At 34.9% G+C, this 243,883-nt stretch overlaps 32 protein-coding genes, 2 long non-coding RNA genes, 1 other non-coding gene and 3 pseudogenes across 47 annotated transcripts; 17 read left to right on the top strand and 21 right to left on the bottom strand.

Moving 5' to 3' along the window:
- Positions 1–1,022: 1,022 nt before the first annotated feature.
- On the bottom strand, positions 1,023–5,799 carry LOC18613954 (protein KINESIN LIGHT CHAIN-RELATED 1-like). The gene is made up of 3 exons (XM_007051450.3): positions 4,843–5,799; positions 2,057–2,965; positions 1,023–1,476 (listed from the first exon to the last, which is right to left on the bottom strand). Exons 1-3 carry the CDS (start codon positions 5,427–5,429, stop codon positions 1,242–1,244), a joined length of 1,731 nt encoding a protein of 576 aa, XP_007051512.3. The 5' UTR covers positions 5,430–5,799; the 3' UTR covers positions 1,023–1,241.
- Positions 5,800–8,718: 2,919 nt separating this feature from the next.
- LOC18613953 (cytosolic invertase 1-like) lies at positions 8,719–20,286 on the top strand (annotated as a pseudogene).
- Positions 18,219–18,746, top strand: LOC148764804 (U-box domain-containing protein 31 pseudogene; annotated as a pseudogene).
- Positions 19,650–20,286, top strand: LOC148764803 (uncharacterized). The gene has a single exon (XM_088804380.1). It carries the CDS (start codon positions 19,845–19,847, stop codon positions 20,109–20,111), a length of 267 nt encoding a protein of 88 aa, XP_088660506.1. The 5' UTR covers positions 19,650–19,844; the 3' UTR covers positions 20,112–20,286.
- Positions 20,287–25,898: 5,612 nt separating this feature from the next.
- On the top strand, positions 25,899–28,405 carry LAC6 (laccase 6). Its single transcript, XM_018114002.2, has 6 exons — positions 25,899–26,076; positions 26,171–26,322; positions 26,430–26,674; positions 26,777–26,905; positions 27,068–28,009; positions 28,108–28,405. The coding sequence occupies exons 1-6, from the start codon at positions 25,948–25,950 to the stop codon at positions 28,236–28,238; spliced, it is 1,728 nt and encodes a 575-aa protein (XP_017969491.1). The 5' UTR covers positions 25,899–25,947; the 3' UTR covers positions 28,239–28,405.
- Positions 28,406–29,056: 651 nt separating this feature from the next.
- Positions 29,057–32,662, bottom strand: LOC18613949 (Pyridoxamine 5'-phosphate oxidase family protein). 3 transcript variants are annotated; one of them, XR_016028521.1, is made up of 8 exons: positions 32,518–32,662; positions 32,363–32,412; positions 32,221–32,278; positions 32,015–32,047; positions 31,744–31,839; positions 30,979–31,146; positions 29,332–30,830; positions 29,057–29,206 (listed from the first exon to the last, which is right to left on the bottom strand). XR_016028521.1 is itself a non-coding variant. In XM_007051443.3 (7 exons), exons 1-7 carry the CDS (start codon positions 32,605–32,607, stop codon positions 30,729–30,731), a joined length of 597 nt encoding a protein of 198 aa, XP_007051505.3. In that variant the 5' UTR covers positions 32,608–32,662; the 3' UTR covers positions 29,057–30,728. The 3 variants fall into 3 exon arrangements, 2 of the variants coding, with proteins under 2 accessions (XP_007051505.3, XP_007051506.2); XM_007051443.3 differs by having other exon boundaries at positions 29,057–30,830; XM_007051444.3 differs by lacking the exon at positions 31,744–31,839 and having other exon boundaries at positions 29,057–30,830.
- Positions 32,663–43,091: 10,429 nt separating this feature from the next.
- On the bottom strand, positions 43,092–44,551 carry LOC18613948 (myb-related protein 308). The gene is made up of 2 exons (XM_007051442.3): positions 44,195–44,551; positions 43,092–44,075 (listed from the first exon to the last, which is right to left on the bottom strand). Exons 1-2 carry the CDS (start codon positions 44,325–44,327, stop codon positions 43,345–43,347), a joined length of 864 nt encoding a protein of 287 aa, XP_007051504.1. The 5' UTR covers positions 44,328–44,551; the 3' UTR covers positions 43,092–43,344.
- A 6,377-nt stretch (positions 44,552–50,928) lies between these two features.
- LOC18613947 (uncharacterized) lies at positions 50,929–56,789 on the bottom strand. Its single transcript, XM_007051439.3, has 8 exons — positions 56,481–56,789; positions 54,803–56,065; positions 54,643–54,733; positions 54,338–54,495; positions 54,195–54,246; positions 53,422–53,501; positions 53,219–53,312; positions 50,929–52,673 (listed from the first exon to the last, which is right to left on the bottom strand). The coding sequence occupies exons 2-8, from the start codon at positions 55,979–55,981 to the stop codon at positions 52,066–52,068; spliced, it is 2,262 nt and encodes a 753-aa protein (XP_007051501.3). The 5' UTR covers positions 55,982–56,065; positions 56,481–56,789; the 3' UTR covers positions 50,929–52,065.
- Positions 56,790–68,272: 11,483 nt separating this feature from the next.
- DAG2 (Dof-type zinc finger DNA-binding family protein) lies at positions 68,273–70,464 on the top strand. 3 transcript variants are annotated; one of them, XM_007051437.3, is made up of 2 exons: positions 68,273–68,426; positions 69,058–70,464. In XM_007051437.3, exon 2 carries the CDS (start codon positions 69,094–69,096, stop codon positions 69,883–69,885), a length of 792 nt encoding a protein of 263 aa, XP_007051499.2. In that variant the 5' UTR covers positions 68,273–68,426; positions 69,058–69,093; the 3' UTR covers positions 69,886–70,464. The 3 variants fall into 3 exon arrangements, with proteins under 3 accessions (XP_007051499.2, XP_007051497.3, XP_007051498.3); XM_007051435.3 differs by having other exon boundaries at positions 68,309–68,541; XM_007051436.3 differs by lacking the exon at positions 68,273–68,426 and adding an exon at positions 68,626–68,777.
- Positions 70,465–71,847: 1,383 nt separating this feature from the next.
- LOC18613944 (ORMDL family protein) lies at positions 71,848–75,146 on the bottom strand. The gene is made up of 3 exons (XM_018114264.2): positions 74,719–75,146; positions 73,445–73,593; positions 71,848–72,253 (listed from the first exon to the last, which is right to left on the bottom strand). Exons 1-3 carry the CDS (start codon positions 74,902–74,904, stop codon positions 72,115–72,117), a joined length of 474 nt encoding a protein of 157 aa, XP_017969753.1. The 5' UTR covers positions 74,905–75,146; the 3' UTR covers positions 71,848–72,114.
- Positions 75,147–81,860: 6,714 nt separating this feature from the next.
- On the top strand, positions 81,861–83,980 carry LOC18613943 (aluminum-activated malate transporter 10-like). The gene is made up of 6 exons (XM_007051432.3): positions 81,861–82,194; positions 82,295–82,435; positions 82,543–82,815; positions 82,911–83,029; positions 83,127–83,270; positions 83,392–83,980. The coding sequence occupies exons 1-6, from the start codon at positions 81,861–81,863 to the stop codon at positions 83,860–83,862; spliced, it is 1,482 nt and encodes a 493-aa protein (XP_007051494.2). The 3' UTR covers positions 83,863–83,980.
- Positions 83,981–84,716: 736 nt separating this feature from the next.
- On the bottom strand, positions 84,717–87,766 carry LOC18613942 (NC domain-containing protein-like protein). Its single transcript, XM_007051431.3, has 2 exons — positions 87,378–87,766; positions 84,717–85,731 (listed from the first exon to the last, which is right to left on the bottom strand). The coding sequence occupies exons 1-2, from the start codon at positions 87,469–87,471 to the stop codon at positions 85,049–85,051; spliced, it is 777 nt and encodes a 258-aa protein (XP_007051493.1). The 5' UTR covers positions 87,472–87,766; the 3' UTR covers positions 84,717–85,048.
- Positions 87,767–88,158: 392 nt separating this feature from the next.
- Positions 88,159–92,915, bottom strand: FKGP (L-fucokinase/GDP-L-fucose pyrophosphorylase). Its single transcript, XM_018123510.2, has 6 exons — positions 92,194–92,915; positions 91,312–91,676; positions 90,992–91,118; positions 89,871–90,884; positions 88,894–89,627; positions 88,159–88,734 (listed from the first exon to the last, which is right to left on the bottom strand). The coding sequence occupies exons 1-6, from the start codon at positions 92,756–92,758 to the stop codon at positions 88,348–88,350; spliced, it is 3,192 nt and encodes a 1,063-aa protein (XP_017978999.2). The 5' UTR covers positions 92,759–92,915; the 3' UTR covers positions 88,159–88,347.
- Positions 92,916–93,041: 126 nt separating this feature from the next.
- On the bottom strand, positions 93,042–93,115 carry TRNAV-AAC (transfer RNA valine (anticodon AAC)). The gene has a single exon. It is a non-coding gene; the product is annotated as a tRNA-Val (tRNA).
- A 2,729-nt stretch (positions 93,116–95,844) lies between these two features.
- On the top strand, positions 95,845–99,515 carry LOC18613940 (putative serine/threonine-protein kinase WNK10). 2 transcript variants are annotated; one of them, XM_018123519.2, is made up of 7 exons: positions 95,845–96,689; positions 96,899–96,936; positions 97,011–97,238; positions 97,322–97,542; positions 97,627–97,784; positions 97,891–98,305; positions 98,392–99,515. In XM_018123519.2, the coding sequence occupies exons 1-7, from the start codon at positions 96,582–96,584 to the stop codon at positions 99,240–99,242; spliced, it is 2,019 nt and encodes a 672-aa protein (XP_017979008.2). In that variant the 5' UTR covers positions 95,845–96,581; the 3' UTR covers positions 99,243–99,515. The 2 variants fall into 2 exon arrangements, with proteins under 2 accessions (XP_017979008.2, XP_088662246.1); XM_088806120.1 differs by lacking the exon at positions 96,899–96,936 and having other exon boundaries at positions 95,846–96,689.
- Positions 99,516–99,907: 392 nt separating this feature from the next.
- Positions 99,908–101,777, bottom strand: LOC18613939 (DNA-directed RNA polymerase III subunit RPC10). Its single transcript, XM_007051428.3, has 3 exons — positions 101,483–101,777; positions 101,296–101,389; positions 99,908–100,178 (listed from the first exon to the last, which is right to left on the bottom strand). The coding sequence occupies exons 1-3, from the start codon at positions 101,594–101,596 to the stop codon at positions 100,048–100,050; spliced, it is 339 nt and encodes a 112-aa protein (XP_007051490.2). The 5' UTR covers positions 101,597–101,777; the 3' UTR covers positions 99,908–100,047.
- Positions 101,778–103,473: 1,696 nt separating this feature from the next.
- Positions 103,474–104,419, top strand: LOC18613938 (protein yippee-like At4g27745). Its single transcript, XM_007051427.3, has 2 exons — positions 103,474–103,756; positions 103,914–104,419. The coding sequence occupies exons 1-2, from the start codon at positions 103,661–103,663 to the stop codon at positions 104,139–104,141; spliced, it is 324 nt and encodes a 107-aa protein (XP_007051489.3). The 5' UTR covers positions 103,474–103,660; the 3' UTR covers positions 104,142–104,419.
- A 1,239-nt stretch (positions 104,420–105,658) lies between these two features.
- Positions 105,659–107,037, bottom strand: LOC108663810 (uncharacterized). The gene is made up of 2 exons (XR_001929897.2): positions 106,342–107,037; positions 105,659–106,142 (listed from the first exon to the last, which is right to left on the bottom strand). It is a non-coding gene; the product is annotated as an uncharacterized LOC108663810 (long non-coding RNA).
- Positions 107,038–108,426: 1,389 nt separating this feature from the next.
- On the top strand, positions 108,427–109,045 carry LOC18613936 (Calcium-binding EF-hand family protein). Its single transcript, XM_007051425.3, has one exon. The coding sequence runs from the start codon at positions 108,556–108,558 to the stop codon at positions 108,934–108,936; it is 381 nt and encodes a 126-aa protein (XP_007051487.3). The 5' UTR covers positions 108,427–108,555; the 3' UTR covers positions 108,937–109,045.
- Positions 109,046–109,392: 347 nt separating this feature from the next.
- Positions 109,393–112,348, bottom strand: RS31 (RNA-binding (RRM/RBD/RNP motifs) family protein). Of its 2 annotated transcripts, none has more exons than XM_007051421.3 (6): positions 112,196–112,348; positions 111,922–112,070; positions 110,549–110,661; positions 110,208–110,437; positions 109,844–110,128; positions 109,393–109,700 (listed from the first exon to the last, which is right to left on the bottom strand). In XM_007051421.3, the coding sequence occupies exons 2-6, from the start codon at positions 112,025–112,027 to the stop codon at positions 109,667–109,669; spliced, it is 768 nt and encodes a 255-aa protein (XP_007051483.2). In that variant the 5' UTR covers positions 112,028–112,070; positions 112,196–112,348; the 3' UTR covers positions 109,393–109,666. The 2 variants fall into 2 exon arrangements, with proteins under 2 accessions (XP_007051483.2, XP_007051482.2); XM_007051420.3 differs by having other exon boundaries at positions 109,393–109,697.
- Positions 112,349–115,449: 3,101 nt separating this feature from the next.
- Positions 115,450–121,780, top strand: ECA2 (ER-type Ca2+-ATPase 2). 3 transcript variants are annotated; one of them, XM_018122976.2, is made up of 8 exons: positions 115,450–115,679; positions 116,315–117,861; positions 117,951–118,072; positions 118,876–119,154; positions 119,250–119,633; positions 119,913–120,022; positions 120,098–120,326; positions 120,822–121,780. In XM_018122976.2, the coding sequence occupies exons 2-8, from the start codon at positions 116,394–116,396 to the stop codon at positions 121,383–121,385; spliced, it is 3,156 nt and encodes a 1,051-aa protein (XP_017978465.1). In that variant the 5' UTR covers positions 115,450–115,679; positions 116,315–116,393; the 3' UTR covers positions 121,386–121,780. The 3 variants fall into 3 exon arrangements, with proteins under 3 accessions (XP_017978465.1, XP_088659072.1, XP_017978467.1); XM_088802946.1 differs by having other exon boundaries at positions 115,450–115,798; XM_018122978.2 differs by lacking the exon at positions 115,450–115,679 and adding an exon at positions 115,834–116,073.
- Positions 121,781–121,876: 96 nt separating this feature from the next.
- LOC18613932 (Pentatricopeptide repeat (PPR) superfamily protein) lies at positions 121,877–124,037 on the bottom strand. Its single transcript, XM_007051417.3, has 2 exons — positions 122,775–124,037; positions 121,877–122,666 (listed from the first exon to the last, which is right to left on the bottom strand). Exons 1-2 carry the CDS (start codon positions 123,705–123,707, stop codon positions 122,052–122,054), a joined length of 1,548 nt encoding a protein of 515 aa, XP_007051479.3. The 5' UTR covers positions 123,708–124,037; the 3' UTR covers positions 121,877–122,051.
- Positions 124,038–124,169: 132 nt separating this feature from the next.
- LOC18613931 (U-box domain-containing protein 24-like) lies at positions 124,170–130,952 on the bottom strand. The gene is made up of 5 exons (XM_007051415.3): positions 130,590–130,952; positions 128,372–129,752; positions 127,533–127,836; positions 126,400–126,887; positions 124,170–125,686 (listed from the first exon to the last, which is right to left on the bottom strand). The coding sequence occupies exons 2-5, from the start codon at positions 129,599–129,601 to the stop codon at positions 124,691–124,693; spliced, it is 3,018 nt and encodes a 1,005-aa protein (XP_007051477.1). The 5' UTR covers positions 129,602–129,752; positions 130,590–130,952; the 3' UTR covers positions 124,170–124,690.
- A 948-nt stretch (positions 130,953–131,900) lies between these two features.
- Positions 131,901–134,445, bottom strand: LOC18613930 (Pentatricopeptide repeat (PPR-like) superfamily protein). Of its 2 annotated transcripts, XM_088803076.1 has the most exons (2): positions 133,777–133,912; positions 131,901–133,676 (listed from the first exon to the last, which is right to left on the bottom strand). In XM_088803076.1, exon 2 carries the CDS (start codon positions 133,635–133,637, stop codon positions 132,669–132,671), a length of 969 nt encoding a protein of 322 aa, XP_088659202.1. In that variant the 5' UTR covers positions 133,638–133,676; positions 133,777–133,912; the 3' UTR covers positions 131,901–132,668. The 2 variants fall into 2 exon arrangements, with proteins under 2 accessions (XP_088659202.1, XP_007051476.3); XM_007051414.3 differs by having other exon boundaries at positions 131,901–134,445.
- A 134-nt stretch (positions 134,446–134,579) lies between these two features.
- On the bottom strand, positions 134,580–135,482 carry LOC108662484 (ATP synthase delta chain, chloroplastic-like). Its single transcript, XM_018122991.2, has one exon. The coding sequence runs from the start codon at positions 135,386–135,388 to the stop codon at positions 134,669–134,671; it is 720 nt and encodes a 239-aa protein (XP_017978480.2). The 5' UTR covers positions 135,389–135,482; the 3' UTR covers positions 134,580–134,668.
- A 2,187-nt stretch (positions 135,483–137,669) lies between these two features.
- Positions 137,670–140,052, top strand: RABA3 (RAB GTPase homolog A3). Its single transcript, XM_018114448.2, has 2 exons — positions 137,670–138,232; positions 139,459–140,052. The coding sequence occupies exons 1-2, from the start codon at positions 137,979–137,981 to the stop codon at positions 139,913–139,915; spliced, it is 711 nt and encodes a 236-aa protein (XP_017969937.2). The 5' UTR covers positions 137,670–137,978; the 3' UTR covers positions 139,916–140,052.
- Positions 140,053–142,931: 2,879 nt separating this feature from the next.
- LOC18613928 (P-loop containing nucleoside triphosphate hydrolases superfamily protein) lies at positions 142,932–145,086 on the bottom strand. Its single transcript, XM_007051412.3, has one exon. The coding sequence runs from the start codon at positions 144,621–144,623 to the stop codon at positions 143,184–143,186; it is 1,440 nt and encodes a 479-aa protein (XP_007051474.3). The 5' UTR covers positions 144,624–145,086; the 3' UTR covers positions 142,932–143,183.
- A 4,478-nt stretch (positions 145,087–149,564) lies between these two features.
- Positions 149,565–151,890, top strand: LOC18613927 (plant/protein). Its single transcript, XM_007051411.3, has 4 exons — positions 149,565–149,889; positions 149,986–150,246; positions 151,238–151,397; positions 151,538–151,890. Exons 1-4 carry the CDS (start codon positions 149,674–149,676, stop codon positions 151,714–151,716), a joined length of 816 nt encoding a protein of 271 aa, XP_007051473.3. The 5' UTR covers positions 149,565–149,673; the 3' UTR covers positions 151,717–151,890.
- Positions 151,891–153,706: 1,816 nt separating this feature from the next.
- LOC18613926 (serine/arginine repetitive matrix protein) lies at positions 153,707–155,505 on the top strand. The gene has a single exon (XM_018114406.2). The coding sequence runs from the start codon at positions 153,899–153,901 to the stop codon at positions 155,237–155,239; it is 1,341 nt and encodes a 446-aa protein (XP_017969895.2). The 5' UTR covers positions 153,707–153,898; the 3' UTR covers positions 155,240–155,505.
- An 8,620-nt stretch (positions 155,506–164,125) lies between these two features.
- LOC18613925 (protein TILLER ANGLE CONTROL 1) lies at positions 164,126–167,300 on the top strand. The gene is made up of 5 exons (XM_007051409.3): positions 164,126–164,226; positions 164,332–164,377; positions 164,698–165,362; positions 165,662–165,812; positions 166,995–167,300. The coding sequence occupies exons 1-5, from the start codon at positions 164,221–164,223 to the stop codon at positions 167,009–167,011; spliced, it is 885 nt and encodes a 294-aa protein (XP_007051471.3). The 5' UTR covers positions 164,126–164,220; the 3' UTR covers positions 167,012–167,300.
- Positions 167,301–181,976: 14,676 nt separating this feature from the next.
- CYP78A9 (cytochrome p450 78a9) lies at positions 181,977–184,188 on the top strand. Its single transcript, XM_007051407.3, has 2 exons — positions 181,977–183,096; positions 183,307–184,188. Exons 1-2 carry the CDS (start codon positions 182,122–182,124, stop codon positions 183,937–183,939), a joined length of 1,608 nt encoding a protein of 535 aa, XP_007051469.3. The 5' UTR covers positions 181,977–182,121; the 3' UTR covers positions 183,940–184,188.
- Positions 184,189–190,916: 6,728 nt separating this feature from the next.
- On the bottom strand, positions 190,917–192,574 carry LOC18613922 (cytochrome b5). Its single transcript, XM_007051406.3, has 4 exons — positions 192,419–192,574; positions 192,204–192,298; positions 191,440–191,506; positions 190,917–191,327 (listed from the first exon to the last, which is right to left on the bottom strand). The coding sequence occupies exons 2-4, from the start codon at positions 192,288–192,290 to the stop codon at positions 191,065–191,067; spliced, it is 417 nt and encodes a 138-aa protein (XP_007051468.3). The 5' UTR covers positions 192,291–192,298; positions 192,419–192,574; the 3' UTR covers positions 190,917–191,064.
- Positions 192,575–194,310: 1,736 nt separating this feature from the next.
- Positions 194,311–197,822, bottom strand: LOC18613921 (protein SHOU4-like). 3 transcript variants are annotated; one of them, XM_088810638.1, is made up of 4 exons: positions 197,724–197,822; positions 196,673–196,828; positions 194,888–195,099; positions 194,311–194,788 (listed from the first exon to the last, which is right to left on the bottom strand). In XM_088810638.1, the coding sequence occupies exons 1-4, from the start codon at positions 197,745–197,747 to the stop codon at positions 194,578–194,580; spliced, it is 603 nt and encodes a 200-aa protein (XP_088666764.1). In that variant the 5' UTR covers positions 197,748–197,822; the 3' UTR covers positions 194,311–194,577. The 3 variants fall into 3 exon arrangements, with proteins under 3 accessions (XP_088666764.1, XP_007051466.2, XP_007051467.2); XM_007051404.3 differs by having other exon boundaries at positions 197,427–197,818; XM_007051405.3 differs by having other exon boundaries at positions 194,645–194,808; positions 197,427–197,818.
- Positions 197,823–208,203: 10,381 nt separating this feature from the next.
- HB-12 (homeobox 12) lies at positions 208,204–209,228 on the bottom strand. Its single transcript, XM_018114424.2, has 2 exons — positions 208,678–209,228; positions 208,204–208,582 (listed from the first exon to the last, which is right to left on the bottom strand). The coding sequence occupies exons 1-2, from the start codon at positions 209,032–209,034 to the stop codon at positions 208,223–208,225; spliced, it is 717 nt and encodes a 238-aa protein (XP_017969913.2). The 5' UTR covers positions 209,035–209,228; the 3' UTR covers positions 208,204–208,222.
- A 6,419-nt stretch (positions 209,229–215,647) lies between these two features.
- Positions 215,648–216,883, top strand: LOC18613919 (uncharacterized). 2 transcript variants are annotated; one of them, XR_016024282.1, is made up of 2 exons: positions 215,648–216,107; positions 216,439–216,883. It is a non-coding gene; the product is annotated as an uncharacterized LOC18613919 (long non-coding RNA). The 2 variants fall into 2 exon arrangements; XR_001926707.2 differs by having other exon boundaries at positions 216,380–216,883.
- Positions 216,884–225,924: 9,041 nt separating this feature from the next.
- On the top strand, positions 225,925–226,884 carry LOC18613917 (auxin-responsive protein SAUR32). The gene is given in 2 exon segments (XM_018128864.2): positions 225,925–226,546; positions 226,549–226,884. Coding segments are annotated over 2 exon segments (339 nt in total). The 5' UTR covers positions 225,925–226,234; the 3' UTR covers positions 226,576–226,884.
- A 2,112-nt stretch (positions 226,885–228,996) lies between these two features.
- On the bottom strand, positions 228,997–229,883 carry LOC18613916 (putative xyloglucan endotransglucosylase/hydrolase protein 27 pseudogene; annotated as a pseudogene).
- A 2,640-nt stretch (positions 229,884–232,523) lies between these two features.
- On the bottom strand, positions 232,524–240,173 carry LOC18613915 (CDPK-related kinase 3). Its single transcript, XM_088807500.1, has 11 exons — positions 239,385–240,173; positions 236,849–236,979; positions 236,498–236,539; positions 236,275–236,383; positions 236,092–236,170; positions 235,283–235,579; positions 234,457–234,566; positions 233,893–234,000; positions 233,582–233,644; positions 233,056–233,223; positions 232,524–232,962 (listed from the first exon to the last, which is right to left on the bottom strand). Exons 1-11 carry the CDS (start codon positions 239,958–239,960, stop codon positions 232,825–232,827), a joined length of 1,821 nt encoding a protein of 606 aa, XP_088663626.1. The 5' UTR covers positions 239,961–240,173; the 3' UTR covers positions 232,524–232,824.
- Positions 240,174–243,883: the final 3,710 nt, after the last annotated feature.

Below are 243,883 nucleotides of genomic sequence, written 5' to 3'. Positions count from 1 at the left end.
ACCTATTTTCTAAAAAATAAATAAGGTATGACCAATTTTAGGTTTACCTTAAAATCTAACAGAATCCAAAAGAATAAACAAGTTGTGAGTTTTTTGAATATATTTTAGAAAAATAAACAAGGAATGATCTATTTTAAGTTTATCTTGAAATCCAAAAGAGTAAACAAGTTGTGAGTTTTCTGAATATAATCTAGAACAATAAACAAGGTATGATCTATTTTAAATTTATCTTGAAATCTAGAAGAGTAAACAAGTTATGATTTTTTTAAATATATTATAAGTCTATTTAGTGGTTGATTTCACAAATAATTGATTCTACAAATACTTTAATAGTAGATTTTCGAGCCACTAACTATATTTTTATATGGTAGATTCTGACGTCACTAGTTAAGTTTATAATTTTGCAAGGTTTTTAATAAAAGATAAAACTAAACAAAGGACAATTTCGAGTGAAGACGAAATGGTATATTCATTTTAATGGCAACAATGAGAGAGCCATTTTTTTCATTTTTGTTAGGATCGAAATTTAATTTTGAAAAATGCCAATTATATTTTAGATAATTATAAAAATTTAATTTCTATTTTTTATTTAATAAAATCTAAATATTCAATTTATTTTAATAAAACTCTCTCTATTTATCAAACATGTCTTTGGATCGATCATCGTATTTTTTGTAGCCCATGAACTGAGAGGCAAATCTAGTGCAGAACCCATAGAGAGTTACGACTCCTCCCCACATTTGTCTGATGTCGGAATTTTCCTTGTTACGCAGAAACAGCTCCTTTGCAAAAGGTGGAAGTGGGATAAGACTGCAAACTCGGTGATTTAAGACTTTCGTGGACTTCTACTTTTTATCATGTTAGGATAAATAAGCTAATTTAACTCTAAAAAACTAGCTTAAATACTTAAATTTGATGATTCTTTGTCATGAATGACTGTAGAAATTTGATAATTGTCAAGAAATAAAATCTTGACGGTGGCATGATTCGTTGAAGGGTCCAAATGACAACAAACAGCATGATTGAATCGGAAAGCAGTAAGCATTTTCATTGGTCAAAAGCAACAAATTATATATCAAATGCCAATCCAATCCAAATCAACAATCAACTTAAGTTAAGCAGAGAAGAAAAACTTGGATCATATGTGTCGAGCGTGACGGCCCCACTAAGTTGAGAGCCTTGATATTTTAGCTGATTTTCTAATGTTAAATACTTATAAAAGAAGATGTGACATTCTTTTGTCAAGATCTAAAACCAAAAGTGGCCCACCTCTTTGCACTTCCCTTCTTGGTTTTATAGGAGTTGGTACCAAGAAGATTTTCAAGCGATTTTCCTTTTCTGTTCCGTGTCCTTCCTGCTTCTTTCAGGAGCGCAGCTAGCCTTTTCTTTTCATCATCAACTTCAGGATTTGCCGTTCCAAGCTTTTCTTCTCTCATCTTAAGGATGTACTCCAGTATCTCAATTGCATCTTCTACCCTGTGTATAACAGTAGTTCTTGTTCAGTACAGCATGCCACTAGAGAACAATAGGGGTCACAGATTCGAAAAAACAAAAATAGAGGTGGGTGGATGCAGCTCATCTATATTTGAAAAGATAAATATGTAGGTCAAGGACGTCCATTCCTTTTTTGCTGTGGCACGCAAATAAGCAAATTGTAAATTGATATAAATGTTTCAGATAAAACAAGACTACGAACATAGTCCCTAATAAGAACCATAAACCATTGATAGCATAAATAGGTCTTAGTGATCAACCTGATCATCATCCTTTCTAGACTAGATAATTGACCTGCATCTAGAAGAAATTTTGACAAGACAGAGAGTTGCCCTTGTGGGTAAATTAAGATATGCTGTTATCTAATTTGAGAGGGTTATTGTCATTAACTATAAATGCTTTCTTAGACAATCAGCCTATGCAAGAACATCTCTATGAATACGCAGCATGAGAATAGTTACAGATACCTTTCAAGGAACCAGAGTAAGTTAAAACAAATTACAGGGATCACATGGTTAACGACTTAAACAAGAACATGGAATGAATACGGAAGAATGCTCACCTTCCCATGGCATCATAGGTGGCAGCGAGGTTGCTATAAACTCCAAGAGTCTCTAAGTGACATGGGCCGCACTCCTGTTCTAATATCTTTCTTGCCTCTCCAAATAATTCGACGGCCTCGTCTATTCTGTACAGTTGCACACTTGCTAGTCCCATCTGGTTCAATACAATTCCAAAGAAAGCTGATTTACTCTCCCCACTAGCACGGAGCTTTGCCACAGCACTCTCAAAAGAGCTTCGAGCTTCCCCATACCTGCCAACCATGTAGAACATCACACCCATTTGTGCCTCTATTCCGGCAATGGTGCTGCGGTTGCCTGGGGTGTCCTCCAGTAACCTCATTGCCTTCTGAAGGAGTTTCAGAGCCTCTTCAGGCTCATCCAAAGCTTCGTAGATGGCTGATAATTCAGTCAATCCACTGGCAATCTCCTCTGATGTAGTTCCAGGGACAGGTTTTGCATATATCCTCAAGGCATTCTCACAATAGGATTTGGATTCCCTTAGCTTACCTGTCTTGTTGTAAAGATCAGCAAGACGAATAAAGACTGATGCCACAGAAGGGTGACTTTCGCCTTTTGTGGATTTAAATACTGTAAGTGCCTTCTGGTAGGCGAAGATTGCCTCGTCAAATCTACAAAGGGACAAATAAATGTTGCCAATGCTAACATCAATAGCAGCCACCTCTGTTTCTTGACCATTAGCAATCATTGACATGCTAGCGAGGACAAGGTGCTCGAGGGCAGATTCATAATCTCCCTTCGCCTCACACACAAGAGCCATAAGCCTGCGGTCAGCTGCTTCTTCAAGGGATGCTGGTGCACTGTGTTCCCTGTGGATTTCAAGGGTCTTCTTGCAGAGATTATCTGCCTCGTCAAATTGCATCGCTTGAACATGGGCCTCAGCCAAATACCTGCCATTATCAGTCAGTTGAGTGTGCAGCTATGCCACTTAGTTTTAGCACCATATTCATTAGTCTGATGACACAAAGGGCATGCTTGGTTGGAAGGAATGAAATAGTCATTCCTCCCTTATTCTCATTTTTTAGATAAAACTGTATTTGGTTCAATGAAATGACTATTTTTCAGAATAATTTTCAAAAGAAGCCTGAATAGTCATTATCAAGGCCCCTCTTGATAATAGTTATTCTAAATTGTTGAGAATAAAAAAAAATTAATTAGACAAATATACCCTTTTACAATGTAAAAAATTACCTTATAAAAAAATACTAAACTTAATTTTTTTCTCTCTCTTCCTCACTCCTCTCTCTAAAGCACAAAAGACACAAAATTTTTTACTTTATTTTCAAAAAAAGGGAAATGAAAATATTTAAATATTATTTAATATATTAATATTATTTCACTATAATAAATATTATAAAGCATGTTACTTAATATTATTATTTGAATATAATAAATATAATAAAGAATATTATTTAGTATTATTTAAATTTAATGAAGAATATATTTTATCTTTTAATATTAAATATTATTTAATTATAATAAAAGGTTTAATTATCTTCTAATACAAAATATTATTAAATTATAATAAAAATATGTTTGTATTTTGGTGAAAATATTATTTAATTATAGTAAAAGTTATTTTGATTTTATTGCTCAGAATATTTTATCTTTTAACAAAATAAATTATTTAATTTTAATAAAGAGTATTTATTTCTCATCATAATTTATTTATTTTTTAATTAAAAATTTTTTAAATTTTAATAAATGGTATTTTTATCATTTACCCATTATTCCTTAACCATTCTTAAAATTATTCTTGCCAACCAAATAATGAAATAAGTAATAATAGCAATTTCTATCATATTCCATTCTCATGAATCAATCTACATAATAGCTATTCTTCCTCTATTCTATTCTCTTGAAATAGTTATTTTATTCTCATTCTATTCTTTCCAATGAACCAAGCATGCTAAAAGTGTTTACACCTATAGGTACAAAATAACAACTACAAACTTTTAATATTTTTTTGACATAATACCTTAAAATTTTTTTAATAATTTTAAAACTTTTAAATAATTTTTTATTATATTTAATTAAGTATTTTTTTCTTTTAAATTAAATAAAATTTTATAATTAATAATTAACTAATTATCATTAATCAAATCGATAATTGTTGTTACTAATGTGATATATTGACATGTCATAATAGATAGTGACGTGATATATTTACGTGATATGATGACTAATTATGTAATATTTTCTCTTTCACATCAATGTTACATGAATATAAGACAGTAAATAGCATTTTAATTAACGATAATTACTCAATTATTAGTTTACAATCATTAATTATAAAAATCTATTTAATTCAAAATAAAAATATAAAAATTTGATTGAGTGTAAAAAATATATATATTTAAATTTTTTTAAATAATTATAAACTTTTAAAGTAGTATATAATTTTTTATTCCCTTTTTTAGCCGTGGTTATTTAATTTCAAAGTTTGAAATTATATCAACTGATAACAAACTAATCACAACACATTATACCTAAGTTTCAAACGATAATCAAATAAAGACAATTTATTAGAAAAAACAGAAGTAGTCTGGTATCTACTGCTTGCATATTAAAATTGTCACAAGGGTGCACAGCAAATCTTCAACGCGAAAACCGAAGCAACGGTTCACACCTACCCGCTCAATCTTTTAACGACACGTTGGGCCCACAAGCCTCAACGCCGTTGCAAGCAGGTCACTGTAACACTACCACCGGCACACCAAGTAAACGGTAACATGAATGAATCAACAAATAACGGAAGGTTAGTTACCTGCAAGTCTCAGCAACTCTCGGATCCGAATCGCCAAGAGCTTCAATCTGGATCCTCAACCCGGACTCGTAGCACTTAATGGACTGGTCCAATTGACCCATCATTGAATACGTGTCCCCTAACTGCATATACCCAGAAAACTTCGCCAGCGCTTGATCCGGCTCGCTTCCAAGAGCCGGTACCTCAATGGACCGCTCCAAAACCGGAAGCGCTTCCTCAAACCTCCCCAAGCTACTATAAATCGCCGCCAGAACGTGCAAGCTCATAGCCAGCTCCAAACCCGGACCCGAGCATCTCTCGAACGATTTCGAGGCCCGGATGGCGTAATCCAAGGCCTTATTCGGGTTATCACCGGAAGCGATGGTGTCTCGGGCGAGCTTGAGGAGGAACGGACCCAGATCCGGGTTGTCGAGAGAGCACTCATCAATGTGGGTTTTATCTGGGGTTCTTTTTGTTGGCTTGGATCGTGAAACCGAAGGTGATGGGGATGGGGTTCGCTTGGAGCCGCCGCCATTTTCCTTTCCGGCTAGAAGAATACTCAAGGGCGTCGCATTGGGAGGAGTTTTAACGGAAAGTAGACCCGGCATCGGCTAAGATTTTCTTTCCGCAGTTGGGAAATTGTTGGTTTATAAAAAAAACCAGCATATAAGATATTTAAATAGAAAGAAAAAGAGAAGGGAGTGAATGATCAATGGTGGTGATGATAGCGATGGTGGTGGTGGTGGAGGGTTGCTTGGAGGAAACGTCTCATGATCAAAGAATTTGGGTACTTTAATTTAATAAAGAGCTTTAGAAAGAAAAAAGGAACGAAGAGAGATACGAAATCCATTCAGCGAGAGAGGCAGGTGCATTTGGTGCAGTGGCTTTCATGGGTGTGAAGAGTCTTCTTCTTTACTTAATTTGTCGAGGGTGGGTTTCGCTTTCATTTCCTGGCCACCGCTCCTTTGCTTGTTGCTTTTCTAGTTTTTTGCTAGTTTGGCTGAGAGTAGGAAGGTCCCGCCTGGTTGTTGTACGACAAAATTCGCCCATTATTTCCTGTCAGATTGTCAGTTGTGCCATCACTTGCCTTTCTTTTCTTTCACCTAATTTTTTATTTTTCGTTATCAAAGGAATAAATGTATACTGTTCTTTGTTTTTCTGTTTTTTGTCTTCATTTTTTTTCATTACAAAAGTCTGTTGGAATATATTACTAATATGAGTTTGTATGGGAGGAAGAGTTTTTTAATTTTTAAAATACATCAATTTAAAATGATAAAATATATAATTGTATTGTTTGATAAATATTTTTTATAACTTATTGAAATTTATAAGATAAAAAATACTTATAAAAAAGAATAATGATATTAGAGATAAAACATAAAAAAAAATGGAGAAAGCATGTAACATGTGTATTATTAGATTTGTAAAAACGTATATATATATAATTAATAATATGAAAAGGTCAATAAATATATTTAAAGAATAAATTTTTGGAATTAGAGTTAAACAAATAAAAGTTGCATAAAAGGAAACCTGTTCAATATAGTAGAATTTGAAACGAGAATTTGAGTCTTTCCAAATTTTTCATCCAAATTTTAAGAATTTCGAAAATTTCAACTTTTATTTTGCCAACCAAAATAATTTAACTTTAAAATTTTACTCATGGAGAGCTAGTTAATTAAAGTAGTAATGTGTTGGTGTATTGCTTTTACTTTAATCCTTGTATATAGCTTATAAAATTTCAAATTTGATTAAAAAAGTTGAGATGTACTGAATTGCTCCATTAATAAGTGTGTGAGCTTAATTAATTGGAACATTTTGAGAGCATGTTTGGTTAGGTTTTTTTCTAATTTAAAAATTATTATGAAACTCTTATAAAAAATAATAATTTTTAAAATTAATTTAAAGTTGTTTGATAATTTTTTTTATATAAGTTATAATTTTGGTTAAAATTATCATAAAGGGTATTTTTTTAGAGGATAATATTATAATTATTTTTAACAAATTAAGATATTTTTGAAATAAAAATAAAAATTCTCTTGCATTTTTAAAATAAGAGAAGAAAAAGCTCCTATGAGGAGCTTTTCCTGAAGTTCTTTTTTTTCAAAATTTTATTCTTTAAAAAAAAGTTTTTTTTAAAAAAAAACTTTTTAAAATTTTATATTTGACTTGATTTTTGTTTTTAAGAGGTGAATAAGTTGAAAAAAAACCAAGTCAAACAAGCATTGAGTTGTCAAATTGATTACAATTGAATTGTCTTTTCATAGGAATGGTTACATACTTCTAAGACTAATGATTAAAAATTCAAATCAAGATTGGATTGATGGTTTTATCAGTTTTCAGTTTAATTGATCTAACCGATCAATTAAATTTTTTATGTTATTTTTTAAAACAAAAATAAAAAAAAATAAAATTTTAACATTAAATGTATATGACAGATGATAAAAATATCAAAAGAAGTTTTTTTTTTTATTATTAAATGGTGGAATTTTAATTAACATTCAAAAGATTAATGGTTCAAAATCTTGTCCTTTACAAAAAAAAGTTTTAAAAGTGCAAATTTTAACAAAAACTGATTTAATTCATTTAAAAACCTAATAAAATTTGTTCAACTAAAAAATTGATCAATTTAATTTATTATGATATCTTTAATCGAATCGGACAAGTCACCGATTAAATTAATCTAACTCATTTTTTCAAAACCGATTGAAATCAAGAATGATTTGTTCACAAAAGTCGGGAAGAAATGACAAAGAACTTTTAACATGTTCTTTTCCATATAGTTGAAGCTTTTCTTTTTGTTTTGCTGAGGTAATTAAAAATATATCTCAACTTTCTTATATTACAAAGGCCCTGCCTGATTTAAATTAATCATCAATTGATTCACGTCTCAATTTGGTGTTCAATATATCAATATTTAGTTGCTTCTCTAATTCTCCAGCCTTGAGTCCGAGTTATTTTATTTTAGAGTTTGTTCCACTTTTTCGTTCTTCTTAATCATATTATATTATGATCAATGACTACTTTGTTCTATCGACCCATTTCATGTGGATGCAAAAAATAAAATTGAGCACTGAACAACCTCTCGCTTTTTTTTTTTTAATTAAGAGTAATTGAATGAACGCTCGTATATTCATTCTTTTATCATTATCTATAACTTTATATAAAAAAAAAAATCCAAATGAGGCTCCCTAATAATGCCATGTGGGCACATCTATAAGAAAGTGCTGCAGGTAAAAAAAAAGTGACCGAGTTTTCCACTTGAAGCTATCAAGGGAAAGTTGTTACAGGATTTAGCTTTATGCGGGCCGCATCACTAGTTGGCCTGTATGGGTGATGGACTGCCATTGACGAGACTTGCTAGGTCAAATTCTAGTAAGAATTAGTATTACGCCTACTGTTGCTAAAAGGCCAACATATGCTACTGGGTGGCAATGTAATAGTAAAAGTTGCACCTGTTGACTCTCAGTTTTGGTGGATCATACTATTACTGCACGTTTGGTACAGGGAATAGCTTACCTCCGTTTGGTATGACAATATCACAAAGAATAGCTATTACTTAGTAACAGTTATTCTCTCAAAAGGGGTAAAACTTAGGCATAGTTAAACCCGAGGTTCCCCATGGTTTTTGCTATTTCGTGACCATGGGAATAGCTCTGAATTATGATATGACTAAAATACCCCTTATCATTTAAAAATATTACAACCCTATACCTATATATATATATATATATATATATATATATTTCTCATTTTCCCTTTTTCTTTCTCTCTCTTCTCATGTTCTTTCTTCTCTTATTCTCTCTCTAAGTGGCATCAACGCCGGAGATGATGTTAGTGGCGGCGGCGACGGCAGCGAAAGCGACGGCGACTGCGACGACGATTTTATGACCGAATATGGTCAGACAAGATTCAAACGGAGATTCAGCCAGATCTGGCACTCAACGGCCAGATCTGGCAGTGGGAAGCACCGGATCTGGTGCTTCCCGACTAGATCCCACAGTTGGATCTGGCATTCCACTGCCAGATCCAGCCGCGGGGAAGCGTCGATCTGGCACCGTAGTGGCCAGATCCGGCCACATGGAGCCCCAGATCGATGTTTTGTTACACCGGTCGCCTTTCCGGCGACCGGCCAGTGAAAAAGAAAAAAAGAAAAAGGAAAAAAATAAAATAAAAGAATAAATTATTTATAAAATTTAAAATATTAATATTTTATATATAATTTAAACATTATTAATATTAATAAGATTAAAATATTAAATATTAATATTTTAAACTATTAATGTTTTATTTATTAAATTATTAATATATTAATTTTTAATGAAAATAAAAATAAAAATTATTAATATTTTAATAATAATATTAAATTATAAATAAAATATTATTAATTAAAATATTAGTAATTAAATTATATTAAAATATTGATATTTAAATTATTAATTATTAATATTTTAATTAATTATAAATTATTAATATTTAAAAAATAAAATAAAAATAATTAAATATAATAAAGGGTATTTTTGTCTTTTTATTTTCTATTCCTTTCCTATTCTAAAGCTATTGTTACCAACCAAACACTGTAATAAGTCATAATATTTATTCCTACTCTATTCCATTCATCATACCAAATTACATAATACTTATTCTATTCTATTCCCACCTCATTCTATTCTCACGAAATAACTATTCTATTCCATTCTTATCTATTCCGCGAACCAAACGTGTCATTAAGGTCATATACCAAGTGCATGCATGATTATACGTTTTTATGCAGATGGGTGTGTTGTAAATCGAAAATTTTTTCGAAAAATGAAGAAGCAGAGAAGAGGAATAGAAAAAAGATGAAACAAAGACTAAAGAATTTGAAAAATGAATCACACACTTTTTGTTTTCATTTCTGATATTTATATCTTCAAAACAGATTAAATGAACTAAAGCTTAAACTTCGGTATATCGAAATGAAAACCAGCTAAAATCAACTGCAACAACCAAAGCACCAATCTCAATACTTTGCTTTTTGTGCAAAGCAACGGGTAGCTGATGCAACAAACCAAAAAAAAATATAAAAGCCAAAAACGAAACAAGAACCCATCATTTGATGCACACAAAACAATAGAAAAAATAAAAACGACACATATGGCCTGCGTTTAACAAGACATATTTAGTAAAATATAAAACTACTACGTTTTGATGGTCTTCTTCTTCATCAATTTTCTATTAACTCCCGTCAATCTACTCAGTGTCGTGACGTGCGGGTCCGGGAACCCGTCCGCCAGACGCGGACGAAAATTAAAATCTTGTTAGGAGTCTCCACCAATCTTTTTTATCTAAGGTGTGATTGGTCATCTATTAACCCGATTCTTAATTGACGAAGTCCTAAATTAATTTTAGGCCCGTCGAAAGAACGAGAACTGGTCTACATTTTTAGAGATGGGTTCGGGAGTGCGGTTACGCACGGAGAAGGGTTAGCACCTCCGTGGCGCCCGTTCCACGAACGGTACCATTTAATCCTAAGTTATCTTAATATAGCCTTTTCTTAATTTAATCCCTACTTTATTAATTAAATTTTTATTAAGTTGACAAACTGAGTTTTTTATTTGGTTTGATTTTACGTATGCACATGATGCAAGAGTAAAATGATGTCATGACTTATTTATTTTAAATGATGGGGTCGGTAATCTTTTATTGAAAAATTATTCGAAGACCATCCCAACGCTTTGGTGAAGTCTCGAAATTTTCCTCACCTAGAGATATCCCCGGAAGAATTCGTCTCTACGAGCTTCTCAGGGAAATCCCATCATCGGGATTCCCGCGCCATTTGCAAAATAAGAGTGGCATGCAATGACAGTATAAAAATGATGATATCTACATGCACGCGTTTATTGATTTTAGGTTTTTTTAAAAAAAAGATTATTTATTATTTATTTTTATATTTTATTTTTTGGTTTCCTATTTAAATCCGTATTTGTTGTTGACCAATTTTTTACTTGATTACAAAACTTATCTAATTAATTAATTTTTAAACGATTGGATTAACTTTATTTAGTAATATTTATTAATTCGAATGTAACAAAATTTTCTTACATATATTATTTTTAACAATGACTATTTGACTTAATGGGTTTTGAAATCTAGAGTTCAGATTTATCCCGACGCTTCGGTGAAAATCCGTCTTGAACTTCGTACCCGAAAAACATCCACCCGAAAGAGGCAACTCTTTGCCCTTTTTAGGTGGTAATACTCAAATATTTATTCCAATTATATTATTTATTATTATTATTTATTATTATTTATTTATTTTTCATTTATTATTATTTTCTAATTTTTTAATATTAAATATAAATATTCATATTATATAAATATTTCTTTCCTAAAAAATAAATGCATTTTAATTAAAATGGGCTAGACCCAACACTAACTAAAACAAGTCCAAGCAAAAAGAAAAGGGTTATACCTTGTTGGGCTGCAATTGGCCCAATTTGGTGGCCCGCAGGAGCCCAAATCCACTACGCCCGGCCTGCTTCTGGAAGCCCACGAGGTAGGACTCAAAACGCACCGTTTGGTGCCTGCAAAGCCACTCAAAACGATGCCGTTTGGCCTGGACCTTCCAACTTCTGCTTGCCCCTCTCAAACGACGTCGTTTTGCCCTCCTTCCTCTGGGTATAAAAACCCCTTTTTCAGCCTTTCTTATTCATTTTCCATTTCTTTTTCTCTCTCTAGCCGATCTCTCTCCCTTCTCTCTAAAAAATTTTCTCTCTTCTTTTCACCGGCGCCGGTGTCCTCCCTTCTCTTCTCGTCGGCCTCTCTCTCTCTCTTCGGCTTCCTATTCTCTTCTCTCTCCCTCGACCGATCTCTCTCCTTCTGTCGACCGATCCCTCTCTTTCGTCGGCCTCTCTCTCTCTTCTCTCTACTCGCCGGCCGATCCCTCTCTTTCCCTCTCTTCGGCTTTCTCTTCCCTTCTCTCTCAGATCTAACCCCCTCTTCTTTTTTGCTTTTTATTTTTGTTTTTTTTTCTTTTTGTTTTCCTGTGGCTAGGCTCTTCTGCTGGTAGATCTAGGATTTTTGTTTTTGTTCTTCTTTTTGTGTCTATGTTCTCCCCTTTTTTGTAGGTTGCAGGTGGTTTTTAAAGAGCCGGGTTGTCCAAAAATTTGGACAACCCGGTGATGGGGTTCTGGCACCCCCTGGAGTTGGTGGCCAGAACCCCCATCACGCGTAGTGGGTGGGGGAAGGGACGGATGAAGGGATGGCTGGGCGTACTTTTTTTTTATTTTTTTATTTTTTTAGTTTATTTTATTATAATTTAAAATTGTTTATTAATTATTATTATTATTATTATTATTATTATTATTATTATTATTATTATTATTATATATTTTTTTAGGTGTCTACACTCAGTACCAAGTCTTTAACCAGAAATCAATCATCTCTTCAATAGGGTGTAGCATGATTGATAGTAGGTTGGTGAGTCATCTTATTGTTATAAAAGTGTTTTTTGCAATAGTTTCTCTCGCTAAGAAAAGGTGTATCTTTCTTAAAAAGTAATATTGTTTGTTTCCTTTTTCTAAAGTCTTATACTAATCATTTCATTTTTTTTTTAAACGAAGTCAACGTCATCTTTATCTTGCACTTATAAAAATAATCATTAAACATATTCGAGGATTGTAAAATTGTTTGATTTTAAAGCTTATTTTATGTAACAAATATATTATAAAGAATTTGAATATTTTTGATAGACGATAAAAACTCAAAGTATTTATGCCTTTTTCTGAATTTTCATTCAACTTCATAACACTTCTCTTGTTCTTGTTTTTGGTCTTTGTCTTGTTTGTTTTGTGTCTCTCAAAGTGGTGGCTAACAAGTCTTTATATAGACTTTCAAGTGTCCATTCTTAAAGACACAACCCTTTCATTAAAGTATCTCTTTGTTTTTTCACATACTTTTTTCTTATTACAAGATATAACTTATAGATAATGGTGATTTTTCAATAATCACCTTATGAAAAGATAACTTTTCATGCATAATTTTTGAATTGAGGTGTGTTCCCAATAGTTACTTTATCAAGTGACAACTATACATTTAGAAAAACATAACCTTTCAATTGAAAAGTTTTTCTAATAGTCATTTTGTCAAGAGACAACTTTATATATGAAAAAACATAATCTTTCAATCAAAATGTCTTTTCAATAGTCACAACTTTTTATATGGAAAGGTATAACTTTTTATGTTAAAAATATACTAACAATCTCCCATCATTTTCAAAATTTTCAAATAGCAACAACTTTGGATATTTTATGCATAAATGAAGGTATTAACAAGATTTGAACCTTCATTTAGTGAGTATGGTTAAATAAGCATAGTATGAATTATGTGGTTGACTAAGCATTGAACCAATGATTCTTCATTAACTAGTTGGGTCATTAAACACACATAAGCTTCTTACTCACTTTGAATCCAGTTTTGCCAATACATTTGTGGCCACACTTTATATTCAATTTTGTTATGCATCCATTTATAAATGTTGTTATAGTCAAGTCTTTAACTTCTAGAAGTGGCCACACTTCTCACTCACATAAGTAACACCTATTAGCAATATCACATAATTATGGTACTTCAACATATATATTTTATAGGTCTATTAAGAATTTACTTTTAACCTTACTTTTACTCATTATAGGAATCAAACACTTTACACTTTGGGATGGAAAAATAAATTAGTATTTACAATCATCCATGTGGTGAATTATGACTCATTGAATTGAAGACTTGCAGGAAACCACAAGTGTTGAGTTCAGCTTCCATCATTGGTGATTTTATTTGATAGGGTTTAGACCCATCCCTTTTGAGGTTTTTAATACCTAGTCCTTTGTAAGTCCTTTGATAAATGGATCTGTCAAATTTTCATTATATCTCACAAAGCTTATAATGATTATACCATCACTAATACGTTGTCTTATAATATTGTGTCAAAGTCCAATATATCTATTCGTTCCATTATATGTCTAACTATAGACTTTCGACATCGTAACTTCATCGTCACAATGTATCAAGATTAGTGACATTGGTTTAGGCCCAACAGAATTTTATAGGTGCAAAATCTTTTAACAATTCCTTTTCTTGACTAGAAGATGCTAAAGCTATTTGCCACCATGGTAGAATTTGCTTACCATAATTGTTTCTCAGAATCCTAATAAACAACACCCCTACCAATTGTAAAAATCCAACCTGTAGTAAAGGTATAATCTATTCTATTTGAGTTCCAACTAGTATATATAAATCCTTTTAAAATTGACGAAAATTTTGAATAACAAATATCATAATTCATTATAGTTTTTAAGAACCTTAGAACTCTATAAACAACACACCAATGCATTTTACTTGGATTACTTGTGAATCAACTTAGATATAAGTGTACAATCTGACTTACCATACTTCATTACAATCTTTTAAATGTAATGTGATTGAGACAATGTTATGCCATCATTATCTTCTATTATTCTTATACTAAGAACAACATTTGTCACATCCACATCTTTTATGTCAAAATTGTTTAATATGAATATTTTTGTACCCTTCACTTGTTCTAAGTCAGTATTAAATATTAACATGTCATTCACATATAAACAAATTATGACACTTTTACCATTATGGAACTTACTATAGACACATTTGTTAGATTGATTAATCTTCTAGGTATTAGCTAACACAACTTTATTAAAGTTTTAACGTCATTGTTTAGGCGCTTGTTGTAATTTATACAAGGACTTAACAAGTTTAGACACTTTCCTTTCTTGATCAGGAACCACAAACCTTTCAAGTTGTTCTATATACATCTATTCATTTAATTCACTATTTAGGAATGTTGTTTTAATATCAATTTGATGAATTACCATACTATGGAATATTGATGCAAGTGCTATGAGTATTCTAATTGACAAGGACAACTTTACACTTGGAGAAGATCTCATGCTTGCCAAAATTTTTTTATGATTCACCTTGGTAGAAGAAAACCTTGGTTACAGTGCAATAGGAAGAGTTACACTTGTTGATTCTGGGTTTTGATGGATCATACAACTAAAGTCATATACCAAGTGCAGGTGTCACGGGGGTTTTCTCTCTGCACCCGTGCAGCTCTCAACCACGCCCCTTCTTGGGTCGGTTCGGTGGCTAAGCCAACCTTACCCGATCTAGGATGGTTCCTCTTGACAAGATTACTGATGTGAAAGCAAAATCTCAAATGCCAGAATGCTCAGTTAGCCGAGCCCCGCCGGCTAAGCCTCTTATTCGCACACCCAGGACACTCGTGTGTCGAGCCTTTGCCTGAAGAGCACCACCTCTAGTAGCCCTTCGTCTGGCAGCACGCTAATCTCGGGTGCCTAGTCTGGCCCTCACTCTCACTCAATCGAGGCAACCAGTACTCAAATAGAAAGGCACAATGCAACAAGGAAACAAGTAGGAAAATTGGGTTTTGTATTTACACTCAATAATACAAATGTACAAGGGTGGCCTAAGCCAAGTACATAATGTGCCGTAGCACCCCAACCCAGTATCTTTGGCTGACACTCACTCTAGGCCTCACAATGGCCCCCAAGTGCCCAGTCGCTTATCCCCTCGGTTCCCAACTCTGCTCACTCAGCAACCAACCCCACTGCCCACTTGCTAGTAGTCTTCCTCACTGCCCTCTCTCTAGCCAATTAGCACCCAATCGGCCACACTTCTTGGCAAGGTCCCCCAAGGTCCCTTTTATAATGGGAAGCTTCCCCCAACAGTCCTAAGGGGTTCCTAATGGTCCTAGTGCCGTTTGGAGTCTGTTTGGGCTCTCCGATGCGCCCCTAGGCCATTAGCCAACGGCTAGGTAATGACTAGCTCGCCTGTCGGGCTGGCTAGTCCTTCCAGCGCAGTTTGGGCCTTTCTTGGGTGCCTCGCACTGTTTGTCTGCGCCCATCTCTATATCAGTCTACCTGCGTGCCAATTTTGCCTGTCATTCCGGAGCAGTCTGGGCCTTTCTTGAATGCCTCGAGCTGTATGTCTGCGTGCCCCGCTCTGTCAGTCTACTTGCACGCCAATTCTGCCTGTTTGCGCACCAACTCTGCCCATCAGTGAGCCCAAGGTGTTTTTGTGCCTGCGCACCAATGCTGCACGCCCCACTACCTAGGCCTCTTGCGCACCAAAACTACCTATCCCATTCATCTGCTCACCCAAGCATGGCCTAATGGCTGAAGATCAGCCCCATCTACGGGCCATGCTGCCCTCCATCAAGCCAGCATGTTTAGTGAAACAAAATGGGCGTGACACAGACATGATTATACGCTTTCAGAAATGCTTAAGGTGCGGAGAGGAATGAAGCTGATACTTAACTTTTGCCTTTCAGATTAATTTGACAGTTTCGCTACACTTCTGTGTGCAAATGGGTGTATCATGATTGATAGAAGGATGGTCATGAGTCATTTTGTTGTTATGAAAGTATTCAATGACTTCTGTGGTACATACAAGTATTTGTTTGAAACAAGGTATCAACTTAGACTTCACTACTGCTCTAATCAATGATTATATAGTGTGTTTTGCAAATATAAGTTGGCACCTATTCCAGTGCCCTAAGAGCCTGTGTTTTTTCTGTGCATGATTTTGTCTTGGCTTTGTATAATATAAGATAAGGCAAATTGGTTAGTTTCTTTTTTCTAAACCTCGTTTCACCATGCTAGTAATTGTCTGAGTTTGTAGCACAGGGGAATTCTTGCTTGATATTGCTGATAAGCAATGGTACTATATCTCATAATATATCATTTTAATTGTTTTGAGCTGATTTTATGTGCTACAATGCTTTGAGTTGCTCCAAAAGTTGCTTGGTTGCTGCTATTTTGTGAATTTATTATTGCATCGAGATTGAATGTAACTTATAAAATTTAATGTCCTTGCACTGTTGGTTATGGGTATCCGATTGAGATTCAAGCCCTCTTCTGTTTGCATTGAGGTGTTCTAGGCAGATGCTGAAACCAGTGAGAAATGACAAGGAACTGCTTGAGCGAAATTGATAAGCACACCGAAGCTCTCTGATTTCACATCCAAAAATACTAGTGGCTTGATTTCACACATTTAAACAACATTTGTTGTTACAGATGCCTTTGAAGATAGTTTTATCCAGCCTCGGAGGGTCATGAATGGAAAAATGTCACTGGATTTGATCCGAAGAACACACCACGGAGTTACCATAATGTTGGATCATGGCCAGGTAGGTGTCATGTACATAAAGTTCCATAATATGTTATTTGCATTTATGTTCTTCAATATAATTTTCCATTAACAATATTGAAGGTTGTCTTATTACTATCCTTTGATCTTTAAATTAAGAGACTATTGATTGATTTAGGACTTCAATTAGGATATAAACGTCCTTGGCACAGACACATTTTATCAGGTATAGTTTTATCATTTCTCAGTTTGATCAGTTATAGTTTCCATGCATAACATGCAATTTAGGTGGTTTAATTAGTATTTGCTTAGTTCTTGTTGCGGCCTTTCGTAGGCTGTAGCGTCACATTCTGCTATAATCACTTGTGCACCACAAGTAATGGTACATAGTTTGAGTTATCTTGTGAATATTGTACCATTTGAAATCTGTCCAGAGGCTGTTAAAATGCTCCCAGGGCGTGGATGCTATTTGAAAAATTAGGTGATCACTGCTCAGCAGTGTCAACATCTTAAGACTGAACTTGTCCTATGGCCTATGGCCTGATTCTACGGATAAACAACATAAGGTATGTAACATCTTGACTTAGTGTGAATAGATTCCACTGGAACAATTGGAAACAATCAATTAATTTAGAACCATCTAGTATGAAATCAATATGGCTTTCGCCAATTGACTAACTGCACGTTTGGCCCTCTATTCCCAACCAATCCCTAAACCCTTGTTTAGTTTAAAAGTTGAATGAGGAATAAGAATTCATCAGGAATCAGTATTCTTTAAAATGGGGGAGAAGTTTGCTTTAAGTATTCCCGAGTCTCCCCCTGGTTTTATCTATTTCGTGAATCATAGAATTGCTTTGAAATGTTTAATGACTAAAATACCCTTATCTTATTCACAAATTTACAACTTGATCCATATAAAATAATTTTTTTCTCTTTCATCCTCTTTTCCCTCTTCTCTCAGTCAATCTTCCCCTCTTTTTCTCCGTCGTTCATCCCCTCTTTCTCTCCGTCGCTCGTCCCCTCTCTCTCTCTTAGCTACTCTTCCTCACTTTTCCCCTCTTTCTCTCAACCGTTCTTCTTCTCTTTCTCTCAGCCGATCTTCCCCACTTTCTCTTCGCAGCTCGTCCCCTCTCTCTCTCCACTGCTCGTCCCCTCTTTCTTTCAACCGTTCTTCCCCTCTTTCTCTCTACCGCTCTTCCACTATTTTGGTTATGTCAGAGGATGTGCAAGGAATGGTCAAAGAGATCTTGGAGAATTTGAAGAAAGTTAAGGGTCAAGTTAGAGGTCAAGCTCTTAAAGAGCTTAGGCAAGTGGTTCAAGCTCATGGGATAACTAAGAAGACAGTTGTGGCATGTGGAGGTGTTGGTTTGATTTCATCTTTGTTAGGTCCTTTTACAACTCATGCTGTTGGGTCAAAGGTAGTTGGAGTTCTTGTGAACTTGAATCTTGATTTCGATTCCAAGTCTGATTTATTGCAGCCCGCAAAAATATCTTTAATGGTGGATATTTTAAATGAAAGGTCGATTGAGACTAAGATCAACTGTACAAGGTTGATTGGAATGTTGATGGAAGGGAATAATTATACGTCTGAAAATGTTACCAGTTTGAGTCTTTTAGTTGGATTGTTGAGGTTAGTGAAAGATAAGAAGCGCCTAAATGGGGTATTGGCTGGACTGAGTTTGCTCAAGAAAATTTGCTCTCATGAATTCATTTATAAAAATAATTATCTATTTATATAAATATTTTAGAATAATTATCTATTTATAAAAATATATGAGTAAATTATAATTATTTTTAACAATTGGGATAAAATATAATTATGATAGATATGTATTTAAATTATAATAAGGATAATTTTATTTTTTTATAAAAATAAATGTTAATATGATCAAGGTTATTTTTGTCTTTTTATCACCTATTCATTTCTTATTTCAATTTTATTTCTACCAATTAAACACTGCAATAAGTCATAATAACAATTCTTATTCTATTTCATTCATTATACCAAACAAAGTAATAACTATTTTATTTTATTCTTACTTTATTTTATTCTCATAAAATAATTATTCTATTCTATTTCTATTTATTTTGCGAACCAAACGTGCCATAAAGGTTTGATTGTCCTTGAAAATGGTTTTTGTAATATTGTTTGACCTGGTGATTTGAATCTCTTTTGCAGCTCCGTTATGGCTACTCACAGCAGCCTGTATCAAGACTGGAAGACCTCAAAATTGCAAAACGAGCCATAGAGCTGGCTGAACACCGCCTCCCCAAAGATGAGTGGCCTGAGTACCATGATGGTAAGTCTGGGAGTTATGTTGGGAAGCAAGCAAGGAAATATCAGACATGGAGCGTTTCTAGCTACTTGGTCGCAAAGATGATGATTGAGATTCTGGTGAAATTAGCAAAAAAATATTTGCAAAAGGACGATATAAAAGCATGCGCATCCGGGGAATCGAACCCCGGTCAGTACCGTGGGAGGGTACTATGATACTAGATGCGCCCTGCTGCTCAACAGCCACAATTGATATCTTTAAATGTAATAAGGGCCAATTCCTGACTTTTTCGAAGCCCTATTCCTAAAATAAAAAAATGAAAACAAGTCGATAAATTGGATGAAAAGTAACGGCCAATGCCCCGTCCAGCCGGCTGAACATTACGCCAACGGACAGAATCAAAATCCACGATCCGTTATAAAAAAGGAGAAAGCAAAGCACCTAACAGAAGACTGATTCTAATTCTTTCTCCCCCAATCGATCTCTCTTTACAACTAACCTTTCATCAACAAACATCTGTAGTTACAAGCCCTCATCTAAAAATTTCATAAAATAAGCCCCATGGAGAACGGCTGCGGCTTCATATCATGCGACAAGCTAGATCGTATGGCTACCTGGGTGGGCAGCAACATGGCCTCCGCGTTTTTTGCATCATTGGAGCGCTGCTCCTGTATTAACCTCAGCACCACTGATTTCGATGACGAAGAGGAAGCCAAGGATCGCCCTCTCATGCTCACCAAGCCCATCGTCCACGACGAAACTGAAACTGAACCACAACCCGAACCAGCCTCTCAGACCCACCCCACCGCCAATAAGCTCAACGTTTGATTATTTCGTCTTGTTGGGTTTGTGTCCTTTTGTTTCTGTACTTTTCCTTTTCTTTTGCTTTTGTATATCTGTTTCTAGGTTAATTGCGAACACTTTGGATTATAATTTGATGTAAATTGGTTTTTTTTTGTTATTTTAATGGAAATTGCAATGGAATTTGCGACTTTCGTTCTCATTTTTGTCTATTTTTAATTTTTATATTTCGAAGATGATGCAGCCTTACAATTTTAGACTCATTTCGCAGATGTATTGAAATATTGCGATCTGACAAACTTTCTTTTTCATTGTTATGTACTCTGCAAACTTAATTTAAGAATAAGTCCTTGAATATGGACTGCCAATAAGTGAATGAATTGTTACTACTGTATTTATTTTACTAACAAAATGTTTTGTTTTTTGTTTTAACTGAATAATTAAATGCTTAATGCCTATGACTAGAATTGCTGTTTATGTTCAATGTTTGGGGCTAGAAGTTTATCTTGCTTAAATCAGGTAGCAGAGTGAATAAATTTCGTTCTTGATGTCCTCCTTTTTCCCTTTTTTCTTTTGCTTGGGCTCTTGGTGATTTTCCTTGACTGTTGGTCCACAATTCTTTTGAATTTGAAGCAGAGTTGTTGCTGCTTATGGTTAGGTGACACATGAAGAGTAAATACCAAGGGCTGGATTGGCTTGAATTTGCGCTTCAAGCCAAGCTCTCTAACATGTTTTCTAAATCTTATTCACTGTCTGAAACCAAGGATGGATTACATACAATAGTGAAAGTGTTCCTTAGCTTTTCAATGTTGACATTGTATTGTCATTGGTTGCAGTTCATTGTGGTACCAGAGGAGCAATTTTTTCCCTTTGAGAGGGAGCTCTTTATCTTAGTCAATAGTTCCTTTTGGCTCTAAAAAATCTTCTTGTCTACTTCATTAATCTTGTAAACCTGGAACTCCAAATTGTTCAGCTGATATATTAACCTGAACTTCCTAAATCTGTGCAAAGATAAAAGAGTTTCTTGTATTGCTATAGTTAACTTTTTTTTTTTTAATGGCGAGAGCTTTAATCATCTATCAATGATTCTCTGGGTGAATGAGATGTCAACTTGATATATATTTAATTCAGGGGCTGTACCCTTGTGATGAAAGCTTTGTTCAGTTTAGTATCTGGGGGGTTTTGTCACCTGCTGTCTCTTTAGATCATTGATGAATCTTTTTCATATTCAGAACCTCATAAACCAGAATGTTGAGCTTGAGCAAACCATAGAGATTACTTGTTGCTGTGTATTAAGTCGATAACATTTAGGGATATGTTGATGCATTGAAATTCTGATTATTAGCAATATTATGGTAATTGAAGTATTGCTTCTCAATTTAATGTTGCTTAGGAAGTCTTAATCCTATAGATTCTGTGGTCGAATATTAGGTGTTAAAAATTGCATTTATATGTCCAGCTAAATGAAGATTGGCATTATTGAGAGCGCCGCCAAATGAGACCTTAATCACAACATACGACAAAAAGAAATTATTGCATCAGAAGTTAGTAGTAGTGGTTCCTGTAAATGGATAGCACAATCCTCTTATCAAAATCTAGATACTAGAATCATGATACATGATTGCAGTTCTTCAAACAGCTTGTGTATGATTTTTAGCTTGGTATGTCTACTTGTCTGCCAACTCTTTTGGGATTGACCAGCATAAGAACCAAATTTATAAGGCATGAGGATGCAATTCTATGCAGTAGATTGTCCTGATTCAGGACGATTGCTGTGTGAAAGAATAGTAAATGAAATGAAAATTAAAAAAAAAAAACCAAAAGCACAGAAAGGGAAATTGAAAGCATTTATATTACATAGAAAGGATAAGTTCAGTGCTTGGGTTTTGAATTTACACTGCCTTGCTCTTGATTTCTCATCGATCTCTCTTAAGATTGGTCAGGTGAATCATTTCAAAGCTATTATTTATCCTTGGGGTCTCTCCAGCAAATCAGCATCAGCACGCAGCGCTGGATAATGTACAGCCTTGCTCGCTTCTCCTTTAAGATCCCACTGCTGGGAAAATGAACTTTACCTTGTTTCCTTACCGAAAAAGCCAGACATCCTGTTGCCATGAGTTTTCTCTAACTGCTTTTTCTTGAATTGCCAGAGGACTAGATAAAGGTAATGATCTTATTATCTGGTAGTGATAGATAGAGGTGATTTCTTATTAATAAAATACATTTTAGAATGGGCGAGTGCAAGGAAGTTACAGAGGTTGGTTATAAATTTTGTCTCCTGGTGCTGTAAGTTACATGTATATTTATATCCTCGAAAGCTCCGACATGCAGGCAGCCAGATTTTTGCATTGAAATTTAGTGTTTTGCAACATTTGGCATATTTTTTATGGAGGAATTTCTGGGTATCTGTTTCCTGAGCAAACCAAACCAAGTGTTTTTCTACCACTTGGGGTACCTTGATGCCTGTTTGTTTTTATTATAGGAATCTCATGTGCCAACCTTTAGGTCCAGTGCAATATATGGGAAACTGAAAAAACGGTTGAAACTTTAATGGCTGCTCAGTGTATGTCAGACAACTTGGTATTGGGTAGGTCCATTGTCATCATATTCATGGGAAGGGAAACAAAAGAGAGAATGGATCTGAAACTACAGTGAACGTTTGAGGTTTCAGATCAGTAGCTGAACAGACGGTATCGAGAAATGAGGGATTTCTATACTGTTTTAGATTTTAGCTTCAAGAACAGCTCCATGATTTGGTTGGAATACAGGCTCAAGGGTGCGAAAAGGTTGAAGTTAGCCTTCCCCTTGAAAGCTATTGTAACCCAAATCAGGGTACAAAGGATTCAAAAGGAAAATGCCTACAAAAATGAAAAACGATCAAAGGATCCCGTCTCAGAGTTCATTAATAACGAACAATTATGTTTCCTGTTTCTTTTTGATTTTAATGTTTTCCACAATAGAAGAGTTAACCAAAAAAGACTGGCAACTGGATTGGATTATATCAGGAAAGCAGGCAGACTGGGACGGCTTTCGCATTTGTGTCTGCAATCATAAAGACAAGGACCCTTTAGAGCAACCTGTTTTTCTCCATTTGTCATGCAAATTTTTCTGAAATTAATTACACATAAAAGAGACCTGATTCAGTCTTACTGCCTTATATCTTCCAACAATATCCAGCAAATAAGCAGGTTAGAATGATGATCAGGATAATGATAGTGCTGCTGCTTCAATTGCTGCTCTTGCATGTTTGCTGTTGCTACTTATTACACAAAAACACACTTGAAATTATAGTTCACCACTTTGTCTAAACCATATAGCTTTCTGGTAATAAAGACTCACAAATTTTAAGCTTTACTTCGTTTTTCTTCTATTATAGAAAATGAACGGAAAAAATAAATTCTTGTTTCTGCAAAAATATAAGAATCTGGGCAGGATCATCATGGTTTCTGTACACATTATACATTGAAAATTTTTCCCAAGAAACTAATAATAAATTCTATATTCTCAATTAATTTGGACTATAAGACAACCAAATTGGCCAGCGTGCATATCCCATGCATAGATGCTCACTGACTCCAAATTTAATTAAAGAGAAGATTTGAGATATGAAATCATTTAGTGTTATTTCTAAGTTATTTATGCTGTTGCCTGTAGTATCCACTTTTAGAGTTAAAAAAAATAGAGATAGTCAGCTCTATTGAGCTAAATTTTTTGTCTCAACTTGCATTATTCCACTTAAACTTGACGTCCATTGTCATGTAGAAAAACTAAGATTCCATGCATATATGAAGATAGTAAGTGTCCTTAGAAAAATATTTTCATATTAATGCAAGCGATCCATGCATGTCATGTTGTTTTGAGATTCAGATGTTGATAGATAAACTCACAAGAGTTATTCTAAAAAAAGAAAGATGACAGGACGAAGAAGAAGAAGAAATTAGGTCATTGGAACAGTTAGAATCTTCAATTTTTTTATTAGTTAAATCGTGGCCTTAAATCTTTTTCATTTCCTTTTACGTGGACGCTTTAGGCCAACTGCTCCAATTAAATTAAACCCCGGAGTTCTTATTGTCATTTCTGTCTCATGAGAAGAAGAAAAGAAGCAGCAGGAGAAGGGAAACCTGCTTGAGATATGTGAAGAAGGAACCACACGCATTAGAAAGCAGCCGCTGACAGAAAATATCAAACACAGGCCCTGTGGCGTGACATTGAAGTCATTACTAATTACATGATCATGTCCTCTGCGACACAATCATCCAATGGCTCCATTCCGAGATACCCTTTTCTCTTAAATTGGAAGTTGTCTACACTGCTGCAACATATCACGTTTAAGCATTGCTCTTGTCTTCTTCTCTTTTAAGCACTGATAAAGTAGATTTTATCTGAGAATTATGGTTTAACTTGATAAAAAGAAGAAAGGTTTGAAGTTAAGGTCTGATCTATTATCCAGAGGGTTAGATATTGTTAATTAAAGTGATGACCATAAAGTGAACCAACGGAAAGAAAACTTCATTCCATAATTTGAAGGATCAAATCATATTGGGTTCCATTCATCAAAGGTAAAAATGGTGGGTCATGACATAATCACACGTGCCAGAAAATCATATCCAAGGTTCCTACTTCCTAGCCCGATAAATAATAAAAAGAAAGATTCTAAAGTCATAAAGTGGAAAGGCAAAACAGTTGATGGCAAGTAAAATGGATGAAGAGATAATATGAGCAATTAAGCAAAAAAGGCAATGCTAATCAGTTGGGAGAAAGATTTTAGAAGACAGCTTTGGAAGTTCATGCTGCAGAGTGCAGAGCCAGGGTCCCCTTTCCCTTTCCCCCTCACACAAAAGCTGGTTTAGGAAGGCGTGTTCCTGCTTTGCTTATGATTTGAGTAGAAGGCAGGTGTCTAAGAAAAGCACTGCAAACAAACCCATCCTTTACTCGCCTTTTGCTCCATCCGAGTACTACAGAGTTGAAATGGTTGGTCCAATCGGTTGTGCTTTTACTTGTTTTTCTTTTTCTCTCTTCAATCGACATTCATCCATTGCACACAGCGAGCCCTCGAGTGGAAGGGTGGGCTGTCTTTTACTGGCTAGACATACAAGAAATATTGTCCATTAAGAAATATGGTAGCTAGGTAGACAACTTTTTACTATGGTTTTAGGAGATATATCTTATTTTCATGCAAATATGTTGGTAATTAATGAGCTCTTAGGCCTTAGAGGTTTTTGCATTCGAATATTTATCAGATATATGCTCCTGAGGTTGGGAGCAGTTAGGCAAACAATAGAAGGTTAACCAAAAAAAAACACATATTGGTCGGTGTGGCTTCGCTTTCATGGCTGAACCTAGCATGAAAACCTTCTTCCGATAACTGGTTTTCAAGTTTCGTAGGTTATATTTATATATTAAGAGAAGAAATGCTTATACGTGGTAACTAAAATAATATAGGCAAACATATATGAAAAGAGAGTAGACAGTAGCTGTTGAGGTGGGGTTCGAATCTAGAAGCTGGAGTGCTTATATTCTCAGTCAAAGGACATAATTTAACTGGGAAAACGTTGACAGATTATGAACCAAAAGAAAAAATAATATCTGCTTTCCCTGTTAAGACAGAGAGACGGCTAAAATCCTTCCCCACAATGGGTCACACTAAATAATCACGCCCCCAACACCTTATTATCACGAAACCATGTTAGAGGAATCATGAAAGCTGACAAACATGATACATCTAGACAAATTTTTTCTACTTTCCCTCCAATAATAGCTTAAAATATTATATGGCTTCACCCTTTTAAATTGCCCCCCCTTCTCCACCCCTTCCCTAGTCTCCACTTCAACTCTCTCTGCCTCTCTCTGGCTCTTACTCAAAATGGCCAACATAGCCGCTTTCTTTTTTCTATGCTTAAGCATGTCAATGTCATCCTATCTCCAAGTTTTCCTCCAAGCTATGGCACATGAGTGGCCTGGAGGGAGATCAACCAGGTTCTACGATTTCAAGGTCAATCCCTTGATCATTTGTCTCGAAATATGCTCAACAATTATCTTAATATTCTCAATTCTGTCTTTCTAAATAAGGTTTTCTTTGCACATAGGTACAAACCCTGAGAGTTACTAAACTGTGTAACACCAAAGAGATTGTGACCATTAACAAAATGTTCCCAGGACCTGTTGTTTACGCCCAAGAAGATGATAGAATCATCGTCAAGGTCACCAATGAGACCCCCTACAATGCCACGATCCACTGGTATTTTCTCATAATTATATGACGAAGATTACTAATTAATTAGAAAGTTAACTCCAGAACTCTACCAATTGTCTATCATCATTACTCATTGCTGGCTATCTTTTCAGGCATGGAGTCAGGCAGAAGTTATCATGCTGGTTCGATGGTCCATCTTACATTACCCAGTGTCCCATTCAAGCTGGCCAAACTTTCACATACGAGTTCACATTGGTGAAGCAGAAGGGCACCTTTTTCTGGCATGCCCACGTTTCTTGGCTTAGGGCCACTGTTTATGGTGCTATTGTTGTGTATCCTCAGACAGGGGTCCCTTACCCTTTCAAGTACCCTTACCAAGAGCATATCGTAATCCTAGGTATATCTCCTTTAATCCAACACTTAAATATAGTGTTATAAATACTGTTATGGTTTATATATATATATGATTGGATCTGAAGATTACCTGGAAATGTGGCAGGGGAATATTGGCTGAGAGACGTGGTACAACTTGAGCGGCAAGTTCTAGCAAGCGGAGGAGCTGCTCCACCGGCTGATGCATTTACCATTAATGGTCATCCGGGCCCTAATTACAATTGCTCCAGAAATGGTAAAAAGCCAAATTTATACTGTAATTCTTTATAGTACCTAATTAATTACTTAGCAGACACCATGACATTAGATTTTCTGCTTAATTTGCCTATTCAATCATAAGTAGAATGGATAAAATAAAACTAGGCTTCCTTCTAATATTATAATTATTGGTATGCAGATATCTACAAGATTGACGTGGTTCCAGGGAAGACGTATTTGTTAAGACTAATTAACGCAGGCTTAAACATGGAGAACTTCTTTGCCATAGCTAATCACAAATTAACAATTGTGGAGGCTGACGCTGAGTACACCAAGCCATTCACCACGGACCGTGTGATGCTGGGACCAGGGCAGACCATGAACGTTCTCGTCACCGCTAATCAGCCCATAGGAAAGTACTCCATGGCCATAGGACCTTACATGTCTGCCCAGAATGTTGCATTCCAAAACATATCAGCCGTTGCTTACTTCCAATACTTGGGTGCTGTTCCTAACAGTATATCATTACCAGCTAAATTGCCGAGCTTTAATGACAATCTTGCTGTTCAGACTGTCATGGATGGGCTTAGAAGCCTTAATCCTGTTAATGTTCCTAAAGAGATTGATACTAGCCTGTTCGTCACCGTGGGATTAAATGTCAACAAATGTCGGTCCAAGACACCGCAGCAGAACTGCCAAGGCACCAACAATGGGACTATGGCGGCTTCCATGAACAATATAAGCTTTGTCAAGCCTACTATTTCTATTTTGGAAGCTTACTATAAGAAGATTGGTGGTCATTTCACTGAGGACTTCCCCGGCGCACCCCTTCGGTTCTATGACTTCGTCAATGGGGCACCGAACAATGCTCCTAATAACACACAGGCCATCAATGGAACTAGGACCAAGGTCCTTGAATTCGGAAGCAGGGTGCAGCTTATCTTCCAGGACACTGGCACAGTCACCACTGAAAACCACCCAATTCATCTTCATGGCTACAGCTTCTATGTCGTCGGATATGGTACGGGGAATTTCAACCCACAGACTGCCAATTTTAACTTGGTTGATCCACCTTATATAAACACAATTGGAGTCCCTGTAGGAGGATGGGCAGCTATTCGATTTGTTGCTGACAATCCTGGTACGATACTCTCTCTCTTTTTTCAACAAAAAACATTACTACTCAAATTGGTATATCGTTGTTAATTAAATATAATTGGATTCTTGTGTCATATTCAGGGGTTTGGTTTATGCATTGCCACTTAGACATACACCAGTCATGGGGATTAGGTGCGGTGTTGATAGTGGAGAATGGGAAAGGAGAGATGGAGACTCTACCTCATCCTCCTGCAGACCTTCCGCGGTGCTAGAGCCGTTGGATTTGAATAAATGGGACGAAACGGATTGCTGTGATCTTTTTGATCAAGGATTCTTTTTGGCGCAAGTGTGTTATATACCCTGCTCCATTTCTTTTAGATCTTCAAATTGTGTATGTAGAGAAGTAAAGATTGGAGGAATAAAACTGCAAATTTCTTTTCCTTCTTTTTCCTTTTGCTCTGATTCTCTGGCTCGCGGATTATCCTTTCCACAATATTGGGCAACCCCAAGATAGATTCATTCGGCTATCTTAGGAAATAATAGTAAATAAATTGGACAAATTAGTAGGTCAACCACCATACTAAAATGCAAAGTTTAGTTGCTTTAATCGAAAAGCATAGGAGAAAGGCGTTCTTTTATCGCAAGAAAAAACACAAAAAAGGGGAGCCAGCTTCGGTTATTCACCCTGTTTGTGGAGAATGGAAAGACTGTATTCGCAAGCCGGCTGGCCTGGCCATATTAACTAGAGTGGGGGACAGGCCTTCCTTTGAGCCTTGGATAGAAACAGTAAGAGGTTCAACCCTCCCGAGTGTTGGCCTTTGGTACCGAGAAAAGTTTGGGTAATGGATTGATAGAAGGTAAGGGTCCCGAACTCCATGGAATACAATTCGTATTCCCCATAGGTATCCCTTAACTTGGGAGAAAACAGTGTTCTGATATTTGTTTAGGAGCCAGAAAAGTACATTGTTGCAAATTATTAACGGATTCATGAATTGCAATCCCAAGCCCATGAAAATCCCCATAGATCTATTCATTTCCCTACAATATATGAATATACACATAATTTTCTTAGAGGAAAATGTGGAAAACATGTCTACAGATGGCTCTATTGATGAAAATTAATAAATTGATAAGAAGTGCTTGTGTAATAACGAGGGCAAGCAACTAAGAATCAATATTCAAACACAACTTACATAGCTAGAACCGCCCATCTGCAGATTGTAAGGTCAAAAGAACTGAGCTGAAACATGAAGTGTATGAAAAAGATGATGGTAAATGCCTGTCACCAGCGTTCATATGATCCTAAACTGTATTGGAGGAATAATAATAAAAGATCACCATATCTCAAGGGGGATTGGGGTGTACCTTAAAAAGATCCAGCTTGCATTTGTCCATTCATTTAAATCAAACCATTTAGGAGCTCATCTGACTGACCATTATGATGCTCAGCACTCAGCAGCATCATTTCGTGATGGATGGGCTTTCAGGGTAAAAATGCAACAAAAATCGCCTACCTGGGATTTTAAGCTCAATAATGGATTGACTAACGTTTATCTGAGATGCTTTAGATGTAGTAGAGTCAAATAATAAGCAGGAGTTGTATATGTGTCATTCAACAATTTAAATCCGTTTACAATAACGCATGTACTACACTGGCTTTGAGTGTAGTACAATAAACTGGAAGTACAATTGTTTGCACTTAGCATGAGCACATTACAAATTATAGGATCCAAAATTTCGACAGTTTTCTATGCAAGCGGGTTTTATCTATAATAAGTTAAGCAGTGCAAGATACAAACAAGGGTAGGAACATCAATTCATAATAAATAAATATATGTAACTAATGGCTTAGTAACAGCCCAACTAATACAGCCACACGGATTCAATGGAACACACCGAAAGCAAACCTCTGAATGCAACATGTCAATGAGGGAGAATACATCTTAAGATAGTCCTGAGAGGGATTCAAATTTCAACCCAAACAAAGCCTGAAGATACTCCTGACCGTACTATAAAAAAAAAAGCAGCCCACAATACTCTGAAAGAGGAAAGCATTCCACCACTTAAGTCCTTATTTAGCAAGACTGGTGCGATCACCTCTCATAAACAAAAGCATCACTTTCAGAAGATAGGATACATGAAGAAAGAGTATTAAGAAAGTGGTAGTTTCTTGTCCAAAGAGCAGAAGAATATCCTATCCCTTTCATAGAAAGGCCTCTGGCTTAATTAGTATTCCATAATGTTGAAACAATTGCTCATTGACCATTTCAGTGTCTTAAATGTATGTAACAGATACTCATTTCGGGAAGACACAATATCTGGGAGGCTTTCAGACATCCCCCTAATACTGATTTCAAGGGCTCAATTGCATCAAATTGCATGTGTAACAGTTAACAGTTTGTATAAGACTTCATTCCAAGAAACTAATAAACTATAGTGTAATAACTTCTCAACCAAAGACGCTTTACCGGAAGATTCAGATTCAAGGGCTTTAAATAGGAATGCAGATCCAGTAAACAGTATTTAGTAGGTTTTCATTTGAAAATAGTCACAAGTCTTTTTGAATGAGCCATACTTTGTACTTAACAAAAGGAGTGAAAGAAAGAAAATTTATGAAATATCTAAAATCAACTGCAGGAGAGAATAATAAATTATACAACAGATTAATAGGTTTCTTCGAGATCAATCACACCAGATCAGTTAAATGGTTAGAAGATGTCAATGTCTGTTCATACTATGGTTTTAGAAATAGAAAACAGAAATTATGGGTTGATTCTCTCTGAAGTCCAGCTTTTCACTCCATTCAGACCTAGTGTGGATATAAACTTAAGCCTCTGGTTACTCTTCAAATTTAAATAATCAACCTGCAAATTATATGATAAATTCTAAAATCAACATCAAAACAATCAAATGAAGAGAGGAATATAGCTCCCTATTCCCTGCCTATTTCTACCTCAGAATTCTCCCTTTTCTGATTTTTAAAGGAAAGTAACTGTAAACAAGATATTAAACCTGATCAGGATCAAGAACCAGCAGACAAAATGCACCAACTGGGCCTGTTGAAGGATCTAAAGCAATTTCCTGATTAGGGTGCTCACTTATGCAGGGGAAACCTGGAATTGGACCCAAGTATTGTAGCCTTGATTTAACAGAACTGGCGAACCAAGATTTCTCCCTTTGCTGCAATATGAATATAAACTGAATGAGGAAGACATGAAGTATATCCCGATAAGTGACAACACTAACTCTAATTTTCCTTTTCTTCCTTTTTTCCCCCATCTTGAGAGAGTTTGAAGCAATTAAAGCATAGACAGGCTATAGGTTAGTAAAACAACTACCTTTTCTAGAGGAGAATGCGAATGCACATGACAACTCATTTGAAATATTGTTATGCATTATTTAAATGTAAGCTACTGTAAGGATCGGAATACCAATGTTGAGTTTTGGACTTAACATACTCAAAACAACTAAAGCCTAAAGCTTCAGCTATCATGAAATAAGCCACAAATTGTATTTAAAATGTTATTTCTGTTAGTAACAAAAGAATTGTGCTATTGTAGCTTATAGATTAACAAACAAACCAAATGATAATTCTATTCGATGGGAAACATTTGGTAATTATGTTCTATTAATGTTAACCACCATCACAATAAAACTTATTGGATAAATTGTTCATTCTGGCAACTTCAGCAAACCACCATAGTACTAAGTCATTAATATTAACAACAAAAATCAGTTCATATAATGCACTCAAAATTGGGTTGATTCTTATCCAACCTGAAGTTTCAGAGCATCAGGATTGGATCCATCAATAACATCAATTCTTCCACTGATTCGAAACTGCTCCCAAGAATCAGTAAAGTACCAACATATCTTCAACCAAGAAAGAAAACCCAATTTATATATAAGCATTAAGGAAAGAATTACATAAGATTTTTTTTAAAAAAAGCTTCAACAGTAAATCCCTATGCTAAGTACAAGTACGCATTCGAACATAAGAACAAAACAGGGTTTCAAAATAATGGGGTATACCTCAAACAAAATTTACCTCAGCAAAAGCGCAATGTTTCAGCTCTTCTATCTGCAAATTAAGAATCAAGCCCAACAAATAAGTTTTTACACAACTCCCGCAATAAGAAAAAATTATCCCAAAATGAAAAAAAAAACCCCATTTCAACAAAATTTCAATAGAAGAAAAGGTTAGTGTGAGAATTGCAAGAGTCTTGAAAAGGGGGAATAATTAAATATAGGAACCTTGTGACTCCTGCTATCAGTATTAATTTGGAACTTGTCACTGTTCTCTTGAAATCCTCTGTAAATTCAAGCAAAACACTTTCAATTCCAAACAAAAATTAGAATCCACAAGCATTTGCACACAGATTAGTCAATAGGCTACCTAAACACCACAGTGCGATTCGAGGGTCTTCCATTAGATCCAATTGTTGCCTAAAATCGTAAGTAAAAAAAAAAAAAAGCAACAGTAACTAATGATTCTTCAAAAATTTAACCACAAAAAAAATTAAAGGAAAAATGAAGAGGACAAAGTCTAACGAGTTGAAAGAAGGAAGAGTGTTTGATATGGGAATTTGATTCCAAAGCGTTGAGAAGAAGCTGCTTCCATGGCGCTGTTACTGTTCCCATTCGCTTGCTTTTTCCGTTTGTACGGTTACTCCCCGCGAGAACTCTCTCATCTATCCGAGCAAGATAGCAATATGTTCAAGCCAAACAAAAGCCTGATTTTTATTTCCAGTTGGGCCGTACTTTGGGCCCAATAATGTTATTCTACGGAAGTTGGGCCCGAGCCCGTTGATTAATAGCTTAGGCTAAGAATAAATTAGAGTAATTAGAAATATGAGAAAAAAGAACAATAATTAATCAAATTTTACATAATTGTGTCCATAACTTATTTTGGTAATTTTATATTTCCTTTTAATAATTTTCCAATTATAACTTTTTTTTACTTCTTTTTCTGTTTTCGGTTTGAATGTTAGGCCATTTAAAAGCATTTGAAATTTTCTTTACTATTTTAATACATATTGTTAGAATATATTTATAATATTTGTAAATGTATAGGATATAAAGATTTTTGCACATATTTTAAGAATAGAATAATAAACAATTGGTTGATGAATTCATTTTACTCAATGATAGAAAATAAAAAAAAAGGGTAAATTTAACTTTTCTCAGATGTCACTTTTAAATTTCTTTTTTCACAATTAATATTGTTTAGTTATCTTTTTTTTCTAATTAAATGGCTTAACTTCTATTCTCACATGAGGTTAAACTCTTAATTTTACCCAATAAAATTATAAAAATATTTTCAATTCAAAGTTAACTTATTTATTCACATTTAATAGTTTAACGCTTTGTGAGAGTAAAAATTTTCCATATAGTTTTGTTAATGAAAAAAGAAGAAGATATATTCGAGATATTAATTGAAAAAAGATCTGTAAACATGGGGATGGCGACCAATTAGCCTGGAATCACTCGCTGTCACATTGTTTATTTCAAATTACCATCTCAGGCATCTTACATTGTACCAAACCTTATTACTTGTAAAAAAAAATTTTGAAAGCATCTAACAGTCAAAAATCAAGTGGTAGAGACCTAACAAAATCACTTTCATTTATTTAATTATTTATTTATCTTGATTTGACCTAACAAAATCACTCTCATTTATTTAGTTATCTTGATTTGACCTAACAAAATCACTAGACGTAAAAATACCGTGTGTTTCTCATCCTTTCTAGGTGACTCAATGCTAGTAGTATTAGTCAAAAATCATTTTCTATTTCGCACTGGGATTTGGGTCAGCCCCAAAAATATCATTGGTAAGTGGTAACTTTTGTTTTTTTCCATGGAAAAGGTCCCGCTTGTGGACCCAAATTCTCCAAAACTGGTTTACCAACTTAATTATCATGTAAACCTTTAGTATAGTACTAGTGTATACATATATCATTGAAACAAAACTATATAGTTTGAGAAGGAGGTACACCTGAACTTCACAAGAAACCAGCTAACAAAGCACTAGAACTATATAAAAAAGAACCTTTGGAATATATTCACACTCTTTTTTTTTTTTTGCATTGTTTTGAAATATTCACTTTTCAATTCATACATTTTTTTAAAGCTTATTCTTATAAATGATAACAAATCGATTATTATTAGGAGTGACTCAATACCTTTAAAAGCCTAAAGCGTTTAAATATTTAAATGAGATTATTTTTATTGAAATTAAAAAAAATTACCGTTAGTTGGAGATCATTAAAAACATATTTTGTTCATTAAATAAGAAAAATAATTAAGAATTATTAATATTATGAGAATTGAAAAGTGATAAAAAATAGAGATTTATTAAGCAATAATTAAGAAAATGAAAGGATATGTAATTTTATTAATCATTTTGATTTTTGTATAAGTGAGGAAGTGAGATAAATAATTAAAAATTAATAAGAAGTACGTAAGAGAAAATAAATATTTAATAGATACTTAATTTAAAATTTTTTTATTAATTTTATTAATTTTTTTATATTTTTAATATAATTAATTATATTATATATAATTATGAGATCTATAAAATTATGGGACCTAAAGCAAGGATATTGATGACTTTGTGCTAAAGCTGGCCCTGATAGTTTGAGAAGAAGGTACACCTAAAAGTAACAAGACACCAGCTAGAACTATATAAAAAAGAACCTTTGCAATATATTCACTTTCTATTTTCTTTTTTTGCATAAGTTTGGAATATTTACTTTTCAATTCATATATTTTTTTAAAGCTTATTTTTATAAATTATAATAAATCATTGTTATACTCCCTTTGTCCTATTTTGTTTATCCTTTATTGATTTTTTCCATTAAATGAATACAATTTTGATCATTTTTTTTAAATATTATATAAAATTAAAATCTCAAAAAATATATATTGAAAAGTTTGAAATTCAAAATTTGTAAAATTTTATTTTTAAAATTTTTATAATTTTATTAAAAATAATTGTTAAGATTAAGTTTGTTTGACCAAAAAAAATCAATACGCGACAAATAAAATGGGACGGAGGGAGCAATTAGTATGGAGGGTTTTTTTTATTAACTTTTACATCAAAATAAAATTTTTATTTATTGTGTTGAAAATGTAAAAAATGCAAATAGTAAAATCACCATTGCATTACTCCCATTGAGCTTTAATTAAAATTCTATATAATTAATGTCGTTGTCAACAGGAAGGTAATTGCATAATTTTTGCGGCCATGGTCTTTCTAATAAGTTTCCTAATTAATTAGTCTAAGTTTCAAAGTGAGAATTGTAGGTCGACCTTGGAGGTAGCATTCTTGAGTCACCTTCCTCGTCCTCCCGCTGAAGCCGGAGCTAGGAAAATGAAACCTCATTAAAGATAAGCCCAGAGATTTACCAGTTACCATCATTTGTATTACTATAATTAATTAATTACTAAACTAATCAATTATTGAAGGAAAATTTCACTAGCTAGAAATCAGAGCCGTTAAACTTGATCATGTGTTCATTGAAATTAAACAGCATCATCATGGCAGGAGAGTAAGATTTACCCTCCAAACATTTTGTTTGCTTTAATTTCAAACCCAGCTGTTGCACGGTGAAGCATCCACTCCAAGTGCTTGCAAATTAAGTTATAGAGAAAGTTGAAGTATGTCTAGCTATATATGCCACTTTGAAATTAATTGCTCCACTCTTATTGCTTTCTTGAAGCTAAAATTTATTAATTTGTTGATTTTTTAGGTAGTTTTTTTTTACAAGCATGGAAGTGACGTAACTCATGATGAAATCGCGTTAGGTAACTACGACAAAGATAGCGAATGACGTGGACTCAGTAAATCCATATTTTAAAATAAATGAGTATCTTCAAATCAAAAAGAAAATATCTTTAAAATTATTTTTTTATATGATTTTTTTTATTTTACTTGTAGTTTAAAAAAAATCTAGAATTAGAATACTTTTTTATTTGGTATCCCATATATTAAAGAGACATCAACTATTCAACATAGAGGAGTATTATTGTCAATGCTCTGAGATCGAAACACTAGATGATATTCATGGATGAAAAATTATCAAAACTAAAGGAAAGAGTTAAATCCACTCAATGAAGAGTTACGTAACAGCATTGTATATCATGACATTGTTTATAACATCTAGAGAGATTTTGAATAAAGGTTTTCACTTGGGAGAGAACTTCGAATTCAAGAACTAAAAAGAAAAATAATCAACACTAGATAAGATGAATTGGCAATCTCAACTTGCTATACAAAAATGAAAGGACTTTGGGATCAACTTGAAAGTTTTTTCAAGTTTCATGCATAAGAATGTAGGAATTGTATGTGTGAAGTCTTGGCTAGAGAAAAAAAAAAAAGAAAAATTACATTAGTTTCTAACGGGATTGAATGATTCCTATGCTGTTGTAAGATCAAATATTCTCTGTAAGGATCCATTATCAACTTTAGCAATTGCTTATTCTTTATTGAGTTCAAAAAAGTAGATGATGACAAGGCCAATTGTGGAGGCAACAACATTCAAAGTATATATTGGAGAGGGCAATCAAGATCCAAATAAGAAGTTAAAATCTGAACACTGTACGAAAATTGTTTTGAGATTGTAGGATATCCACCAAATTGATAGGAAAAGAAAAAGGGCATACATTCCCAACAATAAGCAAATCCATAACAGATTATTTTAAATCCAACAAGGTTATCTCAAATTCAGTTTGATCAACTGATAACAATACTTGACGAAAACAAATAAGGAACTCTCATTATCAACTTTATTGGGGTTTACTTTCCACCAATTTGAGAGAGGCACAAGATGGATACCCATAATATCTATGGCAAGTTTGGTGGAGTCCAAACCTATCACCTACACTGGCTTGAGAGAGATTGTTACGAAATGTACAGGTATCCTCAAATCAATGAGAAAATATTTTCTTATGTAATCTTTTCTTATTTTCTTTTTACTTTACTTGTTCTCCGAGGAAATTTAAGATTAGAATACTTTTTTATTTACTATTTGCTTTATTTACATACCAAATAAGTTTAGGTCTAGTTGGTTATTATAAATAGCTCCCATATAATCTTTTATTTTCATCAAGCAATCAAACAAATTAGCTATCAAGCAATTGAATTCTTTTCTTAGATCTTTGTTATTTTCTACAGAAACTGTAATCCACCATTAAATCTAAATAATTTCATGTATAAGAAAATCCGATCTCAATGAACTTTTTAATAATTAATAACAGAGTTTAGCTTATATCAAAATTATCTTGATAATATAAATTGTGCATTATAAAATCATCTTAAATGTGAATTTGGATTTTTAGGCATCACTACAACTATATCACCTCATAATTTTTCAAAGCATCTAACTAATATTATATACTAACCAACACCAAATCAACTCTTATTAACTTATTTTTACATTAACTAATTTATCTAATGTAATTAAATTTACAAATTAAAAAAAAAAAACTAAAACTAAATCATAAAGATCACAACAATTGTTAAACTTCTTGCAATCCCTTGGGATAGGTTTGGAAGAGAGTTAGCCATCACTAGAGATTGTGTTAAAATTTAAGATGGATATTCAATTTAAAATCAATTAACAATAAGTGAAAATGTTTTTTATACATTTATATATATTTAAGATATCTCTAATATTTAAATTTTTAAGACATATATTTAACTTAAAATCAATTGATAATAAATGAAAAGATTTTTCTATGTATTTATATATATCTAAGATATTCTTAATATAACAGATGTGAGATTTCTCTTTCTCATTATTTCAATACTCCCCCTCACCTTCACATAGGAACCATCTATTACGCATTGGTTTTAGGTTGAATACTTGTTTTAAAAAATTCAATATAGTATTTAAACAAACATTGCCCTCATTTGTTAGCCCCTTCGTAGACCCAACTCCATGATTTATGTCACGTGATAGGTCCATAATCCCCACACGTGAGGGGCATTATTGAATGGTGAGAAAGAATTTCCACATTTGTTAAATTAAAAGTATCCTAGTTATATAAATATAATAAAGATCTCTTCATATATTGCCAATTGAATTTAGGTTAGATGCTCATTCTAAAAATTTCAACATGATATTAAAACAAGAGTTGTCTCTTTCATTGTTGCCCCCTCCATGATAGGTATGCAAATAAAAATCTCACATTTATTAAATTAGAGGTACCTTAGAATCTAGACATAGAGATATAACAAAAGTATCTTTGGATGCTCATATTAAAAATTTAACATGGTATCAAAACAAGTGTACCCGTTTGTTGGCCCCCTTCTCTAATTCATATCACATTATAAATCCGTACAAACTCCCTTATGTGATTCACATCACATAATAGATCCGTGATTTTATACTTGAGAAGGAGCATTAAAGTGATCTTAAAAATTCAACATGGTAAGTGTTGGCCATAAACTCCCTTTTATAATTCGGAGCACATGATAGGTCTATGGTTTTAATCAAGTGATCTTAAAAATTCAACATGGTAAGTGTTGTTCATCATCATCACCCTTTCCCTTTTACTTGAACCCCTGATCCATGTTAGATCTTTGCCTTTGAACAATGCTGAACACTTGAGCTACAAAACCGAGTGAAAATGGCAATTTTAATTTCAAAGCCAAACTTGGCCGCAAGAGGAATTGATATACCCTCAGCCACATTTAGGAGTTTAGTCTTCTTCTTTTCTTTTTATTATTTGTTTTCCGTTTACATTTAGTTTTTGTTTATTTTTTAAGTCAATAACCAATTTCTAGATAAATAAGTTAAACCCAAATGAAAGCATATCAACAGGATTGATTCAGTGTGGATAAATATATAATTATAATAATTTCATATTTTTAAAAAAATTATGAAATGACTATTTTTAGTGAGTACTTAAAAACTCACTTTTTAATTAGATGATTCTAATATAATTTAAACTCTCCATAATATTATTATATAAAAGTTGAAAGTTTAATGTCATTGCATCAAACATTTTAACGCCGGCGATGATAAAATATTTATATCTTGTCCTAATATCTTTTGGACCACATTGCCAGCTTTATGGCATGGAAACTACTTTTGTTTTTCTTGGGTGGATGGCATAGATTACTAATTTCCCTTATTTTGTTTGAAGAATTAAAAGTCTAGATGGGACCATTTTCATGGGGCAAAGCACAAAAATCAAGCTGGGAACAAATTCCTTAATAGATTAGCTGATGAAATGATTTAATATTGTTTTTTAATGATTAAGAAAAGTCAAATGTCCACATCAGAACAGTGAAATGAATCATCGAATTATAACCATAGTATCCCATTATTATCAAAACAAATGGTGCATCTACCAATCTCGGAATACAAGTTGGTCACGAGGTCATCTAACTTCAAAAGGCGAATCAAATTAATGTGAAAGCAACGTCTAAGTGTTTTCCTTTCCAAGTGATGTTCCCCCCACCTCAGTAATAAGTTGCCAATCAACTTGTTCTCCAAACTCGTAAACATACCTTTCATGTTGATGTCGTCCTCTTTTGTTTGTTCTCTTTCCACACAATTATATCGAGGCGAATTTTCAAAAGATTTTTGTCATTTAACAGTTCTAAACGTAACTACTGTTACCTATAAGAAAAGGGAAGAAATTTTGAAATCCTTTCTTCCTCACAGGATCGAATGCTTCTCTTTTCCTTCTCGTGGAGGTGATATTGGGACTTTTTCAAGTGCAAAAGTCCATAGAGAGAGGGAGAAAAAAAAAAGGGTAGATCAAACTTTGGAATTTCATCCTTACCTAAAAGAGATAATAACCATTAAATTTGTTATCGATGATAAGTGGATACATGTACTGCCATGGCATGAATAAGTATGAAAGTCTTGGAAGTCTTGAGGTTCTGAAAATGGCTTTAGCTATTTTTTGGCTATATATAGATATACTTATACCAACATGATTGCAACATGACTGCCTGCCATCATGAATCCAATCAGAGGCGGAGCTAGTTAATTTTTTTTAAAAGGGTCAAAGGCTGAGAAGAATAAAAGTTAAAAATTTTTAAAACTAATATTTTGAATTTAACCATTAATAATCAAAAGATTTATAATAAATAATAATTTTATATAATTGATAAATCAAAAGAAATAAAAAGAAAAAAATTATAATAGTGCTCTAAGAAAGTTTCGCTCGACGATGGTAATATCTTTCTTAATATAAATAATTAAATTATCTGTAAGAAACTTATCATTCATTTTGTTTTAGAGTCTTGTTTTTCTCAATATAAACGACTAAAAATTAATGTAGTCAATATCTAATATTTTTATTTTATTATATTCAAGCTTATAATACTAAATATTAAACTATAATGTATAAAATATAAATAGTTAAATACGACATACAGAATTAATAATTTCTTCTTATACTCAAGATAATTTTCTTTCAACTAAATATAAAACATAAAACACATTAAATATATATACTCATGATAATTTTTTTTATATAATTAGGATTAACAAAAAATAATATATTGGTAAAATTTTAAACAATAACCAATAATGCAACGCTAGAACTTATATTTAAGAATTACATATACAATAATTCTTTAATTTTTTAAAATTAAAATCATTAAAAATAAAATTCACATAACAAAAAAAAAAAGAAAAACATGACAAGTAGAAAATAGAACCTATATAACAAAAAAAAAATATAGTTGATGATTCATAGAAATTTAGAAAAGAAAATCTATAGAAACTTAGAACATATGAACAAATAGAATAGAATTAAAAAAATAAATAATAATAATATAAATATAAATAGAAAAAAATAAATAAAAACTTTACTTTTTTTATAATTTCACAATACAATGATAGAAAAAAAGAGAGGAAAAGATGGGTGGAGTAACTTAAAAATTTTTTAAAAAAATTAAGAATTTGAATAAAATTGAATGAGATTTGTAAGATTATTTTATTATTATTTAATAAAAAATTATTTTAAAAAATCACAAAAAAATATATAATATTTAAAAATTTTCAAAAATTTTGGGGGGCATGGTCCCCTTATTACAAAGGGACGCTCCGCCCCTGAATCCAATGCAACTTGATTACTTTCAAGTCTTTTTCCGGAGCAGGGATGGCAGCTCAATGTTAATTATTCATCAGTACTCGTCAGTCGTTTGCATTCTTTGCCACGGCATTGCAATTTCTACAAGTTCATTACTTGTTTCTATCCCGGCCTCTTGTTTAGTTTTAGGTGGTTTGCCATGTGTTTACTCCACTTGCGTTACGTTCGTTTTCATATTTATTCTCAAGACAACAAGCTTCCAACCAAGAAATTCATTTTAGGAATTAATTGAAAGTTTCTCTTTATAAATCGTAACACAACTTCATAACCTTTTTGAAATAGAATGATTACTTCCACATGTAAAGTTGCTCTTTAGAGTTGTTGTTGCAAATAAACTTCAACTTTTCGAGTTTATATAAACCAAAAGACAATTATTACCCATTTTAATTCTACTTGCAAAAAATAAGTACTGCTCATTTTTAGTATGTAAAGACATAAGTATATATGCCTTTCAAGATAAAAGACATAAGTATTAATGATAAAGAGCACGTGCATTGGTAGGTGTTTTAATATTAAGCTAATCAATTACAATGATGCTTTTATTTTCCTTAACAAGTTTAAAGAAATATTCTTATTTTTAGTATGCTGGTGCTTCTTTTGACCTATTAGAATTATGTTTTATAAAAAAAATGCAAGATTTTTTATTTGAAAAAAAAAATTTTGATTTAATTCTTTGACTTTAGTACATACACCTATCGTTAAGCGAAATAATTACATAATGTAAAGCAGGAGAGATTTAATTCTTGCTCTTGACTTACAAAGTGTCCAAAGTTTGTGAATGAGTGTTTTTTTTTAAATGACTCAATGTCAAATCTTATAACTATTAGTTTTAATTTATACGTGTATGTTTTTATATGCATGCATCATTAGTACTGGTGTTGATTTATTACTTACGTGACAATTACAATTTTTCTTTAAGAGAAAATATCAAGTTTAGATCATTCCTTGCAACAAATGCAATTTAGAGAAATATGCAAGAAAACTTTTCATGCATTTAGACATTTCAAGGTAGAGAGATTTTATTAAAGCACAAAAACAAATGACTTAAAGATGAAATAGTAAACAAGTCATTACTATATATACAGTGCATGTGCATATACTTTTCGATAGTCTAGTTTAATTAGTATACTTTATTGAGATAGTCTATAGTCTTTACTTCTAGCTACATTAGAATATCAAATTCTAAGAAGATTAAGATAAGACTCTTGTATTTAGCCTCATAAAATGATCATAAGGGATTAAAGAAAATTATTAAGTTAAAAGAGAAGTTAGTGAGTATCTAAATTTAAAAAGAGTGATTTTGGTGTAAATAGAATAAGACTAGTGTGATTTTTTTTTTAATAAATTTTTTTCTGTTGCTGTATGAGTAGACATAGTCATCAAAAAATCGAATCACGTAAATTTATTATGTTTTTGTGGATGTGTTTGATTTTTTTTTCTTTTTTTTTAATTCTATTGATTATATAAGATTTTGAATGACTTTTTTGAGATTATTTTCTTATTTTCACAATATTTCCACGTTACATTCGCCAGTTGAGTTTATTTCTTTCTCTTCCCTGATTGTGACCATTACTTCCACCTCCATCAGCATCTCACTAATTTAGTGAAAAAAAAAAGTCCAAAATCTTTTAATAGTGCAATTTCCGTCTCATGTTTTTCAAAAGAAAATTAACCAACATTTGTTTTTCCTTACAACATAAAAGTAGAACACCTTTCATTTATTCTGTACAAATGATTAATTATTATTATTATTATTTTTTCATTGAAAAAAGAAATTCAAAATTTTTTTTTAAATAAAAAATTATATACTAATTAACGAATCAAACATTGAAGTGCGTACAACAACTGATTTATTGTAACTCAGGAAAGGTGAAAAGTTTGCCCAAGAGAGACCTTTCCGGTGGAGAATTAGACAACAGACCCAGATTTTGGGAAGTGACTTGGGGATGGGAATTTTCGAGCTTTTATGATGTCAATAAAAAAGTTTCAGGTCTGGCGTGGTCTGTCCATTACCATGCAACTTGTCATTTCTATTTTACAAAACTATATAGTAGTATTTATAAACTTCTACCCCACATATTACACAACTGATAATATTTGGATATTTAACGAAATGTTCCAGTTTTCGTAGTACTTTGGCTAGAAGGTAAGCACGTGAAAGCTAAGAGTCTACTTCAACCAACTTTATTGGGAGAAAAGACAATAAACCATTTGACATGCACACACAAAAGACCATCCGACTTTTCTCTTTTGTTCTTTTGCTCAGATCAATAATGATTCAGCGAAAGAATCCAACTGCACTTGATCATCGTTTGTCTTCAGAAGCTGGAGATACTCTTCGTAAAGCTTCTCGAGAGAATTATCGTCATCACTTGCTGGTACATGAGACTGGCACTCGAAATCTGAACCGTTAACAAAACCATGATCATCATAAGCAGCAAGAAATCCGGTCCCATTTTCATCATCGTTGACATTATCTGACCAAGGTCCTTGTACAACCTCTGTACCCAATCCTCCCTCTCCTCCTTGGCTTGAAGACACCGTGCTAAACGTATTACATTGGTCAAAGCTGTCGTTTCTTGGTAAAGAGAAAGAAGTTACTCTAACGGGCTTAGGGAGATGAACTTTGGGCTTTTCTGGCTCAACCTTTGCGCCTTTGCCCTTGCTATTGTTCTGCTTCTTGTTGCTGTTGCCTCTGCTGCTTTTTCTCTTCTTCACTTGTTGAACTGCTGGCTCTGATAGTTTCTTGTGGGTGTTAGGGTCAGTCCCTTGGCTTAGAAGTCTTTTACTCAGATGGGTGTTCCAGTAATTTTTAATCTCGTTATCGGTTCGACCAGGAAGCCTTCCGGCAATGAGTGACCACCGATTGCCGAGGAGGGAATGTAATCTGATGATAAGATCATCCTCATCGGGAGTTATATTCCCTCTCTTTATATCTGGTCTTAAATAGTTCATCCATCTGAGCCTGCAACTCTTTCCACACCTAAGAAGCCCTGCAAAACCATTAACAAACAATGAAGAAAAAAAAAACCTTGACATACCCCAAAATTTGGCAAGAAAAAACAAAATCATGCTTCTAGGGAAGTGTCTTAATTAAGTTGAAATGAATTACCGGCTTTCTTAGGAAGTGATCTCCAGTGACCGTCACCATGAGCTTGAATGTACTTGACAAGCAATGTGTCTTCTCTAGGAGTCCAGGGACCTCTATGCAACCCAACTTTAGAACAACAAGGAGCCCTTCCCATCCCTCTTTCTCTCAAAATTTACTCTTCGTTTGCTCTCACGTATGTGGTATACTAGTACTCAAGTAAACTCAACTGATGATCACAGATTCTCTCTCTCTCTCTCTCTCTCTCAGATTCCAAGCATTGAAATATATGAGCGAGATTAAAGGAAAAAAATGAGAGTAAGAAAGGCAGAGAAAAGGATGTAGAGAGACTGATGCTCTAAGGAGCACAACTACCGAAAGCTCTGGCTTCGCCTTTTAAAACAGTTAAAAAGACATGAATTTATATGACTTAATTTTTTCATTCCTTTATTTTTTTAATTAACAAAAAAATGTCTTTGCTTTTTGTTTTTTCCTTTATAATTGGGATTTGCTTTTGGTTGTAAAGGGTGGGGTTACAGTCCAGGAGGCGTTGGTCTACAACTCTACCATATACAATTAACGTGACCAAAATTATAGTATTTTTGTCAATATTTCCACGTGTAACTCAACGACCCTTCTCCGCTATCTGCCCTTCTTACCCCTCATTCGCATTTTATACCAAACGAGACTGCCTCGCACTAGATTGCTACATGGCTGCTCAATTACGGCCGTCCATCACGTGGAAAGTGTACGGTCAAAACCTTCCCATTCCAAATTATTCATGCCCGTCATTTTTTTTATATAAATAATTAATTTTCAATGTAGTACGTAGTATGATCATGGTGGAGTATTATTCCTTTTCTCAGTTTTAGGGCCAAGACTAAGCGTAAATGGAAACTAAACTTAACACCTCTCTCTTCACCATCTTCTGATCAATGGAAACATGATAATCAAGTTTAAGGTCCATATTAATTTATTGAATGAAGCTATTATATTGCCTAAATTTTTTATTTATGTTTATATAAGCTATTGCTAGTCTTCTTTTCTTTTGGTCTACACTGCTACTACTTAGTTGTGCCTTTCCCTTCTTCCTTTTGTTTCTTTCATATAGAAAATTCCAAAAACTTCTATTTGTTCTCGAAAAAAGAAAGTTTCCCTTTAAAATAGATAGTGAGATCCTAATTCATACAATCTGGCACTTCACTACACCACTGGACATAAATACTATCAGCAACTGTTTGAATGAAAGTTCGTGATTCAGGAAAAACTCAATTCCCTTTATTAATTTAATGGCACGTTCCGTATGGGGAATAGCTAAGCCATTTTTTCTTTATTTTTTTGTGTGATTGGTTTTTGAGGTGGGGAATAGCCATTCTTAGTAATGGCTATTATCCAAAATCTTGATTTAGTCATTTCCCACCTCTCCCATATTAATGGCTATTCCATGACTATGGGAATAGAATAAAAAATTTATTAGACAAAAATCTCTCTATTTATTGTAAATAATTACAATCTATAAATAAAAAATAACAAGAAATTAAAACAAAAAATATATTAATAATTTAAAAATAATTAATTAATGTTTAAATTTTTAATGAAAATACAAGTAGAGAAAAAATAAAAAGAAATTGAAATAAAAATTATATTAATAATTTAATAATAAATTATTAATATTTTAAAATTTTAAAGAAAATAAAATTAAAAGATTAAAAAAGGAAAAATATTATTGAATTATAATAATGAATAATTTTGTCTAGTTACTAAATTATAATAAAGAGTAATTTTATCATTTTATCATTTATTCTTTAACTATTCTAAACCTATTCCTACCAATCAAATTTCAAAATGAGTTATAATAACAATTCCTACCCTTTCTAAAAAAAAAAATAATTTCTACCTTATTTCATTTCATTCCATAAACTAAATAACATAATAATCATTTTATTCTATTTTTATATAATAATTATTTTATTTTATTTTATTCCATTTTATGTATGGAATGTGTCATAAGGGTTTTAGTTTAGGTATAATAAGAAAAGATATTTAGATAAGATACTGGTGCACTAACCATTGGAATTGAAAGGACTTACGACTTTATATAGGATGATCAGTCCACCACCATTGACAAGTCCTTATTGGTTTTCCTTTTTGGAAAAAAGTCCGTACAATAATTTTAAGTTTTTGAATGTTGTTGGTGAAAGATTCATTCAGAGGTATGAAAGTTAGGAGAGGGAACGAATTAGGCATGGCGATTTATGACGACGATCACCTATTCCACTTCGGGATCTATAGCTGGCTTTATAGCCGGCGGTTTGTAGATTGCACGACAGTGCATAATGAAACTCAAAATTTTGTGAAATATATTAAAATACCAATTCAAACAAAAATCTTCAAATCTTGTCCGACATCTCTATCATAATTTTACGTCACAAGTTTTTTAAATTTTTCATATTAAAATCTAAAATTTAAATTTTAGAGTATAGAAGTTAAAATTTTTTATTAAAATATAAAATTAGACAAGTGATATAAAATTATGAAATAACACATCAATCGAAACATGTAGTGAAGCTAAAAAAACTTCTATTCACAAATTTAATTTTTCTCAAATTCTCAAATACTTGACTCATTAATTCATGAATAATCCCCTTACCTAAAAGTAGGGTTCAAATTTCCATATCTCAATTAGAAAAAGAAATTTAACTTTTCTCATGAATAACCTAACTTTTTATAATCAGAAAAGGATCATATATAGTAATTAATTACTATAATATATTTGTATCCAATCATTATTAAGCTACCAGAGAGGAATTATTATAACCCTAGATTTCATAATTTACGTACCACAATTGGTTATAATTTAATGTTTCCGATTTGCTTTTTTTCACCTTGTCAAAACCTTTTACAATGTAAAGTAAAATCATGTTGAATTAAATCTCCAGTCTGCATATTTTTAATTCTCCGCCTACTAGGATTTTTTTTTTTATTTGCAGATAATTTAGGTATATCTTGACTTAGAATGATGTAATTAATTTCTATTTTATTCCCTAATATCAAAAAAAAAAAAAAAAAGCAACTTGAGAAAATACGTCCTACTATTTACTTTTATATACTAAAACACGTTTTTGGATTTTGTTTTTCAACGTAAAGAGCCAGAATTTTCTAGGGCTGTTTTGAATTATAGGGAATGAGATAAAAATTTTATCCCAAAATTATAATCAAACAATCATTTATCTACTTAGCAGACATGAAGCATATACATACAAGGCTTAATCTTATTTATGGTCTAATTCTAATTAACAAACATGATTGTAGTATAACTTTAATTAGATATTATAGTTTAATTAATTAACAATATTGTATTATATCTCTAATTAAATAATTTGTATAATTAATTATCTTAACATTTAAAAAGTTTCAAAAGATTTATTTATATCAAAATATATAGTTCAATCTTCTTAATTGTGTATCTTATTAATATAATCAACAAGTTAATTATGGGATATGCATAAAGTGGACCGACTGGTTTGCATAATAAAAAAATATTAAATATAGATGCATGCAAATATTAATCAATTAAAATGCCTCGAAACCTCAAAACTTTTAAATCCCAAGAACTTAATTGGCTTGTTTTTTTTTTTTTTTTTTTTGCACATGGAAAGCCTCTCCTTCTCCATATCTTAATGAATCACATGGGACCATATCACGTAATTGTTGCAAACGATCAAATCATTCTACGAATTTCCATCTAAAAGTTGACAAAAAACCATTGGTCACAGTTTCATAATTTATATGCTGTAATTAGAATCCCAAGATATATATATATATATATATTTATGTATGGAGAGAGAGAGAGAGAGAGTGTAAAGGAGGGGAGAGATTAGAAGGAAAGATGAAGGAGAAAAGAAAAACGTGAGTGCATGGAAATATATTCTAGATAAGTTAAATATCATATGAAATGGAACTGTTGGAGCGCTAGCTTAATTGTTGCACTAATTAAATGCTACGTGTCTCGTAGCTAGTGTCTAACTCTAATTCATTGTCGTTAATTATATAGGAGGGAATTCTTTATCTCTTTTGTTTATACGTATGGAACGGGAAGATCCCAATTGATACTTTGAATCAGACATTGAGTGCGTGACATTGCTGCAGAGGATTTCTTTTCTTTTGTTTTTTCCCTCAGAGGGTTGAGGCCAAGTTGTCTGCAGCTCAACTCTCTGCAAACAGCAAAAGCAGTGAAGAAGCACCTAAGAAGCATGTGCAATTTTGCTTATTAAAAGAGACTGTTCGCCCAGGATGAGGATTTATGGCCACATATATGTCTTCCTTGTCGTCTTGAGATTGGTGTTTTCTTAATTTCTTTTCAGTAAAAAAAAAAATTATTCTGCACATTGAAAGATTGGGGTTTGTACATGGAAGTAATTGCGGTTTGTAACTGCTAGTCAAGCCAAAGAAATGGGAGACAGGAGGAATCCAACAGCCAAGTGCTCGTTTCCCGTTGACCAAGTTGCTATATACCACGCAAACATGATTCTTGGTGAGTATATCACGTGGTGGAGACTGGAGAGCTAAGGTTTTGAGAGTACTTTGGTAAATGCTTCCTCTTTTTCTCTCTCTCTGTGTCTAGCCAAATAAAGATTAAATACACACCTGCAAAACTAAAGAAAAATAAAAAAAAGTGCTCACTCACCTTGTGATATGCTTAACCAATCACCACACATTAAAAATAACCAAACATGAGTTTATGTTGAAATCTGCCTTTTCGTCAAAGCTACCAGGAAACCCGGCACACATTCAGAATTCGCCAAACTTTTTTTACTTGATTTCGGAATTCGGTGAGGACTGAGGACAAAGCGAGCATTAATTAACAGCTTCACAAAGAGCGAGTGAAGTTCTCAATGCGGACTCTAATTGCCAATTAGAATGATGCATCTAAAGTGATGTTTGATATTTTACAATATAATGTAATTATAGGTAATGTAATTACAAATAATGTAATTATAGTAAAAATAACATTACAGTTTGATATACAAACAAAATAATAATTAAAATATAAAAAAAATAATATTTTAACGTTTGATTTACAAGTATTTTGTTGAAAATGTAATGTTAATTTTCAAAATTATCCTTATTTATTAAAATACAAGTTTAATATACTTGTATTTTTTATTATTAATTTTTATATAATATCATCTCTTAAATATATTTTTAATGTCATATATTTTATTTTTATTTTTTATTATAATATTATATATTTTATTTGCATTTCTTTAATATAATTTTGTATATGATATATTTTATTTTAATTTCTTTTACCTATATTATATAAATTGTAATTTCTTATATTTTTATTTTTTTAATTTTTAATTATTATATTATATATTTTATTTTAATTATAATATTAAAAAATATTTTTAGTAAAGTAATAAAGTTGAAGGGTAAAAATATTTTTAATAACATTGTATGGTGTAATATAATGTGATTGCATTGATTTTGGACTGTAATTACATTACATCCCTTAATTATAATGTAATTGTATTACAGTGGTCTGTTATAAAATAAATACTATAATATAATTTAATTAGATATATTGTAAAAAATGTGCTCTTATTTTCTTTATACCCAACACTACCTAAATTCAATCAAAGCATTTAGTTATATAGAAGAGCGCATCCAAGAAAAGTCAAGGCCTTAATTACTCGGAGGGCGGTTGGTGAAGCAGGGCCATGTCGCAAATTCCTTCCTCTTGAAGTTCCAAATATCTTGGACAGTGTAAAATCTCGTGTTATGGCAAGCATTATAGACAATGGACTAGAGCGATTACTAATATACTTTCACTTCCAAGAAAAGAAGAGTGTCAACTTCCTTTCCTCCCTTGACCCTTTTGCTGTAAAGCAATGGGACTAGCATTATTACTAGTTTACTTTCACTTGCAAGAAACACAGCAAGAAAAATGAATTACCCCACTAGTGTAGCTATAAAGTTGTATGAGGGGTTTTTGCGTTGTGAACAAGTAATAAGTATCACCGGTCCACTTGTTTAGCCCAAAAACGTTGGTAATATATTTGTGGGACATTTTAACTGTAGAGATTTGTGATGCTTGAACTGTTGAACCTAAACGCACAACTGATTGGTAATCAGACACTGAAAGCATGGCCAAATCCAGCAGCCAACGACAACTGCAGCCTTTGATTTAAATCAGCAGCAGGGCTAGCTATCGGCCTAGGCCTCTTGCAGTCCTAGAAGATCGGTTGTTATATCCGAATCAATTCTCTGCGACTCATATCAATCATTTAATGGCCACCGATGTATAGGAAAATCCTTTGTTTTTTTTACCCCTTGAGGGATGAGAGTTGGTGTTCATGCCATACTCATGTACTGTTATCCTGTTACTGTTTAATAAGCCAAAACGCCTTTTGGTATGTGACCACAATCATTTCATTCCCTACTAAGAGGCCCTGCCCCTCCGCATTGTCTACCTATATTGTTTAGAAGAACCAATGCAGTTTTATTGCTCTGCTTATGTTTGGCTCCAAAACCAATTTAAGTAGTCGATAATTTATTGACGAAGTAAATATTTATTATTACAGAAGTTGTTTTCTGCTTCTTTTCTCGTCTTTTGCTAAGGGAAGAAGACTATTGGTTAATTGGGTTAAGGGCGCATGAGCACGAGGTCAACGCGGCCAACTATCACCACAAACAAAAGGGGAAATATATTGATGCCCTTTCAAATCTAGTACTTCTTATTTTGATATCAAGGGTAAACCATCAAAGCCCAAAAGTCCATTTGCTACTCATATTTAATGCATTTTACAGAAATTGTACAAATTCTGCCACCCTAGTAACTCAGTCTCCAATAATGTAATTATTTTTTTCATTTTCACATAAGTATATTACACTTGTAATCATACATCGGATCCTTTTTCAAAAAAAAAAAAAAAAAGATTCTGATCCTCTATATGCAAATTTTTCTTTTCTATAATCAACCCTTGCAATTGGTTCCCAGGGTATCAAAAATTAAATACAAAGCTTGCGAATTAATTATGACAACTAAGATTTTACCTGGCATCACATGGGGTTGAGGCTCACAAGGCAACCTTTTGTAGACCAAATAACTCTTCCAGGTAGAACACAAAAGACTTGGCTTAGTGGCACTAGAACAACAATCCAAATGCAGCTTATCACTGGAAAGTGGAAATTGACAGACCAGTCATTTGACAATGACCCCATCCACTCAGAGGATGCAAACAGCCGCCAGAATGGTCCAAAGCTCTTACCGCACCATGTCTGCCAATCATTCAACTGCCAAAAAATCATGAAAGGAAAAGGGCCCCACCTTTTTTTTCCAGAGTAACTCCTGACCACCTGCTATAATTTTCCTCCTTATGCACTCTAAAAGATGAGTCCCCAGAAGACCCCACAAAACATCTCCAGTTGTACTGCAATATACAAAACCTCAAATGGGACTCCATGGCATGACCGTCTAATTTAGATTTTCAATTTTAACAAATTAAAGAATGGTATCTTTAAACTGGATATTTGATCCAGTTAGATACAACCGGCCACTTCTTGACATCCGGCTGAACTAAAGCACAGGAAAAGAATGTTGACTACAACTATGATTTGATTCCACTATAACACACCTGAGAACCTTGGCCGGCCTGCTAAAGAAAAGGGATGGCTTTGACATCAGATCATAATACATGTATTCCATTCAACACCATGTCCTGATATCGATGTGGATGTACCTTAAACCCAGTTATACACAAACAGGAAATCAACCAAGCATCAATCATTTTAGCCCCATGTCTGAACAGACAAAAGCTTCAAGGTATGTGATGTAACCCTTGTTTTGCCAAAATCAAACAGCAAAATTTGGAAGTCATCTCCTCAATAAGCTAAAGGTGGATTGGTAATCCATAATTTTGGAACGATCTGATCCGTCCATCCCAGCCAGCAGTTACAATTACAAGGCCCCATGCGTTAGCAGAACCAAGTGCACTGTGGCAAGATGTCTTAAGCAACTTGTATTGAGATTTACACATTGCAGAAGATACTACCAATGAGTTTGGCGGAGGAAGCTTTTCCTCTGGCCAGGTTGCAGTACCTTTGGGCAAGGATTCTAAAAAAAATCCATGGCCCAGTGAAAAACGTTCAGAAGATGAGAATGGCAATTTGTGTTGAGAGCTCTCACCCAACTCAGATTGCAATGCCCCAGTATATTCATTGCACCTCCATGAGCTAGAAAAAACCCTTGGTGATGGTGACGTTCCTGATGTCTTGGAGAAAATAGAGTTTCTAGATGTCATCCCACACCAAGGTATTGCAACTGATGCATTGTTCGAGAAAAATCGTTCACAAGACCAGTTGTTCTTTGCTTGGGGTACTGATCTGTCCTGGCTAATGTAGTTCCACACATAGACATTAGAATCCTCACTTGCAGAAACAATGCGCATCCCATCTGAGGTGAATGATGCAGATATCTGGCTCCCTGCATTACGCAGGCCTGTAGATAGAGAAGGCAATTCAAGAGAGAGAACAGAGTCATATAGCTGAGAGTTTAAACCAAATAACAGTGTGTTTAGATTGAGCATAAAGAGTAGAATAAGTGCAGAGTTCGAGAACAGAATATTCTAATTTTATTATCTTTGATCATGATCCATTTTTGTTCTTCAAAATATATTTAGAAATGGTTTCAAATCAGGATACAATGGTAATAATGAATTCTATACCCTCTCCCCTTTCCCAGCCGAACCTTTACTCCTATACTACCTTCAATCCATTTACTCCACTCTCCTTTCCCATCAGACTCCAAAAAGGGGGGGGGGGAAACTTTATATAATAAAAATTTCAAGAAACATTCTCTCAAAACAACTATGAATTTGGTACTTCAAACTTCGATCAATGTTTGCTATATCTCCTTGTTGCATCACTTATTTTCCGTGTCAGTGAATCATTATTCATTAGCACAATTCCAATTAATTACAAATCTACCAAAGTGGCAACGGACTTGGATTTGATATGAATTAAACCAAGCAAACAAGTACCTACCTCGAAATTTGCAAACCACATCAACACCATGGAGGATTCGGACTTGTGAATCAGCAGATGTGACCATCAATTTATCTGGGTCCCCAGGTGAAAACTACAGAAGAAAATCCCTTTCTTTTTAACTTTCAAGTGCTTGGAAGCTCACTTGAGAACATAGATATTTGAAAAGCAGCAAAAAGAAAAACAGATGGAATGGTGAACACCTGAAATCCCGTTATCCTACTGCATGGTGACTTCTTCTTACTCTGTAAACATATTTGAGCATTAAGTTGCAGATGGTTATCTGTTTCATGTAAGCAGACCAGTTAGTGTTTGTCAAAAAAATAACTTTTATAAAGGCATCTATTATAGGTTCAGTAGAGAACATTTGGAGTTTGAACATAAATAATGTAAATCACCAGTCAATACTACCATGCTGCCATCATAAGAGCAAAAAAATACAGGTTAAATAAATTGGAAACAAAAATGAGACAATAAGGTTCCCCTGAAAAGCCAGAGAAGGGATTTGAAAAGGAGAATTCACCAACATTCCCCTTGAAATTGCAACAGTAAATTCTAGTTTATCAATTACCAAATTTAAAGGATACATTTTCAGCCGAGGTTTAATTCATTCAACAAAAATAAAACCAAGTTTCATTAGCAGACAGCAGACAATGTTTTCCTTTGCTCTTGATCTGTGTGGGCCCTCTAAACTTATAAGTTTCTAGACACAGATAGATTGTTTTATAGAAACGAATAAACATCAATCTTTTTAATTTCTTACAGCCAAGCACTATTCTGATGATATCCTCACAACATTCTATTTCAATGTATTGAACATGGTCAAATTTAAGACGAATGTGATAACAGTCAAAGCCACTGCTAAACAAAGAGTAAAGTTTTCCAGATCCTCAAATATATCATATTACATTACCAGAGATATTTTTGAACAATACAAAAGTTTTTCATACAAGGGACTAGGAAAATAAAGATATACCTGAAGCATCATAAAAGCGGCAATTGCCAGTCATTGAACCAATAACTGCACCCTGCAGAGAAAAGGAATTAATGAACTAAAAAATCATTGTATTTAGAGACCTGATTGCTAAATAAATTAGCTAAAGAAAAGCTCCAGCGAACCTTTCCATCAGGACGATAACACACAGCTGTGACAATATCTGTCAAGTCAGTCCAATCAACAACATGGCAACCAGGAATTGCCCAGATGCGCACTTTCCCATCTATGGAACCACTTACGAAGTAATCATCATCCACAGGATTAAACTGAACGCATGTCACTGTATCACAGAGCAATTACCAATAAGTATATCAAACAATTATAATGATACAAATCACAACGTCCAAGGCGATTGCTCACCTTAGTAGACATGCCTATAACAAAAAATAAGATACAATAAACTCGAGCATGGGTTGAACCATATTACCATAATTATTGTGGGAAAATACTTTTTGGCATTGATCATATCCGACTTGCCACAAGCGAACTGTCTTATCAACAGAGGACGATAGAACATGCTGCAATACATAAATTTTAATTACAAACCCAAATAAATTCTAGCAAATTGTTTCATAGCAATTACTGACCTTATTCCTTGACCATGAGAGATCCAGGACCTCACCACAATGCCCATGGAACTCATGGATAGGTTTCTCCGAAATTTGAAAAACTTTACGAGGGAAAATGACACAAGCTGAGTCCGAATTTTTCTTCACACTCTTCAATTTACCTTTTTTCTCTTTGTCCGCATGAAGAGAAACTAATTCGGAAAAGTTATTTTCTGCATAGACATATGAAGGATTGACATCATGAATGTCAGAATTCCCGGATCTTTCAGACTCCACAACCTGCCACACACGCACAATACCATCTTCCCCTGCACTTGCAAGATACTGACCATCCGGGCTAAATTTCATTGTTAAGATTGAACCCTCATGGGCTTGTATATCTTGCCACATATAAAGAGCAGAGAACTCCTTCAACCGTTTCTTGTAAGATCTAACTCGAACCTTTTGAATCCTAGCCTCTAAATTTGGATAACAATCATTGGATATCATTCGAGAAGCGTCAACCTGCCTATCAACAATGCAAGCAACAGCACCTAATCGCCTAAGCCATCCCCTTTTTCCCTGCTTTCTTTCTGGCCCTAAATTGGAAACCTCTTTGAATTCTCGACACATTGCTTGTTGAACTAGAGGGGATAAGCCAAGCCTCCTTTCAAACTCATCAATGGTAAGCAAATGATTAGAACCTACTTCCCGCAGTCTCCTGAACATGCCATCCTGACTAAGTTCATCCACGATGAACTCCGTCCCATCATCCAAATTCTTAATCCTACACGTGAAATTATCATTCAATGCCCCATCTGACAACTCCCTGGCATCACTTGACCAACAAGACATGGAAGACTGACTTGATGAAAAACCATCATCAAAACTTGACGATCCTAAGACCGCTCCACTCGTCTCCATAATTCTATCAGTCTCCACTTCAATTTCATCACAACACATGTTTGAGGGACCTTCCCTGACAGCCTGACCTACACTTAAACCCATCCATTTTAGAAATTTATCACGTCGTTCACGAATGCTGCTGAGGTTCTTAATCCAAATTTCAAATCCAAAGTTAGCCGGCATTGAATTAACAGATGCAGCACACTCAGAATCAGAATTCTCGGGACAATCGGATCCTGAATCAGACACAGAGGTGATGTCTTCACGGGTGTCAAAGAATTGATCTTCCTCTTCACTTAAACTCCCCATCATTAACTCACCAGTTCAACCCATGAAAACTCACCCTCCCACCTAAATTGTCTTCTCACAAAAACCCTAGGCAATGTTCTAACTTCCCTAAAAGGAAAACATGAGAAACACACAAAACATCAAAAACCCACAAAAAGAAGAAAGAAAAAAAAACATAAATTCAGTTCATTTTTAGAACTATAAAACTACTACCCAGAAACCCAGATCCCAGTTAAAACCCACTGAAACTAATAAGATAATATAAAGAGGAACGGCTTTACGCCAAAACTCAAATCTCAAAACAATTGCAAACAACAGATCAGTGCAAAGTGAAAAAGAGCAATTGAGAGGAGACATTAAAATGATAAGACAAATAAGTAAATGATAAACAACTAACTGTGAATGAATAGATAAACAAGAATGGTGTCTTTCTTTTTCTTTTTTTTGATATCAATAAAAAATGCATAAAACAAAGAAAAGAGAAAGAAACAAAAAAGTGATTTAGTGGGTAGGGTTTGGGCACCTGGGGTTTTTGATGAAAAGTCCGTCAAGCCTACGATAACGCTTATTCATATCTCATCATCACCTTGACACCTTCCCGTGGGGAATTCCAGTTCCTTCTCTCTCTCCCTCTTTCTATGGAGAGAACAAAGTGTGCTTTAAAAAACACAAAAATAAATGGAAAGTAGGTTAGTAAAAAAAGGTGGGAAAAAAAAAAGGCGGAAAATCTCGAGAGGAGTGAAAACGGGTGGAACGTGGCCCGAGAAACGAGATTTGGAGAGTCGAGCAGTGTTGCTGAGCTGCCCTGCCCGTACTATTTCCCCTTCTGACTCAGTGACCTTTGCTTTTTCACTGTTTTAATTATAAATTAACCTCTAATTATCACTTCATCACGCCTTTGTTTTAGAGCTTTTTTTTCTTTTCTTCTCAGTTGAATGCCAGAAACCTGCACGTGTGCAATTGCAGCATATAATAATTGTTTGTCATTTTTTGAAAGGGGAGACCTTTTTTTTCTCTTTAAGTAATGAAAATTCAATGTCAAGTCATTATGGATTAATTGGGAAAAAAAGTTAAAATTTATTGCTTGGGCAAAACTGTTAAGTTGAACTGTTTGAATGGTATTTTCTTTGGTTTTACTGTGAATTTAAGTTGTCTTTAATCTTATAAACATTGTACGTGGATTTATGTTTTCCTTTTTTGGCATAGTGCGGCCAGGACAGATAGTGCGGACATGATCTGGTAAGGCAATGGACAATTCCAAGCAGAGGGAGATGAGGAGAGTTGGGGTTCAATTCAATGTAAACACAGCTGTTACAAAAATCTAGGCTGGAAGTTTGGCCTCTGGATTTTCGGCAGAAGATCAGATGAGGCGGCTGTGTGCTTTGTCTGCTGTCGTTGGTACCTCCCCTACTTTTCTTTGTACTTCCTACCAATATAAACTAGCTCTTGGGGCGTTTGTTAACATCTTTATCTTATCTTTATTCAAATTAAAATGGTCAATGACCATAGTTGTAGCTGCTTAAAACGACAATTTCATGACTATACCCTTTTCCCTGTCTTTTCACAAGAAAATCAACTGTAATTCTGTTTTTATCAGTTTTAAATTAAACCCCTTTGCAAAAATAGAAACCAAACTAACCTATGTCGTGTTCCCCCTCTCTGTCAACACAAATTGCATATGATATAATTATTATATACTAATTAAAATCCAGGGGCAAGCAACCTTGTAAGCAACAATAAGTTACCATTTTTTATGTTAAGGTTGCCTCCATCCAGTTAATTAGTTAAAGAAACCTCAAAAGCATGATGCCTTGATGTTCAACAGATTCATTTCCTAATGTGGAAAATTTCATGCAGCTGTCTGCTGTTGAAGCAACAATTAACCCGAATTTCAAGCCCTCAAAAAAAAAAAAAAAGAGAGACTTGAAAAGTACTAAATCTTTGTCTATAAGCCGAAATAAGCATATAAAGAGTACAAGGCATGATTCTTGCACGAGCCTGATATATTGTTGTTTCTCAATAAACAGACCATATTCTTTATTTTCGTTATGGTTTGACTTAATGCCTTTAATTTTCTCGTTGTGACAAATGGTTTTGATGGACCTTATTTTCCTTTTTTAGAATGAAGAACGGAGCCATCCAATTTAGTAAAAAGGGTTACTAGAGATTGATTTTACATAGCATATATAATATGGGGAAAAAAGGAAAGAAAGATACAGTATATTAGTTAATTAATTAATTAACTTTTTTCATAATGCCATGGTTATATTGAAGATATAATTGAGTTAAGTCGAGTCAATGCAGTGCTAGGCCAAACCCAATTTAATAAAAAATTGTCAATAAAACAAGGTCAAGTTTTATGTTTTTTTTTTACTCAAATTTGATTAAAAATTAATTCAATCACTTGAGTTCAACTCAATTAGATTCAATTATCATTAATTTATACAAAAACTTCATACCTTGATTTCAATTTGAATTTGAAAACAAATATAAAAAATTATATTTTTATTTATATATATTAATAAAATTAAACAAAAAATCAATAAAGCTCACAAGTCATATAATATTATAAAATTTGAGTTCAACATGACTCGTTATTCAAATAACTCAAACTCTAACTCGACTTGAAAATAAACAAATTAAATTTAAATATTTATCAAATTCAATTCAAATAATTTACAAATAAACTTGACTCGTTTGTAATTATATTTACAAAATATCTACTATCAAATCTTGATGGAAGGTTTAACAAAGGAGAACTTATATCCATCATTAATCATGTAACCCAAACAGTAATAAATTTTAAGCGTGGGAACAATAATTATATGATTGCTGTTTGAGCGTTTGTTTTTCATTTACAACATTTAGCCTCTAGGCATAGATGCCTAATCAATTCATTACTAGGCACGAGTAATAATTAAGAGGAAAAAGGCAGCAGAATGTTCCTTCGGTTGGTACACTCCATACAATTGACATTGATGTGGCTCGATTTAACATGTAAATCAAAGAAGAAAATTGGTGCAAACACAGCAAACAAACCCAGCCAAGCTTTGAGCAGTACTATATTACCCATTCTTATGTAAGCACAGACCCACACTTCCTATGGTTTTTTTTTTTTTTTGTAAAGTTAAATTTTCTGTTTGCCTTCGTCCATAATATTTGCCCCAAAAATCTTTAGTCATCATCACACCATCCATGTTCAATTTCGAACTCAACCGACCTTCTTGTCCCACCTGAAAATCTAGAGAGTTCGAATAATATATATATATATATATATAATAACTTGCATGTCATGTCCACATTTTATTTATATTTTCAGCTATTGGGTTTCATAAGAATAATATTAATGGTTGGTTGGCATTTGATTTAAAGCCCTCCTTCCACACTACCACCTAATTTATTTCCCCTTTAATTACTTATATTTTCATGTCTCGTGCTGCCCCATGCTTAACCCCACTAGACATAATAACATTCCTACTACTACCCACCTAATTTGACAATGAATCTCTATTCTTTATTAAACGTACTTTACTTCCCATAATTCTGCAATAATATCAGTTATGTGCATGTCACGCATGTTCATTTAGACTTTATTATTATACGGCAACAAAAGCTACACACTGGCCAAAAACATTTGTCTATGCTTAAAAAATTATTCTATTTTTTTCCATGCGTTTATTATTCCTTATGCCCCAACATAACTCTTCGAAACTGAGAATTCCAGATGCTTCCTTTGAGAAAAACAATGGGTTCTTGGTAAGTATAAAGAAAAGAAAAAGTTAGACAGTTGAGTGGACCCTGCAGTCCCACAGTCCTGATTATGCCAAATGGGTGCCGTAGATTTTCTCCTTAGCCAAAAAATCATGCTGCCCAATTGAATGTCAGAGTTTAGGGCCTGTTATCCAATCTTTGTGGCTGTGGATTGTATGAATTATTTAACGTACCCTTTTTTCATTCTTTTCTTTTTTTGCCCCTTTTCAGATGTATCTAGTTGTTTCACGTCTAATCAACCCGAAGGATTCAACTGTTTCGATCCCTTTTTTTGGCTACATGAAACTAAGAAAGAACATTTATTCTACTGTTATTATTACTGGAGGAGCGTTGCCATGGCATTGCATGGCATTGCAGGCGACATGTTACAAAAGGTGATGCGATGGTGTGGAACCCAGCATGGGAGGAAACTTTTACTTTTTTGAGAATTGTTTCAGCTTACAACAAGTGGCTACACAACCCCACATTTCTTTTTCAATGACGTATTTGCTGCGTAATTTGGGTTAGGGTTCGAACTCATGTCATTCACTTAGTTGAGAAAAGCTTGAGATCAATGATTTTTATTTATTTGTTAGTTTCTAGACAGTTTTGTACAAAGATAATGATTGTGCTGAGAGTTGCAACATTGAACTGTAGTACTTTGATGTTATATCTCGAAGTGATGTCCATGACAGACATGGAATCATCCGTATGTGCATAGACTACTCAGAAAATTTTGTAGTATCAGTAATAGATTTGGCAAGCTATTTCCTCGGGCAAAACAACTTGGACCATTTCTCCATGGCAAGATGTGACAAAAATTGGGAGGCCATGAGATGACTAGGAATCTACTGCTGAAAACCTGCTCATGGGGATTTTTCTAAGCAACCCCAGACGTGATACGCAGTAACTCATTGTTTCTTTTAATCCCAACAATTTTAGCTGTCACGAGAAAATTGTTACTATTGTAAATCACGTTAAATAATTTATTTTTAAACAGATGTCCTGATCTCTTGAGAAGATTTTTCTTTCTGATCATGTTAATTGTTTGGGTCTTTCCCTTTCCTCTCGTTTGCTATTCCCTCCTCCATTTTTTGTATTATGAAAAGCCAAAATCTCTTTTGTATCATCTTTTATTTAGGGTGAATAAGATTTACCAATTAGCAAAAAGAAAATAAAAAAGCAATCATAGACGTGAAACTACTTGTTTATTTGAAGCATGTAACTTTTTTTTTTTTTCTGTTTTTTACCATGAGATTCATATGCATAATAATCTTGAAGAAGATCTATCCCTCTAGTTATTTCCTAGAATCTAGTGGCCACCGACATGATCTTCAGACAGCAGTGCGCCAATCACCAAAGGCACGTGCAGAGGAGTTGTTTGAACCCAATATTCATTTTATCCAAAAAGATGATGAGCAGAATATCACTTTGCAACTAGCAATAGAACAACTTTGAATTGTTATCAGCGAGCATTGAATGCGGCATTGAAGCCCAGTAAAGATACAGCCGACCAGAATGAGTGGATCAAAATTCATGTTAGATCCTAAGCTCCACCGTGGAATCGAGGAAGTTATAATCTATTAACCTCGACATGGCTGGCCAAAGATAATAAAAAGACATGACTATACTTCACTGCAATTTGTCATAGCACTTGTCACGGGCACGTAAGTTGAATCAAGCAATGGTATAGAGTTGGTGTGCTGACACCCCGGGTTTCTATAAGATGCCAAAGTACGGAAATTAACAAGATTTCGCTTTGCATAAGACGCCAGGGCATGCCGGGCCAGCGAGCGAGGCCTAGCACTTTTCACAATTTATCTTCTCGGCTGCATTTGCTCTGCCCAGTTAGGCAGAAATGAGTGCTGGTGAGTTCATCTCAGCATAATGGGAGAGAGAGAGACGAGGGGAAAATTAGGCCCAAACAATTACATGTTCAGTATGACTCTTGGCAGAGCCAAAACTGGCTAGGCAAGTGGGGGCAGATGGCTTGCGCCAACAAAGGAATTACTTTTAGAACGCCTGTTGCGTAGCTCAATTAAATCTCACACTTTATCACATTTCTAACCATTGCATTCTAAAATGAAATTTGAATGATTCTACCTACATTTTGCTAAACTGGCATATATGAACAATTCATATTATTCAAGTTAATTTTGTAAGTGCTACTCATTTTGCTAAAAAAATTATCATGACAAATATAAATTGTTAACAAGTAAGTAACACATCCGAACTTCATTTTGGATTCAATTCATCTTTTTTCTTCTTCTTTCTCGAATAAGAAGATTGGTTCAAGAGAAATGGAATAACGAAGAGACAAGGCTAGAAACCAGGACTAGCCTTAATACCATAGTCTAAAATCTGCTTTATGTAAACAAGAAAAAAACCTACAGGAATAAGGAAAGGGCAAATGTTAAGATCAGAACAAAAATATAGCTTACAGACCTAAACATATGCTTGGTTGGGAAAATGTAATAACCATTTTTTTCTTATTCTTATTTTTTAGATAAAGGTGCAATTGGTTTAATGGAATGACTATTTTTCGGAATAACCATTTCAAGAGAAGCCTAAATAGCCATTATCAAAGCCTCCTCAGTAGTGGCTATTCCAAATTATTGGTAATAAAAAAATAAGTTGATTAGACAAATATATCATGTTACAATTAAAAAAATTACTTTATAAAAAAAATACTAAACTTATTTTTCTCTCTCTCTTCCTCACTCCTTTTCTCTCTAAAGCACAAAAGGCACAAAATTTTTTACTTCATTTAAAAAAAAAGAAAATATTTAAATATTATTTAATATAGTAATATTATTTAACTATAATGAATATTATAAAGCATCTTATTCAATATTATTATTTGAATATAATAAATGTGATAAAGAATATTATTTAGTATTATTTAAATTTAATAAATAATATATTTTATCTTTTAAAATTATATATTATTTAATTATAATAAAAAGGTTTAATTATCTTCTAATCCAAAATATTATTAAATTATAATAAAAATATGTTTGTATTTTGGTGAAAATATTGTTTAATTATATTAAAAGTTATTTTGATTTTGTTACTTAGAATATTTTTATCTCTTAACAAAATAAATTTTTAATTTTAATCAAGAGTATTTTTTTCCTATCATAGTATTTTTTTAATTAAAAAGTCTTTAAATTTAATAAAATGTATTTTTATTATTTATTTATTATTTTTAAAATTATTCCTACCAACTAAACAATGGAATAAATAATAATAATAATTTTTATCTTATTCCATTCTCATGAATCAATCTACATAATAATTATTTTTTTCTATTTCATTTTTATAAAATAATTATTTTATTTTTTTTAGTGAATCAAGCATGTTATATGAGTACATCGCTAGTAACTAAAATAGGAAAGATTTTATCGTGCATCATTGGATTCAATTACTCGAGAGAAATATCATTGAAACTGGCCGAGCACAAATCTCATGGCTTGGGCTCACAACAAGATATCTTTCGAAATGGACCACTCTCGAAGGTGCAAACTCAAGTCCGACCGTTGGGAGGCGCCCTCACCGCCATTGTAACTATGTTGGGCTTTAGTTGGATCACCCTAAGTAGAGTAGAGCCTGAAAGGAACCCACACCGACTTACTTGCGTTTCGGGGGCTTTCACAAATGAGGTTTTCTTGCAAAAAATTTAAAATATATATATTTTAATTTTTAATTATAATTTTATTTAAATTTATTAATTTTTGAAATATACAATTTACCTCAAAAAAATATTTTCAATTAAACATATAAATTTAATTATTAATCAATCATTAATATTTATATTAATTTGATGATACGATAATATTAAAAAGATAATTTTATGTTTTATTAATTTTAAAATTTATTCTTACATAAATTATAATTATTAAAATTTTTTTTTCTCTTTTAATGGAGTGATGCTTCCCGAGGAGCACTTGTAATGGAGTGGTCGGCCGGGAAATGTAAGCATTGCCAATTAGCCACATTTTTTGAGAGAACAAAAAAAAAATGAGAGAAAGAAAAAAAGTACTTTAATTTTTTTATATTTTTTATTAACAATATTTACTTTTTTAAGTTTTATTGTCAATTTTAAAATTTAATGAACTCATATAAAATTACAAGTAAAAGTTAAAAATGAGAATATTTTATATATAAAAAATAAAGATACTGATACTTTGTCGGTGGATGTGATGTTGACAATTGAAAAAGAACTCCTATGAAAGACTTATCTCTTACTTCTGTCCAAAATTATAGATCCGATCAGGATCAATTAATTCAGGTCGAAACAAAGCACACATCTGCCTTTCTGGTTACCTAAACATCACATTTTCTTTCTTCCCATTTAACAACATATATACATATCGATATCGATAGTCTGTGGTCCATATTCTTATTTCTATCAGAATCATTGTCTATTTTTATGATGAATGTTTGATATGCAAACGAAAAATTTTCACAAATTCCTTCTGCGTTTACACATGCTTTACAATCGAATACTGTTTCACACAAGTCTTTTTGTTCGTTAGGGAGGGAACCGCCATGCAAAAGCCTGATGAGGGCCTAAAATGGAAGTTACAAGTACAACCAAGGCCTGATTGGTTGCAAGGCTTCAGGCTTAAGTCATTGAAAACCTTTACCTGGCTCATTTGTGTGATAACTTTCGATTAAGACCGAAATGAAAAGGATTGTCGAAGCTGGACCCAAAATTTGAATCCAAACTTCAAATCCTTTTAATGCTAAACCTATGGTTAAAGACTTAAAGCTTACTGGTCTACAAGCCTATCTAGGTTGCTGCATCACCCTATATTATAGGTATAGATTTACAGTTTAAATTCATATAGTCGAAATAAAAGAATCCAACCTAGGACATGCAAATTTATACACCTTTTTCCAAATTAAATCACTTTATTGGTCGTCTAGTGTGTGAGAGAAAAAGAAAGCAACCATTACTGAGATTTTGAATCATTGGAGAAAAAGTTCAATAAAACATACTATCGGTTACTATGTAATACTCATGAGGTAAAAGCAATGGGCCTTCCTTGTTGACTTACTTTTAGTTTTAAGGAAAACAACCAGAACTGGTACTTTAATGGATGGTTCTAATTTCTCTTCTTCTTTTTTCTTTTCTTTCAGTTTATTGTCCGGGACCTGCCCAAATCATTTTGGCGCGGCCTTTCATCGGAATTGGGCCCCCAATTCCTCCCAGGCAAATCATCACCCAAGAGCGTCACCATGCATTTTGGTCAAGAGTGTGTGTAGCCACAGTATCCAAAAAGCTCGAAACACTATGAACATCTAGTTCAAAAGTGTTGCGAGTGGTTATACTTCAACCACTGAGCGGCTTCAAGGCGAAAAAGCTTTAAAGTAGCCTAAATAGGTTCCTTCCATGACAAAAAAAAATATTTGATGAGATAATAAATCCTAATACTTCATTAATCAAGTATTATTTTTAAAAAATAAAAAATTAATAAGATCTCAAAATGATATTAAATTTTAATAGTAACTTCTTATTTTTTTTCAAAATAATTTTATTAATGAGATATCAAAATTTGATAGTCTAGTATTATATAGAAATTATATATTATTGAGATATCAAAATTTAATAATTTGATAATATATAAAAATTATTCATTATTAATACATCAAATTTCGGAATAGATTCAATTAACGATATTGGAAAAGAGGCCGAATGACGTGTAGAGCACCAGATGAATGTGTTAAACGTTGAAATGGTTCAAATGAAGCCATCGACCTTGAACCTGTGGACACGAGAATAATTTTTATTAGCTTAACCCACCAAAGCATCTGTGTGTTGAAGCGGTACGCTTACCATTCCGTTCCCTGTGTCTGTTTTCTTTGAAACTAGAAGGTGCTTTACCTATTTGATAGTTGGTTCGTACACACAAAATTTTATCTTTTCTAGGAGACATAAAAAGGTTTCTTTATAATTGCGTAGAAAGAACACTTTTTCCAACAGCAATTGAATGACTTTGCATCATTTTGTTCCAAGAAAAATGAAATTAAAGTGTTGGCTAAAATTGAAATTCAAAGACAAAGATTCTGCTTTTGGACGTCCAATGAAAATTTGATGATTATTAAAGATAATTTGAATACTTTTGTACATATACAAGTTGACACCCGTAAATGTTAGCTTTTTTTAATTTTGATAAATTCAGTTGTTTTGTAATTTGTTTGGACTTATCCTACTCTTTTATTCAACACTGTGTAATTTGATAAGTTTAACGCGTTAATGAACAATTAAAACTGTTTTACTCACACGTCTCATCTACGGAAAGCCATGATTATTTCTCATTAATTAAGTGGAGTCATGTGTAGGGAAAAGGAAGGATAGTCTTTCTTTATTAGTGTTGTCAAGTCTAAACAATGGGAAAACTACAAGGAACGAAGGAAGGAAGAAAATGCAAAGGGGGTTTCCCTCCCCTCTTCCCTCTTGTCAGGGAAGAGAGCGTGTTACGTGATTGTAAGTCGTAACCAAACTGGAACGAAAAGAGGCACTGAGATTCTGAGGCCATGGCTGTTTCCCAGAATTTGAAACCATATGCGTCACCGTCACAAAAAAGAACACCCATGACCAAAAAAACAAAAAAGAAAAAAGAAAATACGACTAGTGTTGTGTAATAAAATAGTTTTATTTTCCATGCCGTCGCGCATTATTTGGGTCCCACGTTCCCCTTTGTCGGCTCCTGTCGGCTCCCTCCCTCCCTCCCTCAACATTCAATTTTATTCTTTCACATACTTTTCCTTTTTCCTCTTTTTGATCGAGTAAAAGTATTCTTGACTGGGTAACTTTTTGTTATGCCATCAATTTCCATGTCCCTTAAAAGTTGTTGAAGGTGGAACTTGGAAGAAGAAGAAGAAGAAGAAGAAGGGGGAGGAGGTGAAAAAGCAAGCTGTAACAAGGTTGTTGAATAGTTTCATTTTGTTTTAAGTTAATTTAGCCTGGAGGGTGGAGAGGGAATTCATTCTCTCCCTCTTGCCATGGCATACTTTTAGGTCTACAAGCTACTCAGGTCTCAAGGAAATCTTTGAAGAAAGAAGGGTATATATGTTGTCCTCGTAAGTACAGTTTTCTCAAGTTTGTTGGCCAATAAATAAAATCCTCATTATTTTCCACTCTTGAAATTTTGGTTGTGAAACACCATACTTGTACTCAAACCTCCATACCTAGACAGATTAAGAACTAGTAAATTCTTGATACTTAATTGGACTGTGACTCCCTTAACAATATACTAGAATTTGACTCTGACTAGGTCGTGGTTGATTGTTCTCCATTTTTTTTATGTATGATTTTTAACATAAAATGATAGAATATTATAAAAATATCAAAACTAAATTTAAGTATTATAAACATTTTTCGATGCTGGTTTTTCACACTTTGATGTTATAATTTATTTTTTATTTTCAAAATTATAAATTATTTGATCAAATGTATGATTTTTTAATTTTAATTTTTTGTCGATTGTAAATGTTTCTACAATGAGCAAAAGAAAGAAAAGAAGAAGAATACAACGATTACAATTGACACGTGGGCTTCCTTTCAATTAAGAGTTGTCCTAGCATGTTAATATGACAAACTTTTGAGCTATCCTAGCACACAATATATGTTTGATTTCATTATTCAGGACAATAAATTATGTATTTATTTAACTTAATTTTTTTTAATTTATTTACCTCTTAAAAGTAAAAATCATATCAAATATAAATTTTAAAAATATTTTTTAAAAAATAACTTTTTTTTAAAAAATAAAATTAAAAAAAAAACTTCAAGAAAAATTCATATGAGGAGTTTTTTTTTAAATATAAAAAAAAATTATTTTTATTTTAAAAATATTTTTATTTGTTAAAAATAATTACAATATTATCGTTTTAAAAATAAATACCTTTTATGATAATTTTTAAAAAAATTATAATTTGTAAAAAAAATTTATCAAATAATTTTAATTTAATTTTAAAAATTATTATTTTTTATAAAAACTTTTAAATTAAAAAAAAAATTAAATCAAACAGAAAAGCTGCTGGAAACTGAATTTCTACTGGAAATTGGAAATTCCCTTGCTTGATGAACTAATAAGTAGTAGCATCTTCAGATTATATGAAGAAGAAAAGAGAAAAGGTTACAAAAGAAGGTTAAGATGGAAAGATAAGTGAATCATAGATTACTTTAAGTGCAAGCAAACGAAGGGAACTACTTTTAAGAAGATGAAAAAGTTGCAGGCAGTGGAGAGGATCTTTTGACAAGTTACAGGAGAGGTGTTGTGAGATAAAATCTTATCTTTTTTGATAGACCAAACAACACAAAAACAAAAACCCAACCTCTCCTGCTCATTAATGGACCTTGGAAAAACACTGAAAAGGAGTGACAGGAGGGGAACAAGAATAAAGACTTTTCCCATTATCAGGTCAAAAAGCAGAAAACCCACCACAGTACATACACTCATTATTCCACCCACATTCATTAAACAAATATATAGATTGGCCTTAAAATAAACCCCAGCAGAAATTCCTCATATAAAATAAGACCAAAAACGGAATTAATGTAGTAATATTTTATGGCTAGTCAAAACAAACGCACCTCTCTTTCTTTCCTTTCATCATTCATAAAGTGAAGCCAACACATAAAGCCAGTATAGAAACAGTCTAAAACATTCTTTCTTGGCACTAAAGAGAGCAGCTGCAGACAAAGGAGGTTAATTCTCTTTCTCTCTTTATCTCTCTCTGTGAAGTCATCAGTTTGCTTTTTTTTTTTTTTTTTCCATCACTTTTCATCTTCTGAATTAATGGATGCTGCTAAATGGTCGCAGGTAGGTGGATTTGTTCCTGAATTTTGTTTTTGGACAATTAAATTGAGCTTTTGTTCGGGTGTAGGTTTTTCTTTTTTGCTTTATTTTTGCTTTTTTTGAGACTAACAAAAATCAAGCTCCACTATCTTTTTTGGGACAACAAAAGCTATTTTCTTTCTCTTTTATTCGTTCTCCATGATATTCATGATGGAGGGTGCAAGTACCATAATATGTGGATGATCAATCCTTTTTGGAAGGTGAAGTTTAATTTGTTGTTGGAACCCAAAACTCAAAAGGCTGCACTTTTGCTTTTTTCAATCTTTTTTCTTTGTGTTATGGCTGATAAAGGGGTGGAAAAAGGTTTTATTTGTTATTATTATTTTTATTCTTGTTTTTCAGTAGAATTTAGCAGGTAAAAAGCTTACCTTGTTTTGTGTGTTTGCTTGTTTTCTCTCTTCTGTTTCAGGTTAATTTTGTTATGTATGGCTGATCCTTTTGTCCTGCCATTGAAATGATTGCTCTTCTCTCTTTATATAGGTGCAGAGTTTCCAGGATATTGGTTTGGTGAAGCCCATGGAAGAGATGGTTTCTAATACATGCACAAGGCCAATGTTAGAGAGAAAGACAAGGCCACCAGAGCAATTGAATTGCCCAAGATGTAACTCTACCAACACCAAGTTCTGTTACTACAACAACTACAGCCTCACTCAGCCAAGGTACTTCTGCAAGACTTGCAGAAGGTACTGGACTGAAGGTGGGTCTCTCAGGAATGTTCCTGTCGGAGGTGGTTCGAGAAAGAACAAAAGATCGACGATATCAAGCTCGTCAGCTTCTTCGGCTTCAGCCAAAGTTCCAGATCTAAACCCAACAAATCTCTCGCAGTTTTCTTCTCAAAACCCTAAGGCCCATAAAGGCCAAGATCTTAACCTGGCTTTCCCAGCTATGCAAGAGAGTCATGGTATATCTCAATATTTACAATTGCCTAAAATGGAGAACAACAACGAGCAGCAAAACTACCCCTCTTCCTGCAATACTTCATCCCCTCTTTCAGCTTTGGAACTGCTCAGGACTGGAATGGCATCGAGGGGATTGAATTCTTTCATTCCAGCACCGACACCAGACTCAAATACACTGTACTCAACTGGGTTCTCTATGCAAGACTACAAGCCAACCCTTAGCTTTTCAATTGATACACTCGGAAACAGGGCTGGTATCCATGGTGTTCAAGAGAATGGAGGAAGGCTTTTCTTCCCTTTTGGAGAAATGAAACCAATTTCAAGCACTAATGAAGTTGATCAAAATAAGGGACAAGGCAATTCAGCTGGATATTGGAATAATGGAGTCTTAGGTGGAGGATCATGGTAAAGAAAGAAAAAGGACACGGAGATCATCATGCAACTGCTTTTTCCTTTTTGTTTATTTATTCACATGGTTGATTACTTGTTTAAAGTTGTCTAGAACTAACAGATAGGATACATAATGGTTTTCTTCGCTTTTATATCCTTCTCTGAACAATGTAAACAGATTGGAGCCATTTTGGGTTTGGTTTCAAGAGGCTGTCTTATACATTTGCGTGTGGAAAGAAGAAAAAAGTGAATGGAGGGCTCTGATTTTGTCAGAGCAAATGTGGCCTGTATTCATAAATTCTTCTATCAGAACCAGGGACTGCTGCAGCGTTGTACGTCAATCCAAAGAGTTGGTTCAAATAATTGATTTCTAGTTTGTAGGCAAAGAGAGATATTGAGAAATGAAAGTTCGTAATTTGGAGTTACTTAACATACTTATTCAAGACGCTCCATCGTACCATGAATTATAAGGCTAGTTATTATTGTTGTTTTGTCATTTACTATAGGTTCAAACGTGTGGTGATGGCCTTGAATTTTCACCTTTGTTCCGTATGGCTGCAGCCTATGAAATTTAAAGACTTGGGTTTGCTTTGTATCATGCATCAATTTGTGCTCTTTCTAACATCTCATTGGCAGCATCGAAAGACCTTAATTAGAGATCCAAGGTGGAGCTTTTCAATAGGATACTTCAGTACAAAGCCCACCCAAGTCTTATTTTGGAACATTAAACGAAAGCTAGCTAGCTAGCTAGCTAGTCTAGTTATTAACTAGTAGCAATTTGTACTTTTGAAAAAACTGGTTTACCTGCTCCAACTATAATGCTCACCTAATTTTATTTTTCGATGCCCACTCAGTTAAATTAGCTATTTAAGGGCAGTTAGCTAGTTGCTCTAACGTTATATCCCACTTCCATGAATGAGAAGTACCCCCAAGTTTTTTTTAAAAAAGGGAGTTTTTAATGTTCAGAGGGAGAAAAATATGACACAGCTACCCCACTTGGCCACAGAAACATTCCATCAGGACAAAGCATCCTGAGAAGTCAATCCCATCCAGAAAAACTCACTATGTTTTTTATTTTTTTGCCCCTTGTGTTGTGTTGTTGTCTTTATCATGTCATCGAAATCTTTGTTCACATGTTTGGGCTTCTTTTATGGTTTTATTTGTTTGGCTCCTCTCTCTATTTATTTATGCTTCTCGAATCTAAAAAAATTTGGGTTTGGAATCACGTCTCTTCTATAACCAGTTACGATGGAAATTCCTATAATTACAACAATGCTTTTGAGCTGTGAGTATATCTCTGCTTTAGAAGAAAGACGAATCCCATCTTGGGTCCAAAGGAAGAAACTCTCTTCTATATATTTCCCCTATAAATAGTACTAAAGGACCTAATAATTTTGTTGGAGGTTCTGGTCCTTATAAATTTACGAGCTGCCATGTATTAAATTTGAGAATTTTCAACTCGTAAAGCTGACTTATAGGACACCTTCCATTTAAATGAAAATTTGGTAATTATACACCTAGGAATATATAATTGAGAATTAAAATAGGATAATTTGTAGAAATAAGAGCAATTCTCAACTGTTGCAATTTACATTTATAAGCTTCAAAATGATTTTGTTGGTTTTACTTTTCATTACAATCTCGCTAATAAACACAGATTCCAAGCAGTAAATTGCATATGTTGTGAAACTATAGTTACTAGCTAATTTCCTCATGCTGAGAGGGAGAAAAAGAAAGGCCCAGGATAAAGCTCATAGTCAGCCTCAGCTGCTGAAACTTACAAAGGCTATATTTTTACTTTGATCTATATTTGCTTTTGGCGGTATCATTCTCTCAACTTCCGGTGGCCTGCAAGGTTTCGTTTTCAATCCAATAATTGAAAATTGGAGTCCAGGCTGCCATGGCATTATTAACACCTGGTTCTCCTGTTTGTTTGACCAGCTGCCATAAGAGATTCAAACAAACGAAATTTACAACAAAGTAGCAGTATGGAGATCTGTGATAAGTTGATAACAGCATAATGATATTCGACATACATTAGATTTCTCTACTGTACAAAGATAACTTGATACAATTATTCCTTCATTATCTACGAGAGATTGTAAATCCAGTCAGCACACTTGGCAGAAAAAAACATTACACCTTCAAAATGTCCTCCTATACAAAGATACACCCCATTTTAGCGAGAGAGGGGAAGGAGTGGTGGCTTTCAAGCAGGCAAAATCAACTTTTCTTAACAGGAGGCCACTCACTTGTCTGCATTGATTCCAAAGATCCGGACCTTGTGCATGTTGGGGAACTTGGCAATGACAAGCACAAGGACTGCAAGAGTGTTCAAAAAGAGCATAGGATGTTGGTAGTCCGTTGTATGTGAAGCTATCAAGTACCTGTCAGAAAACGAAAAATCATGGTGACTAAATGTCTGACTTCAGCAGATTAAATCCAAGAAGATTTAAAACAACGAACTCTCTCTGGCAAGAAAAGGAAGGCCACAAACTATGCATGAACTCATGTTGAAGTTCCTAACAGCGGAAGAGATTCAGAGGATGAAAATTTGTTGCTATTGTCTATGAAAATATTGTTGATGTTTTCTGGCTTGTAGGGCAATGAATCTGACTTTTCTTATAAAACAAGACTCAGGCAAGTCTGCATCAAGTTGCACACAACCTGCAATCCTTGGCAGAGAGAATTTCCCAAATGATACCAAAACTAAAATCTTAACACAGATGCAGGAGGTTCTTCTGTTTTTGTTTTTTCAAAATACTTAAACAATATATCCACATACACAGGGTAGGACATTTAAACCTAGTACCTCCCAGGCCTTGGACAGTCCATTTACCAATGGACCAAGTTTCCAATTTATCTTGACAATTGATATAAATTCCAAGAAAAGTTCTGATAAATCACTTAAATAAAGGCAGAATTACCTCGATGAATGTATTATACAAAATAAAGCATCATAACAAGTATCGCTCTGAATGACTATGCAAAAATTAGCACTGTTCTAAGTGTCAAGAGCATATGGATGTCAGGGAGGCAGAAATATAAAAAACAACCAATTGACATCAAAGCATAAGATTTATCTTTTATTAACGTAATCATGTAATGATAAGTCTAAAAATGCTAAAAGCACAATCTTTTTTACAGATATGGAAAAAACACATGTTGGCAGAATACAAAAGAGTGCACAGCTAACTGTGTACACATTGACATGCTTCATCTTGGATAATAGCAAGGCAGCATGAGTATGAATTTGATGAATGACCTCATGCAAAAATTATTATAACAAAGCCATTTTGCAGAACTCCAGTTCCAATACCACAGCACAAACAATGCTGTCTATGATTGGTGGACATCCATGTGTACGTGCTCATTGTTGGGTATTGCCATGCCTAGTAGTCCATACAGTTTGCTACCCCAATTATGGGAACAAAAAATATGCTGAATAATCAACATGGAATGTTTGAGAATGAACACATGCATATGCACATAAATTACAGATATAAAGAGCAAAATGACAGGATAAGATCCTCAGAAAGTTGAAGAAAAGTTGTAAAATATTATATATGCAGACTTACAGCACAACGGGTACAACAGTCAGAAACTTTCTGTTGCGTGTAAGCTGCTTTCCATTGTCTATCTGCTCCCACCAAGTCAAGCCATTGTAAATCCCTTGATCTTCAGCAAATGGGGTTCCTTTCTTCCAGTGAAAGAAGTGGTATGTGACCTGAAAAGGTTACCAAACTCATAAAGTTGGTTCAGATAACTGCCAAGCAGATTGATCATGTTCTGAAACCATATAGAAAAAGTGGAAGAACGAGCACATGAGAGTATCCCCAGAAAAAGAAAAAGATCCTTAGCAAAAGCTTAAGGTTTTATAGTCCATCAAGAGCAATAGCAAATCAACTTATCCTTACAAGAGCAGAAGCCTAACATCTGCTAAATTGATCTACCATGAAGATTTTATATACAGCAATCAACTAGTCACCATTCACCCATTATCTTCATTGAAAAACCTTATACGATTACATGGATGCTGACTTTCTAATAAGTTACTGTGGAATAGAAGATGAATCAACAGATAAAGCACTTCACAAACAGATATATACAGATGAATTAAGAAAGTGCCAAAATATTAATATGGGTAAAACTATTTAGACAAGCAGCCAAACTGCTCAACATTGACAAGGTACCATGATTTCTGCTACAGAGACTTGTGGAAATGCCTAGGAACCAAGAATTTGAATATATGGCACCCTATATCTCAACTCAAAACAGATTCTCAGAACTCGATGACTTTGTTCAATAGCCAAAACCCTGATTTCCTTGTTCCCCAGCTATAAATAAGATGTCACAACAACTAACTTAAAAAGATGGATGCATGCATAACCATGGCATCGTCCACATGATTCTCATCAAACATCCCCACATACTACATAAATTGATATGATTTCAGTTACCAATAAGTGCAGGCCAGCAAAACAAGGCAAAGTTCAAACTTAAAACAATTGCTTTATGACAAGCAAGACATAAAAACTGAAGCACTAAATCAATTTACAGTCTAATCACAGACTAAAACAAGAACAAATCAACAAACCACCAAAGAACCGAAAGGAAAATTGCAACAATATATCCTGTGTTACATTAGGAGGAAACATAGACTACCATTAAAGGCGGAAAAAGAAAACACCCTTCAAAACCCTCAAAACCAACCCAAATTCAACAGGAATAAAATCCAAAATATAGAAAAAAGGGGGGGGGGGGGGGTAATTTGCAGGCATAAAAAGAAACCAAATTGAACATTCAATACAATAAGGCCATTAAAGGGGGAAAAAAGGTACAAGAAACATACGAGGAAGTGAGAGAGGTTGACGATGGTCCAGGCCATGCCAGGAGAGCAACCGAAGATGGAGAGAACGAGGAGCCACGAGAAGAAGAGAATTAGAATATAGGTAGTCCATACTCCTGGGTACATAAACCATTCCGTGTTCCGATTCAGATCCGCCGGTGGCACCGCTTTCACATAAAGATTCGCCATTTTTTTCAATATCCACCAAATCCCAGACTTTGCTTTTTCTCAAGCCACCCTGCCTTCTTTGATTTGATCGATTTATTTATCCTTTCAAAGACTTGGTTTTAATTGGGTTGATTTAGGAATCTCAAAAGCACAAACCCAGGGTCCCTTCAAGAGTTTTGTTATCTGTAAAAGGATGATGATGATGAAGAATTGGGCAGCCCTCAATAATTTTGATTTAATTATCTACGGCGATAATAATTACCACAACAAAAACCCACGGGGAGGGGGCAACAACGACTGCCATCTCTAACAAACCCAAAAGACCAAAAAAGGAAAAAAAAAATATCTGACTTATCTCGTGAACCTTTTGCAAACTCCGCACGACATCGTTTTTCTTGTTTAATTTTCGTCCAGGACTTTTCTTGCTTTCTTTATTTTCTTTCATGGAAACTTCCATTAAGCAATTGCCGTAAAGTAATCTAAGCTAATACCCTATCTATGTCAAGAAGGCCGATATCAATCTCCGTATTTTAGTACTTTGATTTTGGTTTTAATTGATGATTAATTACTATATTTATTGCTTTCTCATTATGTAAAAAGCCCTAGGCTTGACTTAAAGACTCATCATTTTAAAGATAGTCTATATTGTTTCTTTATTTTTATTATGGCAGATCTCTCAGAGGGCTCAACATGGAGCCAGTTCAGTTGTTCATGGGTCTCGACCACGAGGCTGACCCATACTCTCTAGAATTTGGTGAACGGCTTGGCCTACAACGAAATGTTTAGTGCGGCCCTGAACTTGATGAACTTGATGCGGTATCGTTTGTTACGGATTTCATGTAAGTGATGAGTGGGTTTTGAAACTATAAATAAGAGTTTTTTTTTTATTATACAATCTTTTGAGTTAAAAATATAAGTTCATGTTAAGTAGTATCAAAATGGATTTAGATTTTTATTGATATGGGACTAGGATTATCAATGGGTAAGATACCCGTCAATTTTGAGATACCAAAATCTTAATCTTATAAGAAATAAAGTACTCGAACTTTATTAACTACTTGAATATTTTTAAAAATTACTATCCTAACCTTAACTTTAATATATTCTCACTACTCTATAATTACCTTAATCCATTTAAAAACTCGATTATGTAAAAAAATTAGTAAAATGCTATTCATGGGTACCTAATTATTCGAAATCGAATCCGTATCCACATATATATATAATAATATTTCTCTTACATATTTCATATAATTTACTAATAATTAAATTTATAAAAATATACAAATAATAAAATTTAAATTTTAAGAATAAAAAACAAATATCTCAAACAAAATTATTAATTTTATAAATTATAATTTTTGTAATGTTAACATAAAATAATAAGTAAATATGTTTATATTTAAAGTGCATATATACTAAAAATATTGTAATATATATATATATATAATAGTAATTATATGTCTTATAAATAACCCATTGTATATAAAGTATATCTACTAAAAGACATTACAAGTCAATTAATAATTATAGTTTCATTAATTAATTTAATTAACTAATGGGTTTGTCCTTAATTACATGAAATTAAAAAAAATTAGGTTTCAAATCTTACAACTTCCCTTTAGATTTATATATTATAAGTTTATATAAAAAAATATATATATACTGTAATTAATAATTTTATAGGTTATAATATTTATAATATTAAAAAAAAAAGTAAATTTGTTTATATTTAAAATATATATATATATATATACTAAAAGTATTTTAATATATATATAATAGTAATTATATTCCTTATAGATGAATCATATATATTTAAAGTGTATTTATTAAAAGAAATTACAAGTTAATTAATAATTATAGTTTCATGAATTAATTAAATTAACTGTATGGATTTGTCCTTAATTAGTTACATGAAATTAAAAAAAAAAAAACTAAGTTTCGAAACTATTCTAATCTCACAACTTATCTTTAAGTCTATATATTATAAGTTTATATAAACAAATGTATATATATTATAATTAATAATTTTATAAGTTATAATTTTTGTAATGTTAACACAAAATAAGAAGTAAATATATTTATATTTTAAGTATATATATACTAAAAATATTTTAGTATATATATAACAATAAGTATATTTCTTATAAATTAACACAATATATAAACTATATATATTAAAAGATATTACAAGTTAATTAATAATCATAGTTTCATGAATTAATTTAATTAACTATATAGATTTGTCTTTAATTTCATGAAATTAAAAAAATATTTAAGTACCAAAACTATTCTCATCTCAAAAGCTCTCTTTAAGTATATATATTATAAGTTTATATAAACGATGGCATATATATTATAATTAATAATTTTATAAGTTATAATTTTTGTAATATTAACACAAAATAAAAAATAAATATATTTATAATAAAAGCATATATATAATAGTAATTATATTCCTCTATAATATGATATGATGTTCATATTATTTAAACATAATTAATAATCTAATAATTTATTAATTTAAATATATTAATGTTATCACATTAATAATTAAAGTAATCATACTTTTTATATATTTGTTAGTTTTTAACAAAAAAAATTATCAGTAAAGTTGGTAAAAATTATATATTTTTAATTTAATTAATAAAATAATAATAAAATATTTATAAATGGTAATTAGGTTTAGATAGCGGCACACAATGGGTGGTACCCGAACTTGGGTATCCTGTAACAGAGATCCATTACTATCAACAAGAGACAAAGTGAGCCTTCAATTTATAAATAAATTCATCTATCAAACATATCTTTTGAATTGGAAACATAAATCTGATATGTGCATGTTGATTGAAATTTGTATAGATAATCATGATACTAAAAATAAATATCACTGTAGAAGATTTGGCAGGTTTGGTCACCGCATTTATTTAAATAATGAGGAGGAAGAATGGAAAAATAGAGGCGGAAGCTACCTTGAACTTACATGGGAATAGAGATGTACAATTCTCTTATTATGAAACTTCTCCCATTGTTTTTGCTCTATTTTTCTCATAGCAAAATAGTGAAAGAATGGACTGCAATTAATTCTTGTCTGATCGATTGCTATCTTCAAAACCATCAACTTTGACAGCGAAAGCATCCCAAAAGTTGACCTTTTGTCGTGCAAGAAATTCTTTAATTAGTTCATTCACTAGCTATAATCAAATCATGTCCTCGTGCAAAAAGCTTGCGGCACAAATGCCTATTTGTATAACGTATAAGCATGGTGCCCAGTGCTCAATTCCATTTGAATGTGCTAATTAATGGAAAAGCCTAAAAGGTTAAACAACCCAATTTGCAGGTATGATTACATTAATCTAGTAATTAATTAAGCTCCCCTAGTTGAGGAATGAGGAGTGGTTTGTCTTCTTTTACAAGCAATAATTAATTATATATTTATGATAGCAAAGCTCGCTTCTCAAACCGCATTTGCTATAAAAAAAAGTTGTTATATGTTAAGTGATCCTCTGCTAGAGTGCGATTTTATTCCACCGATATGGACTAATATCAATTAAAGTTAGTTACGTGCCCGTGAATTGGAAAAGATCCCTAGATTTCAAGATTGGTTTTAAAAAAATCATGACCTAATTTTGATAGCCATAATTCTTAATCAATTAAGTACACGTTTAAAATAAGTTATCATCCTATACAGATCCAGATCCAACGTGGTCATAAGCTAAACATTTTTAGCACACCTAATGAATGCTCAAGGACCTCGCATTGGGTATCTTTGGAGTATATATTTAATATATAGTGGTAGCTAAATAACTTAAAGAATATATCAATTAGGTCGCATTTGGTATTGTACAATATTATGTGATTATAGGTAATGTGATTGTAGGAAAAATAACATTATAGTGTTTGGTATACAAGCAAATCAGTAATTAAAATGCAAGAAATATAACATTACCGCGTTTGGTTTACAAGTACTTTACTAAAAATGTAATATAATTTTCAAAATTACTCCTATTTATTAAAATACAAGTTTAATATACTTGTATTTTTTATTGTTAATTTTCATATAATATCATCTCTTAAATATATTTTTCATGTCATATATTTTATTTTCATTTTTATTATAATTTTATATATATTTATTTTCATTTATTTAATATAATTTTTATATTATATATTTTATTTTAATTTTTTCCGTATATTATATAAATTTTAATTTCTAATATTTTATTTTATTTTAATTTCTAATTCTTATATTATATATATATATATATATATATTATTTTAACATTTTTTATTTTAATTATAACATTACAAAGTGTTTTTAACCAAGTAATAAACTTAAAGGGTAAAAATATCTTTAATAACATTACAAAGTGCAATGTAATGTGATTGCATTGGTTTTAAATTGCAATCACATGACATCCCTTGGCTGCAATGTGATTGCATTACAATATTACATTGCAGTGGTTTGTTGTAAACAAACACTGCAATGTAATTTAATTGGACATATTACAAGAAATGTGCTCCTACTTCCCTTATACCAAACGTTACCTTAAGATGAGCAAACTATCAACAATCACATGGATGGTTGTAAAGTTATGAGTTTAAATCGATTTTAAAATTATTTTATAATCAAAAGTTTAGACCATAAGACTAACTTTTAAATAGATTTTAAATTATGCACATTATATATATATACTATTAATTTGTTAATTTATTTTCCCTTATTATTTCAGATCATGGATAAATAAATTTGTTGGAGGTTGGTTTTTTGCATTAATTTTATTCTATATTATTTTAATTATATATATATATTTTAAAACAATAAAAGCTAGCATCCATCTTAAATCGGATGGTAAGATTGATCTTAAGACTAAGATCAGTCTCAAAGGATTATATATATATATATGGACAAGACCAATCTTACATAAGTGGTCCATAATGTCAATTACTAATAAAAGGGGGGGGGGGGGGGGGGGGGGGGGGGGCGGGGGTTTCCAATTCCACATATTGGTAAGTAGACTTGACAATTTTGGACACGATAAGTTAACACGATACGAGAAGACACGGGTTAAATAGGTTTTGGGTTTACCCTTAACGTGTTTCGTGTCTTAACATGTCAGATACGACAAACACGTTTAAAACACGTTTACTTAATCGTGTTATCGTGTTTAAACGTGTATACATAATACATTTATTAATCTATTAAACATTAATAGTTAAAGACTATTTTAACTTTATATAAATAATTTTAAATAATTATTTGATGTGTTGTTTAATCTTATATATGATAATGAATTTTATGTATGTTATTTATATTAAATTTTATTATATTTGATGTTATTATTATTATTTTGTTATAATTATTTTTATAATTATAGATTTTAAATTTAAATAATAAAATTATATTTAATTATAAATATTTTTATTTAATCATGTTAAACGTATTAATCGTGTTAATTGTGTTAAACGTGTTAATCGTGTTAAGCGTGTTATTAATCGTATCGTGTCGTGTATTGACACGTTTAATAAACGTGTAAAACGTGTTAATCGTGTCGTGTCGTGTTATTAATCGTATCGTGTCGTGTATTGACACGTTTAATAAACGTGTAAAACGTGTTAATCGTGTCGTGTCGTGTTACACGTGCATTAAACGTGTACGTGTTTTAAATTTAAGATACGAATATTAAACGCATCATGTTCATATTTAGTCATAACGTGTTTCGTGTCTAAACGTGTCTGACACGTTTAAGACACGAAAACACGAATTGCCAGGTCTATTGATAAGTACACGGGCCAATGGTTATTAATTTCTCCTTCTTAGGCTCCACATATTAATTAGGTCTCTCTCTGACTCTCTCCCAGTGTTTACCAGATAATGGCTTTTAGATTTTAATTCAGTTTGCACTAAGCTCAAATGGTTTAATATGGTCTCTACTCGTTACATGGTCAAATGCTAGAGGAGCAGCATATTATTCTCCATATGATGTGAAAAATTTAAGTAATGTAAGTGGAAGTATTAGCTTCCCATGTTGTGTTTGTCTTGGTTTGCCAATTAGGATTGGTATGTTGTTTTTTCCACCTGAATTCTTTGTCATGGTTGCAATGGCTATAGTTTATACATAGAGTTAAAAAAGAAAGCACCTGTCACTTGTACACAGGCTTTTGTCAAACTGAAAATGCACTGTCTTTGAATTTGTCTGATAACGTGATATATATATATATATTATGTAGTCATGGCTTTTGCTGTCTTGCGCAATGATCATCGATGACTAAGCTGGCCAATTGTACCTAAGATCCATGAATGTGCTGATCACATCACCTAGCACTGACCTGGGGCCTTCAACGTAAATTAGCCTGAACAAGTTGCCTCAATTAGAAGTAAGTGTTGCTTGGTAATCTTGCTCCCCAAGGATGAATCCCTTAATTTTTATTTGTTTTACTTTCGAATTTAATAGTACTACCGTATATCTATATGCAAACTTTGAAGCGCATTGTCCTGAGTTTGTGCTGCTTCCATATTCTTCTCTTATCAGTGAGTACTGAGAGTTCTTTCTCTCTGCTTAATAAAAGATCCACTTGTCATAAACAAACAACATCAAAAACATATTGGTTTTGCATTTACTAGCTTAAACCATAAAGCAAATGACGCTCAGCTAAAAAGATGATCGAATTTTTTTAGGCCATGTTATCGCCTCTAAAGGACAGTGGATCAAAAAGAATTGCCAAGTGTTGGTCACTATGTCAACTTACCTACCGAAAGGGGATATATAAATTCTTCTGAATTTATTTGAAGCAGTCAAGTTATAAATATATGCTTGGCAATGGGGTTTAGTCCAAACATAACAGTGTAGACAAATAGGAAACAAAGAAAGTGGGAGCTTTTTCGGAAACAGCTCTCCTTTTATTGTAGAATCAAAAGCCATTTTCTACCAACAACCTGAGTCCTCTCATTCTTGTAAAAAATTTCACTCAACATGGCAAAGGAAGCCGCTGGCAAATTGGAATGGAGGACAAATGTACCTGATGAGACATCGAAGAAACTAGAGCCAGACTATGGCCTCGTGGGCAAAACATGGCTAAGATTAAAATGTGTTATGGGAGGACTAGTTATGAAAGTTTGGGGTTTCTTGGAGAAGGTATGGAATTTAGGAGTTGCGGAGCCTAGAAAGGTCATCCATTGTGCCAGAGTAGGGCTGGCACTTTCCATTGTGTCACTTTTCTACTACATAAGGCCTTTGTATGATGATTTTGGAGGGAATGTTATGTGGGCAGTGATGACCGTCGTGGTTGTTTTCGAATACACTGTAGGTTAGTCTTCGACGCCTCTTCACTTTTCAGTGACTTACTTGAGATTTCTTCATGTTTTACGTTATTGAATTCGATCACTCATTTCCCATTTCCATTGCAGGCGCCACATTGTCTAAATGCATTAACAGAGCAACAGGAACTATTCTTGCGGGAGCACTTGGTGTTGGTATCCACTGGGTGGCTGATCGGTCCGGAGATAAGTTGAAACCCATAGTCCTTGGGGTCTCAGTTTTTTTCTTTGGTAAGTGAAAAAGCCTTGCCGAGAAACTAAATTCCCTACCTAGGACATTCATGACATTCTCAATTCAAAGTCTCAATATCATTATTGTTGTTATTTCTTTCATGCAGCTTCAGCTGCAACCTTCTCAAGGTTCATTCCATCGGTTAAAGCCCGTTTTGATTATGGCGCTATGATCTTCATCCTCACCTTCAGCTTGGTATCAGTTTCTGCCTACCGCATGGTAGAGTTGTTCGAGTTGGCTCAAGATAGGTTATCCACAGTTGCCATTGGAGCTTCCTTGTGCATCCTTGTAACCATGCTCTTCTGTCCCATCTGGGCTGGCTGTGAGCTTCACCGCCTGATTCATCAGAACATGGAAAAGCTCGTGGACTCCTTGGATGGTACGTAAACGCACACACAGTAGCTAACGAGATTATCTAGAACATAATTTAAGATACTCGCGGAGTAATTCTTTTTTCCAATCTAATTGTTGTAGGATGTGTGGCTCATTACTTCAAAGACAGTGGAAATTTGACTATTAGTGAGGAGGATCTCAACAAGAAGATACAAGGATATAAATGTGTGCTTAATTCCAAGGCAACGGAGGAATCTATGGTAGAACGTTGATTCATTCAATGAAAACATGTCTTTTAAGGGGATTAATTTCGTTTGATTGAACACTCAATATCTTTCTTTTTTATCACTTTCACAGTGCAATTTTGCGAGATGGGAACCAACACATGGCCGGTTCAACTTTGGACACCCATGGAAACAATACCTCAAGATTGGGGCTTCACTGCGCCGGTGCGCTTACTGCATTGAGACTCTTAATAGTTGCGTCGGCTCAGATATTGAGGTAAAGACGAAAAAGCTTGACTCTGTGTAAAAAGATGGATCAACTTAGATATATAGATAAAGCCATTACAGAAATTTGGTATATTTAAGTTTAAACTATTGATTGTAATATATGGATGCAGGCACCCCCATGCATAAGGAAGCATCTTAGTGACAAGTGCTTGAAAGTCAGCTCCTATTCTACTAATGTCTTGAAGGAATTGGCAATAACAATCATGAAGATGAAAAAGTCGTCCAGGATAGAATTCAGAGTTGCAGAGATGAACTTCGCAGTACAAGAACTTCGGGACGCCTTGAAATCTTTGCCTAGCCACCTTCTTGCACCCCCATCATCAACAGGGGAAGAATCAACCGAAGCCAAATCAGTGCCCATCAAAAAAGCCGACGTACTACCTCCGATCATGAAGGTTCTTCCACTGATCACGGTAGTGTCTTTGTTGGAAGAAATTGCTGCAAGAATAGGAGGGGTTGCTGATGCGGTGGAAGAGCTGGCGAGCCTTGCAGAATTCAAGCCTGCAAAGGATCGAAAACCCAAGCAAAACCTACCTACTAACAAAATTATTTCAGATAACCTTAATCGTCAAACCATATAAAGGACCAACCCAGAAGTTTGAGTTGATTGTAATTACCCTGGCAGAAAGTTGATAATGAGTGTTGTTGTGTTTTACCTTGTAAAGACGCTTTTAATAGGTTTAAAGGTTAGTTTTATTACCTTATAATGTTTATGGTTAAATTGACCATACTCTCTCAATCAAGATTAACTTACGTACTTTTGGGCCATGGCTAACAAGAGACGCCAAAAGGGACAGGACAAACCACTGAAGAACCTGCGGGCTACGTTGTGAAAATCTTGTTCGTTGCTGGCTTTATCTATTGCATTACAGCTTGCAGTGCACCAACTCTGTTCATGCGTACGCGCACTACAAGCCGTAGTACTCTGATTATTTTCTGATTATTAGAATCAATTAAAAGTGAATTGTAGAAAATGCTGGAAAATTGTCAGTTGTCACGCATGATATGGTTGAAAACACGTCGTTCCATGCATGAAAAGAGCTAGCGACACCAAAACATTGGGGGAAAATTGTCAACATGGAGAGACTTTCTCCAGCTATGCTATTACCCACGACTCTGTCGGAAGATCCCCTGCTTTTACCTTACGTTCAACTAGGGATGAAGTTCTGCTAAAAATACATGGGAACATGTTGCTATTGCACGCTCTCGGGTCTAGAACTAAAAGATTTGTTATTATTTGTTATGGGGGTGTACAGAAATCACTTTGAGAAATGCTTCAATAAATAAAAACAGAAATTGGTTTTAGAAATACTTCTTAGGCTCTTGTGTCGTGCTTTGCACTCGTACTGCTAGCTGCTCTGTTTTTCACATCATTATTAGGTTTTCATTCTTCTCATGTCGATCCACTTCACAAATTAATATGCGATACCCATGGTTTTTGGAACTTGAAAACGAATCAATGCTGCTTAAACAGCATATTTTACCAGACCATCATAGGCGCCAAAAGAAATAACAAACAGACCTCAACGATTGCGAATTTGTTATAGTACATGATAACAAACAACCGCTGCCGCTGACTTCATTTAATCCTTTTAAAGTTCTTTCTGAATACACAAGTTAAACAGCTAGCAAGCAGTCTAACAGAAGATAAATAAGTTATAAGCAGAGAGACCACATTACGAGTTTAATGGAGATATCAGCAAATGCTTTATTGTGCTGGCAAATGAAGTATGTACCCAACTTCCCATGCACAAGAAATTCATCACGTCACAATGTCACAAGTTGTCTGTTAGAAGCATCAGTTTCTTCAGTCGCTTCATCATGATGCTCCCCCCAGCCTAGGTTCACAGACAAGTCCTCAACGGCCACCTTGATCACATCACTTCGAACACCTATATCAGTTGCGTACCTGCTCATACAGTACATCCCAGCTGTAACTGTTGCCACACCTACAGGACTTGGCATCAACAGCTTCAGTGGAGAAGAGAGAAGGGCCGCCAAAGGGGCACCAATCACAGAAGAAGCTTGACCGCTTCTTCCAACCCCTAGCTTGTCCATTATCAGAAGACCAGTTTTACAATACAGTGCAAAGTCCTCACAGTTATTCTGGAATATGTCATAATTTCCAAATCCATTTTGAAGAAGATACATTGCCCGGTGGATAACTGTTTCAGGAGGGTCAGACACTGCTGTGGTGCATGTGCCTCCACGCACTTTGGCAAGGAAAACAGATGGGGTCACCCCATATTCAAAGCAGTAGAGAGATCCATTTCGAAGGAAGCAATCCAGGCATGAGAGTACTACCCCACTGTTTGGCTGACGGAAGCCACAATCAGGAAAAGTTGGACAAGTTGATCCAGGATCATATAGATCAGAAGATGTCTCAACCCTGGAATCCAAGTTACGTTCAGGTCTAAAATGAACCACCTTGCTTCCACCAACAAAGATACCTTCATGATTTAACATTCAACAAAACTCATGAATAATATTGAGCTTAACCCGACCATACAAGGAACTGCTTAAGCAAATGTCTCACAACTCATTTATTGTCTAAGTACTGTTTTCATCAACAACATAATATAACCTTGACACATTTGAAGATACCTCTAGACTATGATGAATGAGGCCATAAGGTAATGAGGTAAAATAACAAATTGATCACAAACTCGATACACAAAGGATTTATACAATAATGGGGTAACTGAGGATTTTGACACTCGGATCATAATTATATTTGCTTTCTAATTCATATTAACCTGCCAATCAAAAAAGGTTGTTTCAGTCTTAAAAGTATAGGAATAAGAAGTAAGAACCAGAGAAATGCTTGGGAATCCCAACAATCAGATTAAGGCAGTAATCCCTACAAAGTGAAGGAATCTTGAGAAAGATGATATGACTCCTAAAAGACATAATTCAGTTGATCATGCCATAAGATCAGTCTTAAGCCACCAACAAATTAATATCAGGGGAATCCACAAATGTCAGCCAAATTTCAAGTTCTACGCACTTAACCTATAGAACAAATAGAATGCCCCTAAAACTGTGGCTGAAGAAATCATGATCGGGATTGAACCTTCGACACAATGCCACTTCCCAACAACAAGAGGGGAGAGAGAGAGAGAGAGATCTAATATTTTTGAAGTAGCTGAGCCATGTAGGGTTATGGCTGTAGGCTGGTAGCAGAGACAAACTGTTCCCGTAACTTTTGCAAGCTAAGAATTGTACCCTCTTCCTAACTGCTGGACATCTTTTAGGAAATGAACCTCTTCTTACTGACATGACAATTAGTCGATCATCCTCAACGCCACTATCAAAGCAACTACTTGACCTCCATAACAATTACATTTTACACAAAACTTTACATAGCTACCATGACCATACCCAAAACTTAAATCGAAAGAAAAAGTCAAAAAAGATGAACTGCCAATGATAACATTCCTGCAGCTTTAAAAAGGACCACCTAAGAACGGTAAAAATTTTACATCACCATTATTTGTCTTACAATCTTAAGAACTCCATTCATCATATTTAAAAAGGAATTAACTTTTTTGTTACACTATATCTCAGAATCAAATGTAGAATTCACCTTCAAATATTAACGATCTAGCAGCATTGCCTTGTAAGATTGAAAAGAATCAACTTAAAACACCTCAAACAGACAGAATATGTCAATTCCTAGACAACCGATGCACAAACTCGAGGAAAGGTATCTAAAATCTATAAAACCCTTTTCAGGTTGAAGCAAAATTCACCTATCAAAGAAAAACAGAAAAGGAGTCATCTTTACCTGGCATTACAAAGACCCAGGAATAATATTTGGCACAAAAATAGTCAAAAAGACCCAAAAACAAGACTTGAAAGAGGGAATCACGGCAAATTCTCAAACAAGAGCCAAATTTACAATAAAAGGAAAGTAATTGTTGAGAGCAAAGATAAAAAAAAGCCACCCAACAAAAAACTGAAACCCAGACGCCGAGATAAATGCACAAATCACAATGTAATACGTTTCCCAGTTTATATTTTCTAAAGCCAAAAAAAAAAAAAAACTATAATTCCCAAAGTTCAATTTCAAGTCAAAGACGGAGAGCAAAGATACCATGGTGAGAGTAGGTGAAAACAGCTCTGTAAGTGTAAACATGATCTCCAGGTTTGATCTCATTCCTCTCTACTCTGTTTGTAAGCAGACCCATTTTTCACCCTTTTACTTTTACCCCCTGCCTCCCCTGCTTCTTCTTCTTCTACTCGTCTCCTCTGCTTCTTTACCTCTGATAATGGAGCTCTGCTATGGTAAAACAAAACACAGCTTACGTACTTATGGTAGACCCCACATAATTAAGCCTTGTGTTCCTAGCAGCGTGGCTTAATCTTATTGGCTCACCGAATCGTCTGCTCAACAGCCGTTGCCAAATTGACCCTACATCGGTTCTTTTGGATTTATTTGCGTTTTTAAAAGGTCACGATCATGGCTCTTGGGATAATATTATGAATATTGACGATGAACAATTCTCTTGCTTTTTCTTTTCTCCTTCCTTTTCCTTTCCTCTCTTTCACTTTGAAAGGGTATGTTTGGAATTTAAATTCACCAATCCATCATGGGCAAAGGAATGTCATCAAGGCTAAGCATTTTGAGCATGTTTAAGGACAAAGACAACCATAGATTAAAGGGTCGCCGTTTCCCAGGGGAAAGGGCAAGGAAACGACAACTTAAAGCGCTTTGGATTCCTTGCTACATTAGGAAGTTTCGTTCATTCCTCACCTTCCTCTGCTTTTACATGGAAATTGAAGCAGCATTTGCAAGAGTAATTTTCCACAATGTTTTTATTTTCTTTGTTGGTGCTTAAGACCACAATGTTTTTATTAACCATACAATTCGAATACCAAATAAAATAGTATAATTCATCTTCTAGCATTCCTTTTTCAAATTTTGTACAAGAATAAGATTTATAATACACCAAAGAACTAGATCATCTCGGCTTTAATTAATCAGAAAAATAGCTACGGATTGTGGTAAAGAATCAAAAGTTTCCTTTATATTAGTATTATATCCTCTCTGTAGTCTATAATTATTAGACGCTCCAATTGTATATTACTGAATCAAATTCTGGGTTTTTCTCCAACTTGTTTCTCAATTCTGTGGCACACATGGCATCTTTGGCAAGTAACAGTGCAAAGCCCCCGCCACCAGCTCCCACTAGCTTGTAGCCAGAGCAGTAAGGGTCAGCGAATGCAAAAAGCTTGTCAACATATTCGTTGCTGCAGTAAGGATCAAGTTCTTGATGCAACCTCCAAGCCTCCAACATAATCTCCCCTAGCTTATCTACATCGCAGTTCATCAAAGCTTCCCTCCCTATCTTAGCTAATTCAGTAAGACGCTTGATAGTGGATACAAGAAGGTTGTCTCTCCGAAGATAACGAAGGACTACCTTTGTTAAGACTTGATGTGCAAGTCGAACCTTCAAGATAATAATAGAACAACATTTAAGATAAAATCTTTCAGAAATGAAGTCAATAACTAAGCAATAAGTATATAAAATTCTAAAATTTGATCATCAGGTTAAAGATGCAAGTACTGGAAGGGTAAACTAAACTGCGAGAAAGGCTGAACTACTTACTTGACCTGTAAAGACCACAAGCAACCGCTGGTGCAATTCTGAAATCAATTGAGGAGATGCCACTAGAGGGAAGACTTGGAGCCGCAGTGGTATTCCAGGGTAACTTGCAGTAAATTTAATCCCAGGGTACAAACCTCCTATCTGATCCTGCCAGCCACCACCTGTTCCCATGAGTTGCTCTAGTACCAAGACAAGTCTGGCAACATTTTCATTGCTATCATCACCATCCATAATCTGGAGAAGTCCTTTCACAACAGCAGCTGCTAAGATGCTAGAAGTCCCCAAGCCACTGCCCCGAGGTACATTGGCCCATGTACTTATTCGCAAGCCATTACATACTAGAATGTTTTCATGAATAATTCCAGTCACCAGCAGTGCAGATTTGACAAGCCGAAAAGGATCACTGCCATCAAAGGGAGGAAGGATTGAAGTAAGATGTTCAATATGTAGCTCATTTCCAGAATCATCACTAATCAACACTCCACTTGAATTAGTTGTCTCTACAATAGTGCCAATTGGAAGAGAACCTTCCAAGCTCACTGCCATATTCAGAACACAGCCAGCACGCTCTAAGCTCCATGGAGGAGTATCACTCCAGCCACCAACAAAATCTACTCGAACGGGTAACTCTACTTTTGCCATTCTTGGACAAAAAGATTGATCCATAGAGCCATCATGGTTATTGTTCCCACAAGCTGAAGCAGACTTGATGACAGGGGAGTCCAAGAGATGCTCTAAGGGGGAGAAAACAATTAGTAAACCAAGGTAAAAGACCAACAGGATCAGATATGAAATTCAGATATAGAACAAGCATTTCACCAGGAAAAGAAATTTGAGAAATACAGAAACAACGATACATATAGATGCAAATGTACAAAGATTTGAGTGATTGTTTAGAGTTGTGTATAACAGCTTTAGCCTTTAGTTATATAAAAAAATTCCCAATATAATATCAATGCAGATGCACTTGAATATACCTCCAAAACCATATCTAACTGCTGATGCAGTTTCATCAGCAACTGCAGCCCAAATTTTGTGCTCTAACTCACAAGCTTTCCTTTCCTCTCCACATGCTCGAAGAAGATCAACTTGCACCTGATATACCCGGCTTTTGGGAAGAATCTTAGAATTCTGCTGTATAAGTCTGGGACAAAGGGCTAGGAAGTCCTTACATATTTTGACCCCAGAAATCTCTTTTTGTAGAATTTCTTCACACAACTGAGATAAATTGCGCCCAAGCATGCCATAGTTAATGCAAGCCTTAGCAATTCCAGCTGCAAGATCTGCTTGATGATTACTGGACCCAATGCACATTTTCGAAAAGTCAATTGATCTATGCAACTCCTCCAAACTTACACGCTGAGAGTCTCTCCACAAGGAAAGAAAGTCTTGGTTTTCTCCATCACTCAAGCCCATCAACCACATTCCCACACTAAGCATCTCAAAGTAAGACAGAATGGGGAATAATTTTGCATTCCACAAGCACTTTTCCTGACCACCTGTTGAGCTCCACAGATCATTTTCCTGAATACCTAAATCATGCATGACCTTCTCCCAGGGTTTTCCACAAAATGTCCCATCGCTGGTAAGTGGATTCTTTGGGTTATCATGGATGCCACAAAATACAATTACTCTTTCAGTACACCCCACCAAAGGAACCTCCCAAAGACAATGGCGATCAGGAAGCATGAGCTTAACTGAATTATCTGTCATCCTATCACTGTCTTCTGGAACATTAATACCAACAACAATAGACTGGGAACCAATCTGTATTCCACCTGAAATATTTGAATCGTATATTAGGGAATCCTCACCAATTGAGACACCATCTGCTATTTTGCAAGAAAGAACAACAGCAGATGCTGCAATGTCTGACACAGTTGTTGCTGGTATGGAACATAAGTGTCTTCGACCTACAAGTGCTGAATCAGCTTCACTAAGGTGATCCAAAACTTCAGTTGAAGTTCCAAAATGTAGAAACAGCAAATCATCTGTAGTGAAAAAATGACAGTATAACATGAATAAACCAAATCCTATAAATATTAACAAGGCAAGAACTTTAGCTAGGTTTTGATGCTTTAAACAACGCATAACATACATGCACAATAGCTGAACATCCTTTGTTTTCCCAATTTGCTGACCAATGCTTCACCCAAGGGGCGCTGTCGCAACCAATCATGCTTTGCAGGTACCCAAGCTGCCACAAGATCTTCATACAAACTCATCTGCTTAAGTACAAGGATTTATCGAAAGCTTGAAACTGTTAGAATTACATGAAGTTTAAGAGTACCTAAACCTTGAATGTAGAATTGCACAAATGTTGATTTCTTTACCAAAGGCTAGAAGTTCTAACAATTTGATACGGCCAGTGTAACTATGCTACAAAATTAGAGACTGAAACAAGAATTAGTAGCTTGCCTCCTTTTTGCTGTTCAGAAGCTCCGAAATCAATGGTTGGCAAGAACATGCAAGCTTGACAAGCTCCACCCATGCTTTGCCTCTAACAGCTATTATTCCGGTGTCAAGCAATACTCTACCATCATCTAGTATTGCTTGATTCTTAACAAGCTCTTCTACACTAGGTTTCTGCAGGAGGTTGTCAACTAAACTGACTGTGTAACTTTCCTCGAGAATCTCGGTTTTCGATGCCACAATGACACCATGGTTAGCAGCTATATCAAGAGTTATAGGCACAGTGATAATGCTAGATGCATCCTGTGGAAGAATCAAAGTGGAGGCATCAAAACATGGGAGAACATCTCCAGTCATAGTGAATATTCCACCTGCGCAAGATTAAAAAAAAAAGTATATATACGCATATAGTTTGCAGAGCAAGAATTATTAAAAGGTTCAAAGATACTCAAAAAATGCGTTTGACTTGCTCTTACTAATTTTGACTTATTTACTTAAGCCTCCTAAAAATTTGCTATAAAGCTACAAACAAATTTGCTACAAAACAAAAACAAATTATTGAAAGCAAATCATAATTGATCGTAAATAAACAAATGATTATATGATGTAACTAAATGCATTTTGTAATCTAACAATTAGTACAGTTTTAGTTTTAAGTCCTAAAAATATTACTACTTTTTAATATTTGTTTCCAATGTACTTACAACTTTTTACTACCTGAGACCAAAAGAATACTACAAGAGCAACCAACTCTTTTACTGCGATTTACTTTTACCTTTTAGTAAGTAAATAACTAAAAACAATAAGCAAAACAGAGCCTAAAAGTAAAAACATTTTCAGGGAACTCAAAACCCGTAACACGACATCTGAAGTAATCCAAGTTTTCACCTTCATCTTTGAAAGCTTGTCGGGCACAAGAAGCAATTGCAAGGATATGATCGAAAAGCAAGGGGACCGGACCATCAGGGTCATCGGCAGCCAAGTAAGGAAGCGGCAAGAAGACTTTCCCCATTGGATTCGCCCATGGAACCCTTTTAGAATCCCCGCCAGCATGAAGCAACAAAATATGCTTTTTACCCATCAAACTAACCGCACAATCTCCAGCACTTCCACCGTTTGCAAATGGAACAACTTTCTCGTAATGTTGAGCGAGGGCGTGAATGGCATTGAGCGTGGCAGCCCCGGATCCGATCCGTTGACCATCAGGGTCGGGAACCGCGAGAGTGACAGTGGAAGGAGCGATCCTGCCCATTCGCTTGGCCCGTTTGAGTTGCCAGTCGTAGAGTTGCGCTTGTTCGGGGCTAGCTGCCGTTAGTACGATGGCATCCCATGTTGGAACCCTAGTGGGATGGCGCACCGACAACCTTAAATAGTACCATGATTTTCGGAGGATGGTGGTTAAGTCAGCTTTCGGTTTGGTTCTGGAGAATTTTCTTTCTCGTTTTGGTTCCATTAGATATTGAGGGAAATAGAGTGTTCGAGGAGATGGAGAGAGTGGAAGAAGGTGAAGTGAGAGGGGAATGAATGAGATTGACTGGACTAACTCTATTTTGTATTTTTGAAAGAGAGGATGAAGAGATGGAGGCTGGGGACTTTGGGACTCTCGGGTAAAGATCATGTGGTTTTCTGGTCCACCATGCTCCTTCCGTCCTCTGTGTCGCCATGTCGGATTTAATTTTTGATTGGCTTGTGGCTTTGGCAAACCACAAAAAATAAATATATAAAAAGATAAATGTTGGCGTCGCCCGGACTCGAACCGGAGACCTTCAGTGTGTTAGACTGACGTGATAACCAACTACACCACGACACCAATTGTGAGGGTGCATGTGCAGTTAAAAATTCCCATGCTGAAAATTACTTATATATATAATGTTTTCCTAAACAATTCGACGAGATTAAGGCAATTGAAAAAAATTACTTTTATTTTTTATCAAATAAATTTTTATAATTAACACTTAAATAACTATCATTAGTCAAAATAACATTTGTCTATTTATACTCATGTGAACATGTTAAACATACCACATTAATATAACATAATATAAAAAAATAACATTTTGACTAATGACGATTAATCAATTATTAATTATAAAAATTTATTTAATTTAAAATAAAATATAAAAATTTAATTGAAAGTAATGAGAGAATAAAAAATTATTTGTATTTTATTAAATAGTTAAGGAGTTTTTTTAAACTTTATACCTTTCTTATACTACAACAAAATACGTACTCTCTAAAGTTTAATCGATATTTAAAAAAAAAAGGTTTTTATCTCTATAGATGAAAATATTTCATGTGTTTTGCTAGCATTAATCACCTTTTTATCAAAAAATTATAAATTATATATATAAAAAATGAATTATATGAAGGGTCCGTTTGTTTTGCAGTAATATACTTTTCGTAAAGTATTTTCAAGACTTATACTTGTTTGAAAAAAGAAAAATTAATTCTAACTATAAAAGATTTTATGAGTCAATACGGTTAATTATGAAAAAGGCGTAAGACATTTCTAAATAACAACAAAAACACTTTTATATTAAATTTATGAGTATAAGTTTGATGAATATTTATATTTAACTTAAAATATAAAAAAATAAAAAAAAATATTTAACTTAAAAAAAAATAATTTAAATAGTAAAATTTAAATTATACAAAATTATTAAAATTAAAAAAATATTTTTAATGAAACCATTCAATACAATTAAATTTTTTATTTATAAATGGAACAAATCTTACTAATAACTATAATAAAAAATATTTTAATAATCATCATTTGATGAATATACATTTATAATAAGTTTAAATCTTACTAATAATTATAATAAAAAATATTTTAATGATCGTCATTTAATGAATACATATTTATAAGTATAAGTTTTTTATATCTTACACAATTGATGAATTTTTATATTTTTATAGTTATGATAAAAAGTGATAAGATGGAAAAATTTTTAAAAAATAAAGTTTATTTTTATTATAGATACGTTGTTAAATGCTTTGAAAAAAATCATTATTTGTTATAAAAATAACTAAAAAGAACAAATAAAGATAACTAAAAGAATAAGAAAAGAAAGTATTTAAAGATAAGAAAATATATCTTATTTAAGTGTATTTACAAATAAACTGATGGGGTCTATTTATAGGCAAATAATCTCTTTATCTTGATAGAATTTACAATATGAAGATAACACTTAAAGATTATATGGATTAAATCTTAATCCAATCTAATTTACATCAAATCTAGACATAGATAGAATAAATGGATATTCACAAAAATATTCATAATATTATTGATTTTATTCATTTTCATTTTCATTTTTAATTTGATCCCAAAAAAATGAAAATCAAATGTCAATATTATTTTGTACTCAACTCCTATTTATTATTTTAACACTTAAATAACTCCACTACGATGAAAAATATTTTTCATAAAATGATCTAAACAATAAAAAGTGTTTTCGATAGTTTATTCAAACAACAGAAAACAATAAATTTTCCTATAAAACATTTTACACAGAAAAAATTGTTTTTCAATAAATCATTTTTCGATTACCAAATGGATCTTAAATTTATCGTAAATAATAGAGAAGAAAATGATGAAGTTCTAAATGATCTTCATGCATATTTTCAAAAATAATTTAATATAAGTCCTTGTGTCTAATAATAGATGATTACTAGTATATGATTTAGATCAACCATAAAATATTTATGTAATTTTATAAGAAAAAGACCAACTCAAGTTTAATGATATTTATAATAATAATAATAATAATATTGTTATTACTCTCACAGTCCTTTTCCTTGAATTTAATTGAATTCAGAAGCTAATTAACAAATTGATTTTTTATAAAAAAAAAGATTTTGAATCAAAAATGGATTCTAAAAACAAGATCTTGCAATTATATATACCCATAGCCCATGAGCGACGGTTTACTATCATGCTAGCAACTCAAACTTGAACTTTCAGAAAAAATAAGTAATTCGAACTTGAAGTATTGCTACATCGGCAACTCAAACTCAAAATGTGACGTGGTATTGTCATGTCAACAACTTAAACTCATTTCATATTTCATGTCAATATATGATATCACAGCAGCATTGACGTCAACACCGTAACAATTCATTTAAAAATATATTAAAAATTAAAATAAATTTTAAAATTAAAAATTTAAAATATTATGATTTTAAATAGATGAATTAAATTAAAAAAACGCTTAAATATACGGACTTCTTATGTTACTTTGACCAATTAACAAAGTAAATTTCTTAAAAAAAAAAAAGGATTTTGAATAAAAATGGATTCCAAAAACAGGATCTTGCAAGCCGTATATACCCACGGCCCACGAGCGCTTAAAATAGACAGCTTAAAACGGTACGGTTTTATCGCGAGACAAAACGAAGGCCGTTGGCTACAATTACGCACGAACAAAAAAAAACAACAGAAAAGCAGAACAGGCGGCGCGGCAAAACATTAACTTTCAACCGCTTGATCAAAAGCAAGTCACAAGGCTAAAAGGGAGTTGAAAACAAAAAAAGTGCTATGAGTTGTACCAACAGAAAATAAGTGTTAACGTTAGTTACAAGGTTTCCTTTGAAATTCAACCCGTACAAGTGTTTGTTCAAAGCTTCTCTTTCGCATTCCCATACTATCATCCACTCCAACAGCTGTCTTTCAACCTCTTTTCTTCTCCCTGTTATCACCACAATCCCCTTTTCTTTTCTGTTCTTTTTTTTTTCTTTCACATCCGTTCAAAAAAAAGAAAAAAAACCCCAAATCGCACCCTCCCTATCTATTATTATTTTTATTATTTTTCTTTGGGTCTTGTTTTTTTTTTTAAGAGAATTTGGTTTGAGAGATAAAATGGTATTGGAGAAGCTGGGTTTGGTGTAAAGAAATGAGGGGGTTGCGAGACAAGGCACTTGGGGTTATGAATTGTAAACGCAGTTCATTGCCTCCCAACGACGCTGTTGTCGTCGCCGTACTCGAATGCCGATTCCGTTCGCGGTGGGCATTCGATTCTTTCTCCATTGCCTCCGAAGCCTTCTCTGAGCACCATCATCAACAACAAAAACAACAACAACAACGTCGTCGTTTCTTTCACAGCCTTGTCCTTTAACGGCCATCGCTTTCATCTCTTTGATTGCTTAGTCCACTCTCTTTGTCCCCCTCCCTCTGCACACCCCTAGAAAAAAAAACCATTTTTAAAATTTGAAAAACGAAGAACATATACAAATTTTTCCTTGTCTTTTTGGTAGCTGTTTGGTTCTTAGCAGAAATGAATTCTGGGTCAGGATTGGTATTGCCTTCGAATGATGGAATGGTTGATACTTCTGAAGCAGAGCCCGATTTCGTAGAAAGAGATCCTACGGGTCGTTACGTTCGGGTATGGATCTATTTTTACTTATTCCAATATTACTGTATTCACAAATGCAATAGTTGAGATAACATAAAGTTACATTTTGATGTAAAATCTTTGACATTTAAGACAAAGATTTGGGCTACTAATAATTGAGCTATGCCTTTTTTTCCCTCAAGAATATAATGGAATATTTAAAAAAATGTTAATGTTTTTTTATTTTTTCTATGTAACAGTTTGATGAAGTCTTGGGCAAGGGTGCATTCAAGACAGTGTATGGTTTTTATCTTCTCGGGTCTTAGCAACAACTTGGATACAGTATTTAATGATTTGTTTACAATGTTGCAGTTATAGGGCATTTGATGAAGTTGATGGAATAGAAGTTGCTTGGAACCAAGTAAGGATCGATGATGTCCTGCGGTCGCCAGAAGATTTGGAAAAATTGTATTCTGAAGTTCATCTCTTGAGATCATTGAAAAATGAAAATATCATCAAGTTATACGATTCATGGGTGGATGACAAGAAGAAAACTGTTAACATGATAACTGAGCTGTTCACATCTGGGAGTCTCAGGATGTAGGCACTTGTTGATTGTTTAACTTTGTTCTTTTTTATCAATGCGGTTCTGTATGAAGTAATTTGTATCATTTCGTTATCAGATATCGAAAGAAGCATAAAAACGTTGATATGAAGGCCATAAAGAACTGGGCAAGGCAGATTCTTCGAGGCCTAGTGTATCTTCACAGTCATGTCCCCCCTATTATTCATAGGGATTTAAAGTGTGACAATATCTTTATTAATGGGAATAATGGAGAAATTAGAATTGGTGACCTTGGCTTGGCAATTGTCATGCAGCAGTCAACTGCTCGGAGTGTTATTGGTAAAAGAATTGTTATTGTCAAAATGCTGCATCAGATTTAGCCAAGTTAATAAGTATCTTTAATTTGTTTTTATTTTTCATCAGGTACCCCCGAATTTATGGCTCCGGAGCTCTATGAAGAGGAATATAATGAACTGATAGATGTATACTCCTTTGGAATGTGTATGCTAGAGATGGTTACTTTTGAGTATCCATATAACGAATGCAAAAATCCAGCACAGATCTATAAGAAAGTTATCTCCGTAAGTACTTCTCTCAACTGCTTATTATCACATTATGAACAGGGCTTTTTTCATTTTGGACTTGCTTTTTGTGACCTTTTTTTATATTTTGGTGAATTGGATTCAGGGCATTAAACCTGCTTCCCTGAGTAAGGTGGTTGATCCACAAATAAAGGAATTCATCGAGAAATGTCTGGTTCCAGCATCTGAGAGATTGTCTGCAAAGGAGCTTTTGGATGATCCATTTCTTAAAGTAGAGAACCCAAAGGAACCAATCCGAGATCCCCTGCAACTACCCAACCCAAGTTTGAAAGCAATAAATGTACCTGCAAATTTACCTGCATCAGGACCTTTGTCCATGGACATTGATACTGACTATAAGCAGCTTTCCGTAAGCATGTGCACTGGAAGCAATAGTGAGAGTCTTCAGCTTCCGGTTTTGGAGTTCCAGAGAATGCACAAGAACAATGAATTCAGGTTGAGAGGAAAAAAAGATGATGATAACTCAGTTTCATTGACCTTGCGTATTGCTGATTCTTGTGGTAAGTGCTTGTAGTACCTTGAAACATTGAGTTGCTTCCTGATCACAGTATTATAATAACACAGAAGTTAACCGCTATACTTGCAGGTCGAGTAAGAAACATACATTTTGTCTTTTACCTTGATACCGATACCGCACTCTCAGTTGCAGCTGAGATGGTTGAACAACTAGAGTTAACAGATCATGATGTTGCCTTCATAGCTGAGTTTATTGATCACTTGATAATGAAACTTCTACCTGGTTGGAAGCCCTCCTTTGATTATCCCTCAACTGGAACGGCAAGTCCCTGTGGAGAGTTTTCAGTTTCCGGAAACTGCAAAAACTCAATGGCATGCCCATGGGATTCAGTGCGAACTAGTGATCCTGCAGTGATGTTTGCGAAAGACATTGTCTCTGGTCTAAATACAAGCCTTCAAGGAGGTGTCATTCAAGCCCAAGATGGTTTCCATAACGAGTATCATTCTTCTTTGGAAGATCAAGAGTCACATGCATCGGTCGTTTCAGAGATACCGGTTGAGGAGACTTCCACTAAGAATGCTAGATCGTCTGAGGCTGCTGATTTGAATATAAATGGAATCTCTAAAGATTTAGGAGGATATATCTCTGAGCAAGAACTTCAGGATACTTATTATGATGAATGCAACTCAAGAAGAAATGATAGCAGTGCTGAAGAGTGCATACCATTAAATGGATTTGTCAAGACTTCAGGGTTCTCCTTCCCCAATTTAAGCAGAGAATCAAATGTTATGTGCTTGCCAAGTAGCTGCTCATCCCTGATAACAGTGGACAAAGATCTGGATGTTGAATTAAAGCTGGAGCTTGATGCAATTGAGGCACAGTATCAAAATTGGTTCCAAGAGCTTTCAAGGATGAGGGACGAGGCATTAGAGGCTACCAAAAAGAGATGGATGGCAAAGAAAAAGTTGGCTGATCAGTGATTAAGAACATGAATCATTTTCTTCTTATTGTTATGTTACGTTGTTGTTTGTTTTGTCACTTTTTCCCTCTTAAAAATTGTGATGATATCAATTTAAACCTCTTGCATTGGACGCGGCTTTTTTTTTGGGTAGTCGTGATCCTTCTTGATCTAATTTTGTGCTCAGAACCTGACTTTCTGGTCTTTCTTGGGATTGGGAATTGTAATGTATATAATTTTGCAGAACAGCTGACAGCACTGCCTTATCTGTTCTTAGCTATCATGGTTATTGTTTGCTTGGCTATCAGATGCAGACTTTACTTTCTAAAATCTTCAGGCTGAGTTAGACATGGATATAGTGACTTTTAAGATGTAGGTGGCCCAGCAATTCATGGGAAGTGCCTGAGCCAGGGAAAGAATGAAGAAAGCCAGTAAACTACCAATAATAGCATACGCTTGCAAAATTTCAAGCATCATGTTTTGATACTTTAATTATTGATTTTACTGCTGAGGCATTTTGTTTGAGTTGCAATGATAGTGCAGAGACTACATGGATTGACCTTTTTAAGCCAGATCTCTCAGACTCAATGCAAATTCAAGCAAGGGATCAGCTTTGACAGTCACCGATGCCATATCTTCCTTGTCAATTGCAGGGGCAAAATGCCAACTGACTAATTAAACCAAGAATTAAGAAAACAATCAACTTAGAATTTCTCCAATGTAATTGTCATCAAGGCATCTCAGGTTCTCAAAAACAAACTACGGCTGAAATATAACCCAAAATTTGAAGCCTATCATAGTATCTATGCATCTAATATAACATGAATTTAATCTTCACGCCACCTCTTTTCACAGCGCAAGCACTGATAGAATGTTGTTGCTGGCTCATCAGCTGACCGGATCTGTATCTGCGAGAAATAGGCCCTCCCAAAGCCGCAATTAGGGGCAGGGCATGTTGCTGCCAAAAAACAAACAGAAGGTTTAAAAGAGAAGGACAAGAAAATAAAACAATGACCATATCAGCAAGAAGAGAGATCTGTATGCAAAGTGTCCGATCTTATCTGCCACCGGAATTGACTTCATCATTTAGCAATCAAGAACCAGCAGGGAGAACAACTACAGAACAAATTACTTAATGATGTTTTATCATAGAAATTTAAAACTTAAGACACTAACTTAATTAAAGAAGCACAGAATTCACAGTTAAGTTTCCAAATGCCTAGAAGATGAATGTGGCTTAGTTCAGCCTAACTCAACTGACCAATTTTACAAACCTTCTGCTCCAACAACAAGAGATCATTACATGATAGTTTAGACAATAGAAAAAAGTTAAAAGAACTACGTGAAGTCAATTGTACAAAATCAGTTTCCTCATTCCTGGACTATAAAAAATACACTTTCTTTTAAAACCTTAACGTGCAATCTAATTACAGTTCTAGTGATTTCACTTAATGGTCTTTTTGTTGAACAAGATGATTTTTCAACTTTTAGGTCATTTCTCTTGCCACCTAACTAAACATATTTTATAGAATTTTAGCTTTCTACTTTTTCCATCCATCATATACCATCTTGGCTAGTACTAATTATTTCTTTAGCATCTTTGAAGCATAAACTTGAAAAACAAATGACAGTTCAATGACCACCACCTGCTGCCTTAATTAACTATACATCTAGCTCCAGAATCCTCTGGTTAAGAGCACGGACCTCTTACTGTAATAATCATGACTACAACTGAGTCTTCCATAGATAATTATATTACATCAAGAGTACTATTATATATTCAACAATTGCATATGCATTCCATATAATCACACAAGAATATAGAATTTTGCCCATAACTTTTAGTTGAACATCTCTCTCACAAATGCAATAAACACCAAAAATTCCAATTTATAAACACACAAAGGTCACAGACAACAAGCATAAACCACACCAGAAAAACAAAAGGCAAAGTAATCTGATAAAATCATGATTTTCGATTAACATCAATAAATCAAATAACAGTATCTTCACTAACATTCAGTAAATCATAAGAAAGAAAGAAAAAACCAATTTCAGTGCTAAAATTAACTTACCATCAGTCTCAGCGCCGCCTATTTTCATATCATCACTGTTGAAAACGGGTTCTATTTCTTTCTTAACAAGATGCTGCCTTCTCTTTATTTTAACCTGTTAAAAAACCACATCACAAAATCACTCAACAAACAAACTTTTTTTAAAAAAAAAACAAAAAACAAAATTTGACATTACGCACTAAAATACCTTGTTTTCGAGTTGACAAACGTAAGGACAAGTCGGGCAAACGAACCTCGACGGCCGACCCATGTGTGGCAACTCGAACTGTAACATGTTACCACAAGTTGGGCAAAACTCCATTCTTTTTAGTTACTGATTGGGTTCTTTGAAAACCCTAATTCGTTTTTCTTCTTCTTTTGAAGTTTAAGTTGAGTGAGTTGCTCAATTTCTAGAGAGTGTTCCGAATTTTTCGTATTATTTGTGGTTTAACCCCTCTGTTTTTGGGCTCTGTTTATTATGGGCAAAAGGTTGTTCAAGACTTCAAGAAAATCTCGGATTAATTGGAATAATGTTTGCTAATCCTATATATATATATAAAAAGATAAATACGTAAATAAGTCTTCAAATTATATCCAAAAAGTTAATTTAATTCTTATTTTTTAAAATAAATTCTTAATTTTTTATTTTAAATCAAATAAGCTCTTTATATTAACCGTCGACTATGAAAATTTTATGTAATCTTTCTTATGACACATTGACGTGTCATCTTGATGACGTCAATGTCACATGACAAATAATGTGATATAAAAAATTATGAATTAGAAATTAGATTTTTTTTCTTTTTTACTTATCTAATTGTCCAAAGTTTATTAATTAGAAATTTGAAACAAAAAATTAAAAAAAAACTAATTAAAGCCAGAAAAAAAGGTTTATTTTCTTTAACATTTCTTAAACCCAATGTATTTTATAATCAAAATGTCCTCTCCCTATTTATAAATTCCTTTTCCTTTTTTAAAAATAGTTTTGGGGTAATTTTGAATTTTAAAAAACTATTAAATATGTGGGGAGAGAATTTATTATTGTTAGTAAATAAAATTCAATATCATCAAATTTCCCTATCAGACTTAAGGGACGAAAAGAGCATCAGATTTCTTTACAGATTTTATGGAAGAAAAGAGAAAGATTTGGCTTTCTTTTACAGAATTTAAGAAAAAGAAAAACATCAAATTTCCTTTATAAATTCTAAAGAAGGATTTGACATTTTGAAATAACATTGTGTGTTTCAATATTATAAATGTTATGTGTTCTATGTTTATTCTTCTTCTTCTCAAAATCGTTTATGAGTATTCTCAGATTTTTTTATATCTAACTTTCAGTCATGTAACAATAGCTTCAATCAAATTGAAAAAGTTGAATAGGTTTTTCTTGCTAGTAATGATGGCTTCAAAAGATGATAATCAGTTAAGAAATGATGGTAATCAGTTTGAAACAATTACTTTTTTAATTTTTTGTTTGAAATTTCTAATCGGTAATTTTTTGACATTTGAAAAGGAAAAAACCTAATCCCAAGTCAATAATTTTTTATGTCATGTCTTCTGTCACATAGCATTAACATCATCAAGATAACACGTCAACATGCCATATGACAAATAACATGACATTAAAAATTACTGACTGTACTGTTAACTAATGAAAGTTAGTCAGCAGTTAGTAAGAGGAGTGTATTTGATTCAAAATAAAAATTCAAGAACTTATTTAAACGTAATAAAATGGTGTGAGCTAAATTAACTTTCTTGATATAGTTCAAGACTTATTTGAGTATTTAGTCAAAATAAAATCTCAAAAAATTTTCAACATAAATATTTTTAAAATTATAAGTATCTATTTTTCAAATTCAAAACTTAAAATTTATTTATTAATAAGGTAATAACATTCGATTCGTTAATAATGTATATTAATTTTTATGTATTTATAAATATTTAAATTCATAAATTATATTATGCATTGCGACTTTTAAAGTGTAAAACAGAAAATATTAAAACCCTTAAATTATGTCTTGCTTAAATAAGCATAAGGTAAGTTTAATTTTTTTTTTTGTTTTCCTTTATATCTATATTTTCTTGATACTAATGGAGAACAAGTGACTTAGTCAACAAGCAATAACCATTACCAAGACCTACTTTTTAGATAATTATGGAAAAACAAATCCTTTTTCCTTTACACCAAAAATAAAAATCTAAATGTTAGGTTACCGTTTAGTGCTTCTCTTCTTATAGAAATCTAGAACTAATTAAAAAAAAAAAAAGGCTCACCTGCCAATCTTGTCTTTATCAATACCTTTTGTTTACTCCATTTCTAATGAGTGAACATTAATCTTTTAGCAATTAGTATCATAGAGCAGTAAAGCGAGCTGCATATTCTTCAATGGCGGACTGGATGATAGGGCCAAGGCTATACAATTGTTACAAGTGTGGAAACATGATATGCCGTCACGATGATATTATTTCTAAAATCTTTCAGGTGAATTTAATTTTTGATTATTTCTTCAATATTTGTGGCCTTTCCTACATGTAAAATTGAATTTGATAATCTCTGCAATGATGATCAATGTTCATTTAAAACTTGCTTTGTTCGATTCTGAATTCCAAAAGTTATGAACCTGTTTGATTTGGGGTAGGCAAGCCATGGCAGGGCATTCCTGTTTACCCATGTTCAAAACGTTGTTGATGGTCCAGAGGAGGATCGGCAGCTTATGACCGGTCTCCATACTGTGACAGATGTTTACTGCTCTGATTGTGGAGAGTTGTTGGGTTGGAGGTACATAAAAGCTTATGAGGAATTACAGAAGTACAAGGAAGGCAAAATTGTGTTGGAAAGATTGAAGATTGCCAAGGAGAGTTGGTAGCCCCTGGATTTTTCTAGTATTGTTGTTGATGCAAGTCATTTGATGTTTTTCAGCTGTTCATTTCTGTACAGGAAATTCTTTTCCATTGAATGTTTATGGTGTTAATGTTCAACAAGCATCGAAAAAGGGCGGTCAATGCCTTACCTTCTCTGTGTTCTTATCTTATATGCTGGTCCTTAAGCTTGATTTCAGATTCCTGGTTACCCAAGTAAAAGAAAGGAATTCTGAGTTCTGCCAATCCTCACTGCTGGGAATTCTTTTTGTTTTCAAGCAAGTAACTGGAGACCTTGCTCTCCATTTGGAGATCTTTTATAACAATAAATTCTCAGCCTTTCAAAAAATAAAAAATAAAAGTAAAAGAAAGGAAACTTTCTTCACTTAAAAGTAGTGTACATTTATCACACAAAAAAGATACTGTGCAATTCAGCATCGCCAGGCAGCCCTCAGTTGCAGAGACAGGTGCAAAATAGGATGAAAGAAAATAAGATGAACTTAAGCTGAACACTATTAACAATTAAGCAGCTCCACCGCAGTTGATTTCGTGGAAAGAACCCTTTCTTATTAGTTTTTATTCAACTCTGACGAAGGCAAGTTACTCTGAGATCATTTATTGGTTGCAGCTATGTTGCAGTAATCTATATCCTTTTTACAGCAAAATAAGGGAATAATGAAGCGCAAAGCATCCTTGCTTAACCAGATCTACTTCACATTTGGAATATTATTGCTATTTTTTGTTTATTCTCATGCTCAGTTGTTTAGCATAGAACCTTCTTTAAGCAAGGACCAAAAGACTATCCCCATAGCTTGTAATGTTTAGAAAATACAATCCATCTCGACGCTGGGATTTGCTAGATTTTCTTTAAGTTTGAAAATAGATTCCCATCCCACTAACTATTCCTGCTATTAGATGGGACTCTCATGAATGAGGGGCGGAAAATGTCTCCCCCTTTTCTATTCAAATAGCAGGTTATACCAATTAACCATCTCCAAAATTAAAGAATTAACTAAGAGTTATGATTATATAGGTACTTGTAGATAACCAACTTGATAATGTAGGATTTGAATACATTATATTCGGTTATGAGACGGATTAGGATAATGTTTTTAAAAAACATGTCAGGTAAATTTCTTGAATTTAGATTTTGTATAGGTACTCGTAAGTACTCAACTTGATAAAGTAAAGTTTGGATACGTTATATTCGGTTATGGAACAGATTAGGGTAATATTTTTAAAAAACGTGTAAGGTAAATTTCTTGAACTTAGATTTTAAATTTTGTAAGATTTGACTTACCTTAACTCAAGCTTTATCATTTCAATCAACCTACCTTTTCATAATTTATATTAGTTGAACTATAGTGCAAATTGACCTCATAGAAATATGTGAAACACTCTAAATCTTTGTCAAAATTGCCAACTTAAATAGATCTAGATTCTAATAATGAACGAATTCATTATTAAAATTTAGTTTTGGATAGTGTTTCACAATTTTATATTGATTTTAATAGGATTTGAAATCTTGATAATTAAACGATTTTGGATTGAATACTTAAAAAATAACGAGTACTCTACTCATTTACATCTCTAAGCTTAATAGCTTCTCGCCCGAAAGTGAACTTGAAGCAACTACTTTGTTAAGGTAAATTGCTGTTGTTAGAGCTTAAACATCAACTAAAATCAATGATTTTTAATTTATAGTAAATCTTTCCAAGGCAGTTAGCAGAGCAGGGATTGACCATGCAGTTTTCTTCAATGACGGATTCGGTTTGGCAACATGTATACAGTAAGTGCAATATGTTGGAAACCTTGTGTCCCTTGGTGATCACATCATCGAAAAAAATAAGTAGGTTAAGTCCTGTGTTTTTGAGAGATCTGCTCGCCTCTTTTTTTTTTTTTTTTTTAATGTACTGCAGTGTGGGAATCAACAAGGATTTGGCTTCTCACGTGATGAAGCATTACCCTGGCTACCAGCTTCTGCAGCAATTGATTTGCCTTGTGGACAGCTGCATTGGGTTGGGAAAAGCTATAAGAATTAGGTGGAAAAGATGTTAAAGAAGGAAAATTTCAATCTAGAAAATCCAAAAGCAACAGAAAAAAGCAGCACCAATAATGCATTACTGGTATTAGTTAACTCAATTCATTGCAATAAGTTAAGAATGGGCAAGCAAATTACTATCATTACTGAGAAACGTAACTACTCACCAGTCACCAACAATGCCAACAGACTACTTTTTCCCTACATGTCTGCCCAATAATGCTAGGAACTAATGTCAAAGAATTGGTTTGATGGCAAGATAATTTTCAGACATGAAGCTTGTACCTTGTATCCTTTGTCACCAAGGAGAGGAGGCGAGAGCTTCGGCTTTAAAAACGGCTAAAACTAATATTGATTTAATAACCATTGTAGATGAAGCTTAACTGCCCAAAATCATGGGACAAACTATCTTAAAAAGAAAGGGAAACAACATACCCTAAAGCTTTCATGTCTGTAGGACATGGGGAGGCATGCGCCAGGAGACAGAGTGGTCACTCACCATAATAAACGTATATTGAAAGAGATATGACCCCTCCCCCATTTTATAACTGTCCTGAGAGACCAACTAGACAGGGCTTTGTCAAGAGACCCCGGAAAATAAATGAGAAACTTCCTTTGGCTTTCTGTACTTGCCAACTTTAAATTGTTTTTGTCTTTTCTCTACGGAGAATGATCCCCTCCAATTTCATTGATTTTCTTTTTCCAATCATATAATCGACGTCATGATGACGATATTCTGACGATTTTTATCAAATATCAAATACAACAAAGTCTTGTTGTATTGAAATATGTATTATCTTTCCTTGGACGGCATGAAGAAAGATTAAAAACAAAAATATCCCTAAAAAGACCAATAAAGTGATGAAAAGATAACCGATAAAATATACTACTTTCATAAGTTTTGCTCACAGATCAATTAATATTTAAAATAAAATCTTTCATTAGACACATAAATCTGTTGTTAAATAATTGTTAATGTTTTCATTATTTTAATAATGTGGTAGGGATAATTTTACCCTTCTTTCATAAGAGAAATAAGAGAGTTTAGTGTTTTTTAACCAACAATAAGCTAAAACTCCTTCAAAATCTAAATTTTATTGCTGAAATGTTTCAGATTTGTTGTTGATTTTTGATATCCCAACTTAGAGTCAATTTATGAAGAGAAACTATAAACCTATGTTTGATTATTGGTATTATTGGTAGGTGACTCAAAAGTGTCGCCGAAAGGTGAAAAGAGAAAACGAAGATTGAGTTGTTTAGTTAATTTTTCTTATTTGTTTATGAGCTTTAAAACCATAAACTCATATTTGATTTAAAGATTTGAGTTTGGAAACTTATTATGAAAACTTGACATTCTTGAGTTATAAGATTTAAAAGTGTTTGATCAAATTTTCTAAAGAGTTATTAATATGTTCTTGTATTCATCTTTTTTATGCAAGGGCATTTCAAATATTTTACATTTATTGTTAATGTTGTTTACACATTGGAAACAAACTATCTATTTCGAATGCCATGAAATGAAATTATGGACAAAATTTAGAGAGATAGAGGTATTTTAGCCAAAGGCAAAATCAAATTGAAATTTTATTGAAAGGAAAGAAAAGCAACATAAGGGGTGAGCATAACAGGCAGAGGGACCAGAACACATGGTAGTTGGAGGCTCCATGTGAAAAGTGTGAGGAAAGCTGAGATTAGGGCAGGGTTTAGAAATCATTTGTTTCGTTAGGAATAAGTGAAAAAATTGGACGGCAGATAATATGATTGATGGACTGTTGGGCCTAACAACAAATTGCAAGAATCCAAGTATATATCTAATTGAAGAGAGAGATAGAGAATAGGAACCTTCATAGAAAGCCAACACCGGACAATTTAAGCAATTCTTTCTGTCAAAGAGGATTACGTCTATCCACCGCATCCCCCATTCTCCCTACATATGCACCTTCCTCGAAACTGTTAAGTTGAGAATAAAAATATAAACCCAAAGAGAAAAAAAAAAAAAGAAAATCGTACTAATAATAATACCCACTAGGACTTGATATAAAGCGAATACTCCACCATAAAATGGAAAAAGATCTTCTCATCATTACGAATCAAACCGTCCATTTTAATAGGATGAGAGATGAAATCGATTTTAGACGCTTGATTGTTGCAGTCCTTTTGGGGCCAAAAGGATTTTCGAGTGTCACGTCACACAATCAAATAGAAACAATAGCAAGCGATGAAACTTTTGCATGCTCATAAAGGCTATGCGCTGGTCCTTATATAAATCGCTCCCTCGGTGCGAAGTCCACAGTGCGCACCTTTAAGCTATCCTTGTCCCTCTATTTTGTTTTTGTTTTTGACCCCAGAGCAGAACAAGCTTCTTTCAGCAACCCAACACAATGGAAAACAAGGGAATTAACGGAACACCTTCGACAACAACAAGCCAGTACGAGGATTTGTTACCTGTGATGGCAGAAAAGCTCGACGTGGAAGCTTTTGTGTCTGAGTTATGTGGAGGGTTTCGGCTTCTAGCTGACCAGGAAAGAGGGTTGATAACGCCAGAGAGTCTGAGGAGAAACTCTGCACTTTTAGGCATGGAAGGGATGAGCAAAGACGAAGCGGACGGGATGGTTCGAGAAGGTGACCTTGACGGAGATGGGGCACTGAATCAGACCGAGTTCTGCATCCTGATGGTGAGGCTTAGCCCTGGAATGATGGAGGACGCTGAGACTTGGCTTCAGAAGGCGATTGATCAGGAGCTAAGGAAATCCTCCGCTTGACCCTTTTTTTTTGTATTCCTTTTTGGTGCATTAAGACATTCTATTTATCTTATTGTACGGCAAGGTTTATTGTTAATGGAAAATGATTATTGATCAAAAAACTTGATGGTCTATACGTTCAGAGTTATAGGTGGGTACTGGGTACAGAAAACGCCAAGACTTTCTTACCAAATCTTAACTTGCAGGACTAAATACCGAATTCAAACTTGTAGGCAAGTCCCCGGAAAAGAGAAACCATGTTCATAAGGCACCTTATCACGATCTATGTATTAATTAAACCATTCACTTCATAATTCCACATAACCACAGACACCTCTGGTTCCTTGATGGTGATTTCTCAATCCTGATATTTGAAAATAAGTGAAAGTACAAAGTCGAAGTCCTGTAAGAAAAATCATCAGTCGACCAAATAGCAGCAGAAGATGTTAAGGGGAAAGAAGTAACCAGCAAAGGTCATTTTAGTCAGCAAAACTATCTATATTAACACGAAAAAGTGGCTCTCGACTCCATATCAAAAGATCACCCCATAAATCCAAACTGTGACTGCATATTACAACCGAGTAATGATTGTAGTTTGACCTAGAAGCCCCCAACTTAAAGTACAACGGGAAAGAAAGAAAAAAGCTAGTTCATTCTTATACGAAGCGAACACGCAGCTAGGCAGAGAACCACAAAAAATATTAAGGACCCATATGTTGAACAAGTTTTTCCCCATCAATCTGACAGCCATCTAAGTGCGGGACCTTCGGGCAGGTGACTGGCTGCTAATTCAATGAACAGTAAGGATGGCATTAATTATGGACTAAAAAAATATATAATTTGAAGCATGTTACAATAGGCTCACAAAAGAAACTTCGGAAAAAGAGATAAAGAACCGGCAAGCAACAATAATGGCTATAATCACTACCTGCGATATCTGCCACTGCCATGCTCAGGACTCCTGTGCCTCCCGTACTCAGGACTCTTGCGCCTGTCATAAGCAGGACCATTATAGCGATCATAAACCGGACTTCGAGCCCTACCATAATCAGGGCTAGGTCGCCTGCGATATGCAGGACTTGGTGACCTCCCATATGGACTATCACCACGTCTACGATAACCACCACCTCTTCTAGGGCTCTCATATCTGTCATCCCTCTCATCATCATCCCTTAAAGCGTATTCAACAGACACAACCCTGTCCAGCAACTTGCTGTAAAGGCAAAAGATAGTACTTTAGGAGCAATACCATCTGACCATGAAATCAATGAAACAAACAAGTATATTACTACCTCCTTTGTGTAGCCTCGAGGGCTTTTGTAGCATCCTCTTGTGTTGCAAACTGCACGAATGCAAAGTTCCTCCTAATGCGAACATGAAGAACCTTCCCATATGGCTCAAAGTGCCTTAGTATATCTCGTTCCCTTGTACGAATTGGATCGAAGTTGATAACAAACAAGGTTTTAGTGGGCCTCTGATTTGTTGTAGACCTAGAACCATCGCTATGCCGACCACGTTCACCCTGACAAGAAAGAAATTATTCACTTTAAATCAGAAATTATTGATTTCATTCCCATTAAAACTCAAAACCAGCAACTCTAGAAATGAGTAATTCAGACGAACAATAACACACCTTAGCCCACTCCACAGACAGTCGACGCCGGTCATAACCAAAAGGAATATTATCAAGTCCACGAATAGCATCTTCAGCATCACGTTCATCCTCAAAATAAACAAAAGCAAATCCTGCAAAATACACTGATATCAGGGGCAGAAATAACAATTTGTACCATTGTTGCTATACCCAGACAGCTAGGGGTACATCAGCCAAATCACAGGATATCTTTTCCCTGCAAGAATTAAGAAAAATATACGACACCTGCATGTATGTGAAGGAAGGGCTGATACACATAAGGATGTAGAAGCGTTGCATGATGAACTAAATCAAGATGGTAGCATGTTAAAGGTTAAAATCCAAATTTTGAGGTCTGAGACATCATTGCAAAGCATGTTTCGCCATTCAGACAGCAGGAGTTCAGAAATGGAAGGCATGGCATGACAGAATTCAGAGATCCTCTATAGTCAGTGGTAGTAGGCATGGCATGACAGAATCCAGAGATCCTCTATAGTCAATGGTAGTAGGCATGACATGATAATTTGATAGGTCCCCACCAGCCAGTGAGGAGGGTGAGTAACATGATCGAGTGAAGAAAATGCAGGATGATGCCATCTGTGAGTGGCAGTAGAGCAGGCAGGCAGGAAATTTTCCATTGCAATAGAAGTTTTTTGCAGAGAAGTTGGCGAGCCCAGATAGAAGCTCATTTTCCCTTAGTAGTTCCTGCGTCAAAACAAACACTTAATATGGAGGTTTTCTCCAGAAAAATTGAAAATCTGCGGTTGCCATTTTAATTTCTTCTGGATGGTGTGATCAGATATACAGACCGCTATAGATGCTGTATATCAGACATCCAATTCCAACAAGGAAATTGCCCATTTAACACATTTCGTTTATTCAAAAATCAAGGTCACAAGCATCCTCCTGCGGACTGCTACTCATGAAATCACTCCCAACATTCCCCTCATTAGCTTCAAGGGTCAGTTAAGTTAAGACATTATTAAAGACAAGATCTGGCACCGGGTCACAAGATGCTCAGCCGGCAGGCAAAAAGGCAAAGCATAAAACTAGTACACGAGTTGTTCTTTATAGTGACAAAAAGCGAGAGAAAAAGATAGAGATTGATGAAAAGGTAGCCACATGAAGGGAGAAGAAAACCAAAAGAGTAGCTCCACCAGGATAACAGTTATAAAAGAAACTCCATTGGAGTTAAGTGGGACGATGCACCAAAACATTAAAAATACGCATTTTAGATTCAGAAAGGATTCAACTCAATCAGCCCACAATCTAACATCAAAGCAGTGGCAAATTCATTTCGCTAATAGCACTAAAAGTACAATCCAAACAGGGCACATTCATTGTTCTTATAGTCATCGGAATATATATTTTACCAGATTTCATGTCGACGCGCTCGATCCTCCCGTACTTTGAAAACAAACGCTCCAGCTCCGACTGCCGAGTCTCGTACTCAAAGTTCCCCACAAAAACAGGCCTCATTGTTCCCCCCAAACAAAATTGCACCTTTATCCCCAATAGAAACCTAAAAACAAAGAAAGCCCAGAAATGCAATTATAAACCCTAGAATGAACATACCCTAGGGACAGTTAGTTGCGTTGTCCTTCGTTTTCTTTGGAGAAAAGAATCAAGGAAACGTACGGAGAGTACCTTGAAAAGTTGAGAGTAAAACCTCAAATGGAAAACCCTAGAAGAAAGAGAAAGCGTGTTTGGGATTTGGGTGTAAGGAAAAATTAATTGGACTTATAAGGGCGTAATCCCACTTATAGTGCCAAACAAAGCCCTAGAAGTGTCAAGAGGACGCTGTCATGGTAATTTTGGGCCGCTCGATTATTATTCCATCCAGGGTGACGCGGTATCATCCACTAGATCGTCAAGGTCGTAGCTTAATTGGGTTTTAATGAATCTCAAGGCGGGCCAAAATGGGCTGGTTTTTTGGGATATGATCCGGCCCATCTGAATGCTAATTATTGGGAACCAAGATCCTAAACGAGATGGGCCAGACCACCTCTTATCCTTTTTACTTCTTTATAAACTCCTTGAAGGAGATTTAAATGGTATTAATTAATACTTATGAACATGTTTGGCTATTTCCTGCCTTTCCTTTCTAATATCTTTTCTGTCACGTCATTTTCTGATTTTCTCTTTCGTGGCTTTTGTTTCCTTTGCCTACTTTGTAAGGGCCCAAAATCAACAACCATTCACTTTGTTTTGGAGACGTGAGAAAAACGTTGGAAGCATTGATGCAAATTTTGAAATTTCCAATATTAATTTTATTTTATAAAGAGGAAATTCATTAAAAAAAGGAAAAAAAGGAAAGCATTTCGGAAGAATCAATACTATTCTATAAAGCCCTGACCTCTATTCCTCCTCCTATAGCTCCTTCTGACTTCACTAGTACCAGTAAATTCCACCTGTGGGATTTGAGTGTACTATCAAAGGACAACAGCATAACAACTTTACTTTTTTAATGCATTAAGCCCAGAGAAGCCAAACGTTAACTTTATTTTTTCTCTCTCCATCCTTTTGCCGTTCAAATTAAAGCATTACAATAAAGTGCCTGGTCTTTGAGGTACAATATAATGAAATGTTAACTCATGAAGAAGTTGATTACAGTGATTTTCTCAGACATGGTGAAGGAAACATCCCCCACATGTTGTCTACTGTAGAATTACTGCTCAAACCCGACCTACACGGGCTATTCAGGGGGTAGATTAAAGTCTCTGTTTTTTTTTTTTTCTATAGTTCTTGTTGGGAAAACTTAAATGTGTATTAATATGCCATGAGACGCATTCCGGAAATAAAGGGTATTTCTTGCTCAATGTGATAGCATCTCCGGGCAATCCAAGGACCACAGCTATCTATGAGCATGTGGATCACAGCTGGCTGCATAATTGCACTCTCAGGCCTTAGCTATCGAATTTGGAAGACGAAATCCAAGTGCAAGACAATGGACAGAAGAGTGGAAAGGGAAAGAAGGGAGATGTTGGTTTTTGTCTCTTGCAAGAGACAAAAATTATATGCTGCCGCTTGGTAGTGATTTGGGTCAGCTTTGATACATTTCGGCGTTCGCAGGCACCAGCCTATGCGAAAGCATAGTTAAAAATATTGAAGTCAAAAGCTGGGTTATTGGTTGATTCACCGAAATGCAAAGGAATTTACGTGATGGGAAAAACAAGAGATCGATTCATGCATACAGGTTTAAAGAAGAGCAGATGACAAAGAGAAGGAAATGTCTTTGCATTGGATTCCAGCACACTCCATTGTTGTACAGTCCATGATTGAGAATGGTGGGCTTTTCTCATTCCGTCTCTTTCCAATCGTATCCCTCTGGGAAAACATAAACATTATACATTTCTCATGGGGTTGGTGCTTTTGGTAACAGTAAACCCATTCTTTTCTCTTGATATTTGATATAAAAAACAAAAAATAAGGAATCGTCTTCACATGAAATTGTAAGTCGACGATATCAGTTTCTTGTCTTTCACTTTTTATTTTCGTCGAATTTTCCATGAATAAGTACAGTTGCTCTGTTGGACTTGTAATTTTCTCAAATTAAATACTAACAAATTCCAACTTAGCTTGAATTTTCAAAAAGGTGAACAGAAAAAGAATGGGAAAAATTGAGGAAAAAGAAGGGAAAAAAATTGAAGGGGAGGCTCCACCAAGAAGTAATGCCCCGGGAGCCGAAAAAATCTTTGTGAAATGAAAACATTAATTAATTAAATAATCAATCAATCAAATGAAAAGTGTAACAACACCCATCCACTCGCATTGACCGAAATCATGTCATTATCAGTGGATTCTGGAGGCCAAAATGATAACATCAACCGGGGTGGCAGGTAAAACAAGGAAGTTTCCTGGAATATTGGTTCCCAAACAATAACAAAGAAAAAGCTAATCTGACTGGCAATAAAGAAACATTGCAATCTGGGAGACGACAATAATTTAAGAAAAACTTAAGAAGCTGACATGCTACGTTCTGTCCCCATGGATTTTGTCGCCCTTTTTTGAAAAATTTTTGGTTAAAAAATTTTAATTATTTCTTTCAAATTGTTTAAACTTAAAGTTTGGGGAACAATGGAAAGCGAAGAAGAAGAAGAAAAAAAAAAATCAATCATGCAAGACAAATTTGATGGATGACAAGTTATAATGTGAGGCTAAAACATTTTATGTATTTCTTTTTTTTGGATTTACCCACCAACCAAATAATTGATTAGGTCCCACTAAAATTATCTTCCTATAATAATGAAAATGGAAACAAACAAATCTAAAGCCAAATTTCTTATCAAAATAATGGGACAAACTTTAATGATTTTGAAAACCGTTAAATAAAATAAAATTATTTTAAAATTCGATCGAAATCTTTTTAAATTTATATGTATAAATTAATTTTCGAAAGCGTGTTTTAGACTTCGAAAGAAAAATAACTAAATAATGTTGAAAATAAAATCTTTATTGAAAATTGAAATTTTGATCAGATCTCGACGGCTCAGTTTTTTTTTTATGAAGTAATTAATCAATTAAATACAATAAAAAGATATGTTAATTTATGAATAGTAGCCAATGTCTGGCAACAACTTCCACATGGAAAGAATAATTTTGTATAACGACCACCTCAAACGAAGTTGTCTTTGGAGTGTCTGGTTTCAGTCTAACCTAACTAAACTCTTTTGTTTGTTTAACTAATGTTCTTCCTTTTCATTTTTATTTTGGTGTTTAATGGAACGCCACGGATTTCTTGTGTATTGTACGGTCAGAGGATACGGCTGTATCAAGTCAACACAGGGACACACGACCCGTTAATAATAGGAAGCATCAAGGGCATTTTAGTAAAAAAAGAATAAACTTGTGTGTGTTTTTCATTTTTTAATTTTTGAATGTTTGTTAACAGAAAAAATAGAGGAATTTCAAAAGCAAATTCGAAAATGCAGTGAGTCACGCTCCCAGAAAAAGCAGAGCCATAGAAGATCAAAAGGCTGACCAAGAAGAATTTCCTTTTTCTTCTCTTTTCTTATATTAGAAGAGTTCTTTCTCAAGAAAACAAAATAGAGTAAAGGGAACCAAAGAATTTTCTTTCAACTTTGCTTTGTCTCTAAGCCATCTTCCTTCTTGGCCTAACTCTTATTCAAAGGTTTTATTTTTTTCTTTTCGTTTTTCTTTATTGTTGTATACACATTGAAGTTTTCATATAAGAGGAAGTTTTCGAGTATAATGGAGTTCAATCATTTCATGTCTGTTTTTGTTTTATAGGTACAGTTTTTTGAAACTCTAACACGATTTTCATTTTTTTGTTTCTCATATGGTTAACTACAGTTACAGTTTTTAAGGTTTTGTTGGCAGTTAATTGCCACTCTAAGCATTTTCTTTTCCTTTAGGGTTGTTGGGTCTTTGTTAAAACTGCTGCTTTGTAATTCTTCTTTTCTGTGGGATCAGTTATTGTTCTGGTGGCTAGTTAGTTCTTGTAGGTGGTTGGCCTCTTGATATTAAAGAAGAAGCAGAAAAAGAACGTAGCCTTTTGTTGTTGGGTAATTAGTAACTCTCATTTTGTTGTAATTCGATAACATTTCATATAAATGAAGGTAGTTAATGCAAGATTTCTGCTTCTGCTCTGTTTTTACACCAAAGGTTTTAATCTCTATGCATTTCTTACTTATTTTCGTGTTTAATTATGATGTTATAGGTGGAAACTTGGGAGATATATATTTTTCATCTCTTTGTTATAACTTAATTTTAGTTCAAGCTTCATGTTTTTGATCTGTTTTGTAGGAATCTGATATGGGTTTAAGGGAATACTGAAGTAATTTTTACTTTGGGTGATAATTTGGGCTTCAAGTTGAGGATTCAAATGGAGGAAAGACCATTCCCTGCGTGGTCATGGTCTGTTGAGCAGTGTTTGAAAGAGTACAATGTGAAACTAGACAAGGGTTTGAGTAGTTATGAGGTGGAAAACCGGCGTGACAGGTACGGTTGGAATGAGCTTGTCAAAGAGAAAGGGAAGCCCCTATGGAGGCTTGTGTTAGAACAATTTGATGACATGCTTGTAAAGATACTCATGGTTGCAGCTTTTATATCTTTTATTCTAGCTTATATGCATGGAAGTGAATCTGATGAGTCTGGGTTTGAGGCTTATGTGGAGCCTTTTGTGATAGTATTGATTTTAGTCCTTAATGCCATTGTTGGAGTATGGCAAGAGACCAATGCCGAGAAGGCACTTGAGGCCCTTAAGGAGATGCAATGTGAATCTGGAAGAGTTTTAAGAGATGGGTTCCTTGTACCAGACCTGCCAGCCCGGGAGCTTGTCCCTGGGGACGTTGTGGAATTGCAGGTTGGTGATAAAGTTCCTGCTGATATGAGAATAGCGGCTCTGAAAACCTCAACTTTGAGATTAGAACAGAGTGCACTGACTGGAGAGGCAATGCCTGTTCTGAAAGGTAGTAGTCCTATATTCCCAGAAGAATGTGAGTTGCAGGCAAAAGAAAATATGGTTTTCTCAGGTACGACTGTGGTGAATGGTAGCTGTGTCTGTATTGTTGTATGCACTGGAATGAACACTGAGATTGGGAAAATACAGAAGCAAATACACGAGGCCTCTTTGGAAGAGAGTGACACGCCTTTGAAGAAGAAGTTGGATGAATTTGGGAGTAGGCTTACAACTGCAATTGGGCTTGTTTGTCTTGTTGTGTGGCTTATCAATTACAAAAACTTCCTCTCTTGGGATATGGTAGATGGATGGCCTGCAAATGTCCAGTTCTCTTTTGAGAAATGCACCTACTATTTCAAGATAGCCGTTGCTCTTGCTGTGGCTGCGATTCCAGAAGGCCTCCCTGCTGTAATAACAACATGTTTAGCTCTTGGTACAAGGAAAATGGCTCAGAAGAATGCAATTGTACGGAAGCTTCCTAGTGTTGAAACATTAGGATGCACAACTGTGATATGTTCAGACAAAACTGGGACTTTGACCACAAATCAAATGGCTGTTGCAGAATTCTTTACCCTGGGTGGGAGAACCACTACTTGTCGTATTTTCCATGTTGAAGGCACAACTTATGATCCGAAGGATGGTGGAATTGTTGATTGGACTTGCTACAACATGGATGCTAACTTACAAGTTATGGCAGAAATATGTGCTGTTTGCAATGATGCTGGGATTTTCAGTGATGGTCGTCTTTTTCGAGCTACAGGTTTGCCCACAGAAGCAGCTTTGAAGGTTTTGGTTGAAAAGATGGGAGTTCCAGATGCCAAGATGAGGAACAAAATTCGTGACATACAGCTTGTTGCAAACTATTTGATTGACCGAAGCACAGTTAAACTAGGTTAGCTCAAATGTTTCTAGTTCTATGTACATCACATGTCAGGCAGTTATGATGCACTTCTTTGATTTATGATATATTGCAAAATGTAGGCTGTTGCGAGTGGTGGACCAAAAGATCAAAAAGGCTTGCAACATTGGAATTTGATCGCGTACGAAAGTCTATGAGCATTATTGTCAGAGAGCCTACTGGGCACAATCGACTCCTTGTCAAGGTGACTGTCATTTTCTTTTTGCTGGCTCAAATCTTTGTCCTAGCTTTCATTAATCTTCATATGTTGTTTACAATTTATTATGCTGCTGATGGTTAAAAGGATCACATAATTATGAATACACCTTTCTCATTTATTTAGATTTAATTTCCCCGAGTTGAAATTAGCAGTTAGTTTAAACTTGGAACCTAAATGGATTTGAAATGATAAACATCATAGACATATATTTGTATACTGGTAAAATGCTTATGAGTGTGAAACAGCAGAAAGGCATTAAAGTGGTTTGTTAGGGTTCAATATTTTATTTTTTCTTCATTCCAATGCTGGCAGAACTTACAAAGCGTTGGCAAATGATGCTTGACTGAATTGTTGTAAGAGCTGAAACATGACAGAGTTGGCGTTTCTGGTGTTTGTTTTGTTTAAACTTGGCAAACTCTTGAATCATTATATTTTCTAAATGTCAAAATGTCCTATGCTGCTCTGGACAATTATTAAGCTCTATATGGTTTTGAATGATAGAACACTCCTGAAGGAGAATAACATAACAGACTTAACAATTTTTGTGTGTAAGAAAGATTTGCAAGAACTGGAAATGCAACTTGAGGAAATTGTAAGATTGTTGTCTTTTTTCTGATCTTCTGAATATATTTCAAAGTTTGGTTTTGTTATGTATATTGCTCTGTTTGCAGTTGCTACTCTGCCCTATCAAATATTATTAATTTTTCAGATTCATTATTTTTAATATTATAAATGATTTATTATGCCCTTGCTTCTGTAATCGTTAAATTAATGTGTGTTATCTGTAGGGTGCTGTGGAGAGTTTACTGGAACGTAGTACACATGTGCAACTTGCAGATGGATCTCTTGTTCCAATGGATGAACCTTGTAGGCAATTATTGCTTTCAAGACATTCAGAGATGAGTTCAAAGGGATTGCGATGCTTAGGATTGGCATATAAGGATGAACTGGGAGAATTTTCAGATTACCATTCTGAGAATCATCCTGCTCATAAGAAATTGCTTGATCCAGCTTGCTATTCTTCCATTGAAAGTGACTTGATTTTTGTAGGAGTTGTTGGTCTCAGGGTAAGCATATGTAACAGCTTTTGTCATTCACGTTAGTTAATAAATTGTCAAGTTAATGATTTCCAGATATTTTATTTGCCATATCCATCTTATAGGACCCTCCACGAGATGAAGTTCACACAGCAATTGAAGATTGTAAAGGAGCTGGGATTAAAGTTATGGTGATAACTGGGGATAATAAATCCACAGCTGAGGCTATCTGTCGTGAAATTAAATTGTTTTCTGACAGAGAGGATCTTAGAGGGAAAAGTTTTACTGGTAATGAATTCATGGCTCTCTCCCCTTCACAACAAATTGAAACTTTGTCAAAGCCAGGGGGGAAGGTGTTCTCTCGTGCTGAGCCTAGGCATAAGCAAGAAATTGTTAGGATGCTAAAAGAGATGGGGGAAATTGTTGCAATGACTGGAGACGGTGTGAATGATGCACCTGCCCTCAAACTGGCTGACATTGGAATTGCTATGGGCATAACAGGAACTGAGGTAACATATCACCTTGATTCTGTTGCTTGAAAAATAGAATCTTAATTCTTGTGGTCTTCATGTGAGTTTGCCTAGACCAAACTATATGATTGTTTAGGCATTTCCTATCACTTGACATAAATTTGTGCCATTTGTTGGAACTAATAGTTTCAAGTTCTTCCCAACCAATGACCATTAAATAAGTCCTTTCTTCTTCAGAAAGAAAATGAGAGAGATAAAATGATGTCAGTCCTGGCTAAAACCTTTGAGACTCAATATGCTCATTGTTCAATTTTCCAGGTTGCAAAAGAAGCTTCTGATATGGTTTTGGCAAATGACAACTTTAGCACCATTGTTTTAGCTGTTGCTGAGGGTCGCTCAATTTATAATAACATGAAAGCTTTCATAAGGTATGTTAATTAGCTCTATCGCGTTCCTCTCAGCAATTAAGATATGCCTTATTTATTCATTTCCTAATTCTACAGATACATGATATCATCCAATGTTGGAGAAGTAATATCCATATTCTTGACTGCTGCTCTGGGATTACCGGAATGTATGATACCCGTGCAACTTTTATGGGTGAATTTGGTTACTGATGGTCCTCCTGCAACAGCTCTTGGGTTTAATCCTCCAGATGTTGGCATAATGCGAAAACCACCCCGTAGAAGTGATGATGCTCTCATTAATTCCTGGGTTCTCTTCCGTTACTTGGTTAGTATTGTTCAGCACTCATTATCTCCCCCTTGAACTTTTTTATGGCATACTTTACTATAGTTTGTGCCTACTAATATTGTTTTATACTATCTAGGCAAGGCAAGGTTCTACATTTCTAAAATGGTTAAGTGATCATCCTTCCTGACTATCATAATATTTTTCATCTTGCATCTTCAAATTGTTTCTTCAAGATTTTTTCCCCAATTATATCCCCACCTCTCGTTCTGATAGCATCACAAGTGTTCAATAAATAGCATTTTCTTCCTTCTTGGAACAGTCTTCTCATGTCGTACCAGTTAGCACACATTCATTGCAGTATTGGTGATAGTTATAGTGGTTTTTGTAACATTACCAAGAGTAACAGAAACTATTCACAATTTTGATGTGTAATGCGAAAGATGAATGTGTTTATCCGTGAACCTGTGCTTTTGTTATGAAGCCGAAGCAAGAAAGAGCTGAAATGGACTTGTGTTTACATTTGTTTAATTGCAGATAATAGGTTCTTATGTGGGTATAGCAACTGTTGGCATCTTCATCTTGTGGTACACTCAGGCTTCCTTTATGGGTATCAATCTTGTGAGTGATGGGCACACACTAGTTGAACTGTCTCAGCTTCGGAACTGGGGAGAGTGCTCTACATGGTCAAATTTTTCTGCAGCTCCATATATGGTTGGTGGAGGTCACCTGATCACTTTTTCAAACCCATGTGACTACTTCACCATTGGTAAAGTGAAGGCAATGACTCTGTCACTGTCTGTATTAGTAGCAATCGAAATGTTCAATTCTCTGAATGCGCTTTCTGAAGACAGTAGCCTGCTTACGATGCCACCTTGGAGAAACCCTTGGCTTTTGGTTGCCATGTCAGTCTCATTTGGACTTCATTGCCTCATACTCTACGTTCCAATCTTGGCAAATACGTTTGGTGTCGTCCCTTTGAGTCTGAATGAGTGGCTTTTGGTAATTTTGGTCTCAATACCTGTGATACTAATTGATGAGATTCTTAAATTTGTGGGAAGGAGTCAAAGATATAAAGTAAAGAAGGAGAAGACAGCATAAAACAGCACCAGGTTTACTGGTGGGTCAAGAGATTTTTCAGGAGATACTACTGACAGAGACGAAGAAAGACTGGCGACTACATTAATTTGTTTCCTTAGCTCAATTTTTTTCTTTCGCCAAGAATACCTTGTTTTATCATCTAAAAGAAACACTTTAGGCAAGTTTATTCATTAAAATTTAACATAATGATACATTTTAACTCCCCTGACGTGTATTCTTTCAAGGGAACCTTTCTCTTTCAGGGACTACCTGAAGAACGTTGAGCTCATAGCTTGAGTTCCATATATTGCAATGGATTCAATGAATTGAATGTTATATGCTCCTATTTATTTAAAAAACTTTCAAGTGTAGAAAAGTTTTACAGATAATGGATAATCAGTGCTTGTTAGTTGATACCCTTTTAAGATCCAGCTTTGTATCCTAACCATGGCTCAATTTTGGAGGTTAGGTTCATAAAGCTTCAGATAGTGGGAGCATGATTTATGGTCAAGTTCTTACAATTGCCATCTTTCTTTTTCTTCTAATTTTATTATGTTGCCTGCCTTTTCCTCTTTCAGGCAGGAGGATGTGTCTTGTTTGGTCGCAATTCTTCCATCACATAGTTACATATTTCAGAACAAGTTACAGTAGTATAGTTCATCCTATTGGGCACATTGGCTGAAACATTTAGATCTGCTCCAATATAAATTTTTCAAGTTCGGATTCAGAGTCCATTAATTTGTCTTGTAACTTCATCACTCTTGAGACTTGATCTAAAATTTGGTATATTTCATCACATCTGGGATGCGATTTATCCTCCACAATAAACTTATGCATTCTACCTCCCTCTTCAATGAAACTATATCCTGCTGCCTTTGTAATTTGGCCACCTTTCATCAACTTCCTTAGCTTCGCAACCCCATCCCACCAGCCCCAGGATGCATATATATTAGAAAGAATAACGTAGTTTCCCGCATTCCATGGTTCAAGCTGAAAGAGAGGCTGAGCTGCTTTCTCTGCTAGTTCAACATTGTTATGGAAGCTGCAAGCTCCTAGAAGAGCTCCCCAAACCACTGCATCAGGTTTCATAGGCATACTTTTTATGAGATCATAAGCTTCCTGCAATGCTCCAGACCGACCTAGGAGGTCAACCATGCATCCGTAGTGTTCCAGCTTGGGACTAATATGATACTTCTTCCCCATTGATTCGAAAAGTTCTCGTCCTTTCACCACCAATCTGCCATGTGTGCACGCCAAGAGAACTCCCACAAATGTAACATCATCTGGTGCGGTTCCTTCTTGCTGTTACCATCAATGAAAATATAAACATAAAAAGAAGGAATGAAACAGGCAACCGAGACCTCTTTCAGAAAAATTTGAACAGTATAGCTCATACAAGGAACTGCTCACCAGCATTTGATCATAATACTCGAAAGCCTCGATACATTTTCCATGAAGAGCCAAACCCATGATCATTGAATTCCAAACGCACAAATTTCTCCTCTTGCCGATCTCATCAAACACCAGCTTCGCCACCTCAATTTTACCACACCTTGCATACATTTCCAGCACAGTATTGCTCACATACAAATCCTCAAACAATCCATTCTCTCTTGCATATGTTTCAATCCTTTCTCCAACCTCCAATGCTCCAAGATTTGCACAAGCTGGAAGCACGCTAGCAATAGTCACTCGATTCGGTTTAACTCCTGTCTCTTTCTCCATCCTTAAAAACATGTCTAAGGCTTTGGAATACTGCCCATTCTGGGAGTACCCAGATATCATGGTGGTCCACGAAACCACATTCTTCTCAGGCATCGATTTAAATAATTCCAAGGCTTCCTTCATATCCCCGCACATCGAGTACCCGGAAATTAATGCGTTCCAAGTGGGCAAATTTCTAACACGCATTTCATCGAACACTTTCCGAGCCAATGGTAGCATACGTAGTTTAGCGTACATGACAAGCAAAGCGGTTAAGGCATAGCAATCAAGACCAAACCCAGATTTGAGGAACTGGGTATGAAGGATTTGGCCGTGAAGAAGGGAGGGAAGTGACGCACACGCAGGGAAAAGGAAGATGAACGAGTGCTCGTTGGGGGAACAGTTGTTGAGGCACATTTGGGAGTAGAGAGTGAGGCATCGGTGGGATTGGTTGATTGAGGAGTAGGCTTGGATGAGTTTGTTGTAGAGAAAGACAGTTTTCTGTGGAATGAGGTTGAAGAGCTTGTGAGCATAAGGGATGTTTGGGGTTTGGAGGATTTGGATGATGAGAAGCTGAGTTTGGTTTTGTTCCATGCCATTTTTCAGAGTGTAGGCAAGGGACTGTTTCAGTTGGTTCATGACATCTTCCAGAACTAGGTTAATCTGTTATATGTTGGCTCAGAGCAGAAAGGGTGAAAAAATGAAACGCAATGCTACTTCCTCATACTATATAAGTAGGAAGAATCAAAAGAACAAACTGTTGCGAATAAGCGAAAACCTGGTGTTTTTATGCTCATTGAAAAAGAAATAGGAATCGTCATTGGTCTTTCAGGTTTCAGAGTTTGGATTCAAGCTGAAACTAGTACTAGTTAACTTTTGCTGGATGCAAGAAATGCAAGTCATTGGTTTCATCTTTCAGATTTCCATCTGTCACGTACAGATGCATACGCCTCATTCACACTTTGGTTACTAAGCTGATGAATTCAAGAGTATCTCGTTCTGAATTTTCTCAATTTTTTATCGAATACAGCAGAATCACAGAAGCTACAGGCAAAGCAACGACTTGGGCAATGAAAGAATGGAAAGGAGAACCAGAGAAGATGCAAGAAAAAGAATTCAATTTCCAAGAAAATATCAATATGCCTAGCTATCTCGCAAGTGGTATGCTTACAAGATTTCCTTTACAGACCGAACAAACCAATTGTCAAATGGACTTCAACTGTACAGACCGAACAAATCCCATGGCATCTAATATGAGCCACTTGTAAATCTCTTCCCTGCAATGGTTCTCTTTACAGCAAATCACTAATTTGATTTCTATCATCTTGGATTCAAGGTGCCGCTACTCAAGCAGTGACAAGCAACAGCATAAACAGATACACCCCCGCCCACAACAACATAGGTGGTTGATGGTTCTTGCTTAGGTTGCGAGGTGAATTAGTCAGCAGGCCTTTATTATTGAGAAGAAAGGCATGTTCTGTTCTGCTTAGAAATATAGAGTTTTAAGCCTGAGGATGTGCACCAGTTTTACCGTCCTTGCAAAATAAAAGCATTGAGGTGAGTTCTGTGTGGGTCATTATCTCCTCAGATATGATTCAAGAAAGTCAAAGCCATTGAATTCTCTAGAAATAAGAAGACTGGTCATGAAGCACATTCAAGTGAGCAAGTATTCTGGCTGAAAGAGACTTCATGCTACTATTGCCTCGCTGTGTTAAATCCACTAGAGGCATCTGAGCGGAGGGACCATACTTCTGTTTGAACTCAGGCAGCCGGAAAATCCTTTCCAAAGCATGTAGAGCTTTTTCCTGCAGTCTGAGGGAAGGTGAACTAAGAAATTTTATCATTGGTGTTATTGCATTTGCTTCTGCTAGCACCTTAATACCACTTTGCAGTCTTTCACCTTCAATTAAAGTCAACAGTGCATCTAAAGAAGCTTCACACACTCCAGGATCTGATTCTTCAAGAACCATTACAAGGGGTCTCACTGCTTCAGCTTCGACAAGACAAAATGATGATTCAACAGAACAAATTCCTCCATGAACCTGGCAACTGGTCTCTGGTGGAGCTGAAAAGCACCAGAATCCCTTGTGCTTTGGTATTGGCCGGCTCAGCTCACGCGAACTCAGGGAAAAACGAGACAGAGAAGTGGCTGCATGGTTTTTGGTCATGGTGGTCCCCAAATACAACAAGTGAACTAAAATGGGGATAACGCCAGCTTCAGCTGCTCTCTTTTGCCATTCCAGATTTGTTGGAGCAGTAAAACGGCAGATGGCTCCAACAGCATTTTCCACTAACTGACTTCTATGGGAATCATTCTGCCTGCCATTGCAAAGAAGCTGAAAAATTATTGGAATTGCACCAGCATCCACAAGCCATTGAGTGATCTGGGCATTTTCTGGGAGGTTCGAAATAATGCCCACAGCAGAAGCAACTTCTTCCTCATCATTAGAAGACTGGATGATCCTAAGTAGAGTCTCAAGGCATCTCTGATGCACATGCTCCAGGATAGTGGCTTCATCACCATCATTTACCAAGCAACAGAAAAGCTTCACAGCATTTGGCCGTACATTTTCAATATCACGCTCACATAACTGGACTAGTACTTGGATGGCTGAGCACTGTTAATGTCATAAATCAGTTGGAGTTGAAATGATATCCAGCAAAACAATTACATAGACAAGTCAAATCCAGAGAAATATGCATTTGACTGGAGAAATATGAGTAGGCATACAAACATATAAAAGAAGAAGTTTGGAGGTCGGGAACAATAACAGCATGCTCAAATAATAAAAGAAGAGAGGAAAAGAAAGAGAAATATGTCCATGCAAATTTAAAATGAAAAAAAAAATCAAGACGGTGCTTATTTCACATATGAATTCAGACTTTCAAGATACTTTGAAAAGGTTAATCTCTATAAGTAATTCAACCCATTCAGAAGCCAGAATTCAAGGAATCACTAAAAGCAATAACTACCAACGCCCTAGATAAAGCAAGAAAATGTCTTTGCGGTAGAAGAAAACAAAGGGAGCCAGAACTTTGCTCCCTATAGCTAATTCATCAGGGTAAGCAACCTAACTTCTGCATTAGGCATTGAGCAATCAGTTGAAAGGAGGCAGCGCCTGGGCATCATAGACATGTTATGGAAGTTTCCTAGGTGTAGCTTGTTTCAGGGATCATTGTTGTTCACAATTATTTCAACCTCTACTTTAATACAGCCACCTTTGTTATTTTTCTCCCAAGAGCAAATTAACCTAGTTAAAATTTTTTCTTAGAAGAAATACATTCCAGCACAAAAGAGCAGAGTAACATCATTCTCCAAAAAGATGTATACCTGTGTCAGCTTGGTCTTGATATTTGCTGCAAAGGGGGATTGGCACAATGCTTGGAAGATCTGAAGGATGTTTTGTTGGACTTCTGGCCCCGTCAGGTTAATCAAAGAGAATAGCATGAAAATATCCTCATCTGATTCCAATAATGAAACCGGCGTCTCTTTGGATTCTTGTGACATAGTGGATACTGCAAGGTGCTTTATTGTTGCAGCAACCTGTTCTCGTAAGGATGGGGAAGGTGTACTGATGCGAAGGAGGTCAACTAAAGCACGTGCTGCACCTCCTTTGATCATCTGCAAGCCATTTTTTGGTACACTTGAGAGGTTTCGAAGAGCTTTAACAGCTACACTTTTCATCTGAATATCACCTTGAGAGATCCAGTCAAGAAGTGGATCCAGTGCACCTCCTTCGAGCAATACAACTTTATTATGGTCAGTCAACTCCATTTCAGCCAAAGTTGTTGCCATGACCAGTTTTACATCTTCTGGTCCTGCAGAGATTTAGAAACACTTCAGTAAGAGTTTCTCAAATAATGCCAAAAACCATTGAGACATTGCAATTTGATGCACAATACCAATGTGTACCAAAAGCTGAATGTGGAAGGAAATAGGGACAATTTATACACCTAACTGCAGCCACATAAACCACTTCTGCGGCTCTACTAGAAATGTTGAAATTGTTTATATTTGAAGAAGTGGATACAACTACAGTAATAAAATTGGCATCTCTTTAAAGTTGAATCACTGCCAAGAAAACGATACAAACAAGGACTCCAGACCTCCTCATCTGTATGTTACATGATTATCTTCAGGTGGAACCATGCACCAATATTGAGATTAAGAAAATGCTGGATGTTAACATTAAGTATAATATGGCCTATAATTTCAATTTCTTGAAGTACAAGTTGATTAATCGTAGTGCACTAATGAGCCAACTTTTCATGGATAACCTGGGTTTTTCAGATACTTTATCTGGTCAAAATGCTCTCTGAAAATGCAGTCTCTTGATTCTTCAAAAATATACATCATACAACATGATTATAGGATGAACTTGTCAAGTGATCAGGTTGGGATGGATGAGGAAATATGAATATCCTATTGAGAACTTAAAAGCTCATCAAGTTTGGGGCATGAACCTGTAGACAGACGCTGAAGCAAATGTTTAAAATAGTTTGCCCTTGCCATCTGTATGATGTTCTGATCAGAAAATGAAAGATTCTCCAATATTTCCTCTGCATCTCTGGCAGCTTGAATGTCATCACCATTTGCCATTGTCACCAACAGGAGAATGCAACCCTGAACCTTCCCAATGCTGTCTCGTAACAAATTATATTTTGATAGCTCTAAAAGTAATGCCACTGCTAACCTCCTTTCATCAATACGACGCCCCAGGGATCGAACTACAGATTCAATCGCATTATCAACTTTTGCCACTCTATCCTGCAAGATATTCCAATTTTTGGGTAGAAAACATGTGAGAAACATATATGCAACTCTTGGTTAGCATGAATCCATATTCATGCAAGGCACTTGCAAGTAAGCCTGTTCTGGTTAAAGAAGACGGTAAATCAGCATGAGTACCCTACATCAATGGTAAGCAGAACAGATTTGTAATATGGGATACTGAGATGAATGTGATCCCAGATATATACTTTAGTAGTCTATTCTTTCAAAAATTCAACTCCTCTACTGTATCCTATAATTCAATAATAGTGACTGAAGCTCATATTTATGAAGTGAAGTGAAACAAAACAAAATCCAACACTAGGCGAAGATGAAAAGGTATGTGAAATATAATTGTTTGTGCATGTTACGCAAACAGCTGAATCTAATTCCTAACATGCCTGATCATGCATTTCACTACTACCTGTATCTGCGAGAAGATCCTTTTCAATATGATTAAAGATATCTAGTTGCAATTTACTGCAGAAAACTAAAGGAGAGAATCAAAAGGATCCAGTTTCAGGTAGAGTACCTTTGCATCATCATTATCCTTCGTCAAAATGTGAAGCATGACAAGCACACGATTCCTTATGTCACGATTTTTTCCACCAAGAAGTTGAATAAGATCTGGTATATAGTTCTCCAATATTACCCACTCTCGGTGCAGGTCTCTTTCACAAAGATCCTTTAGCTGTCCTAGACAATGAAGCACTTCTTCCTCATTTCCAGATGTGAGATTGGGTTTCATGGAAGCAATTGTTATCATAGTGTTTCTGTCCTTCCACTCTTCTATTGACTGCCTCAGAGTTTTGTTAGGGCGTAGAATTGATGTGTCTAGTGGGGTCATCGTCAGAGGGCATAAGTTGTTCCCCTCTGTAAACCACTTTTCTATGGCACTTCTCTCAAATGTCTGTCCTGAAGAAGTCTCCACTGGATCTACCATTACATCCCGAGTGATTGGACAATAAAATGATTGGAGAGGCTCCAGTGGTTGACTACCCAGAGATTTCCGCTTAGTGAAATACTTCATCTCTTTCTCTTTAGGAGAAGAAGCAGCATCTGCCCTTCCCAACAAAGCAATTATCTGATCCATTTGTATAGCTTCAGCCTTGTCCTTCCTAAGCCTGACATTTTCAATCTCACTTTTGAAATCTTCAAATTCCTTTTTTAAAGCAGACCTCTCAGTAGGTATCCCAACAGCTTCTGCAATGAGAACCAGCAAATTGTTCGCATAAGAACGATCAGCATTCCTCTCCTGTATGCCTGTCTCAATTTTCTCTAAGATCTCTTCTTCTCCTATAGCAGCCTTGAACTCAGCCTGCTGCATACTGTCACAGAGATTTCCAATTTCTACAACTATACCTGAAGAAAGTTCTAAAGATGTCAATGGAAGGAGACTTAGTGCCCTGCTTATCTCTCTTGCAGTATCCTCTAGGCGCTTGACTATTCCACGGCTATTCATAAGGAGATATACTTTGCTTTTGGTGCTGCATTCTAGAGTCAGTTGCTTTGCAGCTTTGATTTCTCGATTGAGAATCTGAATAGCACTGTTCAAGCTCTCAGAATTAGAAATATATTTTCTATTTAACTCTTTTAGAACTGGGACAATTCTCTCTAAGTAAGTTGCAAGTTCCTTGAAACTATCCTTCTTAAAAAGGACATCATTTGCAGCAACCACAGTCTCAAGAATGGCCTCTACAGTCTGAGAAAGGATCTCTGAAGCCGGAACAAATGAGGCACTAGTGACTATGTCTATTGCCATCACATCACAACCCAATGCAATCTAAGAAGCATAACCCTTTTTTCCAATATGATCAATGAGCCAACCAAAAATGGCAAAAGCCTAGCTGCAAGATTGTGGTAGAAGCATTTCCATCCAAAAATAATGCTTCCATTTTTATTAAACAAAACACCTACATGAAAATCAAAATTGAATAAGCCTCTCAGAGCTATTTGCTTAAAACTTCTTGACCACTATGCCAGATTAATAGCAAGAAATATAAGTGAAGTTACGCGGAACATTGCCTCCCATAGATTGCTTGAGTAAAAAAGAATGAAGTAGCAAAGATAGCATACTAAAGGACCTTTCTTTTTGCTGGCCCAAGTAAGAAGCTAACAACAAAGCAGGCGGCCCTCCCCCATACGATAATCACCCCAATCCCATTAAAAAGATCAAAGACACGTTAAACTTTCTGTTTGGTTGCCAAGAAAACACAAATGAAGACATAAAATCAATTTATTCTCTCATAAGAAAAGACTGAGCTTTTTTTTTTTCTCTTCTTGATCAAAATAATTAAGGTTCGTCTCACCCGATTTCCATAAATTAAAAACGTTCAAGTCAAACTTGTTTTCTCAAGCAGTAGACCTTGCAACGCTACAACAAAAAAATTTCAGTTCTCTTTCATTTCTTACATTTTCTAGGCAACCAAACACAAGTTAGCAGAATAGTCCGAGGGGGAAACTAAATAGAAAGCAACAAATGCATCATTGTAGATGGGACTTGAAACCGAAAATAAATAAATAAATAAAGAAAAAAGTATGAAAATGAACCAACTCAAGTAGAAATTCAAAGAAAATGAGATCTTGACAAAAAAATGAACTTTAAATATCTTTTTCTTCAAAATTGAACCTTCAAAAGAGCAATTCGGAGAACTCAAATTACAGTACTTATCTACTTGAAGCACAAGCGACGACCCACATAGTCAACCAGCTAGAAAAGCTGAATTACAAGAGAGAGAGAGAAAGAGGACCTGAAAAATAAATTAATGTTGAAGAAAGAATCCACCAGCCCACAGCTACAGATTACTTCAAAAGAGGACTTTTTTTGAAGGAAAATTTCCCGGAAATATGGCGATCGGGTCACTGGGACTCTGGGAGGAGACTCCAGCCGCCGGACAAGAGAGCTCCCCACTTAAAAATACATTTAAAAATCAAGAAAAGAAGAACTTCTTCTCTTAGCTCGTTTCTCTTTTTATTATCTTTCCCAAATTGTATTATAAGTAATTTGCTGTGTCCACTGTTCGCAGAAAAAGTAAAGGAGACGGCTCATGAAAGTCTTGTTAATGCTGTCCTGTTGTGTTCCAAGGCTCGGTCTTCACTCTTTGTTTATTTCTTGCTTTGACCTGGAAAATGTCCTTTTAAAATAAATTCCACTGGTTAAATTATTACTCGCCACGTCCTACCTTCTTAACCACGGGGTCCTTTTTCTAACATTATAACCTCAGCTGGGCCTTTGTCTGTAAAACGGAAAAACAAAAACAAAAACAAAAACAAAACTCAAAACAATAACACAGGAGGGAAGCGCAGCCTTTTGGAAACCCATTCCCTTTGGAGTTTACTGAATTTAAGCAAACATAAACCCCGATGCAAAAGGCCAAACGAAATGTAACCAAACAGATTACATGCGTTAAATACGAAAGTCGATGGAACTGTCAAAGCCTACATTTCAGCTCAAAAACGCTTTTGAGTTGTTTTTAAACGACTTGGGTTCTCTATAAATGGGAAAAGAAGTCAGCATTTCAGGAAGCATTCCCATTTGCATAGAACGTGAACAGATGAATTCATGCAAAGCATTGCATGGAGGAAGGAACCAAATTAATGCCTTTTTCTTTATAACAAAATGTCTCATGATTTTCGTGTGTTTTGTCTAATTAGATTTTTTTTTTGAATTTAAATATATATATATATATATATATATATATATATATATATATATATATTTGAAGCCCTCTTACCATTGGCTATGATCATTTAATTACTTGTCGAGCAGAGCTGCATAGAGATGCTTGAGAAGAATGGTTGAGTAAAACCGCATGATTTTTCATGTGATACGTTAGCTAGCCACTCGGCCAAAGACTATCAAAGGCTAGACTTTTGATAATCCCCTTATGAGTAAGAACGGCAATGGTCGCCTTCATAACAACCACTAGTCAAAAAACAAACGAAAGGTTAAAAGACCAATTCTTGATCTACAACTACAAGAGAGTTGGGCAATTAGAAATGTTTCTGCCGTTAAAGCCCATCCAGCTGGATTTCATAAATAAATCAGGGCTGCTCCAATATAAATTAAAAAATTTGCTACTTTATATATATTTCTTTTACATACTTTGCAATGTCAGTTTGCATCATAAGGTCTTATTAGAGATAATCTAGAATTAGTCATCAGATGCAAACACTTACAGAGAAAATGTGGGTAGTAGTACAAACTACAGCTTGTTAATGTTATCCACCAGCTGTCTTCGTTTGCAGCACCAAGGACGACAACATGACCAACACGAGTTTTAAAAATTAAACCTTCAAAGTTGAATTACCGAGTCTTTATCCAAGGACCTATCCCCACACCACCGTTATGCCAGTAGTCAACATGCAAATCTGATCTTCCACATCCATGCGAGATCAACGTTATTATTCTGTTATCATTGTAAAAAGAGAATCTTCTCAGCTGGAAAGTGATTGCAAACTTCAGGGTGCTAACTGTCAAACCTGCTAGCTTAGAAAACTTCTATACGTAGTGAGACATCTTGGTCACTTACAGCTCACTTTACAATCATGGTAAAGACTTTAGTCCTTACTTCAATACGGTACTTCGCCAAAGAAAGTCAGTTGAATTGGCTGAGGGAATCTCAAACAGCTTGTTCCCCAAGTTCTCATGATGACCTGTTTCATAGCCAGAGTTACAACCAATTCATGACAGAAATTGCAATCATTGATAAGAATCTGGTGTCACACTCCCCATTGTTGTCCCATCTCCCTTTAAATAACCATGTAGCCCAAGAAAAACCTTATGACCCAGTTAATGTCTAAACAACATTCCATATCAGAGATTCTTATTAAGTGTTCCTATTGGTAACACTCTCCAGTAACAATTGATCAAGAACATCCACCCCACTGTCCAGCTTGCCAACAATCTTGGTTAAAAAAAGATCCCAAGAACTCCCATCAACTCTCCCTCTTGACATAGCCATTGAAACAACCTTCCCAACTTCCCCTTCCTTTCCCATATCCTGAAGCCCCTCAATCAATACACTGTAAGTTACCTTATTTGGAAAGCAACCTTTATCCAACATTTCCTCCAGAATCCTAATCCCTTCCATCACATTCCCCATCTTACAAAACCCCTTAATCAACATATTGTACGTGAACACATTCGGATTGCACCCTTTCTCCACCATATCATCCCACAACTTCCCAGCCTCATTCAATTCCCCTCTCTCACACATTCCGTTAATCAAAGTATTATAAGTCAACAAACTAGGAACGGAACCTTTCTCGAACTCATCAAACATTTTCCTAGCCTCCCAAACCTTCCCTTTCTTACAGAGCCAATGTATCAACGTACTCAATATTGCATTATCGGGCAAACAGTCATTCTTCAACATCTTCTTCCACAAGTAACAACCTTCCTCCACTTTGCCTTCGTCACACAAGACATCAATTACTTTACAACAAAGCGAAGAACTAGGGATATACTTTCTCTCAAGCATATCGTCAAACAAGTTAAGCGCCTCCCCAGACTTCTTCTCCTTACAGAAAGCCTCAATCATAACTCCATAAGTAACCTCATTCGGAACAACACCATTTTCCTCCATTTCATCCATCACTTTAACGGCTTCACTGAACTTCCCTAATCTACAATACCCATCCATCAAAACCGTATACGTCGTCGCATCAGGAACCCAGCCTCTATCCAATAACTCCCCAAAAACCCTCTTCGCATTTTTCATATCGCCTCTCGCCACGTAACCGCCGAGAATTGTCGTATAAGTAACCACATTAGGTACCATTCCCATTGAAGGCATTTCATCGAACACTTTATATGCGGCTTCGACGTCGTTTTCCTGACAAAGTGCTTTGATCAAAATATTGCAAGTAAAAACATTTGGTACAACGCCAAATTTTGTTTTGCTGTTTTTGAACATAATGTGAACCAAATCGTACCGTTTGTTTTGAACCAAAGCGTTTAACAAGGTATTTAAGGATCTAACGGATCGTTGGACGTTAAAATTTTCGATCCGTAAAAAGGTTTTTAGTGCTAGTTTTGGGCGGGAAGCGAGGCCGTAATTGCGGATTACCGAGATGAAAAGATTTTCACCGCATTTGATTTGGGAATCTTGGAGCTGAGAGAGGAGGGATTCCATGGGCTCAAAGGCGCGTGCTCGACAGAGTTTGTGGATGATGGAGTGGTAGGTGTCGTAATTGTGGTAAAAGTTTGGGTGGAATTTTCCAGCATAGAGGAATATTTGGAGGGCAAGATCGAGGTTTTGTTGACAGGTGATCATGGAGACGAGGCGTTTCGGGTAGAGGCGTTGGGGCCAGGGTTTGATTGGGGGTGTGACGGTGTAGTATTGGAGGAGTGGGGACGAGGGATCTACGTTGGAGAGGTCGACGGTGCTGAATGACCGGAAGGTGGCGACCGGACGGAGGAGTCCGATCCCTAATCGGTGGTGCATTTGACAGCGATGCATCATGGTTGGGAGAAACAGAACCCCAAGAGGAGCTTTGCGCAAGACGCTGATACAGGTTAAACTTGGAATGAAGGACGGCGGTAACGCTAACTTCAATTTAAACTTGCAAAACGACGTCGAATCTTGCAAACTCGCTACTAACCCTTGCTAGTCACTACCCTCGTATTTTATTACCTTCGATTTTTATCAATTGTTTTTTTTTAATATAAGCAAGGATCGATAAATTACCTGCTTTTGGTTTTGGGCATGCACAAGGATTATATATATTGGCTAAAATAAAACCAAATATCCTTTTTTAAAAGGAAATTCCGCTGCGCAATGATTCAAATTGATACAGCAATAATTACATTGTTATTGCATCTTAATTATACAGCAACGGCTGGTAACTTGTCCCCAACCAAATTCCTGATCTTGACTTTCACAGCTCCGCTAAGCTCTTGCACCCTCTTAGCAATTCTAAACAACCTGTCTTCCTTTATCTTCTTCTCTGACGAAATCCATACCACTTTGGTCTCACTCAACTCATCATAAATCCTCTCGAACTCCTCCAACACTTCACTTACCATCCCCAACTCCTTCCTCTTGATCAGCATCTTTAGCAATCTAACCAGGTGCTTGTTGAACTTCCCTTTTCTAGCCAGTTCCTTCACTGCTTTTCCCTTCTCTTCGTCACCAACAAAAGGGTCACTCAAGAAAGCTTGGACATGGCCGTGGTGGAGCAGTTTTGACAACTTCTGAACATCTTTTTGCACTGCATCAAGTGAAGTGTTGCACTGGGCTATGTCTAGAAGGGCTGCGGCGTACCCGCTGGCTGGTTTTGAATGGACATAATAAGGAGATGAAATGAAAGGTGAGGCTTGAGAGGTGGAGAAGAATGGAGACGTAAGGGTTTTGTGAGTAGAAGAGTTGGTTTTGGTGGAGGAGATGGTGGTGGTTCTGGCGCTCGATAAGATATTTGAACATTGTGGAGACCGTGGAGGAAGTTGGCGGTGTCTGTTGGGGGTTTTCCAGCGACGGAACTCGCGAGATGTTGAGTTAACGTTAGGGACTTTGAAGGTTGAGACGGAGCTCGAAAGAGCATCCATGGAGAGACACGTCGTGGGGAGTGCCGGTGGGCCGTGGGGAATTAAACTTGTGATGTCATTTTCTTGTTGCAGAAAGAAACGGGATAAGGTAATAGGTTTTTATGTGGTTGAAATTAAAATATGAAAATCAATTTATTCATAATAAAGTCATAAAGCATTTATATATATTTTTTTTTGATTGAGACAATTATAGTTAAAATAGTGGATGAGATTTAAATTTATCATTTTAATTTGAATTATGGATCAAATTTGTTATTCATCACAATTTTATTATTTTAATTTTAAATTTAATTAAAATTATCAAAATTAAAATATTTGTAAAATATTCTTTTATTTTTTAACAGAATATTTTTTTATCTTTAATTTTGAATTATTTTTGCATCAAATTACAAAGTAAAATGGTAAATTTGAATCTTATCCTTTAAAATAATTAAAATTTCATGAAATATGAATTACATATACATTTAATTTTATACTTAGGTGAATTCGAATATTAAATCTAATTATAGAGATAAGTATTTCTATTAAAGAATTGTTATGCTCAAATTCTCTACTGTTCCTTTCCTAAATTAAAAACGAATTGGTATCCATAAAGGCAAGGATTTCTTGGTTAAATGTAATTTTTATTTTTATTTTTTTTGTCAACTTTAGACCAAACAAAGCTCACCAAAGAGAAGTTAACAAGACTTGTCCTGGACTTCACAACAATGGCCCATTTCCATAAACCTATCTCGTCCTCATTTGAGCCTACAAAACCTCTGGAAAAGATACATGGGACCAGCCCATTATTCGATTCGAACTCTGTGGTCTCTAATCTGCCCTTCGCCCTATGCTTAAGGTCTCTGGAGAGTCTGGACCCAGCTCCAACCCCTCCAAATCTACACCCAGATTTCTTGGTCTAGTAAAGTTTAAATGTACAGTGACTTTGTATCTGGGATTTGCTTGGGAATTCCAATGAAAACAAAATATTCGGAGTACATAACTGGTGGCCCCTCCAATCCATTGATTGTCTCAGGATCTTTGCCCTTTCATTGGTTTTCCCCCTCTTGCTTTCTTCACTTTCCGGTACATTTGCCCTTTTAACTCAGCTTCCTTGTTTACATGCGAGCATGACCAACGTTAAACAATTGGAGGACGGTCGTTCTAATAGTACTAAGCAAATGAAATCATTGCTGATTAGCTTGCTTTTTTAAAGTGTTTATAATTTATGGTGGGGGAGAAGTTCTTTTCAAGAAGAAGTCAATACACAAAAAAAAAAAAAAAAAAGCATTGTTCACTCTTTAGGGAAAGTAGGAAAAATCAATTTCAAGATGTAATGAGCGGTTTGGGGTTGGAAAATTCGGTTTAAGGAATTAGATAGGAGAATTTCTGTTCTTGGAAATTCCTTCAACGACGTGGGGCTGTTCTTGGGAATGCTACTAAGCCAAAGTTTGTCGGTGCAAAACATATTGAAGGTCCACGTTATTTCCTACGATGGCAACAGATCATTTAGAAGCTTCGTCTGCTCTTTTTCCCCCTCCCCTTTTGTGCTCACATGTTATTTATTGCCAGGCTTTTATTATGCACATAGAACAATAATTCAGCACCCCAAAATTAAATGCATAGAATAGCCATACCATCAGATGAATCATGTTCGACCATAACACGATTTTAAGGAAAAAAGAAAAAACAGAACCAAATGATGTTCCAGGATGCAATTTAATACAGGGCCAGAAAATAATTAAACTGAGGAGAAAACCAATCAGCCTGTATGTGTACGGTACCCTGAATGCATTAAATAGGGGTCAAGAAAATAGTTGGGTCTGCCCTCTCCTTTAATGCCAACTTGACAACTTCGGCCAGGTTTTAGCCAGACCGCATATTTGCTTTGATCATATCATTAAAACATAGTAATGAAATGACAAGGATGCTTGGAAATTAAGTGACAACCCAAGGTTTCCAAATTTTCAATTATAAGGATTTAAGGAACAAAACAACACCTTTTGCTTTTTTTTAATTACCTTTGCAAAAGCACTTGTAACTATCATTAGAACAGCTTCGTCCGGAGATTATGCCAGGAATTGTGAGATTATTGTTCTGTGTATGTGGCACCAAGTTTCAGTCTGACAGATCCCAATCCGCCACCGCATTAGGCAAAAGAAAGGTTATAGTATTATGCCCTTCTTCTTCTGCTTAGTGGTTAGCTTTTGGCCTCCATCATTTTCTATTAAATAAATTAATGAAAACAGCATTGGTACACCCACGATAAAGCATTAATAGAGAGACAAGGACATGACTAATTGCCATGACTCTCTCTTTTACATCAGTGACTGGTGACTAGAACCCTTGAACCCCAGTCTTGTCCGCTCCCATCTCTTCTTTTCTTTTTTTGTTCACATTTTTAATATATTTTCGCTTTTTCTTTACTTACTCCCACTTACCCCCAACTCTAGAGGCCAAAAACAATACCAACGTTTAAACTTCATATTTAATTTTAGAAGTAGTAGTAGTACTTGTTTTTGCAGCACTGCAAAAAGGAGCAAAGAAAAGGGTGCGTGGGTGCTATTCTTTTTCTTGGCTTTAGTGGTTGTTTGCTTCTAAGCCAGTGAAAATGAACGAAGAGATGAATGGTGTTGACGTCAAGAATCACCAAGAAAATGTTCCAGAGAAAATAGATTACGTGTTTAAAGTGGTGGTGATCGGCGACTCAGCTGTTGGCAAGACTCAGATACTCTCCAGGTTTACAAAAAATGAGTTCTGCTTCGATTCCAAGTCCACCATTGGTGTAGAGTTCCAGACCAGGACTGTTCCCATTAAGCACAAAGTCATAAAGGCCCAGATCTGGGACACTGCTGGCCAAGAAAGGTTAGCTTCTCTTTCCTTTTCCCCTCTAGGCTCCCTGTTTGGAGATTAATGATGCTGTCTCAAGTCTTGGTTTTTTTTTTTTTTTTGTCCTTTGCCTGGACTGTAAGTCTGTAACTGAGATTTCTTTAACTTCATTATCCAGAGCTGATAATGCAAATTAATCCATCTAGTTGTTTGGTCAAATGGTGTTTCAAATCCTCAAATCTTAAATTGTGGTCCAGAATTTAGATTGCTGAAATCCCACTAGTTTAATCATGAATGTATATAATGGCAGCAGCATTATCGGAATTTTGAATAAAAATGGTGCTTCACCCAAGCTGACAGCTAGTTAAGCAGAACACCATCAGCATTTCATGTATTTTGATTTAAATTCTAGTTGTTCAAAACTTCACCCAAAAAGGAATCTAATTTTGGTGGAGATTTGGTTAATATCCAGGTTAAAACATTTTATATTTTTTGTCATGAAGAAGACGAAGACTGAAAGTGTACTTGTATCATTGAGTGCAACTTAAAGCCTATTTATATTTTAGGTGAAAGATTCTGTCATACTTTCGAATTACTGACTTAGATTTTCACATTAATTTAACGATTACTATAACTTTGACCTAATCTTATCCTATTTTTGAGTTTAATCTTTACTATAAATCCTATTTAATCTAAAATGATTAATAAAGTGGATTAAATTCACTTGAGTCTTTTCTATGTTTGGATTTACATGATTTCGGTGCTTTGGCCCCACAATTTGGCCATACCAGTAGGAATTTTGGACTGCTTAATCCCCACTTTTGACCAAGATAAAAGAAAAAGTTGTAAAGTATTCAACAAATATTTTATTTCAGAATCCAAAACTAGCTGGAATCCTCTATAATAATTCTTTCCTCAATTAATCAAGAATTTTCTCTCCTTTCTTTAAAAAAATTAAAAGTAAAAAGAGAAAGGTTAGAAGGATTAATTGTTTAATCAATTGTCTTATCTTTTCTCAATATATTAAAATTATCATATTAACTATTAACTGTTATATTTTAAAACAAAAAAATTATTGTCAATAGCATCTTAATTAATATTAATAATATCTTTAAAAAACATTAGCAAACCCGAAAATAAATATAGATAAAATTATTGCAAATTATGCTCATATTACTATATTTATGAGTAGTAGGACAAGCCATGATAAAATAGTACAGTAACTCAATGTTTGAATAATTTGGGCAATTTGATGTCTGTAGGTACAGAGCAGTTACAAGCGCATATTATAGAGGTGCCTTGGGGGCAATGCTAGTGTATGACATCACCAAGCGACAGAGCTTTGATCACGTGGCGAGATGGGTCGAGGAGCTACGCGCCCACGCCGACAATTCCATCGTCATCATGCTGATTGGAAACAAGGCTGATCTAGTGGACCTCAGGGCGGTTCCAAAAGAAGACGCTGTCGAGTTCGCAGAGTATCAGGGCCTGTTTTTCGCCGAGACGTCTGCTCTCAGCGGTGACAACGTGGAAAAAGCATTTTTCAAGCTGCTAGAAGAAATTTATGGTGTGATTTGTAAAAAATCTTTGGGATGTGGAAATGGGAAATCCAACGGTGGTGATCGTGCCACTGCGTTAAAAGGATCAAAGATTGAGCTGATTGCTGGTTCTGATTTAGAAATAAGTGAGATGAAGAAATTATCATCATGCTCTTGTTAATTTTTTATTTACATTCTCAAAGGAAGAGAATGTTTGGTTTCTTTTTCCCTTCTTGTTTTGTGTTATTTTTGTTCTTGGGTTGTGCATTATAATTTTTATATTAAATTATATCATATGATGTATTTATTATAAGAAAAGCATGCATCTCAATTGTTAGAAATATATCACCTTTTCCCTACTTGTATTGTCTTGTTAAATTTCAGAAGTAATGGTATTAATTACATGATTTTAACATTTTAAAGATAAGTGAAATTTCGTGTGTTTTATCCTTCTAATTACATACCAAAGTCAGCATTGAATTAAATTTTATATTAAGCTAATACATATAGTTATTAATCTTTATATTTATATATATAGTGAAATATAGTCCTATTATTTTTTTAAAATTATTAACTGTAGACGTATAAGATATTGGTATGTAACAAAATTTTAATATATATATATATATATAGTCCTATTATTTTTTTAAAATTATTAACTGTAGACGTATAAGATATTGGTATGTAACAAAATTTTAATATATATATATATATATATAGGTAGTTCTAATTTGGATTTTGTAATGGACAGATTGGGCCTGGTTTTGTTATCGGCTTAACTTACTTTTGCACAAACGGTTCAAACTTGGCCCAAGCCCAAAGTGCAAGTGGGATTTTGGATTTTACATCCTTGGAATCATGCAAATTGCTTTACTTTTGAATTAGGGATTATGGACAGCTAGGAAGGCCAACAAGATGTGGAAAGTTTTGCTTTAATGTGCTCGTCAACAAAGAATAATATTTTCTTTCTTAAAAGGTATATCTAGCTGCCTATTATTCTAAAGAAAGGTTTGAAATGCTAATAAATATTCTCTTTGGGGGTAAAAGTCTACACAAGATCAAATATTTTAACTTATATTTAGTAAAATTTTAATAGTTACCTAAATTCTCTTTTTACAACTTCTACTTGATATGCTTCCTAATCTAGGACGACAGCTAGGAACTTTTTGCTGGTTCTTCCCGAAAGGCTGAAACCCAACCAATTTGAGTACTTGGGATGAGTTTGGTTAACAATTTAATAGTTTTGTAAATCAAATAAATTTTTTTATCTTTTTTTAATGTATTTAATGACAATTTTAAAATTTTACATGAAGTATAACTAAAAGATAATTATAAAAATAATCATACATATATATATATATATTAAATTTTATAATTATAATAATAAAAAATAAATTTTTAAAAGTGACGCCGTCACTACTTGTCACTTCCTTTATTCTACCACTAAGACAAGTGTTAACATTATGAAAAACTAGAAACAGGAGAAAATATGTGCAAAACAATTTGGCTTATTCATCTAGCATACTTTTCGGGCAACAATATGCCTAAAACTTTTTATTGCACAAGCCTCCAAAGAATCAAACAGCAGATACATTTCTAGTTAAGTTTGTTGGTCTGCCTTGTCTTTATTCTTTTAGCACTTGAAAATAATAACACACATAAAACCATAATAAGGTTGCTACTTAGGTATCAGTAGCGACTAAACCAAAAATATAAGGGAGAAATAAGCCTAAACTTCTTGCAAAATACCACACGCATGTGACCTATATAAGTTATTTGGCCTAGCCGGGCTATGGCATTTATTTGATATCGTGTGGTTAGTACTCAATGTGGTCACGCTCTTTATTGAGGCAACTAATCACGGAACCCAGCAGCGCCGCGGTGTAGTAGGTCTGGACTAGGGCGGCAAAGCAATTACTAGGCAGTTTGGTGCTGCCTCCAGACTCCAACTGTATATAGCAACTAGCAATCCGCATTGAAAGCTGGCCTGAATTAAATAGAGCCCTTATGATTGTCCCTTCCAATAGAAAAGCAAGAGTGACGTACTCCTGAGGAAATACTGTAAACTTTAGCCATGGGATGGGATCAGCAAATCAATAGGACAACATAAGAACAAAAGGGGGGGGGGGGGGGGGGGGGGTGGGGAACGGCATTAAACATGGAGTCCTTAGAACTCGAGTCCCAATCCAAAAACATTGAATTAATTTTTATATTATGGATGAGGAAATGGTCAAGAACAAAGACCTGGGATGTTAGGCCACGGAATCATTGCATTTGGCATTCAATTCTATCGGTATTATTCTAGGAAAATCATACATTGCGAGTTCGATTGATAATTTGGTGCCTCCAAGTGGAAATGCAAGGTGGAATTTGATGTATTGAATCGGAATAAATATTTATCAGGGATTCTCGAAATTGCTTTACAAATTATTTTTTCACATTTGCATTGCATCAAATGGAGACCCTTGACAGATGATTAATACCTAAAAATTGCAGAATCTAATCACCATCAAACAGCCCGACGCGTTGTTTTATTCGGGCAAGTGGGAATCTAAGGACTTTTTCTCATCTTAACAATGTGCTTTAAGCACTGAATGATAGACTTGAAGAAGGAAAATTTTACATTTTGGAATTTGGGCCAAACCCTTTTACAATTACAACAAAAATTGCACATAATTAGGGGTTGTAATTGCGTAATTTGAATTGGAAAAATGTTGCCGGCGATATGAATTTATTCATTGTGGTGATTCCGGTGACTAAACTCCAAGGACTAGAGACAAACTGAGCCCAACGGAATAGAGGGTCAATCACATCATGGCCAATGATGAGTGAAGCGGAGCAAGAAATGGTTGGCCATTCCGTCATAATTTCTACAGCAGCAAAACAAGGACGTTGCGCTAAAAACAGGGAAATTTGAGAAAAAAAAAACATACAATACAGCCCAATTTAAGTGGTCTGTAGCTCTGGTCAACTTGCAAAGGGCTGTCCTGTCGTGGATTTCTCTTTTCAGATCCACCATGCCCCCCATCTCAGACCAAATCTTTTGCACCAATTTCCGCACTGTTCTCTCACTCTCAACTCAGTGTACGTTCAAAAGAAAAAACAAATGAACACTTAAACAGGCAAATATATTTACGCCCCCAGATGATTGGAAAGTGATAACCTGTTTCCAAATTCCAAAGAAATTAGGCCCAAAGTTGCTTGGAAGTGAGATTGAATGCATTTCCTTTCAAAGTACAAAAATATCATCAATCTAATGCTATTATGTACATGTTTGGAGGCAATTAAAAAAGCTACTATAAAAGTAACAAAATGGGGTAAGAGAATATACTCCTACAACATTTATCAGAATCAAATTCTAATTCTGCTATTAAGAGTAAAAAAATCTAGCTGAAAATTCACCAATACTACAAGCTAAGCTTCCGGTCCAGTGTGATCAGAGTTCATCATCAGCCCTCGTTTTGCCCGCTACTAAGATCGAACGACTGAGATTTCCTACTACTTTTTACCCTCAACAAACCGTACCATTTCTTAAACTCCCTAACTGCATGGGCACCACCTTCCTTACAAAAAACCCCGCTCGGTTCACCAATTTCCTCAACCGATTTCCTCGACCCATTCTCACCCAACCGCCGTCCGATGTTCAAAGCTCCCCTCCCATCACCGTCCGTTTGCAAAGCGTTGATAACCGACTTCAAAGCCCGGCTCGGCGAATTCCGGTTCGCGATCATTAACTCCCCAATCTCAGCCGGGCTTAAACTTGCCCCGTTTTGGAAAATCTCCTCTACCTGCGGGAACAGCTTATGATCCTTGAGCCCCAGGTAACTATTGGCCAGCGTTTTGAAAGCCGTAAAATCACATAAAGGAAAATGTATATGAACATCAATTCTTCCCGGTCTAAGAATCGCCGGGTCAACGTTATCTTTGCCGTTCATTGTGAAGACCATGACTCTTTCTTCGCCGCAGCTGGAGCTTAAAATCCCATCCATAAAATTTAAAATTCCTGATAAACTCACGGCCGTTGATCTCTCGGCCAAATACCGGTCCAGATCCTCGATGACAATCACGGACTTGGTCGTGCTTTGTAACAAGAGGAATTTAAGGTCGGAATCATCCGAAACTTTGGACAAGTCAATGTCGTAAACATCGTAACACAAGAAATTAGCCATAGCCGCGACAAAGCTTGATTTTCCGGTACCTGAAGGGCCGTAGAGGAGATAGCTCCGTTTCCAAACACGACCCAGCCTATGATAATACTGTTTGGCTTTGAGAAAAGAGTCGAGATCAGATTTGACTTTGTTTTTAAGGTCAGATTCCATAGCTATTGTTTCAAACGTTGAAGGATGCGTGAAAGGAACAGATCTCCACCGTCCGTTCTGATCATCGTGATGATGACGGACGTTCATGTAAAGCTTCAAGTCTCGTTTTTTCTCATCAAGTTCATCGAAAACCGTGTGGATATGTTGGAGATAAGGCCGGAGAACTCTTCGTTTATCGGCTTTTCGAATCTTCAACACCAAAGTTTTGTCTTCGTTAATCCAAAAAATCTTGGCACCCAAAAAATCATCCTCGATTACCTGGTTGCGGTCGAGACGGAGGACGATTTCATTAGGCTTTTTACCGGTGAAGAGATTGGTGAAATCCGAATCTTCAATGGAAGTGAGAGAATTTAGATAAACCAAAACTTTGTGATAAAGTTGGTTCCTTTGCATGCTTTCGTTGAATTCTGAGACTTTGAAGAATTGGTAGACATGGAAGCAATCTTGGATGAAACACCACTTTTTCTTAACAATATAAATCAGCCCGGTCTTGATCAAAACAACCCGGAAAAGAAACAGGGAAATGAAAGCTATCAACAAGAGAAAAAATGGGTTATACAGAATCGTCATGGTTTTCCAGAATCGAGATGGAGAAACCTAATGGAGGAAGGATATTAAGGGGAAATTTTCCTTCTTCCGGGAAAGAAAAACATGTTTACCAGGAAAAGGAAAGAAGTGAAAACACGAATTTAAGAAGATTGAAAGAGAGGGGCTGTTTTTAAAGAACCGCAAAGGAAAACAATAAAAAGATAATAAATAAAAATTTTGGCGAGATACGGCCGCTTCCCGGCAACCTTAGATAGGTCAACACTCAAAATCGAAGCAATTAGAGAGAGATGGAGTTTTATGAATAAAAAAAAAAGGAATATGCTACGTTTTTAATATATTTTGTAGGAGGTTCGGATGGGGGAAGGGATTTGGTTGAGGGGCAGGATAATGAATTGAGGAATTTCTTCTTTTTGTATCTGCGTCTTGAACTCTGGTTCAAGCCTACTTGTCAGGGACAACCAAAATAATATGAATTTATTTGCTTACGTTCCTATTAAGGAGTTCCAGTGAAACTACTTGCCTTCTCCCCACACGTCTGGGCCAAGCAAATATATTATTATTATTATTATTATTGAGTTTTGTTTTCGTGGCCTTTGGTCTGCCAAAAAGCAAAATATAATTGACCCGTGTGTGACATATAGATTTAATGATGCAATTCGTTTTCATTAAGAGGTAATGTGGTTTCATCCTTAGTTGCTTCTATGAAATTGATATCTATTTTATTTTGATGTTTTTCAAAATGTGAATACCAAAATCATTTAAAATACAAAAACTTACTTGATTCACATGTTTTCACAATAAAAATAATATTTGATCCAATTAATTTTGCGTTTTTCAATACATTATGATCCTCCTCTTTTTAATGGATAAGAATTTTAATGTTTTTATATAAACAAATAAAAAAAGCTATGACTTTTCCTTTATATAGCGAATCTTTAAACTTTATCTATTATAAGATTTAAAGTTTATAAAAGGTTGTATTCCTAAACCCATATTTAATATTGGAGTATTAACTTATTTTATTAGATCATGTTATAGATAACAATATTATCATTTTATCAAGATCAAATAAATTTAACCCGTTCTTAATAAAAAATAAATTAAATAATATAAATGCATACTTTATTATTTGAGAAAATGTAGCATGTTTTTCAAAAAAAAATATCTTATGACATTCATTCTTTATATATATATAAGTGATTTTGCACAAGATAAAAAATAGCTTTGCAAATCCATTCTTTATTTTAGGATTCTTATATAAAACTTCTAAAATAAAACTTCTAAAATAAAACTTCAATTTCAAATTAACATATCTTCATGTTAATTGTTTGTAGCTACATACGCTAAAACCAATGAGATCTGCGTAATTAATTAGTATTACCATTTAAGGTACATTACATGTTACTTACCTTAGTTTACAATATCTTGCCTGCACCCATTCAATGGAAACACCCTTTTGATCAAAGTGTTTTCAAGAGTTAATCTATTTTAAACAAAAGAAAGAAATCACATTCAACCTAATCCAAGTATTTATGGCCACATGACTGCAAGGGTGCTTTAAAAGGCTAAAATGTATTTTAATACCCTAACTTACTTGGATTGCATCAAAATTTTAATTTATTCATTTGTTTAACAAACGGGACTCACGTGTCTTTCCTCTCATCCCAAAATACTAGATTAGTCCAATAACTATTAAATCAATTAAGCAAACTAACTTACGAAAACTAATTTATGTAATTTGCTGGGGATTCGAATATTCTCTATAATATTTCTTTACAATTCTCAGAAGACAAGAAAATTAATCTTCTTTTGATTAAAATTTCTCCATGTGGATGGGGGCACAGAGTAATTAGCTTACTCAACTGCTTAATTTGACTGATTATCACCTTTACCGACTAAATCTTTTACAAAAAGCACAGCTTCAACTGGGAACAAACGGGCATCAAACTACAGCAATACGCAAAATTTGTCAAAGTCGAAAAGGCAAAGTGGCCAACTCTTTAATATATTTTTCAAAAGGTTATTACGTTGGACATGATCAGACTTTATTTCTCCTTTTGCATGGTCATACTTGTCACTACCTTTTTTCTTACGCGGAGTGAGAATGATTGCAATTTTTGTTCCTGTTTCCTTTTCTTAATTCTTAATAAATAAAATTTGATTATTTCAAAGGCACTTTTACAAAGAGATTAACTTTGTGGGTAGCATGATTAAATCTAAAAGGTTAAGAAATAACTGATAAGCATTGTTTCTTTTTTCTTTTTTAATTTTATCCAAGGCTTAAATTTGAAACTTTCCTTTATGTCCCCACGAAATTCCCACGGCATTGCTCGATGGAATTTTTGAAAAATGAATATATTCTCCATCAAATTGTGAAGTGTCAACCTCAATTTTAAATTTGCAAGCTCGAATTTTCTACTTTGATTGGTCGTTGTTTTTAGGACTTGGTTGTGCTTGTTGTTGGGGCAATTACGGACAGCATTTTTATGCGTGACGCCTATAGGGCCCTATTACACATATTACCTAAAAATTAATTAATCTTGATAAAGAGGAAAATGATTGATAAATCACAGCCAGAAGAATTAAAGGAAAAAAGTTTCAAAATTTTCATTCTATAAATTCATATATATATATATGTATATTCTTTTCTATGATTGAAATCTAAAATCTAGGTATAAGTTTTAAACTCTAAAAATTAGTTTAGTACCTTGGGGATCTCCGTATATATTACAATTTAAATTTACTTAATTGATATGAATGGAAAAATAATTAGAGCTTATATTTGATGAATAAAATGATTCCATATATGCATATGATATTAAACTTTTCTTGAAAGCAAAACTGATGTCTCGCTCTTCTCAACCAATATAAGAAGTACTGTCAAAATCGGTAGCCAAAAAAAATCCAAGTTGTGCTAGACAAGTAGCTAGGTTTACCAGTTTTGTATAAGCTGATATGCCATCACTTGCTAAAACCATCTGAACAGTTATATCTGACGCTTAACAACTGGACTGCTAGCTAGGCTTCCAACTTTGTTTTCAAAGATCGACCATGGAGAAACAGTGCATGCGACGATTCAAGAGTATCCCAAATAATCTCTGGACTGAAATCTTGGCTGCATGTGACGTGAAATCGAGCAGTTCTTTTCCAACCCCAGTCTCCATCCATAGGCTGCTTGGCATTTTCACGGCCCTGCTCATCTCCATTTCATGCAGTCCACTCATGGTTTTTTGGGTTAGCAGAGCCAGCTAAATTATTTAAGAATTTTTTTTCATCCTTTTCTTTTTTTTTTTTTTGCCAATTTTGTTTTTGCAAAGCATGATTGTTCCTGGTACATGATTTTCCCTTTTGTGTTGGGATAATTGTGATTATGAACGAAACATCCAGACTAGAGGATATAATTGAAGAGATTCTAATGCTGAAAGTGAAATATGACAAGAAGGGGACTGTCGGATTTGCAATGGTTGTGGCTACAAGTAACCTAATATATCATCATCGACCAATTAGGTAGAGACAAAGAAATCAGCCCGGCGCCCTCATCAACACATGATATGATCGGTAACCATTCTGCGATGTGGCCAAATTTTGTATACTTGCCAAACAAGACACCAAATAGCGTAAATAATTAAGAGAGGCTAGCTAATTATGTTAAAATTGGTGCAATTTGTTGGAAATTGTGTGCGTGATTTGATTGTGCAGAATAATTAAGAAATGAATGATGGATTATTAGTAATACTAATTTTGATCAGTGCTGTTATGTGTTTTGTGTAAATCGACCAATTCTTTACCTGCCACTGCTGCAAGCGAGTCGTTCCCCTAGCCTACTTTATTTGATTCGCCATTCGCTCTTTGCGAATTTAATTAGTAGGAGAAAGAAAGCATGGAAAATGACCTTGAGCATGCCTTTGACTGTTTGGTGCGTTTAGCCGACTGAACCTACCGGTTTCTTTGGCAGCCTGGTTAGGCAGGCCTATTGCCTAATATTTTTGAATAATTGTGGACTCCAAATGCACGGTGCAAAGAGCACATTCTATATTGAGTTTCTACCTATAATTGCACTTAATTAATAGCTTCAAATCTAAAAATGAAGAATGGCGGCTGCTGCTAAAACATAGTCTTGCTGTTCAGTTGTTATCTAGATTGCCGATTCAACGAAATGGTGGGGGATCAGATCATTGGCAGCTAGCACAGCCGTCACTCGAGAGGAATATAAAATAGTTGGCTAATACCAACCTAACAGGCTTTTCGGCCTGGTTTGACAAAGCAAATCCGCAACCCCTAGTCTTAGTGTTAAGTGTACACATACATGATGGGCTCAATGATATTGTAAAACCCAGAGATGAGCGTTGATGGGTTTGTGAATTTGATGCTGCAACTTGCAACCTCGTACCGGCCCAATCTTTGTTTTAGTTGCCCACATATCCCTGATTGCATGCATAGGTTTTCGGCTCATAATTAGCTAAATTTGGAAGAAAGTCTCCAACATCTTGTGTGGAATTTCAAATTGCCCAAAAGTGTCACAATGTGGTAGAGGAATTAGAAAATTCGAGTTTAGCGGCATTGGGTAAATTTTCTCTACAGACCCCTGGGAACAGATTTGATTCTTTGGCTTTATCTTACAAAGAAGTAAGCAAGATTTAAAAAGAAAATGCTGGACATGGAAAACACTAGTAACACGAATGTCATGTCCTGGTAGAATTTTCGAGCACTATTATTCATCATGAACCAATGATTGAGTTATTCCGATATGACTTGATTCCACGCTGCGAAACCATGGTGGGAGCTTCTAGCGATTCGCCAAACAATGTCTGACATCCACACACGTTTGTCAAGTGAAGTGCAGCCCAACTGGTAGAGGGTTCTGCTGTTGTTGCTTGAGAGTGATCCAGGTCAGGTCTCGGGCCTAAAAAGGTTAATAGCGGGGTCCATGTTACAGGCAAAAGCAAAGCAGAGCAAGCCACATGACATCACTGCCAAACACACCCTGCAATCTCTGTTCCTTATCTTTTCCTAGACCCGTTTCGTTATCCCCTTTTCTCTGTCTCTGCCCCTCCCTAAAGACAGAGAGCGCATGGCAGCCACACTCAGCTTACTGAAACTCCCCTTTCTACCACAAAAGCCACACTATCCTCAACCCAAACTACCACTTCTTTCAAACCCCACAAAGAAAATTATCTCCAATGAGTCAATTAACCCTCCAAAACTCTTCACAGAAACCATCGATAGCCTAAAATCAGCTTCTCTTCCCCTCACAACGCTTGCATTGCCCTTCTTCTTGGACACAAAGGTAAGAACGATACTCCTCCACTTTCGTTATTTTTCATTTTCGATTTTGGAGTAGATTTGTTCACTTTTTTAATGTGGTTTTCTAACGAACGAACAGGATGCTCTTGCTGTTGATGGAGAGTTTGGGATTTTGGAGGGAAGAAGTTTTGCACTTTTACATCCCATTGTCATGGGTGGTTTGTTCTTTTACACTTTGTGGGCTGGGTACTTGGGTTGGCAATGGAGGCGAGTCAGGACCATCCAGAATGAGATTAATGAGCTCAAGAAACAAGTGAAGCCCACTCCAGTTACCCCAGAAGGGAAACCTGTGGAAGCAGCTCCATCTCCCGTGGAACTCAAGATTCAGCAACTCACTGAGGTTTGCTTGATTACAACAACAATATTTATATATAGTTGCAAATTTGCAAATCCCAGTTTCAGCATTAAGTCAAGATTTCATATTCTAGTTCCGTCAATGAATTAACAGAAGTGCTGTGTGATAATATAATGATATCTCCTTTGCAATTGACAAAGTGAGATTGTTAAGCATCCAACATAAAAGGCTAAAATTGTCGTGCCCAACCTGAATATAAGGTCACGACATCCTCTGAACTTTACTGATACGAGATAACCCCCCTTAACAGAAATATCAGAATTCTCTTGGTGATATGTAGGATAATGGATCATAGCTAGCTACAACGTATATGTGAATACTAGCTGATTACTGCAAGTTGTAGCAAGTTGAAATTCGTACTATACTAAGTGGTTTCTGTTCAACGTCCTGAAAACTATCTGGTCATTTGTAATTTTGTTTTTGGAAAATTAGTGGACTTCATTATCAGAAAACAAGGAAGAGGTTCCCTGGAATACAAAGTCATGTTGTCATCCTGCCAAAAGAAAGCCAGCTTACAAAGAACTCCAAAAAAAAAACCCCTATCATCTATATACAAAACTCAAACAAAATCAGAAACTGCAAGTAGCCACAAAAAGTTATAAACAAAGCCTCCCCCTTCAGAGATCATTCCTGATAGGAAAAACAGCAAGCTTGCAATCTGATCAATAACTCAGAGTTCCATAGCACAGACCTTGTCTCATAAACCAAAACATCTCAGCCAAATAAACGTCAACAAGCAACAGAGAGAAACAATCAAACCTGAAGCTTGAGTTCTCGACGCAGCCGTTCAAAAGAAGAAAGGTATTTCCGGCCTCTTCACACCTTAAAGACTTACTCAAAGACATTCAACAAATCCTCCTGTAGTCTGACCCGTTCTTTCACAAGACTATCTGCGAATTGATTCTTTTCTCCGAATATATGGTTGACTTCCCACCCTTTAATGTTCCTTTATTGGTCATTTGTAATTTAACTTCAGGAGAGGAAGGAGTTGCTGAAAGGGTCTTACAGGGATAGGCACTACAATGCAGGATCGATACTGCTAGGATTTGGGGTTCTTGAGGCTGTCAGTGGAGGTGTCAACACATGGTTTAGAACAGGAAAGCTCTTCCCAGGCCCCCATTTGTTTGCTGGAACAGGTACCTTTTTAAATTCTGAGTTCTCTTTTCACAAACTATATGATGACAAATAGGAATGCAAGATTTATGTAGCTGACCCCAAATAGTTTCCAGTGAGTAGCATATGACTCCACCTTGTTGGCTTGGTGTTTGTTTTACAGCCATTACAGTGCTATGGGCTGCAGCTGCAGCGCTAGTGCCATCAATGCAGAAAGGGAGTGAGACTGCAAGGAGCCTTCACATTGCATTGAATGCAGTAAATGTTACACTTTTTATTTGGCAAATTCCCACAGGTATAGAGATAGTTTTCAAAGTTTTTGAATTCACTAAATGGCCTTGAAGTACAGACCTTGCAATAATGACCACTCTTGCCTGCTCTGTTTATTCTATAAGCTTAGGACTTTCTTATCATTAACAACTTCAGTTTTCTTCTCTGGTCCTGTCTTTCTCCCCGTTTTAATACCAGCAAATAACTTGACAATTAAGTATATAATGAAGTACATCGGTGCAATTATGATTCGTGTGTTTGGATCTGTAACTATTCTCAGCCACTTGTCATTTATATTCAGCTTGGAATTTCAAGGAATTAATACCAGTATGCTTATTCGTTACTTTGATCCCTTTTAGGCACATGATCACATGCTCAAATGCATTGAGAAATAGCACGAGTCCATTGAGAATTCATAATAGGTTTAGTTTCATCTCGGGAATCTATAAATCAACCAACTCTATAGCCCACGCTGTTTTCCATTGCAGGCCCTAATAGAAATAGGAGAGGGGGTTGGCAGTTAAACCTACAAAGTATATGGCTATATGCATTTTTCAGAGGGGATATATGGGTTTTGACATTATTATTGTCATTATTTGTAGTAATATTAGTGCCACTGCTACAGAACCATTGCTACTTTAATCTACCTTTTGGTAAGATATCATAAATATTAATGAATTCATTATTTAAAGATGAGAAAGACTCAAACATTGTAAAGCTTGTAGTGTTTCATGTGGAAGTACTGATTCCTACAAAAATAAAAGTTTATTGAATGAAACATTTGTAACAAAAGATGGTATGGCCTCATCAGATTATGAGAACTATATTTAATTATTGGATTCTACTTTAAGTTTGGCTTAGTAAATACTACATTTCATCTTTGACAGCTGATTAATTAAAAAAACAAAAGTAAAAGAACACTGATATTCCAAGGTCCCACCTTAAGAATTCGTTTCTTCTCTTTGGCAACAATGGATGGAGACAAGGGTTGATGTTACAGTCGGAATCAGACAGCTAAATTACTGCAATTGTCAAATGTTCTTGGTTGCTCAAGTCAAAGTTACTAGAAAGACTAATAGTCTTCGTTAACATAATAACATTAAAACAACCCCATCCGTACGTGAAAGACATTGAAGGATCCTAAAAAGAAAAAGTTCAGAAAGAGAGTTAAAGTAGTAGTAGTAGTAGAAGAAGATAGCATCAAAATCTGTTCTCGCCAATCTGAGCACGCAAAGTCAAAAGGAAGAAACAGACAGCAACGGCTTTAATTTTCTCCAGTCATTGCAAGAATCTTGGTTACAGTTAGTTGTGTGAAATCTAAGCCGGATGTAAAGAATCGTTGAAGAAGTTTTTGTGCAGTGAACTGTTAGCAACATGCGTGAGTGCGGCCGTAAAAAGCACAGGCTGAATATGCGACCCAGCTCATTCATGGAAAGGGAACGGCTGTTAGTGATTGTGGGAGAAAGAGAGCAGCCATTAAACTCAACACGACTTGCTATACAAATCAGTCAAGCTATCTTAATTTTGTGATGGAAGAAGATTTCAATGTTAAGAAGCACTTTTTCCTTTAAAAATGTTGTTGCTACAGATTAATAATATTTCATGAATTCCACAATCCTTATTCAAGAATATTTTTCATTTCTGCAAAGAATGGAATTAAGATTGCCGTGTTGGATGAGCAATTGAACATAGTCCAATCCGATCCGCGGCCATGTATTCCAAAATTACAAGGACAAGTTATTTTGTTTTCTTTCTAGGCTCTGGTTAAATGCAAGTTGGAAATGTGAATTGTGTGTTAAAAATTAAACTGATGGACGAAACAACTAAACAAGACGTCGGTAGAGGATTCTGCAGGAGCTGAACTTTTCAATTCAATGAATCCCCGGTCACTCAACTAAATTCTGTCGAAACTTGGCTTAAGAAAAAAAAAAGAAAAATCTTGTGAATTACTTTATTTGATACCTATCGTAAGATGTTAAACTTTTGGCAGCTGTATGTGTTGTTGAAATTAAATTCGATGCTTTTCTTATTCCAGCCCCTCTCTCTTTCCTTCTATGTGGATCATAGCTTGAAGCAGTTTCCTCACATGAACTTTTCTTTTTGGTTTTTCTCTCGATTCCTGTTTGTACTTGAACCTGGATTACTATATAAACACTTCCTGGCCGTCATTTGTGCCTGTGTCCATTCTTTTACCATTTCCAGTTGATTGAGTTATTAGCCCTTTGATCTAAATCTTTCAGAACCTCTCCACATTATGTCGAGCCAAGCTGCCCCAGCTCGTCCCTGGTTTCGTTTAGCATCCATAGCAAGGCCAACCCCACCCCAAGCCCCTCCTCCACCCACTGAACCCGCTCCAGGCCCGCCACGACCAGCCGCTGTTCGACCAACATTTAGGCCGGTAGCTCAGCCTCAAGGAACTGCCGCTGCTGCACCACCTGTGGGTGGGGTTTCTTCGGTTCCACCTTCCCCTGTTGCTGTTGGCAGAGCTTCTCAGCCGTCTTCCCCTGCTGATAGAAAACCAACAACTTCCACTTCTTCAGTTCCTAGTTCCCCAGTGAGGACCGTGCCAACTGTAACTGCAACTGCGGCGGGGCCAACTATTTCTCCACCGAAATCAGCGACAATTGCGTCAGTGCCATCTTCTCCAGCCAAGCCGGTCGCGACTACTGCTTCTGTGCCAACTTCTCCAGCCAAGCCGGTCGTGACTATTGCTTCTGTGCCAACTTCTCCAGCCAAGCCGGTCGTGACTATTGCTTCTGTGCCAAGTTCTCCAGCCAAGACAGCCCCAACTACATCATCAGTGACAAGTTCTCCAACCCAAAAACCTGCCTCCTCTATTGCCACCGCGACTCGTGTGCCTAGCCCTCCAGCATCAACAACAGCAGTCAAACGTGCCACACAATCTCCGATTCAATCACCAAAGATCAAACCACCAACTGCTCCGCCACCTTCTCCTTTGATTCTCCCGCCTTCCCAGTTGAAAGCTCGAGATGAGCTTGAACCCAAGATCCCAGTTGAGGTAGAGCAAAAGACTGTGCTCGTTCAAACGAGAATTGACAAGCCCAAACCGGAAAGGGTCGTAACTGCTCAAAAGGATCTCGGTGACACTTACAAGCCTAGCATTCTGCTGCATGGAATGAAAGAACCGTCCAAGAATGGGGAGACAAAGGAGAAAGGTCATGACAAGAAGTTTTCTTCAGATTCTGAGGATTCCAGCATGAGGGTCATAACAATTGCTGGTGAAAACAAAGGTGCTTTCATGGAGTTAATCCAATCACCCCATAAAAATGGCTTTCAGGGCAATCATCGTGAACAAAAGAGGACCAATTTATCTAGAACTATCAGCGACGGCAGTGACTACCAAAGCTACAGCAGCAGCGAGGAAGGTGTTCGCAAGGTGAAGGACAAGAGCAACATATCAAGGACAATGCCTATGAATGCATTCATGAACAGCAATGTGCAAGGCGTTAATAACTCAATTGTCTACAACTCTTCATGCACTCACCATGACCCTGGTGTGCACCTTTCTCTCCTCAGAAAACCATCCGGTGGCGGATTTCAAGTCAAGGAACGCACCAATGGCTACAACAGCTAGAGAAAGAAGAAACCAAAGCATCGCAAGGGTTTTACTTTCGTTTGATGAATTAATTTAGGCTACAGTACTTATGTTTTTAAGAATAAATCTATGAGTTATTTGAGTGATGGCTGAAGGGCACATGTATTCGGATTCGTCGGTTCCACTTCTTCTGTGGTGCGACGGTCCTTGTCCCATGCCGTGGCCCTGGCCTTTGGTATTGAGAATTATATATGCTAAACGTTGAGTGTAATAAAAAGTGGAGCATAAAACCATTGTGTTTGCAATTTCATCACTAATTGGCCTATATATCCTTCGACATTTTTTGACGACTGCCAATATTCCAGTGGGACACGCTGTTAAACCCAACTTGTTCTGCTTTAGCATATTACAATGTGGAAAATTTCTTCTGAAATTCCCATTGGAAAACTGTACATTCAAGAGGATGACAAAGACATTTAAGCTTTTTATACTACCCTATGCTTTTGCGAAGGGGATCTACAGGACAATGAAACTTGCTCAGAAAGACAACAGGAAGGTGTAAAACACTTGGCATCACCCATTTGAATAAGTTCCAGCAATGCTTCAGCTTTTTTGCGGCTTGTAGGTACTTGTTTGGTTTAATTTATTTATTTTTTAAAAACAGATGTTGAGTCAAAAAGTATTTAGTAATTTTTTTTAAAAAAAATAGTTTTTTTTAAAGAATAAGAACCTATTTAGCTTATTTTTTTTTAATTTAAAAGATATTATAAAGTTCTTATAAAAAAAAATAATTTTTAGAATTAAGTTAAAGCTATTTATTAAATTGTTTAACAAAATAAATTATATAAGCTTTAATTTCGATTAAAATCATCATAAAAGATATTCATGCATCTTTAATCACCTAATAAGCTATAACATAACGCTTTAAGTTTATATATAATTTTAAATATTTAAATCAAATAAATTAATAAAGAAACGGATCAACTCTCAAATTTATATAATAGCAATACTATCAGATTTTTGTTGATCTAGCAAGCAATCAGATAATGATGCTTCAATTCTAAAAAAAAAAAGAAAAAAGAGGATACGATATATTTAACATTAAAATCTTTTTTTGTGGAAAAGAGAGAAAACTTTTAAATAGTATCTAAATGCAGTTATGAATTTTGGATTTTTTTTCCTCTTAATCTTTATAAGAAAAAAAATTTTAGATTTTGATATTCTGTTGTTAGGTTTTTTATTTTTTTTAATGGTTTTTGTAGAGAGAAGTAGAGAATAAGGAGATTACGGTTTACCTTGATTGAAAGAGGAATATTTTCTGAAAAATTGATGTGTTTTTTAAAAAAGAAAAGATAAAGTTCTTTTTTGGAGCTTTTTTATAAGTTTTTTTTTTTATTTTGTACTTTAAAAAATTTACTTTTTTTTAAGAGTTTTTTAAAAATCATGTTTGACTTGACTTTTACTTTTAAGAGGTAGATAAGCTGAAAAAAAAATTAGACCAAATAAGCACTAAATTTTTTTGTTTTTTTAAAAAGAGCTTAAACAAGAGTTTGCTTTTTTTTTTTTTTTCTAAAAAAACATGTGTAAGCTTTTTAAGAGAGTTATTTTTTTTAAAAAAAATCCTCTCTCTAAAAATTCCCTCTCCCTCTCTCTTTATCAATCTCCCTTTTCTCTCCTCCTTTTTGTAAATAATCCTTTTAAGATTTTTTTTTTGTTCTTATAAAAATAAAGAGAAAAAAAAACCCAAAATTCAAAATTGCAATAAGGAATTATTATTCTTTTTCTTTCTATTTTGTTTTTCAATTTTTTTCTATTGTTCTTTTTTATTACTTTGAAAATTCTCTTTATTGTTTGATATGATAATTATATAATGTTTATTTGTTTTTTAACTTCTTTTTGTTATATATAATATTTGTTGATTATGATTGAAATAATTAGTCAAATATATCAATGGTTGTTGAGATAAATTATATGAAAATTGAAAATTCAATATTTGTACTCGTTTGTGGTAACTCATTTTTAAAAAATTGTTTCTTTTAGATACAATAATAGGTTGCACTATAAAAAAACTTAAATAGACTTTAATTCCTTTGACAACAGGAATTGCAGAATTTTTGAATTTCTTAACAATGAATTCCACATTTGAGTTATCAGTACGCAACAGATTATGCGGCATTTCTTGATAAAATAAATAATCCATTAAAAAATAAAAATATATAAAAGTTAAAACTTTTTTATTCATGAAGGGGACTTTGTTGGTTAAGATATCAAAACCTTGATAGATTTGCATGAAACGAGCGTTGATGATTTCAATAGAAAAATGGGTTGTGAAATCAATGGCTAAACGTGATTTTTCTGACCTACTTGGATCCATTATTAGTGCTACCTTAAGTTCTCTTCTTTGTATGTAATATCAATTTTATTCAATTTTAAATGCCATAAATTTCAAATCAATTTTTAAAAAATAACAACAAATATTTTTTTATATTCTTTTTTTATCTTTCAGCAATTCATAATAATATTATAGAGAAAATTATATTTTTTTCACATTCATTTTTTTATTTGATTCAAATTTTTTCTTGATTTATTAAATACTCTTTATAGTAATTTTAATCAAAAATAAAGTTTATATAAATTGTTTTACCTAACAGCCTTTTTTATAAAAAAAAATTATAAAAAATAAATTTATCAAATAATTTTAATTTAATTTTAAAAATTATTATTTTTTATAAAAATTTTACGATAACTTTTAAGTTCAAAAAAATGGAATCAAACATGCTCTTAATCCTTTTTGACCTTTGCCCTCCCTTGTTCCAATTGGATAAGACGGATTTTGTGTGCATCCGAATATTTCCAAGTCTCTACTACCGATAGTAAATGATTTATATATGATTGGGTGATAACACAGGAGGAGTAAATATAGTTTATTATATTCCACAACGTATGGCTTAGACGAGGAGAGGCAGTCTTTATTCTTAGTCCAAATTTAAAAGTAGGTTTTGTCTCCGACCATCTGAGATTTGTCGTACCGCTAATATTTTGATGTCTCTTTATCTTTCAGCCTGCAGGGAAAGGGAACGAATCAATAAAGTGTAGAATTGCATCTTTGCTAGTGTCTGACAAAATTTTTAAGCATCTATTACAATGTGCTGAGTATTGGCCATATCAAAGGGATGGGATGGAGAACATTAGTAACAGAGAATTATTCCAAGCATTGCAATTCGAGGAACAATCACTTTACATATAATAGATTTCTTTTGGTCATTGTGTCAGTCAATAGAAGAAAATTGACACATTAGATCAAGGAAGTCAAAGCATCCTTGTCAATACTGGAATTTGCCATCAATCTTTTCCCGACTCTGTTTGTTTGACAGACAAATTGAGGCAAAGAAAGTTGAAGGAAAAAAGCATAAATGCGATGGGTCTTAATCTTTCGGCCCAAGGACTTGTATAACCAATTTTAGAAATAGTTTTCCACTTTTGGTTTGGAAACTTCTTTGGGCCTAGCATCTGCCGCTTGAAAATCCATTCAAACACTTCTTCTAACTAAGAGTTATAGATTTGGCATGAGCTGTCCAGGTTGAGCCCAAAAATCTTGATTCAAGTTTGGGTTCTGCTTGCTCTTCTTTATAAGCTGATTATAGAAATCATTTTTCTCTCCATAATCTTTCTCTACGCTTTTGTTCATCAGAATTATTTATCAACTTTCCCAATGTTGCTATGTTTGTAAATTCACTTGTATGAATTTATTCAACAATTATTTATTACATCAGACAATACAAATAATTAAGACGGACACATTGAGGTGTAACAAATTGAAAATGCAACTCAAGGTAAGGAAAACAAGATATTTTTCAAGAAAAAGAATACTAGTATGAATTTGGTAGCTAGAACTGTTTAAAATATGATGCTACAGACATGATTTGGGTTGGACATATGCAAGTGTGTGTATATATATAGATATATGAATTAGTAGAGAATCAACAGTAATTGCTCTATTTCCTCCCTAATTTGTTTGTGATACATCAATGGAATGAAATTCTGTGGATCTCAAGGTTCAACGAACCATTTGGAGCTGGAGAGAGGGTGCACTGTGAAGAAGGGACGTAACAAATAGTAGTTCGTGAACCAATCAGTCCACGTGTTCAATGAATGAAAAAAAATGAAATTGAGAATCGACCCAGTACTATACATAGGCTCCCTGAGACTGGAGTGGGTTCACCAGGAAGAACTGAAACAGAAATAGTTCGTGAAACCAACCAACTCACGTGTCAAAAACAAAAGAATTGACCCAATAGTATACATGCTCTACCCTTTATTTGTATTTTTGTGAGATCATCCTATTTTCTTATTCTTGCCTGATAGCAGAGTTAAATCCATCAGTTGCCCATGTTGGAATGGTTTTCATGGCTTAGGAAGGGCTACTGCCCCAAACCAGAACAGTGAAAAACTCCCCCACAATGTTCCCCCCCTCCCCTTTATTTAAACTTTGTGCTTAAATTTTGTGTAGGAATATGTGGATCCCCACTAAATTCTGTAAGCAAAGACGAGCCAATGGGATGCTTATTTCATCCGCCAGACTAATTCTATCAATCTTTTTTGTGGGTCTTAGAGTGCATGTGCATTGGATAACAGATATCTTTGTTGACAGTGCAAACTCTCAGGAATTTCTGGTCCTGATTAATTCTGCGAGCTGTATGGCGACCTATAATAATAAAGCAAACGATTCTGGAGGAAAAAAGGAAAAAAACTAAAGGAGAGCAGACAGGATTGTGCCATTTGATCTCCAATAATGAGAACATGTACCACTAACCACAGCCAGATAGAAGGCTCAAATTTTTTTCTCCTGGAAATCAATCTACTTCTCTCGAGCACTTCAATATATATAAAGTGAACGCTGCTGGGCTATTGGGCATGCTTTTTTATTTTTTTTATTTTTCCCACTGCGACTCTCTTTTCTTTTAAAGTGTGGAAATAGTTTTCCACCCAGGGATAGATGGCCTATCATACTGGTAAAAACAACAACATGAAAGAAACCAGAAGCAGAAGAAAGAAGACTTGTGTTCTTGCCAAATTTTGAGATCCTTAAGTTTTTATTTTTTCCTTGCCTCCTAGATACTGAGAGAAAATTTCACTGCTAATAATTTCCAGGCTTTCTGACATAGTGCAACTGTATATACCAGCATACCCATGTTCAACCATGGAATAGAGCCTTGGCTTTAGTTGCAGATCAAAAGTGAAAAGCCCAATTAACATACAAATTTTTAGCGTTTAATATCCTATCAGTTTTGCCTTCTTTTTATAATTGCCAATGGTGGGACATTGAACTCAAGAACAACACAAATCAGCTGTTAAAAAATTGGTGATATGCAAGAAAGCAAAGGTTTGCAAAAGTGAAAGCGAAGTAGAAGTATCAGGTAGAAAACGGTACAAAAGCAGTTTGGACCTAGTAAAGTTCTTCTTCTCAGTCTGTTCTACTCTGCCCAAGTTTTGCTTTTGTTGCGAATAGAAAGAAGGTTTGGTTGTGATCAGGGGAACGCAAGGTGACCCACCAGGCTATGGAGGCATATGTCCCTACATTTTGAAATCAGATTGCTTTAACAAGAATCCAAAGCACCGGTTGCGTAAGGTGGGAGGTGGAGGGTGGATGTTTATTTGCTTTCAGGCAGCAAACAAGACCCAGAAAGCCTACAGTCCACGCTCGCCACCTTTGATTAGTGTTAGGCTTTTAGGCTTCTGATATAACCAGACAAGTTGCTAAGGGTCAAATGACAATAACAAACGATGAATCCCACGCCTTCTATGGTCCTGTGTTTTTTCTCACATTTTTTTTGAATAACCCTTTTTCCAGCTAAGCTTTCATTTTCATAGAACTTTCTGCTTGTGAATGTCTGATTTGCCCTTAGGGAAGACAGCTAGATTTATAGCTAGCTAAGCTTCGAACTGATCATCCAGGTGTCAGGATAAGAATTCAAAAGGTACGTAAAGTGAAAAAGATTTATGCTAATTCAAAATGAAAATGTTCAATGTTGATCAATTTACTTGTTATGGAATTGCATCACATCCCAAACCTGAACAGCTGGACCAGGCCTTGTTCCCATGGGGTTCCAATACTGCAAGGCTAGATGATAAATTCTCTCTTCAGAGTTCCTAGGAACAAAGAAAATGAGCAGCTTTGCTGGCAATTGGAGGCTAGATGATAAATTATTAGGTCATTAGGTTCTTCTTTGTTTTGTTAACTAGTTAGATTCTCTTGGTAGCTTTGACCTCTGTTCAAAACTTGTTCTTTCTTTAGTAGGTGTCTCCCTGTCTGTTTTTTAGATAAATAAAAAAAATTTTCTGGAGACAGTAAGAGGCCAGTGAGCCACCCATACCCATCTTCTCTGTCAAACTAATGTTGGGAGTTCTTCTCTTCCAAACATTGTCAAGAAAAAACAAAGGAAAACAAGGTGAAGAATAAATGTGATTCCATTCCCTAGTGTTTATTTTCATTAGTAACTGTACATTAATTTATATTTGTACGGATTGCATGTATATATATATAATCTTCGCTTTAATGGGATTAGACATTTCCATTTCTTGTAAGTCATGTGCTTGTTTGCAATAAAATATTATTTTTTTTGGTATTTGTGATATTAAGTTAGACAATGGAATGTAGTTTTTTTTATTATTATTATAAAAATCTTATCTTGTTTATTTTGAGATTCTAATTTTAAAATGAACAATCTTAAGTTCTAACTTGTAAGATATCATTTTATATTCACAAAATATAAAAAAATTAGTAAAATATACTCACAAAATAAAAGTATATGAATCAATTTTTCATGACAACTGTGAAATGTTTTCATTTTGTAAAGAGTAAGGGGATGATTCATTCCTTGCTTCGAAATGAAAGTCTTTAATTGCATTTCAAAAAAAACTCATAAGATGTTATCTAAGAAAAAAAATACCTTATTTTTCTCTTTGATTAATATTTGTCTCTGCTACTTCTAACCAAAGTAAGGGTCCCTTTCAAAAAAATGTATATATATTAACAAAATTACATTTGTGTAACTAGTTAATTGTTATATATAGACCTTGAAGTCTTTAATGATTTTAATGACAAACTCTTTTTTTACTTTTAAAAAAAAAAAATGTAAAAGTTGGATAATGATTAAATTAATAACGACTTGAGTTTATTGTCATGAATGACTCGATTATGACTCAGTGCAATATTACAGTTAAATAAAAATTTTACGAAAACAAAGAAAGGACATAAAGGTCAAAAGGATGGTCACCCTACATAGTAAGTATTTCTTGTCAATTTAATGGAAAATTCAATTAGAACGACTAAATAAAATATGAAATTTACTGGAAAAAGAAAAACTTGAACACGATTAATTAATTGAGTAAGAAATTCACGCACTTATGCCGTTGACTATTCTTGCTTATGAATAAACCAAAAAAAAATTTCAGTCCTGAATTCCTAATTAAGGAGATATGGAATATTTACATAAGCTAATTTCTCTTTATGATGCATATATCAAACATAAAATTTGTGCATTAGGGTTGGAAGGCATGCTGGTATGTTTGGTCGTCCATGTGTGGATTGTGGAGTGATATCTTTATTCTCGTGTTGGTTGTGAGAAGGAAACATCACATGCATGATTTACAAATTGAAAGTGGATAAAACATATCCAAAATGGAAAACAGGTAATCGATTGAAAACAAGTAAAGAAAAAAAGAAGGGGGTTGCACCACAATCCCACTATCTATGGAAAGTTTTCATGAAATCTTACAAGTCATTTAACTTCCATGTGAGAAAAGAAAAAGGAAAGTACTGATCTCGCTATCCTTGGAATCATTTCCGTAGAAAAGAGAAAGAATCTCTATCGATGGCCATTTATATTCTGGATGGAAAATTAAAATGGATAATTTCTTTAACTTTTTTTTTTATTTTTCCCTTTTCTTTCTTGTTGATGATGGACTAAAGCATGGGTATATTAATCAAGGTTCAAGAGTAATATTAACATGGAATTAATCTATCATCTTCAAACCAATCGACCTTATGGATCTTGAGCTTAAGCCTCGGATAGATAGCTTACATAGATCACGACCTAAACACCAAAAAAAAGGCGAAAAGGAACAAAATTCCTTTGATGAACTTTTTATGACATTCAAAGAGAGAAGGATAATGTTCCTTTCATTAGTCTTAAATTTTTTAATTATTAATTCCCATCTAATTTCACTTTTTGGTTTAAGAATTACAAAAATTTGTGAACCTTTATGGAAGCAGTCTAGTCCGAATGATATTTTTGTATCCATTTTCCAAGGAATCAGCTTGGTTTAGATGCTACTGGGGAGAAGTTTGATTAAATAATGGAGATACTGCCGCCAATGCCATGGATTTGAGTGCCTTGTTCCCATGAATTTAGACTCTCGAGCAATTATCTTCTGGCCTAAGTATCTAGGCCTAACAAAAACAAAACTTCTACTGCAATGAACATATTATTCTCAATGATGAATACTCATTATAAATAAATGAAAAGAAATGTTGTCGTCTACTATGAATGGGATAAATAGGCTTTAACAAATGGATAATAGAAAGGGCAAAAATTCGGTAAGAGTTAGGTGAAGAAACTAGCCCTTCACTGCTCTTTCCTGCTGCATTTTGCTGTGTGCTTTAATTTCTTTTTTTTGAAGAAAAAATGAAAGGGAGAAAAAGGGGCAAAAAACGCAACAGAGAGTGATGAAAAAGAGAGAAAGAGGTGCACATCATTTCGAGAATTTCGCCACATCGATCAAGCCAGAAAGACCCAACATTGCAACATGCCATGCACCCTCGAAACATGGCTATTTTCCAGGCCCCACTTCTTATGCCACGTGGCGCCGCTTAAGTCCCTTAACCCATCAGCCCCCTTGCTTTTACTTCCTTCGGTTTCTTCGGCTTCATAATCAGTCCCCCCCTCCCCCACCCTCACTTCATTCGCTTGACACTTTGCCATTGCACTGATTTTCTCACCAAAAGCTTGGCTGAGAAAATGAAGGTTAGAAACATTCCCCAGATACCCATAAATTTGGTTACTTCTTTACTTTGATGATGTTCTTCTAATGAAAATCCTCTGGATTTCGTGTTTGATGTTTCTTAATAGATCTTCAACTGGGTGCAGAGGAGGTTCCATCATAACGTCCTCAAAGGTTTGATTTTTCTTACTTAATCTGATGTTCTTAATTTTGGAATTAAGAATGTGACAAATTACCATTGTACAGTGTTTTCAATCTCATGCATTATAGGGAGTTACCATATTATAACGGTCCTACTTCATATATATATATATATATCTTCTTTTGAGTATCTTGTTTATTTTATTTATTCTAGCGAGTATCTTCTTTTGAGTATTCACTCTAGAACAGTGTTTTTTTTAGAACATGAACATGATACTCTAGGGGGAGTAAAGGGTGGCAGATTCAAATTTCATTTTACAATTGTAAATGAGAAAACTTCCATATTTGTGCAGATGGGCTGGCTCGAAATGTTAAGAAGACTGATTCCATTGCAATTGACACAAATACCAAAGCTTTACTCGAACAGGTAGCACTGGTTGACGTGCTTGACGGTTGGCGAGATGGCATTCTAACAATTGGCACTTTCGGTTTTGATCCTTTGAAATCCTTTAGTGAACAAAAAGAGTACTTAGCTTCGGAAAGCGAGGAAGAAGAAGAAGAAGAGGAAGAGGAAGAACGATACTCCGATAACAATGATGAAGAAGATGATGACGACGACCACGACGACGACGACAATAACAATGATGAAGAAGTGAACCCCCTGATGTTCAGCACTTTCGAGCACAGTTTCGAAGACGTTGAATCAGATGTAGATCACCCGAAATATGGAAAACCTGACGTCACAATGACCTTTGATAGGGTTGCGGGGTCTACTGATCATGAAATCAAGTTTGACTTGGATGCCACTGAGGGCCATTCGGGAAAGCTGAGAAGAAGAACTACGCTGGCAGACCTCTTCTCCGAAGACTCTGACATGAAAAAGAAGCCAAGCCCTCTTGCACTGGACTCAAATTCTTGCAAAAGGGCATCTGTTCGTACAAAAAACGGGCTTTCATTTGCCAAGAAACTCATTCCTCAAGTTGGAGAGGATTCACGTCCCATCAAAAAGCTACACCAAGTGAGTATTAAGAAGTCTGCTTCTACTTTTCAGAATAATCACTCACCATCACAGAAATTTTCTTTTTAACTAAAGATTCGAGTGGACCAACATGTAAAACTAAGGCTTTGCTTAATAGAAAGGATGAAAACGAGAAAGGACAAATAAAATTAAATTCACTGATTATGCTAAAATAAAAACAGAGATGTGGTAATTATGAACCTTGGGCATTTTTTACTAAAGATTTCCTTCTTTTTTAGTAAACAGAGCCTAAATATTGCAGAATTTACTTCGGTTTAACACAAATATTTGGTTATTAGATGATGAGGAGGATGTTGAAGAGGAAGATCCATCCAGAGCTTGAAGGCAAGGGTAGTAAATTGGAGGGGCAGAGCAAGGCTAGTGTAATCGATGTTCTTGGTAGCAAGAAACATGAAGCCGGTGAATCAGTTTCTCTGCTTCAAACTCCAGGTACATTTCCAAACATTTGAGAGCTGCTTCCTGCTCTAATTTTAACTTTTCAGATCCTCCGTACATAATTAACTTTCCAACCACAGCAAAATAATTTGACGTACAAAATCTCAATGGTAGTGTAACAGGCCCAATATTCCCCTTCTTGGGCTGTAAGATTAGTGCTTACCTTTTCCAATACCAATGACCCTTTGGTTTAGTGGCATGAAACCCTTTTAAGATAGGGACTCCAAACTTAAAACCTCCATATCTATTAGTTAAAAGAAAAAGAATATTGGGTAACATTCTCTTGATTTTGTAGCAACCTACAGATGAGAGGAGATAAAAGGAAATGGCAAACTCCTAGGTAATCACATAATTTGCAAAATACCAAATCCTTATCAGTCTCGAACTTCCAATCATTGGGCGTATCAACAAAATTTATCAACCTAGCCAGAAAGCTGATCAGTTTCCGTTCAGTGACTAGTTTTGATGTGACCCAGCTAATCACATAGTGTTTCTAGTGGCCCAAAGCTTCATTTTGTAATAATTAAACAAGTTAAACCCACAAAATTTTTTTAACGTTTGAGGATGAAGGGCTCCAAGTTGCAGTACTAATTTTGTTTGTGGGAACATGGCTCACCACCGTCACACATTAAACAACAACAGTGTCAGTGTCCTGAACAGTAAATGCTCTTCTCTTTAAGTCATTCCATACCTTCTTGTTGTATCTATATGTGAGGGTTGCAGCCGTTTCTTGTTGTACGTACTCCATCTCTGCATGGTTAGGTCAAGTTGCGTGGACAAGAGAGAGAAGCTGAATCTGTCCTCACTGTCATTTTCCATGGATAGGGTAGTAATGATCGGGACAATGGGACCCTTTTGAAAAATAACACAAGGTATAAATCCAACAAGGAAACCGTCAAATTAATCCCAACGGCTGTTGTTCTTCAATCCAGTCTAATTCTCTGGCCCCATGGTAAGCGCCTCACTGGGCTGGTCTGTCTGCTAAAAGATTGGTAGGGACGAATTCCCATTATCCCTTTAACCATCCTTCATAATTATTAGTATCAAATTGTTGACCAAGTAAGACTATGAGTATATTTTTTAATTAATTTCCCCCATTACCATAGCACTTAAATCTTGCTTTTGGGTTTGGAAGACGAATTTGCTGACAGATACTTTTCACCATTGTTATTGCAGATGCTGCTATAGCTTGAGCTTTGAGTGATGATGACCTAATCTGCTAGAAATTAATGCGCTCTTGTGTTCTTAAATAATTTTATCTTTTTCTTCTCTTCCTTCCTTTTTTATGGACAATGTTAATTAATCAGGTTTATTCATGTATGTGAAACATGGGACCATGTGATTCTCTTTTGTAATTTTTCTTCTATTGTACTTTGGCTTTAGTGTATGTTGGTTGTTTGATTATTGTCCCATGCCAGCATTCCCACAGGCTTTGATTGTTCATGTTTTGACGTCTTGAATGCACCTTTTTATTTTTAATTATATCAGATAGTATATATTAATTATTGAAACTGTCAAGCAACAGTAACGTGGTTCATGTCATTCCCTTTTGTTATTTTTCTTTATTGTTTTGGCTTTAGTATATGTTGGTTGTTTGATTGTCGCAGTGTTCTCACGCTTCCATTGTTCATGTTTTAGACATCTTTGAATAATCAATGCACCTTTTTTATATCAAATAATAAATTAATTTATTGAAACTTTTAGTCAAGTTCACGAGTTCTCTGGGCTAACTTTTAACTCTATTTCCTTATTAAAGCTAGGTATTCGGTAACCAATAATATTCATTCACTCGCCACTTGCTCCCCTGTCTCATCAATCATCCATCCCAAAATGTTTGTTGGGTTCTTGATATCTTTATCAAATTAATTCATTTTTAACCTCTTCAAAATATCTTTAAAATTTTTAAAAAATAAAATTTGATATATACCATTGATGAAAATAAAGATAAAAAAAAAATGAATTGATTTGACTAAAACAACTTAAGATATGATCAAACAATTGAGAATGGAAGTACTTATAAAATGTTATAAAGGGGCCATGGGTTAGCCATAGCATCAAGCCTTGCCTAATTTTCTTTCTGTCTCGATATCGAAATTGGCCACGATGTATATATGGTAAGAAACTAAAATCACCCTAAGCTCTCGTATTTACTTCCAATGTAACTTTGATCAAGTTTCCATCCTCGTTAACATCTCACCATCATTTTACTCCCGAAAGCTAGTCAATGCTACCCATTTTCGGATAAAAACTTGAGGGTTAAATCAACGTCTAACCCTTAGATAGTGCACTTCACAACCAGGCCATGAAATCCAATTTTGTCTGCTTAATTCATGATGATAATCGACAAAGCTTAGTAAAATATCTATATATATATATATATAGTAGAATTCATGGTCTAGACTCGTTGTAAAGCCAAAAGCTACAAATAATAAACTGTATATCATACTAGTTAATCGATGTAACTTGCGTTCCAAGCACCTTATGTCTGCCGAATCTGTCTTATCTTTGATTGTCTCCTTCATATATTGTAGCAATACATCTCATCCTCTACAACGATATCGCTAATCTTATGTCAAAATTACCTTCGAATAATGAGAAAATAAAACAACCAATGTCCACTTGATTAAATCATTTGTACCTATTAACTTGCTTTTATTAAAGGGATGGATAGTTCAGTGGATCAAAAACTCGAGATCCACAAGCAGATATTTTCCATGGATTTTGCCATGAATATGTTAGATATATACAATACATAATGTATACCCTAATTGAGCAAATAAGATTTGAGATTCATCAAACCTGTCTCTTTTACTTATTTTCCATTAGTACCTGATTGGTATTTAATTATCTGTTTGTTTTGCGGCTATTTGATTGTATGCATATTTTGCACGCTTGCATAAAATTGTTGCTTGGAATGTTGTGGAATTCTGTGGGTTTATGCATACTCTTTCTCATTCAACCGGACATGTCGACATTCAATTAGGTTTCTTTTTTTCACATCCAACGGTCATTTGCTTGAGCCCACTTGCATATATGGAACATAGGATGTAGGTTTTTCACTATTAAACAAATAAAAGAGGGTTTTGTTTTTTTTTTTCCCACACTTTAAATCAAATGAGAATAGAATAATTTTTTTATGATATTAGAATAAAGTAAAAACAGTTATTATATAATTTAATTTATCACATGAAATTATGATTTTGATATATTTATATATGTGTGTGTGTTTGTATGCACGTGTGTCGGGATTGAAAAAAAATAACTTTGGAATAATAAAAAAATAGGTAATATAAACACAAAAATATCTTTTATTATACTTTATGATTTTTAATATGAAATATTAATATTTCATAAATTTATTAGAAGTATTAGTAAATTTTAATTAAAACTTTAATTTTATTTTTTATTTTTATTTTTAAAATATTAATAATTTATAATTTATTTAAAGTACTAAAATGTATAATTAAAACTTTAATTTGATTTTTTAACTTGAAATTTTAATTTTTTATAAGTTATTTAAAATTTTAATAAATTTTAATAAGAATTTATTAGTAATTTATTTCTATAATTTTTTAAGTTATAACTAAAATATTCATTTTTATAATTTATCTAAAATTTCGATAGTTTTTAATAATTAAATAATAATATATTCATAATTTGTAATTAATATATTAATATCTTTAATAAATTTTTAAATTTTAATAATATTGTTAATAATTTATTAATAATAATTTAAATATTTTTTGTATTTTTAATATAAAATTAAAATATTATTATTTTATAATTTATTTAAAACATTTATAATTTATAATTTTTACAATTTAAATTAGTTATTTCATAAAATAGTTAAAGATATTTTATAAAAAAAATTAGCCCATTTCTCATGCAAAATAGCTAATTCTGTAAGGAGGATTGTAATTAATTATTCTGTGTTTTAATTGTTTCGTGTTTTTAAAGAATTTTCATTCCTTGAAAATAATCATTCCTTATATAGAAATGAATCAAAGGCAAGTACATAAATATAAGGAAAGTATGGAAGAAAGTGCATAGTCATTCCTCCTCGCCAAACATGTCAGTAGTGTTTTGATGAACTAATTAATAATGCTTATCAAGTTTTTAATTTTACCAATGATATATTCACTTCCTCCCATCTTTATGATTATATATGTATGCTAAACAAAGAAATAAATTTCAAGTATATTATTTAAATATATCTTAAATTATTTAAAAATTTTTAAATAACTTTTTATTCTTTTATTTATATTCAATCAAATCTTTATACTTTTATTTTAAATTGAATAAATCTTAATAATTAATTGTTATTAATCAAAATATTATTTGTTATTATATATTACGTGGTACTGATATGACATGTTGATATATCATATGATGATCACATGACGTGTTGATGTAGTATGAAGACATGGTCATATAATATTTTTTACCTTCTACGTTAATTTCATATCAATGTCATGTTGATATAAAATAATAAGTAGCATTTTGATTAATAACAATTTGTTAACTATTAATAATAAGAGTTTATTTGATTTAAAATAAAAGTAAAAGAATTTAATTGAACACAATAAACGAATAAAGACATATTTAATTTCTTTTAATAATTTAAGGATTGTTGTAAGTATTATGTTAAAAATTAATTACTTTAAAAATATATTATACAAACATCATCTAAATTACCAACATTAAATCAATAAGAAAAAATGAGAAAGATTTTTTTTGAAAGGAAAAGTTTTTTGCTAGGCATGTAAAAAGGGATTATTCACCGTTTTAATATAAATGAGTTATAGTCACTTATATGCATTATATCGCAACATGAAGAGCATTCAAACGTGACAAACCGGACAATGAAATAAAATTTTGAATTAGTTAGGGGTTTAATGAGTCTCATAAAAATAAATCTTCTCTTTTAAAATTTCGTCATCTTCCTTTAAAACTGTAACGAAATATGTTTTCTTTTTAATAATAAATTGTCAATTAATGAATTTTCAGATGACATTCTTATTTCTCTTCTTTTGTCAGTGAATTTGAAAGGGGTAGTAGGAAACCAGGGTCTTATCCCGTAGATGGAGGAATTTGTTGAAAAGTAGATTGAACGTTGATAATTTGCCATTGTTCTCGGACATTCTAGCAGGAAAGAATGTGAAACCCTAAAGGTCTATGGGTACATTAACCGAGTGTAGACACCTAAAATAATAATAATAATAATAATAAATAAATAATTTTAAATTATAATAAAATAAACTAAAATATAAAATAATATAAAAATAAATAAAAAATATAAGAAAAAAAAACTTCCCCAACCACCCCGCATGATGGGGTTCTGGCGACCAACTCCCTGGTGCCAGAACCCCATCGTCGGGTTGTCCAAATTTTTGGACAACCCGGCTCTTTAAAGGCTACCTGCAAAGAACAGGAGCAAGAAGAGACAACAAAAAAAATCCTAGATCTACCAGCAGCAAATACCTAGCCACAAGAAAAAAATCAAAAAAGCAATCAGAAAAGAACAAAAAAAAAGCAACAAAAAATTCAATCGGGGTTTCAACGGAGACTGGGTTTGGTTTGAGGGAGAGAGATCGGCGTCAAGGGAGGCTACCGGCTGAAAGTTGAAGAAGGGAAGAAGTGAAACGAAAAGAGAGATTTTGCGGTGGCCTACGGGTAGAGAGTAGGTGTTCGGAGAGAGGCCGACGATTAGGGAGAAGAGAGAGAGGCCGACGAGTAGGTGTTCGGAGAGAGAGAGGCCAGCGAGTAGAGAGAAGAAAGGACGCCGGCGAAGAGAGGAAAGAAAGTTCTAGAGAGAAGGTAGAGAGTGGCGGCTAGAGAGAGAAAAAGAAATTGGAAAATGAATAAAAAAGGTTAAAAAGGGTTTTTATACCCAGGGGAAGGAGAGCAAAACGGTGTCGTTTTGGTGGAGTGGCAGAAGTTGGAAGGTCCAGGCCCAAACGACGTCGTTTTGAGCAGCCCCACAGGCACCAAACGGTGCGTTTTGAACTCTGCTTTGTGGATCTCAGAAGGCAGGCCGGGCGTAACAGATTTGGGCTTCCGCGGGTCGGCGGGTCGGGCTAATTCGAGCCCAATAAGGTATAACCCATTTTCTTTGGTCTGGGCCTATTTCAATTAATTTGAAGATTAGCCCGTTTTGTTTTAAAAAATTTACATTTTTTATTATGATTTAAACCACATTAGGAAAGTTAGCCATATATATATAAATGTCTCTTTTAATGCTAAAAATGATAATGATAGTAGTAAATAAAAATAATAGTAAAAGAAGAATAAATATAAATACATAAAATAAATAAATAAATAGAAAGAAAATTCATAATACCTATAGATTTTTTTTTAAGAAAAATATATATATATATATAAATAATAACAATAATAAAAAAATATTATAAATATATTTAAAGGCTTGCAAATAATAAAAAATAAATGGAACAATTACTTGAGTATTACCACCTAAAAAGGGGGCAAAGAGTTGTCTCTTTCAGGTGGGTCACTTAAGGGCGGAGTTCGAAACGGACTTTCACCGAAGCATCGGGATAAGTCCGAATTCTATACTCCTATACCCATTAGTCTGAATAATTGTTGTTTAAAATAATATATAATGATAATGATAAATAATAATGATAAATATATGAATAAGTCAATAAATTACCTGAAATTATTAAGCATGTTAATATTACCAACCAACTAATTAATAAACACGGTCATGTAGATTTCATCATTTTATATTGTCATTGCATGTCACATTTATTTTGCAAATGGTGCGGGAATCCCGATGATGGGATTTCCCCGAGGAACTTGTAGAGACGAGTTCTTCCGGGGATATATCTAGGTGAGGAGAATTTCGAGACTTCACCAAAGCGTTGGGATGGTCTTCGAATAATTTTCCAATAAAAGATTACCGACTCCACCATTTAAAATAAACAAGTCATGACATCATTTTACGCTTGCATTATGTGCATACGTAAAATCAAACCAAATAAAAACTCTCAGTCAGTCAATTCAATAAAAATTTAATTAATAAAGTAGAGATTAACTTAAGAGAAGACTATATATTAAGATAACTTAAGATTAAATGGTACCGTTCGTGGAACGGACGTTACGGAGGTGCTAACCATTTTCCGTGCGTAACCGCACTTCCGAACTCATCTCTAAAAAACGTGGACCAGTTCTCATTCTTTCGACGGCTCTAAAATTAATTTAAGACTTCGTCGATTAGAATCAGATTAATAGGTGACCAATCACACCTGAATAAAAAGATTGGTGGCGACTCCCACACGGATTTTAATTTTTGCCCGCGTCTGACGGAAGAGTTCCCGGACCCGCACGTCACAACACCGAGTTAAAATATGTCTTGAAATCAAATCATGGTATTGGTCGGAGAGAGCGTATAAATAATATAGATGACAATTTTGCTTTTATGTGGAAGAAGAAAGGAGGTCGTAATTGTGCCGTTGATGGTTGGAATAGCTTTTGCATGAAATTTCCAATATTTTATTGTGAAAAGACCAAGTAGAGATTGGGCCAGTCGTGTCGAAACCATATTGAATAGGCTGGGTCTTCGGCAGCCCATGCATGCACCTGGGTTAAAAAACTTCGAGAATGTAGGTATAAAATTTTCCCTCCTACCTGCATTAGGTAATTGCTAAATAAAAACTGAATAGGATTGTTATTAGTATTAATTTGAAAATAAGCATGGACTCCATCACCAAAAAAAAAAAAAACATGGGCTGCAGAATTGAATTCTAAACAATATTTTGCAAAGAATCTTTATCATAAAATCTATAAATCAGAGTTACTTATTCTTTGAAGATTGCCTCAAAGATCATCAACCTAAACCTTTTGGCTGCATTGAAATTTTGCAGGCTACCTTAGTGGTCCAGAATGAACAGCAAACTTCATTGCAATTAAAAACCTATTCCACCATTTGTAGTTTTTATACCCTCAACTAGAGGAAAACTCAGATTCTCGTGCGTATTTTTCAATTTTCTTCATGCAACCCTTGAAGCAAGAGAAAGGTCGAGTTCCCAGTTTTTCTACTTATTTTTGCTCAATTTAGTTTTTTGTTACAACATGTTCAATTGATCCAGTGGTTTCCAACAAATCAATGTTCTGTCAAGAGCCCCAATTCATGAGCTTTTACTGTTTGTGGCCATCAAATTGATTCAATTGTAACCCAAATCAAAAAACTTTTACTAGTAAAATCTCCAATGCCACTTGCCTGTCTAAAACTCAAGTGAAAAGGGGGGGTCAGAGGACTCCATCACATTTCATTTTCACTCCTCTATAAGGTGCAAGAAGAAAAGATTATATGCCAATGGCCATTACCTACCTCTTTTGAACAAACTTTTGAATTCAAAAATCAAAACGAGTTAAGTGACTTTCCAAGTTGACTACCCTTTGTTTTTTAATTGACTTCTCAGTCAACACAACTCTGCCCAGCTAATTTCCTTCTGTCTGAAAAGGAAACAATTACTATTTAAGTAATAAACTTTGTTCTATTTAGGTAATAAATAGCTACGTGCACTACCCGCAATCGGAAACTATAGGGAAGTTGGGCGTGTCTTCAATGTGATTGGCAGCGTAGGAAAGGGAGAAACCAAATCATTAATTGGTATGACACTTTGTTTCTTATGACGTTAGGGTTATTTTCAAACAAGAAATTCAAGGGGTAATGGTGTTAACCTCCCTCAAGTAATCCTATTTGCAACCTCATGGAAATCGTGTGCATAACATAAGATATAGATTGATGGTTTTTTCGATTTTGCTTATTTCGTCAAATTATATGTCACAAATGACGGGTTTTGCGTGTTAAAACTATCAAAATGTGTGTATAAGCTGAAATATAATTAAAAGATGGATGATTAAGTTAGATCCCTATATATAGTTTCTGTTTTTTTAATAAGAACTTTGAGAGATTCAAATCTAATAAGATAGATAGGCAAGTTGTTGAAGAAATCTAAGAAATCTTGGAATCCCCTAATAATTCAATAATTTTCTATCTTGACTCCCATCCTCCTCTCAGGTCCCCACCTCAAAGACTTGGTTATTTCCAAAGCCCTTTCAGTCTCTCATCATTTCCAGCTTTGATGATTTAGCAAAAGATACTATACTTAGTTCAGGAATATAAAAATGGATTGGATCAATATAGCTTAAACAAAAATGATTGTAACAATTTGAATAGATTACAACAAAGGTATGATTCTAATGCAGGCAAAAACAAAGTCCTGCTATCATCATTTGTTAGTAATTATGAGCCTTGATACGGATTTAAATCTAAAACAAACAGTTAATTAGATTCATAACAATGTAGTAATACCATCCGTTTTATTATTGATTTATTTATTTGGACTGATGTAAAGTGTGATATGATGATTTAGAGAGGAGCATGAATTCGGGCATATGCCATGTCTAGGTAGATATATATATATAGATGAAACTTCAATTGAGTTGTTCAGCGCCAACCAATTTTAATAATTGTTAATAAAGAGAAGGGCAAAGATTATAGAAGACTTATTCTTCTTCTTCTACTTATTATTATTATTATCATTATGTTCTTCTCAAAAGAGGTCTAGATCCTGAGCATGGGCTGCGAATACAAAGCTTGCAAGTTGCATTAGGTGTATGAAAAATGAAACTATGGAAAAAAAAAAAAGAGATTCTGCCTCGAATCAAATCTTCAGAGTAAGAAGGAATAAGAGCTCATCAAAAACTTCTGCTTTTGTTGTTTATCCAATTAAGTTGGTCTGCACTTTGTTATGCACTCACCATTTCCCTGAAGTACTGATCACTCTACCGGTGCTCTATTGAAGTACTAGTACCCTTCCTTTATGATATTTTAATATGTTTGCCCCTTTATATCCTTTAATTTATGTTGACAAGATCATTTATCGATGCGGAAAAATCTTTTAGACATGCCGATCTTAATCCAAATGAAACAAGTCATAAGTATTATGTAATGATACAATAAAGGTATGTATTCTCAAGTTTTTCTTGAACCTATTCTTTTTTGTAGGTGATTTTAAAGACATATATTTCATATAAACTTAATGCATTCAAAATTTATTTTTGGAATATTTTTCACAAGAATCGAATTTTGATTGATAATATACTTTTTTATTCTTAATTGAATTAACCCACGCCGGTGATAATTTTTTATATAAATAATAATTAATTTGAATTGATAAAAAAATTACGTATTTCGTGGTTAAATCTTGAAATACATATACAATTTCAGTTGACTAATGCATGTTATGGTTTGGCAGCTTTGATATTGATCGTGAAACATGGAGCTTTAACATGATATGATTCCTTTTTATATGGGCAGAGAAATTGTCAAAGGGACAAATATTTTTCCAATATAACAATCATAAATATTGATAGATACAGATAAGAGGCCTAGTGATGAGTTGGGAGTTTTTTAATGGATATTTCAGGGGAAGCAAATCTAGTTGTAGGACCCAAATTTACTGCTGAATGCCTCCTGTTCAACTTTTCTCAGTCAAAAGCAGAGAAATGGCAATGGAAATGTGATCCATCAACGATTGTTCATTGTGGCCTAAAGAATCCAAAATATGAGTCTCTTGAAAGGACTATGGATTCAAAGCTGCACATATTCCTTCATCATTCAAAGATTCAAAACTCAGAAAAAGAGAAAGATAAAAAAAAAAGAAAATGGAAGTCAAGAATCTTTAGACCTTCCCCCCCCACCCCCACCATGGCCAGTCAAAACGGAATTTCCCCATTACATAATGGCATCAAATCCAATCATCGTTCAGGTTTTAAAGCCACGGTGGGTTAGGCCTTAACAATCCCACTAATATATAGGCTTTTTTATGCAAATTGATATATTAAAATCTAGACAATGGGGTTCTTCTTCATTCATTTGTCGCTGAGGTTAGTGTTCTGTCTCCCATTATCTTATTCAGCTAAAAAGGTGTGGTGCTGAATTCAATATATACCTAGTTTAAATACGCTTGCTTTTGATTTCCAAGGACTGAACAGGATAAACCCAAGTTGGTAAACCTTTCCCCCCCTCTCTCTTTTTGTTACTTATAGGGAGAGAGTTTCTGTTTATTTTTTCTGTCAAAAGATGATGTAAAATGAAGGCATAGTTTTCGAGTCTGACTTAGGACTGAGTTGGTACAAAATCTATGCTAAAGATGATGTAACTGCAGACATAATCTCATGTTTGACTACAACATAAAGAAAAAAAAAAAATACAAGCAGATAATCCTGATAAACAAATCTCGTGTCTGTTTGTAAAATTTAATTCGAGGAAAAGGTTTTCAACTTGAGCAGGTTTTTCCACGCCAAAGACGAAAGCACAAAAGAGCAAATGGAGGAAAAAACCCATGGAAGGTTGAAACACTTTTCTTCTAATAAACCTTCCCCCGTTCTGTACTCCAAAGAATTTAAGCAACTACAGAAAAAAACGACAAAGGGTGATGGATGTGGCTCTGCATCCATTACGCAATTACCATTAGTTTATGTTAGTCTTAAATGTGTCTAAACGAACAAGGTTGAACGAACCTGCAAATGCTTAGGTCACAGTTTGGCAAAGCAACCTTAAATTCCAAGAAATTAAAGTAACCATGATGTGCAAAAATGCAGACCAAGGAGAAGAAGAAGCACCAGATTCTGCCACCAAGAGGAGGCTCAGAATTATTGTTTGAAGCCTTGGGGCTGAACTTAGCTGGCAGCTGAAAAGTTGCACTGTTGCGTATTCAATAAAATTTTAGAATATGCAATTCAATTTTGAGTGATCCTTGACTGCTCTTCCTTCCAATTTGATATTGATTTTCCTCGCAATTATGCGTTAATTTGGACAGCATCCCATTCCTCAACCCAATATTGATATTTTGTATTTGCTCTGCTAAACGCCTATATTATATGTTAAAATTACATAATCTAGAAAGTTTCTTTATTTTTAGGAATAGCAAGTATATAAAAGTAATCCCAAGAATTAATCTTGGATTTGAATTCATAAGGATTTCTGTATTCAAGAAAAGAAAAGCTACAACTTAATCCATACCTTTGCAAGTAATTTAATGATTTCTGGTCTCCTATCATATAAATAGATACTTTCTGATAAATAGTACTAATTCTTTTGGTCAAAACACAAACTGGCAATCTGCATTTCCGTTTGAATTTCAAAAGAACCATTCAAAGTACAAGCATACAAATCAAAGAAATTAATGTTTAATTACATATGTCGTGTTCTATAGGTTACTACCATTAAAAAAAACAGGAAAAAGAAAAGAAAGGAATATATTGAGGACATATCTTTACATTACATGACATCAATGCTAAGTATACCCATCCTTGGATTCTCTAATAGCGCCTGCATTTATTGATAGAAATGATCAGGGAGTTGATTCCCAGTTGCACCAATGTTCAATTCCTTTCTCTTTCTTTCCTTTCATTTTAGTTCTTGTCATGATAAAGGGGTGAAGAAGATTAGAGCAGAGATACAATCAAATATCTCCAAACTGCAGATTCCTTCCACCCTCACCCACTCCTTCCCCTCGTGCTCTCATGACAGAATTTTATATATTTTTATATATAATACCACAGCCACTCAATTTTGTTGTCTTACGACACACGATAGGAAGTTTCTTTGTACAGCAACAGTTTGTCGGTATGGGTTTGTAATTGGACAGAGATTCAAAGTTCAAACACAGTCAACAGGCTTGCTCTCTGATTATTACTAATATGACAAAAAATAATTAATTAATTTGTAGGTTAAGCAATGGTTAACTTGTTGGCGAGCTGCAACTTAAATTTCCTAGCGTTTCAGGTAATTTGTCAGTCTCGCCATGACAGCAGTCGCTTTGAAAGCCCGCCAGACATTGGCATCTTGGGAAAAGATTTGGAGTTCGCCTGATTTGTTGGTCAGACGTAAAATAAAGATGTATGTTCTTGGTGTTGTCTTGTGAGGTTTTGGCAGGGGACTTATTAAAATAAAAAGAACAAATCAACGACACCATGGGGAAGCTTCTTTGAAGCTTGTTTGGTGTTTCTCCCCTATGAGGGCAACAAGAAGAATAGGTATATATGATTTGGTTAGGGTCTCCACTTTAATATATTCAAAGGAGCTTTGGTGGGAGATATGAGGCTTGCTTTTTCTGATTTACAATCGTACTTGCTCTTAATCATGCTTAAAAAGTATGTTTTTCTCTTTGCATAAATTAAAATATTCCCATGTTTAAGGTTCCTTTATGTTGAAGAGGCTACCTAGCTAGCTAGCTGTACATATATAATACATAATTAATTATATGGGTATTACAGTTTAATCAAATGGGATGATTGCGCAATCTATAGTTCATATGGAAGTAATCCAATGATTCGATCGGTAGGGGTCCTCCAAAAATGAGTAAATTTCCTTGAAGTGATATTTTTAGAGTTTTGATTATTTGTTACTATTCAGGAAAAGAAAAAGGATTCCCAAGATTTCCATCTTTTCCTTTTTCTTTTTTGATGACCCGCATGAATCTGGTGCTTCACCTAAAGCATACGAACTTTGAGAAGACATTGGGTGATTAGTACACCTATTAACAATAATCTGCAAGATTAGTCTTTTTTTAATCCCCCCCCCCCCCCTTCCTTTTTGTTTTGCAGCTATCTCCCACAATTTGCAAGTCTTTTCATTATTATTATTATTATTATTATTATGACCATTTAGTGGTGGGTCAACTTGAGTCAAGTGAAGTGTCCTCGTCTTGCAAATGGATTTTGTTTAATTTGATAACAATTGCGTTCAAAGAGAATCCCTTGTGAGTTTTCTTATAGGGTAATGGGCACATTCCACCTTTCTTTAATGGGGATTGCTAAAATTTAGATCAATCCAAACTGTGTTCTCCCAAATACATTAAACAAAACATGTTAGATTGTAGGCGCATCTTCCTTGCTTTATTCACTACGTACCAACACTAGAGCTTATCTTGTGGTCATATTTTTGAAGATATGAATTTTATAAATTCTTTTTCTTTTTATGTTGAGATCTATTGAAACTTAAATTAGACAGCCAAAAAACCCTCTTTTTTTTTTAATTTCTTAAATTCCATCACCTGATTTCAAGATTTCAATCTGAAATTTAAGTCTATGATAAGCCCTTGCATCAAGGATAAGTTATCAAAATTCTTGAACCCACTAAATTTCATATATTTGAATCCTGTTTTGTCTTACTTCCCTTCAATTTTGTATTTGATTTTAAATTTCAAGGCTAATTCCTAATTACATAAAAATATTCAAATTTCCGATGTGTTCAATTGATGATGACAAACAATAATTAAGACATTAAAAATTTTAAAATTTTCTAAAACAAACTTTTATTTTTCCTTTTGTAGCCTTAACGTTTCAACTAATTACCAACATGATGGTCGACTTCGTAACTACAAAAAGCCTAATCAACTTGATTCCAAGAACTTTACTCATTGTCTTAAAAAAAAACACACGCACACACATGAAGCTTACATTAATGTTGACTAAGGTTTGGTCTTCGGTCTCGGTCTTGGTCTTGCCCTTTCAAGCCAACTCATAATTCTGGTAACTCCAAAATTTTGACTACCCAGTTGCTTTCAGGCCAACAATATCAACGGTCAGGGATTGCTCATACCGAAAATTCACAATCTAAGCCGTTGAACCATTACCAACAAGCACTAACACGTCGACAGATGTGGGTCCCAATCAAATTAGCTTTCCGTTTTACGCTGTCCCGAGGCCGATGCATATCATTCCAAGTGTGACGGGTTTAATTTTAGTTGACGATTATACCCATGTAGTGTTGCCCCATAGAAGTCATAATTGCGGAACAAAGGATGGGCGTTAAAGGGAAATGCAATATCAGTAGTGTCATAAAAAGGGCATTTCAGCATTCTCTTTAACCCCAAGTGCAGGCCACGTGTGCGGGATTGGTGTTCAAAAGAGCCAGAAACTTCGATACGCGAGTAGCAGGAGTTGTCACATCATATGCATAGAAATTGCATGAAACGTACACGTGTCAAGAGGCAGGCAATGGTTCACATACGGTTTTTGGTGTTTTGCGAAGGGATTCAGATATGGCATATTTAAGCCATGCTGGCTGCTGGGTGTCGTTTATTTTCACATTTTTGCGCCTAAAAGCAGTGTATGGGAAGAGGGCATGGGTGCATGGGTCTCATGTGCATCCGTTGCTAAGCCTCCCGACAGTATCCGTCCACACGACCCCCTCGTGTCATTCATTGGAACCCTGAAATTTTTAACGCCACACCTCATGTTAACTTGTCCCAGGAAATTTTCTTCTCCACGCGCCACTCCTCGAGCTTCTCGCTCACACCTACTTAGTAGCCTGGTAGGCTGGTAGCTCAGCCTATAATTCTCGTTAATTTTCAATATATCAGTTTATTAGAAGAAATTTTTTGTGGTTTTTATGTCCATAGAGTTGGCAGGCATGCTAATTAATTATTGAACTTTTTCTTTATTTTTCTAGCAACCTCAACTGAGGAAAAATGAAAGTTATACATAAAAAGGATATTCCTTGGAACATTTCTTGGTTGGGAATAAAAAGAAAAAAGGATTGTAGAAAATTTTTGAAAGTGACATTATAAAAACTAGTAATAAAGATTTTGATAATGATAAAAGAAATTGCATCATTTTGTTCATTACTTCACTCTATCAAATAAGGTCAACAAGTGAACATTCTTTTCCCCAGTTCTTTTAATAATCGATGCATCATTCAATAACAAATATATTTCCCAAATATTTTTGTGCTCTTAAAATGTCAACGTCAAGTAGAGAAAATGCTATCCGCTCACACACAAAATTGAGGCTTACTAGGCTTACAATATCGTCGTCTGGGGCTAATTTGCATAGGCAAGAAGTAGGTCAACCCGATTTTTAAGCACGGGCGTGTTCATTTTGTGCGGTCATTTTACCGACAAATAAACGTCAGCGACGAAGCACAGGATCCCAGGCCATTAGGGCGTGTTTCCACGCGCTCCAATGTCGGAGATCTCTCTTCCCAATATATCGTCATGCAATCGTGGCGGCGCAAAAAAAAAAGTTGTTTCTTATGCGCCACAGAATTCTAAAATTAATATATAAATAAAAATTTTCAGTTATAAGGTCCTATTTCTCACTATAACGGTTATTAATTTTCTCTCCGCCTAAGCTCTTCCCCCCTATATAAATAGCGGCCAGGCTCATTCGTTTACTCCCCAAAATAAAAAAGCCACCGTCCTTTATTAAATCCTGCCCTGTGCTTTTGGTGTGTACCCTTCTTTCAATTATTAGTACTACCCAAACCATGAGAAGTGACATAGAGAGTGTCTGGGTCTTTGCCCTTGCATCCAAATGCCGAGCTTTTTCTCAGGAAAACATTGCATGGTCAATTTTGATCATTGCTCTCGCCTGGCTAGCTATGACCCTAGTCTACTGGGCTCACCCTGGTGGTCCAGCTTGGGGCAAATATAGGTTCAAAAAGTGCTCATCTCTTTGGGTTGCTGCTAATAAGCAAATCCCAGGGCCTAGAGGGTTGCCTCTGATTGGCAGCATGAACCTCATGGCCAGCTCCCTGGCTCACCACCGGATTGCTGCCGCCGCTGAGACATGCAAAGCCAAGAGGCTCATGGCCTTTAGCCTTGGTGATACTCGTGTTATTGTCACGTGCAATCCCGATGTAGCGAGGGAGATTCTTAGCAGCTCTGTGTTTGCTGATCGTCCAGTGAAAGAGTCGGCTTACAGCTTGATGTTCAACAGAGCAATTGGGTTCGCTCCTTATGGAGTTTACTGGCGAACCTTGAGGAGAATCGCGGCTACGCACCTTTTCTGTCCTAAGCAAATCAAAGGTGCAGAGGATCAGCGACGCGTGATTGCCTCTGAAATGGTGGCCTTATTGGGTCACCATAGCCAAAGCTTCCGCGTACGTCAAGTGCTCAAACGAGCTTCTCTAAACAACATGATGTGTTCGATATTCGGACGAAAATATACGTTAGATTCCAATAATGAAGTCGAAGAACTTCGGGCTCTAGTCGATGAAGGATACGATTTATTGGGCACATTAAATTGGTCAGACCATCTTCCTTGGCTAGCAGATTTTGACCCTCAAAAGATCCGAGTTAGATGCTCAAAACTGGTACCTAAAGTGAACCGCTTTGTCAGCGGAATTATATCCGAACACAGGGCTCAACCAAACGGGAAAACTGGAGATTTCGTTGACGTTTTGCTCTCTCTCCAAGGTGCCGATAAATTATCGGACTCAGATATGATCGCCGTTCTTTGGGTAAGCTATCCAATAGTACTACTTGCTGTTATAATTACTGTTGCTCATATGTTTAATATTCTTTTTTTTGTCCGAAAATGTGTCTTGTTTAAGAAAGGTGTTAGAGAAATGAAGTCTACTAAATGACAAATCAAATAATACTATTTCTGATACTGAGTTTTGGGGTACTAAATACTGTCATTTGTTTACTATTAATTTGTTTTTGTGCAGGAAATGATATTCAGGGGAACTGATACGGTGGCGGTCCTCATCGAGTGGATACTAGCAAGGATTGTGCTTCATCCTGACGTTCAGTCAAGGGTCCATGATGAGCTTGACAACGTTGTGGGCACATCAAGAGCCGTGGACGAGTCTGATGTGATGAACATGATCTATCTCCCCGCTGTGATCAAGGAGGTTCTGAGGCTACATCCACCGGGCCCACTGCTCTCCTGGGCCCGCCTAGCTATCACTGATACAACTATCGATGGGTATCACGTGCCGGAGGGGACCACGGCAATGGTGAATATGTGGGCCATCACAAGGGACCCCAAAGAGTGGGCGGACCCACTTGAATTTGTGCCCGATAGATTTGTGACTAAAGAGGGTGAGGTGGAGTTTTCCGTGCTTGGATCGGACCTTAGGCTGGCTCCATTCGGTTCGGGCAGGCGCACATGCCCCGGTAAGAACTTGGGGTTGACCACCGTCAGCTTTTGGGTGGCAACCCTTTTGCACGAGTTTGAATGGCTCCCGTCCGATCAGACCACTGTTGACTTGTCCGAGGTTCTGAGGCTATCTTGCGAGATGGCTAATCCGTTGAGTGTTAAAGTTCGCCCCAGGCGTAGGATAAGCCTATCTCAGTAAGGTTATTACTGGCATTATCACATGGAAAACGAGACCTAAAAAGCAAAAAATGGAATGGAAAGACAAAAATACTAGCAGTAGTAGTTTTATGCAAGGGAGTTCACAAAACTAAACCCTTGATAATGTTGTCTTGGTCGTGTTTATTGAGTGTCAGGTTTGTAATTTTCATTTGTTTTTAACCGCTGTAAATATGGGTGAGTGACTGGGAGTAATACAAGTTTCCCAAGTATTATTACTCTCTTTCTTCTATCCTCCCCTTTTAACTGCATACTTAATTATCTGTTCTTACTTTGTTGGATGGCTCCTTAATTTTCCATGCTATACAAAATGGTTTAGACCGCTCACAATTTGCCACTCTCCAATCTTTCATATGGACATGGTCAGAGATGCATGGAGCAATGAACAAGCAGACTATAACTAATTATTAGAATGTATGTCATGGGAATGCTATAGAATATGATAAAGATTGTAAATTGATGCATAGTTTTACAAGCATATGATCACAACGTTAAAACCATGTGTTCTAATAATTTATATGATACGTATCATAAAATAAGAAAAGAGAAATTAAAAAAAAAAAAAAACTAACTTCTTGGAGTTAATTCAAACTCTATTTTTTTAATTAAAAGTTCTCTGTCACTGCAAACTTAATTCTGAAATAAATTTTTTTACTTAGTCCCCTACTTCAACTAAATGTCTATGGCTCCTAAATCATAAATTAAAAGTTAACTCTAACTACTTTCCATGATTAACATGAACTTAAATAAACAACTCCAAATAAACATACGACTAAAGTAATTAAATAAAATATTCATGTATTTTATATTGACATGCATAATTATCATATTTGAAAGTTTCAACACTTGATATCATGAAATTGACATAAATTACAATATCTTTGCTGCTATGGTTCATATGTATTGGAGTGTATTTCAAGAGAATCTCAACATAAATCTATCCATATTAAAATGAAAGCTGTTGCTTGAAAGAACAAATGGTCAAGCTGCCATCACCAAAGATTATAAGAATTTGTGGTCAATGTCATGGAGAATAGTTTTAAGGAGTCAACATAATATTCTTTCTGGAAACTTGTTTTTATTTGCAAAACCTCAACTGGTTATCAAAATTCGACCATTGAAATCGAAAGTTGCAGCAAGTTGATCAAAGCGATCGGGGACTCTGTGGCTCCATCTTCCCCTGTATTATCCATATATATTTTTTTCTGAGAAAAAAATGAAGTAAAATTAGAAAAAGATACCACCGTTTATCACAATTACAAATGTCCTCATTATTGATTGAAAATCTCAACAATTCCAACACTAAATGCATCGTGATCAAAATCTTGGCGTATGGTATTGAAATATACCATTTTTGTTATGTAGCCTGTTTTACTTTCTCTTTTTCGCTTTTCATAATTTTTTTTTGTCACTTGTCTTCGTCTAACTTTTTTGTCTCTTTTGTTTTTTAGTACTTTACTTGCCTTTTAAATGTTTTATTTATTTATTTTCATGAAAATTAAGATAAAGAAAATAAAACGGAGAGAGCAATCAAAGTTGGAACATATCTCTGTAAGCCAAACTTTAGAAGGAGGGAAAAGAGAGCCGCTTTCCGCAGAAATTTCACGAGTCTTTGCGTGTCAGATGGCTCTGTAAGGAAGGTGGGTGAAAAGCATTTAAAGATAATCCTCAGTCTCAGAATACTAAAAATAGCACGGTTTAAAGTCAGAAAAACGAGGCCAAGAGTTTACCGTACCTCAGACAGCATGTACAGAAGCAAAGCTAGCTGTAATCACTCTGGCCATATATGTTTTCGTGGGGATTAAATTTTCCCAAGCAGACCAACTTGCGGGTGAGCATCAACGGTGTAATCCAGCTTGTTAGAACCTGCATGTTTGTGAACTCGGAAGAGGGCCCAGCCATGGTGGCTGGTCTCTGGTAAGAATCCAAAACATTAAATATCATGTTCCAACTTTTTAGGAAAGAAGATGAACATCGAAATCGACATTTTTAATCCCCATCATCAGATGACAGTGGAGGAGATGTCAATGTTTATAGTTTGTCCCTGACCCTTTCTTTTTTCTCTTTTTCTTTTTCATCAAATTTTTAACATCCTTTTTTTAAATCTTAATAAAATAAATGGTTTTGGAAATTAATTATAACCTGATTGAGATCATATACATGTCATATACTATAAAATAATAATAGGGCTTAATGTGAAGTCTTCAGATTTTGTTTTTTGGTTTTAATTTCTTTTAAATATTCCTTCTTTTTTTCTGGATCCAATCCAATGGGTGGACCTGACCCTAAAAGGGGCTTTCTCAGTACATGCCCAAAATCTTTTGGACCACAACAAAATCATTCCCCTTTTAACTACTTGATAGGACAGGACAGTGAAGCCAGCTTAAAATTCTTCATTTACTTGGAATTGTAAAGCAAATTACATCAAGTCATGGATAGCACCCCCCCTAATAACTATTTATCGTCCTTTTCAAAACCATATCCCATAATTTTTTGGACTAAATTTTTTTGAAAAAAATGATTAAATTAAACATAATGGTACCATCAGAATTCTAAAATTTTCCACTTTTGGACTCCACTTGTTAACTTTAATTCAGTGAATAATTAACATAGAATTGGCTTTATGTTAGTCAAAAATAACTTATCCCATTACATTATTTAACATAGTAGTAGGTAGAACTGTTTTTATGGGGTGTTGATGACAAAGATCTCTTATATTAGCGGCAGATGTCAAAATAAAGCGTTTTGAATTTACTGAGATACAAAGGGATCAGTTCAATAGACACTGACAGTATTATTCGGAGGGAGTACAAGTGTTCAAATGACAAATTGTCGTGTCAAACAATGTGATTAAAAATTTGTTGATAACAATATGGCTATTACATCACCAATTGAAAGGGTATACGTTTAGTATGAGTCAAGTTTTGATTAATTAGTGCAAATTAATAATACTAATGGAATTGGTTTCCTTTTCATCATTTGGTTTGTTGTGAATATAATTTTGCCAAAAACTTTACCATAAAACATAGACTATAGTACATTTATTGCAAAATTTAAATATAGCAGATAGCTCTGCCTGAATCACATCATCCTAGTCATTTTTCCTTGACTGCTTGCAAGCTAGAAAAGAATCATCTTCCTCAACCTAGGAAATGCATATTGGAATCATTTCTATTAAGAGGAGAGAAATGAATATGAGTCTGATCACAAGTGTTTGGCCTTTTTGTAATGGTCCACGAGTGATGATAAGTAAGTATTAATTAAAAATTCAGAATAAACGGGTTTATTCCTGACATACCAAATTTTACAGGGCATGTGTGTAGGAGCCAGAGAAGTGGGGGCATCAACTTTGAATTATGAGAAGTATCTAACGTTGGTCCTTTCAGTCGCCTGGGGCTCATGAATTTCTTTTCTCTTAGGGGTCAGATTGGATACTCAAAACCTGAGGAAAACGCCGACAATAAAAGCAAGTTCAACAACAAAATCTTATGTGTACAACACTGATAAGTTGTTGTCGCCCATTTGGCTCTCGTGCAATTAAGACGGTTGAGAAGAACATATGGAGCCATTGACAGCGATCTGATCAATAACTCAAACCTTTCTCTTGGTGAACCTGATAAAGACTACCTACCGGTTTTTCAATATTCTAATTAACAATGCCAAAGTAGCGTCAACCATAGCCGCAAGGCCCTCTCCCCAGGCCCTTGCCCTGTATCTTTAGAGACAGAGATTGTGACCGGGAAATGAAACCAAGAACTAGAAACAAGCACAAGATGACTTCCTTTGTATCGGATAAGGAACAATTCAGCTTCAAGAGGAGATTGGAAATTCCTGGTCTTGTTCCATGTCCACTTTTCAATCTCATTTAATTAAATTTGAATTCCCCACTTGCTAATCATGATGACAAGTTTTTTCTATATTTAATCATTTGAAATTGTTAATTTCTTGGCTGATAGGTTAAAAGGATTGATCTGGTAACTGGATTCTCTATTTTAAGTTCGTAGGACCACTTAAAGAGTGTTGAAACTGAGTTGAGATGCTACTACAATTTAATTTCTTTTTCTTTTCTACTTACTTTGTCAACTGCTTTTGGTCTTTAGTGATCTGTTTCAGCATGCGCTTAATTTCTTATTAATCATAGATTATGTCACCTGTTACACCAATCCGTCCTATACAAAGCATATAAAGTTGTATAAAGGAGACAGAGAAGGATTGAGGAGTTATGTCGGGCTGACAACAAAGGAACTAATGAATTATTCATCATTTATTATCAAATTATGTGTTTACAAATGATGTTGATTGCTCGGAAAAACCTAACAACACAAGTTCTGGACATGGTGAGATCATGTATTTTATGGGGTTTTTTTTTTTTTTTTTTTTTATAAATCTATGTGTTTCCCCTGAAATTTATTTGCGATAAAGCTTCCATAGAAAAGAAAAAGATGAGGCCATCACGTCATTAACCTAATCAATCAGACCAATCATGATTTTAGTAGATAAGGATGTTAATTGTACTAATTAACCGGTTTCCTCATTGAATTTTACCTAGGCATGTATCATCATGAACTTTCCCATCTGTCTAGTTGGTGAAATTGCTTCTTCACAACATCTAATCCATCTCCCAATCCTTGAGTGCAACATATCCCAGAAATCTCGCAGACTAAATGCTCAAATAATGCAACTAACAATCCTTATAATCATCGAGCGTCGGTTTTGCAATTCACTGCAAATAAGCTTAGTTACGAAGGATGGGATGGGAGAGATATTACTATATAAAAACTATGAACAAGGTAAGTGAAAAAGGGATACTACTCTTAGACTAATCAAACCTGACAGAGTTAACATGGTTTGATTTCTTTCTTCTGCAATTAACTAAAAGCGCCAATAGAACACAGCAGTTAATGCTTGCAAGATACCACAATTTATTTAAAACTTTGGTCCCAAACCACTGTTTTTATTTGCATTTCCATTTCTCCAATCCTTGGGAGTTTTGACCCCATTAGTTGACATGTACAGACTATTGCAGTTAGCATTCTTTATTGCCCATGTGACTTGCCTAAGTTATTTTGTTTGTTTTCTACCAGTCATAAATAATTGTGGAAGGGGAGAAATAATTGGTGTTTACTGTTTTCATAATTTATCAATCTTTTGCCCGTGAAATCAATGTAGTTATCCACATAAAGAAACAGAGACCCATTTCAACCTTTTGCTTCATTTGGACACTAGAATTTCAGAGGTTAGATTAGTTTGTATTTGATATATTATAACTAAAATAAACGAATACATGAAATCGTATATGAAACGTTAATCATTTCAAATTTCACCATCCGATAAACTTCTCTTTTCAAATTCTAATTTGACCATAGCAGATATGTGTACCAGTTGTTTTGGGGTGAGAAATTCTTTTCTATAGTTGAAGGAAAAGAAAGAGAGCAATGATTTACCATCCATTTCTCCTAGCCTATTTTTGTTCTCCAGGAATATTTATTTAGTTGCCAATATCTTTCCTGGAACCCATAGTCCTCTTCTTGTTGTGTCGTTTATTTATTTGCAAATATCTCTTGCTTTCCAAGTTCCAACCAGATATCTTCCTGGCTTTTGTTAAATGTTTTCTTCCTTCAACTTGTGTTGATCGAGTAGCATGTGCGACTTATTATTGATGCAGGAATCCGAGAAGATCCATTGGGCCAATGATGAAGATTTTAAGGTTTAGAAGGCTCGGCCTATCTCATTTCCAAGCTGTCCTATTTAGCTAAAAGAGGTGACAGATCAGGAACTTCCAGCAGAATAATCCATTATCCGCATTGATTATTACAATCAAAAACCATTTATAAACATTTCCTTTTGTGGTTTTGCACACCATAGATTTTTGTTTCTTTTATCAATTATATGTCCACATTAACATGTCGTCTACTTATTATTGATGTATTACTCAACACTTACCCAGCTATGGCTGTCTCACCAAACCTGAAACTTGTATGAGATAGTGTTAACCTAGTCAATATCTCGGGCTAACTATGCCCGGGGGAACCAAGATATTGCCACAATCACATATTGGTGGCAATTTGAACCTCTGATAGAGAAGTAAATATACTACGGAAGTTGTTTGTTCAAGCAAGTCCCATTCGGAACGTGGATATAAGAGTTACTAATCTCCACTAAGGGGGTATCATTTCGTGTTTAACATACTAGATCAGATAGGGAAAGCATTGTATCTAAACAAGGAATCCCAACATATAAAACAAAGAACGTAGAAGCAGCTCTCATGCTGGCAAATTTGTTTCTTCCTGAGAAGTTTCTGCATGACACTTTTTTGCGCTGTGCGGGATTTGGATACTTGTTGAAAGAATCAGAAATTAAGGCAGTTGATGAGGGCATGGTTTTGTTAGGTGCGGCCATCTGGATCACCTGAGGTGGCGGTATCTGCTCGTGCATCAAACCGGTGAAGAGCATGCATTGCCAATTTGCCAAAGGGCAATAATAGCTGGTCACTATACATTGGAAGCGGAAATAATCAAATTTCCAACGTGACAGAGTGATGATTTCACGATAGGACAATTAACCAATACAAATGGGTTTTTCTGGTGATGGATGGATTAGCGAGAGTAAAATATATATCACATTTCTTTTCTCCCTGTTTCAGAAAAGTGGCCCTCCTTGGTGTTGTCCTTCAGTCTTCAGCTAAAGCAAGCTTTCTTCCTCCCAACGTTTTTCCTTTCTATTTTCCTTTTCTTCTCTGGGGAGGGAATGATTAAGAGATGCCTCAGATATTTGATAATGATGAGGTTAATTGAGCGGCTTCCATCTGTACTTGTAGACTCAACGATTGTGTTTAAGAGATGCCTCAACATTTGATAATTATAAGGGTATGCGAGAGGTATCAAATTCAGATATCTGTCACTTATGTTATGCAAGAGGACTAAAAATTTAACAGAAAGGATCTCAAACAATAATAAGAGATTAAGAATGACATATGCTAAGCCATCATTATTAGCAACCAATGGTAGAAAGAGAAGTCATGAACATTACAACAAAGGCAGCTTTCACCAAGCTTTTACTGAGCAAGTTGGCTCTTTTTCAATGTTCCATGATGTAAAAAGTATGCAATCTAATCTTCCGCTTTTTCTTTTTTGCCCAAGAATTGCAAACCAAATGCTAAACCCAAGATCAAGAGGGGTACCAGCAACTGCAAAATCCTAATCAGACAGCCAGGCTCATCGGGTTTATGAGTTACTGCTGATGTCTGTGCTTTGTCCTTCTTAGGTGCGGGGACTGTGGCACTGTCAATCTCACCAATGTAGTATTTTTCCATCATCTGTTTTGCATCATCACTGTGACCTACATCCTCAAAATCCTCCGTCGCATCTTTTCCTGCATATTCAGGTGTTCATATTGGTACCAAAATCCAATGAGATGAATGAACCCAAGCTAAAGAAATATGATGGGCTTGCAATGTTGGTACAAGGCACTGATATAATCTTACCGCTAGCAGCTAGCAAGACTTCATCTCCTCCAGGATGCTCCTCCAGGAATGGGGTAACATCATACACCTGATAAAATAAATTGAAAACAGAGGCAAACATGAAATGGCTGCCATCGATCATTCTTGCTGAAATTGACTTCATTCTACAATTTCAGATAGAATTATCCCATTTGGAAAGACGTGCAAAACCAGAATTCCATTTAACAATGCCATGTAAAGTCCAGCTATATTCAGCAGGTTCCAGCATGAGATCAGGTACAAAAAAACTAGCTAAGCTAACTACTCCAAAACCCTCCGGAATTTTCTTAACAGAAACAGCTTTGTTACATATATCATGATTAGCAATGACCCTTTCTATTACCTATTATCTCAATTTCATCAGATATAAACCTTCTCCTCAGAACAAGCTTCCAATGAGTTGAATTTGGGATAAGTTTTATGTCTTATATTTCTCTTGTTCAGCACAGGATTCCAAATGAATCAAATATCTATAAAAATTTTAGTACTATAATAATTCATAAATCTCCACCTCTGCTCTATATTCAGTTTTATCCAAAAGTAGACATGCATACATACAGATCGGAAACAAGATAACCGGCAACTTGCTTGCTTCCAAAAGTTCTAATCAAAAGGGGTAAATCCGATCTTTACATTGTAGTAATTATAGAGAACACAGTTCCAAGTTAAGATAAGAAGAAAAATATTGAAAAAAAAAAACCCAAAGAAGGGAAACCCCAAATAATATATATAAAGAAAAATCTAACCTTTCCAGAGATCAAAAGCCAACAGCCTGTCCTTTCTTTGTTCTTTGCCACTTCTTCATAAGCAAAAACCTTTTGCCCTGAACCCATTTCTTCAACTACACAAAAGGAAAAAAAAAAACCAGCAAAACAAAGAAATTTCACAGTGATGATTAGAATAGAACTAGAGTGATTATGAGAAAACAAGAATTTTAAAGAGAGGATTTGAATATTCTTACATGTTTCAGAGGAAGTCAAAAAGGATAAAATTTGGGTTAGGGTGGGGAGGGGGGTGGGGTGGTGAGCTTCGGGACGGTGCTCTCAGGGTGAAGTTACCTTTCAACAAAACAAAATAGTTGACAACTGCCGACCGTTCAGACACTAGACACGTGCTTCACACTTCCCTTTACGTTAGTACATCTTAAAGATCCCCACTAGCTTTTCTCTAGATTCTTCCTCCCCTTTCTTTTTTATCCTCTTGAACATGTTTGACGTTTAATATTTAACAATTATTCAATTTAAAATTTTCGAGTTCCAATTTTAGAATCAACTTGATTAAGATTTAAGGAATAACAAAAATCATCTCTGTTAGAATAAAAGATTAAAAATATAAAAAATTATAAAATAATTTTATTTAATTTTACTGTTGACATTCAAAAATATTAAAATTATAAATCTCGATGATATGATAAGATCTAATAATTATAAAATCAATTTATTGAATACTCACCAACGATGTTATCAAATGTTTATATAGTTTTTTTTTACTTTAAAATTATATAGAAGCAATTTGGAGAACAATAAAAATAAAAGTAGAGATGGAATGAAATTAATTTTATAATTTTTTATAAATTAAATAGGAAAGTTAAAAGAAAAACTCCTCTTTTTTTTGACTTGTGTAGTTCAAAAATATAGATATATTACTTATTTTATAAATATTTTGATTTATTAACATAAGGTTTAAAGTTACCTAATTGACTCATGAACTTAGGGTGGTGAAGACTATAAAAAATGGCAGTTGTTAGTTATCTATGCTTATCAAGCCGTCGTTTATCCATAGACGAAATAAATGTAGATTAGGTAATACAATTAAGAGTATTCTCTTCTTGTTGTGGCTTAGATTACTTTTTAAATAGATTGTAAAAGCATTTGAAATTAAAATCTATGTTTATGTTCTACTTTCATGCAATTTAAAGAAAAGAAATATTGACTTCAAAGGTTTCTATTATATTACAATTAATTTTTTAAAATCTTTTTCCTTAATGGTTTTTAATATTGATTACAAAAAATTAATATGAAGTGCCATGAAAGTTGAAATATTTTTTTAATAATATTCAAAAATAAAGGAGCTTAGAGGGTAATAATACTTCTAAGAATAACACATTACAAGGAGCTTAAAGGGATTTGCTTGGGATTTTTCTTGGGCCCGGAGGGTTTAATGTGATCAAACTTGGGTTTTAAAATGTCCTAATTTTGAGTCCAAAAGCTAACGGACTGATCCATGAAGAAAATAAAATGGCCACTCCAAGGTCTAAACCTACGCAAAAGTTGGACTATGGCCTGGGGTTGCTCGAACATATTTGTCAAGTTAAGATGTTATCCTTCATCTCAATTTCTGAGGCAAAACCACTTTGAATTGTTGTTAGGTTTTCCTGTGCGTTAAATTATTGGTTGGCATTTGGCAGTTGGTGCAGCTGAGCATTGAATTCGAAACTTTTGTTGCCCAGGTTATTATAATTCCAGAGAAGGATTCTCGTACTTTGACCGGAAAGCACTTGAACATGTCACGTTCCATTTTCCTTCGAATTATGCAGTGTGGTGGACTACCTTTTCCCAAGACAAGTTCATGAGTAATTTGTTTTCCTAAGGTAACATTCATAAGACTTGAAAAAAATAGTCTTTACCCCTATCCTAGCCATTCGGGGATCATGATCCATGCGCCCCGGTGGTCAACAAGTGTCGAATTCAGGTAGACTGAGTGTTCTTCTATCTGATATTGGTGGTTGGCCTTCACCATCAGTGAGGCTAATTGGACGACATTGAACAAAAAACACATCGTGAGGCCTGTTAAATACCAGTAGGAAAATAGTATAATAGACTGGATCAAGTGGATGCTGAAAGACTGAAAAACGTCATATCGAAGGCCATTTTCTGTTTTAATTAACAAAATTTCTTGGTTGCATAAGGGCAAGGACCCTAGTAATTCACCCTATATTGCCTTGTGGCAGAAGAAAATGTAGCTGAAAGTGGTTGAACTATATAAAATACGATGGGATTAGGACCATTTTACCAGACAGTTTATGTTACAACTGAAAGAAGCATTTTCAGAAGAAATTAGCTTTATCATCCAAGATCTCCGAGGCTTAACGTAAATATATTCCTACAAATATGTCAGACGCTACTGTTCTGGGTGTTGAATGGAATTCAGGTCAAGTGTAGGTTTAGTATCTGGTATCCCCAGGATCAGCCCATCAACATCAACCGGAAGAAGCAACCTTCGCCACAAGCACCCTGTAGAGATGATCTCTGGTGGCTGAACAATCATTAGAATATCATTACTTTTGTGCAACATTCCTATTATGGAGACAGTGCTGCCTTCCTGTACATACCTGCCAAAACTCATTCAAATCTGCAGTTTATAAGTGTTAAAGTAAGCATGGGCAAAAGCAGCTAGAAATTTAAGCTCCTGGTTGTATAAGCAAAGTTACCCTTCTTCCAGACGTAGTAGACGGGCTTCTGCAGAAAGGTTTTTGTCTCTTAACCAATTGCTCAAGTGAGGAGATAGAGTTCTGCATTGTTTTGTAGTATTGACAAGTTCGCTCTCAATGATCAAGGGCATAACTTCACAACCAGAACCAGCTTTTACAACAGCTCTGACTCCAGACTTCTGATCGGTTATATAGAAGTCTGTAGAAAACCTCTGTCATGCAAAAAAGTCAAGCAAAATAAAGTAAAAACCTCTACAAAAATATTTCTATTTCCATAAATAGCATATTTTCCAGATTCAAACTCATAGAAACTTAAAGACAGAGAATATGGATGGGTTTGAAACAATAACCCGTAAGTTTGACAGGCTAAATCCACATGTAAATTTTATCATGTATAAAATTGGAATATAACATATCATCATAAACCAAAAAGTGGTTTTCACATTCAATCATGTTTAGTCCAAAATTCTGCATTAGATGTCTCAGGCAACATAAAGAATTTCAGAACCTTTTGAAATGTTTGCATACTAAAGACAGAATGAACAACATCATTGCAACAGATTTTACATTGATCATGTGACAGTTAACGATTCCTCACAATTTTGAAAAAGCGAGGAATTAATTAGGTGGTATAAGAGAAAGAACTACTGGATCGCAGCACCTACCATATCTAGCAATTAGGAATTAGGACAATAGGAAATCAGAAAATGATAAATTTTATCCTTAGTTCTAGAAGGTAATTGAATTGCAAGACATGTTTAATAGGCTTGAACAGCAGAGACAAAGAGTGAGCAAGAATGTGTTAGAGAAAGAAGTCAGTAAATATTGAAGGTTAACAAGCAAGCAGCTTTATACTAATTATTATAATCAAGAATAAAATTCTGAAAGAACAGATGTTATGGGAGATGCAGGTGAAGTTGGGTTGATCAAGTTTTCCCACCTCATTATTCTGCTATATATTTAGAGAATGAGCTTGATACAGAAATGAATATGATACAAATCAATGGTAATCTGGCCTCAACCCTATGGACTCCCCCTTGTAGACATGTAGATTTGGAAAAATATTTAAGCACCAAATACATGACACCTATAGCACATATTTAGCTATTACCTATAACTGGGGGTTATCTGATGTCAATTAAAACTAGGTGATCTTAAAATATACTCTAGTTAATCGATGAGTTCCAAAGTAATAAAAAGCAGAGCTCTTAGTCTTCAAAATTTAGCTGCATTGTATGCTTCAAGACTGTGAGCAGAAGAAAACAACACAACATCAGGACAATTGGACCAAGGATGTAGAAAGGATAGTAGCAAGAATGTAAAGTGCATTGAATAGATGATCTCTGAGAATATGCAGTGGTATTAATGGGAACCAAAAGTGAGCCTGGTAAAATGAAGAGACATTGTTCTACTGAAGTTCATTAGGCAGTTGTGATAATGAGAGGAAATAAATAGAAAAGCAGATGACGCAGCGTTGAATATAGTTACAAATATCTAACAGAAGATATCATTGTCATTAGAACCCAACGTCAAAATGGAGTGATGAAGCTTATGGAGGTTGGCAGGAATTGACATTAGAGCATTATGTCTAAATGGGTATTACAAATTTCTAAACTTTGTAGTGACAAACAAGCAGGGAACGTTGATTGAATGTCATCACCACTATCAAAGCTAAAATCTAGCACAATTAACCAGTGAAACAAAATGGCATCAGTTTCAACCTCAAGTCAATTCAATAAGAAGAATATGGCAGAAGTCAGCCCTTTAGCGATATGACTTACACACCTCACAGTATGCTAGGTTCCACTGAAAGCAAGATCTATTAACGTTAACCGGCTTCAGACCAAACTGTCCATATTCATACAAAAGAGTAGATGCATAGATACATCTGGCAACCCTTTCATATGAAGTTTCCAGAGAGTGACTTCCACATGATGCTACCTGAAATTATCAACAATGAAAGAGAAAAAAGTAAGCAAAAAAAAGAATGCACGAAAAAGCAACAGTAAATACTTATTGAACATATAGGAGTCGGTGATTAGTCACAGACAGGTGGATTGATATAAAAAGGGCATAATCATTTATACAGTTTCAACTCTTAACAGCATCAAGCATATCAGTGCATTTTCATGAAGGTCTAATTATCACTCTATTCAAAGGGAAAAAGGAGATCATCTTAGTAAAAGAAGAAAATTTGTGCCAACTGTGCATTTAGATGAAAAAGAAAAGAATTAATTATTGAACACTACTATCAGTAGTCATCAACCAATTAAATTTATAAACGTTACGATCCACATTTATCATAAGATGAGAATTTTTTTTTTAAAAAATAAAAAACTGATTATATCACCAAAAGCCTCAGCTTTAAACAACACAAAGAAGTCACATTTTCATTCTGTTTCTCCACAACCCAAGTGCTCAATGCTCAACAAAATGTCATAAACAAATGGATCCCAGGAAAAATTACAAGAAACCCACAAATTATAACAAACAAAAGACAGTAAAAAAAGGAAACTTTGGAAAGGGTATATGATAGTACCCCAGTGATCTTAACAAGCTGTCCTTGACGTGCAAGTCGAAGATCAGAATCAGGGAAAGAGTTAAGGAAGAAACCAAAAGCAGCTTTGTTATGATGTCTCCAGTTAACAGCATTCCAAGCCAAGAAAGAAGCAACCAAAGCAGAGAGAAAGAGGAAAGAGAGAAGAAAAGCAGCGTTGTGGACCACGACAAGAATGAAGATGGAGACAGACAGACCAATGAAGAAAAGAGTTACGAGAATGTAAAGAGCTAAGCTTGGTATGGGTTTGCAACTGTAGCTACTTTGCTGCTCTCTTACAGCTGCATTGGAGAGGTCGTTCATCACTCTTTTCTTTCCCTTTGTTTCCTCAAAAGGAGGAAGACACCGTGGGGTTGAGCTCGTTGAAACTCCAAAATGCATATTTGGGAGAGCTTTTCGGTGGAGAAATAGACAGGCAAAAGGTGTAGCGTTCTGTTCTGAGTTAAGTTGGGCCACGGTCTTAAAACTCTTTTAAGGACTAGGGTCCAGCCCAAAGGAAATTAGTGATCTTAGTTATGACCTTATTGCAAGAACTCAGCATCCCGTGTTTTGTTATTGTAATTGTCTGAATTTGGATTTTTTTATTAAATAATAAAGCAATGGAAAAACTCTATCATTCTGAACACCAAACAAGGTAATGCTAATGGTGAAAACAGGTACAGACCCCAAGGATTCCTCCCTGAACTCAGAATGTATGGTCTCCATCATCCAAGACATAACAAAAAGAATCCCAGGTCTGGTCTAAATTCCTCTGATTCATTAATTGCCACCTTCAACTTACACCATTGATAAGAAAATAAAAAATTATGTTCCCCCTTCATTTTCTCTTTCAGCAGCCAATTACATAACAGAGTAGCACTGTATATCTTTTGCTATCAATTTGACTCTTAGATACACGGAATCTCAAACATAGAGTTTCCATTTCTTCACTCTTTGTTTTGGTCACCAAGATAACTCAAGTGAAAGAAAGGAAGAAAAGAAAGGTTTATCTGTAATGAAACTGAGAAAAAGAAGATAAAACCATAACAGAGCAGGAGATATCACATACTGCTCTAAAAGGGAGAAGAAAAATCAGAGAACAAAAGAGAGGAAAACTTTTGATATAAACGATGCTTTTAATTCAACAAGAACCAAAAATATTTATACAAGCTGTACAAGGTTAACAACTGTTAATATAAAGGGACAAGTGTTATTAACCAAACCATGCACAAAGACAACTCATAAGCAGGTGTGGCTCAATACTTTCAAAGGTTTAAAGCGATTAAATATTTAAGTGAGGTCCTTATTAAGAAAAAAATTAAACGAGATTTTTTTATTGAAATTAAAAAAATTTACCATTAGTTGGAGATCATTAAAAACATATTACATTAATTGAAAATAGAAAAAAATAATTGAGAATTATTAGCATTATGGGAATTGAGAAGTGATAAAAAATAAAAACTTATTAAACACATAATTGAAAAAGTGAGAGAATATGTAATTTTATTAATTATTTTGACCTTTACATAAGTGAGGGAGTGAGATAAATAGTTGAGAATTAATAAAAAGTAGGAAGTGAAAGAAAATAAATATTTACTAGACACTTAATTCAAGAAATATTTTGTTAATTATTTTAATTTTTATATATATTTAATATAATTAATTATATTATATAAAATTATGGAGCTTATAAAATTATGAGGCCTAAAGCAAGGCTTTACTAGTTTTATGCTAAAGTCGGCCCTGCTCATAAGCACCGGTATTACACTCTCAATAACCAATACAATGAAGCAAAATACATAATAAACAAAAGATTATAGTCAATGCATGCTTTAACTCTAACACTCCTCCCTAAAGCCTGCATCAACAACACACAATTTGGCTCTTAAATCTTCAAACCTGAACATAGGCAGAGTCTTAGTCATAATATCTACTAGCTGATACAATGAAAAGCAGTATTCAAGAATAATCTCACCACTTCTTTCAGCTTCCCTGATAGTATGGAACTTTACCTTTATGTGCTTACTCTTGCCATGAAACATTAGATTTTTGTTGGTGGCAATTGCAGACTTGCTGTCAACCAAGATACTCGTTGGAATCATTTGCATAAAGGTTAAGTCCTTTAAAACTTTTCTTAACCAAAGAGGTTTGTTTGTTGTAGCATTGGTAAATATGTGCTCTACTTCAGCAGATGACTATGCAACCATAGCTTGCTTATGTGAATTCCAAAAAAAAACTCCATTACCTAAAGAGAAAATATATCCAGATGTACTTTTGGAGTCTTCAACACTTCCTGCCCAGTCACTATCTGAATATCCAACCAAGCTGATCTCTTTCATTCTTTTAAAATACAAACCATGATGAATGCTGCCCTTTAAGTATCTAAGACTACGTTTAGCAGCTACAAAGTCAACATCAGAAGGCTCTCTCATAAATCTGGATAGCAAACTTATAGAGTACATCAACTCAAGTCGAGTAGAGCAAATGCAAAGTAAGCTTCCAATAAAACTTTTATAATTGGTAGCATCTTTGAGCCTAGAACCATCATTTGCAATCAGCTTTTGATTCACAACTAGTGGTGTTGATACAAAATTACAACCACTCATATGAAACTTACTCAAAATGTTTCTGATATAATTTCCTTGAGACACAAAACTACCTTTGTTAGTTTGGTATATTTGCATTCTCAGAAAATAATTCATTAAGCCTAGGTCTGACATTTTGAATTTCTTCTTCATCTTAGATTTAAATCTATTAATTATTGTTGTGTCGCAGCTAGTGATCAACAAATCATCAACATGTAGAGAGATAATTACTTGAGCTTGATTCTCATGCTTAAGCACATATAGAGTAGCTTCATTGGAAATTTTTTCAAATCCTAAATTCACCAAATAAGAATCAATCTTATTATTCCAAGTGCGAGGAGCTTGTCTCAGGCCATACAAAGCCTTATGCAGCTTACAGACTTTATTAAAATCACATTCAATCTTGAACCCTTCAAGTTGCTCAACATAAACCTCCTCTTGCAATGTACCATTCAAAAAGGCTGATTTCACATCAAAACGATATACTTTCCACCCAAATGCAGTTGACAAAGTTAGCAACAACCGAATGGTTTCATATTTGGCCATAGGAGCAACGGTATGTAGAAAATTAATACCCGGCAATTATAAGTACCTTTTGGCAACAAGTCTTGCCTTATATTTGTTCAAGGTACCGTCAAAGTTAAACTTCTTTTTGAAAATCTATTAACTTCAATCACATGATGATTCTCAGGTATATCGACTAGTGACCAAGTATTATTTTGATTAATCATATCAATTTCTTCATGCATTGCAGCTCTCTACTCTTCAAATTTAGTTGTTGTTTGACAACTATCTGCTTTAGTTATAACCATCAAGCTTTTGTGATAGATATCATCAAGACTCCTTGTACCTCTGATTGCATAGTGCTCATCATCATCAATATCAACATTCTAATATGCTATATCTACTACAGTTTCAACATATTCTTAAAGCTCAATTCTGAATGGAGATTCTCCCTTTTTCTGATACACTTTCATTCTAGCTCCACTTAAAGTCTTCATCAAAAATAACATTTCTAAACACAATGATTTTTTTTGACTTTACAAGATAAACTCTATATCCTTTTGACTGCTCACTGTATCCAATAAAAACTCTTGTTACTGACCTGTGATCAAGCTTGTCTTTGTAATTCTCAGGAATTTGATGATAGCAAAGGCTTCCGAATATCTTGAGATGATCACCTAAAGGCTTTCTATTGTACCAAGCTTCATAAGAAGTCATTCCGGACAAAGCCTTTGTTGGTAATCTATTTAGCAGATGAACTATAGTATTACATGCTTTTACCCAAAATTCTTTGAAAGACCTTTTTCAAACAAAAGACATCTTGCCATGTCAAGTATATATCTGTTTTTCCTTTCATTTACTCCATTCTATTGAGGTGAGTAAGGAATTGCGAGCTGATGGTGAATACCTTCAGCTTCAAGGAAATTTTCAAACTCTATTGAACTATATTCCCCACCATTGTCTGACTTCAAGCACTTCAACTTTAAACCAGATTCTCTTTCCGATTTAGCCTTGAATTTAACAAACATCTCAAAGGCCTTTGACTTAGACTTAAGAAAATAAATCCATGTGAATCTACTATAGTCATCAATAAAGATTATAAAAAATCTGTTTCTAGACAAGGATCCTTGAGTCATAGGTCCAGCTACATTAGAATGAACCAAAATAGGTCTACTTCTTGCTCTTGTATAACTGACAGATGGAAATGGTTTTCAGCTTTGTTTTCCAAGCTTGTAAACATCGCAAACTAATGTTGATTGACTGATTTTTGGTAGTTTCTCTACTAAATTCTGAGAGTGCAGTAAATTCATATAATTATAACTACAATGACCTAGTCTTCTATGCCAAAGTGATGATGCATTAGTGTTGCTACTACTAGCTTGCATACATATTTCAATTTGGTTGACATGAAAACACCTATTTTTCATTGGTACATTCATTAACAATTCAACAAAAAGATCATATATGGTGCATGTTGTCGTAACGTGCGGATCCGGGAACTCGACCGCTAGACGTCGGCGAAAATTATATATGTGTGGGAGTCGCCACCAATCTTTTTTATCTAGGTGTGATTGGTCACCTATTAATCCAATTCTAATCGACGAAGTCTTAAATTAATTTTAGGTCCGTCGAAAGAACGAGAACTGATCCACGTTTTTAGAGATGGGTTCGGGAGTGCGGTTACTCACGGAGAAGGGTTAGCACCTCCGTGACGCTCGTTCCACAAACGGTACCATTTAATCTTAAGTTATCTTAATATAGCCTACTTTTAATTTAATCTCTACTTTTTAATTAAATTTTTATTAAATTGACTAACTGAGTTTTTTTATTCGGTTTTACGTATGTACATGATGCAAGCGTAATATGATGTCATGACTTGTTTATTTTAAATAATGGAGTCGGTAATCTTTTATTGAAAAATCATTCGAAGACCATCCAAATACTTTGGTGAAGTCTCAAAATTTTTCGCACCTAGAGATATCCCCGGAAGAACTCGTCTCTACAAGCTCCTCGGGGAAATCCCATCATCGAGATTCCCACGCCATTTGCAAAATAAATGTGGCGTGCTATGACAGGATAAAATACTGATGTCTACATGCACGCGTTTATTGACTTAGGTGATTCATAATTCACCCAACTAAGTATTTAAATATTTATCACCTTGTTTATATACTTAATATTATTCGTTATTAATTATTAATTATTATTTTTTAGAGTTTCCTATTTAAATCAATATTCTTCAACTAGCATAGTGAATTAATATTCCATCTTATGTATTATTTTCCTTTTTTAATCAAATAAATAATTAATTAAATTAATGGTTAACTTAATTTTATTTAATAATATTTACTTGCTAATTAACTAACTACACTAACCTAGATTTAAATGTAATATTATGTAGATTTATTTTTTTCAATATTATTATTTTAGCAACGATTATTTGAGTTAATGGGTATTGAAGTTCGGAGTTCGAATTTATCCCGACGCTTCGGTGAAAATTCGTCTCGAATTTCGCGTTCAAAAAAATTCCACTTAGAAGAGGCAACTCTTTACCTCTCTTAGGTGAAATTTTTCAAATAATCATTTCATTCATTTTTTTACTTTTTTTTTTCCATTTACTTATCATTATTACTATATTTATTTTTAAAAAAAAACTAAATCTATTATGAATTTTTTTTCTATTTATTTACTTATTTTATATATATATATATATATATATATATTCTTCTAAACTATGCATTTTTACTATTATTTTTTATTATTACTATCATTATTATTTTTTTGATTTTCAAATATTAAATATAAGCATTCATAATATATATATATATACATATATATAAATAACTTTTCCTAATATGGTTTAAATCATAACAATAAATGTAATTTATTTAACCAAATGAGCCAACCCAAAATTAATTGAGACAAGTCCAAACCAAAGAAAATGGGTTATACCTTTCTGGGCTCAAATTAGCCCAGCCTGCTGGCCTGCAGAAGCCCAAATCTGTTACACCCGGTCCGCTTCCTAAGGTCCACAAAGCAGAATTCAAAACGCACCGTTTGGTGCCTGTAGAGCCCCTCAAAACGACGCCGTTTAGGCCTGGACCTTCCAACTTCTACCACTCCACTAAAACGGCACCGTTTTGCTCTCCTACACCTGGGTATAAAAACCCATTTTTAGCCTTTTCTATTCATTTTCAACTTTCATTTTCTCTCTCTAACCGCCGGCCTCTCCACCTTCTCTCTACCCGCCGACCACTACAAGGCCTCCCTTTTCCTTTCACTTCACCGGCGGCGGTTAAGATCTCCCTCTCTTCACCGGTGCCAGTCTCTCTATCTTCTCTCTAACCCCCAACCAACAGCCTCAAAAAAACAACCCTTCCCTAATCGAAGGAGCACCCAAAGCTTTTCCCTTTCATTGCCGGCAGCAGCTGCCTAAACTCCCTTCTGAGCTTCAACCGATAAACCCAAAAAATCCTGTTTTAATCCTAGAAACTCAGACCCGAAAAAGTCCCCCAAGACTCACTCCTTTTTCTCTTTTCGTTTCTTTTTGTTTTTTGAATGTTTGAGATTTTTCGTTGCTGTTGATTGTTGTTGTTTTCGGCTGCTAGAGATTTTAGGTCTTTTGGTTTTTTTTTTTTGAAAAAGTTTCTTCTTGATTGTTCTCCCCTTTGGTTTTGCAAATTCAATTTTTAACAGCCGGGTTGTCCAAAAATTTGGACAACCCGGCAATGGGGTTCTGGCACCAAGGAGTTGGTAGCCAGAGGCCCATCATTTAGGGTGGTTGGGGGAAAGGATGGCTGGGCGTACGCCTAGCCTTTTTTTTTTATTTTTTACTTTATATTTTTTTTTATTATAATTTAAATTTTTCATTTATTTTTTAGGTGTCTACACATGTATCATTCTTGAAAATAAACATATAATTATTCTCCATCATTTAACCTACACTCAGCAGATTTTGTGCTATATCAAGTATTAAAAGTACACCATGAACATACCTCTGGCCTGAAGAAGTGTTAATTCCAATTGTACCTCCCCCCACAGCATTTAAATACACACCATTCCCTATTTTAACTCTTGATCTGTAATGAGTGTCTAGATCTGTAAACAAAGAAGGATTACGTGTCACATGATTAGAACTGTCACTATCAAGAAGCCACTGCACATCATCTGAAGAATTGCTTCCAATAGCCATAAACAGTTGTTGCTTTAAAACTTCAACATTTTCAACAGCATAAGAAACCTTTTCTTTTGCTTCAGGTTTGTTCTTACAAACCTTTTCCACATGTCTAAACTACTTGCATGGATTGCACCTTACACTAGGCTTGTACCAGCAGTATGACTCAGAGTGACTCCTCTTCTTGCAACAGGGACAAACTGGAAATTTGGTTCTTCTATTTTGTATTTTTCTTCCTTGTGAGCTACCTTTTTACAAATCCTTTGCATCACTCAAATTCTTCTTTGCTGAAGTATCAACATTAGCATTTCTTTTCATTCGAACAGAAAAAGCTAAATCAGCTTTTTCAATCTTTCTGGTAGCTTTCCTCTAGTCATCAGCCTCAAGAGCACTCATTAAATCAGTGATTGAGAGCTCTGAAATATCCTTCACTTGTTTCAGAGAAGAAACTACAACATCAAACCTCTCTGGTAAGCTGATGAATACTTTCTCCACAACCTTTGCATCTATCAAAGACTTTCCCATCAATTGAATTTGATTCACCAGCTTCATCACCATATCAATGAATTCTTGCGCAGTCTGACTTTCCTTCATTCTTAACATTTCATATTGTCTCCTAAGGTTCTGTAGATGCATCTACTTGCTTCTGATAGACCCCATGAACTCTTCTTCAAGTTTGCTCCAAACTTGCTTAGCTATTTCACACCTTATAATCCTATTGAAAATTGACTCTGTAACAGCTGATTGTAAGAAGGATAAAGCTCTGTATTTCTTTGCTACATCCTTCTCATATTGCTTCACCTATGTTAACGTAGCATTTTCTCTAGATGATGGTATTTCAAGATCATTGTCAAAAACATTCCAAAGGTGAACACCTTTCAAGAATGATTTCATTTTCACAGCCCAAACAGGGTAGTTAGAACCATCAAAAATAGGTACATTTTGCTGAGTAACAGTTGAAGTTGACATCTTGATGAAGAGTAAACAATGGATAAGTGAGAAAGAAGGTTATAGGTGGCTCAAAGATCGGTTATATCGCTTTGATAACATGTAATGAAACTGAGAAAACGAAGATAAAACCATAATAGAGCAGAAGATATCATATACTGCTCTACAAGGGAGAAGAAAAAATAGAGAACAAAAGAGAGGAAAATTTTTTATATAAACGATGCTTCTAATTCAACAAGAACCAAAAATATTTATACAAACTGTACAAGGTTAACACCTATTAACATAAAGAGACAAGTGTTATTAACCAAACCATGCACAAAGACACCTCATAAGCACTGGTATTAAACTCTCAATAACCAGTACAATGAAGCAAAAAACATAATAAATAAAAGATTATAGTCAATGCATGCTTTAACTCTTAACATTATCTTTATCTGCTGTTTGTTTGATTTGAATGATGTCTCAACCATATGATGTTTGGTCAATTCCAATGGTAAGTGGTCCTGAAAACTTTCCACTGTGAAGAAAGCTTAGATCCTTGATGCTGATAGGAGGTATGATCTTTTAGTGCAGTTAAAACTTTATCGAATATATAGTAACTTGACATTGAAGGTTTATCTTTTGCCCTTTACAAGTCATTAACTAATCATGTTTTTGGTTAAACTTTCAATGTCGTGGATTAAAATTTACATTTTTATTTCCTCTGCACGCCTTCATTTCTTCATTTAAAATGCCTTTGACTGTCAACACAGCGGAGTCCTGAACCTTGTTTTCGCATAGAACATCTGGACGCATCTCATAGAGGAGCTTGACTGGGCATTCTGACAAAATGATAGCTTCTCCTGCTGTAATTTGAACAGCATGGTCATACTTTGCTTGATCTTTGTTCAAGTAAAATTGATATTTGATTTACTTATTTACCATGGTCTGCTTTATGTTATGGTATTAAGCTGTGCTTTTGTGTGATCTTTTTACCAAGAACATTTCTTTCACTAAATTCACGCATGACCTAGGTGATTTAAGGTAGTAAGTGAGGCTTACTGCCTAAAATATTCTGGAGGCTGAAATAAAACAACAGAACAGATATGTTTTTCTTTGTAATTATGTTTTAAAGTGTGGAATTCCAATTTTAACAGAACTCTTAAGGCGGTTTCAGTCAAAAAGGAACAAAAGGAATTGGGAAAGTTAAGATTTGGGAAGCCATTGCTTGTGCTGTTGGTCATATCCAGTCAAGTAGTTAAATGACAAAGCTTGTTGTTCTAGTTAATCGGAAAGGAGAGGCAAAACTTCACAACTTGACATTTGATGCAAGCTTGAAGTGTCCTTTGTCCAAACAAGCTTCCTTCCAGTGATTGTTTCGGGTTGTTTGAAAACAACCTTCGACTGGAATGCTGAATAATCTAATGTAATACTTGATACTAGAACATAAATTGGATGTACTTGGAGATACTGGTTGTCTTCCCATTTTGTTTCTTCAGGTGCTTTAAGGTCTACATTTGTCTGGACAGTTCTTGGAGAATCCTTTTAGGCCTAAAATCTAGAAGCAAGTTCAGATAATACTCTGACAAAGACATCACGAAAAAAAAAATCTGGATTTTCACTTATTAGGCAAGGAGATTTTGATCACTTCAACTTGCTCCGTAGCTATTGATTTCACAGACTGTTGCATTTTGGATCTTTTATCATTTACATTGAAGAACTGTGATTTTTACAACTTAATAGCTAGGCCTCAAAAGGTCTGAAGCCAATAATTAGTTCATCCAAAATGAAAATACTCTAATGATTGAGGAATTTACCCTTTTAATTCTTTCTAAGAATTATACTATATGTCCTGTTTTAGATTCAGAGAGGACAGGGGAAGCTTCTCTGCTATCAACATAGCATCAATTCATAGACAACTGCATTTGAAGATTGTAGGATGATAAGTCTAAGCTACTTGTCATCCTCATTGGGTTCAATAAAACTACTTATCGTTTACTGATTATTCTTTTTCCTTATTGCCCAACCAGTCCCATTGAATCTCTTGCAGGATGAAACAATTGTGCAAACAACAAGACACCACCACTAAAACAACAAGGAGACAAAGAAAATAGAAAGAAAATTGGATTCTGTAAAGTAGGGATTTGGATGCCATCCTTCAAAGTTCTAGCTGAATGACCGTAGGTCATGTTTGAGTGAACTCCTTGTTCAACCTTTCTCGGTCTCTCAGTCCCCATTCCAACACAAACATCTACATATTTTTCATTTCCGTTCTTTCAGCATACATAAGAACACTTTGAAGGCCTGCCTAAGTCCTACTGCCCATGATTTCAGAGTAAACAGTGAACTCCAATTTTCTGCTTCCTGGCCGAAAGTGGTACACACCAGGGAAGCTGAAGTTAGATTTTAGACAAAGGATGAATTGAATTCATATGTTCTCAGACCGCAAAACCTAGTTCTCTTCATCTAAATTCAGTGATATATTGAAGTGTTCCCCTCTCCCATGTCCCCTACTTGCTACTTTGCCCCAACGCTCTCGTGGGCTGTGTACAAAAGGAAGATTATTTGCATACATTTTCCTCCATACTTTTTGTTATTTCATTTGTTCAAGACCAAAAATCCCACCATTGATAACCACTACCGGACTGATCGAAAAGACCAACAGAATCAAAACTGCGCCAATCTTCTGGAGATGTTAAAGAACCATCAGCTGGTTCCACCATGTTTATAAGGCTGGGCTCTTCTTCAAGTCCAAAGTAGTCTGTCTTTATGACACTATCATCATCCGACAGGACTCCTAGTGCATGTTCCGATCTTTCCATCGATAAACTGAGCTGCCCTTCAGAATCAGACTTGACAGCCTCTCCCTTTTCAGAGTCTCCGTCGATGCTATTCGTTGTTGTAACTTGTCCGCAGCACTGGCCTTCCTCTTTTGGCTTCTTGAGCAAATCGTTCAGCTTCTGCAACTGTTAATTAAGAGTACAAAAAAAAAAAATCTTTGTTAGCCTCGTTCATTGCTTTCTTTCTGTGCAAACCAATGAATTAAGTAACTAGTACATACCTGAATCACTAAGGCCTGCTTTTCTTTCTTTAGACTTTCGAACTTGGACGCTAGATTGTTGTAATTGGCCTGTAAGATACCGTAATCTTTTTCAAGCTGCTTTGATTTCCACCTAGCTCTCTTGTTCTGGAACCATATTGCAACCTGTCGTGGCTGCAAACCCAACTCTCTAGCCACCTGAACCTTCTTCCGAGGCTCAAGCCTCGATTCGGATTCAAACATCAATTCCAACGATTTGATTTGCTCATCGCTGAACCTCCTCTTGTTCTTGTTCTTCTTCTTTTTGGTAGTTGTAACTTCATTCATGCTGGCAAAGGGCTCTGGCATCTCCTGAGTATATTCTTCCCCATCTAACATCTTTTGCCAGAATTATTCTTCCTAACCTGCTGCAAATCTTTGTCCTTCATATACAACCTGGTAAGTACTACTAGACAGTGGTTAAAGAAAGGGAAGGTTTTTAGACGTTTGTACCTCCTGGATGAGCTTGTACTTATAAAGCCTGTACGCAACCAGAGTATCTGTCTTGGTTTTGAGTCTGACTGGATTTCTAATTGCTATCTTTGCTTTATATCCCAACTCTATGGGATCTGATAAGTGATAACGTATAGTGCTTTTCCTCTTCGGCCTTGTTAACATTACCCAATTTTCCTTTCCATAATTCCTTTTTCTTCTAATTTTTTTTCTCTTCCTGCTGAATCTTTTTATTTGATTAACCTGCGGGTAAGTTCAGCTGCGATGAAAATTAAAGCTAATAAGGAAAAAAAGAAATAAGGTTTCATGTCGGCGTCAAGTCCTAGCCGCCCTCTTTGTTAGCCCTTGTGGCTAGCTAGCTTAGTATTTTTTTACATTATAATCATGTGTTAGCATCACTTCACATTTTAGAGATTTGGCATTCTAATTCATTGTGGTTACAATATTAAAATCTGCCTTGTCAGCATCATCATCATCACAACTTCATCTCGCCTTGCTTTTTAATCCTAAAGTGTCGGCTACATGAATCACGTTCCACCACCATTTATAATCAAATCCCATCTTTTAATTATATATATATTGCAACCAACTATGCATCCTTGTTCGTTGGAGAAACCTGCCATGATCATCATCGTTTTTCCACATTTCTTGCCCAATTGCATACCGTCTTAATTTTCTTCACCTCATTGGTTTTTCCGTCTTCCTCTTCACAGGAACTGTCAAGGCTCGAGTCCTCAGCTGAGCCATTGATTAACTCAGCTCGAGCCAGATGAGCGGGTATGTTTAGTTGCTGTCAAAAAGCACAATCTCAACGTACTCAACTTTGATTCTCCATAATAAAAAACAATTTTGGAAAACTCTCCCCTTTATTTAAGAGAAACAATTAAATAAAATCAAAGAAAAATTCTTCACCAATAAAACCAGTTGCCTTGGGACAAGTACCTTTCACCTGTCACACGTCCTCCAACCAGCAATCGCCACTTGCCATCGGTCAAAACTTCGCATCCGCTTACGTCGCCTCCTTGTTTGGAGTTTTAGTTTCCTTCCGGTGACGTGTCGAGAAATTTGTGGTTTTAATACAGAGGACACGTGCCCCAGTTTTGTTCGATATCGTAGCTAATTGGGAGTCTGCCTGTGGGGACAACGTTTTCCAAGTACAGGTGTGTGCTCACTTTGCTTTTTGCTACACCCTACTTGCTTGCCACGTGCTACCAGCAAAAGGGATTTTTCCCTTTTTCATTTAAGACCATCAAAGAGGAAATCGAAATTCCAACTACAAGCCAGAAGAACATAGTTTCTTCTTTATTGAATTTTCTAAGTTAAAAAAAAATAACATTTGGGTAATCAATGTTGGATTTTCAAAATAAACATTTGGTTTCAGTTGATATCAATCTAGGTGCTTGAGTATTTTAATGGAGAGCCAATGAGAAAGAGACATTTAAAGTACCCCACATATGTACAATTAGAGGTCATTAGGATCATATATACATTATCTAAAGGGAATGTTGGGAATGATGGTTTTTGCTTCAAACATTGTAGAGATTTTGATTTGCAAATCATTTTCTCTCAAATTTTGTCCAATCCGTCAACAATTGGACGCTACGGATTGGGTGGCTAAACCTTCAATCCCTCGTAAACGATACACTTGAAGGAGGACTTCACCTTTATCAAAATTCAACCTTGCTTTAAACTAGCATAAACTCTTTAATGAGGTTAGATGAATTTAGTCTTCTAAGACTAGATGGAAACATAGAAAAAAGAAGGGAAGGGGTGGCAACATAGTGATGAAGACTGTATTTGATAATGACTTGAAACTTTATTTGTATTAGGCGAGGCGCGCTATCATTGCTTGATTAGTAAGCATTTTCTTCCGTCTGGGTAAGATTGAAACAATGAACCAATCGATAACCTTGGAGTGGCAAAGTTAAGGATTATAACAAGGGATGTTAATTAAACGGGTCAAGGGAGTTACACTTATTTGAGGAAGCTGGTACTTTTTTTGCCACATTGGTAAAGATCAAAGGTCCCAGACTCCCAGCGAAGACGGCTACCGGGTCAAGATGGCAGAAAATGAGTGGGATGGGCCTGACCTTGTCGGATAGAACAGGTCCAATTTAGACTTTAGTGTTTTGGTATGTTGATAGCCTTAATCCTGGAGATGGGGAAAGATAGAAAGGATTAAATTGCAGTCGTAGTCAAGGAGTTTGTCGCTTTGAGTTTAAGGAAGTTCAAAGCAATGGCAAGTTGCGGTGATGGTTTTTACTTTTTAGAATGGCATGAAGTTCATTGAAGACGTCGTGGTCGAAAGATGTCACCTTAATGATTAATGCATCCGATGATAAGTATTACACTTGTCAGCTTTCGATGACACTCACAGCGACTGCTATGGGCCGGATAATGGATGGATATTGCCTCCTCCTCGTCTACCCTTTGGGCGAAACTTGCACAAGCCAAGGCCCATAGGCTTGCCATTAGTCTGATTAGAAGTGGTCAAAATTCCCCCATGTTTGTTTTTGAGCCATTAGCAAATGTGGGCTGGCACTCCGTGATCAAACAGGTATCTTGAGAGTGGGCTAGAAAATGAACAAAAGAAAAAGACTTGATGTCTACTATTACCTCTTTGGCAAACTCATGCTGGTTGCTTGTTCTTGCTCCCTGTCTACTTTTGGTCCGTATTGAACCCTTTACTTTTGGGTATGAAAAATTAACCTTAAAACCTTTCTACCATTTACTTGATTTAAGTAAGATCTTAGCTTGTTTTCTCCTCATCTCCAAGATTGGCATGATGCCGAGTTGTGAATTTGTCCATTGACAATAGAGAGTCAATAGGTTTTCACTTATTCAACCTCTGCAGAATTTCCAAGATAACAATGCAAATTAATCTTAGTTGAATATGGGGTAGCGATTCTTTCTTTCTCTTCTTATATTTTTTTTATATTAAATATTAATGAAAGGGGTGAGGATGCTGCGGGTGGGCTTGAAACCAGCAGGAGGAACAGAAAGGAAAAGGAGAATGAGGTGGACGCTGGTAGTGCAGCGCGGAAGAAAATAAAGAGAAGAAAACAAACAAAACAAACAGAGAGGTCTTTATGTACTCACAACTTTCACTAATTACAATGCTACAGCCTATAAGGAAGTAGTTTAATTAGGGGGGGGGGGGGGGGGGGTGTAATTTGAAACAAGCAGTACAATCATTTTTAATACTAGTAGTAAGTTAAATATTTAAACCAAGGAAAGATTATTTTTGTTTGAAGTTATAGGGGCTTGTGTGGAGGAGTGTAGGAACGACTGAAAATGCTTTTGTCTACTGAAATTTCTACAATCAACAAATACAAACCCACGTAAGCTCTCTCTTTCCTTCGTACGTTTGTTTTGCTTTATAGAGTATCTCCCTTTCTCGATTCAGACACCAAATTGACTCGAGTAGCAAAAAGCTCCTAAAGTTTGCTTAAACTTTACCTCCTTTTCAACTGCTCCTCTTCACCTTTTCTCAATGGCGTAGGCCTCAGAGAGAGAGAGAGAGAGAGCACGTGACCATGCATATGGAGAAGTGTGAACATGTAAGTCAGCCAGGTCGGAGTGTTGGTAGAACCTAGAAACCCAAGCTAAGGCCAGTAAGAGAAAAAAAATTCAAAAAAAAAACATAAAGATTGCAATATGTGGCACTTAGCTTTGAATTTCAATTTTTTTTTCTTATTTTAATTTATAAATTTTGCTTGGTTTTGGTAATGCAAAATTTATGCATTGCAAAGGTCATTGATTATTATATAATTGCAGACTCGACAACCTGGGCGGGAGATGCAGGATTTGACATTTACGTGTTGTTTCTTTCCCACTTTCTCTCTCTCTCTCTCTCTCTCTCCCTCTTTGACACAATTTTCAAGACTGTAAAGCGTTGAAATCTGGAGCCAGTATCGTCCTCTCCGTTTGTCACTCTGATGTACAGTCGAGAGAGAGAGAATGGTGGAGCCTTTGCTGTGGAGGATATAGAGCATGGCAGCACATCTCCCGGGCACTCCCTTTAAATAAAAACAAAGAGCATACAGTGTTCAAACAAAGCGCCAACGCTGTTTTCCCATCAACCTTCCAATTACCTTCAAGACAGATACTTTGGGTTTTTCTCAGCTTGTTTAAACATTTACTTTCCATTTGATCAAAGCCATAATTAATATGCTTGCTGTTTTTCCAGAGATTTGTTTGAATTTATTGTACCCACTAGCTAAAGCGGATGAGGTTGTTAATTCTGAATGGGGTAGCATTTTCTGTGGGATTAGGTGCACGTGGAATTTAATTGACATCTGGAAATGTACAAAGAAGCATTACTGTCATATTTGCCAGCTATATTTTCCCCAATTACCTGATTATTAATTATGGGAGCAGTGTCTCATAATACTCTGCAAAGGGAACAGTACATGGAGCTAGGAGCGGCAGCAAGTTGCAGTATAATGACATTAACTTTCTATGTTCACCACCGTAAACCACAGTACATCCCCTCAGCTCGTCACCTTCAACTTCAAATATATATGCCAAATTAACCCCAAATCTCGGACAACTACTTGTAAAATGAAGTGTGCCAAACCAAGATCTAGCATGCACTGTTTTGGATATATGAACATATCAGTGTTCCTGTTTTTATATCATTTGAATAATCACTTTGCATTTGAAAATCTTGGAAAAGAGGAGAGGGGGGCATCTTTTTCGATAATTGGTTTGGTATTTTGTCAAACTTTGCCTAAATTAGGTGATCAATATTTTTTAGTCGGAGGGGAGAAATGAAAGAGACTGATGAAAATGGCCCTGCCAGAAAAGAAAACCGAACCCATTAATTCGCGGAGCTACCTGTACTGCAGAATGATACCAGTTTCGCTAAGTCTTTATCCTGACACCCAGAAAGTAATGTATGTTTTCCAAGAATCCAAAGACATCATAATCTCATGAAAGGCACTATTTGTTTTACCAAAGTAACAAAATTTAATAGTGGTAGTAGCCCAAGCTTTGCAAGGTTAATTTTGAATGCTGCTGCTTTTTGGTATGCGTGGCCACATATGGGGACAACAGCCGAGTACTTGTTTCCCAAAATTTTTCTTCTGAAGGAGCAAATTGGAGCGCTCTCTCATGGTATTCTAGCCATAAGCTCCAATGCCTTTTCCCAGAGGGAAGATCAGATTGGTGTTGTCAATTCCCTTTGTATGTAAACAATGATTATAACATGAATGCAAAATGGGATTCCATAGCTTTTGTAATTTATGAACATTTTGATTGTTTTTCCACATCTAATCTAACAGTTATATCCTCGATTTTGTTAATACAAATAGAACTAGTGTACCGCAGAACAACCCAACCCCTCCCTCTCGATTAGGTTTTCTCTTTCTCAAACTGATGTGACAGCTACTTAATTTTAATGAATGGGCGGTGGATCATAAGTCTGACTACTTATGTACTACCTTGAGTAGCTATTTCAAATTAGCTTCAACAACCAAATTTGTTGTATTTGCCAATTACTAGAGGTTTATAATTATAGACATAATGATTAACAAAAGATTTGGAGGCAAAAGCAATTACTTATGATTTCTGGGTTTTTATAATTTTGTAAATGAATGCCTTAATGTTAGCCAAAGGGAATAATCAAAAATCAACAAAGCAAAGTGAAAACGTAAGTCACTTTGACCTTAGCCAAATAGTTGGGATGGGTAAAAAGGCAAAGGTGAAAAGGAAAGCGTGGACCCTGACCCTATCTGTCGGTCATCGCCTCGAATTCCTCGCCATTCCCAAAAGTGACACGCCAGACGAGGGTCCCTTCCTTCATGAGAAAACAAAAATACAGCATTTTTAAAATTAAAAAATTTTTCAAGTTCAAAAATTGAAGTATGTTTTATTATATTTATTTAAAAATATTAAATGCTAAAAAGTGTGAGATATTAAATGTGTTTTCCATTATCGGGCAGCTCAATAACTCAACCACTCCTCTGACTCACTTTTAGGCCTTCCTTTGCTTTGATTCCTTTTCTATTCAATTATTTATGTCATCATTATAGTTTTTTTTATCGCAGTACAGTCTCTGTAACATCATTGTACAAAATCTCACAAATCCTACGGTTCTTAAGGAAAGGGCTCAGGATTTCTAGGCTACATTAACGAATAGACACTACATTTTCACTAGTTCCTTTATGTGTTTTGATGACACCATCAACCATCATGCCCCTGAATCTAATGGTGGGTTTTGCTCCAATGTGCTAATTTCTCACTCCACTTAACATCGTAATCATCAAGAGAATCCAACGGTTGATAAGGGTTTAAAAAAAATGGTTTTATGGTACATAGGTATAACACCCAAAGTAGAGAGAAGGAGAGAGAAAGAGAGATTAGAGTGCATGGGGTCGTGGTCATTTCTGGAACTGAGAAAACAGCTGGTAGGGTCGAGTCTGCAGCTATGTTTTGTCTTTTTTAACGTTGGCTTTCCACTCTTTTTATTCATCTTAAAAACCCCCCCGCACCCATATCATTCTCTTCATCATCTCATGATCACCCAACACCAACACCACAACTCTCCCATCTCTTTCTCTCTCTCTCTTTCCCTATCTCTGTCTCGCTCACTGTCTCGTCCCCCTTGAAGACAGGCGAGACTCTTGGGGGATAAAGAGATAAGAGTATCAGAGAAACACATAAACAAACCACTTAGTTGCAACCAACAATTTATGAGAAAAGTCTTTTGAAGATATAGCTTTAATTCGGATGTGCCAAGGAGCTACTCTTTTGAGGGGAATGTTGTCTGGCTCGAGGACACTTTCTTTTAATCCATTTTCTTGCATTAGTTTGCTCCTATGGATCTGATTATGGTTTTAATGGATTGAGCTTGTGCTAGTGCCGTCGGACCAGGCTTCATTCCCCCCAATTATTGCTTCCATACGGCACTCTGTAGCAAAGGCTAGATTCTAGATCATGGACTGCAGCATGTAAAGGTTTGGTTTCCTGCTTTAATGATTACTTTGGCTGTTATTTGTTTCCTCTTTTGGGAAAATTTGGTTGTTTTAGATCATTGGGTATTTTGTTTTTACAGCAATTAAGGTTGTTAGTTGTGTGCAGATTGGTGTAATGATGAAGTGTTTTGACCATATTTTTTCATCATCTGGATAAAAGTTTCATCATTACTCTTTTTTTGTTTTTCCTTTTTTCTGCGATGCTATGATGGTGTTTTTGTCAGTCCTAACCCTCCTTTCTGGTTCATCATTAGGTAGATCCTTCCCATGATGGTTTCCTGTATCTGATCTGTCTGTTTCTGGTGTTTTTCAGATCTGGCTTTGAACTTTGGTAAACATACTCTCTTCTTTTTAACGCCATCCCTATCTTTCTTCCTTTTTCATTGCTCTAGGGTTTCAAGGTGGAGAGCTTGGCTCTTCCCTCAAATGAACCTTTTTGAACAAAGCTTGACCTGGGTAAAGGACCAAAGGTAAACAGAAAAGAAAGACTTGCCCTTTCTCTAACAATTTCAAATTTCCATGAAAAATATTTCTTGTAGTGAGGAGTTATTACTCAACCCAATTCGGAAGAACTTTATATTCGTGAGTGATTCTTTGAAATGATGTTTAATTTTCTTTAACACACATGGCTCTTTATCAACTTTCTTTCTTTATTGATGTACACTAATTGGATCTGTATTATCCTTTACCTGCTTTGCATGGTGAAGGAAGTGCATTTAAGTATTGAATTTAATATGATGCAGTAATAATTTTGAACACCTCAGTTATATTTTACTTTATTTAGATTCTCTAGCTAGCAAGCTTGTGCTATTGGAATGAATAATGGACCTTTCACTGTAAATATTACATGTCTTGTAGAGTTAGCATGATAGGACAATGACAGCTTTTGTAAATAAGAGCTGTGTCAATGGAAGTGTGGGCACAGACATGGGTCTGATTAAAGGAAACCCATCACATGCCTTGGCTTTGTCATGACATCTTATCTAAAACCCTAAATTTGATCAACAAGTTGTCCCTGTTGAGTGTTGAAATTTGGTAAAATAACACGCTTAATTGTTCCATCGAATGCTTTCTTCTCTCCTCCTGGGTTTTAAAGAGTGATGGGTTTCTCCTCCAGGGATTGAGATGTGTGCTTACTTCTCACGGTATTTGTGTTCCTTACAACAGGGTTAAGGAACTTCGTGCAGTAAAGCACATGCTTTAATTACCAAGTAACTATCATTTGAAGGAAGGGAGCTTTTCCCTATGTTTGTGCTTCTTCAGTACATTTTAGGGAATTAGTGTTCAAAACGAGGTGTAAAATTTTAACATTTCCCATCATACTTTTTCCATAATTTGCTCTTGCTTTACTCTTGGATGCTGAGGAACAGAACACACGAAGAAACAGTTGATTAGAAAGATTGGCAGAGGAGAGTTTATCTAGGGCCTGTAGGCCTTAGGTAACACGTATCCCAGTAGCTTGTCACACCGGTATTTATCATCTAAAACTCCTCCGCCCTCTTTGTCCTTGCCAGCACCCCTACATTGACCAACAATCACATTACTGTTCACATGCTCACCAGAAGGATTACCCATGGACAACTTCTCTTAACGCTTATAGCGGTGAAAGTTTTGTGTTTTAAAATCCTGGTTAGGAATCTAGGAAACAAATGTCAGGTTTTTTTTAATACTCCCTACTTGTATCACTTGTATGTGCATTGTACCTTGAGAGTAACAGCATTAATGTACCTACATTCTATCACTGGATTTGGATACTTATCCTTCTCTCTTTTTTTATTTTCGTCTCTTTTTTCTTAGTAATTATTTTCATATTCATCTTGTTGAAAAAGCAGTCGTATGAAAATGCTGTCCCCTAAAGAAGTGCCTTTTGGGGAATTGGATCTTTTTGACCTTTGCAAACATAAAGTAAAACCCTTTCTGCTTTGCTTTTAATTCATGATTTTCGAGACTAGCTTTTAGTAGTACCCTTGTTTTCTAGAGAGAGAAAAGATGTTTATTGGGCCCGTGTTTGACGAATTCTTGAAGCCTTGAGGCCACAATTTTCCCGTGAATGATTGGTGTGTTTTGTGTATATAGCTTGACCAAGACTCCAAAAAAATCTTTTTATTGCATGTCCAACAGGATCTTAAGTACCTAAATAGTAGCTCTCTCTTCATGGGGTTACAATCTAGTAACTGAATCGATGGTATAGTACATTAATGTATTAACTTGACCTCTAAACATATCCCGGAATCGTATGCTGGCATGGCTTCATTTCGTCATAGCAAAAACTTTCGATATTGCAAGCTAGCTACTTCCCCATCAGCTGGAAAGGGCCCATGATTTGAAATCTTGTCGGGTGCCAATGCCAATCTGTTCCATGTGGTTAATGCACTTTGAACAGGATGTTAAGTACCTTAACGGTATCTCCGAATAGGGTTACATTCAAGTACTAATTGAATGGATGACAGTACATTAAAGTTTAAACTTGATCTTAGCAAAAATTTTTCAATGCTATATAGCTACTTCCCCATCAGTTGGAAAGGCCCGTGATTTGAACCCATGTTGAGTGCTATTGCAAATGCCAATCTCAATCTGTTACGTGTGGTTGATAAGAAAAATCAAAGTAAAGGACAGTCATAAGAGTGATGTACGTCGTTATAATTCATATCAATCTCATATAATGATTGGGTTATATATACCAATAATGTTCCTATTAATTCAAATCAATTTTATCCAAAATTTAACTGTTTCTTCCGCGAAAGAGAGCCCTTATAACGTTATTTTACTCAAATAGAAAGAATTATTACTGTTGTTCTTGTTTTGTTCTTCTTTTTGGTTTCCCCTTTTTAGGCTTTAAGCTTTTCCCCCTTTCTCCCCAACCCCCCTTTTTTCGTATTCATTTCTCCATTTGTGCCCTTTTTTTTTTCTTCTTTCTTTTCCTCCATTTTTTTTCCATTTTTCCCTTCTCTCCTCAAAGTTTTCTCTCACCTTCTGTCTGTCTAGCTAATTGCCAGGTGGTGATAACGAAGGCTCACTGGCCATGATAGTTAGTGGCAACAAATCATCAGCAACAAAGGGCGTCTAGCTAGAATTTGGGGTTTCAAGTTTTATTCTCTTGTTGGTTTCAGCTCACTTATTTCCCTGGTTTATTAAAAACTTAGTCTCCAAATCCATTCTTTCCAGTTGGGATTTGACTTTTTTATCTTCAAGGTTCTAGCCAAAATTCACTGGTGACTGGACCATACATACCTGGAAGAAAATAATATCCATGTGACTTGACGAATAACAATACAGCGGGTGCCATGTCAAATTGGCTTTTCCCTCGTATTGAATGTTCGAAATCCATAATAGACTATGGACCCTTGGTATTGGGTCATTTCAATAGCTGAATTACGAACCAAGATGAATTCTATTTGTGAGTCTAAATTTCTGTATCTCCTTAAGTGATTAATTAATTCATATCCTGCTTCGCAAAATGATAGTTGGTTACCACTTGTTTGGTGCTAGGTTTCAATGGTCAAATGGATAAAACTAGTTCACCATTTTTTTTTTTGAAAAGTAAAACTAGTTCACCATTTAATTTTCTCTTCTATTCTGTCATATACCTGGCAACACCATTTAGCAAAGTTCACAAAGGTTAAGACTTCTGCCACTGCTGTCAAACCCATCATTTAGAGTCCTGCAAAGAAATCTTGCTTGATGATTGTTTTTGACATAAGAAGGATTCTTTTTACATTTGTCAATGTGAAGTGAGTGTCAAATCACTCGAGTGCTTAAATTTAGTATTAGACTTTCTAAAATCCAGTGGAGAAAGAAAGATTCACCTTCGATGTCTCCAGATTACACTGCAGCTTTTTCCAGACAAAACTACCTTGGACAAACTGGAATTAATTTGGTTTCCGATGTTTGTAGTACTAGAAAACAATCTAAGTATCTTCTAGTTAAAAGCGTAAAACAATAGCGAGCATCCTTTAACTCAGAACTCTAGCTGATTCTCTTATGGAGCTCACGTCTTCTGATGCCAGTCAGATTTGGGAGCTGAAAATGGCTGGGGTGGAAAGAGGCAGAATTTTATGGTTTCATTACAACATCCCCAAGCATGCCATGATTGCCTGGATGGCTATACTAAATAATCTGCCCACTCTTTCCAAGCTCTCTACTTTGGAGAATCCCAATTGCAAACAATCTGTGCGTCTATGCAAACAAGAAGTTGAAGATAGAGATAATTTACTTTGGTCATACTCCTACAGGCAGCTGTGAACTAAAGTGCTGCATTTCTCTGGTATTCATAGTACTGTTCGATGCTGGTACGAAAATTCAATTGAATCAAGCTGCTAAAAGGACCTAGTGGTCATCCTTAAAGTGCCACGGACTGCTTGTGTCTAGTTTCTCTGGATGGAAAGGAGTAGCAGGATCCATGGTAAGCTGGCTCAGGATGTAGATGCACTCAGCAATTACATTGTTAGTTCTGTCAAGATTCAGATTCCAAGACTTCTCACAGGTGGCTATAGATAAACATGCCTTTTTATGTCAGACCTGGAAGATTTCTACTGCTCTATAAATGTATTTTGATACTGTTCTGGAATTGAGTTTTTGAACTCTTTTTGTGCCTAAAACCTCAGAATTCCTTTCGTTTCCTCTTTTTTATTGCAGCCATAAAAATTCTGGTGTTCCAAAACTATAGTATTGGGCTAAGCCCAAATATATGTTCACGATTTGAGTCCGGGTTTGTCACCAAACATTGAGCCATACGTAGTTTCTACCCAAATCCTTTCAAAAGAGGGGTAGTTTTCAGGCCCTGGGCCTAGCCAATCCGTGTTAGGCAACGGCCCAGGGCGAAGCTGAGTGAGTGGGGTGGAGAAGGAAGAAGATGTGCCTAACCCATTAATATGAGACTTTCTCCCAACTTAATACTCTATTTGGAGCGGAATCGTATCTTTAGCGTAAGGTTATGACTTATGAGTACGACATTTGGGGAAAAATTCTCAATCATAATAAAAAGCAATTTGGTAGATGCATGTGCAGAACAAAAAAGGGATGGATACAATTTGGCTACTTATATTTTTGAAAATCTGCCTACAATTCCTTTGAGTGGAACTCCATATGTCCGTGTCTAGTGATTTATACCCTTGACCCTATGTACATTTCAATAATTTAATGCATCAAATAATAGAGTTCAAGTCAAAATAATTTATATACTCATTAATATATAAAAGGCAAAGGGCATCCCTCCAAGCAAACCCAAAAAGGAGGGAGAAAAAGAATAAAAGGGGTGAAATATCTTTGAATAATAACTTTGCCTTTTTCAAAAAGCCACACTTGCTCCCCCACTTTGGATGGTGTCTCCATTCCCACTTCCTCTTTGACTTTTTCATCTTCTTCACCACCATTTATGTCATCCAATAAAATACCATTTCTAGGCCCTGAAAAAAAAAATTAAGACTAAGCTTAGTGTGGCAATCACTATGTTGGAGGGCAAAAGGAGCCTTGTCGTACTGCAAATTCAGATTTTATATATATATATTGTAGAGGATTCTTCTTATAGGAATAGATGATGTGTTGCAATAAATGACTCAGAATATCTTAGAGGTGGTAGAGAGAAAGATTAGAGCAATATTGGGTGCTTTTACGCTTATAATGCCCCCGAGCGTTTTCACACTTGAAATGTCTTTGAACATTTTTGCACTTGGAATACCTTTGAGTGCAGATATTTCTGCACTTGAAACATTCTTGAGCGTTTTCATATTTAAAATGCCCTAGGCATTTCCACACTTGGAACACCTCTGCTTGTTTTTACATTTGAAACATTTTCGAACGTTTTTAGTTTTTTACGCTTGAAACACTTATGATGTAATTTTTCTATAACACAACATTTCAAAAAAATAATAATTAGTCAAAATTAAACATCTACATATATATATATATATATATATATATATATAGTTTTTTTCTGTTTTGTATGAGCATATATTTGGGAATATTAAACCCAAAAAGAAGTTGAAAGATTCTCTCCTTTGAGATATTCCATTAGAGACCCTTTGAAGATTCAAGTGACCTGAAAAGCACTACTATTATAGTCTTTACTGAACGCAAAGAAAAGAGAAACTATCAAATGAAATATTCTTCAGCTTTGTATTGACGAGTTCTCAACATCAACTGAATTTTCCAGGATGTGGACACCCCATTTTCGCCCTTGTTCCACGTTGGTGACTCTGATGTTTTGCTTTGAATTAGTCGTTTTATACAGACCAAGGAAAAGCGGTCCACGTGTCCTAAGTTTAATGTCATGTAATAATAATAATTCTAGCAAATTACCTTTATTCTTTCCAAGAAAAAAATTGAAAGAAAGAAGGGAAAGGAAAAGAGGCAGGATTGGCTACAGCTCATTTCTGCCCAGCCTTAAGTGGCATGGCTTTGACAATTCCCTTCAAGGAATGCACTTTTTCTTATTAGAACAGAAAAGAAGAAATATGTTTCACAAAATCAATGATTCTCTTAAGGACTGAAAATTATCAAACCAGTGTTGATGCGTCGGTCAAATGCTACTTACAAGTCAAAGTCTTTGGGCCTGTACAGATGATTTAGGGATTAGGGCCCTGCTCTCCATCATTTTGTTTCTGCACAAGTCTAAATTCTGATTAGCGCAACGCACTCGTGTGCTAAAAATCAAGTGCGCTCTCAGTTGACCTTTGCTACTTTGTGCACTGCGTCCAATGCGTTGCCGCTGGTTATCGCAGCATTAGACCGCTTTAACAAATATTTTAAATTTATTATTGTTTGTGTAATTGTTACTTTTTTATTTTTTAAATTAGCATTACTGTTGGTAATAAAATATTTGACATAATGTTTTAAATTTTTTTAAAATTATTAAATAAATTTAAATAAAAATTATTCTTATATTACATTCAATTAAACTCATACAATTTAAATTCGATTCAAGTAAATCTTTATTATTAATAGTTAATTAATTATTATTATTAAAAATATAATTTGTTATTTTATATTCACATAATGATGAAAAATATCACATAATCATATCGTCATTTTTTATGTAATGTCAATACCAAGTGATATAAAAAGATAAATAATATTTTAAATAAAAATAATTAATCAACTATTAATTATAAAAATTTATTTGATTCGAAATAAAAATATAAAAATTTAATTTAATATAATAAAAAATAATTCAAAATTTTTTTTAAGTATTATGTCTGAATATTTCAATTAGGGCATCATTTTTCCTTTCTTCATTTATGATAGGTTTGTAACTGCTCTAATAATTTGGAAGTATTCTGTTACGCTTGTGTGTCCTTCACTGGTAAGCACTAAAAAAGAATATCCTTAACAAATCCCCCATTCAACTTTGGTAAAAGAAAAAATTTGTCACTTTTTTTCCCTTTGTATGTTATTTTATTACCTTTTTGTCAGACATGATGGTAAAAGTCAAATGTGGCATTACCATTTGGGAATAAGAAAGAAAGAGCATTTAAAACAGAGAATGCTGCTCCCCCAAAACATAAATGCCAAGAACAAATCAAATCAGATCTTTTCATATATAAATCAATATATAGTACAAGTTTTCATTATTGGCCAGCTTAGCTGCCAAAAAAAAAATATGAATGAAGCATACAAAAATGTTAACCTCAAAAAATAGGAAAAAAATCCTCTGCACCTGACCCACTAGTGTCAAGACACCCTCTGCATCAAACCTCAGACCATCTCATCTAAAACCTGATGGAGCATCTGATTGCCTCGTATCAGACGGTCACAAAACTTTTTGGTGCTTTATTTTGTTTTGCAATTGACACATTCGCCATCTCTTTCGGTGTTGATAATGAAATCCAACACCATATCTAGCCATCTAGATTTTGGGACCTATCAGCCAGGGTCGATGGGGGGAAATCAGGGACAGTTTAGTCATTTTGACGTTACTATTTTATTCTCGTTACACTGTTTTTGGAAAACTTCAGCTGTTTCTGCAAAAGTACGTTCTGTGGAGGACCCCAGTGTCCGTTGATCCAAAGTTTTGATTCTCCCAAGTGCCCAACGGTCACGGATTGAAGAATGAGAGATTGCTTTCCCGCTTTGCCCCTTCCTCTCTTGGAAAAACGATATTTGCCTCTTTTATTTAGAATAGTACTTCCAAAATTTATATAAACCATTTATTCCAAGTCAATAATAAAGAAATAAGTTTTCATTTCTTTCCCATTTTTCATAAAAAACTTGACTTCAATTTTCTTTTCTTTTTTTCTATTATTGGTTTGCTTACAAATTACAATGGTAAAAAAGATACAATTCAAAATTTTTTAGCACAAGTAAGATACCTTAAATATATTATCATGTACATTAATCAATGCTAATAAATTTAGAAAAATATATTATCATGTACAATTAAATTTCTTATTAATAAATTAAATAAATCTTATTGATATTTGTAATAAAAATATTTTTAATGAAATTCAGTCAATATAATTAGAATTTTTATATATTTGTAAATTAGATAAATTTTATTTATATTTAATAACAAAAAATTTTAAAATAATAATTATAAAATATAATGAATAAATATGACTATTTCCATTAATAAATTTTTTTTGACATAATGCTCAATTAAATTCCTAAACTATTCAAAAAAATTTAAATAAGATTTTATTCTTTTATTGCGGTTTATCAAGTTCATATATTTTTATTTTAAATCAAATAAACCTTTATTAACCCTAATTTACTAATTATTTTTAGTTAAAATACCACTTATTAATTTATATCTATATGACACTAACATGCTTTGATATAAATGGTGAAAAATGTCATATAATTATGTTATAATATTAAATTAACATATCACATTGTCATCAATTATGATATGTAAACATATATCATTTTCATCAATTAGAATATATTAGCATGATACGTCAGTATCACATGATAGAAATTGACAAATGATATTTTGATTAACTCAATCATTAATCATAAAAATTTATTTGACTCACAAAAAAATATGAGACATTATTTAGTCTAAAATAAAAATATAAATACTTAATTGAACATAATAAAAGAATAAAAATTTATTTATTTTTTTAAAATAATTTAAATATTTTTTTATATATTATGTTAATTTTTTTAATATTCATATGTTTATATTTTTGAAGCCAGCAAGTAATGTATTAATTAGTTTAAAAAAGGAAAAAAAATCCCAATTACAACACTACTGGCAGGAATAAGAAGGTTGCTTCAAGAATTTTTTTTTGAAATAGAAAAAATGGATCTAGAAATCCATAAAATCAACCAAAGAATAATGAAAACCACATGATTTATTTTCCTAGTACAGATCCTTTTATTTTTCAAGTGCAAAAAACGAAAAAGCTAAATTAAATAAATGATGTAGAGGGAAAAAAAAAAAAACGAAAGCGTCCATTGACATTTACATAAGAGCAGAAGCTGAAGAGACCAAACCACCTCGGTGATGTCTATTTGGACATGTTCTAAACCTGCTATTGGCTGTCTTCTATAGATTTGTTTTTCTTACTGTACAAACAACACCTTCTTTGTTGCCTGTCGGTTATCCTTTTCTAAAATCCACATTCCACTAGACCTCCATTCACGTGTCCCTCTCTCTCTCCACTCACCATCCACGTGTCCTACCATTTCGATTCCTTATTAATTACATATTTTGCCATTCCTACCCCTATCGTACCTCGATTTTTCCCTTTTTATCAGTGTAGATTTCCCTTTTATCAGCGTTCAGGAATCAATTTTATATACATACAGAAAAAACCCCTAGTGCTTTCCGCAGCATATAAAACCCACTTTTTTTTTTTCTTCCTGTGCTATCGAATTCTTTCCTCTCCGTCTTTCTCTTGCTTCGGCTATATATATATTTATCTTCTCTAATTTCTGGTCGGTATGTGTTTACCTGTTGGTGTGGATTATCAACCATGACCAACGTGCCTAAGTCTCTCAGATACTTTTCACTTAACATTTTCAAACAACAGCCCATTGCAAAGGACCCTTGGCCTTCTTCTTGATCTTAAATTCTCTGCGGCCTTTTTCTTTTGTTTTTCAAGAATCAAAGTAGGGTTTTTACCTTTGTGTATTAATCTTGTTCTTGGATTTTTTTTTTTGAAGAAATGGGTAGTGGAGAGAAAAGTTTGAGGAACTTTCATTTACACCTACCACATCTTCACCATCATCATCATCATGCGAAGAAGCAAGCGAGGGATGTGCCGAAAGGGTGTTTGGCTATCAAGGTTGGGTCGCTAGGAGAGGAGCAACAGAGATTCGTGGTGCCCGTCATATACTTTAACCACCCGTTGTTCATGCAGCTGTTGAAGGAAGCTGAGGAAGAGTATGGGTTCGATCAGAAGGGTACGATCACAATCCCTTGTCATGTAGAGGAGTTTAGGAATGTCCGCGGCTTGATTGATAGGGAACAGTCCCTTCATCACCACCTTCATGTCGGATGTTTTAGGGTTTGAATTGTTGTTTAACTGATCATCAAAGGAATTTATGGTTTTGTAAGTGCCAAACAAGGGCCCAAACCATGAAGAAATAGATTTGATTGTTCGTAGTATAATTTTTTCTTGGTTTTGTAAATTTGGGAGTACTGTTATTTTCTAGTTTGTTTTTCTTGCTTTTTCCTGTTTCTTGGTAGGCCTTGGATGGTGATGATGATGATGATGATGAGACGATGACGACAAACGTTGCTTGCAATTGCAGTGAATTTGTTATTTTGTTAGGAACCGTAATGGAAAAAAAGAAGTAAATGCCTTTTCCTTTATCTTGAGATTCTTTTTCTTTCTTTTGTTCCTTTCTTTTCTTTTCTTTTCAGTGCTAAAGATGAATATATCGGAGAATTGAATGGTGTTTGTTCGGCATCATTAGAATAGACAAGGGCGAACTCTTGGTAGGGTCATTGCTGTTGCTTTAAGTTTGAAATATTGGGCACCATCACTGTGGAATCACTCTTAGCAATCACGGATTTAATTATTACTAGTATCATTTTACGATTAGATGGTGATGACTGAGAGCTCCTTTTTCCCTTCTATGCCAACTCTTCGAAAATTTATTGGCAGTAAATATGTTATGGGATTAACCAACTGTTTGATAAGGTTAATCTTTATGAACGGATTTTGTGTTTAACTGTGCTTATCTTATCCTGTAACCAAAGGGGTGTAAAAACAACAAACTTACAGATTTGATTGTTTTTTCTACCGATCGATACAAGTTTTCGTAGTTATCAACAACTGTGTAGGATCGAGGAAAGCTGTACGAGTCAGAGCATGGACCATTCTCTCGGATTCAGGAAAATCTGAAGTCACTGAGAAATCTTCGAAATGGGTGAAGGACAGCATCGTACATGCAAACGGATGAGACTCGAGAGAGACTCAACTTAACTGAGAATTTTAAAATTGAAAACTGACTAAAACATAAACATGTCTTACACTAATTTACTTTTTCTTTGGTTGTCTGGACCGTATTGAATTGAGTTAGGTGATGGGAGGGGACGAAAAAGACGAAGAATTGAAAGAGAGGTGATAGAGTCAAGAAAGTCAGTAATGGACGGTGGGCTTCAAATCCCTGTTTGGTAAACGTCCTCCTTTGATACCCATATTTTTTTTCTTTCTTTCTTTCTTTTTTTTTTGGTTTCCGGTAGGGCACACATCTGCCCTTAACTCCAGACACGAACAAAGGGCAGTTTTTTTCCTTTCGCACCTTTTTTCAGACTATTTATTAAGGTTTATATGGTTCAGGAATAACGAGATTCACTGGCATCCTTGGGATCCATTTATGTTACGGAAATTGAAAGTTTTAGAAAGAAAAGCCGCCGGACAGAAGAAACATTGTGGGCCTTGTAGGTGGTGGTGAGGTTTGGCTGTTGTACACAAAATTATTTAATGACTTCAAAAGAGTTATAAATGCCCATGGAACTATCTATTCATAGGGTTTTCGTTTGTTTCCATTGTTCAATTTATGGTGGGTCGTGGAAGGTTAAGTTTTTCTGTTTCTGTTTAAGCTTTTAGGGTTTAGAATAACGCTTAGAAAACGCTTGGTTTCAGTGATAGTGACAATGGAGCAAATAAATATGGCTTGGAACTATTTGATCAGTATATCTTATCATCAAATATTATATATTAGGAATTTCGAAAAAAATAGAAATGCAATGTACGTTTTTCTAGCTATATAGCTGACTAAATCTTAGTATGTAATTCAAAACTATAATAAGGATGATGTGAGGTATGAACTCATTCTAAATTCTATGATAAACAAACCATTCAGGAGTCTGAGAAGCTGTTGCCATGTTTCCCCATAACTGTAGAGCTACCACTTGGAGCGTAGAGATTGCTTAAATTATGCATACACATCATAATAGTATGCTAGAAAGATTAATTCATGAGTACTATATGAAGCATGCCTGCTGGTCAAATAATATCAATTCTAGAATAGATATCTCAAGGCAGATAAAATGCGTTTTGAAGATAAACTTTTGATCTACACTGAGGCTTAGTCATCGTATTCAAGTATTGATGGTGAGTTGATAAATTGGCCATTGGATGATGACTGTCCAACTTGATTGACGAAAACGAAAAGGATTGGAAATTTCCAACGCATCCAAATCGATCTTATCTCCAAGAGCTCCAATCAACCAGCCCTGACTAATTAACCCTTTCAACCCCTGCAGGACATTGCTTCATCTTATGATATTTTCTACTTGAGCTTGTTGGATATGTAGATTGAGTAAATATCGTGGGAAACTGAGTATAAGAAAGCTAATAACAATTTTTTCTCTTTTTCTTTTGATGCTCAAAAAGTAACTAAAGGTTTATGTGGAATTGCATGCTAACTCCTAAGCAGGCCTGCACCTTAAACAAACCGGGTTGAACCATTGAAGTTACTGAATTGAGCACTCAGGTAAAGCAATAGGATACCTACGCCGGTCTTGACAATGAGAATATATCATGAAATTCTTCCTAAAATCCTTCATTTTACTCCTTTCATCTGGCCTCAAACCGTTGAAACTTTCAACAGAGCTTGCAGTGGCATTTTTGCACCGTTGGATCTGCCCCTCCGTGGAGCATTCATGACCTTGAATGACAAAGAAAGTAAAATCAGCCTTGAAAGGGGCATAGCGGTAATTGACCTTATGTTTGCCTTCGCCTGTCGCCCAAGTAGAGCCATCCCAGATTATGGCATACAAAGACATTGGCTTCGAAGGGTAGTCACCTCCCATGGCATCAACCCTTCGAACCTGTCTTAATTATTGGGACATTGTCCACATAAAATATGGTCCAATTTTTGTTCCAAAGAATACTGTAAGTATGAAAACCTTTTGCCGGGTTGAACCAGAGTTTATACCTCTCTTCTCGACCTCTTGTAACACTCTCATTCCCGAAAAGATTGGTTTGGACAAGCCATTCTTGCCCTGGAACATTTCCTAGGAACTCAAAGTCAAGTTTTGTCATGGTTGGTTCTGAAAACATCAGCATTGGAAGTATAAAACGCGACAACAACTCCAGCAGTGTGATTAGCAGGAAGTTTAATGGAAGCACTGAAGAGGGCATTATCGTAAAGGAGACGAGATCTAAATCCACTGCCTGAAGATTTAGTGAGGGATATTTGGACAGACGTCCCATTCGCATCAAGGAAATGAAGATTTTGATCTCCAAAAAGGGTCGAAAACGATTCATTGAATGATAAAAAAGTTACATTGCCTGGTAGCACGGACGCAGAAATGAAGGGTACCATGCAAACAAAGAAAAACCCTAGTAAAAAGGCCATCTTCTCTTTAGCGTAAGGTCAAAGAAAGATTATAAAGAAAATACAGTGGCATTAATGCTGTGAGAACAAAAATAAGTATTCAGTAAACACTCTTATTTATTTATAAATTGTGGACGTTATAGAATTAAAAATGAACAGGGAGATGATGAACAGTTGTAAATTTATACAATTCATGACAAGGAGCATTGATTCCCTAATTTTTGTGATCAATACTCTTTCTATAAAATCTTGGGAGTGACTTAAGATGAGAATCATAAATTTTTGTTAATTTTTAATTTATATTTTTGGGTAGTGGACGGTTGTGCTTAAACATGTTAATTAATTACCTAATTCAGCGTAAAATATTTTTGTTGTTTGCTTCACCATAGTTGACCAAATTAAAGAACAATATAACAAAAAGAATTAATTAATTAGAAAGAAGGATTTTAATTTTCGGCTGATACAAATTAAGAAGGTTCTGGCATGGAGACCTGTGGATTCTGATAGTGATTGGTTAACAACTATACATAAAGAAAAAAAAGAGAGGAAAATTTGCAATAATCTCAACAGTACTTAGGTGAAATATAGATATATAGAGAGGCATATATAAAGATATACATTAAAATATTGAAATTATTTTACTCTTCTTACGTATTCCTCTTTTTTTTTTTTTTATAAGTTTTATGTCTGATCGGGTATTTTTTTATGATTATTATTTTAATTTTAAGTTTAGCAGGTCACTTAATCAGAATTTTTTTTATTTTACATAGTGATTAAATTAAGTTACTTATTAGATAATTTAAATAAAACTTGCTACGTTATCTCGTTTCCCTTATGCTCTTCACGATTAAGCGGCACGCATGATTAAGAGTAGGGAAAGCTATTCAAAGGTACTTGACTGCTTTTTAGTTGTTACCATGTCATTTTTTAATTTAATTTTAAAATTGTATATATTGTTTAGTGTGTATGAAAAGACCTGATTAATCAAATAATTTGTTGCAATTTTTGCACCCTTTTTCTCTTTTTTTTAATCATTTTTTTTTTTTTTTGCATGAGGATCACTTAAAATTTCTCCCCTCTAAAAAAGGAAACAATCACTTAAAATCCAGTTTTAATCAAGTCAAGGCTATTAACAAAAAATGTGACCATAATAAGTCATGAAATTTAACTTGTTACTTGATTAAATCTTTTATATCATCTTCATTGCACAAATGTGACGATTCAAGTCTATGTATTTTTTTTGTGTGTAAGTATTATTCTAATTACATGTTTATATGTACATTCGTGTATATATATGAAAAAATGACACTTGACCTTACTTAAGTGATCACTTAGTCATGCTATGCATGCGTGCATGTTTGCTCATATTAGTCATGCATGATATATCGTGTTTCTATCACGTCGAGAGCTTCGAAGGAAATAGACAAGATATTTTAATCTCATGTCGAAAAAGTAAAAAATTTTGGAAAGCTTATAAGTGTAGGCGTTGTATATCTTATTATGTTTGCCTTCTTGGAGCCTTTACAGCGTCCCCACCGCCAAGAACACTATCTCCATTTTCCTTCCCATTTCACTATACCAAAGAGCTCATTGAACCAAGTCGGATCAGTTAAAGGTTTTTTGAACCAGTTTTAGGGTATGTTGTAGTGAATGGAATCGATTTTAGAATTCATAAAATCAAATTGAACTGACTTTAAACGTTTATTGAATCGAGTTTAGAATTTGTTAAATCGATTTTAAAGTTTATTGAATTGAATCAAATCAATTTGGTTTATTGAATTGGGTTTTAAGGTTTACAAAACCAAAATGAGTGTTCTCAATTTATTCACAAAATCAAATTAATCTTTTGAAAAAAGAGCAATGGCTCCATGACACTTTCATTAAAAAAAATATATATGAACGAGATTTCCACAGATGAATTTATTAAAAATTTGTTGGGAATAGTATATGCTGGGAGTGATGTGGCAGACATGCATCATGGTATGTTTTGGAACGTTGGCTTCACTTGTACAGCACCGAGACCAAGTTTATGCTCGATAGCTGGCTGCAAGAATTTTGATGAGGATCTGCTCATTATTAATCCAGAAATTGGGGTGAGAAAATTTTAGACAAGGAAACCTAGCGCTTTGGAAAATAAGAAAATCATGAGGAAATGAACGAATGCGTCGTTTGCTAGATGGTGCGGCCGAACATTACCCTTCCATCCTCTATGTGGGACCATAATTTTACTTAGCATGTTCGTGTGACAGGAAACTTGTGCCAAGTCAATTCAATCCCTCTTTCATCCTTGTCATTTGTCAAGCAGCCCATTGATTTATACAAACGATATTTTAAAATCTAATTCCCTCAGGTTGTGGTGGAACCTGAGTTGTTTAAGGAAAATGGCGTTGTCTGGCTGTACATAGATTCTTACGATTTGGGGTTGGAACTTGCTTTGCCCTGGATTGAAAAGGAAGTTATTGTATCTTCTAGGGTTGGTCAAAACTCCGGAAACTAAATGCCAGTTTGTATTACCTCAATATGTTGGTTCATTGGGCATATAACCTTGACTTCTCTCGCCCCAGTGGAAATCCTGGGCTAGAGTCCACAGCCCAAGTTGTGGGGAGGGAGGTGAGGTGATGGTACCTATAAAAAGCTGATAATGTACAATTAAGTCGAAAGTTTGAAAAAGATTGGCATTCGGGTTTTTCCGTTGACCCATGCCATGAATTTACCAAGTGTCTTCAACTCAAATCCACATACACGCACGACAAGCAAAAATGGGACATGAGCACGATGAAATTCTCACTGTAAATTTTCCTCAACAATCTCACTAACATATTTCACTTATGCACATTTTTCTGTAACCAACCCTAAAGAAAAATAATTTTTGGAAGAAAAAAAAAATAAAAACCCCAAAAGTCATTCAAAATGCCATGAATTTTAAGAAACTATATATATATATATATCAATGGCTGAAAAACTAATGATGTCTTGTATTAGAGCTACGAAGCGTCACACCATGTAAAAATTTTGTGTATCCAAGTAAACTAAGCTTTCCATCAGAAATTCTGATCCAGTCTTTGAGGAATGAATAAGCTGAAGGGCCAACATTCAACTCCTGTAGTCAAATCAAAAGGAAATCACCACAGCATACATAATATTAGAACAAGAGTAGGGTTGTCTGCTATTTGGAAGCAAAAAGTGAACATACCCGTGCCAATTCTTCAATCGATATTACTCGATTGCCCTCCTGTTCGAAATGCTCAAAAGCGATAGAGGCAATTTGCTCCCAGCCTTCAACTGCTTCCAATTGATGTGTGCTGATTGCAGCTGCACAAAACTCTTCAAAGTACATTTTCCTATATGCAAGCGACCCCATCTGGGCGAAATAATGATGCAACAGTGAGGAACCAAAATTCAAATGACAAATGAAAACCACGGGAGGGAGGGGGGACATTTTCATTGTATTCCAAGAAAACACAGACCTTAGAAGGCAGAATTAAGGTGATAGAAGCAGGTAAAATCATAAATTGCTGATTAAGATGCTTAAACATTTGGAAAGTGAAAGCGTATATAAACAGCAAAAATCTTTTCATATTAATTAAGCAATTTTAAATAAAACCATTTCCATCTTGGAATGAAGTCTCATAAGCCAAAATGTCTAGCAAAAAGAAAATTTCTGAGAAGATAGCGTAATAAAAATTGCTACAAAGAAAAGCTTCTATTAAGTGCCTTACTGTGTTAACAATGTCAGGAACCCTTGATTCACCCATTGCTTCGGTTGCATTTCGAGCAAGAGCCTACAAAATTGATACACTGATTAATATAATTTTTTGACTTTAAAAGAAAGAGAGAGAGAGAGAGAGAGATGAAAGATAAGATTCCCCCAAAAATAGAAAAGAAACAAGGACGGATTACTGAGATATCCCATTATTTCAAAATTAAGTCACCACATCAGGTCAATGAACAGAATAGAAATCAGCTTCAAACAATTAACCATTTTAGACTTCAAACTTAAATTGATAGGGTCATAGAGGCGGTCAATAACCATTTTAAAATTTTCAAGAGAGACACTCCCATCTCTATTTGGTTCCAACAGCCTGAATTGTGCCCTGAGATAAACCAGCTCATCTTCAGTCAATGCTTTCGAAAGAGCCTGCAGTTGTAACAATTACAAAAAAATACCTTCAGAATGTGACAGAAAGAAAAATATATTTAAAACACATGTTCATGGGCCTGCACAGACACAAACATACTTGTGCATGCTTTAGCCAGTCAAAAGCAATCATGTTTATAGAAAAATTCCATTTGCTAGAAAGCATGGTATTCTTAATTCCTTTTGCTAGAAAAAAATTACAGTTATAAAGAATGCTAGACAGTTTTAAGAAATTTGGATATTGAAAATAAAAAATACTAATTCTATGACCAAGATAAATGGGCTATTTTCTATAATAACAATCTTAGGTTTTCACTACGATTTTTGCAATTTGTCAAAAAGCATTTTGACAATCCAGAGTAAGAAATGACCATAAGGATGTCCTAAAAGGGAGGGAAGGAGAACAGGAAAGTGAAAGTTGACAATTCCATAATGAAAAAAGAGAAAAAATCATACCTTTAGTGCAACGCGTTTGAATGGTGTCGCATGAAGGTATGATTTGACTAACTTATAGATCAATATATCAAGAGGTATTGTGCGACTGTCATCCCGCAACCAAGGGTGATCTGAAATGACATAAGTGTCTATCAGTTTTGAAAAATAAGAAGCATCAAAGTAAAATACAGACACACAAGACACATACATACATATATATTGATAAATAAATGAATTCTAATACTATAAAAGATTAATTATCGATGCCCCTCACAAGAATAAGCATGGAATATCATGTGAAAGCGGAAAATACAGGAACTATGACTTGTCAAGCATCCAACAAACAATTTGTTTGGTTCCACAATTGTATGATATGACAAATCTCAGAAATGATTAAAGCTTAGAAACACAAAGAAACCAGCTAAATGAAAATGGCTTCACCTTATATTTATACTCATATTCAGGGAATTGAGGGAATTGAGAAGGCCATCATAGACATTATTGTTTTTCCCAGTTGGATTCATCTTTGTTTCTCTATGGTGCTCTCCTTTTGCAAGTCCATTATTATTTACCACAACCCCCCCCCCCCCCCCCCCCCCTTTTTTTTTTGAAAAAAAGGATCTTTCTTTTTTGGTCAAAAGTTGAATATGCTTTAAAGTAACTCAATACTTAGAAAACAACATGCATCAAGAGTGTTTTCATCATGACAAATTGCATTTGATACATGCTAATCCTACCACCAAAACTGACTGGTTTGCCAGACAAATGTAATTAATCATTTCCACAATGGAGTAAAATCAATAATTTTGCCAGTTATCAAATATACAGGTAATAACTCCAAACTTACTTAGAGCTTGAACAGCAGTCATTCTTTTTCTGTAATCCTTGTTTAGAAGCCTCTTAACAAAGTCTTTGGCCTCTGGAGAGACAGATGGCCAGGGTAAATCATCAAAGTTGGGATCAGATCTTAGAACAGAACGAAAAATTCCTGATTCAGTACGTGCCCAAAATGGCCGGCTTCCGCATAACAAGATGTAGGTAATTACTCCAATGCTCCATATATCTGCCTCAAGACTATAAGATCTATGCAGAACTTCAGGAGCAACATAGTAAGCACTTCCAACAATATCATTGAGTCTTTCATCTGTTACAAACATGCATGGCATAAAAGTTAAAATCTAAACAAACTATTAGCTGAGACTTTTGACAACCAGTCTAGTGATATAATGACCATTATATGAAGTAGAAAATGGCAATTGATAGGCGTCGAATATAAATTTCTCCACTTTGTATTAAATCATTTTATTAACTAGTAACCCATTCAAACATGTGCAGACATAGTTAATTGCCAATGTTCATAGCCTAAAACATTTTGCTTCATTACTTTCACATGTATGAAAGCAACTTAATTTCTTCTCTAATTTACAACAGAGCAGAGGTGCTAGAATATTCTTGCAAATTTGTATGTTTATACTCAATTATCCTATAAGAACATAAGACCATCACTTGTCTAGGAAAGAACCATATAAAAATAGGTAGAACATTCAATCATCACCAACTAAAGTTATTTATCTGATAGCCTCACAAAAGCTATGAAGGCAGGTATGTTCATTGGTGAACCAAAGCTAAAGTTGATGGGTGGCGATCATTTATTACCTGGTCTAATAAAGTCAGAAAGACCGAAATCAATTAGCTTCATGTCAGCATCTTCACCCCCAGAAGTGAAAAGGAAGTTCTGAAGAGCAAGCAATAAGGATTAGTACCAGGGATGTGATAAGATGCCAGAACACACATTTTTCAGTTTCACAATTTATTTGAATCAAATGCAAAAGTAAAAACCTCAGGCTTTAAGTCACGGTGAACAACACCCTGAAGATGACAAAATGAAACCACACTTAAAATTTGTACAACTATAGCTTTTGCATCCTCCTCAGTGTACCTTCCTCCCCTGGAATAGTGAAATTCTCATCTCAGTCTGTTTCTATAAAGATAATGATGGTGGCATTCAAACACTGGCAAATAAGTAGGCCTAGAAACATAGACATTACAAAAAACAACTTACCTTGCCAAAATTCTGTCTAATAGCTCTCCACCTTCACACAATCTGATAAGCAACAAAATTACACAAATGTCAGACCCAAAATTTGAGAAATGTGATTAAATTTATGATGCTACAGTTGGAATATTCCCCAAATTTCCATAGATGAAATCAGGCACATTAATATTTTTTTGTATTCCGGAATGCAGAAAGGTTCAAAAATTACAAAAACCTACAAAAATAAAGTAATGGAATCTATTTGAAGACAGAAAATAAAATGATCCACAGCTAGAAAAGGTAATGCAAAGACATAGATTTAACAAAGATAAAATTAAACTTTCCAATAAATTCAAACAGAAACAAGAAAAGACATACTCCATGACTATGTACACGTTATTGGCATCCTCACATGCATCATAAAATTTGACCAGATGCTTATGTCCTGATAGTGCTTTCAATATTTTCACCTCCCTTCGAACATCTTCAATCGATATTGCTGTTGTCATCTGTCAAATAAATCTGATTAAAACGGAGCAGGTGCAATCAACACATCATTCGTTTCATTTTTTCCTTTGGGCAATAGGAGTGTAACCCCCTTGGAGATACAGGACCTGGGATTAGATCCTAGGCCAGTGGAAGACCCCACCCCAATAAATGGAGGGGTAACCAGTGGGTCAAGCCCTGTGGCTAATCAACACATCATTTAATCACCAATTTTGTAGAACTCAGCAGTGAAAAGGACCAAAAAGGGAAAAAAAAAAAAAGGATTACATAGGAAATATCAACTACAAGCATAATGCAGATAAGATAACAGCTCTCTGCTTAATTATGAGAAAAGGAAAAGAAAAATTAGAATGGTGCTAAGCCATAATTTTAGAAACAATTGCTTTGACATAAAATAAGGTAAAACAAGATTGTGTGCTTACAACAGTTTTTATGCATAAGCCAAAGCCAAGCTCAACCACCCACAAAGCTTTTTAACTAGGCAGAAAGAAAACCTAAGGGATGTAATCTTTGTTGCTTACATAAGGATAACTGATACAACATACAAATACAAACACATAGGAAACTCATTGAAAGAAATGATAATTATAGAACACATATCTAATAATTAGCTGATCCTAAATTTAACATGACTTAAAGGTCTGAATTGCAGCTTAATGGAGCTCCAAGTTCCTCCCTATAGATTCTTTGGAAACTGTAAAGGGCCACAGGCCACTTGCAAGTTTTCCTATGTGGTTGGCCATAACTGGTACAATTTGCATCATGACTCCCCTCAAATCTCATCTTACAATCAATTGGAGGATAATTAGTCTTTTAAGTTTCATAATAACATCATAAACAAGTTTGAAGAAATAACCTTTGTTTACTTAACCTTGTTGCATCTTGCTATTCCTACAGATTCTATATGTAAATGTGTGATGTCATGAACCACCATAACAGCAACTTCTCTTTCTTTTTTACTACCCCTATCATCGCATTTGGTCATAAACAAGAAAAATCCAAACAAAATACCACTGCCCTTTTTATGCTGTAAGATATATCAGAAAGAATCTCACTATCTCCCAAGAAGCAATAAAATAATGACGCAGAAAATATTAATCTGTGATTTCAATATGTCTCATCCCAGATCCCATGCCACCACACCCACAAAACCCTCTAATTTCAAGCTGCAGTGATAACTAAGTGTCATTTTAACTGATCTCACTTCGTTGTGTAAACTCATTATGGATTACCAAAGAGAGTTGTTTATTATTGGTTTTTTAATTCTTTTTGTTGCATAGATTCATCTGACTTGCATACATGTTACGTAAACAGCAGCATAAGTAACCACTTTACCATTGCATCCAGTTAAATACCTCACATTCCCATCAGATACCAGAATTATAGTACCATTTTTAACAATTAAACCTTTTCTAATTAAATACTTAACAATTCTAATGGTATACTGAACCACATGTGAGATTCTCTTTCTGTTTTTCTACAATAATGCTTTCATTCTTTGTAAAAGTGTTTCCCTATCAGCAATACATATGAAAAAGAGAAGATATCTAGACAAGGCATCAGAGATTTGTAATGTTAATAGGGCAATCACACAACCCTGGCATATCATCTTAGACAAGATGACAGCCACAAGCCCAGGACAATGTCCCCCAATATACGGCATCAAAATCATAAAATTTTGTAGGTTTGAAATCTAAAGTCATACTCAGAAACACGTGGCTAAAATGCCAAAAATCTCTCATTGGAGAAACAAAGTTTGTATTCCCACCTAATTTTATTGTGCTAGATGTGGCTACAGTTACATTTCCATTTTAGACTCTAGATACAAAAGTTATGAAGTCGAATACCCTGTATTATTGCTAGATACCCTACATGATCATCAAATAAAGACAAATACAACTTTGTCCTCTTTCGGTCTTTTGGAATGACAATCACAATCATGCTCCTTCTTAACCGACAAAAATGCTACGGCCAAGCAAAGCAAGAGGGTATCCTTTTAAGTCACAAATGTCCCAAATAGCTCATGTAATTGCCAAATATCAATGATCATGCGAGGTTGGCATTGGCAAAGTTGTTAACATAATTATTCCATAATTACTCTAACTTGTGCAAATTGTCTTCTTCTTCAGCTAAAAAAACTCCTGCCGAGTTTACTTGAATCGAAAAAACAAAGATCTATCTAATGTTTGGAATACATGACACTACCAGCAATAACTAAATGATCTTTTTGTTCAAAAATATTTTAACGGAATCCAATTTTACGAATAACAGCTCCAAAAACCCCACAATAAGAAAACGATCTTAATATCTCATATTTCTCAAATTAACTAAAATAACAGAGCATTAATAATGTAAAAAAGGGGGAAAATAAAGGAATAGAGAGAGAGAGAGAGAGAGAGTATTGTACCTTGGCTTTTGAGATGATCTTAACAGCAACAGGTTGATCCTTGAGCTCACCCTTTTTACCTCTAGCTGAGCAAGTGTGACCAAAATGCCCTCTCCCTACTTCTTTTCCGAGCTCATACTTAGCTCCAAAATTCTTGCCATAACCAAAGCTCTTATCCAGCGCCTGTTCCGGCTCAGCTCCGCGATCCTCGGGGATCGGTCCTTCCTTTGGCTTCCCGCCAAGCCGCTTCACCAGCGACGCTTTTATGTGCTTCGCCGGAGAAGGCGGAGGGAACGGCCGCCGGAAGAACCTCCTCGGCGTCGAACCCCTCGAAGTCCTCGCCGGAGAAGGCGATACTCCCGGGGGAAGCGGACTGGCAGAAACCCCGTGCGGGTATGGGCTGGGCCATGGATTTTGGTTTGAAGACCTAGCTGGAGTATTCTTCACTGACGGAACATTAACAGCGCCGTTACCCGAGGGCACCGGAGTTCGTTCCTGATCGGCTGAAACCACCACTGTCGTTGTTGTTGCTGTAGCATTCGACGTCGTCGTTTCATTTACTCCCGTATGATTGACTTTTCCGTAACACTGCCCCATCCTAAATTCCCCCCCGATCACAACAAAGTCAAAAGTCTAGTCATCGGGCGTTTCCAGCCAACTTCCTCCCCTCCCCCCGCCTGATCTGATTTTAAAGAGATCTGCGGCGAGAAAACGATAAAAGAGAAGAATGGAATGGAATTTCGAGTCAGAGAAAGCAAAAAAAAAAAAAAAGAAGAAGAGAGAGTGAGACAAAGACACAGAGAAAGAGAGGGGTTGAGGAACGAAATTATAAAGAGTTTTTATTATTTAATGGTACGCAATAAAAAATGGAAATCTTACAGGATTAATTTGGAGACGTTGGATACGTAGGATCTTATTTGTACAAGGAAAGTGAAAATCACGATGTTTTTTTTCTCTCCTTTTCTGCCAAATGGCTCGAAAATAGGGGAAATTTCTTTTTCGTTTTGTCTTTTGCTCCTTTCCTTCTGCGGTTATTTTATTAATTTTTTTAATCAACACAGGGATTTTTGGAAATCAGCGAGAGTTTTGATCCCGTGCTTCTTCCATTACGACATTTAAGGATGATTTGGACTTTTTTGGGGAAATGGAGGTTCGTTATATTACAAAAATGCCCTTCTTTAAACAGGTGGCATGTTTTTGATGGTTAAGGAGTGTCGTCCATGATGGACTTGTGTAGTACGAATAGTGGTCCACAGAAGGAGGATTTTGAGAGAATCAGAGCTGACGAGATCAGGCACAGGCGGGTCCGAAGGTTCGAAATACGCGAGATTTCAGTGATAGTCAGATGAAAATTTTAATCTGATGTGACACTTTCTTAATCCCTCAAATAAATTTTTTTTTCTTTTTGCGGGGTATTTATTAAGTGGAAATACTACATTTTTTTTTTCATGAAGAAACAAAAAACAATTAAAGAAAATTTGGTCTTCTTTTCTCGGACGTTGCTTTTTCAATTTTGGTGAAAGAATCTCACGTCATTGCTGATTAATGATTGAGATTCGGCTAAATCTAGAAAATATGCATGTTAACATGTTGTCACGTATGCAAATGCTATTGTAATTAGTTAATAATCATACAATTTCTAAATCCATAAATGTGTGTTTTAAAGAAGATTCACATGTGACAGTGTTATCTTGTTAGTTAATTATTGTTGCTATTATTATCCTTTATCTAAATTAATGAATAATAAGCGTTTTAATGTTGCATTATGTAGTTTTTGAGTGAGTAACAGTAGGAAAATAAGGTTTTACTCAAATTATCTTGTTTAGGGACTTAACCCAAAAGATTAGTAAACATGATCAAATACAATCCTAATACTTAATGTTTTACTTATGAATACGTACTTGGCTCTATATGAATACCAAAATAAGTTAATGATTTCGTATCTAACGTTATGATTATTGTCAACTCAAATTCAATCACTATCATTTCAATTTTTATTTCACAATCAATGCTAACAAAAATCGAGTGATTTTTAAATAGTCCGATGATATATTTTATTAATCCATGAATCCTCTTATAAGGTTTCAAAGAATAATTTTAACAAGCTTTTGTAGGGTTTTTTTTTTTTAATGCATTATAATATCAAAAAGGCCAACCCTTATAACTAATCCATTCCTTTTAATTTTTTATCACTTAAACTTAAAAAGGAATAATAATAATAATAATAAGCAGGATTGATAATGATGACGATAATGATGATGTTAATGATGCAACACATAGCAAAAGCCAAGGAGACTCAATTAAAAAACTAAATTGTTTTTTAAATTTTGAATGCTAAATTAAGGTGAAATGAGATTAAATGTTGACCACACGTACGAGCATGTACACATAGCTGTCAATTTAGGTGTAAAGTGGAGCTGAGAATATAGACTAAAACAAAAATGTATTTTAATTTTTTATTACGGCAGATAATCTGACTTCCTAAAACGGATTTGATTATCTTATTCCGCATGTTTATGCTCTCTATAGGGAAAAGAACAAAGCAGAAGAGCGTAATTGGAGCAACTGCCCTCCCTGGCCGTATTATATGCTCCCGACTTGACTACCATAAAACTCTTGTTATTTACTGCAACATAATTATATCACATGTAATCCAGCCTGCAATTTTGCCTTTTTTTTTTTGCAGATAAAGATTGGAAATTAAAATTTTGAGATATGAAAGTAAAACACACACATATATATATATATATATATATATATATATATTATTGAATCGAATATGAAGAGTTATATATAATAAATAATTATCAGTGTGAATTTTAGTGATATTCTTATTGTTCTTTTTTATTAATTCATTGGATTAGGTAAGGAGTTATCCACCCCACTCAGATTTCAAGCTTTTTAATGTACCTTCAAAGGAAATAGAATAGAAAGGATGATCTTTGATATTTCAAACAAAAAAAGAAGGAAAATTATCATTTATGTGTGCTTATATCCAGTGTAAGGAAAATAAGAAAAAAAAAAAGATAAATTGGGGAAAAAAAGAAGAAGAAGAAGAAAGAAACTGTTTCTCTCTTTCTGGTTTTACGCTTCTTGAAACGCAATCAAGCTGGAAATGGATGTTTAGCTAATGGTTTTTAAAGCATCGTTCCTCAGCTAACAGTCTACACCTCATATTTGCAATGTGAAACAGGCTGGCCTTTTCACACTACTTCCTAACAGATAAAGCTGCTACATTAAGATACTATAATGAACTGATGTCCCCTCCTCCCCACATTGGTTTTATGATTTCCTTTAGGTACAGATGGTTCATTGCCAATGAAGGATATAGGGGGGTTGATCTGCCATGACTAAAATTTCTTTAAGAAACTAATAGTGAGAAAGAACTGGGAACACCCACCAAGGAATTTCCTTAATATTGGATTATATTCCCCAAATTTTAAACCCCTTAATTAAATTTGTAAGCTAATTGGTAAATGACTAAAAGTATCCATCACTACAATTAAGATGACAATGTAAGATGCTTAATTGTCTTATTTATTTCTAATTACTGCCAAAAATTGGAAAAGAGAGAAAGAGAGGGCATACCAATGCCTGATTCCTAGCAAAGGGAGACTCCAGCTTGAGACTTCAAGCATCTCCAACAAGCATAAGTACAATTTTATGATTCTTGTGAAATGTTGAAAAGGAAATGATATGTAAGTCTATATAAGAATATTTTTTTTACCCATTTTACTCATACCTCAAAGCTCTAACTCATATTCTCAAATTTCTTAGATCAAAGTATCATTAAGTAACATTACTAGCAAAAAGGTGTTCTAGAATGTAGAAGTTGTTGGAATTGGGCCAAGCTAAGGTCTAATTAATTCGCTGAGTAAAGAAGGGAGACCCATAAACTTAAAATTGGCCAAGAGATGACAACAGAATTTGGTCAAGTGTATGAGCCTAAGTCAATTAGCATGGGCTAGGATCGGTGCCTGGGCTCGGTTTTTCTGAATCCCTCACTGACTGGTTGGTATCTTTTCATTTCTTTCCAGATCAGAGAAAATTTGATAAAATGTTGGAAAGTCAGTGTTAATGCACACCATTGATGGGAAAACAACTCGACTGCTGCTCTGTTAGGTAAACCATTTAAACAGGACTAGCTATTCCACTGAACTAGTCGGGCCTCAAGACAGGACCCCTTACCAGCAAATTATTAACTGGATTTTCTCAACAATTCATGAAATAAATCTTTTTTCTCTTAGAACAATGTTTATATGTACATTTTGTATTCGGGTTTTCATTTGCATAATAATCGATAGGAAAAAAAGGGAAACTGTTTGTTTGGTTGGAACTTATAATTGGTCATAATGTCCAGGGTCCCAAGTCAGGATAAGTACTGGCATAAGTAGAGAATAATAATTCCAGGAAGATAAGAGTGGGGACGTCTCTCCTTTTTTTTTTTTTTTTGTTTCATGTGCTTTCCCCGTCTTGGGTGATTGCTGAAGAAAGGTGGGGTACTTCCATTTTGTAAATTT

This window comes from Theobroma cacao, chromosome 1 (genome assembly GCF_053813885.1).
Source record: "Theobroma cacao isolate CCN51 chromosome 1, ASM5381388v1, whole genome shotgun sequence".
Taxonomy (NCBI): Eukaryota; Viridiplantae; Streptophyta; class Magnoliopsida; order Malvales; family Malvaceae; genus Theobroma; species Theobroma cacao.
The sequence above is the reverse complement of the archived record's forward strand: the minus strand, read 5'-3'. Positions and strand labels throughout refer to the sequence as shown.

What these genes read in the sequence shown, in the direction of transcription:
- LAC6 (XM_018114002.2), top strand. Translation starts at nt 25,948, where the DNA reads ATGGCCAACATAGCCGCTTTCTTTTTTCTATGCTTAAGCATGTCAATG. An exon ending in CCAGGTTCTACGATTTCAAG is followed by an intron (nt 26,077 to 26,170) that starts GTCAATCCCTTG and finishes CTTTGCACATAG; the next exon opens with GTACAAACCCTGAGAGTTAC. An exon ending in ATTTGTTGCTGACAATCCTG is followed by an intron (nt 28,010 to 28,107) that starts GTACGATACTCT and finishes TGTCATATTCAG; the next exon opens with GGGTTTGGTTTATGCATTGC.
- DAG2 (XM_007051436.3), top strand. Translation starts at nt 68,751, where the DNA reads ATGTGGATGATCAATCCTTTTTGGAAG. An exon ending in TGATCAATCCTTTTTGGAAG is followed by an intron (nt 68,778 to 69,057) that starts GTGAAGTTTAAT and finishes CTCTTTATATAG; the next exon opens with GTGCAGAGTTTCCAGGATAT.
- LOC18613954 (XM_007051450.3), bottom strand. Translation starts at nt 5,429, where the DNA reads ATGCCGGGTCTACTTTCCGTTAAAACTCCTCCCAATGCGACGCCCTTG. An exon ending in AGAGTTGCTGAGACTTGCAG is followed by an intron (nt 2,966 to 4,842) that starts GTAACTAACCTT and finishes TGATAATGGCAG; the next exon opens with GTATTTGGCTGAGGCCCATG. An exon ending in ACCTATGATGCCATGGGAAG is followed by an intron (nt 1,477 to 2,056) that starts GTGAGCATTCTT and finishes TGTTATACACAG; the next exon opens with GGTAGAAGATGCAATTGAGA.
- LOC18613928 (XM_007051412.3), bottom strand. Translation starts at nt 144,623, where the DNA reads ATGACGATTCTGTATAACCCATTTTTTCTCTTGTTGATAGCTTTCATT.
- LOC148764803 (XM_088804380.1), top strand. Translation starts at nt 19,845, where the DNA reads ATGGAGAACGGCTGCGGCTTCATATCATGCGACAAGCTAGATCGTATG.
- LOC18613948 (XM_007051442.3), bottom strand. Translation starts at nt 44,327, where the DNA reads ATGGGAAGGGCTCCTTGTTGTTCTAAAGTTGGGTTGCATAGAGGTCCC. An exon ending in ATCACTTCCTAAGAAAGCCG is followed by an intron (nt 44,076 to 44,194) that starts GTAATTCATTTC and finishes ATGGTTTTGCAG; the next exon opens with GGCTTCTTAGGTGTGGAAAG.
- RS31 (XM_007051421.3), bottom strand. Translation starts at nt 112,027, where the DNA reads ATGAGGCCTGTTTTTGTGGGGAACTTTGAGTACGAGACTCGGCAGTCG. An exon ending in GCGCGTCGACATGAAATCTG is followed by an intron (nt 110,662 to 111,921) that starts GTAAAATATATA and finishes TGTATTTTGCAG; the next exon opens with GATTTGCTTTTGTTTATTTT. An exon ending in TGTCTGTGGAGTGGGCTAAG is followed by an intron (nt 110,438 to 110,548) that starts GTGTGTTATTGT and finishes CTTTCTTGTCAG; the next exon opens with GGTGAACGTGGTCGGCATAG.
- LOC18613939 (XM_007051428.3), bottom strand. Translation starts at nt 101,596, where the DNA reads ATGGAGTTTTGCCCAACTTGTGGTAACATGTTACAGTTCGAGTTGCCA. An exon ending in TTTGTCAACTCGAAAACAAG is followed by an intron (nt 101,390 to 101,482) that starts GTATTTTAGTGC and finishes GTTTTTTAACAG; the next exon opens with GTTAAAATAAAGAGAAGGCA. An exon ending in AGGCGGCGCTGAGACTGATG is followed by an intron (nt 100,179 to 101,295) that starts GTAAGTTAATTT and finishes GTTTTTTGGCAG; the next exon opens with CAACATGCCCTGCCCCTAAT.
- LOC18613921 (XM_007051404.3), bottom strand. Translation starts at nt 197,747, where the DNA reads ATGAACGACCTCTCCAATGCAGCTGTAAGAGAGCAGCAAAGTAGCTAC. An exon ending in GGAACCTAGCATACTGTGAG is followed by an intron (nt 195,100 to 196,672) that starts GTGTGTAAGTCA and finishes TTTGCATGACAG; the next exon opens with AGGTTTTCTACAGACTTCTA. An exon ending in CTACTACGTCTGGAAGAAGG is followed by an intron (nt 194,789 to 194,887) that starts GTAACTTTGCTT and finishes GAGTTTTGGCAG; the next exon opens with GTATGTACAGGAAGGCAGCA.
- LOC18613943 (XM_007051432.3), top strand. Translation starts at nt 81,861, where the DNA reads ATGGCAAAGGAAGCCGCTGGCAAATTGGAATGGAGGACAAATGTACCT. An exon ending in GCTCGTGGACTCCTTGGATG is followed by an intron (nt 82,816 to 82,910) that starts GTACGTAAACGC and finishes TAATTGTTGTAG; the next exon opens with GATGTGTGGCTCATTACTTC. An exon ending in GCGTCGGCTCAGATATTGAG is followed by an intron (nt 83,271 to 83,391) that starts GTAAAGACGAAA and finishes ATATGGATGCAG; the next exon opens with GCACCCCCATGCATAAGGAA.
- LOC18613944 (XM_018114264.2), bottom strand. Translation starts at nt 74,904, where the DNA reads ATGGCGAATCTTTATGTGAAAGCGGTGCCACCGGCGGATCTGAATCGG. An exon ending in TCAACCTCTCTCACTTCCTC is followed by an intron (nt 73,594 to 74,718) that starts GTATGTTTCTTG and finishes TAACCTTTTCAG; the next exon opens with GTCACATACCACTTCTTTCA. An exon ending in ACTGTTGTACCCGTTGTGCT is followed by an intron (nt 72,254 to 73,444) that starts GTAAGTCTGCAT and finishes GTTTTCTGACAG; the next exon opens with GTACTTGATAGCTTCACATA.
- FKGP (XM_018123510.2), bottom strand. Translation starts at nt 92,758, where the DNA reads ATGGAACCAAAACGAGAAAGAAAATTCTCCAGAACCAAACCGAAAGCT. An exon ending in GATGTTCAGCTATTGTGCAT is followed by an intron (nt 90,885 to 90,991) that starts GTATGTTATGCG and finishes TTTTCACTACAG; the next exon opens with ATGATTTGCTGTTTCTACAT. An exon ending in TTGTGGTCTTTACAGGTCAA is followed by an intron (nt 88,735 to 88,893) that starts GTAAGTAGTTCA and finishes ATTATCTTGAAG; the next exon opens with GTTCGACTTGCACATCAAGT.
- LOC18613926 (XM_018114406.2), top strand. Translation starts at nt 153,899, where the DNA reads ATGTCGAGCCAAGCTGCCCCAGCTCGTCCCTGGTTTCGTTTAGCATCC.
- CYP78A9 (XM_007051407.3), top strand. Translation starts at nt 182,122, where the DNA reads ATGAGAAGTGACATAGAGAGTGTCTGGGTCTTTGCCCTTGCATCCAAA. An exon ending in ATATGATCGCCGTTCTTTGG is followed by an intron (nt 183,097 to 183,306) that starts GTAAGCTATCCA and finishes GTTTTTGTGCAG; the next exon opens with GAAATGATATTCAGGGGAAC.
- LOC18613949 (XM_007051443.3), bottom strand. Translation starts at nt 32,607, where the DNA reads ATGGGAACAGTAACAGCGCCATGGAAGCAGCTTCTTCTCAACGCTTTG. An exon ending in ACTCTTCCTTCTTTCAACTC is followed by an intron (nt 32,413 to 32,517) that starts GTTAGACTTTGT and finishes TTACGATTTTAG; the next exon opens with GCAACAATTGGATCTAATGG. An exon ending in CTGATAGCAGGAGTCACAAG is followed by an intron (nt 32,048 to 32,220) that starts GTTCCTATATTT and finishes CTTAATTTGCAG; the next exon opens with ATAGAAGAGCTGAAACATTG.
- LOC18613915 (XM_088807500.1), bottom strand. Translation starts at nt 239,960, where the DNA reads ATGGGGCAGTGTTACGGAAAAGTCAATCATACGGGAGTAAATGAAACG. An exon ending in AACGTGTACATAGTCATGGA is followed by an intron (nt 236,540 to 236,848) that starts GTATGTCTTTTC and finishes GTTGCTTATCAG; the next exon opens with ATTGTGTGAAGGTGGAGAGC. An exon ending in CTCTTGAAAATTTTAAAATG is followed by an intron (nt 233,645 to 233,892) that starts GTTATTGACCGC and finishes TCAATTTTGTAG; the next exon opens with GCTCTTGCTCGAAATGCAAC.
- LOC18613930 (XM_007051414.3), bottom strand. Translation starts at nt 134,306, where the DNA reads ATGATGCATCGCTGTCAAATGCACCACCGATTAGGGATCGGACTCCTC.
- ECA2 (XM_018122976.2), top strand. Translation starts at nt 116,394, where the DNA reads ATGGAGGAAAGACCATTCCCTGCGTGGTCATGGTCTGTTGAGCAGTGT. An exon ending in TAGGAGTTGTTGGTCTCAGG is followed by an intron (nt 119,155 to 119,249) that starts GTAAGCATATGT and finishes TCCATCTTATAG; the next exon opens with GACCCTCCACGAGATGAAGT. An exon ending in GGGTTCTCTTCCGTTACTTG is followed by an intron (nt 120,327 to 120,821) that starts GTTAGTATTGTT and finishes GTTTAATTGCAG; the next exon opens with ATAATAGGTTCTTATGTGGG.
- LOC108662484 (XM_018122991.2), bottom strand. Translation starts at nt 135,388, where the DNA reads ATGGATGCTCTTTCGAGCTCCGTCTCAACCTTCAAAGTCCCTAACGTT.
- LOC18613922 (XM_007051406.3), bottom strand. Translation starts at nt 192,290, where the DNA reads ATGGGTTCAGGGCAAAAGGTTTTTGCTTATGAAGAAGTGGCAAAGAAC. An exon ending in GGCTTTTGATCTCTGGAAAG is followed by an intron (nt 191,507 to 192,203) that starts GTTAGATTTTTC and finishes TTATTTTATCAG; the next exon opens with GTGTATGATGTTACCCCATT. An exon ending in AGTCTTGCTAGCTGCTAGCG is followed by an intron (nt 191,328 to 191,439) that starts GTAAGATTATAT and finishes CTGAATATGCAG; the next exon opens with GAAAAGATGCGACGGAGGAT.
- LOC18613940 (XM_018123519.2), top strand. Translation starts at nt 96,582, where the DNA reads ATGAATTCTGGGTCAGGATTGGTATTGCCTTCGAATGATGGAATGGTT. An exon ending in AAGGGTGCATTCAAGACAGT is followed by an intron (nt 96,937 to 97,010) that starts GTATGGTTTTTA and finishes ACAATGTTGCAG; the next exon opens with TTATAGGGCATTTGATGAAG. An exon ending in GCGTATTGCTGATTCTTGTG is followed by an intron (nt 98,306 to 98,391) that starts GTAAGTGCTTGT and finishes CTATACTTGCAG; the next exon opens with GTCGAGTAAGAAACATACAT.
- HB-12 (XM_018114424.2), bottom strand. Translation starts at nt 209,034, where the DNA reads ATGTTAGATGGGGAAGAATATACTCAGGAGATGCCAGAGCCCTTTGCC. An exon ending in AGCAGGCCTTAGTGATTCAG is followed by an intron (nt 208,583 to 208,677) that starts GTATGTACTAGT and finishes CTTAATTAACAG; the next exon opens with TTGCAGAAGCTGAACGATTT.
- LOC18613936 (XM_007051425.3), top strand. Translation starts at nt 108,556, where the DNA reads ATGGAAAACAAGGGAATTAACGGAACACCTTCGACAACAACAAGCCAG.
- LOC18613932 (XM_007051417.3), bottom strand. Translation starts at nt 123,707, where the DNA reads ATGAACCAACTGAAACAGTCCCTTGCCTACACTCTGAAAAATGGCATG. An exon ending in AGTATTATGATCAAATGCTG is followed by an intron (nt 122,667 to 122,774) that starts GTGAGCAGTTCC and finishes TGATGGTAACAG; the next exon opens with CAAGAAGGAACCGCACCAGA.
- LOC18613947 (XM_007051439.3), bottom strand. Translation starts at nt 55,981, where the DNA reads ATGATGGGGAGTTTAAGTGAAGAGGAAGATCAATTCTTTGACACCCGT. An exon ending in TCTCATGGTCAAGGAATAAG is followed by an intron (nt 54,734 to 54,802) that starts GTCAGTAATTGC and finishes TATGTATTGCAG; the next exon opens with CATGTTCTATCGTCCTCTGT. An exon ending in GTTATCGTCCTGATGGAAAG is followed by an intron (nt 54,247 to 54,337) that starts GTTCGCTGGAGC and finishes TTTTCTCTGCAG; the next exon opens with GGTGCAGTTATTGGTTCAAT.
- LOC18613927 (XM_007051411.3), top strand. Translation starts at nt 149,674, where the DNA reads ATGGCAGCCACACTCAGCTTACTGAAACTCCCCTTTCTACCACAAAAG. An exon ending in AGATTCAGCAACTCACTGAG is followed by an intron (nt 150,247 to 151,237) that starts GTTTGCTTGATT and finishes ATTTAACTTCAG; the next exon opens with GAGAGGAAGGAGTTGCTGAA. An exon ending in CCATTTGTTTGCTGGAACAG is followed by an intron (nt 151,398 to 151,537) that starts GTACCTTTTTAA and finishes TTTGTTTTACAG; the next exon opens with CCATTACAGTGCTATGGGCT.
- LOC18613925 (XM_007051409.3), top strand. An exon ending in CCATCATAACGTCCTCAAAG is followed by an intron (nt 164,378 to 164,697) that starts GTTTGATTTTTC and finishes ATATTTGTGCAG; the next exon opens with ATGGGCTGGCTCGAAATGTT. An exon ending in CCATCAAAAAGCTACACCAA is followed by an intron (nt 165,363 to 165,661) that starts GTGAGTATTAAG and finishes TTTGGTTATTAG; the next exon opens with ATGATGAGGAGGATGTTGAA.
- RABA3 (XM_018114448.2), top strand. Translation starts at nt 137,979, where the DNA reads ATGAACGAAGAGATGAATGGTGTTGACGTCAAGAATCACCAAGAAAAT. An exon ending in GACACTGCTGGCCAAGAAAG is followed by an intron (nt 138,233 to 139,458) that starts GTTAGCTTCTCT and finishes TGATGTCTGTAG; the next exon opens with GTACAGAGCAGTTACAAGCG.
- LOC18613931 (XM_007051415.3), bottom strand. Translation starts at nt 129,601, where the DNA reads ATGGCAATAGACATAGTCACTAGTGCCTCATTTGTTCCGGCTTCAGAG. An exon ending in GCTTCAGCGTCTGTCTACAG is followed by an intron (nt 126,888 to 127,532) that starts GTTCATGCCCCA and finishes AAATCTCTGCAG; the next exon opens with GACCAGAAGATGTAAAACTG. An exon ending in TCAAGACCAAGCTGACACAG is followed by an intron (nt 125,687 to 126,399) that starts GTATACATCTTT and finishes TGACATTAACAG; the next exon opens with TGCTCAGCCATCCAAGTACT.
- LOC18613942 (XM_007051431.3), bottom strand. Translation starts at nt 87,471, where the DNA reads ATGGGTCTGCTTACAAACAGAGTAGAGAGGAATGAGATCAAACCTGGA. An exon ending in TTTCACCTACTCTCACCATG is followed by an intron (nt 85,732 to 87,377) that starts GTATCTTTGCTC and finishes TAAATCATGAAG; the next exon opens with GTATCTTTGTTGGTGGAAGC.
- LOC18613938 (XM_007051427.3), top strand. Translation starts at nt 103,661, where the DNA reads ATGGCGGACTGGATGATAGGGCCAAGGCTATACAATTGTTACAAGTGT. An exon ending in TTATTTCTAAAATCTTTCAG is followed by an intron (nt 103,757 to 103,913) that starts GTGAATTTAATT and finishes GATTTGGGGTAG; the next exon opens with GCAAGCCATGGCAGGGCATT.